This window comes from Peromyscus californicus, unplaced genomic scaffold (assembly GCF_007827085.1).
Source record: "Peromyscus californicus insignis strain IS unplaced genomic scaffold, ASM782708v3 Scaffold_5__1_contigs__length_169319896, whole genome shotgun sequence".
NCBI lineage: Eukaryota > Metazoa > Chordata > Mammalia > Rodentia > Cricetidae > Peromyscus > Peromyscus californicus.
The window spans coordinates 45212818-45501175 of record NW_026294573.1 but is presented as its reverse complement, the minus strand read 5'-3'; the positions used below and the strand labels follow the sequence as shown (position 1 = coordinate 45501175).

The 288358-nt window shown below is 43.8% G+C and overlaps 3 protein-coding genes, 1 long non-coding RNA gene and 1 other non-coding gene across 13 annotated transcripts; 1 reads left to right on the top strand and 4 right to left on the bottom strand.

Annotated features, from left to right (window-relative positions):
* Nucleotides 1-41380: 41380 nt before the first annotated feature.
* On the bottom strand, nt 41381-43467 carry LOC128096615 (sodium- and chloride-dependent creatine transporter 1-like). Its single transcript, XM_052716386.1, is given in 3 exon segments — nt 41381-41623; nt 41625-42626; nt 42628-43467. Coding segments are annotated over 3 exon segments (1905 nt in total). The 3' UTR covers nt 41381-41560.
* A 40444-nt stretch (nt 43468-83911) lies between these two features.
* On the bottom strand, nt 83912-110899 carry LOC128097883 (uncharacterized). 3 transcript variants are annotated; one of them, XR_008214013.1, is made up of 5 exons: nt 110049-110899; nt 107362-107464; nt 85772-85880; nt 85318-85415; nt 83912-84258 (listed from the first exon to the last, which is right to left on the bottom strand). It is a non-coding gene; the product is annotated as an uncharacterized LOC128097883 (long non-coding RNA). The 3 variants fall into 3 exon arrangements; XR_008214015.1 differs by lacking the exon at nt 110049-110899 and adding an exon at nt 109287-109551 and having other exon boundaries at nt 85785-85880; XR_008214014.1 differs by having other exon boundaries at nt 83913-84258; nt 85785-85880.
* Nucleotides 109690-251555, top strand: Usp24 (ubiquitin specific peptidase 24). 3 transcript variants are annotated; one of them, XM_052718723.1, is made up of 69 exons: nt 109690-110069; nt 139304-139466; nt 140676-140743; nt 146111-146254; nt 146864-146986; nt 151726-151761; nt 152447-152512; nt 155555-155620; nt 158837-158911; nt 159463-159621; nt 160608-160722; nt 160908-161011; nt 162839-162946; nt 163093-163188; nt 163278-163439; nt 163640-163687; nt 165279-165338; nt 169256-169363; nt 169982-170131; nt 171298-171429; nt 172221-172332; nt 178303-178379; nt 179328-179468; nt 179856-179909; nt 181351-181466; nt 183951-184017; nt 184140-184250; nt 185286-185384; nt 185478-185651; nt 188902-188987; nt 189117-189210; nt 191138-191317; nt 194859-194956; nt 197274-197369; nt 197459-197687; nt 198309-198468; nt 200788-200943; nt 203554-203624; nt 204459-204619; nt 209311-209372; nt 211083-211274; nt 212230-212347; nt 214335-214479; nt 217141-217260; nt 217847-217972; nt 218928-219026; nt 219878-219960; nt 220341-220482; nt 220670-220789; nt 221157-221377; nt 221813-221937; nt 223156-223297; nt 223790-223940; nt 225268-225363; nt 226050-226153; nt 228032-228145; nt 232344-232440; nt 234663-234779; nt 235167-235259; nt 236617-236719; nt 238404-238525; nt 239405-239518; nt 241609-241674; nt 243232-243298; nt 244457-244535; nt 246360-246435; nt 248053-248139; nt 248447-248557; nt 248941-251555. In XM_052718723.1, the coding sequence occupies exons 1-69, from the start codon at nt 109755-109757 to the stop codon at nt 249001-249003; spliced, it is 7935 nt and encodes a 2644-aa protein (XP_052574683.1). In that variant the 5' UTR covers nt 109690-109754; the 3' UTR covers nt 249004-251555. The 3 variants fall into 3 exon arrangements, with proteins under 3 accessions (XP_052574683.1, XP_052574682.1, XP_052574684.1); XM_052718722.1 differs by having other exon boundaries at nt 139301-139466; XM_052718724.1 differs by lacking the exon at nt 165279-165338 and having other exon boundaries at nt 139301-139466.
* LOC128097982 (U6 spliceosomal RNA) lies at nt 125683-125789 on the bottom strand. Its single transcript, XR_008214034.1, has one exon. It is a non-coding gene; the product is annotated as a U6 spliceosomal RNA (small nuclear RNA).
* Nucleotides 251556-252675: 1120 nt separating the features above from the next.
* On the bottom strand, nt 252676-267371 carry Pcsk9 (proprotein convertase subtilisin/kexin type 9). Of its 5 annotated transcripts, none has more exons than XM_052717588.1 (11): nt 267333-267371; nt 265095-265218; nt 263134-263267; nt 262798-262942; nt 259945-260141; nt 258945-259128; nt 257945-258118; nt 257586-257734; nt 256861-257038; nt 255202-255383; nt 252676-253855 (listed from the first exon to the last, which is right to left on the bottom strand). In XM_052717588.1, exons 1-11 carry the CDS (start codon nt 267354-267356, stop codon nt 253640-253642), a joined length of 1707 nt encoding a protein of 568 aa, XP_052573548.1. In that variant the 5' UTR covers nt 267357-267371; the 3' UTR covers nt 252676-253639. The 5 variants fall into 5 exon arrangements, with proteins under 5 accessions (XP_052573548.1, XP_052573547.1, XP_052573546.1 ...); XM_052717587.1 differs by having other exon boundaries at nt 256861-257083; nt 262798-262939; XM_052717586.1 differs by having other exon boundaries at nt 262798-262939.
* Nucleotides 267372-288358: the final 20987 nt, after the last annotated feature.

Sequence of the window (288358 nt, the reverse complement as noted above, 5' to 3'; positions counted from 1 at the left end):
CAATAGGCATGATGGTGATGATCATGCTGCTTTAATCCTGCACAAAAAGGGAAAATTGTAGCCAGAGGTTTCTCCGGTCCCACCCAGCCCTGCGGTCCGGATGAATCTCTCCCACCCACTGTTCCCCCAGGCACTTATAAAATATTAATTATCAACTGTTTGGCCTATGGCTAGGCTTCTTGCTCGCTAGCTCTTATAACTTAATTCAGCCCATTCCTATTCATCTATGTTTTGCCACGAGGCCCATGACTGTGCCGTTACCAGTCTGGTGACATGTTGCTTGTTGGGCTACAGGCTGGCATCACTCCCACCCCATCTTTCTCTTTCTTGTATCTCTGCTTGGGTTTCAGCCTGCCTCTAAGTTGCCTTGCCATAGGCCAAAGCAGCTTGTTAAATTAACCAATAGGAACAACATATATTCACAGTATATAGAAAGACATCCCCACAGCACTTCCCCTTTTCTGTCTAATCAAAAAGGAAGGTTTTAACTTTAACATAGTAAAATTATATATAACAAAAGTTATCAAGCAAGATTTACAGTTATATCTAGTTTATTTGTATTTGGCAAAATTAAAGGAAATATTTTATCATCTATTCTATCTATGTGAGTCTAAAGTTTTATATCTAATTTACCTTTTCATGATTAAGGAAAGCTATAACTATAACTATCTAGTCTTCAACTCCATCAAAGACCCCAGAAGGATATAATATTGCCTGAGTAAACAGGAAGTACATTGTAAGCAACTTCCAAAATTTTAGAAATGACAGAGATATCTGGCTGCCTGGACAGTCACCCAAAGTTCCTCTGCAATGTTGGGGCATCCATGTTCAGGTTACAGACCTAGAGTCTCTGGCAGACTTTTATGAAGCAGGAAATTCGAAGGACTGTCTCACCTATTGGCAAAGTTCATCAGTTACATTCCTCTGTGACCTGCAGAATGTCTGACAGTATCTTCTGTGAAGCAGGAACCTGAAGGACCATCTCGCCTTGTTTTCGCAAAGTTCAGTGGTCATTTTTCCTATGAGTCCTGTATGTGCAGTTTATACAACATACTTTCAAGTAGTCCAGGAAAGAGCAGTTTCTTGCCCAAATGGCTAACTTTTGCCACATAGAAAGCAAACTCTATATAGAGTTTCTTCAGTGTCCATCATCTTCTCTGAAGTAGATTGGTGCTGCCAGGAGCAGACATGTCTCAATGCCCAGAAAAGTCTAAGTTCTTAAAACATTTTAAATGCCATATTCTGTAGGTCTTTGAAGTGTTTGAAGATTACTTACCTAATTGAAATATGTCTATGTATACCTAGAAAACTTAACTAACATGACTATAAGTTTGATTATCAGATGACTATTAATCTATATTTCTTAATGATACATTACAATTTTAAATGAGTTGCATAAACGTATAATACCTTAAACAAGAGTAGAAATATACATATAGTATAACAAAATTAACTTTAAATTTGTATCAATCAACCAAAATCTATACTAATGTAAAATATGTAGGATTAATAGTTGTTTTTTTGGTTAAAGTAGATTCAATAATCTACCCTTTGTCTTATCATTTCTATATCATGCTTTTCTATATCATATCCCCCTTTCTTCTTTTAGAAAGAGATTTACTATTACTAATAACAATTTGTAACCAATCCCTAACCAAAAACAAACATCTGTAATCCATTTTGGGAGGATGTGGGCATAGTTTTCTAGACTACTTCTTACTGATTGAGGGCACTGGTAGTCTTATGAGGACATAAAGAAAATTTAGGATCATGATCAAGTCCTGACTGGAATAGTCTATGAGGCTGGATCATCTCTGCCAGTTGCCTTGAAGCTATTCTGAATGTTGGATCATCTGGAGATCTCTCAGGGGATCTTCCTTGATGGAACCATATTAACCTGGAAGGAATCTACAGCTCCTCATCTTCTGTGGAAACAAAAGCAGAACCTCTTTTCCAAAGCAACATATCCTCAGACACAAATTTTAAAGTCAAGGTACCTTTAAAATATACATATTGGTTTAACTTAGTGGCCCCTACAATCAAATGTCTCTCTGCAGTTAAAAATCTCAAAGACAATATAATAATATGTAGATCCAGATTCTTTGTGTAATTTCCATCTTTACATGGCTTAACTTTTAAATTATTTTTACTGTCTCATTAAAGACTTTATTTTTTAAAACAATTTTTTATATAGCTGCCTATATTCCTTTTCTTCTTTCTTCCAAGCCTACATACATTTTTACACACATTGTAACTTGTTTAGAGTTTTTTCCATCTGAATCTGTTCTTATTGTGTATCTGTAATCATTTTTGGACCAGGAGAGATTTTAAACTGTTAAGCTGTATGGCTAGGAGGACAGCCCCAGCTACTGGCTCCACCCCCATTCAGCTTCCCAACATGGCGGAGGTACATTTACCAACAGCTCTGGGAGCCATGCTCTCTGCCAATTCTGGGAAGCAGTGGGTCTAAGCCTCCATCAAGCAGTATGTAGCCCAGAAGCCTTTTTGGTCTATATTAGCAGAAGCTAAATCTACCATGCAGCTGCTGCACAGCTCGGAGACACCTCTGTGTACCGCAGCAGGAATCTGCCATGCTGTGCTCAAGCTAGAATACCGCAGCGTCTCTCTACCGCAGAGTCTCTGTACCATAGCCCTCGTGAGACATACAAACTAGGAAGCTGCTCTTAGCTCTGTTTTAGAATTTCTTTTTAAGTTCTCTCAGGCTTTAGGTGGAAATTCTTGCCATCACGTTTAGGTGCCAAATGTAGCCAGAGGTTTCTCTGGTCCTACCCAGTCCCACAATCCAGACAAATCTCTCCCACTCACAATCCAGCAGCCCCTTATAAATAATCACTCAGAGGCTTAATATTAATTACAAACTGTTTGGTCTATGGCTTAGGCTCATTACTAACTAGTTCTTACAACTTAACTCAACCCATTTCTGTTAATCTGTGTTTCACCACGTATTCCATGGCTTTGCCTGTATCCCATTGCATCTTGCTTCCCCAGCAGCGGCTCATAGCATCTGCTCCATCCCCATCTTTCCTCTCTCTGTGTCTCTCTTGGATTACCCACCTTACTGTGTCCTGCCTTGCCGTAGGCCATAGCAGCTTCTTTATTAACCAATGGTGGCAACACATATTCACAGCATACAGAAAAACCATCCCACTGCTTTAATCCTGCACAAAAAGGAGAGTAAAATAGCTCTGCTGGAAAGCACCATGCTCTGAACCAGGCTGCTACCACCCTCAGCTGAACAGCCCCACCTGCCTGCAGAAGCCCATCAGAGCCGGGCTTGCTGACTCTTGACATTCCCAAAAGAGAAGACTGTCTTAGGGTTTGCATTGCTGTGATACAAAATCAGGATGACCAAACGCAACTTGGGAAGGAAAAGGTTTATTTCAGTTTACAGTTGTAGTTCACCATGAGGGGAAGTCAAGGCAGGAACCTGGGGGCAGGAACTGAAGCAAGCTGTGGAGGAATGCTGTTTACTGGCTTACTCCTCCTAATTCACTCTGTTTGTTTTCTTATACACCCCAGGACCACCTACCCAAGGATGACACCATCCAAAGTGGAGGCATTTTCTCAGTTAAGATTCCCTCTCTTAGATGACTCAGTTTGTGTCACAATGACAAAAAGAACCATCAGAGAGGGGTCGGAGAGGACATAGGCCCCTTACCTGAGCACCAGCCACTCTGCACAGGTAGTTGTTGGCCGTTCTGACCTTATTGCCTGTGACCTCAGGAGTGGCTGGAGTGCATCAATTGGGGGAAGGACTAGAGGCAGGAAGTCCACCTGTACAACTACAGCGAAGCCCATTATCCATGCCGGGTGAACACTTCCCAGTGCAGCTCCTGTGAGTAAGCCTAATGAAGTCATTCGTTCCCCAGGGTGAACTTCGGTGGGATCCTACCTTGGTTTGTCACTGGGACGTGAGGAGGAGGGGTAGACACTGTTCACGTCTCCTTCAGAGAAAGAATTCAAGCAATGAGGCGGGCGTTGACTCCTCGGTTGTTTTCCTTTTCTTTGTCTTCTCTTTGTCGCTGCCTCATGAAGCAGGTAACTCTGAAATGGCCAGTCCTGGCTTTGTGTCACCAGTGTCACCAGGGTTCGGTGTTCTCGCTCTGTGAAACCAAAGCTCTTCCACACACCTCAGTTAGAACACTTATTCTGTTATACACTTATAACACTTATTCTTTATACTTGGAAATAAAGCCGTGCAAGATCGTTAAACTGAACGGTAGCTTTGCCCTTTGACAATGGGGGTGGGAGTGGGCCCTCCCCTGGCAGGAGCATAAATTAAGTGTAAACTGTTTTCAGGTACATGAAACATGAATCCTAACTGGTCTTCATAATAAAAAAACCCAGAGCCAGATATCAGGGTGAAAGCTGAAAGATCAGAGAGGCAGAGCAGCCAGCCATTAGAAAGTTCTTACCTCGACTGCATCCTCAGCCTGAAAAGGGTTGAGCTCCTGTCTCCACCCCGCCTTATCACTTCCTCTCTTTGTCCAGCCATATCACTTCCTGTTTTCTCCTCCCAAGTGCTGGGATTAAAGGTGTGTGCCACCACTGCCTGGCCTCTAGTGGCTAACTCTGCACTCTGATCTCCAGACAAGCTTTATTTGTTAGAGCACAAGCAAAATATCACCACAGGCATAAAATTGGGAATAGGGCAAGAGGCTGGTGTTGAGAAAGCTCAGGCCCTGGTGCAGGCACAGAATTGACTGCAATTGGTGTTGCCAATGGGGAAGGCTGGGGAGGTCTGAGAGATGAGGGGACCAGATGGAGACCTCTGCTTAGTGTTTCTGTGTCCTTGTTACCATCAGAGAGGTAAAAGAACATGCTTAGGGGGAGGGGAGGGACTTCTCAGAGTCACATCCCCAGGACTTCAAAGTAGCTCATTTTATGGGTAAGCTTCAATGGAGAGGAAGTTGTTCATGAGAAAGTGAGAAGCTCCAAGAATACACTGAGATTTTCTAAAGTGGGGTCTGTTCCCCTCTTCTAAGCTTGTATTGGGTTGTTGAATGTTCAGCATCAGATGAAGGGTGGAAACAGGCAATTCTGTGAGACCAAGGATGTAGAGACCTTTACGGTAAAGCAAAGGACGGTTCAGGTAGTTGTAGATGGTCTTGTTTGAGCAATCACATGATGGCCTGCTACAGTATAGTTCTGGAGTTGCATCAGCTTCTAATCACCAATGGAGTCTCTCTCCCTCCCCCTACCCCATAAAAGAGGAATACCCATACGCCTGTGTCTATCTTGTCCCCCTCAATTGGGCGGAAATAGTCTGTGCCTTCCAGGCCTGACAGAGAAAATAGCCCACATCTGTCATTACTTGTCACCCCAGCATCTGGGAAAAGGTCTTTCCGGTGAGATTTGAGAAATGATCAGATAACAGCTTTGGAAGAGAGGTGGAAAAATGTTCCAGGTATAGAAGAGCAGGGGCCAAGCCCTCAAGGTCCAAAATGTCTGAATAATCAAAGACCATGATCCCAGAGAAGAAACTGGCTTAGAAACAAAAAGCTTCAGAGGCAGTGGGAGGTCTTGGAGGTAGCAAGCCAATTTCCAAAAGTAGTGCTAACGACTTTCTGATAGAGACTAGAAACGTAATTGTTGTAGTAGACTTGCTTGGGGCTCTATGGAAGGCCATTAGGGAAAGCTAATGCCTCTTAGCCAAAATCATGGACTCTCTGACCTAGATGCAAACCTAACATTCCAGATGGACAGATCAGTCAACTGGCTAAGGGACCATCCTTTCAGGAAGGCAGGACCACCCCTCAGGAAGTGGGTTCATCTTAAGCCACATTAAAGAAAAGGGAGGAATAATTACTCCTTTGATGAGATAATGCACTTTCCTTTCCCAGAATTCCTGCCATGTGTAGTCTCTACAGGGATGCTATAAGGCTCTGTTGGTTTTTTTTGCCTAACTTCTTCTTTTGCTCTCTTTTATCTTTCTTTTAGACGCTGGCTGGAGCCTAAGTATGCTTTTCTGGTACTGTTGGCTTTTCCACTCTTTCTCTAAAGCCCTCTTCCCCACTCTGTGACTGTTTGTCCATGGCATGGCTGACCTGTGTGTCTAATTCAAATGGCGTGGCTCTCTCTCTTCCTTTATTCTATCTCCCTGCTTTAGGGAGCTGCTGAGATTTGCAGCCTGCCTGCTTTGGGTTTTTCTTTTAAACCCTAAGAAATTGTCCCTGAGCTTTCTTCTGAGTCTGTTCTTAAGTTCTTTTACCAAGGAAACTAAGAACCCCTAGAGGGACCTTGATTTCCCCTGTAACACAATGAGAAAGGGATGGGATTGAGGTTTCCTGTGTGCCAGCCATGAGAGATCATACTGGCAGGGGGGTTCCAAATATTAAATGGCCTCCGTCATTCTACTGAGCCAGAGACATCCTAACTGTTCTGCACCTCCCCACTCAGCTCAGGTCTTACGCTTTCACTGTCTGCCTTCGGGCCCCGACAGAGACCTCCAGAAATGAGTGATTGGTCCCCAAGGCTCAGCAGCGAAGGATTAGCTCCTCCCCCTGGCAATGAGTACTTCCAGGGAATCCACCTGCAATAAAGGCCATCAAAAAGAGATTAACACAGGACCTGTGCATCTGCAGGGAAGAGCCTTCCAGGTCCCCTTGCTGGGAACTGCTCCAGCTGATGGGAAGGGAAGAAACCCAAACTCCCTTTGGAAGAAACCAGAAAGACCCTGGAAACACAGGTCCCGTTGGAGACTTGTGTGGAACCTGGGATGGGCTGGGGCTTGCAGAAATTAGAATTCTCTAGGCCAAAGAAACCTCTGGATCCCTCTCCTTAACCCGAGAACAGAAAACTAGAGCCAAAGACAGAGGGTGACCTGCCCAAGAGCATGAAGCAAGTCCTTGGCAGTCGTTACAGTGTGTAAACTTGAAGATCCTACATTGTGATCATAATAATCACATCATCTAAGAGGCATTGCACACTTCCTATAAACTCGATGCTAGTCTAGGTGTTTTGAATGTCCTCAAGCATCTAATTTGCACCACTAACTACCCCAGAAGACCATTCACATTAAGACACAGAGCCTGAGCACTCCTCCCAAGGTTGTACAACTGGCAGGCAGCTGGAACTTGAACCCTAGTAACCTGCACTTCTAAAGGCTCCTCAGAACAGCAGACATAACCACCCAACCCCTCAGGCCCAACCCCTCTTCCTCCAACAGAGTCTTTAAGTGAATTCTATTTTCTTTTTTTTTATTATTATTTTATTTAATGTTCATTGGTGTTTCGCCTGCATATAAGTCTGTGTGAGGATGTCAGAAACCCTGGAACTGGAGTTACAGACAAGTGTGAGCTGCCATGTGGGTGCCAAGAATTGAACCCAGGTCCTCTAAAAGAGCAGTCAGTGCTCTTACCCACTGAGCCATCTCTCCAGCCCCTGGCCTCGCTCTACACTGACAATATCAGCTCTGTGCTGACAATACCAGCAAATCTCCAGCAGCCTAAGGACAGAGCGAGCTCACCTGGGATTACATCAGTGGACCCCTAGCCCTTCTCCTACTCACCACCTTCCCCAGCTTGGCTCTCTAACCTTTGCAGCTCCTGTGTACAGAACACATCAGCAAGCCTCCTGAGCCTCCAGACCATGGAAACACAATCAGGAAAAGAGAAGTGGAGTGTTTACACCTCTGTGTCCTCTTTCCATACACTAGAGGAGGCTGAACAGAGGTCAGCCTTGCAGATCTCATGCATCCCTCTCTCTAGTTCATTACCATTCCCTGCTCTCAACCCTGTGGGGCTAGGAATAGAAAAGAGGTGTCTCTGTTGTCAGCTACTGGGTTCAGAACACCCCAAGAAGCAGTACCTGCCTCGTCCTCTGCATTTACCCCTAATGTGCCACTGGCTTCCCATAGGCTAGTCCCTGGCCTCTGCATCGTGTCCTCTGTCGTGTCTCTCATCTAAGAGAGCTGCAACAGAGAGAGAAGACAGAGGCTCCCCACACTGACCCTCCTAGAAGGCTAACGGTGATCATCATCACTGTGCTAAGCATCATTCCGATGGTTCTGTCTCACACCTCATCTCCAGAGGCCCCAGTCTATGGTTTCCACAAACACAGCTTAAGGGGCATCTTGGGCACAGCTACATGGTGTACTCAGGACAGATACCCTGCAAGATCTGGGTTATTATCCCCACTTTACAGATAAGAAACTGAGGCTCTAAGAGATGGAGACCAGAGTTCTGACTGGTGAAGATGCTTTCCTCTCAAACATCTCAGTTGGGTGTGTCACCACCAGAGGCATGAGATGCCTCAGCAGTTCACAACCACCTGTAACTCCAGTTCTAGGGGATCCGGTGCCCTCTCTGGCATTCACAGGTACTGGATGAACATAAGGCACAGACATATAAATAAAAGGGGGGAAAAATTAAAGAGTACTCCTGACCAAGAAAAAGGAAAACACGCGTAGTGAGTTTTCTCGCCCTGGATGCAGGAGTCCTGAGGGGAGTGTCTTAGTCCAGATTAGTCTCCCTTTCATTACAGGGCCTTAGAATGACCCCTCCATTCCCCGGACTACAGTTCCCTTCACTGCAGAATCCCAGAGAAAGTGGCCTGAGGCAGAGAGAAAGCAGCTGAGTAAGTGGTCTTGTTGGCCTCCTTTGGCCCAGAAACTCCCTTCCACCACAGAGACCAGCAACTTCACAGAAACTGAGAAAATAAATGGTTTGCTTAGCTTTGCTTGAGACAAGGTCTTCTGTTGGCAAGTTTAGGCTAGGCCCAAACTTGTCATCCTCCTGCCTCAGCCTCCCAAGTACTGAGGCTACAGGCCTGTGTCACGGCACCTGGCAGAAATGAACAACCTTCAGTCTGACGGTGGCTCTCTCAGTCCCTCTCATCATTTGCTTCATTTTCTCCCGTGTCTCACCAGCCTCCAACCTTTGCTCCCTTTAAATACCAACATGTGTGTTAGTCCCTTGCAACTTCAGACTAGCTTCTGCTCCTTGCTTAACATCACCGGACCTGACGTTAATGGGGTTCTGTCGGGACGATCGTGTCACTGAAACTGACCCCTTCCTTTCTCCACAGCTGATTCCACGGTCCCCTTGTGACCTCGCATTTCTGCAAGTGTGAGGACTGCTTCTCCTTGCCCAAGTAATGCTTTTGTTCGAGTTTGAGGAAGTCCTTCACGTAACTTTTACTAAATCTGATTATTTTCCAACTGTAACACCAAACTAGATGTTCTCCAATTTTTTTTTTTCCCAGCAAATCATGAGTAACAACTTAGGCAAGATAAGGAGAAATCAGGCTTAGGTCTATGTGGGATGGAAAATCCATACAAGTTTTCAGAAGGAAAAAAATGAGCCCAGGTTGGTGAGAGGGCTCAGCAGACGAGAGCACTTGCTGACAAGCCTGTTGATCTGAATTCAATCCCCAGGACCGGCAGGGTGGAAAGAGAGGACCAACTCTCACAAGCTGTCCTCTGGCCTCTCCACACTCACGCCATCACACAACCACATCCTCGCACGGCCCCACTGAACTCAATACGTGTTTTTTTTTTGCAATGATCCCCATTAAAGAAGATATTTCTGACCCAGGTCAGACTCTATAAACAAAACCACATGAACGTTCAGACACACTGGACAGTTAGCTGAAGGGAGAATTCACTGAGTCTTCCAAATACTTTCCAAATACTCAGGGGAGACTTTAATTAAAAGGCCAGAGGAGTCCGGCACTGAGAAGGACAAATGGGAAGTGGATCACCTTGAGAGGCCGTTGGCACAGAAACAGAGAACTTGGAGCTGGCCAAGAGGCTGGGCATTTATTAACATTCCCCAAGTGTGAACTCACGTGTGAGCCAGGCTGTCAGTAGATTGCCTGAAGAGGATGGCCAGGCCCCAATGAATTCTGCACCCATGGCCTTGCCGCTCTCTCCAATTATAAGACTGAGGCTGAGGCATGAAAAGCAGAAAAACCAAGGTTGAATTGGAAGCCTTCCAAAAGGAGGGCCTGGAGGGCCTGATACTGAAGGGATTTGTCTTGTTGGGATGTCCCAGCTTAGGTGTGCCCTGGCCATCAGCCAGCCAGGGAATGAAGCTGAGGCTGAGGGAGTCACCCAGGCCTCACAGCTGTATCCTATGCCAAAAGCAAGGGATGTTCTTTGGAGCAGGACTTTTATGAGCTCTCAGGCATCCCCATGAATGCTGACATCGCCCCAGGATTCAGTGATGGCCTGCTTCTCATCTTCCGAGCCTCTTCAGCTCCAACCTCACTTCAGAGACTGACACCCATTTTACAATCTGCCTACTAGACTTCTTTTCACTGAGTGGCTCAGAGCCCTTCACACTCAAGTTCCCCAAGCTAGACCTACTTATCTACCTCTTTTACTACACTACCAAGGCCCAGAGTCCCCTCTGTTAGTAAATGGCATGATTGGCTACTCAAACCTGAGTTCAAAACCTAAGTATTTTGGCCTAGGGTCCTTTTGAGGGAATTTTCTTCCTAAAGGGACATATGATGGTTTGAAAAAAAATACCCCCATAGGGAGTGGCACTATGAGGAGGTGTGGCTTTGTTGGAGGAAGTGTGTCACTGTGGGGGTGGGCTTTGAGGTCTCCTATGCTCAAGCCCTATGCCCAGTGTCAGAGTTGCTTCTGCTGCCTTCGGATCAAGATGTAGAACTCTCCAGCATCCTGTCTACCCACACACCACCATGAAGATAATGAACTAAACCTCTGAAATTGTAATTCAGCCCCAATTAAGTGTTTTCCTTTATAAGAGTGACCATGGTCATGGTGTTTCTTCACAGCAATAGAACCCCCAACTAAGATAGGGCACTAGGCAATGCTTCCCCTCTCCTTCTATGGTCCCAATAACAAGCCAAAGGTTTCAGAATGTAATTTTCTAGAGATCTCCCAGCTAGTGAACAGGCAGATCAAGATTTAAATTCTTGTTTTTCTTTGCAGTCTGAAGTCTATGCACATACTAAGATGCCCTCCTTCCATCAGCAGGGGTAGCAGAGAGGACCACAGGGGAGGAGTCAAAACTACTGAGAAAAGAAAGAGATGGGGTGAGGCATACAGTAAAGTCAATCTGTGACCGTGATTGGTGGGCAGAGAAGGAAACACAGCTGGTCCAAGGACTGCAGTGTGACAAGCCAGGGCTTTCTCACCCCATCCCCACAGCAGCCTATGAAAGAGGGATTAATTGTCGTCTCCACTCATTTTACAGAGGAGGAAAGAGCACAGAGGTGAAGAAACCTAACAAATCCACAGTGGAGTTGAGATGAAAACAGTGTCTTCCTGACTTAAGAAGGGCTGTGGATCCATGACCAAGGGCCACATCCCACTACTCTGCCCGGCTAGACTGTCCATAGTGCAAGACACAGCCTGACCCAGAAGGATCTAAGAGCAAACAGCTGAGTGTATTTGGCTAGAGGCCAGCCCTGGACAATGAATGACTCTGTAATCCAACACAGTAGGTCCTTGTCAATGCCCAGAGCCAAGGTGCTGAGTGCTGGGGACCTTAGAAAGAATAAATGCCAGGCTGGGCACGGTGGCACACGCCTTTAATCCTAGCGCTCAAGGAAGCAGAGGCAGCCACATCTCTGTGAGTTTGAGACCAGCCTGGGTCAACAAAGCGAGTTCCAGTACATCCAAGGCTGTTAACACAGAGAAAGCCTAGCTCAAAAAAATCACCAAAAAAATAAAAAATAAATAAAAATGAATGCTGCATCTTGTTCTCCTTCCTCACCCCCATCCAACTTCTAGTAAGGCCATAAGGAAAGCGTCCACTTAAGGGTCTCCCACTTTATTATCCCAGCTTTGATTTCTGGGCCTTGTTTCTTTAAGAAGAAAAGATTACCAAGCCAAACAAAGAATGAAATTCCAAAATGCTGCCAGGTGTGGTGGTACATGTCTATAATCCCAGCACTTGGGAAGCTGAGGCTGGAGAATCAAGAGCTCAAGGCCAACCCGAGCTACATTGTGAGAGCCAGGCTAACGTGGGTTACAGACTGAGAGAAATTGTCTTGTAAAACAAAAAATAAAAAGAAGTTAATAATGCATAAAATCGTGTGACAGCCGGGCGGTGGTGGCGCACGCCTTTAATCCCAGCACTCAGGAGGCAGAGCCAGGCGGATCTCTGTGAGTTCGAGGCCAGCCTGGGCTACCAAGTGAGTTCCAGGAAAGGCTCAAAGCTACACAGAGAAACCCTGTCTCGAAAACCAAAAAAAAAAAAAAAAAATCGTGTGACAAAAACCTCAGCTGGGGAGACTTCCTGATATCTAGAATACTGGCTGGATGAATATCTTTCTTCTTTTTCTGTTCCTAGGTCAAACCTTTCTTCACTTCCTGGAAGGAATCCTCTCTCCCTCACCTGTACTCTGTAGTGTGGTTACTTCTACTTCCTTGCTAAGTTGTGATCATACTGTGAGCAAGGATCTTACTGCACTAGTAAAAGTAAACAGACAGCCACCACATGCTGCTCACCCCTCCCCCATGACACACGTGCTTGGCACCCATTGTCTCCTTTAACACTCATGACATTGTACGTTTGTTTCAACAGCTCGGGAGCCAATGTTCCAAAAGCTCAGACACCAGAGCCAAGCCTGGATCCAAATGTAGGCTGTTTCTAACATAGAAAAATGCAATGAGTATTTACTGAAAAACTCTTTGCCCAGTACTCGTGAATTCATGGGTTCCAACCTTGTCTTTCCATGTATCAGCTAAATTTGAATATAATCCCCAACCAGTTTTCTGCATATTAAACCACCATAAATCTTAGTGATTTAAACACTACCAGTCTCCGTGTACCAAGTCTAAGGATCAAGAATGTTGGAGGGCCCCGTGAGGACCACGCTCTACTCTGTGGGGTGTCTGTTTCTGCTGGGCCTCTCTCTATGCACAGGTCCTCTGGGTTTCTTTCCCTAGTACATCTCTTTCCTCCAAATGAAAGCAGAGCCTCCTTAAAGGCTTCCTAAGTCTCAGAATATAGCTCTGCTGTATGCTCAGGGGCCACAGCAAGTTACAATTCCAGCTCGAGTCGAGGGTTCACATCTAAAATCTAGCTACTTGTTGGGAGAAGCAGACAGGAAGCCATTACAAAGGACATCACATTGATCCACCTATGTGGCAACTTGACTAAGCTATGGTGCTCAGTTGTTCAGTCAAATACCAATCTAGAAATTGCTCTGCGGTATTTGTGAAGGTATTGTAATATTTTCAATCAACGGATTTTAATGAAAGTAAATTGACCTTTGTGGTGTAGGTAGATCTCACACAATCTACTGGAGACCCTTTAAGCAAAGGCCCAGGTTCCCTAAAGAAACAGTTCTGCCTTAGACAACACAAGCACTACTAAGTTTCTGTCTGAGATCCATTACTGGTGGGTTATAGAGATTTTGTACTCAAATCTACCACATCAACACTTACTGATTTCCTTTAAAGTCTCTCCCTCCCTCCTTCCCTCCCTTCTTCCCTCCACACCCCCCACCTCTGCTGCACACACCCCAAACTCTGTCCATTTGGTGCTTCAGTAACATAATACCCGATACTGGGTAGATAAGAAGGAACAGAAAACAAAATAATAAAAAGAAAGTAGGAACAGAGACATACTACTCACAACTCTGGAGACTAGCAAGCCCAAGGTCATAGGATGCAATTTAGTGAGGGAACTGCTTACTGGTTCATCCCATGGCAGAAGAGAGATCATCAAGAAGATAATACATATAATTAAAGTGCTTTTGTCGCCAGCATTAACCCATCCATGAGGATACAGCCCTCCGGCCCCAATTTTCCCTCAAAGTTCCCACCTCTCAACAACGTTGCACTAGGATTTAGTTTCCAAGACATATATTTTAGGGAACACATTTGAAGCCTAGCACACATATATATGGTATAGTCTATGGCTGTATTTCTCTGGACACCCCTGACAAACCAGGGTCCATTTTGACAATACAAAACACATGTATCAAACCAAAGACATCGGATCAGAACATAGGACCGAAGGCTAACTGTCCACTCCTTTGAGGACAGAGTGAGTAATCCATTCTAATATGGAAACCAGAGCGGAGCTGTCACAGGCATGGTGCTTTCCCTGAACGTTCCCTTTTCTCTGCTTTGCCCAGGATTTGTAGTGATCACTGCTGCTTATATGTTATAAAGGTATTTGTGAGCATCATCTGTTTTACATAATTCCACAGGTCTAAATCTCAAGAGCCACACAAATTCTGCTGGACCAGAGGAATAATGTCAGGTCCCTTCCCTGACCACCATGGACAAGGGACACAGAGTAGGCCAGGCTTGCCCCAGAATGGGTTCTAAATTGCCCAGAGTCACTTGCTCCAGATCCAGAATACTAAAAACACACACTAAAGGGTCTAGAGATTTTACTCTGAAAAAGTCCTTACTGGACAGAAGTTAGGAAGAAAAAGGAAAAAGGAGGTTAACAGGAAAGATGATTCTAGTCTGCCAGCTAGTGCCAAGAGAGACTCAGCTCACCCCACCACCCCCTGGATCACCACCAAACATTCACACTCGGCAGCGACACTAACGTGTGGGACACGCAACTTCTTCTAGTCAGTTCAGTCCCCTGCACAGCTAGCATGATGAACTCTGGGAGCTCGCAGCAGGAAGCAGGGGTGCCTGAATCTGTGGGAAAGCGGCTATTCTTAAAGATGGGGCAGAGTGTCAGGAAGCCACCTGAAACAGCAGCAGCAGCAGCTGAGCCACCGCCTAGGACTTGACCAGCCCTGGTCTCAGGACTGAGAGAACGCTTCCTTCAATGTCTCTTCCTTCCACTCTGGGTTCATGGTGCTACCTCGGAGAAACCAGAGACAGTGGACCTATGATCATTCTACTAGGGTTGACTTAGGATGTCTTTAAAATCCAGTTTCACACAGTTACCCATTTTGGGGGGAAGAACCGCATTTAGTACACTGAGATTTGACCCAGACCCTTAAGAGGTGTCCTCTGAGGCTCACTGTTCAAATTCAGAAAAAAACTTTCATTTCCCAGGATTCTCCTGTGAGAATCCAATGAGCTCACAGATACAAACAACCCTTATAAAGAATAGAGCAGCACATAGATATGCACCACAGCATCTGATGGGGTATAAAGGATCGACACATTGAGGAATAACCCAGCCACCCCAGATCCATCACAGCATGTCTACTGCTAGCTAAAGGCCGGGCAAGCATCCAGATCCCAACACAAACTTTGCTCTGACCTGTGAAGCCAGAGAGGAGTCCAGGCATGCCCCATGGCGTCAATAACTGCCTGCCTGGGCATGGAGAAGCTGTCCCCACATCAGCCTGACTAGGGGGCTTGAGATTTGTATTCAGCAATATGCTTTTCTCCAGAAAGGCCCCACGGGAGTGTCTACAACCACAAGGTCTATTCGGGGGGGCTGTGCAGTCGGGCAGCAATGCCAAAGAGAACATTCCCCCAGGGATAGCCTGGCAGGAGTTGATGGACCGTCAACTGGGCCAAAGGCTGCCCCCTCGGCATCCTCACAGGCCCCTCGCCAAGCTCTAGGCAAGAGTGACTCTGGTGGAATTTACAAGGCCAAGAAGAGGCTCTTAAATAACTTTTCATTTATTTTCAAAAGAAAATGGAAGGGTGCGGGGATGGGGAGGTGGCTGTAACACGCACCCTTCCAAAGAGGGTGAGACAGTGGAAGAGCTCATGCCAGAGACACAGCAATAGCCACGCAGGCATCCACTGAAGGCAGAGTCATTCTGAGAGAGAAGGGAGTGCCTTCCACGGCCCACAGGACCATACCCAGAGCTCACTAATCTGCCACACCTGAATGAACCCACAACTCCCATGCAACATAGTGGTCATACATACAGGATTCCGGCCACCAGATTTCTAATCTGGGCTTCACCTCTAAAATGTGTGACTTGGGCAGGTTGTAGATGTAACTTCTCTGTCCTCACCTGGAGTCCACATCCTAAAAACAATAGCACTTATTATGAATTAAATGAGATTATACATAAAAAAGCCAGCAGCACCTTGCCTGACTCAGAGCAAAACTCTGGATATCACGAGTGGCTGCGACCAAGCCAGTTGCCCGTCTATGCCATCTCTTGCCTGGACTCCTGCTTTCCCAGCCCCCACCACTCAAGTCCATCCCGAAATTCACAGCTCTAGCTACTCCAGCACTCTCCTCTCTTCATTCCTTCTTCCTCACTCCAGGAAACCATGTTCCCCGGAGATTGATGGCCACATGGTTAGAAATCCTGGGTTCAAGTCCCAGCCTCTCCAGGGGTTCACCGCCTGGCTATCTACCATCCCCTTAGCCTCCCTGGGTCTGCCTTGTTCCTCCTTCTCTAGAAGAGGGAGAAGCAGCCCCCCTCTGCTTCTGGAACATCAACAGGATGAAATATGTGTAAGGATTTATAGATTCTTAATGCTTCAGTGTGTTGGGGGAAAAAAAAAACTATTTGGTTTTACGGTGATGTTTCTACTAAGCCATAAAAATTCCCTTTGCTTTTGCTCTGGTTCTGCGGTAGTGGTCTGTAATATTTCCGTTGGAAAATTCAGTGTGCTCTTCAATGATGCTGGAGCTGTGTCACTGAGAAGCTGAATCGCCATGGACTCCTTATCCACACCCCTCCTCCACACACACCAGGCTCATTGTGAAAAGTGCAAAGTTAACCCAGGCCATTGCTAAGACGAGTGGAGTTCTACTGTTCTACTTCGAATTTGCAAAGTGCTCTATAATTTCCAAAGCACTCTGTGCTTGCGTCAGCCTGCATCACTGCGTTCCCAGCAAATCCAAAGTGCCTGATGTGGAACCTGAGGGCAGTCTAGCCATATTCCCAAAAGGACCAAATGCTTGTGAGGAGTAGGACTCCTTCAAACGCCAGATCTCATGCACCAAAGAGCCTCAGTTCTACAGCCTGATAGCTGAAATGCTTGCTTCTTTTGTTTTATTTCCAGAAAAATCCAACTCTAGCCCTTCTTCTCTCCTCTTACAACCATGCACTAGACCCCCATTTACCAACAGAAGCAGCCCGCCCAGGTCTGAGGGGTCCTCTGCCAGCATGCTTCTCACATTTTCACTGTCTTGACTGACATTTTAGATAAGTTATGGACATTCACGGTGCTTCAACTGTCCAGTTTTGTTAAAATAAGGAAAGAGATCTAAGACAAGATTCATCTGTAATCACAAAATACCTGGTTGAGACTAGAAACTATAGTCTTTAATATCCTAGGTTGCTCTAGGATTCCATTTAAGCAATGAAAATCCTACCAAGGTAAGAAAGGGAAGCTGAGAGCCAGCAAGATGGCCCCGCAGGTAAGGGTGCTTACTGCCAAGTCTGACGACTTGCGTTCCATCCCCAGTACCCAGACATGAAAGGAGAGCACTAATTCCCATAAGTGGTCCTCTGACCACCACATGTGTGCCACAGTATATGCACGCGCATGTGTGCACGTGCGCACACAAACACACACATGTTAATTAATTAATTAGCTAACTAATTAATGTAAAAAATATTTTTAATGGAGGCTAAAATATCTAGTACAACACTTAATCTTGGGAGTTGGTCCACAAATAAGAAAAAAACATTTTTCCCATTATGTCTCTGGTTTAAGGTATGGCTTTAAGACAGATCTATGTTCAGAAATTCAGTTTCCTTAGAGAATGCCAAGGGGAAGTATATAGTAAGGACATGCCACACATGTTGCCAAAGAAGAGATATCATCCAGCAGCTCTGCAGACACTGGGACCCATCACAACACCCTGACTCAGGATAAAGGTGCAGCACAGCTCTCCAGGCAATTGTCATTGGGAACAGGAAGTAAGCAATGTCTAAAACTATTTCCAGGTTGGATGATCTCTAAGAGTTCTCACCTGTTTTAGCATCCCACATCCATGCCCCAGTAAAGAGAGGAAAGGGGCCACAGCAGATATGGGAAACCTTTCCAAGGTCAAGTCACCACCCTGCCAAGGGTCTTCAGTGCCACCAAGAACATAACTCCAGATCCGAAGCTCTTCTTTCTGGCCTCATAGGGTGTCGTCATTGTAAGTCTTGTTAGTTTCAGGTTCTTTATGAAGATGAAAACCATGTGAAAGTCTTACATTTGCATGTCCCCTGATAACTGCAATGTAATAGCATTTAGTAAGAACCATGCTAGGTACCTTAAATTAGTTTCCTGTCTCAATCTGTACAGCATCACTGCAGAGATGAGTTTCTGGCACTTACAACCCACGAAGATCCAATTAACACAGACCGTGACGCCTCCAGCGCAGGGTTGCTTAATTCCTGTCTTCAATTCCATGCTCAGCCGGGAGCCTGGGGCATTCAGTAAATATTTGTTGATTTCATGTGGTTCTGCGGAGGAAACTGTGTAACTAGGAACATGTTTTAGAAGGTGAAGTGAGACATTAAGGCTAGGGTCCATACTGGGTTGTCCTAAGAGCGGTTTCAAGTCAAAAGGGTGGTTGGGAGAATGATGCTGGGACTTAGAGTCCCCAGAACAGCTGCAGCTCTAGACAGCACATTCTCCAAAGGTAGACCTAGAGTAACTTTGACAGGACTGGGTGGGGGTGGGGAGAGAATCAAGGTGGAGAGGGAAGCTCTCATTGAATATTTTTCTTCTTTTACCAAGTAGGGAGAATCTTTTCCCAATTGATTTTTCTTAGGACTCCTTGGGCCATCCTAGTGTGCAAAGGCATCTTGGCATTGAGGGTTCTTGGGAAGCAGACAAAGGAGGGGACATTAGCGATGGCTTTGCGGTGGGCCAGCGGTGATGGCTACCACAGGCAGATGCAGTTTCAAATATTCCTCATGTGTCAGTGGTCCGTGGCTGCTAGGATAAATTACCATGAAGTCAGTGGAGAAACAACTAAGATTATAAATGCATAATCTCGTTGCTCAAGAGGTCCTAAGTCCAACATTCGCTTCCCTCTCTGGGCTGACTCAAGGCACTAACTTCTCTAAAAACACCAGGAAGGAATCCATTTCCCTCTTCCTGAAGCCCTTGCTCTCCATTCCATCAGTCATGGCCTCTATCTTGCCAAGCAGACGTGCAACATCGTCACATGCCCCTGTGACCCTGCCTCCTGCCTCCATACTCACATCTCTTCCCCTAACCTGCCTCCCTCAACCAGCTTTTCAAGACTATTGTGGCTGCTTCCAGCTCTGCTGGAATAGCCCACACCCTTAATAATACCTACAGAGTCCCCTGTGCAATGTAAGGTCCCATAGTCCCATGCTCCAGGGACTAGGGAGGGGACATCCCTGGGGACCATTATTCTACCTCGCACACCTTGCCTTTTATGATTGCTTTTGAACACCTTCCTCCAGAACAAGGGCAAAATGCTGGTGGAACATGATTGGAAAGAAAGTGCAAGAGCTGGGGAGATGGCTCATTGAATAAGGAATCCTTAGCACCTGTGTAAAAAAAAAAAAAACGGCTGAGTGTGGCTGTATGTACCTAGAGCCCAAGAACAATGGCAGGTGGAGACAAGGGACTCTCTGGGGCTTCATGGAGGCCAGCCTAGCTCCAGGTAGTGAGCAAACCTATCTCAAGACACTAAGAAAAAGTGGGACCCCCAGTGTCCTCCTCTAGCCTCTACAGGTGTGCACTTGCACACACACACACACACACACACACACACACACACACACACACACACACACACACACACAGGAGGAAATTCAGACTCTCCAAAAAACTGTGCCTTCCTGCTTCAACAACAGTGATTAACCTTGGAGATGAGGGAGAAGCCAGAAAAGACTGGTTCAGGCCTCAGGAACTGACGATCACAGCAGCCCTCCACTGAGTTCTTAGGAAGAAACATACAGGACAAATTTGAAAACAAAAACACCAAACCTAGGCTAGGAGAAACGCTACCTCTTAGACTAGCCGACAGCACCCCCTAGTGTCCAGTAGCAGAAGCGGACTCAGGGCTGCAGCTGTCCGGGAGAGTGAAGAACAGAACTCTGCCCTGTGGTCTGAGCCTGGCAGGCCAGGAGGCAGAGCCAGCACAGGTACTGGGGCTGGCACCAGGCATGAGAGGCATTTTCAAACTTACCAAGTGAATCTGTGCTTAACTAGAACCACTGAGTTCAACAACACAACAGACTTGATCGGTAGACCCTTTGGGCCCTGAGGAATTAAAAATGCCGCTCTGCTCAGAAAGCTTCCAGACCAGGCTATGATCGCTAGAAAGGAGACCAAGCCCCCCCAACCAACTGCTGTGCGCTGCCAGGCACATCATTTTCTCTCGGTGTGCCAAATTCCTCATCAGGGCAAATCTGTTCAGCGCAAAATGGAAGGCTAAGAGTCAAAATGTAAAACACAGATGAATAAAAGTCCCTGGATTAAGAGACAGTATATAATCCATGTAAAGCCCTGGTATGAAGTCACTATGATTGGTTTCAGTGTCACCTTGCCACACATTAGAATCATCTGTGTAGGAAGCCTCACCCGAAAGCGGCCAGATTGCCTTGACTGATGGGAAGACCCACTCCTGTGTGCGGCACCTTCGGGTGGCATCTCGGATGAAAGGGGCGTGGCAGAAGGAAGGGCATCTCACCTTTTGCTCCTTGGCCTTCCCTGTTGCGCTGAGGAGATTTACCCTGTTGCTGCTGCTGATCCCTTCACTGATCTCAGAACCCATATTTTCAAGCTCTCATGGACCAGCTGTTCCCCAGGAACCTTTTGCGCTTCCAGGACCAGACTGGGGACCACCGAGGTGCCCAGCCTCGTGGACTGAGCAACTACTGCTTGTCCGCCCCACATCCCTAGTGAGAGAGATACAGCCACTGTGGAGCTACTCCAACTGCTGAGGCACCAGCCGTACCGACTGAGTAAGTACCAGGTTCTCAGTTCTCCGGCACGATTCTCCTGATGTTACTATTTTTAAAGCTGACTTTAAAAATTCACAGTTTTCATCCCATTCATTCTGTTCCTCCAGAGTCCTGAAAATTACAATTATGACTGCGGAAAGGGTGAGGGACTGACTGAGGATACAGAGATGGGGAAATAGACGGCATACATGCCGCCACTCCCCTGTGCTACCCCCAGTGAGTGATCTGCCAGATTGGGGCAAACCTTTTAATTCTCCTCAATGCCCTCCATTAATGGAGAAGGGGACATGGGGCCAGGCAAACTCCCTTTGCATTTTCCTTTTAAGACACTTGAGACAGGAAGGCCTCCATTGGCTGAGCCCACAAGGAGCTGGGAACAGGTACACTTTGAGTGTGGCTCTTTAGCAACCACGAGCTTTCTTGACTGTTACTTAACCCAGTGAATCGTGCTCATGGACTTCTCTAGGCAATGTTCCTGGATTTTCTTGTCCTTCTTGTTACCTGCTGCCCTGCAGTCTTTTGTGGGCCAGAGAACCAGTGTGGCATTGTAAGAAACCACACCCAAGGACCAAAACCAGTCCTGTTCATGGAGCCCTGACACCTGCCTTTAGACATCGCTTGGTGTTTATCGTAGACAGCCCCATAGCTATTGTACAAGGCAAGGATTTTTAACCCCACTGCTCAGACGAGGAGAATGAGGCTTAGGGAACTTTCCTATCTTGCCCAAGGAAAAACTGATATTAGGAGAAGAAAAGAGAGAATTCAGACTTGGGTCTGACACCAATAAGTTTGACCGGTGAGGCTGCTGTTTAACTTTAGATGCCCATCATTTTGGGAAGTCGATCTAACTCCCAGGCACTCCTCCATCACAGCATTTTCAAAATGATCTGTCCATTTATGGACCTCCGCACTAAGACAGGAGTCCTCTGGCCACCATCTGCTGGCAAACTTACGCAGGTGTGTTACATACCTTCTCTGTCTTTGAGTTTCATACTTGTAAGTCATTTCTGCAATAGCCATTGCTGCAGGAAAGCTCACCATGCTCCTGCTCTGGGAGGCAGCATTAGTACGCACCTTCCCTTGTCAAGCACTGGTCAGGGATGTGCTACCGGCATATGTATAATTGAAAACAAAACTACCAACCACGGAACGGGAACACACTACTTCTTAGACTAGCCAACAGCACCTCCCAGTGCCAAGGAACAGGAAGGGGGCAAACACATGATAAAGCTACAAATCCACATCACATGTGGAAACTGAGAAACATCGAAATGCCCTTAGGAAGAATATTTATTATGCTTTGTACCAAGAGAGATTATGGGTAACCAACAATCACTGTAAACAGTTAACCAGAGATGGCACCAAAAATTTACTTCTTGGATGTATCTAATTTAAGGAACACATTCATTCTTTCTTGTATCTTTCCCATCAAAAAGAATAAATGAATGCCCTTTTTACATCATTGCTAACAGTAACATGATGTCAAGTGTGCAGATCAGTAAAGCACACTATATATAAATGGATGGATTCAGCTGCCAGGGTGCTACCGCTATTGCTGTAAAAGAGCTACTGAAAGTCAGTTTAAAAAAAAAAAAATTGTTGAACAAAGGCAAGGAGTGGGTATGTGTCGGGAATTAGCCAGCAGGGGGAAACTGAGGACTTGGCTCAGAAGATGAGATAAGAAGAGAATGAAGCCACAGGAAAGAATTACAAGGGGTTCAGAAGAAACACAGGAGGGGGCATCTGATGGGGTCAAGGGTCACATTCTCCGTGTCTCAGGGGGACACAGGAACCTTTGCTCCCTTGACCTTACAATTCTCCAACTTTCCACTCTGCTGTGCTGTCTCCCTGGGGCTCATCTGGGGTGTGTGTGTGTGTGTGTGTGCGTGCGCGTGCGTGTGTGGGGGGGTGTGTGTATATGGGGGGTGATTTGTCTTAAATTCTCTGCCTGATTTTTAATTAGGTTTATTCTGCAAGGCAATTAATCCACCTGGTCCCCCCATTGTGGAGAGCTAATTCTAAACCAATTACCCAACTCTTGGAACTCGAATGACTGAGAAATAGGACATCTTCCTTTGCCAAGGACTGTTAAAGAAAAGGAAATGGCTGCCTTCTTGGAGGGGCTAGCACAGCCTCTGCTATGCTGGACTAAATTGCTCTCTGAAAACTCATTGAGTTTAATGACAGGGAAGAACACGTAGGCCACCATCACAGCTTAGCCTGTGTCCACGAGAGGGCAGTGGTGTATGCAGTCAGAACCTATGCTCACCTCTAGGCCTCAGCTCCTAGGATCAGACTAAGAGACCACTGAAAACTATGAGATCCAGGGCAAGACAGTGAAAGCACACACACACACACACACACACACACACACACACACGCACACGCACACGCACACGCACACGCATATGCACACACACACATGACAGATGTTGCATGGAGAGTTGGTGGCGGCTCAGGAAGAATTCATCCAGTCTTTTCTGGACACACTACAGAATCAGTCATACATGCCCCTGTCATCACAGGTTTCCTCTGAAGCTCCTGGCATCAGAGACCCAGGGCCACCCAGACCCAGAGTGTGAGGCTCTGTAGGTGGGGCTCAGGCCTTAGTGGTTTTTCAAACTCCCCAGAAAGCCCTGTATCATCATCATTGCCTGTCAACACACCAGATGCAAAAGAGAGAAATGTGAGTCTTGTATTCTGTAATAGGCCTCAAGACACCAAGCAGAGTAAAAGACCATAAAATAGACAATATTGTAAGAAGATGCATGGGAAATAGTATAAAAGTCAAGACCTGGCAAACAGATGTCCTACTCAAATTGAGTAGTTTCGGGAATGTTTATAAATAAATTATAAAAGTACAGTCAGAGCTAGGTATGGTGGTGCTCACTTTTAATCTCAGCACACTCAGGAAGCAGACAGGAGGATTCTAGCCTGGTCTACACAGTGAGTTCCAGGATAGCCAGGGTTACACAGAGAAACCCCATTTAAAAAAAAAAAAAAAAGTAGTCAGGATGCAGAGAAACCACCACAAGATCACACCTTCAGAAACAGCCAAACCCAGAAGAGGAAGTGGTCATGAAAACCTAGAGACAGGGCAGGCTGGGTAGGGAAGACCATCTGGTGAGAGTTGAGACCTAAATAGATGCAGCAAAACCCACTCTCCCCAGCCCTCTGAGCTCCAAAAGCTACAAGAAAAGGCAGCCATGGAGGAAGTCCCCAGAGATCACTTTCCTAAGACACAGAGCAGGGTGGCAAAGGACAGAGAGTGGATCCAGTCCACACAGTGGCTGTCAAGCGTTTGTCAAGTTGGACCAATGACACCATATACAGATACAATTGCATGTTAATGGTGGTTTAAATAAAATGACCCCCATAGGCTCACATATTTGAATGCTTGATCATCATGGAGTGGCATTACTTGATAAGGATTAGGAGGTGTAGCCTTGCTGGAGAAAGTATGTCATTAGGGGTAGGCTCTGAGGTTTCAAAAGCCCAAGCCAGGCCCAGTGGCTCTCTCTCTTCCTTCTGCCTATAGATCCAGAAGGAGAACTCTCAGCTCCTTCTCAAGCACCATGTCTGCCTGCATGCCACCATGCTTCCCACCATGATGATAATGAACTAAACCTCTAAAACTGTAAGCAAGCTCCAAGTAAATGCTTTCTTTCATAAGAGTTGCAGTGGTCATGATGTCTCTTCACAGCAATAGAACACTGACCAAGACACATGTTTTTAAAAAAAATAAAAAACTTCAGTTTAAACAGCTATGACTAGGGACTGGAGAGATGATTCAGCAGTTAAGAGCACTGGTTGCTCGTCCAGAGGACCTGGGTTCAATTCCCAGCATCTACGCAGGAGCTTACAACCATCTGTAATTCCAGTTTCAGGGGATCTGTACCCTCTTTTGGCCTTCAAGGGCACTGTACACACATGATACAAACATGCAGACAAAACACACATAATAAATATAATAAATAATAATATAATAAACAAATAATAAAAACAATTTTAAAATAAAATAATAAAAACAATTTTTTTTAATGTTTTTAAAATGTCTATGGGTGGAAGCCAGGTATAGTGATATCAGCATATGATCCCAACATTTGAGAGACTGAGGCATAAGATCTTGAGTTTAAACCTCTGCTATGTGGTGAGTTCAAGAAGAGCCTGAGCTGCACAACTACAGTTTCGGAAACAGCTCAGTGTGATGCAGCACTTCCCTCGCGTGTCCAGCACCCTGGGTTTGATGCCTGCAGCTGCAAAACAACTGTAGATAAGCAATAATCATCTTTATACATGATAAGTAGACTTTTTGTTGATTTGAACTTGAAGGGAAACAATAGTAGAGTTCCAACTGGAAAAAAAGAGTTGATTTCCAGACAGTTTTAACTTCTTGAGTTGGTTTGTTTCAATGGAACAATGATCAGCTTTTCTTAGTAATAGACAGTGGGGAAACAGTTTCATTAGGTGGCAAAACAGAAAGATTGGTCAATTTTTCATAAAAACTAGAATCTCTAAAGTGTAGGGGAAGAATATGTTGCTACACAGTGTCTTCTTTATTTTTTATCTTTATTTTTAAGACAGGGTCTGTGTAGCCTTGACTATCCTGGAACTCTGTACATAGACCAGGCTAGCCTGGAACTCAACAGAGACCCTCCTGCTTCTGCCTCCCAAATGTTGGGGTTAAATGTATGTACCACCATTCTTGGCCCATGTTTGCATTTTCAGAAAAGTTTCATTGTGTGTGTGTGTGTGTGTGTGTGTGTGTGTGTGTGTGTGTGTGTGTGTGTGTGTGTGGTGATATTTCATTTGTGCTTTGATAAATAAAGCTTGCCCGGAGATCAGGGGGAAAAGGTCAGCCATTTTAAGTAAACAAAGTCAGGCAGCACACGGCCTTAATCTGATCACTTAGCAGGCAGGGTCTCTGTGTGTTCAAGGCCATACTAGGGAACAGAGCCAAGCGTGGTGACACACACCCTTTTAATCTCCCTGCCTCAGACTCCCCAGATCTAGGATTACAGGTATGCCTGGCTTTAATTTTTTTTTTTAGCCATGAATCTACAAATTTATATCTATAACCCAAAACTCAAGCTCAATTCACATGGCATTATTGATCTTAAGCACATCCTGATGCTTAGATCCCTTTATATTTTAGTGTATGTAGGGGTGTGTTTGGGGGGTGTGGGGGTAGGGAGAGTATGGGAGTGGGGGCGGCTATGTGGGTGTAGGTATTAGGTGTGGGGGTGTCTGTGTGTGTGTACACATGTGGAGACCAGTGCTCAATATCAGATATATTCTGTCTTTACCCAATCTTTTTAAATTTTTAATTAAAATTTTTTTCATACAATATATTTCCCCTATCCCAACCCCTTCCAGATACTCTCCCTTCCCTACCCACCCACCTTCATGTTCTTTCTCTCTCAAAACCAAACCAAAACTGTGCGACCATTTTGTGTTGGTGACTACTCCTGAGCATGGGCCCGCCCTGAAGTGTGGTGGACATACCCAGTGTCATCCCAGTGGAGGAAACTGGTTTTTCTTCTCCCATTACGTATCCATTGCAAATAGCTTCTTGGTTAGGGGTGGGACTTGGTGCCCACGTCCTCTTCTTTGTGCTGGGATTTTGTCTGGCTTGAACATGTGTGGGGCCTGTGCATGCTGTCACAGGCTATGAGTTCATGTGTTCATCAACCCTGCAGTATCTGGAAAATTCTGTTTCCTTAGAGTTGTCCACTTTACCTTATTTTTTTTTTCAGACAGGGTCTCCCACTGAACCAGGAGCTCTCCTTTTGGCTAGGCTGCCTGGCCATAGAACCACCATCCCTACCCTCCCATGTCAGCCCCACAGCACATGGTTTCAGCTACCTGCCATCATGCCTGATTTGGGGTGGGTCTTGGGTTCCGAACTCAGGTCCTCAAGCTTTTGTAGCAGGCACTCTGCCCACTGAGCCATCTCCCTGGCCCCGTTTCATATTTTAAACATGTGAAAAAAAAGTGTTCTTGTGTGTGTGTGTGTGTGTGTGTGTGTGTGTGACTGGTTCAGGGTGTTAAACTGTTTTTCTCACTGTAGGCTACAGCGGAAAGGCTTTGAAGTTGGTAACTTGGCAAACGTAAGCTTAAGACCTCAACCCCTGAAGCCCGCAGGCTGCCTTTGGGTCTCCAAGACACAAATAAACTGATTCCTTCTAGGGCTGAAATCAACAGAGGCTTTTGCACCTCTCCTCACAGCTGAGTGTGGCTGGGGCCCAGAAGAAAACTGGCTCTGTTTGTCTAGGGGGTGTCCTGAGAACAAAGAAGGAGTTTGTCCCAGGGCCTGCCACGCCGGCCTCCTTCACAGGCACTAAATTCATTCAGCGTCGCTGCCCCGCAGGCTACCCTGTTAGCCTGGTGGGCCTGCCAGCCTCTTCCACAAGGAGTTAGTGTCGGATCTGGGCAGCTCTCTCTGTCTGATGCAATGGACATTCAGATCTCCTGTGAGAATCGGAAATGGAGGCTCCTGTCACTTGAAAAATAAGGACCCAGGAAGTCAACAGCTCTCCAGATGTGGGCAAGTGTGGGAAGGGTGCTGGTGTTCGGCCCCTCTCCTTCCCCATCTACTCTCCTCATCACTGTGCTACTTAACGGAGGCTTTCCCACAGTCCTCTTCCTCTAAGCAATGCAGGGAAAGAAGGGAAGACAAACTACTGCACATGAAAACTCCCCTTACACCTTACCCAAGAATTCGGCACATCCCACGTCATCTTATATATTTTCCTATTCTCTTCATCCTGTTCTTTTAATTTTGTATACAGGGGTGGATTGGAGGTCAGGCAGCTTTACAGAGGCAGTCCTCTCCTTCTGCCTTTCCATGGGTCCCAGGGTTCAGAGTCAGGTCATCAGGCTGACATGGCATGTGCTTACCTGCTGAGCCATCTTACTGGTTCCCAGATCCCCGTTTCAGTACAGATAAGGAAGATGAGACTTAGGGAAATGTCACTCCAGGCTGTCTGACTCCAAGTTCAAAACCTACTAAGCCCCTAGGGTAGGTAGAACTTGAGTAACTCCAAAACAGCCTTGGGCTTGGGCAACATGGCCAGTGTGTCACAGGATGAGAACCAAGGGGCAGCTGTGGGAATGCAGGCAGTGTGAGTCTGAGCTGAAGGGCCATGATAGGGCCAATGGCAGGAGTACCTGTCTGTCATGCAGACTCAGATGCCATCATTTCCAGTGGCATAGCACAAGTGAGCTGATGGGCCTCCAACACACACACAGATTTCTCCCATCCCGGCCTCTCATATGTCCCTCCAACACACACACACACACACACACACACACACACACACACAGCCTTCTCCCACCCCAGCCTCTCATATATCCCTCCACACACACACACACACACACACACACACACACACACACACACACACACAGCCTTCTCCCACCCCAGCCTCTCATATATCCCTCCAACACACACACACACACACACACACACACACACACACACACACACACACAGCCTCCTCCCACCCCGGCCTCTCATATATCCCTCCAACACACACACACACACACACACACACACACACACACACACACACACACACAGCCTCCTCCCACCCCGGCCTCTCATATGTCCCTCCAACACACACACACACACACACACACACACACACACACACACACACACACAGCCTCCTCCCACCCCGGCCTCTCATATATCCCTCCAACACACACACACACACACACACACACACACACACACACACACACACACACACACACACAGCCTCCTCCCACCCCGGCCTCTCATATGTCCCTCCTGGAAGTCACTTTTCCTGTCTCCATAGTTTTCTCTTTTCCAAAGTTCCACATAGTTGGGCTCAGGTACCATGTAGTCTTTGTGCATTACCCACACCCATTTGCTAACCTTTATAGAGCTATGTGCAAGGCTGGTGAGATGGTTCAGCAGACCAAGGTGCTTGCCACCAAGACTGACACAAGGTGGAAGGACAGAGCTGATTCCCACCAAGACTGACACAAGGTGGAAGGACAGAGCTGATTCCCACCAAGACTGACACAAGGTGGAAGGACAGAGCCGATTCCCACCAAGACTGACACAAGGTGGAGGGAGATAGCTGATTCCCACCAAGACTGACACAAGGTGGAAGGACAGAGCCGATTCCCACCAAGACTGACACAAGGTGGAAGGACAGAGCGGATTCCCACAAGTTATCCACCGGCCCCCACAGGTGCTCCCTGGCACATGCACACACACACACACACACACACACACACACACACACACACACACACACGTGCCACAAATAAATAATTATATAAACATACTTCTTAAAAATTTTTTAAAAATTAAATATATATATAAGGATGATGCCTCCTTATAGGATGGTGGAATAGATTATTTTCCTTATTCTTCCTTATTCTTTCTAGTAAAACTAGAAATCAAAGTAAAACCTCTCTCTCTCACTACCCACCCCCAGGGGTAGGGGTGGAGGCTGGAAATGAAGGAAATTTAAGATGACTCTGAGAGGTAAAGGGAAGACAGAGCAGTTAGGGACCAAGTGTGATGGTGTCTCTGACAGGAAAAGGACATATTCTACGAAGAGACATTGTGTTCCTTCCTTCTGCTATCAGGCTATTAAAACAATGGACCCCAAAGAATTAAATCCCCAGGAATCCCATGCTGGCAGGAGAGCAAGGACTTGGTGCTGGCCAACGGAGGAACTTGCCTCCCAGGAAGGGATTTCTTGCAGTTCTGGCAACTTGTCTCAAAGTTAAATTACCATGTGCTGGTCTTCTAGCCTGAGTTTCCTGTGTTTTATAAAATTGTAACACCTCCTCCAGAAAAAGGTAGACACACCACCTCGGTGAGTACCCTGAGTTTCCTTTTCAGCCTTGTGTAGCCAAAAAGACTTAAAGGAGACTTTGATCTGAAAACATCAATGGATATGAGGCAGGAAATCCCCAGTGAAAGCTGTCTCCAGTGAAAGGCACAGCAGAGGGCCAGTGTACAAAGACAGAAAGCTTTCAAGCTGGAGAGACAGTTCGGGCGGTGAGGAACTCGATGCACAAACACAAAGACCTGAGTTAGATCCCAGCACTGACGTAAATGAGCCAGGCAAAGTCGTACCTGTATCTCCAGCGCTGGGGGGATGACACAAAGATCCCTGGGGCTTGATGGCCAGACAGTGGCTCTCAACCTTCCTAACCCTGCGACCCTTTGATACAGTTCCTCATGGTGTGGTGACCCCCCCAACCATAAAATTATTTTCATTGCTACTTCGTAACTGTACTTTGGCTACTGTCGTGAATCGTAGTGTAAATATCCGTGTTTTCCAATGATCTTAGGTGACCCCTGTGAAAGGATCACTTGACCACCCCTCTAAAGGGGTCTCGACCCACAGGTTCAGAACCACTGTCTTAAAATAATAAGGTGGAGAGCAATTTAGGAAGACACAGTATTAACCCCTGACCTCTGCGTGCCTTTGCATGTTCATACACACACACAAAAGCACAAAGGAAAACAGAAAACTTTTGAACAGAATAATTCTAATAAAGCCAGATGCCACACAGTGGTGGAGGAGAGAGTTTAGATCCCACATTGACCAGGCTGTGGTGAGATATCTCAAACCCCTATTGGGAAGGTATCAAAGAATGCCAGTCGGGGGCTGGAACTTCCATCCTTGCCAGGTGGTGGCAAGCACCCCTGATGTGTTATCAGTAGAAACCATGGGAAGCCTGGACTTACACTCTGCAGTAAGTAGGTACCCTGCTTCTCCCCACTGGGATGATACTGTAAGAGGCTTCCTAGAGGGCCTGCCTCCTAGAGGGCCCCTCTCCTGGCAGGAAAAGGGCCTTCTCTTCATGTGGGTTGTCCTTCTCCATTGAGGTCCATAGAACAGTGCTTTCTCACTGTGTCCTCACAGGATGAGAGAGATGCGGCAGTGGTCCTGGGCTTATGAGAGCTCTAAAAAAAAAACTAAGCAAACACCAAATAAGATGAGCCCACAGGCATCCTCACCACACTGCTGTGGGTAGTGTCTCCCAGGGGCTTCGATGCCAAGGCTTTATCTTCATCGTAATCTTCAGAGGCAGAGGTTTGGGACAATGATTGGGTCGAGAGGACACAGTTATGCTTTAATCACGATGGATTCGTATCTGAAAGGACTCTTGCAGGGTAGAAACTGTGGGAAGTTGCTGAAGGAGGCCAGTGTCTGAGGGTGTGCCTTTGAAGGGTCTTTCTTAGCCGTGGCCTCTTGGGCTCTCTGGCCCCTCAGCTTTCTCGCTGCTGTGAGGGGAGCAGCTGTGTTCCACCATGCCCTCCCTCCATCTGCCAGTGTCTCCTGACTCACTGTGGGTCTATAGGGATGGAGAGGCCTAGCATGGGCTGGAGCCTCAGAGACTGTGAGCCAGAGCAAACCTTTCCTCTTCTGAGGTGATTTGCTCAAGCATTTTGTCACGGGGACGAAAAGTGACTGACACAAACACACATTGTAATCAAACTTCTGAAAATGAAGACAAAAGTACAGAAAGTAACAGAAAGTAAAGACTTCCTCAAAGAGGAAAAGGAATCCACATGACACCGGATTTCTCACCAGAGGCCAAGCATGAGAAAGTGACACAGCATGCCAGGTGTGGTGACACACACCTGCAATACAAGTACCTATGAGGCGGGTACAGTAAATGACACTGGGCCTGATGGCACATAACTTTAATCCCAGAACTTAGGTATGGTGATATTTTATTTGTACTGAAATGTGATTTTATTTGTATGTTAATAAATAAAGTTGCCTGGGGATCAGAGCTGATAGCAAGCCAGAGCAGAAGTCTGGCAGTGGTAGCACATGCCCTTAATCCCGATCATATGACAGGCAGATCTCTGTGTGTTCAAGGACACAGCCAGCATGGAGACACACGCCTTTAATCCCAATACCAACCATAGAGACCTGGAGGTCTGTACAGACAGGCAGTGACGAGGAGGTCATGTGGTTGGGTTTACAACCAATGAGAAGGCAGAACAGAAAGTCTATAAAAAGACAGATACGCCGGGCGGTGGTGGCGCACGCCTTTAATCCTAGCACTCGGGAGGCAGAGCCAGGCGGATCTCTGTGAGTTCGAGGCCAGCCTGGTCTCCAAAGCGAGTTCCAGGAAAGGCGCAAAGCTACACAGAGAAACCCTGTCTCGAAAAAAAAAAAAAAAAAAAAGACAGATACACAGGAAGTAGCGCTCTTGCTGAGAAGAAGGATGGCAGTGAAGGGTAAGCTCAGCTCTCAGCTACTGCTCTGACCTCTTGGGCTTTTAACTCTGCAATTGGCTCTGTGTTTCTTATTTAATAAGACTGTTCATCTACACTTAGGAGGCAGAAACAGGCCTGAGTTTGATCTGAGTCCAGCCTAGTCTATAGAGGGAGTTCCAGGACAGCCAGGACTACATGGAGAAACTCTGTCTCGAAAAACAAACAAACAAACAAACAAATTTCAGGCTCTTTAACATATCCAATTTCTCTAAAAATCCAAAAATCTCTTTTTAAAGTTCAAAGTCTTTCATCTCTGGGCTCCTGTAAAAATCAAAATTAAATTAATTGCCTTCAAGTGGGAAGAATCAGGTCAGCGTCACACTCTGAACCAAGCCAAACCAAACTCCAACAGTACAGATAACTCGATGTCCAGTTGTCTAGGCATGGGAGGCAGAGGCAGGTGGATCACTGTGAGTTCAAGGCCAGCCTGGTCTATATAGTGAGCTCCAGGACAACAAGAACTATATAATGAAACCCTGTCTCAAAAAGAAAGAAAGAAAGAAAGAAAGAAAGAAAGAAAGAAAGAAAGAAAGAAAGAAAGAAAGAAAGAAAGAAAGAAAGAAAGAAAGGAAGGAAGGAAGGAAGGAAGGAAGGAAGAAGAAAAGAAAGAAAGAAATCTTAATCTAAAATGTATATAGAAGGTCAGGGCCAGGAATGTAGCTCGGTGGTCAACACAAAGCCCAGCACCACATACATAAATAAAGCCCAAATAAGCCTTTACTCCTTTTACTCTTGTACATCACCCCACTTCCTCCCCACTGTGTGTGTGTGTGTGTATGTGTGTGTGTGTGTGTGTGTGTGTGTGTGTGTGTATGTGTGTGTGTGTGTGTTTGTGTGTGTTTTGAACCCAAGACTCATACATGCTAGGCAGGTGCTCTGCCACTGGGCTACATCCCCAGTCTAGACAGTATATGAAAGACAATGAACTCTACAAACTCTTTCAAAACAATTTTGAAAAGGGGTAATAAGATGAGTAGAATCTGATTACCTGTTTCAAGATTTATTCTGAAGCTATAGCAGGCTGGACTGTTTGGTATTTGTGAAAGGATGGGCACACATCAACAAAACAGAATACAGAACACAGAAATAGATCCACAAAACTATGACCAAAGGCAAATCCGTGCAAAGGAGTAAAAGCTGCCTTTCAACAAGAGGAGCTGGAGCAGAGCATCCAGAGGAAAAAGACACACCTCAGCCTAACACTCCCATCCTAAACATACGTCAACTCAAAACAGAATGAGAACTTTTATGCAGAACTGTAACACTTTTTAGAAAAAGTAGAAAATCTTTAAGATTTGTGAGAGAAAAAAAGCTAGATAAAATGGACTTCATAACTATTTAAAAAAAGAAGTGAACAAAAAAAATGCTCTTTGAAAACTCCTGTTAAATCAGGGAGTGGTGGCACATGCCTTGGATCCCAGCACTCAGGAGGCAGAGGCCAGCCTGGTCTACAGAGCAAGTTCCAGGACACCCAGGGCTACACAGAGAAACCCTGTCTAGAAAAGGAAGGAAGGAAGGAAGGAAGGAAGGAAGGAAGGAAGGAAGGAAGGAAGGAAGGAAGGGAGGAAGGAAGGAAGGGAGGAAGGAAGGAAGGAGAGAAGGAGAGAAGGGGAGAGGGGGAGAGAGAGAGAGAGAAGGAAGGAAGGAGAGAAGGGGAGAGGGGGAGAGAGAGAGAGAAGAAGGAAGGAAGGAAGGAAGGAAGGAAGGAAGGAAGGAAGGAAGGAAGGAAAGGAAGAAGCCCTATTAGGGTGAAAGAACAAACTATGGGTATGGTGGGGTTTGAAATAAAATGACCCCCAAAGAGAGTGGCACTATTAGGAAGTGTGGCCTTATTGGAGTAGTTGTGGCCTTATTGGAGGAAGTGTGTTGCTGTGGAGGTGGGCTTTGGGGTCTCATATATGCTCAAACCACATCCAGTATCTCAGACCACTTCCTGTTGCCTGTGGATCAAAGATGTACAATTCTCAGCTCCTTCTCCAGCACAATGTCTGCCTGCATGCCATCATGTCCCGCCATGATGCTAATGGACTGAACCTCTGAACTGTAAGCCACCCAATTAAATGTTTTTCTTTATAAGAGTTACCGTGGTCATGGTGTCTCTTCACAGAACTAGAAATCCTAAGTCAATAGGCAAGGGGAAAAATATTTGCAATCACATATCAGCAAAGAAGTTTACCATATAAACATCATTGAAAATTCAACAGTAAAAAAATACAAAACAGTCTAATTAGAAAACCAGGGGGAAAGTCACAGATAAAATTCAGCAAAAAGGATACACAGGTGGTGAAAAGCACTTGAGAAGATGTTCAGTATCATTAGCCATTAGGAGATGCAAATTAAAACCACAATCAGATAAGACTGCACATCCATAAGGATGTCTCAAATAGGGCTCAGATGTAGCTCAGTTGGTAGAGCTTGCCTAGCCTGGGTGAGGCCCTGGGTTCAATCCCTGCACTTTATAAACAGGGCATAGTCCTGCATGTCTGTGGTTCCTGCACTTGAGAGAGAGAGGCAGAAGAATCAGAAGTTCAAGGACACCCTCAGCTACATATCAGGTTTGAAGCCAGCCTAGGATACAAGAGATTCTATCTCAAAAATAAAATAAGGAATGACTAAAATAGAAAACAAAAAATAGTGAGTGTAATGGAGAACCTAGAAAAGTTGGAACAGAAAGTAAAATAGTTCATCCACTATGGAAAATAGTTTGGCAATTTCTTTCTTTTCTTTCTTTTCTCTCTTTCTTTCTCTCTCTTTCTTTCTTTCTTCCTTCCTTCTTTCTTTCTTTTATTTTTTTCTTTTTGGTTTTTCAAGACAGGGTTTCTCTGTGTGAAAATCCTAAATGTCCTGGAATTCACTTTGTAAACCAGGTGGCTTGGAACTCACAAAAATCCACCTGCCTCTGCCTCCTGAGCACCAGGATTAAAGGAGTGTACCGCCACCCCAGCTTGGCAATTTCTTAAGAAAATGAAATATGCAACTCCCACACCAACCAGCAGTAGCACACTAGGACATTTATTACAGAGAAATGAAAATACATGTTTATTTTAAAACTATGTTATATACACATAGTTCTAGTGATAGTCAAAAACTACAAACAACCCAGATGTTCTGCTAAATAGCAAGATCACTATCATGACCTGTAGTGGTATTTGTTCCACCCATGACCTTGGGCTGTGTGGCCCGAAAGAGGCGGTACATCTTGCCTTCTTACATGACCTCTTAAAAGGAAAGGGAGAGGGGTCATGTATTATTGTTGGTTGGTCTTTGGTCTTTTGGGGGTCCACCACCCAATTCCCAAATAAATCACACACGGTGGCTTATTCTTACTTATCAACGCCCAGCCTTAGCTTGGTTTAGTTTCTAGCCAGCTTTTCCTAACTTAAATTATCCTGACTACCTTTTTCCTCTGGGCTTTTCCATGTTCTCTTATTTCTGTAAATCTTACTCTTACTCCGTGGCTTGCTGTGTAGCTGGGTGGCTGGCCCTAGAGTCATCCTCCTTCTCTGGCTCCCAGATCTTATGTTCCTCTTCCCAGACTTCTCCTTCTATATATCCTCTCTGCCTGCCAGCCCCGCCTGTCCTTCTTCCTGCCTTGCTATTGGCCAGTTCTTTATTAGACCATCAGGTGTTTTACACAGGCACAGTAACACAGCTTCACAGAGTTAAACAAATGCAATATAAACAAAAGTAACACACCTTAAAATACTATTCTACAAGTCATGTGCTCCCTTCTTCCTGCTTCCTGGCATGATCAGACTGCCAGGTGCATTCGCTCCTGGTCAGAACAGAGGACAACTTCAGCTGCTTTCTCGGCTCTGTATTCATGAGTGTATTTCCTCAATTTATATCTTAATCAATCCCTATTACTCATTAAATAGACTCACATAGATTGATCTTAACAAGCACGACCAATTTCCTAACTTGTCTTCCTATACACATTTAAGAGTCTGGGAGACCCTGATCAGCCGGTCCCTCATCCATTCTCACCTGGTACAGTTATTTTAATAAATGAAACAGTTGTGACCCCTGCTGCCCCTCAGCTCACAGCTGGGAGAGGAATGTGCCACCAAATGCTTGCTGCTGATTGCTGTGGTAATGGGTTCTTAGTGGAATTCTGCCAATTTCCTGCTATCCTGTTGGAGCCAATAGGTTTCCTGGTGGCTGTACCCAGCAGGACTGCATAAGAGGTTGACTGGACCACAGGCCTGGGTACCAGGTGTTTGTAAGGGTCTACACTTGACTATAACTAGCAAGGGGGAGGTCTTTTGCTCCACCTCTTGGCATTGTTATAAACAGATTTTTGGAATAAAGTTCTGGGCCGGTGGATAAGGATCCAGGCCCTCTTGAGTCTATCCTGTGTTTTCTATCCCCTCTATTTCTAACTAAGTCTCTTCTCTCTCATTTCTCAAGGGTCCCCGGGGTAAATAAATGTGGGCTGGTCTGCCACACTATCCCAATACAAAAGAGCACCAAGCACAGCAAGCTGACTCTACACATTTGCCCAGGGGACCCCTGAGTTGTTTTATACTTTTATATGAAACTCACCACAGAAGTTTCCAAGGTCAAGGTAAAAACCCAAGGAATCCTCATGGAAACTGTTTGACTTCATCAGATCTATATACTGACTCCCTGGAAAGAAAGCAAAGAGAGGGGGGTGGGGAGGAAGGGACCAGGGACAAAATCCACCCCCAAGAACCCTCCCCTAGTGACCCACTTCTTCCAGGTAGGGCCCCACTTCCTAAGTTCCCAGAGCCTCCTAAAGTAACACCAGCAACTAGGGAGAGAGACTTCAACAGACGACCTTGTGGGGGGGGGGGGCATTTCGTACTTAGACCATAAATGTAGCTATAGTTGGTTCAGTGGGTGCCGCTTCTTCATGTCCACCACGTGCGAGTTTTGTTTATAAGGGTTTGTTGATGAAGTCTGCTTCTTCCACACAAAACTTCCCCAAGTCAAACAAGACCATTTTCCACTACCACCACCACCCCCAACTTCATACCACCACCACCCCAATAGTTGACTGACATCTGTCCCTTGGTGAGACTAACTGTGCACAACTCATGTACCAACACTTCCTACGGGAACAAGAGTGAAGCAGGCCTCCAAAAGTGGCTCAATCCCTCCCAGGGCTTTAGTCTGCCTGCTCCTGCTCCCCACCCCCAACTTCCGAAAGCAAGCATTACCCTTATACAGCCCCAGGACAAGAGCCCCTGCTGGCCTCCGCTTCTGGAAAACCCAACCTGAGGCAACGGCCTTTCAAGGAATAACCATTTCCGTGTGTACCTTTATCCCTGCCACCGTTCTGTTCATGCTTCTGCATGGCCACCCTGAGCTCCAGCAGCATGCTGGAAAGCACTGGTAGTTGAGTTAACCTGCCTGGTGAATGGTTTCAGTAGCTTGTCCAAGGTCATCCAGTGTTGGTTAATATTTACTGAGACCCCTTAGGCAGAGTAATCAGAACGGGAATTTGGAGCTGGTGGCTGGAACTCCAGCTTGGCACCTGGCCTTGCCAAATTGAGATCTCTTGTCTTGTTCCCCAGGGCTCTTTCCTTCTGAACAGAAATGATTCACACCTGACTCAGGAGGAAAAGTACAGAAAGTGCTTTGCCCAGAGGCTCAAGAGTCCAGGACATACTGGTTTATACAATCACACATCGGCTTGGGAGGTGAAGAATACCATAGTAGTTATGCAATGTTACTGGGAGTAGGGAAGAACCAAAGTTTCCAACAGTAAATGGCTTGTTCAAGGCCAAGCAACCCAGAAGTCCTACCCCTGGGGCCATTTGTCATGAGGAAATACCTGTCTATTCTTTGCCTTGGATTCCCCATTACCTCTAATTATCAACGCCCTTCTGGCTCCTTCCTTGTTACTCAGCCCAGGGTTGGTTGTCTAAAATACGCTCCCCTCAGCCTCCTCACCAGCCCTGCTCTCCTCCCCTCACCTGCTTCAGGTGCTCTTTGTTTCTGTGCCTAGTTCCTCAAGGACTGCTGGAGAAAATGGCAAGGTGGGATTCTCCCTTGACAGACACAAACTGACAGTCTGCTCATATATGGTGTGCTTCCCCTCGTTCCTTTCACCCATCTCCAGTACACACACCGACCAATGTTTGAAGCTAATAGAGGCAACAATGTAAGTGTCCCTAAGCTTTCTCTCCTGGTACAAGACAGTGGACATCTGTATCCAGGCTTCTGGTTGCTGATTTTTCACTCTTTATTCTTTTAGGGGGCACGCCACCCCGCTCCCAAACAAATCATATAAGGAGGCCTATTCTTACTTATAAATGCCCAGCCTTAGCGTGGCTTGTTTCTTGCCAGTTTTCCTCAACTTAAATTATCCCCGTCTATCTTTTGCTTCTGGGACTTTTTCCATTTCTTACTTACTTCTATAACCTTACTTTCATTCTTACTCCGTGGTTTGTTGTGTAGCAGGGTGGCTGGCCCCTGAAGTCCTCCTGCCCGTCTCTCCCTCTGTTTTCTCCTTTAGATTTCTCCACTTAAAATAATATTATTCCCCCTCAATCTACCTACTTGTTACCCCATTAGCTCCTTCTCCTTGGAGTCCAACTCCATAGCAAGGCCCTCTTCCCTCCAACATTCAATCTTGCTATCTTACCTCTACCTTCAGGATGCCTATAAATTTACTCAAGTTCCTCCCATTCTGAAAAAAAAAAAAAATCAACAAAATGCCCTCCGATCCTGAATTTCCCAACAGTGGACACTCCAAGGGACTCTGGGACTCCTCAGTGAACCCTCCATTGCTTCCTGCTCCCTGGCCCTTAGCCTTCAACTCTCACAGCCTAGCCTCAGCCTCTACCCCCCAGCAGAATAGCTCCAGTCGCAGCTCCCAGTGTTCCTCCATTCTCAGTTCCTGTGACCAATGTTCCATGGGCACACTATACTCCTCCCTGCTGCATATGGCTCTCCCAGTGACTCCAGATGACCAAACACCCCACTTTGTCTAGGAAGAACAGCGTACCTAGGAGGAGGACTTTCAGACCTAAATCTGGAATAGCTTCCTGCAAACTGGGAGTAGTCACCCTAACTGAATTCCATGACTTGAAATTCTACTTTTGCTGTCTCCTCTCTCTTGCTCCTCGAAGCCATACTTCTCAGATTCAAAAACAGAAAAGTACCCTTTCTTCTTGGTCTAGGAGGTATTTATTGCTTCAAGGATCAGACAAGTCTCTGTCCATCATTCTCTTTAGATGCTGCCCTGGAGCCCATGCATTCTCATCTCTCATCTGTAACTCGAATCTTTTTGTTTTGTTTTGTTTTTGTTTTTCGAGACAGGGTTTCTCTGTGTAGCTTCGCGCCTTTCCTGGAACTCACTTGGTAGCCCAGGCTGGCCTCGAACTCACCGAGTGCTGGGATTAAAGGCGTGCGCCACCACCACCCGGCTGTAACTCGAATCTTAAAAGGTCTTATTAATAGAAAAAAGCCAGAGCCAGATATTGGGGTGAAGGCTGAAAGGTCAGAGAAACAGAACAAGCCACAGCCAACCTCACCCCGCCAACTCCTCAGCCGATCCTGTTTCCATGAATCCTCAGACTGAAAGCCTCTGAGTCCTCACCCCGAGGGTCTCAAATGAACTGCTTAAAAGCCTCTAATTCCTGGTCCTCATGCATTACATACCTTTCTGCTTCCTGCCATCACTTCCTGAGATTAAAGGGTGTGTTCTTCCCAAGCAAAGATGTGAGATCTCAAGTCTTGGGATTAAAGGTGTGTGCCACCACTGTCTGGCTCTATTTCCAGGGTGGCTTTGAACTCACAGAGATCCAGATGGATCTCTGCCTCCAAGTGATAGGATTAAAGGTGTGTGCCACCACTGCCTGGCCTCTATGTCTAATTTAGTGGCTGGCTCTGTTCTCTGATCCCCAGATAAGTTTTATTTGCTAAAGCACAAATAAAATATCACCACATTTCCCATTTTTTTTTGTCTAAAATTTTTTTTAAAAAATTTGTAACTGCTAGGTGGTGGTGGCTCATACCTTTAACCCCAGCACTTGGGAGGCAGAGGCAAGTGGATCTCTGTGAGCTCAAGGCCAGCCTGGGCTACAGAGTGAGTTCCAGTACAGGATCCAAAACTACACAGAGAAATCCCATCTCAAAAAAACAAAAACAAAAAATTATAACAAATATAAGAAAACTTATATGCTATATATAATATATACTATATATATACAATAAGTACAATAAGTATTTACAGCCAAAAATTACATTAACAATGTCCAGTCCATTAGCATTTCACAAATTCAGACAAAAAAATTTATTATTTATTCTATTTTGGTGAGTCCAATACAAAATTTGTAAACAATATATAAAAACCCAATCCAATGTAAAATATTTAAAACTAGTAGTTGCTTTCTAAAAGTACATTCAATAATCTACCTTTTTATCTTATCATATCTATATCCTCCTTTTTCTTTTCAGAGTAGATTCAATAATCTGCTCTTTATTCTATCATTTCTATATCTTTTTTAGAGTAGATTCAATAATCTATCTTTTATCTATCTCTTTTTTTTCAAACAAGAACCTTAAATCTAATCTCCTTTGTTTAGCCTTTTTCTTGACCATTAACAATAACAACTTGTAACCAACCATCCTAAACAATGACAATTATCCAAAACCCATTGAACGACCAAAAACCCCCCACCCTACCTCTTAGGAATATGGGCCTCATGTTCTTGAAATTACTCCCTGCTGTCTGGGGGCAAAGGCATCTTTAGGGGATCCTGAAAAGAATAGTTTTGGGTTCATTGTCAAGTCCTGGGAGAGGTAGCTGTATCATTTGTTGTCCAGTCTCTGCATAATGTGAAAGTGCAGGGCTTGTCTCAAGTCCTTGCTCAAGAAGGTCTGTGAGGCTGGGTCATCTCAGCTAGCCATCTCGAAACTGTGCTGAGCAGTTTGTAGTCCAAGCTGATCTTTGGGTAGAGTTTGTCATCTTAGTGGTATTGTCATCATCCTGATGACATCATCATTGTGGGGATCTTAGCTAGCTATCTCGACATTGTTCTGAGCAGGTTATAGTCCAAAGCCGATCTCTGTCTGGGTGGTGGTCATCAGCTTAATGGCTTTACCATAGTCCATGTGGAATCATCATAGTGAGATCCCATCATCTTTTTGGAGATTTCAAAGTCGTTGTTAGGCATGGTCATGGTTCCCTGCAGAATTTTGTGTGTGCCTACTCTGTGGTTTGCAGCAATATCCATTGTATCTGTGGCAGAATCATGTCTCACAGCCAGGACCAAGTTTGCAATACAACAGGTTCCATTCTTCTTCACCAAGATATTGGGGGGTGGGGAGGTGTTGTGATATTTTTGACATTTTATTAAAAATGGAAAAAGTTATTTTTGTTAGCATTTATGGTGCTTCCTCCCTTCCCCTGCCCAGGCAGACCCCCAAACTTGGCTGGGATGGGTAGAGGCTAAAGCGGGGGCTGTTACGGCTGCCAAAGGATGAGCTGGTGATATGAGCTGGGGGTGCCTGTCACACGACACTCTCCACCATGACGACCTCACTGCGCTTAGACACTGGAGTCAGGGTGGTGAAAGCCCATGACATCTGCATCCTGAGCTCTGTATTCCAAGTGGTGGAGGCCCCAGATAGGCTGGGTCAGGTGCTGCCAGAGCTCTGCCATGGTTCCTTTTGCCCTGAGGAGACAACCCAGGAGGTGGAGGGGCACACACAGCATGGAAGAGAGTGCAAAGCCCCAGCCTATGGCTTCGCCCCACCATGGGTACACGTAGGTATTGTTGTAGACCAGCGGCTCGTAGTATACAATGTTGAAGATGAAGATGCCCATGCAGACCAATGGGGTGAAGAAGGACCAGCACCATTTCATCCAGGGGCTAGGTCGGTACCCAATCATACAGGCAATGTCATCCATGAAGCGGTCAGCTCCATAAACCCAAGCCACCACCACACACTCCCAAAAGGCTTGCCAAAGCAGGGTAGTGCCACTAGCCGAGTAGTAGTCAAACAGCTGGAAGACGTACATCCCACCATCGGTCACCATGGAGAAATCGATGACAAAGCAGAGGACGCAGCAGAGGGCCACGGAGATCTCCCTTTGGAAACGGAAGTAGCAGGAGCCCGGGAGGAGATCCAGGAGCCCGGTGATGAAGCCCTCCACGCCTACAAACTGGCTGTCCAGACCGAGCAGCAGCAGCATGAAGAACAAGACAGCCCAGAGTGGGGCCACAGGCATCAGTGCGACAGCCCGTGGGTAGGCAATGAAGGCCAGGCCAGGCCCTGATTCTGCCACCTTGGAGATGTGCACACCCTGCTCTGTGGCCATAAAGCCCAGGATGGAGAAGACCACAAAACCAGCAAAGAAGCTGGTCCCACTGTTGATGAGTGCCAGGATGATGGTGTCCTTGTAGCAGTTGTTGTTGAAGCGATTGTAGCTGCCTAGGGCTGTGAGGGCCCCCAGGCCGATGGCGTAAGAGAAGAAAACCTGGGTCCCGGCATCTATCCATACCTGAGGGGACCCCAGCTTCGACCAGTCAGGCTTGAGATAGTAGACGATACCTTCCAGGGCTCCAGGCAGCAGCGGCCCCTCGCACCAGCAGCATGAGAAGGACCACATAGGGGAATGTAGCGGTGAAGTACACGATCTTTCCTGTTGACCTGACCCCCTTCCACACACAGAAGTAGACCAGCACCCAGCAGGCCAGTAGGCATAGGGTCACCTCCCAGTTCAGGGACCCTGGCACCTCCAGCCCCGCAGAGAGCCTCAAGACTTTGTTCTCCCAGAACTCGATGACAGGGGACCGACGGTCAGCAAGCTGGTCACATGTGAGGTTGGCCAGGCTGGCATTGGCACAGTCTTCACGGCGAAAGATCTCCACACAGTCAGGAGTGTTCCAGGTGTGGCCACACGTGGCCCAGGGCAAAGTGGTGGTGAATGACTTGGCCAGGTAATAGAAGCCCCAGGCCAGCACCATGATGTAGTAGGTGTTGCAGTAGAAGACGATCACCATGGAGGCATAGCCCAGGCCTTTGAATAGGGGACAGATGTTCCAGACGTTGATGCTGCCGGCCTTCATGAATTGGCCCAGTGAGATTTCCAGGAAGAAAATGGGGATTCCTCCAACCAGGGCGAACAGGATGTAGGGAATAAGGAACACGCCTCCACCGTTCTTGTAGCACAGGTAGGGGAAGCGCCACACGTTGCCCAGGCCCACAGCGAAGCCCACGCATGACATGATGAAGTCCATCTGGCGTGTCCAGGTCTCTCGAGGCGGCACAGCAAGGGCGCAGCCGGGCGCCCCAAAGCCCGCGGGGCCATCGCCCTTGGCCGGAGCACCGTGAGGCCCGGACACTATGAGAGGACCTTTCTTTTCGTCGCCAGACACGCTACAGATACCTTTCTCAATGCTCTCTTTCACCATGGTCCCTGGTGCCGCGACGCTGACGGGGGGGGGGGGGGGGGGGGGGGGGGGGGGGGGGGGAAGGCCGGGCGGGGTAGCGGTGCCTCGAGGGTGGCAGGCACGCAAGGGGCTCTGGCTGCACTTGGAGAAGGACCTCCAAAGCACCACGATCTTACCTCTATGAAATCCTCAGCCTCAAGAGAGTGAGTTCCTGTTTACTCAGACTGATAGCCTCTGAATCCTCACCCCGAGGGTCTCAAATGAACTGCTTAAAAGCCTCTAGTTCCTGGTTCTCGTGCCTTACATACCTTTCTGCTTCCTGCCATCACTTCCTGAGATTAAAGGTGTGTGTTCTTCCCAAGCAAAGATGTGAGATCTCAAGTCTTGGGATTAAAGGTGTGTGCCACCACTGTCTGGCTCTATTTCCAGGGTGGCTTTGAACTCACAGAGATCCAGATGGATCTCTGCCACCAAGTGATAGGATTGAAGGTGTGTGCCACCACTGCCTGGCCTCTATGTCTAATTTAGTGGCTGGCTCTGTTCTCTGATCCCCAGATAAGTTTTATTTGCTAAAGCACAAATAAAATATCACCACACTCATCAACTGATAAATTCTTTTTTGGGGGGGGGGAGGGTTCGAGACAGGGTTTCTCTGTGGTGTTTTGGAGCCTGTCCTGGATCTTGCTTTGTAGACCAGGCTGGCCTCGAACTCACAGAGATCCACCTGGCTCTGCCTCCCGAGTGCTGGGATTAAAGGGGTGTGCCACCACCGCCCAGCCTATCAACTGATAAATTTTACTCCTACACCTCTCTCCTGTTTTTGTTGTGAACTTAACCTGTATTACATGCCTACATGGAAAATCACACTCAGCAAGTTCATCAGAGACGCTTTGGTGCAGCCCCTTCTCAGTTAATGGAGAACTGGGTGAGTAGACGTGCTGGTTGTTATGCCAGTGAAGAGGACTGTGACCCTGGGAGCTTCTGTTTCTTTTTCCATCTCACATCTGTTCCCATTTTCCTCTTCTTCCGAATACCGTATATTATTTCTTCTGGAGCCTTCTCTCTCTCCCAAATTCTCCACCCATTGTGCTGTGTGGGCAAAAAAAAATCAAAATCAAGCTGTGCTGGCTGGTAAGTTTATGTCAACTCAACACGGTGAGAGCTACCTGGGAAGAGGAACCTCAATTGAGAAAAATGCCCCCCCACCAGACTGGCCTGTGGGTAAGGGGTACATTTTCTTGATGGATAATTGATGTGGGAGCCCCCCCACCCCCGCTCACTGTGGGTGGTATCACCCTGGGCAGGTGGTCCGGAGAGCCAAGAAAGCAGGCTGAGCCAGCCATGAGGAGCACACCAGTAAGCAGAACTCCTCCATGGTCTCTGCTTCAGTTCCTGCCCCAAGTTCCCTCAGTGACAGAGTGTGACCTGAGACTGTAAGGTGAAATAAACCCTTCCTTACTACTTCGCTTTTGATCATTACGTTGATCACAATAACAGGAACCCTAACTAAGACATGGCAGATTCTTGGGTTCTTCCTGCCCCCACTCCCATGTGACCCGCCATCTTCCACGGAGCCGTCTGCAGTTTCTCCTGTACTTTCTCTAGAACATAATCCCTCTCCTGCACCCCCACCCCACTGCTTCCTCACTATTGGCGTCACCATCCCTTACCCAGGCTGTTGCAATAATTCCTGTTTCCAAGCGTCTACTTTGAGTTACCCGCTCAACGATTTTTCTTCTAAAATATTTCAAGGTTTTACTATCACCTCTTTCAAGCTAGGAAAATTGAAGCTTAGGGGTGCAGAGTTAAGGGCCCAAGGAAACAGGCCAGCTGGGCTGGGAGCAGCTATGCTTTACAGCATTTCCCAGACGACAGCTCAGGTTCATGTCCCTCCCAACCCCAACTCTGTCCTCCAGCACAGGCTATTACAAGATATATCTGAGCCAGATGTGGCTGTGCATCCCCATTATCCTAGCACGTGGGAGGTGGAGACTGAGATCCGGAGTTCAAGGTTGTTCTCAACTACAAATGAATCTGAGGCCAGCCTATCTCAAAAATAAATAAGTAAACACATAAATAAAATTATTTAAGTGAAAGACGTCTGCTTTGTTTAGCTCTTCAAATCCCTTCTGAGGCTATAATGGTCTATGGCATACCAGCCCCATCAGCTTCAGCAGCTGCCTCAGACTTCACTTCCGCTCACCTTGACTTGCTTGTACTCAAGGAAGATTTTACTTCTTTTTATGCATGTGTCTGAATGTATATCTGGGTACCATGTGTGGTGGGGGGGGGGGGGGGCTTTCAGAAGCCAGGAAAGGGTTCAGATCTCCTGGGGCTAAAGTTACAGACAATTGTGAGCTGCCATGTGGGTGCTGGGAATTGAACCTGGGTCCTCTGGAAAAGCAGCCTGTGCTCTTAACCCCTGAGCCGTCTCTCCAGCCTTTCTTGACTTGACATCTTTGCCTATCCAGGTCCCTCCTTCTGGAGGGTCTTCTCTCTCTGACTTTTCTCTTCCCTGGAGACTTGGTTCAGCTGCTGTGCCCACCAGGGGAGCTCATTTGACAGCATAGCCCTCTTCATCAAGCCATACAGAGCCCTCCTCCCATATGCTCCCGGTGAGGACGGTGATCTCCTCACTGCATTACAGTGAGCTTGTAGCAGCTGTCTGTCACCTCCACTAAGCTAGGGGCCCCTGGAGGCCTGGGTGGTAGCTTGCTCTATTTGTGTGGGCTCTAGCACCTGGCAAGTGATAAACTCTCTGTTCTTGTGAAGGCCTTCACCCTTGCTGTTCTTTGTTCTTAGGCCCCATCTGCCTGGATGCTGTGTCACTCAACATGTGACCCTGCTGTGGCAATAAGATAATCATCATCCTGACGATGCCATCAATGTCACTGTTACAAAACTGAGCTCAACAAGCAGAAACTGGAGTTACAGGCAATTGTAACCACCACCACCCCCAATATGGGTGCTGGGAACTGAACTCAGGATATTCTGAACTGAAGGGTAGTCACACCATGAGAAAGTTTGGTTTTGGCTTTTGTTTTAAACAAACAAAGGGTTCGTTTTGAAGCAAAGGTTTACCCTGTAATTCTGTCTGAAATTCTCCATGTATATTAGCCTGAACTTGAACTCAGGACATTCCTTCTGCCTCTGCCTCCCAAGTCCTGAGATTTAGAGTATGTGCCACCACACTCAGCCTGAGAAGTGTCTTAAAAATGTCCCCCTTTCTCTTCTCTACATCTGGCTGCTCAGTGCCAGGTGTCATTAGAACCCCTGGTCTGTCTCTGTTCTCACTTTCCTGTCTTGATGCCGTGGTCCTAAAAGAGCAAGACTGGTCCAATCAGGGACTCTGCACTTGGCAGAGAAAGAAGATGGCTAGCCTTCTCTCTGGATGCGGAGAGACATGTGGAGCACACCAGCTCCCTAGTCTGTGTGGTCCCAATTCAGGTGACGGTGCGCCTCCTCTTAGGAGGTTTCTGAGGCTTGCCTGTTGTACCTGGCATGTGCGGCCTTTTCTCCTAGCACCCCTCCTCACTTTTTGACTTTCAGATCTGTACAAGTTCCTTATCATGTCTCCGCCTGCATCCTCAACTGAAAATGGAGATACTAATCCTTATCTCTGCAGCTTGCTCTAGAGATCAAATAAGACCAAAAACGCAACAGACAAGGCCAGTGCAATGACTCAGGGGATTAAGGTGCCTGCCATCAAGCCTGAAGACCTGGGTTTGATCCCCAGGACCCACGTGGTCTAGGAGAGAACCGATTCCCACAAGTTGTCCTCTGCCCTCCACATAAGCACAGTGGCATACACACACCACCACCACCACCAACAACAACAACACCAATTAAAGAAAAGGATGCCAGGAATTTTAAAGAGAGTAAGGTGGATGAGCACATGGTGGGAGTGCGGGGTCTGGGTGAAAGAAAGAGAAGGGGAAGATATTTAATGATACTATAATCTCAAAAAATATTAAAAGAAAAAGAACTGGGGGAAAACTTGTCCTAGTGTGCATAGTTTGTCCCAGAATTTTACTACTTGAATACTGGAGTCCAGTGTTCTGTGAAATTCCTCCGTCTCAGCCATACCAGGATGACTGGGCTTCTGCATTCTGACTTGAGAGAGTGGAGGGCTGGCAATGCCATTCATCAAGGTGAAGTGCAAAAGGGACAGAGAAGGCTGAGTGATGGGTACCAAACATAGGTGGATAAGAAGAATACGTTCTCCTGCTCCCCAGCAAGGTGGTGGTGGTGGTGGTGTAGCTACCGCTTATAGCAACTTATTAACAATTTTTATTGAAGAGAAGAGAGCAATTTGAAGGTTCCCACCATAGAGGATGATAGGAATGCTAGTTAGCCCTCTCTTCATTCCCCATTATATACATACATTGAATTATCAATGCTTACCTTACTATGTGTCAAAAATTCAAATCCCACCAAAAGCAACATACACAGTGAGTGGGGTAGGAAGTGGAGTTCAGTGATAACATAGTCTTATATGAAGTGTGTACGAGATGCTTGTGGTCACTAACTTCTCTAAACTCAGCCCCTGCCCCCAAATCCAGCCTTTCATCCCACTCTTCCCTACAAGCCTGATCCTAGAATGTGTCTGTGGCATGTAGAAATATTTTTTACTGTATTTTATTTTAATATATTTTTATTATAATATAATATTTTTTCTTTATTCTTGAGACTTTCATACATGTACAATGTGAAATATGGTCATCTCCACCTCCATCTTCCCCTTCACCTCCCCAGATAGCCTCCTGAACACATCTCCCTGCCATGTTCATTTCTCCTCTCTCTCTCTCTCTCTCTCTCTCTCTCTCTCTCTCTCTCTCTCTCTCTCTCTCAATAATCTACTAAGGCCAATTGGTGCTGCCCACAAAAAAAAAAAAAATAGAGTGATTCTCCCTCCCCCAGAAACTATCAGCTGGCACCAGCTCCCCAGGAAGGGACAGGGCTTGAAGATCACCTCCCCCATCTGCAGAAGTTGGGCTAACCTGACCCCCGTTGCTGCAGACACCACACCTTTTGCAGGACACAGAGAACTCGGCTTCAAACTGACTTGGAAATTTCCACCCTGATAGCCAGCTTTCATATTGCTTTGCAAGCTGCTAGAAGAGGAAAACATCAATGGACTTGCCCACTGCTAGACCCCACATGCTACAATACTGACCTGACAGACACTGGCGTAATAGTGGCATGACTGTTAAGAGATAACCACTTTCTGATTGGATCCGAGGTACTACTGGTACTACAATCCTGGTCAACAGGCCAGGCAGGGCAGAGGAAATCATAGACCCTAGACCCTAGGGTAGAGCCTGTTAGTGTTATTTTGATGATTCAAGCACGTTGTCTTCATCTGTCTTATTTCTAAAAAATGTTATTGGTAAATGTGATGGTTTGAATAAGAATGGCTCCTATAGGTTCGTATATTTGAATGCTTGGTCGCTAATTGGTGGAACTATTTGGGAAGGATTAGGAGCTGTGGCTTTTGTTTGCTTGTTTTTTTTTTTGTTGTTGTTTTTTTGTTTTTGTTTTTGTTTTTGTTTTTTGAGACAGTTTTATAGCAGGACTTTCTCATTGGGACTGCCAGCTCACAAATAATGGCATGGAGACTTATTAGTAATTATAAGGCTTGTTCCTAACTAGTTCTTATAACTTAAATTAGTCTATATATTTTGATCTGCATTCTTTTACATGGTTTAGTTACCTTTCCTATGTACTGCCCATCCTGCTTCCTCTGCATCTGGCTAGCAACTCTGCCTTTCTTCTTCCCTGTGATCTCTCTCTGTGGAAGTCCTGCCTACTTCTCCTGCCTAGCTATTGACTGTTCAGCTTTTTATTACAATAATCACAGCAACACATCTTCACTCAGTTTACAAATACCCCACAACAGAGTTTCTCTGTATAACAGCTCTGGCTGTCATAGAACTCACTCTGTAGAACAGGCTGGCCTAGAACTCACAAAGATTCACCTGCCTCTGCCTCCCGAGTGCTGGGATTAAAGGCATGCACCACTACTGCGAGGCTGGAGGTGTTGCCTTAGAGGAAATGTATCACTGGGGATGGGCTTTGAGGTTTCAAAAACCCATGCCATTCACAGTTCTCACTGCTTCCTACTTTCAGGTAAGGATGTGAGCTCTCAGATACTGCTCCAGTGCCCTGTCTGCCTACCGGTTTCCATGCTCCCCACCATGATGGTCATGGATTCACCCTCTGAAACTGTAAGTCCCAATAAAGTCTTCCTTCTATAAATTTTCTTGATCATGGTGTCCTCCCAGCAACAGACAGGTAACCAAGATAATAAACACGAAACTTACTAACAGTGAATCCATTTTAGTGGTCAAAGGTCAAAACATTACACAAGTATCAGTGGGCACTTCTGATGTGCATAAAAAAATAAAATGAATGCTGACTTTATATAATCCAAATAAAAGCAGCACCATGGAAATCTTACCACGTGCTTCCTAGGCAGAAAGCATAATTATTCATCTGTTTTACACATGCAGTGACCAAAGAGTCACCTTGCCCAGCATTATGGAGAAGTAGGTCACAGTTACAGTTTGGGTGTGAAAGGTCCCCTCCAGGATCATGTATTTGAATGCTTGGTCCCCAGCTGCTGGTGCTGCTTTGGAAGGCTATGGCATAAGCTACTGGGAGCCAGCCTTTGAGGATTACAGCAGCACCCTGGTTCTGCTCTAGCTCTCTGCTTCCCTGTTGGGGACAACTGTGGACCTGTGTTGGAAGCTGTGGTCTTTCAGGGACTGTCCCACTCCAGCCATCATGACTTCCCCACCATGGTGGACTGTCCCCTGGGCTGTGAGCCAAAACAGACCTCTCCCTACTTAAACTCCTTCTGTCTTGTTTTTGGTCACAGGGATAAGAAAAACTGACAGTGCAGTCAGGATGCTGAGACCCAAACCAAAGGTCTGGCTGGCATCCTTAACTATTGCCAAGGTGATGGAGTATGTGCTCAAGATATACGATGTCCATTCTGGTTTGTGAAAATGTGGACCCCTTCTGTCCCTCTCCTCAGTATACCCCTGAAAATCTTCACTTAGGTAGGGAAGCACCATGCTAAATTCCTCCATAGACAGTAACAATTTTACTGTCTAGGTGTTTTGAAGAAGCTAGCTTTACTACTTAAACCTAGACAGTTTAAAATATGGATCTTTCCTCTTTTTGACTTGATTTAATATGCTTTTCTTTTTATAATTGAATACAATATTAACCCCAATCTGTCCACTACTACAGTATCCAAGAAATTCCATAACTGATCATTTGCATAACTCTAGAAATTATTTCCTTTTTTCTTTTCCTTTTTCTTCTTTTTTTCTTTTGATTCTCACGTAGCCTATGCTGGCTTGAATTCCTGATCCTTCTGCCTCCATCTCTGTCTCTCAAGTATAAATGTTCCCCACTACACCTCGTTGATGTGGTACTAGGACTCAAACTCAGGGCGTTGGGCATGCTACACAGGGCTCTACCAACTGAGCAACATCCCTGGCCCATAAACACATTTCTTCTTTTCATCATTGGCTAATGTTGAGAACTGTTTACATACTTTGTGATCTTATCTTCAATTCTGTTCTTTTGCTGAAGATGGTTTCAGCTGTTCTCTGTTGCTTAATTCATGCAGTCTGTGGTTGAAGTCCACTATGTCATGTTTGTGTGAGGGTTTACCTCTTGATCATCTAACTTCAGATCACAGGGTTAGGTGAAGAACTTAATGTATCACTACTATTGTGGCTTTCTGTTTTGTTTTAGCCAATGACATCTTTTGCTTTTATATTATCATCTACTGAGAATATTTTCACGAAAGTGAGCTGTCCAGGCCCAAGAATGGAAAAGCTCACCAGGTGTCCTGTTTAGGGTTTTTTTGGTTTTTTTTTTTTTTTTTCAACTTGACATTAAACTGGAGTCATCTAGAAAGAGGGAACTTCAATTAAGAAAATGCTTCCATCAGATTAGCCCGTAGGCATGTCTAAGGGGTGTTTTCTTGATTAATGATTGATGTAGGAGGTCTCCAGCCACTAAGGGCAGTGCCACCCCTGGGCAGGCGATCTTGAATTATATAAGAAAACAAAAAGCTGAGTGAACCATGGAAAACAAGCCTGTAAGAAGTGTTCCTCCATAGTCTCTGTTTCACTTCCCACCCCAGGTTCTTGCCTTGGGTTTCTGTCCTGACTTCCGTCCACAATGAACTCTAAACTGCAAGATAAAATAGATCATTTCCTCCTCAAACTTCTTTAGGTTGGTGTTTCATCACAGTAACAGAAGCAAACTGGGACACTGGGCAAAGCACGAATCCTATAGTAAGCCTTGGAATAAATTCCATCCTCCACCACTTTCTCTCGGATGACTATTGAGTCTCTCTTAATCTGTTCCTAAGCCTCATAAGTCAAAAGACAATAATAGCATCCCACACAGGGTGGCTATAATGAGTCACAAAATAAAAGACCTTTAGCTACAGTGGATCAAATGGAGGTAGCTCTTAGTTGTACACCAATTTAAAGGCAGTTTTACAAGTGACCATCTTACTTTCTAGAAGGCTTACACAATACATACTTGGTTATTAATTAAGATAATAACATAGGCCGGGTGGTGGTGGCACACGCCTTTAATCCCAGCACTTGGGAGGCAGAGCCAGGTGGATCTCTGTGAGTTTGAGGCCAGCCTGGGCTACCAAGTGAGTCCCAGGAAAGGCGCAAAGCTACACAGAGAAACCCTGTCTCGAAAAACCAAAAAAAAAAAAGCTAATAACATAGAATGATCATAGTTTAGTGATCATAGTGATTTCCCTATAAGGTGTTTTCTTTCTAATTAGGCCTCCCAGAAACAGCATACCTTAGTACAAACGTTAAGGGTGGAGATATCAGCAGATAACAGAAAAGGGAAGGCAGGCACTGATACATTGTGTACCCTAATAAAGCTTGCCTAGGATCAGAGAAGCAGAGCAAGCCACAGCCACCACCTATTACCTCACCAACTCCACGAATCCTCTGCCTGAAATCCTCTGAGTCCTCACCCGAAAAGGTCTCAGCTGAACTGCTTCAGTTCCTGTTTCCTCACGCCTTATATACCTTTCTCCGCCCTGCTGTCACTTTCTGGGATTACAGGCGTGTGTGCTTCCCAGTACTGGAATTAAAAGTGGGTGCCACCACTGCCTAGCTGTTTCCAACGCGGCCTTGAACTCACAGAGATCCAGACGGATCTCTGCTTCAGGAGTGCTAGGATTAAGGGTGCATGCCACCACTGCCTGGCCTCTGTGTCTAATCTAGTGGCTGGCTCTGTCCTCTGATCCTCAGACAAATTTATTAGGGTACACAGTGTATCACCACAGGCCAACTCTAGCACTTTAGGTATCCCTTTCTATTCCTACTATATTCCCATTTATTAGCTACTGTCTACATGCCAGGCACAGGGCCGGAAACTTCACTGTGCCTTCTGACTTAGTCTTCATAGTACGAATTATGAGTCACACTGTCGTTTTAAAGATGAGGAAACGGAGTTGAGAAAGATGTGAACACCCAGGAAGTATTGCAGGTTGGGGCATGGATCAATCTAGAATCTGCTGTTTTGGTAAACTGTCTTTGCCGCAGTCTTGCACTGAAAACCGTAATGTAGTTGGATATCTCACCTCTAAAGCAAAAACTCTGAAGGGGCCCCTGCCTTCAGCTATGAGCCCAGCTCCACTATGTACTAAACTTTGGCAAGTTATTTAATGTCCCTACCTCAACTTTCTAATCTATAAAGTGGGAGTGGTAACACATATGATGGTAATTAAGAAAAATGAATGAGTTACTATATACATAAAAATTCCTGGTGCAGTACTTGGGATCTAGTAAACGCTTCATAAAGGTGACCTGTTGCCATAAAACTTACATGTCATTATTAGATGAGGAGCTAACCTATTTATGAGTTGGGTGCACTTAACTTGATATTCTTCCTGCCTGCCCAAACACCCCATCTTTAAGCCAACATGTCAGAAAAGCTATTTGGGTTTTATTTCTCCTTGGGATTAGGAATTTGGGAATACATTAAAATCAAAATAACCAGGCTGTACAAATTCCTCTTTGCCGAGGTGGCGGTGAGCCAGGCCTGCTGGCAGTCAGCATGCCCAGCCAAGGGGAGATGAAGGGTACATGTCCCTTCAGAAAATGCCACTGCCAGGATCAATCTCTGGCCTGGAGTCAGAGCTTGCCTTGTCTATAGCAGGGCCAGCTGGACTAGACAAGAAAGCTCTGTTACCACAAGGGTCCACTGGCCTGGCTTTCCTACCAGGAGAACAAGGGTACCCCAAGTTTTTTCATCTTATGGATATGGTGGGTCTGGCCAGAATTGAACACATCTATTCTCAGGCAGGCCATGGGACCCAAAGGCTAGGTAACAGGGCTTGGTCAACAAAATACTCTGGACAGGAGCTAAGGTAAGGTGGACAAAGAGCCCTGCCTTCCAGGGAGAGGGGAAGCAAATGAAAAGTCCCAAGGAGTAGACAGAAGTCAATGTCATCCAGACTGTAGAGAACTAGAGGCCACAGTACCAGTGAGCTCAGCAAGGTCAGGGGGCTCACTGCTCAGGACCTGCTGGCTACGCTGAGGATTTTAGTTCTTACTGTAAAATAAATGAGACCTTTTCTGCCAAGGGAAGACAAAGTCACATTCACATTTTAAAGCCGATTACTCGACAAATATCTTGAGCAACTACCGTAAATGATGTCAAGTAACTAAGACATATCCTGAATAAAGTAATCCTTGCCTGCTTGGACAGCAGCCCCAGGAGATACAGAATCAGTTCAGGGACCAAGTACTTTGTCATCAAGTCACATCCAACCCTCTGCTGCTGCTGTAAGATTTGCAGAAAACACACAATTGCAAGTTCAAAAACAGCGGCAGAGGAGGTAAAATTGGCTATTGAGCCATATTACCAAAATAAAGACATCTTTACGTTGTAGGGAGAGCAGTAGACAAAGTCTGTCACAATAAGAGAGAAGTAACATCTACTAAAGTGGCAAATCTGTTTAAAGCCCTGCAGACAAGTATAGATACTCATCAGAAGACAACCCTGGAAGAACCTTGTCTACTGCTAAAAACATGAACTGACATGGGGACTGCTGTAAAAGACATTGTCAAGATATCTACAGAATGCTCCCTCGCCCTGTGCCACCTGTGGCAATCTGGAGAGCTGACCCAGCCCCTCACCAGCTGCAGCACTCGGGAGAGTGGGCCCCACACCTCACCTGGGCCGCACAGTAGAGCTGGTCTTGGTGGTGTAGGTGTGGGTGAGCTGGCCCTGGGGAGCAGGAGAATTGACCTTGCTCCTTGAGGGTGAACTAGCTGGGGCAGTGCTGGAGAGCTCACCCTGGTGGTGAGGATGGGGGAGAGCTGGCAGACTGAACAACCCAGCTACCACCTAGGCCGAGAACCAGGGCTGTGTGTTGCCACACCAAAACATCCACCTCATCTATGATGTGAGGGGCATGTGAAGGGATCAGTCCAGCAGTTCCAAAGCCGAAGCATTTCCATGACACAAGGCAACAACAGGCTATCCAAGAGATATCCCAGTGAGGGCCCAGCATTGATAGTGTAGTAGAAACCAGAGGCCTCGAACCAGACCAATGACTCTTCACAATGAACACTTGCAGGTACAGATACATGGACTAAAGGATTTACTGTGTGACTCACTGTGTCACACTGCAGCTTCCACACCGAGATTTTCCTTTTTCTTTTTTCTTAAATTTTGTTTTATTTTATTGGGGGGGGGGTTGCTAGGGCAGAGGGCAGAGGGCAGATATGAAGGGATGGGGAGATGAATGGGATCAAGATACATGATATGAAAATCACAAAGAATAAATAAAATGTTAAAAATAAAAAGATATCTACAGACTGAAATCTCAGCACGTACTATAACTGAAAAATATGCATAACTGTGATTGAGATTCGGTTTTAAGAAATCATTTTTGTATTGTAGGATATAATGTTTTGTTCTAAATATAGCTGTGCATTACAACTCCTATATCTAAACCCCACCCCCAATAAAACACATTCATGGGGAAAAGGAAGTAATCCCTACTGGGCTTAGCAGAGAGATAAAACCAGAGAATATAGCGTTGTGTGGAAAAGAGACATGTTTGACTAGGCAGGCTTTTTAAATGTGAAATTCAAAGGCAGAAAGGGTTTTTTTTTAATTGAAAGTAAATCTTTTTCATACAATGTATTTTGATCGTGGCCTTTCTTCCTCATTTATCTCCAGATCTTCCCGGTATCTCCACCCATCCAACTCCAGGCCTTCTTTCTCTCTCTTTAGAAAACAAACAGGAAAAAGAAAAAGAAAAAGCATGAGAAACACATATGCACACATACACAAAAATATCCATAAAAACACAAAATCAGAAACCATAATATATAAGCAAAAGACCAACCAATAAGCAAAAAAAATAGTTCCCCAAGCCCTTAGGGGACAGGTTTGAAGAAGACCTCCCGTTTAGGACAGAATGTTCTAACGTCTCTCACTCTCTGTACATTCGATTGTGGGTCTCTGTATTAGTTTCCATCTACTGCAGGAGGCGGCATCAGAAGAGGCTGCCTCTAAGTGAGGAGCGTGGAAAACTTGCTGATCAAGGCAGATGTGATGGTTTGAACGGCCATGTGTTTGAACACTTGGTCCTCAGCTGATGATGCTGTTTGGGGAAGCTTAGGAGGTGTGGCCTTGCTAGAGGAAGTACTTCACGGGGGCAGACTCTGAGAATTTCAGGCCTCCCTTTATCCCCATTCTGATCTCTCTGCTGTGAGCTTCCAGTTCAGGATATGAGCTCTCAGCTTGCTGCTCCAGCCTCCATGCTTGTGAGCTGCCATGCCTCCCCTCCATGGTGGTGACAGACTCCTACTCCTCTGCAACTGTAAGCCCAAACAGACCCTGTGGTCATGGTGTTTCCTCACAGCAACAGAAAAGTAACGAACACAGTGGAACTTGAATGCAATGACATAATGAGTTGCATAGTCTAGTATAGTGTAGACATTGGGAAGCGCAGACCCTGGTATCTGGTAGTCTAGGCCCAAAACCCAACCCTACTTACTGCTTGCTTAAGATATGTGACGCCTTGGGCAAAATGCTTAACCTTTCTGATTTTGTTTTTTGAAACCCAGTAGCATGTAGTCCAGGCTAGCCTCAGACATTCACACACCATTTGTGTTTGAGCCAGACCTTCATGGAATGATTGGATTTGAACATATCAAGATGGGAGAAGTGATATTAAATATGAGGAACGGGGTAGGAAGAACATCAGGAAAGGCACACAGAGAAGCTGGGCATGGTAACACATGCCTGTAGTCCAGTTCAGGAAGCTGAGGCATAAGAATGTTGAGTTCGGCCGGGCGGTGGTGGCGCACGCCTTTAATCCCAGCACTCGGGAGGCAGAGGCAGGCGGATCTCTGTGAGTTCGAGGCCAGCCTGGTCTAGAAAGTGAGTTCCAGGAAAGGCGCAAAGCTACACAGAGAAACCCTGTCTCAGAAAAACCAAAAAAAAAAAAAAAAAAAAAAAAGAATGTTGAGTTCAAGGCCAGCCTAGGGCACTAGGAAGATCCCGTCTCAAACAAATAAGACAAAAAAAGACAAGGAGTGCTTGAAAGTAGGAGAGCAAAGCGGCTTCACAGGGTGGAGACACGACAGAGAAGGGTGTTAGCATTTCCTGATTTCTCAGGAGGTGTCGGGACTCTGCACAGTAATTCTTGTAACATTCACGACAATACATTAATTCCTGTAATATTCACAACAGCAAAAGTGTAATCTCCTCCATTTCACTCGTGAGGAATCTGATGCTCTGAGCCCTAGAGCAACATGACCAAGTTTGAAAGTGGAGAAGATCGGAACTTAACTCGCCAGACAATGTAGCTCACACTCTTTCCATCTGGACCATCTGCATGCCTTCCCTGCAACTAGAGCCAAACGGTAGCTATCAATGGGATGGTGCATGTTAGCTGTCAATTTAGCAGAATCTAGATTGGCCATGTCTGGGGGAGATGATCTTGATTTCTGTCTTTAAGGTGGAAAGACCCTCCCACTGTGGGTGTCCCCATTCCCCTGGCTGGGATCTCTGACTGTACTAACTGGGGAAAGACAACTGAGAAGTAGTATTGTTCATTGCTCTCTTTTTTTGTTTTTGTTTGTTTGTTGGTTGGTTTGCTTGTTTTTGTTTTGAGACAGGGTCTCTCTACACAGCCCTGGCTGTCCTGAATCTCACTATGTAGGCTAACTGGCCTTGAACTCACAGAGCTCCATCTGCCTCTGCCTCCTGAGTGCTGAGACTAAATGAGTGTGCCACCACACCTAACATGTTCTTGGCTTCTTGACTGTGACCAGCTGCTTCCAGCTCCTGCTGTCCCGTCTTCCCTGTCCTGACAGGCCATATCCCTGAGCTGTGAGCAGGAATGAACCATCTTTCCTTCAGGCTGCTTTGTCAGGATCTTGTCAGAGCAGCAGAGGGGAAACTAAAACACGCAACTGAGCTAACTCCTCGGGCTCCCAAAGCACAGGGGCGTGCTGTCATTCACAGCTGGGAAGCTCACTCCAAAACTGCTCTGGGCAGAGTTCAGCGCCTTTCCGAGGGGACTCTTGGAGTTCAGCATTACATTTAAACGTCAGCTGTGGGGTGGGGGAGGTAGGGCATCAGTCACATTACTTTCTCTTCACACCTCTGCGTTACCTTGGAGTAGTAACAAATTAAGCCGGAAGCAGCTCTTCGCGCTGAATGATTTTAGAAAGCTTGCTTTGCTTCTGCAGCTTGAATATTTTAAATGCGGGGTGGGGAGGTGGGGGAGGAAGCAGATATGGTGGAAACCGCATGTAAAGAAGGTGCATAAATTACTACAAGATCCTGCATCCTGTGTTCTTTTTTCAGAAACCCCCTTTCATCCATCTTTCCCAGCTTTTTTGTCAAATAAAAAGAAGATAATAAGGGTAAGACTAAAAATTCTTTAAAAGCTATTTCTATCAAAAAAAATTAATGATAAATGTGTCTTTTACCTTGCATGGTAGTTTCTACTAAGAAAACAAACAAACCCACATGCTTTGAGATTGGGAATTGACATTTGAGAGAGAATTGGCATTTAGCAAGCTTAAAAATAGAAACTCCAGTAGATACAGCATCTGCCCATTAAACATACGAATCGACATTCAGGCTCACTGCAGTGGGAAAACTCTGCCCAGGTTTTTGGGCTATTCAATAATGCCCTATTTTTAGGGCCAGGGAGTCAGGAAAACAAGCCGGCTTCAGTGGCTCATTAAACACAGAGTACAAGGGCTTCCACAATACATCTCTATAGCACCCAGAAATAAGAACCTGGAGGGCAGAGCATACTTTTCCGTGACAAAGCAACTATGCTTTTATAGGCAGCTGAGATGAACAGGAAGAGGATTAGAGCGACCACTGTGTCCTTTCTCATTGAGACGGTAGAGACATGGATGGTCATCACTGAGAGGACCTTAGGGATGGCCTGGTACTGGACATGTGATGTCTATCGGCTCTCCAGTGTTGTTGCCCTCCGATCCCTATTCCAGAAAATTAAATTCTCCACCATAGGAATGTAGTTGGGGGTCACAGCCTGCCTCATTCCCCAAAACACTGTTTCCTTAGTCCCACTGGCAGTCGGGGCTCAACTCTGTGACCCAGCTTGGGAATTCGCTTGCATCTGCTCAGGTTTTGGAATGAAGAGTTGGTGATGCAGAAAAAGGAGATGGAGAGTGGGGTGGGGAATTCTTTCCGAGTGTAGCAGTAAAACCCAAAGCATCCACTCTCTGAGGGCAATGAGATCAGTGTTGCCAATAGAGGTGTCTGATGCCTATTCCTGGCACAGGTAAGTTGAGATGTTCCACATGAGAACAGCTAAATGTCTATGGTGACCTTGCTGGAGTCTGGCCCTGGTTCGCCTGTGCAGTCTTCCTTGGTCCTCCCTTTCTCTGGGTCCAGTCCTCCTGTGAGCTAGCCAATATCCTTTTTTTTAACTTTCTTTTTTGTTTATTCTTTGTGTCTTTCACATCATGCATCTTGAGCCCATTCATTTCTCTGTCCCTTCATATCCACCCTCTGCCCTTGCAACCTCCCCCCCAAATAAAATAAAATAAAATTTAAGAGAGAGAAAAAGGAAAAATCAATCTTGTCATGGAAGCTGCAGTGTGACACAGTGAGTCACACAGTAAACCCTTTTGTCCATATATCTTTACTTGCAAGTGTTCATTGCAAGTGAAGAGTCATTGGTCTGGTTCGTGGCCTCTGCTTTCTGCCACACTATCCATGCTGGGCTCTCACTGGGACTCCTCTTGGTTATCCTGCTGTTGCCCTGTGTTGTGGAGATCCTGCAGCTTTGGGTCTGCAGGACCAATCCTTTACGTGCTCAAGAAGATCACAGATGGGGTGGATGTTGGGGTGGTCCAACTCATAACCCTGGTTCTGGGCCTGAGTAGTTGCAGGGTTGGTCAGCCCACCAGCTCTCCCTTGTCCTCACCACCAGGGTGAGCTTTCCTGCATTGCTCTGGAGAGTTCACCCCTTGAAGAGACAAGCATGGGGTGGGGCCAGTTCTCCAGCCTTCACTGTCCTCAGCATCAGGTCTCCCACACCTACACCTTCAGGGTCAGCTCTACTGTGTTGTCCAGGCGTGGTATAGGGGCCAATCTCCTAAGTGCTGCATCTGATGTGGGGCAGGGACAGCATTCCCACCTGCCTGAGATGGATATCTCTTCCCCACCCATGCCCCTACATGACAGTTGAGTAATAGGGACAGCTTTCCCATGCTCATAACTTCAGGGTTGGCTCACCTACACCTCTGCCAATAGGGTTGGCTCTATTGTGCTGCCCAGGTGAGGTGCAGGGCCTGCTCTCCTGAATGTTGCAGTTGGTGGGGCACATGGGCAGCTCTCCCACCCTTATGACCTCAGGGCCAGCTCTCATACCTGCCTCAGGTGTTGATGGGGGGAAGGGCATCTCTCCCCCACCCATGCCAGTATATGGTAGATGAGGGGTGGGGCCAGGTCTCCTATGCTCACATTCCCAGGGCCAGCTCACCTGTGCCCTTGTCAACAAGATCAACTCTGCTATACTGCCCTGATAAGGCACAGGGCCTACTTTTCCAAGTGTTGCAGCTGGCAAAGGGGTCATCTCCTTCACCAGCTGGAGGCAGTAAGGGCAAGGGGGCAGGGCATCTTTCCCTCATCCCCACCACCACACCTTGGCTGAGGGAGGCGGGTACCAGCTATGTACACTCAGAGCTGGCTCACCCATGCCCCTGTCTACAGGGTCAACTCTACTGTGCTGCCCAGGAGAAGTGGAGGGCCCATTCTCCCAAGTGCTGCAGCTAGTGAAGGGTTGGCCAATATCCTTTCAATCAGTTTCTTTTTTCTTTTTCTTTTCTTCCTTTTGTGTTTTTTGTTTGTTTGTTTCATTTGCCCAGGGACTGTATCGATGCTTTGCACTAAGAGTCTGGACTACTGTGATAATTGACCCACACCATGCCATGCCTGACTAATGCTAGGACACACATCCTAAAACAAGAAGGAAGGTGCAAGCTCAGTTTTAAAAAATTAAATGATAGTAATAATTCTGTTATTTTTCAAACGAAACCAAGAGTCGGGGGAAAAGAACATGTGGCCATTTGCCAACACACCGGGCCTAGAAAATAGTCCCTGACTCCCATTTAGTGTACTTAACCCCTGTGGGGCACGCCTTGCAGACAGTGCCCGTGCACATGGCCCTCGGACCCAGACATGCAATCCAGTTCCACTTCCACAGGTCCAGAGGTCACTGTGTCTTCCCGAGTGATTCTCAAGGTAAACCTACTTCCCCTCGGTCACTTTCCCTTTGGACCCCTGGGTTACAAGTTATCTCTAACTTCCCTTCCTTCCTTCCCTTCCTTTCTTCTTTCCTTCCAAAAAAGGAAAAAGAGGCTGGGCGGTGGTGGCGCACGCCTTAAATCCCAGCACTTGGGAGGCAGAGCCAGGCGGACCTCTGTGAGTTTGAGGCCAGCCTGGTCTACAGAGTGAGTTCCAGGACAGGCTCCAAATCTACACAGAGAAACCCTGTCTCGAAAACACCCCAAAAAAGAAAAAAGGATTTATGAAGTCCTACTGTGTACCTAGCACCAACTAAGGCTCCTGTAGCGAGGAAAATGTAAGTCAACCCAGACATCACAAGTATTAGTGTAAAGGAAAAATATTAATCAGATAATTGAAAACTGAGAATTAGAAAGGAAAAAGTATTGGCTATTATGTCAGCACCAGGGTCTTATCAAGTCTGAATTCAAGGAAGGCCCCTTGAAGATGTATAGGTCGAGGTCAGATCCAAAAGTGGGTTAATTTAGTGAACAGAAGGAAGGAAGGTTTCCAAAAGGAAGGACCGAGTGCACAGCTCCTGAGCAGGAGACACAAGGTGGGATCAGCTGAAAGAGTCAGTGCAGCCAGCAAGACGACAAGGGGTGGGAAGGACAGAGGTGGGGACCAGACCCACGTAGGGCCGCTAGGCCTCCTGAAAGGTTTTGCCTTTGACCCGCAAGGAAGCAGGAAGCCACCAAATGCTTCTGAATGATGTGTGTGTGTGTGGGGGGGGGGGGGGGGGGAATGTGATATGGTTACACTGTATTCTTTTCTTAATTTACTTACTTTTATTTTTTATTGTTTGAGAATTGCATGCAAACATTTTATTAAAGTCCACCCTATTCCATCCCTTCCAATTCCTCCAATATCACCCCCACGACTGTTGTGTTCCAGTGTCCTGTGTTGTGTGTTGTGTGTTGTTGTTGTTGTTGTTGTTTTGTTTTGAACCCACTGAGTCCGCCTAGTGTTGCTGGTATATGCTTGGGTGTAGAGTCATATTAAGGATCATGGGTAGTCTCTCGGGAGCCAAATCCTTGAAGAAAACTGACTCTCCCTCTCCCAACAACCATGAGTTGCCAGTAGCTCCTCAGCTAGGGGTGAGACTTCATGATTACCTCCCTCCCTCCTCCATGCTGGGATTCTGTCTGGCTTGAGTTTACACAGATCTTGTGCATGCTGTCACAACTGCTGTAAATTCATATGTTCTGCTGCCCCAGTGGTTCCAGAAAACACCGTTTCTCTGTAGTCTTCCACTGCCTCTGGCTCTTGCAGTCTCTTCCCACAATGATCTCTGAGCATTGGAAGGAGGAAGTCGTTGTAGCCGTCGGTCATTAGAAGTCGATTTAATGCTAAGTCCTTTAGCAGAACACTGGTAGTAGGTAGGTTCTCCCCTAGAGCCTGCGATGTATCCAACAACAGGGTATTGGACTGATTAACAGCGCTAGTCTCAAGTGCTGTCTCACAAAACAGGACTTAAGTCTGATTAGAAAGTGACTGGTGACACTCATAACATTTGTGCCGCCCTTGTACCCAGTGGGCATATCTTGCCAGACAGGTCGTTTATTGTAGCTTCCACGGTTCACAGCTGAATAAGAGTGGTGATTACTTTCCCCCCCAGTAGCATTCATAGAACCTTACAGCACTATAAAAGCTAGCCAGTAGGGATAAAGCTTCCAGCTTGGTACCAGCTTGATTTCTCCACGTTCTGGGAATCGAGTATACAGTGTCTTCAGCAATATGGTTTGACCGTCAAGTTCTGGAGGATAACCAGAAGCAATGGCAATAATTTGTATTGTTTGAAGGGTCTATGGGATCCACTAAGCAACAACTCCAAAAGAGAGAACTCATCCTGGCAATGGGGTTTTTATCTATAGTCTATGGTGTCTGTGATAAGTATTGTCTCAGCTCGCAGGTTAACTCCCTTTAAACTCTTTTTGTGCACGTGTATGTACTTATTTCAGGAATCTCCCACAGAAGTAAGACCTTCCCAAAGGTCTTTACTGTTAGTTACCCCTCCTTATACTCCCTCCTCTACCCTGACTTCCTATCCTCCACTCTGTTTAATCTTTCCCGCTCCATCGGTCCCTTTTTCCCCTCATACTACCTGGTTTTGAGCTCCCCTCCCTTGAAAGCACCTCCACAGCCCTTTCCTAGTTTCCTGACTTCTATGGGTACTCCAATTTAGACACCCATATCTGAACATTCAGAGTTAGCATCTACATATGGGAGAGAACCTGTGGCATTTGTCTTTCTAGGTCTGGGTTGTCTCACTCAGAAAGATTATTTCCAGATCCATCTATTTACCTGAAATTTTCATAATTTCACTTTTCTTTTCTTTGTTTTCCTCCGGAGCTGAGGTCCAAACCCTGGGCCTTGCGCTTGCTAGGCAAGCACTCTACCACTGAGCTAAATCCCCAACCCCAATTTCACTTTTCTTAAGCTTAATAATATTCCATGTGTAAGTGTACCACATGTTCATTATCCATTCACCAGTTGATGGACAGCTAGGCTGTTTCCATTTCCTGGCTACTGTGAATGGAGGAGCAATGAACATGAAAAAAAGGTAGCTCTATAATAGGGCATGGAGCCTTTTGGGTATATGTCTAACAGTGATATAGCCAGATCATGTGGTACATTCATTGTAGCTTTTTGAGGAATCAACACCAGATTGCACTCCAAACAACAATGTTCTCCTTTCCCATCTCCACGCCTGCATTTATCATTTGTTTTGTTTTTTGTTTGCTTGTTGTTTATTTTTGTTTGACCTTGGACATTCTGACTGGGGTAAAATGAAATTTCAAGGTAGTTTTAATTTACATTTCCCTGATGGCTAAGGATTTTGAACACTTTAAAATGTTTCTCAGCCATTTTATATTGCATCTTTTGAGAACTTTGTTTAGTTCCATGCCTAATTTTTTTTTTTTTTTTTTTGGTTTTTCGAGACAGGGTTTCTCTGTGTAGCTTTGCGCCTCTCCTGGAACTCACTTGGTAGTCCAGGCTGGCCTCGAACTCACAGAGATCCGCCTGGCTCTGCCTCCCGAGTGCTGGGATTAAAGGCGTGCGCCACCACCGCCCGGCCTCCATGCCTAAATTTTTAATTGGGTTGCTTGATATTTGTTATTTTTAGTTCTGTGTATATCTAGACAATAATCCTTGACAAAAGTATAGCTATTAAAGAAATTTTCCTAATTCTGTAGGCTGCCTCTTCACTGGAGTGATAGTGTTCTTTGCAGTACAGAAGCGTTTTAGTTTCATGAAGTCCCACTGGTCTATAGTGGGTCTTAATCCCTGCTCTACCAGGGTCCTGTTAAACTCCTTTCCTGTGCCTAGAAGTTGAAGTATATTCCCTACTTTCTCCTTTAACAGACTGACCCATCTGGTGTTGAGTTTTGTGCAGGGTCAGAGACGAGGAGTTAGTTTTGTTCTTGTATATGCAGATGTCCACTTTGGCAGCATGATTTATTGAAGATGCTGTCATGTGATGGTGAACATTATGTTTAAAAGTTTAAAATCACTGTGCTTAAGAGAACTATAAAACAAAAATGCCTCTAACCTGTAAGCCCCACTTGCCCAAGGGCAAATAACTTCCAGAAATGCTGGGGGCTGTTCTTGTAACTGCCTGATCTTGTTCATGTAAGATAACAAATCAAGCGTTTTCACTTATGTAAGCAAGCTTGCTTGCCCCTGATTGCATGAAGGCAGAATGTGTGCTTGCCTGCACGTAGGTGGGATGTGTGCCTGATGGCACAAAGGATGAAGTCTGCAGCCTTGTGAATTTTGCCTTTACCAACCCCTGACTAATGTGATTCGGAGCTGCATCTTGAGAGCACTCTCGGGTAGAGTCCTGGTGCCATGAGGATATGGCACCAGTATCTAAATGAAAGCCTCTTTGTTAAAATATATTCCCAGTCAGACTGGTGGATCTCTGAATGATCTCAGACCCATGACAGTCTTTTCTCCAATGTATACTTTTGGCCTTGTGGTGATGAGGCACCTGCCTGACTCCATTTTAAAGGCAGGAGCCAATATGCTATATTTTTAAAAATAAGTTTCTATTTACTGTGAGTTGAGTAGCTCTGTTTCCTGGAACCTGACCTTCCCCAACCCATGACCTTGATTTGTTTTTGAGAATATCCTGACCCTCCCTGACCCTCCCTGGCCCTCTCTGACCCCTCCTAATCGAATGATGGGTGATCACATGATGTTTTTTAAGTTTTTGTTTGTTTTTTTTTGTATTTCCTTATTGCCCCATTGTCTTCCCTTTCAGTAAAACTCCTCATGATTTTACTCCTTAAAAGAGGCCCAAGAGGTGGATCCGAGACTGCTCTCTTTAACCTGACTTAGGAGGCAGTCGCTGGCCGGCTCTTGAGTACACCCCAATAAAAATCAAGCTTGCTTCAAATTTAGCTCAAACTGTGGTAATGGTCTTACTCTCAATCAGCGGGATTAACAGGGATTTGAGTGAATTTGCAAGTGTTCCTTTATTTTATTTTATGGAATAATTTGTAGAATACTAATATTAGTTCTTTTTTAAAGGACTGGTAGAATTTTACACTATACCCATCTGGCACCGGGCTTCATTGACTTGGAAATTTTTAAATTACTATTTCTATTTTGGGGGGTCTTATGGATCTTCTTAAATTATTTATTTCATCTTGATTCAACTTTGGTAGTTTTTATATACCTAAAGTTTCATCCATTTCTTTTAGATTTTTCAAGTTTACTAGAATATAGGTTTTGAATATGTCCTGAGGATTCTCTGAATTCTCCAGTGTCTGTTGTAGTGTTTTTCTTTTCATCTCTAACTTTACTAATTTGGGTCTTCTCTCTTCTCTTTTTGGTTAGTTTGGCTAAAAGTTTATCAATCTTGTTGGTATTTCAAATAAAATAGCTTTTTATTTCATCAAGTCTGTGCTTTGTATTTCTATTTCAATAATTTCAGTCCCAATTTTGATTATTTCTTCCTATGTACTGTTTTAGGGTGTTATTTGCTCTTGTTTCCATGGCCTTCGAGTGCATTATTATATTAGTCAATCTGCTAATCTGTGTATCTTTATTGGGGAGTTGAGAACATTAATATTAAGAGCTATTATTAAATGCTGTGTATTAATTCTTGTCTTTTGTTGCTTTTGTGGTGTTCTAGTAGACCATTTTTCTATTCACCATTAGCAATTGTTTATTTGTTCTTTATGCCTTTTTTGGGTGTGCTTAATTTTCTTAGGATTTCTATTGCTGTGATAAACCCACAACTAAAAGCAACTGGGGTGTATTTTTTTTTAACATTTCCACATTACAGTCCATCATCTAAGGTAGTCAAGGCAGAAACTCAAACAGAGCAGGAGGCAGTAACTGAAGCAGAGGCCATGGAGGAGTGCTGCTTGTTGACTTGTTCTTCATGACTTGCTCAGCCTGCTTGTTTCCAGAACCCTATACCACCTGCCCAGGGCTGGCACAATCCACAGTGGGCTGAATGGGCCATCCCCCGTCGATCGTTAATGAAGAAAATGCTCCACAAGCATTTTCGATTGAAGTTGTTTCCTCTCAGATGACTCTAGCTTGTGTCAAGTTGACATAAAACTAACCAGCACGTCGACCTTCTCTTCAGATCTAAGTATTCCTTCCAGTATCCTCTGTAGAGCTGGCTTAGTGGCAGCAAATTTCATAAATCTGTTTTTATCATAGAAAGTTTTCCTTTCCTCTTTAATCATAACTGATAGTTCTGCTTATTATAGTAACCTGGGCTGGCATCTGTGTTCTTTCATAACCTGTAGAACATTGTTCCAACCCTTTTTGGCTTTCATAGACTCCGTTGATAAATCAGATGTTATTCTGATGGGCCTGCCTATGTATGGGACTTAGTCTTTCTTTCTTGCAGCTTTCAATACATGTTCTTTGTTCTATACATTTACTGTTTTTACTGTTATATGATCTGGGGAGTTTCTTCTCTGGTCCTGTCCGTTTGGTGTTCTGTGTGACTCTTGTACCTTGGTATCTCTTTCCCTAGACTTAGGGATTTTCTTCTACAGTTTCTATGCCTTTACCTGAGTTTCTTCTCTGGTCCTGTCCGTTTGGTGTTCTGTGTGACTCTTGTACCTTGGTATCTCTTTGCTTAGACTTAGGGATTTTCTTCTACAGTTTCTATGCCTTTACCTGAGTTTCTTCTCTGGTCCTGTCCGTTTGGTGTTCTGTGTGACTCTTGTACCTTGGTATCTCTTTGCTTAGACTTAGGGATTTTCTTCTACAGTTTCTATGCCTTTACCTGAGTTTCTTCTCTGGTCCTGTCCGTTTGGTGTTCTGTGTGACTCTTGTACCTTGGTATCTCTTTGCTTAGACTTAGGGATTTTCTTCTACAGTTTCTATGCCTTTACCTGAGTTTCTTCTCTGGTCCTGTCCGTTTGGTGTTCTGTGTGACTCTTGTACCTTGGTATCTCTTTGCTTAGACTTAGGGATTTTCTTCTACAGTTTCTATGCCTTTACCTGAGTTTCTTCTCCTATGCAGATGATTCCTATTTTTGGTCTTTTTATGGTCTCCCAGAATTTCTGCTTGCTCCATTTGTGAGTTTTTAATTTTAACCTTTTCTTTGATTGAGTGATCCAGTTTCTCTCCCATGTGATCAATTCCACTGGTGAGGCTTTTCGTGGAGCTTTTTCTTTGACTTCCTGAAATTTTCTTTTCAAGTTCTAGTTCAGTTTGGTTTCCTTGAGAAGTTCTATTTCTTTATTGAATTCTATTTTTAGATCTCAAATAGTTTATTTTATTTTACTTGGTTCCCCCACCACCACCCCACAGTCTTTATTCTGGTGTTTATTCATTTTATCTCTGAGTTCTTTAAACATTTATAATTTCCATTTGACATCTTTATCCCACCTTTATTGAGTAGGCATTTGGATCTCTATTTGTTATTACTCTAATGTGTCAGTTATAGACCAGAAAAATGGTGCTTGGGGTTTAGTCTTGGAGCCACTCAATGTTAATGTGCAAATGGAGTATCAGAAGTGCTCCCAGCTCAGCTGGAGCTGGGTGAAGCTTGTAAGTACAGAAGCAAACTTTCTGTAGGATTAGAAGATTCTTGGAGATCCTCAGAAGTCTGTGGAAGGTTCACAGAGTTTTAGAGGTTGTCCTGGACCTGTGACCTTCAGGAAGCAAGGGTGTAGTTGTGACAGGGGATGTGGGTTGTGTTACCCAGGAAGGTGGGCAGGACATAGGGGCCTTAGGTAGCAGGGATCGAGTTGCGGCTGTCAGTACCTGGGGGTATCCACAGAACATACAGTCCCTGGACTGAGGCTACCTGGCAGGGTGCTCAAGACCAGCAGTTCCCAGGTGGTGGGAGTGGAGTCATATGGAAGCCCACAAAGGTTTCCTAGTGAGATCTGAGCTTGCTTTACCTACCAGGACTGCATTTAGAGAATTGCTTGACCATGTGCATGGTTAGTAGGTGATTGGAAGGATCTGCACTTTGGCTGTGCTAAGGGGGAGGTCTTTTGCTCCACCCCTTGGCATTCCTATAAAAAGCCCTTTAGAAGAGACAGAAGGGGCCAGTGGATAAGGATCCAGGCCCTCCCAAGGCTATCCTGTGTTTCTATCTGTTTCTCTCCCCTCTATCCTTCTATCTAATATCTCTCATCCCTCTCTCCTCAAGAGTACCCTGTCATAAAATGTGGGAGCTGATCTCCCAACTGGGCTTCCACAGAGTCATGGTCACTACCTGGGGAGGTGCTCAGGATGTGAATGTGGAATCCTCTTGTTGTATTTTATTTGTGTGTCTGTGTATGCTCATATGTATTTGTAGATGCCCATGGAGATCAGAAGAGGATATTAGATCCTTTGGAACTAGAGTTAGAAGCATTTGTTAGCTGCTTGATAAGGGTGCTGGGATCTGAACTTGGGTCCTCTGGAATAAAAATAAGTGCTCTTAACCACTGAACTATCTTTCTAGACCTGGTTATACTGATTCAGAAGTGATCTTGTGAATGGCTCCATGGAGAATTTGCCAGCAAGTGTAGAAATATGCAAATCAGTTAGTAGGCCATGCCAGAGTACAAGGGAAGATGATGAGAGCTTAAATTTAGAAGAGAGGGGTAGATTCAGACAATTGTGGGCATAATAGAGAGATACTTATATAGAATAAACTGAATTAAGTTTGGGGAGACTAGAGAGAAGGTATTAAGAATGAAACTTCAAAGGTTGGAGAGAAGGCTTACCAGTTAAGAGCACTTTTTGCTCTTGCAGAGGACCCATGTTTGATACCCAGAACCCATATGATGGCCTATAGAACTCTAGTTCCCAGGGATCCAATGCCCTCGTCTGACCTCCATGGACACTAGGCATGCAAGAGATGTACATGCATACATGCTGACAAACACTCATAACACAAACAAAAAATAAATAAATTCTAAAAAAAAAAGAATGAAGTTACACTCTTATATAGATGGATTTTTCCACCAAAGAAAGACCAGTTTTGAGATAGGACTCCATAGATGTTACTTTAAGTAAGTTGTATTTGGGGTACCTTTTAGACATTCCAGTGGGGGGGGACGTTAATATATATGAGTCTGAGGCTCAAAAGAAAGAATTGGTCTAAAGATATAGATTTAAGTATTAAAATACAGATAATCACTGACCCTCCCCTCCCACCCCCCCTTCCCCACCCCCACCCCCACCCCACCCTCAGTGCAGAATATTGAGGAACAAGAGAAAGAGACTTAGGAAAAACCCTTTTGGAGTCACATTCAGAAGTCACAAGAGGAGGGGCATCCCCCAAGCAAACCTAAGAAGGAGTAGCTACAGCAAGGGAAAGAAAAGCAGGAGCAGGAGGCACCAGGGCCAAGGGCAGCAAGTGTTGGGAAGCAGCTAATGTTGACAGTCTCCAGGGCACACTGCTGGGAATTGAGCAAGCTAAGGACAGAAAAGTTGCTGGTTGCTCTAGCAACCTGGAGTGTTAATGTTCATGTTGATGGGGTGCATTGAGGAGGGTGAAGTGAGCTGGGAGAGGAGGAATGATTGGGAGTGGTGACTCCTTGGAGAAGTTTTGCTGTGCTGAGAAAGAGGAAACTGGACTGCAGAAGGAGGCGAGGCCAGAGAAATTGATTTGGACTAGACAAGCTTTGAGCATTCTTAGACGTTTGAAAAGCACTCCCAGGAAGAAAGTGGCTGAATGTTTTCTATAAAACAGGTCCGAATTGCCGGGTGGTGGTGACACATGCCTTTAATCCTAGCAGTCAGGAGGCAGGGGCAGGTGGATCTCTGAGTTCAAGGCCAGCCTGGTCTATACAGTGAGTTCCAAGACAACCAGGGCTACGCAAAGAACCCTGTCTCAGAAACAAATGAACAAACAAAACACTATCTGAAAATTATCTATGCAGTTATAACAATTACAGTTATAAGTATAAAGTTAACAGTACCCACTTTCCAGAACATATTAGTGTTTTTTTAAACAAGTATTTGATGATTTAGCCCAAGTAAGAGATGCTGTGGGACCATCTAGCCTTCTTACACTGCCAGGGACCATGTTAATGCTCTCTCCCCTGAGGAGACGTCTGCTGAGAACGTCCAGTATTGAATGGGGTATGTCACACATCTGCCTTGTTCTTCAAATGTTTTCAAAGGGTACAGACAGTATTTCACTCATCTCTATGTGGGTTGGGCCAAGTGTAGAGCCTAACCACAGCATGGCATCACAATGTGTAACAATGTATATGTTACCATGTGCTGGGGCTGAGCCATATGGTGTACTCAATAAATATTTATAGAATGAATTAGTGCATAAAAGCAGCAAAAATAATTTAGGAAAAGAACCTTTGAAAGAGACTGCCAGAATACACAAGGAACTTTTCACCTTCCATCAGACCTCACTCACTTCTCCATTCACCCACAAAGCCATCCCTGGGGGTGAGATAAGCTGCATCTCTCCATCAGAATGACTTCCGAAAAGCCCAGAAATAAGTATTGTGTGACAGGTACTGGCTGAAGCATCCAGCTAGAGGGTGCTCTGTGATAAAGTCTCACTCTTGGGAGTAGAAGACTCGATGAGTGAGGTCCGCTCCTTGGGCAGCGTGATTTCTCCAACGATGAAGACCTTCCACTTAAGTCAACCTTAGCTTTACAAAGAAGCAAAACTCCTCACAAAATGGAGCAGCATTCAGGCAGGAATGGGCCAGAAATTGTGCTAGACTGGGCAGCTGCCTCAGAGTTGGGCTGTCTGCTGCCTCCCGAGACCAATAAACCATGTATGTAGTCTTCTCTATGTTTACTCCTCAAATAGTCTGGCCCTGACGATTGTGCTGGATAGTTTTATGTCAACTTGACACAAGGTAGAGTTATCTGAAAGAAAATGTCTCTGTCTTAGTTCGGGTTACTATTGCTAGGAAGAAACACCAAAACCAAAAAGCAAGTTGGGGAGGACGGGGTTTTTCTGGCTTATACTTCCATATCACTGTTTATCATTGGAGGAAGTCAGGACATGAACTCAAACAGGGCAGGAACCTACAGTGAGCTGGGCCCTCCCCCATCACTAATTAAGAAAATGCCCTACAGCCAGATCTTATGGAGGCATTTTCTCAATTGAAGTTCCCTCCTTTGAGATAACTCCAGTTTGTGTCAAGTTGACATAAAACTAGCCAGGACAGTCTCCATAATCTCCAGGTCTAGGGCATTTTCTCAATTAATGATTGCTGGGGGACAGACAGTCCAGTCTGTTGTGGTTGGTGCCATCCCTAGGATGGTGGTCCTGGGTTCTATAAGAAAGCAGGCTGGTCGGGCGGTGGTGGCGCACACCTTTAATCCCAGCACTCGGGAGGCAGAGCCAGGTGGATCTCTGTGTGTTCGAGGCCAGCCTGGTCTACAGAGAGAGATCCAGGAAAGGCGCAAAGCTACACAGAGAAACCCTGTCTCAAAACAAACCAAAAAAAAAAAAAAAAAAAAGCAGGCTGAGCAAGCCATGGGTAGGAAGCCAGTAAGCAGCACCCCATCCATGGCCTCTGCATCAGCTCCTGCCTCCAGGTTCCTTCCCTGTTTGAGTTCCTGCCCTTACTGCTTTTGATAATGAACTGTTATATGGAACCATGAGTGAAATAAACCCTTTCCTCTCCAAGTTGCTTTTGGTCATGGTGTTTCATCACAGCAATAGAAACCTTAACGAAGACAGTGATTTCATTGATCTTTACAAGAAAAAAGTAATCACAGTTTCGCATCCACTTTTACCTTCTCCTCCTGAATGAAATTTCCTCCCATCTGGAATATCAAGTTCACCGATGCTAAAAGGCAAGAATCCCTTCTTCTGTTATCCTCTCCCTCTCCGCCTCCAGAAATACAATCCTCCCTCTGTGCCCTGCTCAGGGCTCCAACGCACTAACTACTAGGGACCATGTCCCTTGGGCTCTCTTGCCAAGGGAAGGCACTAACAGGCCATAGAGCAGCATCCTCCCTCTGTGCTTCCCCACCAGTACTCTAGCAACAGCATCCTCTTAGAAACCATTCTGGGACCTTAGTCCCTGCTGAGTGACCCCTCCCTGACTCCAGTCCCACTGGCCAGCAGGATTGATAGAGACTTCTCCCTGTGACCTTGAGGGACTAGGAGTTAGATTCCCTGATAGGCAGACAGGGAGAGGGATTATGAGTAGGTAATAAAGATGGTGAAATTCCAAGATGGTTGGTTTCTTCCTCACCTTCCAGACTTGAGAGGGGCTAGCTCAAAATAAAGGCCTGGTGGGCTTTTTTCCCCTACCAGTACAGCAAGCAGCTCTTCTGCCTGTGGACCAGTCTGATCAGCCTCTTTGTCCTTGTTCAAACTAACCAACCCTAAATTGGGTGGGGGGCACCCTAAAACCTCCATCCCTCAAGGAGAGAGTGGGCTTCAGCTTCTATAGTCCCTGTGCCCCACTTTGCAGAGGGTCTTTCCCTCTGTGTGCTGCGCTGTGTGTGTTTATTTCCCATCATTACAAAAACCTTCCTTCAATGGCTAATTGTCTTTGCTGTGTCTGAGATTTCCTCTGCCACTGCCGGTTGTGCTTTTTAATTATGTAACTGGCAGAAAGTCCAGTCAAGACCTCTAGATGGTGACATCTTGTCCTTGGATGCTTCCATAGATTTACTTCTTAGGCCCATCCTTACCCATTACAAAGCCTCCTCCCGTCCTAGCTGAGATGCAGGGACCTGACTGATGCACCATCTCCTCCTATTCCAGCTGAGATGCAGGGCCCTGACTGATGCACCATCTCCTCCCATCCTAGCTGAGATGCAGGGACCTGACTGATGCACCATCTCCTCCTATTCTAGCTGAGATGCAGGGCCCTGACTGATGCACCAACTGCCCCACCCCCACCCCCACTTTCACTCAGGGAACAAGAGATGGGACAGTCCAAAGGCTAACTGGCAATGTGAATCAAACAACAATAAATACATTAGGAGGAGGCTGAGTACAGGTTCAGCAAGACTCATATTTAAAGTCCTTTAACTCTTTTAAAGGGTTTATTGTTACTTTGCTTTTCAGTTTTGTTTTCAGTTTTTGTTGTTTGTTAGGTTGGCTGTTTTTTGCTTTTGTTTTGTTCTGAGGCGGGTTCCAGGGGTGACTCCGAACCCACTATATAGCCCAGTCCATCCTTTAATAGGCCATCCTCCTGCCTCAACTTCCTACATGCTGTGGGATTACAGAGGTGAGGTGTCATACCTAGATTTGACCTTTAAAACACTTCCTTGTGGGCTAGAGGCTGACAGCCATGAGTTTCTATCAATGTGGCAAATTCCTGACTGAAATCCAGTTTCAAACAGCATAGTTGAAACCTTTCCGGTCACACTGAGCAGTGTAGACGACACACAGAGGCATGCCATGTAAATTAGTTAGTTTCTACAAACAGGCTTAGATCAACTCTTGAGGTGAACAATTAAAGCAAACAGACAGTCTCTGGTTTTACAGACAGCAATCTCTCCTATCATTATGCCCTGCCCCTACCCATATATAGGTAGGCTTAACTTTGCCTTGTGGGCATGAAACACGAGAGACAAAAAAAAAAAGAAATAGGTAGGTGGTAGGTAGGTAGGTAGACACCTGGAAAAGCTGGGGAACAGGGAATCATTAAGGAACGTTGGATCTAAATATCAAATAATATTGGGTCAATGTTTTAATCCGGTGGTGAAAACAGTACTTTATCCTTCTTGAAAGTTAGTTTCTCAGGCTCAGCAGTTTAGAGAAGGCCTAAGTTCTGTTTCCAGAACCCACATCGGGTGTCTCACAACTGCCTGCAACCGCAGGTCCAGGGAGATTCAATGCCTGTGGTCTCTGCACGTGCTGGTGCATGCACACCACCACACACACACACACACACACACACACACACACACACACACACACACACCCCTAAAAACAAATAAATAGACAAGAAAGAAAAGGATTCTTTCTTGGGGTTGCTGTGCTGAGCTGTGTCTTCTCTCCCTCAGTCTCTGGATTTGGGTCATAGACTGTCTGGGCCATGTTTTGTGCTCTCCATTGCATCTGCTGACAGTGGCCCTTTTTTTCTTTATTTCTTATTCACAACTATGGCCAGACTGTCCCAGACAATCTGGTCGCCCTTGAAACTTTTATTTTCTGTTAAAGGAAACACTTGGGTTAGTGGTTCATAACTCATGACCTAGCATTTTTAAAATTCCATTCGAGTAGACACGTGAGGTGCAATTTTATTATTTTTGAAGAAAGGCAGTGTGGTAGAGACACAAACTCCATTAAGGCTGACGGATTGCATCGTGTTCAGTAGTGGAGTGAGCTGCGTCACAGAAATGCAATCACCCACGCCTCCCCCAGATAATAAAAACAGCACCAGGTGAATGAGCAGATGGAGGTGTAAGAAAGTATGTTCCAACATTCCCCTGGACACCTGCCAGGGTCTGGTTCCAGGGGTGCTCTCCAAACTCCTTCCACCAGCACCTCCACCCTTCCCCGCCCACATCCTCCAGGGAGACCTGTGTCTTTAAGTCAGCAGGTCTATTTCGGTACCTTTTTCACATAGGTGAGGAATCAGAAATTCGTCACAGCCGTTCTTCTGTCCTCTTTCATCCATAGAATAATTAGCGCATCCCTGTGATTCAGGCACTGGTGAAGGAGAGGTTAATGGGATCCGGAGCTGCGTGGTGGCTAAGGCTCCCTGGTTTGCCTAATAAACTAGCTAATAAACTAGCCCCTGCCGGTAACCACGGTGGTGCTCTCTCTTGTGCTTTTGGCCCTTATTACATGTGTGAAATTGTTCTGGACTCGAGAGGTTGGGGAATAAGGGTTGTTTTGCAATCAGGAAATGTTCCCTGGATCCCAGCATGAGGCATGGTCTAACCCACTAGAGACACGTAAAACCATGTGGTCAAAAAAGGCGGGAAAGACAGGCATGCTGGCGCTCACCTTTAATGCCAGCGTTCAGCAGACAGAGGCAGGCAGATTGCTGAGTTTGAAGCCAGCCTGGTCTACAGAGTGAGTTCCAGGACAGCCAGGGCCATGTAGAGAGACCCTGCTTAAAAATAAATAAATAAATAAATAAATAAATAAATAAATAAATAAATAAATAAATAAGGAAAGAAAAAGAAAGAAATCCAAAGGCAGTATGGCCCAATTCTAACAGAGTCTACATTCTCATGGAAGAAAGAAAAAGCTGCATGACAAAAAGAAAACTATATTCTAACAGGGCAGGGACTAGGGAACACAGCAAATGAACTGTGACTGACAAGGGCAATGAGGGACAGCTTTAGGAAGGGACTAGGGGAAGTTTCTCTGAGGAGACATTGCTGTGAGCCTGAATGATAACAGGGTATAGGGATGATACAGACGAAAAGCTCTTCTGGAAGGATCGGTCAGGGCGACATCTCCAAGGTGGGAAAGAGTGTGGTGAATCCAACCGTGTGTGCAAGAGGCGGGTGGCATAAATTAACTAATAGCATGAAGAGACGCCAGGCAGGGGGTAGAGGACACAAACTGAGGAATTTGAGTTTTCTTCTCATTGTAATGGGAAGTCTTGAAGGAATTTTAGATAAAAGACTGGACACAGTCTGACTGACATTTTTTTTTTCTTTTTTTCTTTTTTTTTTTTTTTGGTTTTTCGAGACAGGGTTTCTCTGTGTAGCTTTGCGCCTTTCCTGGGACTCACTTGGTAGCCCAGGCTGGCCTCGAACTCACAGAGATCCGCCTGGCTCTGCCTCCCGAGTGCTGGGATTAAAGGCGTGCGCCACCACCGCCCGGCTCTGACTGACATTTCTTAAACTTCTACTTATATTCACAGGAAGTACAAAAAAAATCCACAGACTGGTCTTGAAACTCTTCACCTTGCTCCCACGTTAGCAACTCATAATCATTATAGAAGTGTAACAGCAATACTGATTGATATGGCTACGGTCCACAGAGCTTACTAGATCTCACAGATCCTACCTGCACTCGTGTGTGTGTGTGTGTGTGTGTGTGTGTGTGTGTGTGTGTGTGTGTGTGTGTGTGTGTAGACAGGGGGCTGTTTGTTGTTGACATTTTTATAACACGCATAGCTTTCCACAACCACCCAAATCAAGATGCCAGCTCCACCACAAGGCTCCATCGTGTCACCCCCAGTGTAACCACTCCTGTCCCTGTCCCGTCCCCCCCCCCCCCCCCCCGTCCCCTCCCACCCCTGCTTCCATCCCAATCCCGAGAAACCAGTGATCCGATTCCCATCTCTGTAATTACAACATTCCAAAGATGCTGTATAGATGGAGTCACATGGCTGGGCCTTTCTGAAACCAATCTTTTCACGAAGCAGAATTTCCCTGAGGCCCATCCAACGTGCTGTTCCATTTTATTGCTGAGTAGTACTCCCTGATAAGGATTACCATTGTTTTTCTACTTCACCCAGTGAAGAAGGTCTAGGTTCCACCTAGTTCTTGGCTGTTTTGAATAATAACATTTGTGTACATGAACGTAGTTTTTCCCCCTCTAGAATAAATGTCCAAGAATACAATCACTACACTGTATAGTGAGTGTGTTTTTGGGTTTAAAAGAAATTGCTAGGGCTGGGGAGATAGCTTAGCAGATAAAGTGCTCAGTAAGTAGTATAGGCTTGTAATCCCAGCATGGAGGAAGTAGAGACAGGTGTCCCTAGGGCTCTCTGGTCATTCTGTTTATCCTAACAGGCAAGCTCCAAGGCACTGAAAGAGCCCTTGTTTCAAAAGCAATGTGAATGGCATCTAAGGAACAATACCAGAGTTGACCTCTGACCTGTAGCAAGTCTTTCTCTGTTCCACCAGCCAGCTCCTAAATCATGACATGGAGACTTATTGTTAATTATGAAAACTCAGCCAATAGCTTAGCCTTGTTTTTAGCTAGCTCTTATAAGTTAAATTAACCCATTTCTATTCATCTATGTGCTGCCTCAAGGCTCATTTACCTCATCTACATACTGTCCATCTTGCTTTCCTGCCTCCTCCATCTTTCCTCCCGTCTCTACCCTTCTTCCCAGTGTCCTCTCTGCCTCCCAAAATCTTGCCTAGCTATTGACCATTCAGCTTTTTATTAAACAAATCCAAGGTACACATCTTCACAGGGTACAAAAAGATTATCCAACAACAAGCCCTTGTGTTTCAAAAACAAAGTGAATGACATCTGAGGAACAGTTTCAGGATTGATATACCAAGCTGGCTTTGGAGATGGAATTGGCTCACTCCTTCTCTAAACCCAAGCATATTACTAAAAGAAAAGGTTAAGAGATTCTTGTGTTAGCCGGGCGGTGGTGGCACACGCCTTTGATCCCAGCACTCAGGAGGCAGAGCCAGGCGAATCTCTGTGAGTTCGAGGCCAGCCTGGGCTACCAAGTGAGTTCCAGGAAAGGTGCAAAGCTACACAGAGAAACCCTGTCTTGAAAAAAACCAAAAAAAAAAAAAGAAAGAGAGAGAGAAATTCTTGTGTCCCATATCAGAAGAGCTCCCTGGTGTGGAACAGAGCAAAGCCAATATTTTTAAATCAAGTTGATTATAAATGCAATCTCTTTCTGAAAAGAGAAAAGGGAAGATATAAAAATGACAAAACAAGCCGGGCGGTGGTGGCGCACGCCTTTAATCCCAGCACTCGGGAGGCAGAGCCAGGCGGATCTCTGTGAGTTCGAGGCCAGCCTGGTCTCCAAAGCGAGTTCCAGGAAAGGCGCAAAGCTACACAGAGAAACCCTGTCTCGAAAAACCAAAAAAAAAAAAAAAAAAATGACAAAACATAGATTATTGAATCTATTATGAAAAGAAAAAAGAGAGAATATGGATATGATAAGATAAAAAGGGAGATTATTGAATCTACTTTTAAAAAGGAACTACTTGTTTTACATAGGATAAGTAATGAAAATTTTTTATCTGAGTTTATCAAATGTTACTGGACTGGACATTGTTAATATATATAATTAAGCATTTTGTCTGAATCTGTCAAATGTTAATGGACTAGACATTGTTAGTGTAATTCTTGACTGTTTATGTTGTATATACTTATTTGATATAGTTTTTCTTGTATTATAAGCTTTTTTAAAAATTTTAGACAAAAAAGGGGAAATGTGGTGATATTGTGTTCCCCAAAATATTGTGCACCCTAATAAACTTATCCGTGGTCAGAGAACAGAACAGCCACTAGATATAGAGGCCAGGCATGGTGACTCAATGCCTTTAATCCCAGGAAGTGAGCCTTTAATCCCAGGAAGTGATGGCAGAAAGCAGAAAGGTATATAAGGCGTGAGGAGCAGAAACTAGAAGCTTTTGGCTGGTTAAGCTTTTAGGCTTTGAGGAAAACAGTTCAGCTGAGATCCATTTGGATGAGGACTCAGAAGCTTCAGTCTGAGGAAACAGGATCAGCTAAGGAATTGCAAGGTGAGGAAGCTGTGACTTGTTCTGCTTCTCTGATCTTTCAGCGTTCACCCTAATACCTGGCCCTGGGTTTGATTTTATTAGAAAGTACCTTTAAGATTCACGCTACACACTGGCTATATAGAAAACTTGCCATGGACTTTACTCCGTGTTGCAGAGAGAGGCGGTGCATTTCTGTGACCCCAGCACTTGGGAGGCAGGGCTAAAAGGACGAAGAATTCAAAACCAGCCTGGGCCTCATGAGAGCCTGTCTCAAAAAAAAATCTTCTTTACCCCATATTATGCTTTCTGCTTAATTTTTTCCCACTATTCTATAGGTTCTCACTATTCTGAAGGTCCTTTGCCCTGCCATATAGAATAAAATCTAATTTATAAAAAATATTGCCAAGGGTTCGATGGAAATTCCATTAAACTTATAAATCATTTAAAAATTGTGTTTGTTTGTTTGTTTGTTTGTTTGTTTGTTTGTTTCAAAATAGGGTTTCTCTGTGTAGCCCTGGAACTTACTCTGTAGATCAGGCTGTCCTCAAACTCACAGAGATCTGCCTGCTTCTGCCTCTCAAGTGCTGGGATTAAAGGTGTGCACCACAACTGCCTGGCTAAAGATTTCTCTTTCTTTCTTTCTTTCTTTCTTTCTTTCTTTCTTTCTTTCTTTCTTTCTTTCTTTCTTTCCTTCCTTCCTTCCTTCCTTCCTTCTTTCCTTCCTTCCTTCCTCCCTCCACCTCCACCCCCCCCCCCGCCCCTCTGCCATATGTGTGCAGGTAACCACAGATGCCAAGAGAGGATGTCAGATCCCCTGGAGCATTGGAGTTAAGAGAGGTTGTGAGCCTCTCAATGTATATTCTGGGAACCAAGTTCAGATCCTGTGAAAGAGTACCAAGTGCTCTGAGCCACTGAGCCATCTCTCTAGTTCCCTACAGAGCAATTTAGAAAAAGAATGGTATTATTATTACATTGTCTTTCAATCAATGAACATGGTATAGCTCTTGTTTATTTAAATTTTCTTTAATTTCCTTCAACTGTATTTTGCTATTTTTACCATATGGCTTTTATGCATATCTACTATGCTTTGGGGTTTTTTTTTGTTTGTTTGTTTGTTTTTTTGAGACATGGTTTCTTTGTGTAACAGCTTTGGCTGTCCTGGAACTTGTTTTGTAGACTAGGTTGTAGAGTCGCTTTGTAGACTCTGGCCTTAAACCCAGAGATCCGCCTGCCTCTGCCTCCTGAGTGCTGGGATTAAGGGTGTGGGCCACCATGCCCAGCTTGGTGCTACATTTTCTATTTTAGTTTCTACATAATCCGTATTAGGATGTAGAGTTTAATATGTCCATCTTACCCTCTATGACCTTGTTGAAATTGTTAGGAGTTTTTGTTTTGTTTAATTTGCAGCTTCTACAGATGTCATGGAATAGTTAGTTGTATTGTGTACAAATCTGGACAAATTATTTCTGTTTTTGTAAACTATATGTCTTTTATGTTCTTCCTTGCCTTGTGCTGGATAGAATTTTCAGTATGGTGTTGGATAAGATAGTGAGAATGGACACCCTTGTTTTTCCCTAATAGTAAGGTGTGATGGCTAACATCAATTGTCAGCTTGACAGCATCTAGAATCAACTCTAAGACAAGCCTCTGGGCACACTTGTGAGGGCGATCTAGATTAGGATAATCTCTGGGCACACTTGTGAGGGCTATCCAGATTAGGTTAATCTCTGGGCACACTTGTGAGGGCTATCTAGATTAGGTTAATCTCTGGGCACACTTGTGAGGGCTATCCAGATTAAGTTAATCTCTGGGCACACTTGTGAGGGCTATCTAGATTAGGTTAATCTCTGGGCACACTTGTGAGGGCGATCTAGATTAGGATAATCTCTGGGCACACTTGTGAGGGCTATCCAGATTAGGTTAATCTCTGGGCACACTTGTGAGGGCTATCCAGATTAGGTTAATCTCTGGGCACACTTTTGAGGGCTATCCAGATTAGGTTAATCTCTGGGCATGCTTGTGAGGAATTTTCTTGATTAGGTTAACTGGGGTAGGAAGACCAATTTTTAAGGAAGATGACAGCATTCCCCAGTACTTCGATCTTAGGCTGCATCTGACTTCTCTGTTGTCATCTCTAATGTCTGGACAACTTCAAGTGCTTTCTAAGTAACTTCTCAGCTGGCATGCTTCTTTGACACAATACTAAAGGAACTGAACAAAGATCTGTGCATGAACACCTGCCACCCTCTGTGTCATATATGCAGTAAATACTCATAACACATAAAGATAGATGATAGACAGACACATACATACATACATACATACATACATACATACATACATACATGATGGAGACATAGATAGATACTATTAAACTTGATTTTTTTTTTTTTTGGTTTTTTGAGACAGGGTTTCTCTGTGTAGCTTTGATGCCTGTCCTGAAACTTGCTCTGTAGACCAGGCTGGCCTTGAACTCACAGAGATCTGCCTGGCTCTGCCTCCTGAGTGCTGGGATTAAAGGCATGCATCACCACCACCCAGCTTAAACTTGCATTATTAAAAATTAGATAGATACATACATACATACGTACATACATACATGCACACACACACACACACACACACACACACACACACACACACACACACACAATTTAATTTGCATTGTTAAAAGACCACTCTGATTCCTTTGTACGGAGTGTATTGACAAAGAAGCATGTCAGCTGAGAAGCCACTTAGAAAGCCACTTTATTGTCTGGATGTTAGAGATGTCAGTAGAGAAGTGAGACACCATCAGATTCAGGACGTATAAGCAGGATCAGATGAGACAGCTGTTGGATCAGGTGTGGTTGTGGGGAAAGAGGGCTAATGTAGAAAAGGGAAAGACCAAGAACAGTGAGAGCAGTACTAGGGAGAACAGAGATTCTGTTCACAAGATGTGAAAGACCGGAGTGGAGGAAGTGAGATGGGATGAAACGGAATACAAAATCAAGAGCTCTGTTTTAGGCTCAAAAAAGTTTGAAGCATCTTTTAGAGCTCACAGGCAATGTTAAGCAATTAGATGTTAAGTCTGGGGCCAAAAGGAGAGGCATTTCAAGCCCTGGAACTGGGTAACATCACCTAGGGAGGATGTGATAGCTAATCTTGGTTGTCAACTTGACTACATCTAGAATCAAGTAAAAGCCTAAGCTTCCGGGCACTCCTGTGAGGGCTTTTCTTTTCTTTTCTTTTCTTTTCCTTTTTTTTTTTTTTTTCTGTTTTGGCCTTTCAAGGAAGCATTTCTTTGTGTAGCCCTGGCTGTCATTGAACTGAGAGATTCACCTGCCTCTGCCTCTCATGTCCTGGAATTAAAGGCATGTGCCACCACTTCTTCGGGATTCCAATGTAAACTGAAGACCAACAACAGCTCTCCAATAATCCTCCAGGTCTCCAGCACCAGTCTTGGACAGCTGAGACATTCAGATTCATGGACTAAGTAGCTAGTGGATTCTCAGACTTCCTGTTGTGAGACAACCATTGTTAGACTACCCTGGACCATGGCCTGTAAGCCACTCAAAGAAATCTTCTTTTAATATATGTTATATTATTAATAACATTTATATAACATGTAATATAAATTACACATTCATTCTACCAGTTCTGTTTCTTTAGAGAACCCTGACTGATAGGGAATGAGAGTAGATGAAAAAAGGAAATACTCAAAGCCCAGGATCAGACGCCACCTCATCTAGACTCCAACACCATCTGACTTTCTGGTTCCCTGGTCTCAAGGCTACAACCTCAGAACCATCCCTTAGATCTCAGAGCAGCTCTTGTTCTTTTCCTTTAGTCTTGAGTTCCCTTCCCAGCTTTCATCTGTATTTGCTTCCTGTACTGGTAGCTTTTCATGTTGCTGCAACCAACTACCCGAGAAAAAGCAGCGTGATGGGGAAGAGTGTATTATGGCTGAGGGTTTGAGAGTGAAGTCCCCCATGGTAGGGGAGGCATGGCTCTCACTGTGACTCCTTATCACCTCACATCTCAGAGGACCGAAGCAAAGACAACAGAAAGTGGGGGCAGGATTTAGAAGGTTTATAAACCTCAAGGCTTGTTCCCAGCAACCCACATCCTCCAGCTAGGCTCCACCTACAGAAGGTTCCACAACCTCCCAAAACAGTGCCATGGGCTGAGAGCCATGTGTTCACCCATATGAGCTTGTTGGGAACATTTCAAACCATATGGTTTCTCAAATTGCATCTGCCTCCTTAGAGTCTGGGTGACACCACAGTTTAAGTGGCTGTCACCCTGGTGACCCCAATCAATAGCTACACTCCAGCTGTTAGCCCCAACTCCAGCAAAGGGGCACCTCATTTCTGTCCTACCCTTCCTTCAAGATCCCACTCAAGTCTCAGCAGCTCCTGAAAGCATTTCTAATTGCTCCAGTCACTGGTGTTCCTCCCTCCTCCCTCCTCCCTCCTCCCTCTCTTATCGTCCATACCGTTCATTTCCTTTATGCATTCAACTAACAGCAACTGTATGCCTATTATCTGTCAGATCTTGAAAATACAGGGATACAGCTGGGAACAAAAGAGAGACAGATGCTGTCATTAATTTAACTCAGTCTCAAAAGATACAACATTAACCAAAATTGTATATAATTATGTGTGAACACATATAGATAAAGTGTGTATATATATGTATATATACATGCATTTAAATATAAACCAAGATAAGCCCTATGAAGAGAAATTATGGAGCATCTAGAATAAACTACTCTCAATTTTTCTGTGAATACCCCAGCGTAACTGAATGTTTCCTGAGCATACAGACCATATTTTACATAACTTAGCTAAAACCGGAAGCTCAGTTATTGATATTCAGCAGATGTTTATTAATGATGGTAGCGGCAGTAGAGGAGGACAAAGTTATGGAGGGATAATTTATTCATACCAGAGGCTGAAGAAATTGCACTTCTCTCTGCATCCCTACAGAAAGAAGGCAACATATAGAACACAATCGATGTGCTTGTGTGAACACGGGAACCGTCTTTTTGTGGTTTCTCCGGAAGGGGTCTGGAGGTCGTTTTGGAATGCTTACATGCTTGCCCCAAATGTTCATGCATTTTCAGCTTCTCTCCATATCATCATCTTCTAGAACTGGACATAGTGATATGTTGATGAATGCTTACTACCTGACTCTCAATAAGTGAAAAGACAGATGTGTAGCATTTACTGATCTCTTTGGAGTAAATGCTTTCATGGCCAAGTTTAAGCTATCGACATAGAGATGGAAAGGCATACAGAGCAGCCCATTTTAAAACACCAGACAGGGACAGTAGACACAAATAACAGAGCAGAAGCAATCAGGAGATATTAGGAGGTGACAAATTTGAAACATTTACCTTTTGGAATGTATATACTTTGCTTAATTATGTTTTAATACTGGCTGAGTTTATAAGCTGGTTTATTCACAAATGTATTCACTTATTTCATTCCACTGAGATGGTAAAAGCCACCTCCAGTACCTCCCAGACTCCAACTTACTAGACCCATACATCTCCCAGACAGGAAGCAATCGTAGTAAGCAAGGTCTTTAACTAGACTAAGGGGAGAAAGTCAAGTCATGTTCTGCTAAGTGACCCCCAACTCCCTTCTCCAGCTCTGGGGAACAAATCAAGTTCATACTGAAAGCTTTGCTGCAGTAAGATTGATTGCCAAGCAGCTGATCCAAGACTCACCCCTTCCCTGTCTCCCTCTGTCTGCCTCTACTACACAGAGCGGAAAAAGAAGCGTTCATTTCTCCACTTTTTGTGAGGTTGAGTCACTAACAGGGGCACTCTTGATGGCAGAGGCCTGTAATGCTAGCCATTACAGAGGCTGAGGCAGGAGAATTTCAAGTTCAAGGCCTGCCTGGGCTACAGAGCAAGTTCAAGTGAGAACTTGTCCCCAAACCAGAAGTGAAAAAGGCTGGGCCTGCTGAGCAAATGGGTCGGTTTATAAAATGCTTTCTATGCAAGCGTGAGAACCTGAGCTCATGCTCTAACACTCAAGGTTTAAAAAGCGGGAGGCTGTGTGTTTAAGACCAGCCCGGTGTACACAGTGAACACCAGGACAGCTACATAGTGAGATATAGACAGAAGAATGAATAGATAGGTAGATAGATGAGCAAATAAATAAACAAAAGAAAAAGAAAAAGCAAGGCACCGTTATATGTACCTGTAATCCAACTCTGGGACAAAGGAGACAGGAGGACTCATGGGTCTTGCTGTCCAGCCGGAAGAGCCAAATCCATGAATTGCAGGTTTGGTGAAACTCTGTCTCAAACATTAAGGTAGAGAGTTATTAAACAAGTACCTGTATACACACACACACACACACACACACACACACACACACACACACAAAGCTGGGGGGGGGTGTATAGCTCAATGTCAGAATGCTAGTCTAGGCCAGTGATGCCCTGAATTTAATCTACAGTACCATTAACAGCACCATCACCCCAATTCAACGAATCTCTCGTCCTCCCTCCCCATCTTGGATGTGACTACTGGAGTCACAGTAACGATTTTGAAACTGTGAAGCAATAGACACAGGGCAAAGCCAAGAAAACTGAAGATCTATCAGCCATGAGTTGAGTAGGCTCCTAAACTAAAACAAATAAAGCTCTCACTTTTTTTTTTTACCATCTTATGTTGAGTTTTCTGTTGTTGACTGCCAAAGGCACTCTCGCTCCATACACACAGGAGCGTCATCTGTTCTGGCTGCTTCTGCCCTCAGATCTGGGAAGGAAACAAGAGCAAAGACAACAGACTTACTGAGCACGGCCCTGGGTGCCTTTCACACTCCATTTTCTTTGAGCTTCACAACAACATTGTGGGGAGTGACATTTACAAAAATGTCTAACCCATCACACCTCATCTCACTTTATGTTTTTAAGGAGGATTTGATAGCCTGCGCTTATGTAGACCTTGAAAAATTAATTTCAATGTAAATGTTCAAAGGCTTGAGCACTTGCCCTTCTATAGGATATTAAAAGTACATCACACCACACGGACTTCCTGTTTGAAGAGGCTGCAAGTTGAAAGATGTGGCATCTATTCCTGCCTGCTGCCAAGCAACTGAGAACTTTCAGTTTGATTGACAGATACCAGGGAGAACTTTCCCTTTATTAAAGTTGTTCTCAACCTCAAAGAAATTAAAAAAAAAGAGTTCTGTGTCCTTCAGGATGGGGTGGTGGAGTCTGCTAAGGACTGGGCTGGCATTACCTTGGGTGGGGATGGTCCTCAACCAGGCAAGCTACTCTAGCGAATTTGAGATCACACTAGGTGTGGTGGTTTGAATGAAAATGGCCCCCATAGACTTATATATTAGAATGTTTGGTCCAGTTGGTGGAACTGTTTGGGAAAGATTAGGAGGTACGGCCTTGTTAGAGGAGGAAGTATGTCATTGGGTTCCAGCTTTGAGGTTTCAACAGCCTGTGCCATTCCCAGTTAGTCTCTCTCTCCATCTCCCTCTCCCTCTCTCCCTCCCTCATGCTTATGGATCAGGATATAGCTCTCAACTACTGCTCCAGCACCATTCCACCATTCCTGCCTGTATACTCCTCCTCGCCATAATGATCATGGACTCTAACCCTCTGGAACCCTGAGCCCCAACAAATGCTTTCTTTTATAAGTTGTCTTGCCGTGGTGTCTTTCCACAGCAACAGAAAAGTAGCTAAGACTCTAGGCCTCTCCCGATGAGCATCCAGAGAGAAAGGAGGAAAGAACAGTGTTTCCAGTCCTACTCAGCCAACACGAACACAAGCAGGAGTTAGAACTCAGTGGGTCTTTGTGAAAGAGGGAGGCTTCCCTGATATGAGTCAAGAAGACGAGGAAACCACATAAAGTGGCAAGGGAGAAAAGAGGGGGTAAGGTGAGAGGCCACAGTGTAGAAATTTCTAAAACAGCAAACAATACACTGTGTGCAGAAATGGAACTTCTATAACTGTTATTCTTCAGTCACCCTGGGGAGGGAGGTGCTTACTGAGTGTCAACTGTGAGCTAGTTACAGAGATGGGGTAGAGACATTTTCTTTTGAGACAGAGCCTCACTAGGTGGCCCAAGTTGGTATAAAACTTAGTAGTAGTAGTAGTAGTAGTAGTAGTAGTAGTAGTAGTAGTAGTAGTAGTAGTGCTATTATTATTAGTGCTACTATTACTATTTTTGCCTCAGTCTCTTGTGTGCCAAGATTACAAGCATACTGGCTGTAGCAGTGCTTTTAGAAGCAGGTATAATTTCCATTCTCATAAAGTTTATAGTCTGATAGAGAAGGTAAACAGTTAAGACAGGCTACAAGAAGGTGAGATGAGTATCATAAGTGAGTAGTACTATTTACATCCATTCAGCTGTTTGCTTGTGGTGTTATTACTATGCGATGAGGTAGAATAAAGAAAGCATAGGACAGTTACATCCAGTGGCCCTTGTTCAGCTCAGGTACGGAGACTGTTGATTTGCTCTTGGGTAAATCTCTTTGGTGGCTCAATACGTCTTTTTCTTTAAAACAAGATCAGACCAGAACACTATGACTCTATTACTTACATTAAAAAGGGTAGTGATAACTGGCAACATCTATGAATAACTCTCAGGCTGTTGTGATTGCCCATTTTAGCATTTGGAAATTAGTACATCCTAAAGTGTGCTCCAAGGAAGTCATGATTTCTTTAGCCCATCCTCACACCACACAGTTTGGGCTTCCTAGACCCTCCTTGTTAACACTGGGATGTTCACATCCGAGACTAGCCAAGAGCTGGTGGTACCAATACTCTATAACAGGGCTAGGTCTCTAGATCTAGATATTTAGGATTTTCTAGCTAAGTGTATTTTCAGAACAGCAATTTTTAGTCTGAAATCTCAAGCACCTTGGAGAAGTAATGATGAACATCCTAAAATGCAAGCCAAAAAAAAAAAAAACCCTCATGAAAATTTAAAGCCTGTGAGGTGTGGTGTGTTGGGGGGGAGGTGGAGGAGGTGGGGGCGTGTGAATATGTTTAGAAAAAAAGAAAAGAGTCCATGGGGCTCAACAGATTTTTCAAGATACCCATAATCCCCAAAGAATATGATACAATCTTTGTGTGATCTCCCCCTCTTCTGAATGCCATGGCTCTTGTATCCTTCACCCATCCTCCTACAGGGCTTTCCAACTTTCCTGCCAGACTATTACTTCCTCAAGGGTGGAGAATATAGCTTATTGAGTCAATAAACTACAGAGAAAACTAAATGGAGTTTATGTCATTTAGACTCTTTTTTTTTTTCTCTCTGACTATATAACCTGAGACATGGTACTCTCACATCACTGGGAACCACTTTCCCAGTGATAGATGTGAATGGCAGGGTCTAGACTTGCCGGGCCATCACAGGCCCCTCCAGATTTTGGTAGGTGAGGCTGGCAGAAGCAAGCCTTTCCTCTCTGGCTGCTGAGTGGTGCAGCAGTGCCCTCGTTCTTTTGAGGACATTTGTCTGCAGAAGGGAGGAATGGACCTAGTAAACATGGAAGCAGAGATTAGGAAAAGAACTGTTGCTTTCAATGTTTCTGAACGTCTCAGTTCTGTGAATAAAACACGCCCCCCCCCCTCTCGTTCATGTACTGTGGGATGGTCTGTATGTCAAATCTGTTGCTCTGATTGGTCAATAAATAAAACACTGATTGGCCAGTGGCCAGGCAGGAAGTATAGGTGGAACTAACAGAGAGAATTAAGGGAACAGGAAGGGAGAGACACTGCCAGCCGCCACCATGACAAGCAGCATGTGAAGATGCTGGTTAGCCACGAGCCACGTGGCAAGGTATAGATTTATAGAAATGGATTAATTTAAGATATAAGAACAGTTAGCAAGAAGCCTGCCACGGCCATACAGTTTGTAAGCAATATAAGTCTCTGTGTTTACTTGGTTGGGTCTGAGCGGCTGTGGGACTTGCGGGTGAGAGAGATTTGTCCTGACTGTGGGCCAGGCAGGAAAACTCTAGCTACATTCATGTGTGTGGGTGTTTCTGCTTGCACATGTGTCTGTGCAGTACTTGTGTGCCTGGTGCAGCACATGCATGCCTGGTGCCCAGGAAGCCAGAAGAAGGAACTGTAGTTACAGACAGTTTTGAGCTGCCATGTGGGTTCTGGGAATCAAACCTGGGTCCTCTAAAAAAAGCAACCAGTGCTCTTAACCACTAAGCCATCTCTCCAGCCCTTTTTCTTTAAGCAAGTTTCAGTTCAACTTTGGCCATAGACAACCAGAGTCCCAACTCATCCATTAAATAGGGATAGTAATTCTGAGATCTATCAGAGATCCAGCTCTCCCTAAGAGTATTTGAAAAAGAGTTCAGCACTACCCAGCTTTCCCTAAGAGTATTTGGAAAAGGGTTAGGCACTACTCAGCTCTTCCTAAGAGTATTTGGAAAAGAGTTAGGCACTACCCAGCTCTCCCCAAGGGTATGTGGAAAAGAGTTAGGCATTACCCAGCTCTCCCTAAGAGCATTGGAAAAGAATTTGGCACTACCCAGCTCTCCCTGAGAGTATTTGGAAAAGAGTTAGGCACTACCCAGCTCTCCCTAAGAGTATTTGGGGGGTTGGGGATTTAGCTCAGTTGTAGAGCGCTTGCCTAGCAAGCACAAGGCCCTAGGTTCGATCCTCAGCTCCAAAAAAAAAAAAAAAAGTATTTGGAAAAGAGTTAGGCACTACCCAGCTCTCCCTAAGAACATTTGGAAAAGATTTAGGCACTACCCAGTTCTCCCTAAGGGTATTTGGGAAAGAGTTAAGCACTACCCAGCTCTCCCTAAGGGTATTTGGGAAAGAGTTAGGCATTACCCAGCTCTCCCTAAGGGTATTTGGGAAAGTTGGGCACTATTAAGTACTACTGAGAATATTAATTTCCTACTAGGTCTTTATTATAAGCACTCTTTGGGGTTTTAAATTTACAAAGCTATTCAGGGTAAGCCAATAGGCCATTTGACCAACAGTTGGTAGACCCTTCTGTAGTGGGTAGCCATTCCAACTTTGATCTGGAAGTTCCAACCCCATTGAGGCTCCGGTAACTGTCATGCCTACAAGGCGGGGCCAAGAGAGGACCCTGAAGATCCGAGATCTGGATGTGCCGACTCTCTTGGTTCCTGGACCCTGGACGCTGGAGGTAGACCGAGCAGAGTTCTCCAGAGAACACCGCCGGACTGCGCTAAACCTTTCCCACACCCTGTAAACTATCCCTTCACTTGTAAGTTACCCCACAAAATAAACCTCCCTTTTAACTACGTGGAGTTCCCTTAATAATTTCACCAATACCCTTCCTTTGCCTCAAGTGGAGAGCTGTTAACCCAACAACGTCTCTTTGACTGTTATCATACCAGCCTGGCTTCTTTGAATACTCTACGACAGTTGCTCTGAGCAAATTCCTCTTTGCAAAGAGCCTAAAGCCATCACAGTGAAGAAGCCACAGCTTCAGCTTTGAGGCCTTGCTTTATCACAACTGCCCCAGACATCCTGCACTGACTCCAAGAGACTTCGCTTTTGCCATGACAAGCCTCTGTGGACTCCAGAGGACCCACCCCACCAAACCTATAGCTAGTCATACCCAGGAAGAGGGACCTTAGTAACTCAGCAAAATGCTTGTGATTGGTGGAACTCGAAGCTGTATACAAGCAAACCATTTTTCTGTCTCCATAAGCAGGCATTTTTTCCGCTCTTTCTGGATGAGTCTGAAAGGCTCCTCTCCTGTATTCTGTCCCCAAGTGCTACAACAGTTGGCCCCATTAAAGGTCTCTTCTGGGGGGGTCTTTTATTGCTTCCTTGTGATCTTTATCCCAGGTAGGAGTGAGCTGAGTTGGTAACACTAAGAAAACCATGACCTTGACACTGTAGGTACCCATGCCGCAGCACCGAGAAGCAGCTGAAAGCAACTCCCAAAGTCATGAACCCACAGGGACTTGTTGGGAACATAAATGAACACATTTGTGTTCTTCCAGTGTCAGAATTTACTAAATAAAAATTAATCCATAGGCCAGAGAGATGGCTTAGAAGTTAAGAATGTGCACTGCTCTTGCAGAGAACGCAAGTTCGATTCTTACCACCCATATGGGGCAGCTCACAACTACCTGTAACTCCAGCTACAGGGAGAGCTGATGTCTCCAGCCTCTGTGGGAGCTGATATCTACACACAGACACACGTGAATACACATTGTTATAAATAATAAGAATAAAGCATTAAAAAATAAATTTACAAGGTGCAATAGTTTCAGTTTGCCAGATGGTCTTATCTCCTGTAACCTGGCCAAGTCAAATGCAGGTTCTTTTATTCCGATCTTAATTACTAATATTAACTCATATCACACAACACCTAGTAAATTTGTCTCTATCTCTTCATGTCTATTTATCAACTATCTATCTTCTATCTATCTATCTATCTATCTATCTATCTATCTATCATCTATCTGTATGTGAGTTACAGAATGAATATGAGTTAAAGAGGCTATAGCAGAATTCCAGAGGTCTCAGAAGCGGGCTGACAGAAATGCATATAGAGTCTGTTTTGAGAAGCTAACAGATCCAGACCAGCTTCCGAGAAGAAGCTTCTGTAAGCTGCAGAAGACTCAGAGTTGAGAAAGAAGATGTAGTCAGCTTCAGAAATCAACACCAACTGCAGGGGACTGAGCCAAGTTGAAGCCCTGGAAAGAGTCAAGAGTTGAGTTCTCTGTCAGTCCTTCACACACACACACACACACACACACACACACACACACACACACACACAGGGTGTCAGATGACAGGGTAGGGCAGCCATGCCACCACAGTGCTACGTATCCACAGTTTTCCAGTCAAGAGCTGGAAAGTCCAATAAGTTCTTGGGCCTGATTGCCCTGCTGTGATTTTTAACATGCTCATGTGCCCCTAACAGTCTCAGTTTACCCTGTTAAGTTTATCAGGCAGCACCTTTTCTACTCCCAAGAATTAATCTGTGCTCCATAGTACCAGGCAGATGGTATTGTCTGCCAGTCCACCTAGGCACACAATCATCTTCTACCTTCAAAACAGATTTAAGAAAGAAAGTTTGTAAAATGGAGTCTCCCGTGAGAAAGCACAAGTGAGAACACCGTTTTACACAAATGGACAAACTCAGAGCAGGGTGTAGCCTGGCGACCACAGGTTCCTGGAGGTTAAGCTCTGGGCTCCTGCAGCAGCTACTACTCAGCTAGCAGCTGAAGAGTCCAGAGAACGGCTGGGGATGAGTATGGTGGTATTGTGTTCCCCGAAATATTGTCCATGCTAATAAACTTATCTGGGGTCAGAGAACAGGACAGCCACAGTATTAAACATAGAAGATAGGCACACGCCTTTAATCCTAGCATTCCAGAGGCAGAGATCCGTCTGGATCTCTGTGTTCAAGGATACAGCCAAGCATGGTGACTCAACACCTTTAATCCCAGAAAGTGAGCCTTTAATCCCAGGGAGTGATGGCAGAAGCAGAAAGATATATAAGGCGTGAGGACCAGAAACTAGAAGCTTTTGGCTGGTTAAGCTTTCGGGCTGTGTGTAGCAGTTCAGCTGAGATTCATTCAGGTGAGGACTCAGAGGCCTCCAGTCTGAGGAAACAGGATCAGCTGAGGAACTGGCGAGGGGAAGAAGCTGTGGCTTGTTCTGCTTCTCTAACCTTTCAGCATTCACCCCAATAACTGGCCTCAGGTTTGATTTTATTAATAAGACTCTTTAAGAGTCCTGCTACAGATGAGATTACAGAAACGCTGAAGGATTCCGAAGAGTGAAGAAGGTGAGCAGAAAAGAGCTAAGACCGCCAGCAAGCCAGCGGGTCTAAAGAAAGAGCCAAGATGGCCGCAGAAGGCAAAAATGCACAGAGAGCCGGGAGATCTGTCTACCCCAGGGCTGGAAATGTTCAGAGGAACCACTGAAAGTTAAAAACTGAGAGCCTCCTTATCACAGGAACTTCAGAGCAATGACATTAGCAGCCAGGTACTGGGTTGTTGACACTCAAAGCCTACAGCGGCTTCTTACTTGAGCATCTAGGGCCATAAATCTCTGGCTTCAAAAGCTCTGAGCCTATTCTAGTTCTGAAGGGCCTAGAGCCACAAGCCTCTGGCTTTGGGAGCCCAAAGCAATAAGCTTCTACCTGGGAATTTGGAGTCAGAAGTCTGACTCTGGAGGCCTAGAGCCATAAGTCTGTACATAAGGGTCCAACCCAAAAGCTTCCGGAGGTCAGGGATGCCAGTTCCAAAGGAAATTTTCCATATTTATTCATTATTTTCATCTGAATAGAAAAATGGAATCCTGAACCAACCTTTCTATTTTATTTTATTTTTAGGTTGGCCTCAAACTTCCTATGTAGCTGATAGGAGAAGATGACCTTGAACTTCTGATCCTCCTGCCTCCACCTCCAGAACGTTTGGATTACAGGCCATGTACTACCACACCTGGTTTAAATCAGCTGTTTTTGACAATACCTACTCCCAAGCTCATGTACAGATGAAAATATCTGGGAGCAGAGGACTTAGCTTGTGACTGCCCCGTTTCCAAAGACAGCATTTATTTGTCAATGTGTCATTATCACCACGGAACACTAATTTCATAGGCTGTAATTAGACTTCCTATGAGGAGGGGGGGAATGACGAAGTATTTTGAGAAATGCTTGGTTAAACAGATTCTTTCCCAAGGGACTTTCCAGAGTCCCCAATTTTCTAATTTGCATCATGAATTTCCAACTAAGCCAAGTAATCCGACCACAAAACCCTATGCTGAGGAGGCCCTATGAATATGGACGCATCTTGGAAATGGCTCTCTGCATGTGTTGTCAGTCACTGTGCTGGACAAACACTGCCACACTGTCCTTTTCTACTTCAGCAAAGGTCTGGTGGGTTCTTGACTCTGGTCTGACTATTACTATGGGGGAGACTTAGAAGGTAACTATTTGAGCCTCTTTCCATTTATAAGGGGCATGGACTCCATGTCTTTAAAAAAAATACATGCAGTTCTTTGTTATGAGATTATAAAAGGTTCTGGAAGGAAGGAATGGGAAGTGTGGATGCTGGGTCTACAAAGGGCAAGGCAGGTCCAGGTCTTGAGAAAAAGTGGGTAGTACTGGGCACAGTGGCTCATGACAATAATCTCAGTAATTTGGAGGTGAAGAAAGGAAGATCAAGAGTTCAAGGCCAGCCTTGGCTACATAAAGAGTTTGAACAAGCCTGAGCTACTTGAAACCCTGTCTCAAGCAAAAGATGAAGGAAGCTAAGAAAGGAGGGAGGAAGGAAGAATGAGAGGGAGGGAGAGGGAGAGAGAGAAGGAGGGAACGAAGAAAGAGAAAGTGAGCAGAAATGGTATACTGCAGTGCAAGTAGCCCATAGCAGTCCATAGCTCTAACTCGGATTTCCAGAGATTTTATTCCCACATCTAGTGTGAGCAGTCTTTGGATTAACTCAACTTTACTTAACTGAGCTATGTTTGCTTGAGACAGGGTCTTGCTAGATAGCCCTAACTTGCTCAGTACTTAATTTATAGTCCAGGCTGGTCTCAAATTCATAGAAATCTTCTATTTCAGTTTCCTGAGAGCTGTGGTCACAGGCTTGTGCCACCAGGCCTGGCTCTTAATCTAGGTTTCTATTGACATTGAATCCTGGGAATCTACACACTATAAGGTCTAATAAAAATAAAATGAAAGCCTTATAAAACACAAGGCACATATTGAGTAAATGTTTGCTCTGTAGATCCTGGAAAGCCCAGATCCTACCAAGAGAGGTGATAGATGGTGAAATTCATACAGTACAGACCTCAGGCACAAGAAAGCTCCCATCTTTTCTTAGTTCCCATTTCACCAAGCCAGCTATGAAATGAACTCTCTTCTGCTGTCTTCAACTACCCAACAGGAAACCTCCCCAGGACGCTTAGTAAGCATCAGCAAAATAACGAGGGAGGAAGTCCTTTGAAAACTGTGAAGTACATCACAGATACTTTATTTTTATTATTATTCATAACATATAAAGTGTAATTTTGGCCTCACCACAGACATGACTTCAGGCAAGCAATTCGTCAACTCTGCCCTTTGTGTAAAAAAGTAAATACAGTAATGGTTGGAAAGAGTAACTAGGAAATGATGGTGGACACCTCAGAAGATTGAGGGTCACTGTGATGCTTACTAATTAATAGTAACCATACGATTGTGAGGTTACAAACAGCCCTGCACTGGAGAAGAAGCCAGGATTCTCGGCTACTTCTTCATTTGTTGCCATTTTTATTTAATCCATTAGCTCCTATAACGTATAATTAGCATAACACCCTGGAAAATCAATCCAGCCTGATGACTCAACATCAGGGATACGAAGCAGACTTCTAGATCATGTTGGAATTCAGCTGAAGCCTCAGGGCCAAAGCCTTTAAAAGTCTTAGACCCTGATTTTTCAGCCAAACAGAGAGTTCATCTTTCTATTTCAACACCGTTACCAGGGTAAACATATTCCTAACAGGATTATCTGTCTGTTCTAGAACAGGGAAGGGAGTTGCAAGCTCTTCCGCTAAGACTGTGAGTTACTTACAGGAATGTGAGTGGGAAGCTAGGGAGATGGCTCCTTGGATAAAGCACTCGCCCTGCAGGTCTGAGGAGCCCAGTTAAAGCTGGTGCCTTTGGCTCTCAGGTGAGCCGGCCTGGCTAGGAGAAATTCTACGTGAAACAAGGTGCAATGTGAGGCCTGACACGAAAGATTGTCCTGTGCCCCCCCCCCACATGTGCCATGGTGCTCGCCTCCTCTCTCTCTCTCTCTCTCTCTCTCTCTCTCTCTCTCTCTCTCTCTCTCTCTCTCTCTCTCTCTCTCTCTTCTCTCTGTTGACTAAAAGGCATTCAAGGAGGAACAGGCATTACTAAGGGAACTGAGCATAATGTGTAACGTGCTTAAGTTCATTGGGCCAGATAGGACTGTGTTTACAGGAGGATTAAAATGTTCATTTTAATTTAAAAGGTTGATCCTAAGAACCCGAGGTCAGATCCTCAGAGCACACATGAAAGGCTAGCTGTGGTGCTATGCAGCTGTAACCCAGCACTAGGAATTATTGACAAAGACAGGCAGATCCATGGAGCTCATTATCCAGGCAGCCTAGGTGAATCGGTGAAAGACCCTGTCTCAAAAGCTAAGCTGGAGAGCAGCTGAGGTGGGCACTCAGCTCTGACTCTGGCATCCGCATGCATGCACATACACATGTACCCCTACCCCCCCCCCCCCCCCGCCGCCCCCACCCCCACAACAAACTCCAACAACAAACACATGCATATAAAGTGAAATTCAGTGCCTGTGAGCCTCTGGAAGGCTTTAAAGCTTGAGCAGAAGTTTTATGAGCTATCAATGACAGGAGAGTGTGGGTGAAGACTAAAGCTTGTCCCAGGGCGGGTAGTTATCACTCAGATTAAGCTGGATACATTTCTCTCCTGAAGAAAGTGTTCTGAGGGTTGGAAGATGTTCACTTAGCTCAGCATAGACAATTGGAGAGGCAACAGCAAGCCACAGCTTGAGCCTAGAACCTACCAAAGCCAGGAAGTCTGTGCAGGTACAGCAGGTGAGAGCATGGGCCATGCTCCTCCTTGCCTCTAGGCCATTTATAGCAGCAAAAGCTAGCCTCAGCCCAACCGAGCACATTGGAGGCTGGGAGAGGCATGGTGGCCCTGTGGCAGCGCCCCAGGATGAAGATGGTAAATGACTGAGATTGTGGGAGGGAAATAAACGGCTCCCACTCATGCTGCTGCATCAACATTGATCTTCTGGGGCAGCAATGCATGTGATAGAATCATTTCACGTTGTGAAAGCTTGACCTTGTCAACTTTTTTTCTGTAGAATCCCTGAGCTTCTGGCTCCCAAGATCAGCTGGAGATGCTTGGGGATGGTGAGTAGTGGGTCTTCAAAGGTTCTTCCCACCCTTTCCAAAATGGGTTCAGTTCCTGGATTTTATGATGCTGACCTCTGAGCATTTTACATGTTTAGAAAAACATCTGGAAGGCATGCAAGCACGTCTGAAGAAGGACAAACGGGAAATCAGTTTCCAGTGTGTGCAAGGGCCAGGTACAGCTTGAGAAAAATCCTTCAACAGCCTGTGCCTATAAGCATGAATGAGTGAATGAATGAATGAATGAATGAATGAATGAATGAATGTAAAAACAACTAAATTAATTGGTTCTCCAAGCTACTTGGGTGGAGTTGTTTCCTGGTTTGTGTTGTCGATGTCCTATCTGGTATGAGGAAACATTTGTTCGTGTCCATTTTGATTTTTTTGGAAGTACATACTTAGAGACTACATTCCTCTAAGAGTAATTGCTCTTCCCCCTATATTATCACTATATATGTATATGCATGCATATCTTTACATACATATTAGTGTGTTTGTGTGTGTGTGTGTTTAGTGTATGTACATGTGTGTGGGCACACTTCTCTGTGCAGCTGTCCTGCTCCATCTCTTTCCTCCTTATTCCCTTGAGACAGGGTCTCTCGCTGTATCTGGAGCTCGGCTGGTGGCCAGCAAGCCCCAGTGAGCCTCCTGTCGTTATCCATCACAGACACACAGACACACACACACACACACACACACACACACACACACACACACACACACCAACCTCATTTTTGTGCAGATGCTATGAATTGGAGTTTAGGTCTCCATGCTAGCATAGAAAGTACTCTTACCTACTGAGCCATTCTCCTAGTCCTCACCACCATATTTTAAAACAAAGTATTAGCAAACTGAACTTAGTGTCATAATAAAAAATTATACAGCATGACCAAGGAGGATTGATAATGCAAATGCAAGATTGTTTTAATGTCTGAAAAACCAAAGAATGCAATGTACCATACCCACATAACTTTTTAAAAATTACATGCTTTCTGGGCATAGTGGCCCATGCATATAGTCTCAGCTGGCAAGAGGATTGCTTGAGGCCAGGACTGTGAGGCTAGCTTGAACAACATAACAAGACCCTTGCCCAAAAGAAATGAACATCCCATATGATCATCTTATTAGATGAGGGAAAAAAAAAAAAACATTTGACATGATAAAAGGAAAAAGGGAGAGAAACTCCTTCAACTTGGTAATAAACAACAATGAAAAATATAATTATGGCATACTTAATGGTAAAGATTAGATAGATTTATTTCCTCTAAGATAAGAAACAGGAAGTAAGATGAGGAAGGCTGCTTTGTTTAAACCATTCTGAGGGGTCCAGTCAGGGTAAGTAGGCAAGAGAAATAAGAGGCATCCAGCTTAGGAGGGAAGAGGTAAAACCAACTCTATTCACAGATCATATGACTCCACATCTATACACTCTAAAGAATACACTATGGGAACCATTAGAGCTAATCAGTAAGTTTAGAAGGTTGCAGATTATAACATCCATATGCAAAGTTCTTCTGCATTTTTATTCACTTATAATAACTCAAAATGATATTTAGAAAATGATTTTATTTACAAAAATATCAAAGAAAATAAAGTATTTGGGAACTAACTTAGCAAAAGAAATATAAGACTTGTACTCTGAAAACAGATTAAAGGAAACCTAAATAAATGGGAATATGTCTGATATTCATGGGTCAAACAAGTTATTATTATTAAAGTACCAAAACTCCCTTTATCTATAGATTCCAAGCAATCTTGTGGAAACCACAGATGACTTACTTGTAGAAACTGACAGGTTGATTATAAAATTTATATATAATTCCAAGTGATTCAGATGGCCAAAAACAATTTTAAAGTGAAGAACAAATTGGAGGATTCACACTAGATTGAAAACTTTGTTAGTAAATGTATTTACTGGTGAGTCATGGAGAGAGACAGTGTAGTACAGACATAAATATAAAGATACACAGCATGAGTAGCTTTGAGAGTCTAGAAATAAACCATGAGTCTATGTTTAATTGATGCTGGAAAAGAGTGTGAAGACCATTCAGTTGGGCGAGAAGTCTTTTGAACAGTGTGCTGAGTCAACTAGATTGCCACACGCAGAAGAATGAAGTCACACTTTATCTCACACCACTCCTATCCATCATGAGTGGATATTTTCTCCTACTTATTAATTGGTTCTCTAAAAGTACTATCACCTTGATTAAAAAAAGATTCTAGAAATGAATGGAAGTCATGGTTAACCATCTGATTGTACTTAACAATATGATTGTATTTAATTATACACTTTAATATGGTAAATTTTATGTATCTGGCACTGGTGGTGTATGTGTATGTAGTGTGCTTGCCCATGCATAGGTATGAGGAAGCTTGAGGTTGATATGGGATGTCTACCTCTATTGTTCTCTATCTTGATTTTTTTTGAGACAACGTCTTTCATCAAACCTGGAGCTTCCTGTTTCAAAGAGCCCCTGGGATCCTCCTGTGTCAGGTCCCCACTCCAGAAATGGATGTATAGGCGCACTCACTGCCACCTGGTTTGCATGGGTGGTGAGTACCCAAACTCCAACACATTGCTCACTGAGCCATCTCCTTGGTTCCCAGAATGAAAGATAATTCACTTATCATACATCTGACAAGATATTTGGCTCTAGAATGTAAAGGACAAATAACCTAGTTCAAAAATGGACAACGGACTTGAAGAGGATGATTTTCCTCAAGGAGACAGAGAAGCAGGTGATAAGTGCAGGAAGAGACACTTGACATCATCACTCAGAGAGTGCAGCCAAATCAAACCCACAATGTAAGACCACTTGACAGACGCTAATCTTAAACAGTCAGAAAATAGGAAGGAGAAAACATGCACCAAAAAAAAAAAAATTTAGAACCCCCAAACACCACTAGAAGGAAGGGCTGTGAAGGGTGAGGCCCCTTTGGAAAACAATTTGGCAATCCCTAAAAAAGTTCAGCAAAATTAACATTAACAGTTCAACTCCTAGGTACATACCTAAGAGAAATGCAAACATTTATCCACACAAAAACTCGAGTGCTTGCTGAAGCACTATTTATAATCCCCCAAAGGCGGATGAACACTGACATCCACCATGAATGGATAAATGAAGTTTAGCATGTCCATATACAATTCAGTTTCATTCAGCCATACATAGTGAAGTGCTAAACATGCTACAACACGACCAAACTTGAAAGGAAAAAGTAAAGGCAGTCTTATTAGATCAGGCAAGAATGTGTAAAGACAGAAAGTAGGTTGATTGTTACTTGGGGGAGGGGGAGATGAGGAGAGAGAGTCTGTTTTCTACTGGGGTTTCTCTCAACCTTGCCCTCTCCACTTTCTCTCATTTAAACGTTAGAGTTGAAGATAAATTATTTAGGAATATGTTTCTATTAAACTAACTTCAAATCTGAGCACAGAGTTGGAACGTGTGCCTTTTAGTTCTTGGAGATTGCCTTGAATGCTTTCTAGCCTATGAATTTTTTCTGTCCAGCTAACACTACTTACAGCTTCTTGTTCCTCGAAACCAAGTTTTATAAAAAACTGAAACATTAAGTAGATAAGAAGTTAATGCAAACATCATGAAAACTGTTAGTCCATGGTCACTGTTAAACCCGATTCTAAATAGACTTCATCAAAGGGCACCTGGAAGAGTTGGCTCAAATTTTGCTTTTAAAAAGCTATTTTGAAATTATAGACTTACCTACAATTTCCAAAGACTTAAAAAGGAGGCTACTAGAGCTCAGCATTAGCAGAAGCATTTATAGTCATTTTTTTAAAGCAATATTTTATAGTTCTCCATTTTAAACGGTCTCTAATATACATGCAAGGATGTCAGTAAAGGAAAAACCAGTAACGAAAGTGTTCTAAATGACAGTAATAGTTGCATATATCTACCTGTAAATATGCTTAAAACCATGGAATTGTACACTTTATATGAGTGAGTTATGTGGCATGTGAGTTACTTTTTTGTTTTTGGATCTCGCTCTGTAGACCAGGCTGGCCTCAAACTCACAGATATCTGCCTGGTTCTGCCTCCTGAGTGCTGGGATTAAAGATGTTTGCCACTGCTGCCTGGTGTGAGTTACATTTTAATAAAGCTGTTAACTGTGCCCTTTCCCCCAATCAATGCCAGATTAGTGCATTCAATGGTATCGGTTTTCTAGATGTTTTTATCCTCTAACATGCATAATGGCCATGGATCTGAATTGACTAAACTCTAGTACGTTTAGTATTATTCTACATTTCTTTTTGTGATGGTTTGAATAAAAATGGACCCCATAGCTCATATATTTGAATGCTTAGTCACCAAGGAGTGACACTATTTGAAACGATTAGAAGGATTAGGAGGTTTGACTTGTTGGAGGAAGTGTGTCACTGGGGGTGGGCTTTGAGGTTTCCAAAGCGCCCATGTCAGGCCTGTCTCTCTCTCTCTCTCTCTCTCTCTCTCTCTCTCTCTCTCTCTCTCTCTCTCTCTCTCTCTCTCTCCTCCTCTCCCTCCCCCTCCCCCTCCCCCTCCCCCTCCCCCCCCCCCCCTCTCTCTCTCTCTCTCTCTCTGTCTACAGATCAGGATGTAGCTTGTAGCTACAGATCCAGTACCTGCCTGCATGCTGCCATGCTTCTCACCATGATGATAATGTACTAAACCTCTAAAACTGTAAGCAAACCCCTAATTAAATGCTTTCTTTCATAAGAATTGCCTTCATCATGGTGTCTCTTCACAGCAATAGAACAGTTAATAAGACATTTTAAAATAAAATTCTTCCGAAAACTATTTTCCAAAGTACTACAACACTGGATTATAGTCATAATCTGGGTTCCCTTTCCTAATGTCACAGGTATTTATTCTGATTATAGGGGACTTCTGCAGCAGCATTACGGAATGGCCCTCTGGTCCTTGATTAGCACTGAAAGGCTCACAGTCTAAAGCTGCATAGACTGGGGTTCTCCAAGAGGCAGTGGTTCTGTTGCTCCCTGTCTTGCTAGAGATTGGGGAACTTGAGGGAACCAGAGATCCTAGAGCTCAGACAGTCATCTTTCTGTGAACTCTATTTCCTGGACACTGGCACCAGAAGAGGCTCTTCCTCCTCCACAGGAGCTTCCTGCTAGTCTCGGAAAGTCTACTCTGGCAGAGGCCTACCCTATTGTGCCCCCTCCACCGCTTCTACTGAAAAAAAAATCTCATTTATTTCATACGTGTCTATATGTGTGGGTACACATGTGCCCTGGCATCATGTGTGAAGACCAGAGGATAACCTGAGGAAGTCTGCTTTCTCCCTCCACCATGTGGGTTCTGGGGGTCAAACTCAGGTCATCAGCGTGGGTAGCAATCACCTTTACTCACTAGCCATCTCGCCAGCCTGTCCTATTGTTTTTAGCCTCTACTCTGAAGTTCTCTGTGCCATCTTCTCTCCTCTGTGGGATTTCTGCTTCCAGTGATGGCAGATCTGCTCACTGAAGCTAATGCCATCTGTGGAGGACAACTAGAAAACTTGGGCAGAATGCAAGACTGTGTTTGAAGAACCTGCCAAGTTTCCAAGACAGGGAGCACTTGAAGGGTCAAACCCCAGAGAGAAAGAAGGCACATGGAGACGAACCTGTCAATCGTTTGACACCGCTTTGATATATTTGCTGACTCTCAATATGCAACTCAGAGAACACTGGGTGGTCTTAATGGGCTAAGATGACAATTTGGAGATCAAAGGCCACTAAAGAGGACACCTAAAATTTCACTGGATATGTTATATTGGTGATGTGTCCCATCCACCCTCTCCCAATGAACCAGGTCTTCTAGTATTTATATCTTTGGAAAGTCCTCTTCACAGTGGCTCTGGATGTGGCATGTGATTTTTTTTTTAATCAACAGTACATCAGTAAAGCTCACATAAAGAGAGATTCAAAGGGCTAGAGCGATAATTCAGTGGTTAAGCATGGTTAGTATTCTTCCAGAGTACCCAAGTATGATTTTTAGCACCCAACCCAGTTCATAACCAGCTCATAACCATGTACTCCAGCTCTTAGAGGCCTGACACCTTCTTCTGGCCTCCACTGGCACCCACACTAATGTGGCATTCATTTACACGGACACACACAAATAAGAATAATACAAAATAAATCTCTTTAAAACAGAGAGATTTCATATGCTTTTGCTGATTGGGGTTGCATTTTAGGATCCAGCCTTCAGACTAAGTCAAGGTTATTCCAAGGGGGGAGATATGCCATAAGGCCTGCAAGATGGGACATTATGTTGAGGGAGAGATCATGTGGAAGGCATTAAAATTTCCCAGCCAAGCTCCCAGATGAATGGATCTTTAAGTGTGGTCCCAGCCAACACCAAAGTGTTTCTATTGTCTGACTTTCCTCTTCTCACTTCTTGTATCTTTGTAAGCACAGTGAAGTTCTTGTTTGTTTTAAAACTATGCATTATGTCTTAAAAACTACAGGGCTGATTTTGTGTGTTTACTTTACCTCTGGCTAGTAATTAGAAGTAGAGGTGGTTTTTTTTTTTAAAAAAGATTTATGTTTATTATTATTTTAAATTATGTGTATGTATGTGGGTACAATCCAATTGGGGCAAAAAACTGTTCTACCAACCCAAGGAATTAGAAGAAAAGAACAAATGAATGTTTTAAGCCACAAATATTGAAATGTTTTTGAGATATAGTGATAAACAATTAAAACAGCTGGGAATCAAAACAAAAAAAACAAACAAACTTTAGAACTAAAAATAGGCCCATATTTTAAAAAATATTATCCCTGGGCTCAGCAGTTAAAAGCATGGGATGTTACTTCAGAAGATCTGAACTTAGTTCCCAGCATCAGGAAGCTCACAGCCACCTACATTCTGGCTCTGGGAGGATCTGATGCCTCTGGTCTCCAGGGGCACCTGAACTCACGTACACATTTTCCACCCACATACACACACACACACACACACACACACACACACACACACACACACATAATTAAAAATAATAATAAACATAAATCTTTTTTAATCACCTCTACTTCCAATTACCTGCTGTCTTAGTTAGGGTTTTATTGCTGTGAAGAGACACCATGACCACAGCAACTCTTATAAAGAAAATATTTAATTGGGGCTGGCTTACAGTTGAGAGGTTTAGTCTGTTGTCATCACGGTAGGAAGTATTGCAGCACACAGGCAGACATGGTGCTGGAGAAGGAGCTAACAGTTCTACATCTGGATCCACAGACAGCAGGAAGACTGTGACACACTGGCCAGGCTTGAGCATATGAAATCTCAAAGCCCACCCACTGTGACACACTTCCTCTAACAAGGCCACACCTCCTAATAGTGACACTCTCTGTCAGCCTATAGGGGGCCATTCCTATTCAAACCACCACATTCCACTCCCTGGCCCCCATAGGCTTGTAGCCATATCATAGTGCAAAATTCATTTAGTCCAGTTTTAAAAGTCACCATAGTTTATAGAAATCCAAAGTCTCTTCTGAGACTCATGGTAATCTCTTAACTATAATCCCCTATAAAATCAAAATAAAAACTCAGCTCATACTTCCAATATACAATGGCACAGGATATACATTGCTATTCTAAAGGGGAAGAGAGAGAACATAGTGAGGAAATTCCAGACCAAAGAAAGACCAAAAACCATCTGGCTAAATCCGCTGCAACTGGGCTGCACTTTCACCAATAGCCTCTCATAGGCTCTCTTCAAGGTGCCAGACCTTAGCTTCTCTTCATGGCCTCTTCATTCATGGGTCTTCAACTGCTACTGAGGCTGCTCCTTCACTAATGGCCTCTCACAGTGCCAAGCCTCAGCTGCTCCCCATGACCCTTTCATGCCCTTCAAAACCAGTACTGCCTGGATGACTCTTACACATTACCAAGTTTGGCTGCCAGCACGAGGTACAACCTTGGCCACCTCTGGAACACAGCTTCTGTGTGCTGACTCTTAGGAAACACTTCCCAGAAGGTTTCACCTCAACAATGCTGGTCTTAATCACCACTAAATTCTCAGCTCTAGTCGACCAGCATCAAGTATCCCAGCAAAGCAAAGGTTTTGCTTTAGTAGTTCTAATATCTTGTTAATCACAGTTGATCCTTCAGCCCCAGCTAACCAGAACCACAGAATCTTAAATCAAAATAGCATACACACACAAAATCATTTCTGTAGTTTTGTAAGATGCAAGGCCCACTTTTAAAATAAAAACTCCACTATGCTTACAAACACACAAGAAATGACAAGAAGAAAATCAGACAATAGAAAGAGACCCAAGGGAGATCCAGCTATAGATATCATCAGACAGAGAATATAAAATAGCTGTGGCTAATATTCCAAGGAATTAAATATCAAGATAGTTTCAGCATAGATACAGAAGCCATAAAAAAGAACTAAAGTAAAATTGAAGAACTTATGAATTGCACACCTTTAAACCCAGCACTTGGGAGGCAGAGGCAGGAGGATCTCTGTGAGTTCAAGGCCAGCCTGGTCTACATAGCAAGTTCCAGGACATTCAGGACTGCATAAAGAGGCCCTGTATCAACAAACAAACAAAGGGCTTACATATTCAGTAACTAAAATAAGAACTCAGTAAACAGTTTAACAGAAAAGATACAGCTGAAGAGAAAATCTGTGAACTAGAACAGCGAATCAAAGGAAGTATCTAGACTGAGGCATAGAGCGACAAAAGAATAGTTAGCAAAGAAGGATAGAATGTGTATGTAGTTGAAGTCTCGTGTGTGTGTGGGGGGGGGCGGTGATGAAACAGAAATATGTGAAGAAATAACAGTTGTGTTGGTGGTGCACTTCAATGCTAACACTCAAGAGACTGAGGCTGCAGGCTCACAAGTTTGAGATTATCCTGGGCTACACAATGAGATTATGTCTTAATGCAATAATAACGAACAGCAGTTTCCTTGAGATCTTGAGCCACATAGTGAAGAAGCTCTACAAACTTCACTGAAGATAGACCTAAGGAAAGGTATCATTCAATACACCAAGGAAAAAGTCCTACAAAGAAAGAGCATGAGGGACAGCTAGAGCTCTGCTACAGAGCACGTGGTGTGTGCAAGGCCCTGGCTTTGACCCCCAGCATGGGAGGGGGGGGCAAAATCAAAAGGTGTATATTAGGTCAGAGGACAAAACCCAACTCTGTTTCAAAGTGGCTACTTCCTAAAACCAACAGCAGCATTTCTCTTCTCTGCATACATGTTTTAATGTGTTCCTATTCTGTCAGGATGAAATTCAAACTCCTCACCACAGTTCACATGACCTTCTAGGATCTTGTGTCTGTGTATTTCTGTAGCTTCCTTTCTCCTCATGTCTCTAGAACTCTGTACTGCAACCATAGTCCCCGGCTTTCAATTCCTCTAAGCTGGTTTGCTCTCACCCACCTCGGGGTATTTGCACATACTATTTCTATCCCTTGGAACTTTCTCTTCTCATCCTCCTTTCTTTCACACTCTAGTTAAAATGCCACTTCCTTTCTAGATGCCCTGGTCTTGGTACTTCTCTGCCCATTACCCCAGGAAATTCTATCAAAACATCGATCATAGTTTATTGATGACTATCTCCCTTCATAAGTTCAAAAGGACAGAAGCTGCACATTTGCTCACAAATGTCCTCATCTCAGCTCAGAATAGGCACTGAGTAAAAATGGCTAGTAGAGTCCTTCATGACTTGTCTTCAAGGTTGTCCATCATACCTCACTTCTAGTTCTAGCTTTTCTTTTTCTTTAGGTTTCTAAAGATATCTGTAAAACGGGTGTAATCTAAATATCTTTAAAAAAATTGTTTTAACCTTTCTGGATTTTTCTGCAACTAAAAGAAAAATGTAAATGAAAACATGAATATCCATACTACAGGACCCACCTATACTCCCCCAATTTAACAGGATATGTATGCATGCATGCATGCATGTATGTATGCATGTATGTATGTATGTATGTATGTATTTTAGGACCAAATCTCCTGTAGCCTAGAATGGCTTCAAACTCATTATGTAACTGAGGGTGATCTTGAACTCTTGACCCCCATTTCAGCCTGCATGCTGGGATGACAGGCATGAGCTACCACACCCAGCTTACTCAACAAGATTTGCTTTAAAAAAAAAAAATGCAAAAAAGCCCAGCGTTACTCTTGCATCCTCAAATGACACTCTGGCTTTTCAGTCACTCCAGGATCTGATTCAAAAATGGCCTTCCTTGTTTTTTTTGTAGGCTTTTGTGGCTCCTTTCCAGTTTTCATCACAGACTTTGTTTTTCTCTGCTTCCTCCTGTCAGCTAAGCACAGTTTCCTCTGTCATGTTCTGTAAACCTGCCACTGTGGATGAGTCTTTTTATGGGCCATCTGAATGGCCCGGCTCTGTCTCATTACCTCTTCAGTTCTCGCTCCAATCTCTCCGGCAAACATGTTGTTGTTGCTGTTGTTACTTTCCCCGCTCATCTCTTCATTTAGTAATTCAGCTGCTGGCTTAACTCTGCAAACACAGGGTGAAACAGAATGCTTTCACTTAGCCTTCGATCATCAAAGGGTCTTTTTGTTCCCCGGGGCAGCATCACCAGAAACAACAGCACCTGACTTGGTAAATGGTAATGGTACACTTGGTTGTTTTGTGACAAGGTTTTGCTTTGCAGCTCAGGATAGTCTTGAGCTGAGATCCCGCTGGCTCAGCTGGGGTTACAGGTACCCTGACCTATGGTAGCTATTGTATTGATGTGTACTCTATGACAGGTTGCTTACCTCAAAGTACTTTTGTTCTTTTTTATTTTTTAATGTGCATTGGTGTGGTGTTTGGCCTGCATGTGTGTCTGTGTGAGGATGTCAGCAGATTCCCCCGGAATGGAGTTTCAGACAGTTGTGAACTGCCATGTGCGTGCTGGGAAGAACCCAGGTCTTCTGGAAGAGCAGCCAATGCTCTTGAGCTGCCAGGGCTCTTAACTGCTGAGCCATCTCCCCAGCCTCACTGCTTTTGTTCTTTATCCACTATGTGTACTTAAAACTTCACTGGCCCTCCCCTTCACCTCCGAACTTATTATCTCTTAATAAAACCTTACGGAGGTGTCCACTTCGTGACCAAACCCAATACCTTGCCTTTAACAAGAACAACAGAGATAGTACATTTATTTACATATAAGTGATGGTAATTCGCCCAGTCAATCAAATCGCCTGTGTTTGTAAACTAAGTGTCAAGTTACTAGGCAAGAAGCCACCAGAGTCTGAAGGAAAATGTATTGGCAGAGAGAATGCAGAGGAAAGTTCTGAGTACTGTTAATAAGTTCAGATTTGGGGTATGTGGAGGTCTAACAGTGTGAGGAAGAAGGTTGGTGGACTTTGGGTTCAAGAATAAACCAGTACGAGGATCCCAGGCGGCGAACTAAGCATGATTTAGAGGAAACTGAAGAGGGTAAAAGGGCAGTGGGAACTAGGAAAAATGACCCTGTAATGCCAATGCTGACGTGGAAATAGGCAAAGAGCTAGACAGAAGCTGGCAGACAGAAACAGAGCTGAGCCCCAAAGACAGACAGCCCCCTGAGCCAAAGACTTCGGTAGAAAGGCGGGTTGGTGGTCAGAATCAGGATGGGATAGACGCCTAGAATGTTTCCATGTGTCTGTGGAGGGCAGCAACGCAGTTCGACTTTTCAGATGTTTTCATACAGAGCGCCGAGATTTCTATTTCGGGTTGGGACATATATATATATATATATATATATATATATATATATATATATATATATATATATATATATATATATATATATATATATATAAATAAATATATGTAAGATTTTCCATGGATTTCAGTCGAAAACTCTGATGAAGTTTAGTCAGGTTTGGTGGGACAGGTGGCCAGTGCCATTATGAAGACCCAGTCAGGAGAGGGGGTTCAAGGTCTGAGGTTTTCCCGAGAAGGCCGGAGGGTCAGAGGCCCACGGTGTGCGGGGACGGGGAGGGGGGAGGGGGGGTGCTCGCCGTGCGGATCCGGGCCCCGGGGTCCGGGGGCGGCGAGCGGGGCTCCGGCGGCGCGTGGGATCGCGTTCCTCGGACCGCAGAGCACTCGAGGAGGACCGAGCAAGGGTTCCGGGGGCGGCTGGTGGAGTCGCCCGCGATGGGACACGAGGGGCGTCAGGTCACCGAGGCCCGCCCGGGCGGCCGGGGACCTCAGCAGCGCCGCCGCCAGCGAGCCGCTTCGCGCCCGCCCCTCCCGTCCCAGGGGGAACCTGTTGCCGGGGAAGGGGCGGGCGGCGGCGGCGGCGGCCTCTCGCGCTCGCTGGCGGGCTCGGCGCGCCGCGGCCTCTCACCTCAGCCACGCTCCGCGCGCGCGCCCCCCTCCCTGGCCCTCGACGCCGAGAAGCACACACTCACACACTCACACACACTCACCCCCCCCCACACACACACCCCCCGCTCCGCGCAGCCCGCGCCCGGGGGGACGGCCCGCCGCCCGCCGCCGCTAGTGCCGCTTCCGGGAGCGGAGGCGCGGCCCCGCGAGGAGGAGGAGCAGGCCAACATGGCGGCGCGCAGGGCTGGGCCGGCCGGCCGCGCCTGAGCCCCGCACCGCACCGCTCCGCTCCGGCTCGGCTCGCGGCGCCCACGCGCGCGCCCCACCCTGGCCCCGCGGCCGCGGAGCGCGCGGGGCAGGAGCGCAGGGGCCCCGCCGCCCGGGTGCGGGGCCGGCGCCGAGGCAGCGCGGCGCGGCGCGGCCCGCCAGGCCCGGGAGCCGCAGCTTCGCCGCCCGCCGGCCGGCGCGCGGCTCTGAGGCCGGAGCCATGGAATCGGAGGAGGAGCAGCACATGACCACGCTGCTGTGCATGGGCTTCTCGGACCCGGCCACCATCCGCAAGGCCCTGCGCCTGGCCAAGAACGACATCAACGAGGCCGTGGCGCTGCTCACCAACGAGCGGCCCGGCCTGGACTACGGAGGCTACGAGCCCATGGATAGCGGGGGGCCCAGCCCGGGACCGGGCGGCGGCCCACGGGGCGACGGCGGCGGGGACGGCGGCGGGCCTTCCCGCGGCGGGAGCACCGGAGGGAGCGGCGGCTTCGATCCCCCGCCAGCCTACCACGAGGTGGTGGACGCGGAGGTGAGTGGGGCTGCCCTGACCTCGCGGGAGAGGCGGCTGCACTCGAGTCCCGTGGGCAGGGAACACAGCCCGCCCGGCTCCCAGCGGGACTCTTGGGCTGTAAGGAAACTGGGGGGTGCAGGGATAACAGCACGGGCTGTGGTCAGAGATCGGGGTCATTAGACTGGGGTCAGATGGGGAGACGGGCTTTGGGTGGAGGAGTCTGCCCGCCTGGAGTTAGGTCTACGGACCTGGGCTGTGGAGGGGTCTCCTGGGGTGCCTGCTGAGTAGCGGGTAGGGGTCCCTGGAGGCATGCGGAGGAGGGTCCACGTTTCCACTTTCGCCTGGCTTGGGAGATGGGAAGGACATGAATATCAGGTGTCAAAACTGGGGTCTTAGTGGAATGGGTATTTGTGGCACTTGATTTCAGTGAAGGATTTGGGATAAGTACCAGGTTCAGAGTCAGAAATAGTGCGATAGGCCAGCCAGCATAGAGGCCTTTTGCCGGGTCACACAGGAGGACTGTTGGGGTTAGAATTAGGGTTTGGATTTTTAAGCCAGCCGTCAGAAAGAGGACAGGGTCCAAAATGAGGAGGGCCTAGACAGGACCAGGAACGGTGGGAATGCATACAAGGTAGAGGAGCAGGTTTGTCTGTTAGGAGGTCTGGGTTGGAGGGCTGGGCTTCACTAAGGTCAGGTCTGATGACAAGTAGTGGATTGGGAAATGAGTGAGAGAGAAGCCTGGGCAGAACAGGAGCAAAGGAAGGACCAGACAGTGATGAGGTCAGGAATGGGACCCAGAATGGGTAAGTATGGTCACAGATGAGGGGAAATTAGACTGAGGAAAAGGGTTGTAGCCCTAGGGAGGTGAGCATGTGCGTGTGTATGGGGGGTGGGGGCGGGAGGGGCGTGGGCCAGAGAGGACAAGGAACAGGACTGAGGAGCCTAGGGAAGGGAGGGACTCAAGTGCGTTTGATCAGCCACCTCAGATCGTAAATAGTGAAAACTGGGCCTTTTAGTGCTTTGGTTTGCAGTGTGAGCAAGGAATATGGGAGAGGAGGGCAGACTTGGCAGAACAGGAAAAGTCACCCAGAAACTGTAGTGCTTATGATTAATTTGCAGAGAAGGCTGGCCTCTGCCTCCCCGGTGCTGGGATTAAAGGTGTGTGTCACTGTTCTGAAGTCACTTAACTGCCAGTCCCCATCACTCCTCCCTTGTTCTCCCCAGTTTTGACCTATTTTGAAATCAAGAAGCCAACTATCACTTTTCCTGAACATGTTTGTACGAGTCTACAAGGCTCAGTGTGTTTTCGTTATGTGAGAAATTTTATTTTCTGTTCCTGCTTTTAATCTCCGATGAGTGAAAATCAAAATAAGTTAGAATACTTGTGGCACGTTAACATTAGCTTACTTCCTGTACATTGAAGTTGGAAGAGTCTCGAGTGGCTTCTTTGAACAGCAGGCTGAGAAGTTTGCTTTCAGGTAAAATCCCGAGAATCTATCTTTTGAAAGAACGTCTTGCCCTCATTGCCCCTGCCGCGTGGTTTGGGGCTGTGGGAGGCTGTACCACTTAACACGTGAGAATTCCAGAGGGCTGGCGATCCGGGCTGCTCTGCTCGTGTGGTGTACTGGCAGAGTACAGGCCAGCTTCTGATAGCCTACCAGAAGTGTGGTTTTAAAGTCGTCACCATGCCACCATGCAGCCTGGGCACCCTTGTCACATATGTAGTGGGAAACTGGCTTCTAAAAGGTATGTGGGGCTCTGGGTTAGGGACTCTGCACATTTTACTAACCCTCAGTAAAATAGTTGCTGCATCACCGTTTTAGGTATTTAGTAGCAGAACCTACATTCCAATCCAGGTCTCTGGCATCAAAAGCTGGGGAGCTTTTCACCGCGTCCATCTAATAGTTTTAGGGTTGGATTCGTTTGGTCCAGCAGAGATAACGGGGAAAGGAAAGAGTTTGGAGAAGGGCGAATTGGGAGGCTATTTGACTCCAGGAGTGGTAAGCACTGACTCAAGGCATTGGGACTACATTAATGGTAGAATGAAAGCAGAGACTTTAGAAATTAATAATGAGTTCAGTCCCCTTGTTTTACAGATGTGGCCTTTCAGGCCCCAAAGGGGAAGTTGTCTTCACAGAGGCAGCTAATAGGACCAGAAGCGTCCCTTCCATACGAAAAAGAAACAGAATACAGTCATGGGTCAAAGGGACAGAACTGGAGTGAAAACAGTGGTGACTGCCAGCTGTCTGTAATGTGCCCCCATTCCTAAAAACTGAGTACCTTATTTTAAAATACATGTATTTTTGCTTTGTGCATGAGAAATCTTATTTTCAGGGTTCTTTAAAAAAAATTTTTTTTTGAGACGATCCAGACTAAAATTGAATAATTAAAAAGGAAAAAAGTGAGACTAGGAATGCAGCTCAGTGGTAGAATATGTTCAGTGTACATGAAACCCTGGATTCCATCCTTAGCACGTGGATAAAAAATAGTGGAGGAAAAGAAAGCTAAAACAACGGTCATGTTTATTTGACATACATGTATTTTGGGACGGCAGTGATACTGTCATAAACATTTCCTGCCTGACCTGTCCCAGTGGCAGAGGGCGGAGCGGCCGACAGAATAGAGTTTACATTCTAATGATCTCACTTTCACGCTCTCATTTTACAGGAAGAGACTTTCCAAGGTCATATAGCTAGAATCAGTTTGGTAATCTGGGGCCCTTCTGTAATTAGAATTTGCTTTAGAAATTAAACTTTAGAAAAGTGAACATTGCATTTCAGTAAGAGCAAGAGGATTGCATTTAGAGAGACTGGATAGCCTGTCAAACACCTAGACTACATGGAAAGCCTTTGTAATGTCCTCCAGTTAATACAGGTGTTGCCTTGGAAAGGAAGCTGCTTTATTCTTGTTAATGTTGACTGTGGATGTAGATGTGGTTCTTGGTCTTTGGGTCTCGAAGGGACTCTAAGAACCCTTCTAATTGTGAATTTGAATGGCTGTACTTCAGAACCATTCCATGGCAAATAGGGAGTCTGTTCTATTATTAAAGAGTGTGAGATCTCACAACTGCTCTAAATAACTTCTCTTGAGCTCTAACACCCCCACTGTGGGAAGCCTTCATTGTTTTCTGTGGCCAAAGTAAACCCTGTGTGCCCCTCTGGCCACTGCTGAGAGCTGGTCCCCAATTCTGCTCTCCACAGAGCTCTGGAGTTGGTCTTCAGAATCTTGCTCAAAGAGTCTGTAGAAGTCCTGGCCAGGTATCCTAGGAATCTTAGACATTTTAATAATTATGAAATATACTTTTTCCTTTTTGTCTTTAGAAAATGCTAAAAGCTTTTGTAAGGAGTTTCACATTAACTAAAGAAATAACTTTTCTTAGCTGTCCATTTCTATCGGCTAATACTCTGAAATGTCATATCATATTCTGATCAGCCAAGTCATTGTGAGCTTCTTGTTTTGTTTTTATTAAATGTACACATCCCTTTGGTAGGATTGTGTCAGAAGTATTTGCAAGAGTTCTGTGATTTATTTGGTTTTGTTTCTCAGGTTAAGAGCCTCAGAGTTGGTCCTGTCATACAGTACGTGTAAAACACATGGGAATTAAAGTCACCTTGACTTGTAGTTCTTCTACTTTATCACATTTGGCCCCCTTCCCAGTTATAAATGAGGCTTCTATTAAAATAATTTTATTTTTCCTAAAATATAACAGTCCTAAATGTGTTTTAGTATAAATACCAAATGAGTATACATTTTGGCTAACAGTGATCTGAATATATGATCTGTAGTTTGCTTTACTATGGTTTGATACATTTTTTTAAAAAACCATTTAGGAAAAAAATAATCCTCAGATCAGTTGAAAGTAGAGGAAATAAAAATAAGGAGTCTGAAAAATGAATCGGCATAGAATAGTTTTTAAAGTAGACCTTTCTCTATGATCGTTGTGTTGTTCCTTTGGGAATTAGGTGTATGTATGAGTTCATGTAAGGGTTGGAGTCTTTTCGATTGTCCTGTCATTTGCTTCAAGACCTTTTCAGTTATTTATTTAGTGGTGTGTGTGTGTGTGTGTGTGTGTGTGTGTGTGTGTGTGTGTGTGTGTGTGTTTGAGATTGTTTTTGTCTACACTTTGTTGAGGCAATCTCTCTTGATTCTGCTGCTGAACTGAGGTACCTCAGGCTAGCCAACTCATGAGCTTCTGGGAGATTCACCTGTCACTGCGTCTCTGCCTTCCATCTTGCCAAAGGAATTTAGAGTTCACAGATGTATACTACTGTGTCCCGCTTTTTTTTTTATTTTAAAGATTTCCTTGTTTTTGTTTCATGTGTATGAATGTTTTGCTTGTATGTATGTATGTATGTATGTATGTATGGGCACTGCATGTGTGTCTGGTGCCCACGGAGACCAGAAAAGGGCACCAGATCCCTGGGAATTGGATTATAGATGATTGTGAGCCATCATGTGGAAACTGAACCTGGGTGTTCTGCAAGAGCACCAAGTGCTCCTAACTGTGGAGCCATCTCTCCAGCTTTGTATGTGGGTCTGGGCAGTTGAACCTGGCCCTGGAGGCTTTTATTATTCTGGCCTTACCTGCTGAGCTATTTCCCTAGCCCTCATTTGCTTTTAGAATATTTGTAATTGGTGTGAAGGAACTTCTTCTGTGTGTCCTGAGTGTATGCTATTAGTCTGTTAATCATAATAGACCATGACAGCATCATATAGCTTATTAGCTTAGGATTTGAAATTAGTTTCAATATTAGAAAAATAACTTGTAACTTTATTGTATTGCTTTGGTAATTTGAAGAGATTTCAGGTTTTTTTATTTTTTGATTTCATTTTTGTAAAGATGGGGTCTCTTGTAGCCCTGGCTGACCTGGAGCTCACTATGTAGACTAGGCTTGGATTCCTAGAACCCACATGTTGTAGTTAGGGTTTCTGTTGCTGTGAAGAAAGCTACTTGGGAAAGAAAGGATTTATTTCACTCATGCTTCCGTATAACAGTTCAACATCAAAAGCAGTAAGGGCAGGAACCAAGAGGCAGGAGCTGATGCAGACAAAAGCCATGGAGGGGAGCTGCTTACTGGCTCCCTCCCCGTGGCTTACTCAGCTAGCATTTCTTATAAAACTCAGGACCACCAGCTCAGGAATGGCCCCACCCACAAAGGGCTAGGCCCTCCCACATCAATTACTAATTAAGAAAACACTTTACAGCAGGATCTTATGGAGTTATCTTCTCAATTGAGGTTCCCTCCTTTCAGATAATTTTAGCTTGTTTCAAGTTGACATAAAATTAGCCAGAACATCATATTAAGTCAATATGGCAAACAGAAACAGGCAGATTCCTGGAGCTCACTGGCCAGCTAGTGTAGCTGAATAGGTGAGTTCCAGGTTCAGCAAGAGACTCTTTGTTTCATAAGTAAGTAGGGAGCAGAGAGTGACTAAAAAAAGATGCCTGATGTCAGCCTCTGGACTGCACGCGCGCGCGCGCGCGCGCGCGCGCGCACACACACACACACACACACATATCTTGGACAATTTATAGCTTTTTTTTTTTCTTCTCACCATTCCCCATGCCCCTTTGAGAAAGGGTCTTATGTAGTTCAGGTACTCAGGCAGTCCTCAAACTTAGCTATGCAACTCTTGATTCTCCTGGTTTTACCTCCCAAGTGCTGATATTATATGTGTGTGCCACCATGTCTGGCTTTATTTTAATTTATTTTTTCATTTATTGACCCATTTGAGAAGTTAGAAACTGGAGAACCAATTGTGTTTGCATACAAGTATATACACACTATTTAAAATAAGCTAATACTAAAGTATTTATATTGTTATTTGGAGATGATGAGACTGATTTTTATGAATTAAAGTTTTTTGTAGTTGGTTGTTTTTTACTCTTTGGGGGCCTGCCACCCAGCTCCCAAATAAATACACAGAGACTTATGAATGCCCAGCCTTAGCTTGGCTTGTTTCTAGCCAGCTTTTCTAGCTTAAATTATCCTGTTTCTTTTTAACTACATTTTGCCTCTGGGCTTTTACCTTTCTTTATTCTGTATATCTTTCTTTCCTTCTTACTCCATGACTGGCTGTGTGGCTGGGTAGCTGGCCCCTGGTGTCCTCCTCTCCTTTTCTCGTTCCTTCCTCCTCTTTTTAACCCCCCTTGGTTTCTTCTCCTATTTATTCTTTCTGCCTGCCAGCCCCACCTATTTCTCTCTTTCGCCTAGCTATTGGCAGTTCAGCTTTTTATTGGACCAATCAGGTGGTTTAAACAGGCAGAGTAACACAGTTTTACAGAGTTAAACAAATGCAGCATAAAAGAATACAACACATCTTTGCATCATTAAACAAATACTCCACAGCATAAATGAATGTAACATACCTTAAACTAATATTCCACAACATTTCCCCCTTTTTGTTTAAATAAAAGTGAAAGGTTTTAACTTTAACATAGTAAAACTATATATAACAAAACAGTTACCAAGTAATTACATTTACAGTATTCAGTCCATTTGTATTTAGCAAATTCAGAGAAAATCTATCTTAGTGATTCCAAAATTTAATATCTAATTTATTTTTTATCGTAACTAAGGGAAACTATAGAACTCTAACTATTTAGTCTTTAACTCTATCAAAGACCCCAGAATGCTGTAGTATTACCTAACAACAGAGATATATGGCTGCCTGGACAGTCACCCAAAGTTCCTCTGCAATGTTGAGGCATCCATATTCAGCCTACTAGAATATCTGGCAGACTTTTCAGTAAGCAGAAAATTTGAATGACTGTCCAACTTTGTATTGGCAAAGTTCATCAGTCACTTTCCTCTGTGTCCTGCAGAATATCTGGCAGACTCTTCCGGAAGCAGGAATCTGGAAGGGCTGCCCTGCCTTGTCTTGTCAAAATTCCAGTCTTTTTCCCTTGTCCACTTGTGCAGTCTGCACAGCACATTGTCAGGAGTCAAGGCAAGCGCAGTTTCTTGCCCAAACGGCTAACCTTACCACATTGAAAGCAAACTCCATATGGAGTTTCAATGATGCCCATCATCCTTTTATGAAGTAAATTTGATGCTGCCAGGAGCAGATGTGGCTCATTGTCATGAAAAACCTTAGGTTATTAAACATCTTAAATGCCATATTCATTCTATAGGTCTTTGAAGTGTTTGAAAATCATCTGTCTGTCTAAAATATACCTATTTAACCTTGAAAACATACCTAATGTTGCTACAAGTTTGATTATTATAGATTAACTACTAACCTCATTTCTTAATTATACATTAAAATTTTAAATTAGCTGCATAAGCATGATACCCCAAAAGAGTAGAAACATATATGCAGTATAACAAAATAACTTTACATTTGTATCAATATACCAAAATCCATGCCATTACAAAATATCTGAGATTAATAGTTGTCTTTTTATCTTATATTCCTATATTTCCCCTAAATGATAACAAACATCCATAACCCACCAAATAACCAACAACCACCCACCTTATCTCTTGGGAATGTGGGCATTGTCTTCGCTAGACTACTTCCTGTTATCTCTGGGTGAAGGCATCTTTAGGAGTCCCTAAGAAAATTTAGTTAATGGCCAAGTCCTGGGAAGACCAGCTGTAACCTTTGTTGATATGTATGACCTGTCAAGATTCAGGAGGTCTCCCCTGATCAAACCTGATCCATATTAACTTGGAACCAATCCACAGCCTCTTGATTACTGTGAAAACAAAAGCAAAACCTCTTCCCCAAAGTAACTTTTTTTTTTCTTTCTTAAAGTTAAGATAGCCCTAAGGTTTCTAGGTTGGTTCAGTTTAGCAGTCCAGTTCACAATCCCATGTCTGTCAGCAGCTGTCATTTGCTCATCAGCATTCAAGAAATTCAAGGTTACCACAGCAACATACAGGATCCAGACTTCCTGTTTATTTCCCATCTCTATGTGCTATTCTTTTCACACACACACACATGCATGTATTCTCTTTAAAGACTTTATTATTTTTAAACTATTTCTTTCTGTGACTGTTTATATCATTTCTCTCTTCTTTCTTAAGCCTACGCACATTTTTAAACATACTGGAGTTTTTTTTCCCCCCATCTGGACCTCTCTAGTCTTTTTTGACCACATGAGCCTATAAACTAAGCGGTGTGGCTAAGACTTCCACCGCAGCTTTGGCAGTTGTCTCTACTCACTTCTTGGGTCTTTGAGAGCCAAGCCTAAAGCTTGCAGGCCCTGTCAGAGGTAGGTGACCAAGAACTGCATTCAACCCCCAAACACTGGAATGCCAGTGCCCTGCACTGTGGCAGGTGTTTTTTACTTAGTTTTTTGTTTCTAATTAGTGTGGAAAAGGCTGTTTAAGTGTTCTGCTGAACAGCAGAGTTTCTTCAAGGAGCTGTATCTTTTTTTTTTCTCTTTCTTTTTTGTTTTGTTTCGTTTTCCCCTATCTTTCTCAGGCTCTACACTTATGAATGCCCTGCCTTAGCTGGCTAAGGTAGCCAGCTTTTCTAACTTAAATTATCCTGTTTCTCTTTAGCTACATTTTGCCTCTGGGCTTTTTACCTTCCTTTATTCTGTGTATCTTTCTTTCCTTCTTACTTTATCATGATTGACTGTGTGGCTGGGTGACTGGTCCCTGGCATCCTCCTCTCCTCCTTTTCTCCCTCTTAGACTTCTCCTATTTATTCTCTCTGTCTGCCAGCCCCGCCTGTTTCTCTCTCCTGTCTAGCTATTGGCCATTCAGCTCTTTATTAGACCAACCAAGTGTTTTAGACAGGCAAAGTAACACAGATTTACAGAGTTAAACAAATGCAACATAAAAGAATGCAACACATCTTTGCATCATTAAACAAATATTCCACAGCATAAACGAATGTGACAATCTTAAACTAATGTTCCACAACAGATTTCTTTGATGAGTTTCTCATGGCCTATAAGTTTTATTAATATAAAATAAACATTAAAATACAGACAACCAAACTGTTGTCTGCCCATTAAATGCAAGTAGTTAAAAAGTCTAAAGCATTTAACAGTTCTTAGAAATAGACTCTAAAATTACTCGAAGAATGATCTGAGGAAAATTAAGTACAAAAGACATACTTGGTTTTTTCCTAACTGAAGTATAAAAGAAAGTTTATTGCTTCCCCTCTTGTAATTGAGCTGGAGAATGAGAATTATATATTGAATTTATTAGATTGGCTTACACAGTATTGTCTGTGTAGACCAGCAGTGGCTGTCTCACACGGAGAGGCTGAGAATCTGTAATGCTGTTAGACATATAGTCCCAGCTTGGTGCTGCGGGCTGGGCGTGTCCTGGAGCTCTTGGTCTTCAGTGTGTGTTGGAAGCCCCAGGACGCTGGCCTGATCCCTGGGAGGAATGCCACCACAGCAGTAGGGTAGATGAACTCACCAGGAGTGAAAGCAAGCGTGCACAAAGCAGTTTCCTTCTTCCTGTGCGCCTGTGTCTGCTGCCACCAAAAGGTGCTGCCATGTTTAGGATAGGTCTTCCCCCTTCAGATCATAAGATAATACCACATAGGTGTGCCCAGCAGCTTTCCTTTTAGTTGATTGCAGATCTAGTCAAGTTGATAACCAAGATTAGCCATCACAGAAACTATTTTATAAAAACTAGGATTCATGTTTGGTTATCTAGCTATCTTTATCTGTTGCTATTCCTAATTACAAGAAAACTCGGATTCCTCAGTGTTTATCCAGGTTGAGTCTGAGTGTGAGCAGCATTTTCAGTTTCTCTTCCTGGCCTGCCTGCTTCTTTTCTGTGCTCCCACACTGCATCCTTCTCCACTGTCTCACAGCATTTTGTTCTCCTCACTAGTGCTGTGTGTTCTGATTGATCTGTCTTGTCTACCTGCCAGCTTTGGGAAGGTCCGTGACTGTATTGTGAAACAGCTATTAGGAGGCTGTGTTTTTAGGTAAAAGGGATAGAGTACAGAGGAATACAGGTAGACACTTGCTGACACAGTTAGGGGTGTTTCTGTGTCCCTGTGTCCCCTAGCAGCAATAGAATTGTTAGGTCATTGGTAGGGTCCTGTCTGTCTGCAGTTTTTAAGGATTCCACTCACCTGATTCTTTCCTTTATATGCAGAAATTGTACATTCTTAAATGAGCAGAACAGCTATTTGTTGTTTTTATTAAATAGAAGGAGTTCTCTGAATCAAAATGCTGAATAAAAACTGAAAAAAAATCTAAATAATTATTTAGATTACATTTTATTAGTAACAACACACATTATACTGAGCAGCAAAATAGTTTAACGCCCATTTACTGAAACTAGCCATTGAGCTTAGCTAGTTTTTGTCAAGAACTTTGTGTGTATGCTAAGCACTGAGGTAGGTGTTGAGAGTAAACACAAGGATGAAGAAAGCAGACACAGTTCCTTAGTACTTTTTTCATTGCTGTGACTGAGACTCGACAGAGGCAGCTGAAAGAGGAAGCATTTATTTTGTCTCCAGGATAGAGGACACAGTCTGTCATGTAGGTAAGGGACTGCTGCAGGAGAGGCTCCCAGCTTGTTTTTAATCTGAGCAAATCAGGAAGCAGAGAAAAACAAGAGTCGCTTTTCTCCTGTTTCCCTTTTTTTCAGCTGCAGACCCCAGCCAGGGCTGCTGTTGCCACATTCAGGCCAGGTCTTCTCAGTTCATTCTCTAGAAACAGACACAAAGCTGTGCTCCCCTGATGCCCTAGACACTTCTCAATCCAATTAAGTTGACGTCAGAATTAACCACCATACTTCCTTATTACAGCCTTGAGCTTAGTAGATTTCTTATATCTGAAGTGTAATAAACTATATTTGATTTTTAGAAGCTGGAGACTTTAAAATTATGAGGTAAAATGAAGAAGTATAGATTTATCAAAGGATTTTGGTAGTGCCTTGGGAATTTTTTGTGATGCAGTTTATCTGTAGTGATATCCATTGCCAGAAAACCAAATAGCTTTTAAGGGAAATTTTTTTTCAGTGCCATGGAATGTACAGAATTTGTATTTACTTACTTGTTGAGTGTTTAATATTCATGAGTTGATAATGTCTCAATCAACCACTGTCTCTTAAGAATTATGCCATTTTTTAAATTTTTTTTTAAAAAAGCATAAATGTTAAAAAAAAAAAAGAAATTGCTTAATTATTTAAGCAGTGCTCATTATTAGCCCTGATTGTACTGGAACTCTGTAGACCACGCTGATCTCAGACTCGGAGATCCACCTGCCTTTGTCTCCCAGAGTGCTGGGAATGTTGGAAAGGCTTACTAGAGATGGAAGTAGCAGCAGCCCTGTAAAATGAAAATCTTTCAGAGGCCACTTAAAGTGGGCACTGCCTTATTATTCCTATTCTGACTTTTGTGGTATGTTTTCTGTGCTAAAATAATTGACAATGTTATATTCATTTTGTGAGATGTATTTCTCATGTTACCTGCCTCATTTTGGAATGTTCTAGTGAATTATAGTAGCAACAGATTATTGATACTTCAATCTTACACACACAGAAACAAGTGGATATTTGTTTTGACGAATCAGGTGAGTAACGAGCACTTGGTACCTATTGAAATGATGCAGGCCAAATATATGTAATTTCTACCATAAAAACAATAGTTTACAATATGTGTACAGAGAGGCACCCAAGCATCTGTAGGGAGTAGCAAGCAAGTCCTATTTGGTTTTCATCACTCCCAGTTTTATTTGGTTGAAGTCTAGAACAGGTCTGTAGTAAAGGAATTCAAAGCATTCACTAAGGGTCAAAGATCAGAAATGATGCAACATTACCTCTCATCCATCCAGTGCATAGTGATTATAATCTGGAGAGAAGTATCAAGGCTACATAACAAGATAGCCCTTACAAAACAGAAAACTTATCCACAGAACTGACAGTTTGCTGCCGTTCCTCCCTCTTATCCCAGCAAACAAAGTTAAGCCTTATAACTTTAGAGATTAATAGAAATAGAACATTTGTCTCAGGGCTAGCAGGGACCATGTCGAGTCTTGTCACTTGTCCTGACTTTTGGCTCATTATCAAAATCAGGTGGGTTTTGTTTACTTTGTCATATGTCTTCTTACTCTTTTTTTAAAGGCAAGGTCTCACTCTGGCTCATGCTGGCCTCAGATGTACAATAATCTTCCTGCCTCAGCTTCCCAAGTACTGGGATTACAAACATCCACCATCACCCTCAAGTTTATTTGTTTGTTTGAGGGGGTCTTGCTCTGTAGACAAGGCTGGCTGGAACTCACTGTGTTGCCCAGGCTGGCCCTCCATTGCAGCAATCCTCCTGCTGTAGCCTCTTGAGTGTTAGAGGCTTGCCTCACCATGACAGCCATGTATTTCTTTGTGACATGAGGAAGTACTTGACTGGAGGTCACCTTAAATATGTCCTTCCTCCCAGAGTGTCTGTGCTTAGTCATCATGATTCCCTTTGTTAACTACTGTTTGGGTGAGAAGGTCAAAGTCACTATGGAACCCTACCCCCTTGCTCTCTTCTTTAGGAATTTTCCATATGTAATTCCTCATGCGTTAATGAAGGGTGGTGGGTTTCAGGAGGAGGACACCGAGCGCTTAGTTCTTGTCACATCCCAAGATGCTGTATCAGCCTATCACTTGAGCACTCTTGGGCACCTGCCCGACTGTACCCAGTCAGGATGGGTACTGAGAACTTGAAAATGAGCTGTAAAATCTTGGGCCAGTATGTAGCCTGGCTTAAAAACGGTTCCAGATGTGTCTCCTTCAGTTCTTTAGAACTAACTGCTCCTTTGTTCTCTGTGTTGTAAGCCTAGTGGTTATCAAAAAGACCATTGAGAGATAGTGTACATTTGTAGATTTGAAATTAAGCATCTTGAAAACTAACTTGAAACAGTATTAGCATGTTGAAAACAACACTCGACCTAGATTCTGTATTTTAATAACTGCAGGAATAGCCGGGCGGTGGTGGCACACACCTTTAATCCCAGCACTCGGGAGGCAGAGGCAGGCAGATATCTGTGAGTTCGAGGCCAGCCTGGGCTACAGAGTGAGTCCCAGGAAAGGTGCAAAGCTACACAGAGAAACCCTGTCCCGAAAAACAAAAAACAAACAAACAAAATTGCAGAAATAAAACTACAAATTAATGAACTCTTAGAGGATACTTTAAGAAGTCACCTTTAAAATATGACAGATCACATTGTGACTCCTTGTCTATTCAAAAGTGTTTTCTCCTGTCTGACTCACCTTGTCCCCTTCTTTCTCCTCCTCTTGCTGTATTGGACTGTAAGAGTTAATCCATAGAACTGCTTGTGGTGTCAGTTTGATCTGCTCTTATCCTTTCCTACAAAGTAGACTTAACATGTGGTGATATATTGTGTACCCTAATAAAATTTGCCTGAAGATCAGAGAACAGAACAATCCACTAGATTAAACATAGATGCCTGGCAGTGGTGGCACACATCTTTAACCCCAGTACTTGGGAGTCACACACTTTTAATCCCAGCACTAGGAAGGAAGTGAAATGGCTGTGCGGAGAAAGGTATATAAGGCATGAGGAGATTTGAACTAGAGCACTTTCAGCTAGACCCCTTTCGGCTGAGGACTCAGAGACATTCAATCAGAGGATTCGTGGAGCTGGCAAGATGAGAAGTGGCTGTGGCTTGTTCCTTTGTCTCTCTGATCTTTCAGCATTTACCCCAATATCTGGTCCAGGTTTTTATTAAAGACCATTTAGGATTCGTGCAACATTAACACATGTTGTGGCACTTATCCCATTATATTGATACTATGGTTTTTCACTCGTACTGAATTGTGAGTGCTTTGAGGACTGGGTTGGTTTTCTTTATTTTTCATAAAGTCTAAGGTAGCATTTCTTAGTGGAGGTACAAAGCAAAATGAAAGAATCTGCTCTGGAAACTATTTGTTGGCATCACCATTTTGAAATATTTGTTCCATTCATGTATATCACATAACCCCCTAACGTTGTGTTGCTTAAAACTTTATTTTTATCCTTATTTTTTGAGACAGGGTCTCACTATGTAGCTCTATCTGTCATGGAACTCATGTTGTAGTCTAGGCTGGGTGCCTAAGACTTTAAACAGTAGCTGAAGGCCATTTAAATGTAGAGTCTGAGGAGATCCCTGTCGGGTGTTTCCTTTCTATTACAGCTTGTGGGAATGGACTTTCTGAACTCTTGCCAGTGTTTTTATAACAAACCAGGTTTGGACTTAACACATTGCATTTGATCTTGGGTGTTCTGTACCACTTCCTTGCTTTATAGTCTTCTGTAGCTCATAGAACAGCAGCGTACATGGGAAAGAACACGATAGACGCTTTAAGAACAGTCTTCACTTTTAGAAGCGATGTTCACCAGGCCGTTTCTCTGTAACTTCATTGCATGGCCTAGCTGGGACTTCAGTAAGGAGATTATTTGCAGAGATTATCATTTCTAGTGGAGAAAGAGAAAACATTCTACTGCATGGCAGTAGACATTGTTTTTGGCAATGTCTAGAGTCTCCTTAGCTATCACAACTTAAGATATTCTTGGTACCACAGTGTTAATCATCCTTCAGTGTACAGGACAGTTTTTCCAACAAATATCATTTGAGCCAGGGTTAAGAAATCTCCCTCTGAAATCATACAAATGGTGAGACTTCAACCCCATGTTTGTTTGCTTGTTTAAATGTTTTTTATAATTTCATACTTGTATATAATGTATTTGAATCTTTTTCACACAAACTCACCCATCACTCTTTCTTAACTCAGTCTTATTCCTGAATCCCTCCTTCCCAACAAGTCCTCTTCCTATTTTCATGTCTTTGTTTATTTGGCTGGTTCTTGTTCTTGCCTGTTTTTTGTGACCCATTGTTAAATTAGGGTTGCCTGTAGCATAGGTGCAAATGTATTGGAGTAAGGTCATATTTTCAGTGGCTATACCACTGGTGAGAAATGCCTCCCTCTGCCTAGCAGCCACCAACTGCCAGCAGCTCCTCCGGGAAAAGCAGTCCTCATGAGCCCTTTGCCCTCATCTGTGTTGGAGTATTGATTGACCCCCTCCTGTGTGGATTGTTAATGGTAACACAGCAGCCATGCTGTGTCCAGAAGGCAGTCTTTCACAGCTGCCCTCCCCATCTCGGGTTCTGCATTCTTCCCACCCTCCCCCCACCGCAGTTTCCTTTGAGCCATGTAGACGTTGAAATAGATACCCTGTATATGCCTGAGCATCCTCACCCACTCCCATTTCTCAGCACCTGGGCCAGTTGTGAGTCTGCAGTGACCAGCACTCCCTCTAAACAGAAGCTTCTCTGACTGGACAGCACTGACCTGCCTTGCTACGTCTCTGGACTTACAGTTCTGTGTTCTCTCCACACCAAAAATGATAGCACCTTGTTTTCTTCCTTTTGTCTTTTACTCACCTTTGTCCTCAGGTCTCACTTTCTGGATCTTTTTCTTAAGCCTAAGGAATTATTGCAGCTATGAACATTAAGGCAAATTAGAATGCATTGCTTGAGTGAACATTGAATCTCTATCTAAAGGGAGTAATATAAAGGTGCCTTTAATGGAGTTATATTCCTATAAGTGATATTTGTGTAGCTAACCTTTTAGGGTATATCGCTTTACTTTTGTTCATTTGAAATTTGAGTTTTCAGGGCATTTTCTTTCACTTTTTTTTCTTTTCTTTTTTTTATTTTTTAAAAATCATGGACCACTTCACGAATTTGCGTATCATCCTTGTGCAGGGGCTGTGCTAATCTTCTCTGTATCGTTCCAATTTTAGTATATGTGCTGCCGAAGCGAGCACTTCTTTCACTTTTTAAAATATAAATATATATGTGGAGCTGGAGAGTCCTTGTTCATACTAGAAAGTGGTCTTACTCAGTCCTCACATACTACTTGCAAAGCAATGAATGACATGTTTCTCTGACAAGTTAGTAAATGAAGATTCCAGGGACATTGCTTTGTCTCTGGTGGGTAGTAGAATTATTTTGAGATAGATTTTAGTTAAAATTTCATCTGTAAAGAGGGATCAGATAATCTCAAAGTGACCTAAGCACTTGGTGCTAGACCTGTGTAGGCAGACATTCTGGGATATTTCTGGAGGTAATTGTGTAAGGGAGCTGGATATCAGATAAAAGTATAGACACTGGGAACTGAATAGACAACAAGACAAAGCTCCTCCCATTGTGTAACATAGTCTGATTGGAGGTGCCAAATGTCTAAATAGATGGTTTAAAACAGCTCAGAATTTGATATTACAAAGATAGGAAATGTACTTTAAATATGTCACTCTGAAATGCTTGAGTACACAGAGTTCTCTGTGCCCAGGATCCCTTCCTCTTCTCTTCATTTTTGCAAGTATTTATCTGATACCTAACATACACTCACTCATTCATAAATATTTATGGAGCACCTTTGTTTTGGGGACTAGCTTAGATGATGCAACAAAAACATCTCCCTGCTGAAGCCTTTGTCCAGGGAAGACAGGCAGAAAGCAAGACAAGTAAGTAAAATGTAGACTTAGATGCTTTTAAGTACTGTGGGAGAAAGTCGAGTGGACAGGGGAGAGAGCTTGCTAGAGTAAGTAGACAAGAGCAGGCTGCTTTTTAAATAGATTGTTCAGGGAAGGCTTCGTTCCTGGAGGAGGCCATGTGTGAACAAAGACCTGAAGAAAGTGAAGGCACTGCCTGTGGATAGGAGAGTTGTGCTCTACAGGGTCTCATAGTAAACATTTAAGGCTTAGTGAGCCGTAAAGTCTCTGTCTCTGCTCAGCTCTGCCGTCTTCATAGGAAAGTAACCAGATGAAATGTAAACAAAGGAATAGGTTTGTGTTCCAATAAAACTTTATCTAAAAAGCAGTGGGTCATGCCATTTGAATTCCTTTCAGTGGAAGGAACACATAGAGAAAAAGACTCCAGTTAAGAGCAAGGCTGGTATGTTTGAGGCACATCAGGGAAGCAAATATTGTTGGAGTTTAATTCAGTGTTGGAGAGGAGGTCAGCTCTTCAACTTTGGGAAGATAAGGAAGGGGTTGATGATTATAGACCAGAAAATAAGAGGATTTGGAGTTTTGAGATGGGGGAGGGCATGTTAAAATGCCTTTTGGATATTCAAGTGAAATTGTCAGAACGGGTGTTGGTGATATGGTTGGAGTTCAGATAAGGGTTCTCGACTGTAGCCAAAATGGAAGCCTTCAGCTTACAAGTAGTATTTAGAGCGGCACTGGGACATGCATTCTCAACAGGGTAATAATTCTCCAGAGGGGCAAAAAATTGGTTTTTGAGGGAGGATATAAACAACAATAAAAACAAACCACTGAGATTTTCTCAGTGAGTTAAACCAAAGCTCAGCTCTACCTGGCAGTTTTATTCCTCAGTGTTCAGTTTCATGGGGAATGGGATAACTCAACTTCTAAAATGGTGCTTTAGAGAGAGAATGTTGCACACAGGATAGAAAAACTGCATTAGAGTAGACTCCACTCACAGGCAGTAAGTGTTGATGAATAGAGAAGAGGTCTGAAGACTGGATTCCAAGGTGCTCATGTCTAGACACTGGGTGGTGAGGAACTAGGCAGGGGCTCTGTCCTAGAACCTGGTGATGGAGGAGCCAGGGAGCAGCAGAGTTAAATGGTACTGGTGGGTCAGGCCTGATAAGAACTAGTAACTAACCACGTGTATAGTACACAATTGCAATGAAGTAGTTGTGTATTGGGATTTGGCTTATATATGATCTCACGTAGTAGGTTGTCTTCAACTGTGATTGCAGGGAATTCCTTTTTTAAAGTATACAGTAGTGCTAAGTATGTTCACATGGTTGTGAAACAGATCTCTAGAACTTTTTTATATTACAAAAATCATAAGCTCTATACCTGTTAAGAAACTTGCTGCTCACTAGCCCCTGACAAATGCCATTCTACTTTATTTCAGTGCTTGATTAATTTAGATACTATATGTGGAATCATATAGTACTAGTATATAGTATAGTATATCATATAGTACTAGTATATACTATAGTATTCTACTATATGTAGAATCACATAAGACTAGTCTTTTGGAACTGGCTTATTTCTTTTAACCTCAGGGTCTGTTCATGTTATGGTATGCTTTCTTTTTTAAAATTTTCCTTCTTTTAAAAAGCTGAATGGAGCCAGCATTTGAGAGGTAGAGGCAGGAGGATCTCTGTGAGTTCAAGGACAGCCTGATCTACAGAGTGAGTTCTAGGACAGCCAGGGCTACACACACACACACACACACACACACACACACACACACACACACACACAAAAACCGTCTCAAAAAAAAAAAACAAGAATGAAAAAAAAAAAAGGCTGAATGGTTCCCTCGTGTTTTTTCATAGCACTCTAGAGTAACATGTTCCTTACAAGAAATTAGATTCTTATCTAATTGTTTTCTCCAGGCTTCAAAGTCAGAACCTGTCTTAGGTTATTCACAGCTTCTAGAAAATGCAGAATGCTAATTATCTGTAAAAATAGAAGACAGAGGACATTTCCTTTTTGAAAGAATATTGAAAATTTGGAAGAGGTTTATCTGAAGTGGCTTTGTGGGAGCAGAAATTTCTTAGCCTGAGAAAGGGCATTCTAATTGAGTGTGGCATTCTGGGTAGACGGAAGATTATCCCCATGGTGCGTGGTTTCATAACAGGACCTTGTGCTACAGGGGCTGGAGCAGAAAGGTTTGGAGAGTGACGTGCAAGTGAGTATGTGCAGTATGTGCGTGTGTTAGTGTGGGGAAGGGCCTGCACCCAGCAAAGGAGCTCTGCTTCTTAGGTACCTGTTGGCAGCAGGGGGAGGAAATGGAGAGAGAATGGTAGGCTCAGCCTCCTTTTTTTTTGTATTTTGTCAGCTGTCACAAACCTGGACATATCTGGGAAGAGGGAATCGCAAAGTGAGGGATTACCTCCCTCAGACTGGTCTGTAGGCAAGTCTATGGGGGCATTTTCTTGATTAATGATTGATGTGGGGCAGCTCACTGTATGTGGGAGGTACCACCCCTGGGCAGGTGGTCCTGGGTTGTATAAAAAGCAGGCTGAGCAAGCCACAGAGAAAGACAGTAAGTGGCGCTCCTTCGTGGACTCTTCTTCAGATCCTGTTTCCAGGTTCCTGCCTTGGCTCCCCCTCAAGGGACTGTGAACCTGGGATATATAAGCCAAATAAATAAACACTGTCCTTGAGTTGCTTTTGGTCATGGTTTCTATCACGGCTCTAGAAACCCCAATTGGTAGTGTTTTAAGTAAGGAGAAAGGCACAGGCCCAAGGGATGGCAGTTACGTGAGTGTTGTATCAATCTAAGCAGCATGTGAAAGTCTTCAGCTAAAGCCGTGTTAAAGAACTGTTGAGAGTTCTGAGATGGTGAGGTGACCAGTTGGTTGGGAAAATTTCACAAACTCTTCGAGACTAGGAAGTGTTTTAGTCACTGTCCTACTGCTGTGAAGAGACACCATGATCAAGGCATCATATAAAAGGAAGTATTGGGGGCTTTCTTACAGCTTTAGAGGGTTAGTCCATGATCACCATGGTGGGAAGCATGGTGGCAGGCAGGCAAGCTTGGCATTGAAGCAGTAGCTGAGACCTTACATCTGATCTACAAGATGGAGGCAGACAGAGAGCAATACTGGACCTGGCACCAGTTTTTGAAACCTGAAAGTCCATCCCCGCCCCCAGTGACACACCTCCTCCATCAAGGTCACGCCTCCTAATCCTTCCTAAATAGTCTAACTGGGAATCAAACATTCAAATATATGGGCCTATGGGGGCCATTCTCATTCACACCACCATAGGAGGGAAGGAGACGGAGGAAGGAAACAGATTCCAGGCAGAACTATTAGTTCTTGTAGGATGTGGGACATTTGAAGTAACTTTAGGACACCAGGGCTAGTCAGTCCATCTGAGAGAGAACAGTTACCAGCAGCCTGAAGAAAGGCTGGGCTGCTATATGATGTGCTCCTGTCGCCTCCTCAGCTTGCTACCTGGAGTCTTGGCTGTGTAGTAATCCTAGTCCCTGTCTCTCATTGAGGAAAACTAAGGCACACAGGAGAGACTCAGGACCTTATTTAAGGTCACAAAGTTATCAAGTGTTGGTGACAGAATCCACATTTAGGAATACCTAGAAAATGAAATTATACCAAAATTAAGAACAAATGCCAGCTGCCTATGCTAGATAACCTCTTAGCAAGAATGTTATATCATTTTAGTTAAAAAAAAAAATACTAATGCTTTGGAAGAAAAGAGATTTTAATTGGTAATCCTCTCATGCCCAGATCTTGATTGTAGGGACATTTTATAAATTTCAGTTTGCTTGCTTGTTTGTGGTTTTGTTGGGTTTGGTTTGGAGACAAGGTCTCACTCCGTGTGCCAGGCTGTCCTGAAGCTCACTCAGAGCTGGTACTGCAGGATGAGCAGCCATGTCCATCCTGTCTGCACTTGAAAAAGATTTCTCAAGTATTTTATTTTACACGTATGAGTTTTTGACTGCATTTATGTCTATGTACTACATGCATGCTTGTAGCTAGAGTTTTCCTGCCTGGCCCACAGTCAGGACAAATCTCTCTCACCCGCCAGTCCCACAGTCACTCAGACCCAACCAAGTAAACACAGAGACTTATATTGCTTACAAACTGTATGGCCGTGGCAGGCTTCTTGCTAACTGCTCTTATATCTTAAATTAATCCATTTCTATAAATCTATACCTTGCCATGTGGCTCGTGGCTTACCGGCATCTTCACATGCTGCTTGTCATGGCGGTGGCTGGCAGTGTCTCTCTTTCCCTTCCTGTTCCCTTAATTCTCCTCTCTGTTAGTCCTGCCAATCAGTGTTTTATTTATACAGAACGATATCCACAGCACATGCTTGGTGCCTGTGGAGGCCAGGAGAGGACATCAGATCCCCTGGAACTGGAGTTACAGACAGTTGTGAGCTGCCATGTAGGTGCTGGGAATTGAACCCAGGTCCTCTGTAAGAGCAGTCAGTGTTCTTAACCACTGAGCCATCCCTCCAGCACCTTGCTTGCCCCTTGTGAAAACATTTACCTGGGTTCTGGAGTGGTACTCTGGAAACCTTGCCTTTCCACCTGTCCAGGGATAAACTGGAAAATTTGTTACGCATGTCTTAGGTCTGAGGGGACTGAAATTTAAACTTTTTGTTTTTAATTAAAATTTTCTTTATTACATGTATTTACTCGTGTGTGTGTGTGTGTGTGTGTGTGTGTGTGTGTGTGTGTGTGTGTGTGTGTGTGTGTGTAGGGCAGAGGACAGCTTGGGAGAGTGAGTTCACCCCTTCCACTATGTGCACCCGAGAATCAAGCTCAGGCTGGCAGGTTGGCAGCACCTTCACCCACTGAGCCATTTCACTGGACACAACTTCATTTTTGTGTGGTTGTTTTTCGAGACAGGGTTTCTCTGTGTAACCCTGGCTGGCCTGGAACTCACTTTGTAGACCAGGCTGGCCTGGAACTGAACTCAGAGATCTGCTTGCCTCTGCCTCCCAAGTGCTGCGGTTAAAGACATGCACCACCACTCCCAGCCACAACAAACTTTTGTCTAATCTAAACATATGAATGACAGTTATTATAGGCAAGGCACTGTAAGGAGTGAGACTCTGGTTGAGTAACGTGTCTCCTCTGAGCCCAGTTTGTTTGCTCTGAATTAGTGTGTGTAGCTCAGTACTCCCTGGGTATGCGACTTTCCCCTTGCTGCTCGCTCACTCTGCTCTCCTCTCAATTGGCCTCAGTCTCCTTTGTCATACCATTCCTCCTCCTGCCAACTTCAAACTGAAGGCCCTTCGGTTCCAGTCACTAACTGCAATTACTGCCGGCCGCTTTATTCCTGAGCTTTGAAATTATATATGTGCCTTTGAATTAGATAACTTCTGAGTACACGGATAACCATCAGGGGTTAATGCAAGCACCAGACAAAATGTCAGTGTTTGTAGGAAACTTAATGAATATAACACTGAGTGCAAAGGCATTCTGGGAAACTAGTTTGCATAGCATCCTGGGACAGTGTGCTGGTGTGGGGACTGCCTACCCTGACTTGTCCATCAACTCTTTATTTTTCCAGGAAGAAATATTTCAGGAATTATTCTGTAGCTGGAAATAACAACAACCTGTAGGCAATTGAACTGCTTTGGAAAATAGTTTATAAATAAAGTGGACAATCTTAAGATTTTATGAAAGTTTTTGTAAATCAGTAACTTGGAATCAAAGGTTAATGGTTTTCATGTTTTAAGCCATTGGGATGTAGTAGTCTTCTTTAAGTTACAGACAGATTATTTAAAGTCATCGTGGAGAAATTTTGCCATCTTCATCTTTCTATACCTGGTTAAAAATTTCAAAGTTTTTTTTTTTTTTTTTTACTACATTGTTTGCTAATGGATAGTTTAGTAAATGAATTTAATATTAAAATAAATGTTGAGCAGCATTGGCAGTCTTTTCTCCATTAATTCAAATAATCCTTATGTGTGTTTGTTCAGGAAATGGGCTGATGGAAGCTTATCTCTTTACTAGCAGGCACCAGGACCTCCTCAAGTAGATTTCACTTGCTTTTTTCAACAAAGGGGTGTTGACTTCTAAATAACGCACCCTGGGCAAGTTCTGGAGCCAGCTGCTGTTTCATTTTTAACTCTACAAAGATGGCTTCCTAAATAAAGACTAAAGTTATGATAGTAATTTAAAAGTTTGTTGGTATATGTCAAGTAAATTTGTGTAACTCCGCCCCCAGTTAAGATGTTGCCTCCATTTAAGTTGGTTCATTTGCCTTTTTCAAACAGGCAAGTTTGTAGATAATGAGTTACAACTCACATGGCCATTGCTAATTACAATTTATAATATAGAAGTTATGCAGACACAAATTTCTTTCAGAATCCATATGCTAAATATAAGTGTCTTTGCTGACCTCAGAGGCAGGAGAGTCATACCACACAGTGGTAACATAAGAAAATAATGTCCCTTAGTCTGGACAGTTTGCCAACAGATAAAGTGACAATCACCTTTTAAATTGCCTTAGTGTTCAGATTCCAGCAAATATAGGAACTAGACTTTTTTTTATATCTGTAGTAATGAGCTAATTGCATGTTTAGGAAACAGTTTAAGATGTATGTATATATAGCAATGTTCATCGTTTTGATTTTAATTCCAAACTGGCCAATTTAGAAGCACATTTATAATGTGTCCATGAGCTCATGTGCATTTTGTTCTACTAGGTGACTGATTACAGATTTACTATCATTAGTGATTTTTGTCAGTTAAAGGGGTCATTCTGTCGTTGGGAGGCTCATTTCCCTCTGCCTTAGTATCAGAACTGTGCATTTCTAACAAACACTGGATTTATTAAGCATTGGAAAATCATTTTTAAAAATAAGTAATTTTTAGTTTTAAGTGAAATTAAGGAAATATATTTTTTAAATAAGATATCCTTTCATATATAAAAAAATAAAAATTGAGGGCTGGAAAGATGGCTCAGTGGTTAAGGGCACTGACTGCTCTCCCAAAGGATCCGGGTTCAAATCCCAGTACCCACATGGCAGCTAACAACTGTCTGTAACTCAAAGATCTGACCTGCAGGCAAAACACCAATGCACATAAAATAAAAGTAAGTAAATTAAAAAAATAAATAAATAAAAATCTAAAAATACTGAGGTATTGCTACTTCTGAAAAATAAAGTATTCCCGGTTTGAAATGTAGTCTGTGCCTTCTGCCCAGGGGACCCTCAGTTCTTAGGCTTGCTTACCCCCACCTTTTGTCCATTCCCCAACTCATATATACCCTGCCCCATAAAGACAAGAATTGCCTTTGTGTAGTATTAAGTCTGAAACATAACAAGCTTTCAATAAACTATTTCTAATCAACTTAGAATGAGTAGTTATTGTTACTTTTATCGTTTAGATTTGATGTCTAATAAGAAAATAATGTACTACATTCCTGAGTTTTTCTTAAATGCCTCCCATATGTATGTCTGTTGGGAACTGTGTTACGGTAGGACAGTCCTCAACTCCTTTGAGTGTTTTCTTTTGCTCAATACAGAGTTTTTGCCAAGAACAGGCCCAACTCAAACTGATGACTCAGAACATTGACCCAGCTTAGCGACGGCTTCACGCCACTGTGTCCTCCCCGGGAAGCTCCTGTCCCGTGCTGGCAGGCCTCCTCCAAGTGCGTGCTGCACTCGTGCATCACATGGCTTTCCCTCCTTTTCCAGAGAGCGTCTTTTAGTCTTTGACAGTTTCATACATGTGTGTAGTATGTCTTGATCATGTGCATGCACCCTAACTCTTCTTATTCCCTCCTTTTTTAAGACTGAAAATGTTAACTACTTAGCAGGCTGCATGCTATTTTCACATGTCAGACCCCAATTACTGTTTTTAAAATGCTGTTTTAAAACTGTCTTACTGGTCATAGGTATTATATTTTATTACAGGTCATAGAGTTCAGCTCTGTTTTGAAATTCTTGGTTGAGGAACTATAATCGCTATCCTTAATTTGTTAGCTCTGTTAATGATTTTATTGAGATAAAATGGCGTATTCACATGCCGTAAAGTTTTCCCTTTAAAGTATCTGTGCACAGCGTTGTGTGTGCCATCACAACCACTTCAGGATATTTTCATCACACAAAAGAGAAACATCACATCTATAATACACATTACCAGTCACTCACCTCCTTCCTCTCAATCTGCCAGCAGTCACTAACCTGTCCTGTGTGGCCATGGATTTGCCTCTTGTGGACATTTCATAGAAACAGAGTGGTACAGTATATGGACTTACATGTCAGACTTCTTTGATTTAGCATAATGTTTTGAAGTTCACTCATATCATAATATATACCCATGTTTTTATTTTAGGGAAAAATATTCCTTTGATGGGTATAACTTTGTAATGTTATATTAAATTATAAGTTTTGATGCATATTTGGAAAGTTCCCATCCTTTAATAATGCTCCTGTGAACATTTGTGTTGTTTTGTATGAATATGTTTCCATTTCTCTTAGATATATAACAAGGGGAGGAGTTATTGTATCTTTTTGTAATAACGATCTTTGAGAAATTTCCAGATTATCTTGCAAAAGTGACTCTACCATTTTATAATATCATCAGCAAGATATGATGGTTCCAGTTTTCTACATCCTCATCAATACTGGTTATTACCACCTATTTTTTGGCTGCCCTAAGGCATGTGGTACAGTAATATCTTGTGGTTTTGATTTGCATTTTTCTAATGACTAATGATGTTGAATATCTTTTTATGTACCTACCATTCATCGATGTTCTTTGGAGAAACGTCCACTTGAAACTTGAATCCTAAGTTCTCCTTTTTTTTTTTTTTGAGACAGGGTTTCTCTGTGTAGCTTTGCGCCTTTCCTGGAACTAGCTTTGGAGACCAGGCTGGCCTCGAACTCACAGAGATCTGCCTGTCTCTGCCTCCCAAGTGCTGGGATTAAAGGCGTGCGCCACCACTGCCCGGCTGTTCTTCTATATTCTAGAATTAAGTACCTTTTCATATTTTCAAATACTTCTCCCATTCTGTAGATTTTTTTTTTTTTAACTACCCCTGCCAAAACAGGGTTTTTCTGTGTAGCCTGGGCAGTCCTGGAGCTCCCTTCTGTGACCAGACTGGCCTTGAGCTCAGAAATCTGCCTATCTCTGCTTTCTAAGTGATAGGCTTAAAAGCATGAGCCATCATACAGGGCTTTTTTTTTCACTTTCATAACAGTGACCTTATCCATGGAATCAACCATTCAGAGACCAGAAATATTTGAAAAAGAATTGTGTCTGTACTAACATGTCCAGGCTTATTTTCCTGTTATTAGTGTCTAAACAATACAAAATCGCACATGTTTATATAGCATGAGCATTGTATCAGGTATTGTAAATAATTGATTTACAATAGAGATGATTTCAGGCTTATGGGAAGGTATGTTTGGATTATATGCAAGTAGAACACCATTTCCTATAAGTCTTGAGCATCCATGGGAGTGGGGCTTCTTGGTGTTAATTCATGGTGACACTGAGGGACAGCCGTATATTCCCATTAGAGTGAGGACTTGAACATGCATTTGAGGGGTAATACCATTCACCCTGTAATGCTGAAGACATTGAAGGTATTCTTTTTAAATCTTTCTCCAACACGGCTCAGGTACAGTATGTGATTTCATCTATGACTTGATATATTACCTCAGGTTCCTTTAAGAAAAAAATTTATTTCTTTACAGTACTTATGAATTGTGTATTTCCAAGGTGTTATACAACATGAATAGTGTTTTCCCTATCTATCCTCCCCATCCCCCTTCTTGTTCTGGCTCTGGCTCTTTCTCTAAGACAGAGTCTCTAAGTCTTCCTGGCTGTCCTGGAGCTCACTATGTAGACCAGGATGACTGTGAACTCACAGAGATCCACCACCCTCTCTCCAGAGTGCTGGGATTGTAAGTGTGCACTATCACACCCAGCTTTTTTATTATGATTCTCATCTGTTTAACTTGCCACCCTCATATTTCACTGCCCAATTTACGTTTTCTTTTATACATTCCTGCTTTTCCACTTACTGTCATACCAGTTCAGTCTAGAAAATGCTGTTAGATTCCTTTAGATACCGTTAATACAGAATTGAAAAATCATTTTCTTGTGCTTTGTTATTTCTTTCTTATAATGGTGGGGTTTTCCTTTATTGAAGTTAGAGAGTTTTTTATGGAATGGTTTCATTATTTTGTCATGGGTGAATTATGCAGTGATTGAAACTAGATTTTAAAAAACCAAGTAAACCTAGTAGGTTTTAGACAGCTGGGGTTCTGATTGTTCTCTTACAGGTTAGCAAGGTGAAAACGAAAGGCATGTCTTCCTCAGCCTGTTACGAGTTGCACCTTTGTTTGCATGGCTAATTCCCATTTAGCAGTATTTACTGTGGACCCACTTTGACTTAGGCACTAGTCTCTGGAGATAAAAGGGGATCAAAAGTAACCAAGGTCTGTGCCATCATGGAGCTTGGTCTTGTGGGGGTCAAACATAAATCATAAATCCACCTGGCATGGTGGTGCACTCCTTTAATCCCAGCACTTGGGAGGCAGAGGCAAGTGGATGGATGTCTGTGAGTTCAAGAACAGCCAGAGCTGCCTAGTGAGACCCTGTCCCAAAAAATTTAACAAACAAAAAACCCATAAATAAATGTCAAATTACATTTGTGAGTAGTGAGTGTTATGAGGGAGTACTTCAGAATGGCAAGAATGAATTTTGGGGTGAAATTTAGCCTCATTTAGAACTTTTAGAGAGTCTCTTGGAAAGAAACAAGTATGTATAGGAGTCAAGTAGGCTTAAGAGGGCAAAGATGAATTAGGAGTAGTAGCATAAAATAGCACTATGCACAGTGGTTCTGCAGGAAACAGCCTCAGACTTCTCCCCATGGAACAGTTTGTCCCTGCCCTGTGACTTCTGAGACTTCAGCTGGAAGACTTAAGGCTGAAGACAATGGATAGAGGTTCGAATCTGGGAGATCCTTCCCTGGCTTTCAGGGCCTGGCTCTCTGGTGGGGCCCAAGTGAAGCTACTGGACAGGACACACATAGGTGATCTCTTCATTTATCCTGGATTTCCTCAGTACATAGTGTATCTTGGTAACAAAAGAGTCCAGGGAACTATTCCAGAGAGAGCCAGGAGGTTATTCCCTTTTCATGACGTAGGCTTGGACATCCAGCCAGAGACACAAAGCCTCACCCTACTTCAAGGCCAAGGGAAATAATTGTCATCTTTTGATCAAGAGAGTAGCACATTGCTAACACCAGAAGTATTGCTGTGTTGTGCCTCTCAAGAAGCTGGTAGGTCCTAGAGAAACTAGAGAACAGAAAGCTAGAGCGGGAGATAGGATAGGTCATTCACAAGGCCTTGTAGAACATTTAAAACTGATTTTAAGAATAGTAAGTATTTGTGCTTAATGTTAGATTTGTGCTTTTAAAGATGAGCATGGCAAGCTATATGGGTGGTCTCTTTCTCACCCCTCCTCCCACTGGTTAGGAAATGTGTAAAATAACCCAGGAGTAAAGTGGGCTAGGAGGTGACTATGAAGACGGAAGTGTGTGGATTTGAGAGCAATGAAGGAATTTAGGCATAATCACTAGCTTTTGAGGATGGAGATTAGAAAACAAAGTGTTAACTATGGTCTCCTGGATTCTGATTTGCTGCCAGACAAATGTGCCATTTGCCAGGATGGAAAAGAAGAGAAGTGGACTGGAATTAAGGAGAAGCATGTGAACTTGGTTTGGGACACATATTGAATTGGAAAAGATGTTAAATAGGCCTCTGCCTTTGTGAGCCTGCAGGTCAGAAGAGTCTGCTGGGGATAGAAATTTATGAATCATCTGAGGATGGTGAGAAAGCTCAGCTGTTAAAGAGCTCTTGCTGCCCTTGCAAAAGTCCAGAGTTTGGTTCCTGACATACACATTGGGAGTACCAGGACAACCTGTGACTTCAGGGGAATCCAGTGTCCTCTTCTGTCCTCCTTGGGTACCCACATGGACATGCCCATAATCAGCACATGCGTGCACACACACACACGTTTAAAACTTTATAAACCAAAAGAAGTTTGTGAGTTGTCTGTTTGTCTGTGGGTTATAATTGAGATTTGAAGAGCAGGTAAATCACCGAGATTGCCTGGGACAGAAAAGAGGGCCTAGTACTGAGGCTTGAGGGACTCAAGTAGTTGGTAGCTAAGAAGGGGAGGATGTACCGAAGGAGGGGCCCAGCAGGAGGAACCAAACCCGTCACAGCTAGGCATGGGTAAGGGAAGAAAATCTAATTTTCTAAGAGGAGGGTTAGGCAGAAGATCAAATATTCCTGAGAAGTATTGGGGAAAGATTGAAACATGGTCATTGGTTTAAAAGTGTGTAAATGTAAAGTTCAGTCATGACCATAATAGCAGTCATTTTGTGGGGATAAGGACTCTGGGATCCCGATTGTGATATTATTAGTAATTTTTGTCAAGTAAGGAGATGATAATAGATTAGATGCCTCCTTCAAGTTTATCCTCGAAGTTAGAAAGTTAAGTTAGAGCAGTGTGGCTGACAATGGTGGTAGTTTTAATGTTTTATAATGAGAAAATGAGAATTCATTTTTGAAGAAATGATAACCTCTGAGAGGGAATGGAGATATCAGAATGTAAGTTGAGAATTTCTGCTCTTTGGTGAAGTTGTAGTTTTGAGAACGATCACTCCACACTATTGGTATACATAATTACCATTGATTAAGTATCTGTTCTGTGTTAAATTCTGAATATTTGGAGAGGTCACTAACTGGAGTGTTTGTTTTTATACTTCTCCCTTTTTTCTCAGAAGAATGATGAAAATGGAAATTGCTCAGGGGAAGGAATTGAATTCCCTACAACAAATTTGTATGAACTGGAAAGCCGTGTTTTGACTGATCATTGGTCTATCCCATACAAGCGAGAGGAATCACTAGGCAAATGTCTCTTGGCTTCTACCTACTTAGCAAGACTTGGTAAGCTTTCACTGTCATCCCTGAGATGTTTGCTACAGGACACAAAGTTTCATCTTTGTGTTTCTCATTGTCTGTGATTTGTTTCCCAGTCTCTGTCATCCCCTGTGGGATAAAAGCTTTAACTAAATCAGCTGTTGGTTTCCAATTCTAGTAGGAGCATCTGTAATGTAACTGAAGAGCGCTGTGGAGACTGAAGTTAACTTTTCCCTAGAAGCTTGGAGCACTTTCAGTTTGGGCTCAATTCAGAGCTTTTTCTTTAAGACTAGGGAGAATTCTGGCAGTGTGCTTCCCTGAGAATGGGAAGGAAGGGGGAAGGAGACGGGAAGAATGCATAGTTTACTAATCATGATTAAATGTAAGATGCATCAAAGGAAATACTTTGACAAGTCCTAGATTTAACCCCAACAGACACTTATGGTCTGTAGTATTGATTTCCTGACACTGGCATTTATTAAGGGTCTGTTAGGATGCTAGGCAGGAGTTCTGAAAAATAGAATTGTTGATCAGTGTTCCCAGTGGTAAAATTCATTACTGAGTTTAAGAGAGAAAAGCATTTTGGACCCAGGGAGTTAATTGTCTCAGTAGGTAAATGCACTTGCCTCCAAGTCTAACAACCTGAGTTCAAATCCTGAGACCCAGATGGTGGAAGGAGAGAACCTATTCCTTTACGTTTTTCCCCAACCTCCACATATATACATCACCTACCTCCACAGTAAATAAATGTAAACAAGATTTTAAAAAGCAATGCGTTCTTCCTGTGAATAACTTTTACAGTAGGTTCTTCCATTCACTTAGTGTCCATTACTTGCTGTATATGTTGTTACAGACACAACTCTTTGTTTTATTTACATAGTTCATCTACGTGCTTTAGAAGAGTAATTTGGGCATTTGTTTCAAATATTTATGCTTTTATAAATGACTGTTTAGGTAGCTGCTGCTGTTTTATCTCATCAGGTCACATAAGTTATTGTGACATGGAGACATAAGACCATCCATTTCAGTTTTAATTAGTGTCTAGTTGAATGCTATGATTATTTCTCAGCCTGCTACTATATATATATAGCAGAATGTCTGCATCAGCTTTTAATAATTGCTTAAGAAACAAGGTTTTGTGATGAAGATCTATATGTATGATTTGGAACAAATATCCAATGTCTACAAAAAGCTTGAAATCTACATAAGTTATATCCTCTTATTTATCTAACCAAGGTCTTTCAGAGTCTGATGAGAACTGCAAAAGATTTATGGAGCGGTGTATGCCCGAGGCATTTAAAAAGGTAAGGAAATGTGCTGATTTGATTGCTGGTAGGGGCAAAGGTAGCTGAACTTTTGGTTTTAGTTTTAGATTTTTATTTTATGCATAAAATCAGTTCATGAATCTTGTTCAACTGAGGAATCCTCTAATATGAAATAAGCTCTGAAATTGAAACTTACCAATAATTTACTTCTGTTATATTCAAGTATTTACATTTACCTTTGGTTAATTCTTACTTCCTAATATTTCATTGCTAAAGAATAGATTAATTTAATTATAGTAGGAGATTATATAACTTACAGGTTGTGGTACTTTGAAAATTAGTATTCATTACCCAAATAGCCACTTCATGGGTTTTTTTTTTTAATTCTTAATTTTTTGAGATTAATAGAATTATATCATTTCCCTTCCTCTTTTCTCCCTCCAAATCTACTTTATACTTCATTCAAACCCTCTTATGTACTTCCCCCTTGATTTCTTTGAAATTCATAGCCTCTCTTTTCTTTAGTTGTTGTTATATATATATATATATATATATATATATATATATACACACATATATGTGTGTGTAGATAGATAGATAGATAGATAGATAGATAGATAGATAGATGGACGTGTGTGAGTGTCTAGATACATAGGTACGTAGACAGACAGAAAGACAGGTAGATATCTTAAATACACAACTACAGTGTGCTCAGTCCATATGTTTTCAGGGCTGACTATTTGGCATTGGGTAACCAATCAATGTGCTCTTCCCTGGAGAAGACATTTCTCCTGCTTTCAGGGTTCCTTAGTTGTCGGAGTTCTTCGTGCGGGGTGAAGCTTCCCACCTTCTTCAGGTTTGCATGTCTGTTGGCATCAGCCTTGTTCAGCTCATGGCTAGGCAGCCATGTGGTGAGACTTTATGGGTATAACTTCTGACATTTCTAGGAGACACAGTCTCACAGCAGACTCCCTGTTCCACTGGCTCTTAGAATCTTTCTGACTCCTCTAATTAGGGAGGTGGAGGAGAGAGATACAGAAGAAAGAGGGAAGAGAGTAAGGATGTCTGAAAAGTCCATAAGAAATCATACTATTAACTGTCAATCTAAAAAAAAAAAACCCTATTATACACAGAAGTTGGTGTATAAATACACATATATAGTTTAAATGAAAATTTACCATCTGAGTTGACAGTGCTCCTCGCAAAAGCCCTAGACAATCTAACAGAAATCTCAACAGCAGCCATGAGAAACCCAGGGTTGTTTAAAACATTATAGGCTATTGCTATTACCCTTGGTAGCCCCACACAGGTGGAGCTAAGTCCCTACTGAAGAAGACACTATGCACTTCAGAAACAGGGCTCAGAGGCCCCTGTGCTGGTTCTGACCTGAGTGCATCTTCCCTAAGGACTAGCTTTTCTGGTAGCAGAAGGCTCCATGCAAGCTTCCAAAAGAGGGAAGCAATCAGCAGTCCTACCCAGCTATGACACCTGTAAACCACAACAATGACCAGCATGGCATCATAACCCTAAGGGTTGCAATAGTTATTCATGTACCTTGATGGTAACCAACACCTCTAATTGGATTTAAGACCCACTCGAGGGAAATCATACCTGGTACTGGAAATCTAGCCAGATAATCCAGAGCTAGTGAAGTCATGGATCTTGAAGGACAACCTACAACCACCACTTTACTGAACCAGCATAATCCCTAACTACATTCTAAATATTTGTCCTTTTACCCAGATAAGTGCAGTCCTCACCCTTCTCAAGGAAACCTCTCTTTGTAACAGGTGGAGACCACTACAGAAACCAATCAAAATGCAGAGTTCTAGAGCCCAGTTACGACCCAAGCCCTGTACCTAAGGCTCGGGCACCGTTATGTTTATTGTTTTACTAAGACAGAAACATATTTTAAACAACTAAAAGTTTGTTCTTCCCAAAACAAATGACAGATGAGAACATTGCTTGTCAAAACCAGAGTGGTAGGTCTGCTCCTCATTCTGTTAGACAGCATTCTCTCAGACAGCAGTTTTCTTCAGAGTGCAAATGACCACAGGCTTGTGTTTCTAAAGGCAGCCTGACTCAGCCTACTTCCCTGTTCAGGACCTGAGGCAGTCCTCACAGAGAAAGGACTGTGTCATAGACATAGCTGCTTCCCTAGCCCAAACCAAGTACTCAGTGCCCTTAGCTGCATAGATGAATGAGTGTCCCACTGTCTTGTACTTAAGGTTTTGCATTCATTTTTGTCTAATATGCAAGTGAAGTCACTAGACTCACAGATAGATGAAGTTTGTATTCATCTTAAAACTCGGTGACACAAATGCTGTATTTGTAAACAGTTATTCCCATATGCACTTGGGTATGAATTCCCCTGATTCAAGGCTTAAACAATGACAATGTTAATTTGAGAAACAAAAATGGTTTAATCTTTGAAAGAAAGGGATAAATCTCTTGAAGTTGTCTTTTGGGTGGAGATGATTTAGAATCAAGGTTTGTTATTAGATGTGGATTTGTTCACCATTTTATAATTTTGAATAGAACGTGCTCTTTATAACAACTTTAAAAATATGAGGCTTCTTTATCATACATTGACATATGTCATAGTATGAGCATATGCTTACAGAGAAAGAAATGCATGTTTTATTTAGTCATGGGAAACAACTTATTAGTTTAAAAAACAACCTTTAGGGGCCAGAGAGTTTGCTCAGCTGTTAAATGAACTTGACTGTTCTTGCAGAGGACCAGAGTTTGGTTCCTAGCACCCATGTCAGGCAAATACTTGTAACTCTAGCTCTAGAGGACATGACACCCTCTTCTGGCCTCCACAGGCATCCACACACACCTGCAGATACAAACACACAGACACACACATGCACATAAATAAAACATTAAACATATCTTTAAGAAAGAAAACAACTTTTTGGTTGAGGAGCTCCAGATCCAGAAAGTTCTGTAGTGAGTTTTATATTTGGTGTGTAACATTCATATCAGAACAGAGCTGCTTGGGAGAGCTGTTATATTATGCCCTTAGCTGATAATGGCATTATAATGAACAGTCAAATTCTGGTTGGTTGTTTTTCTCTGAAACTGAGCACAGATATGCTGAATTGTGTGATTCAATTTTATGAATGCCCAAAAGTTAAATTTTCTCATGGTTTAGAACTATGAAGAAGGCTCTCCTTCCTAACATTAAGCATGCTTTCTTTGATTAAGTCAGAAGAGCAGCAGAGTTGTGTGCACCCCCAGAAAACTTGGCAGGATTTAATTGATTTGGTGCTGCTTCCTCTAGCTGAACTTCCTGGTGTGAGGCTCTTCCTGCCTCTAGCGTTTGTAGATGGTAGGGTGCTGAGAACATGGAGGGTGGAGGGAAGGGCTTTGTTGTTACTTCTGTAGTCTTCACTTTTCACCTGCCACCCGCTTGTTCTGCCCGAGGAAGTAATCCAAGTTGGCTGCAGAGCCTGGTTGTGTTTAATTAAACCTTATGCCCATCTTCTACACAAGGTGCTACCTGTCTCTCCCACCTCTTCTAGAAGGTAGAACTTCATGTTCAAAGTGAAAAGTGGCCGGGCGGTGGTGGCGCACGCCTTTAATCCCAGCACTCGGGAGGCAGAGCCAGGCGGATCTCTGTGAGTTCGAGGCCAGCCTGGTCTACAGAGCGAGTTCCAGGAAAGGCGCAAAGCTACACAGAGAAACCCTGTCTCGAAAAAAACAAAAAACAAAAAACAAAAAAAAAAACAAAAAAAGCAAAGTGAAAAGTGAACTAATGAGATGACAATAGAGTGGTGCGTTTTATTGTTGAAATCCCATGAAGCCTTGTAATCAGTGCCTCATTTTAATGTGTGATCTTTAGGTATAGGAGCAGTATATAGTCAATCTTGGGAAAAATGGTGCCTCAGCAGTTTATGTAAATGTAGCCTTTGGATTTTTGCTCATTTGAGCCAACAGTGGAGCTGATGGGTGTTTTGAAAATGCAGAACTGAAGTCCCTCTCTGTAACTATTGAGATCTGGGTTTGTCCAGGGTACCTTTATTTTTTTTTTTTCAGGTTTCAGTGTGACCAAAGTGAGTTTCTATTGTACAATTTTTTCCCTCTAAAGGGAAATCTTCCAGAAACATGGAACTAGGGAGAACTTGGTGGCACACACCTGCAACTCCAGCATTTGGGAAGCTAAAATGGAGGATTCAGAGTTAGGGTCTATCCTGACCTGAGATTCAACCTCAAAAATCAACCCTCAAAGTCCCCAAGCCAACACCAATTAAAAAAGAAAGCACCAGCCAACTAAACAAGCATACCTGTGAAGCCATTCTACACATCTGCGTGTAGTCCTTCATTTTCCCGTTCTCTGATCTGGAGTCAGTCTTGAATTAGACATCCTGAGGACTGAAGAGTTGAAGGGTCCAATTTCTCTTATTTTTAATGAATCTAAGACATGCTCTGATTTTATGATAGACCTTTTTTTATATTTAATATTTATGCCTAAAAAACAGATTGCAATATCTTATTATTTTGAGCTGTTTTAGATTTGCTTAGCCATTTAAAAAGTTAACTATTACCTTTGTACATACCAAAAAAAAGGGAAATAAAGGCACAGTAAATTAGTTATTTATAAGTTTGTTCATGTTGAGAGTTCTTATTTAGCCAACTAGTGGGAAGATGCAGTCCTTTTTCTGAGATGTGAAAAATGCAAATTGGAAATATGTATGAATCCTTGAAACACATCACCCATATCTTAGATTCCAGACCCACCAATTAATGTTGACAGCTTACCAGCATATATTAATAATGCCTTACATTTATAAATGCTCTCATGTTTGTTATATCTTTTGATCTTTATAACATCTTAGTGAGATGAGCAGAAATTACCCATCATTAGAGATATTTTTATTATTTGTAATATAATAATGAAGACCATGTCTCTGAGAATTTCATGACTTTGTTGAATTGGGAACCAGTAGTTTCCATAGATGTCAGGTTGCTGCTTGCTCTGTGTTACTTGGTCTCCTGAAGTAATAATGAAGAACAGAAGAGCAAATTAAAAAGGGGTGTTTTTAATGCTGGGCCTGGGTGAGCACTCAGGAGGCAGAGGCGGCAGTTGACTTTGAGGCCAGCCTGGTCTACATAGTGAGTTCTAGGGCAGACAGGGCTACATAGAGAGACCCTGAAAAAAAATGCATTTAAACAAGCTGCTTTGATATAAAGAAATTAAAGTTCAAAACAAAACTTTGTATTGACTTTGAGATACTAAAGAAGTTGGGTCACGGTTACTGATCTTAAAGCCATATGCATTCACAAGGGCATTTTGGTCATACATTTTTGGTTACTTGAAATGTACTTGATAAACTGGGTTAAACTGGGTTTCTTGTCTGTTTTCCAAGTTAGACTCTGGATTCCCCTTTGTTTTTGTAGCTCCTGACATCAAGTGCTGTTCACAAGTGGGGTACTGAAATTCATGAAGGAATCTACAATATGCTGATGCTGCTAATAGAGTTGGTTGCAGAGAGAATAAAACAGGATCCAATTCCCATTGGTCTCCTAGGCGTGCTTACAATGGTATAGTATCTTGAAAATGAAATGTTACTCTCTTTGTTTTGATTTAATTGAAGATAATTTGCTACTCTTCCACTTGTAATTAATAACAAATGATAACCATTTTGTCATGAAAAATATGAACTTAGCTGTCAGAGTCCTTGCCTTTTAGTTTAACAGCAGAGCAGCCATCATGTTTGGAAGAAGTACTTCTCTAGCTTTAACAGACGTTCAGAAGCTTTCCCTGATGACTCCAGTTATTCCTGTCTTAAACACATTTACAGGGGTTCTGCCTTTTCTTCAGCTCTTCCCTTTCTCCTCAGCTTCCTGCTTGTTTCCACTTCTGTCATCTGCTGTACCTGAGCTGCCCCTGCACTCAGGGGTGTTGGTGTTGCTTAGCCTGAAGCCAGGCCCCTCCCCCTGCTAGCTCCATCTCCCTTACCATGGCAGCAGCGGGGCAGGGGAGCACTGTGCCAGGTCTTCGTGCCTGAACTAGCCAGAGCCTGAGTTTTGCCAGTGTTCTAAAACAGTTCCATTAGAGGAGGAACCAAAGGCTGTATTTTTATCTTCTTTTCTAATGCTAATATGTTGCTATAAAAATAGGTAATGTTTCTCTGTTCTCTTTGAATCTAGGCTTTCAATCCTGATAATGAATACCACTTTAAAAACAGAATGAAAGTGTCTCAGAGGAACTGGGCAGAGGTGTTTGGAGAGGGAAATATGTTTGCTATTTCACCTGTATCTACTTTCCAAAAGGTAAATGCAGTTCTTTTTCACCTTTTTAATCCATAAATGTATTGAAAATTTTTCTGTGCTACAAAATTGACAATTTGCACAGAAGAGTTAAAATCATCTGGAAATAGAGGATACACATTCCATGTGGTTTATAGAACTTAAAATTCTTTCAAATGACTTATTTGTTCCTGTAGCTGTTAAGTAATGCTATGAAGAATTTTTTTTATCTGAAATTATATTTGGTGAAAGAAATTACTTCAGTGCCCTACATACTGGATTATCAGAACCACAGTTTAATTGATGTCCCAGTTTCCTAGAGGTATTTGAGAGAGTAGAGCATTTTAAATTACTTGAAATAACTAATTCTACCTTAAAAACAGACTATAACTAGTCATCAGTGTTATCTAGAATTTTCTTGCAAACACCACAAGCATTGAAACTTTTGTTCTTAACAGTTCCAGATCCAGTATCTGTTTGATATAGAAAGGTCTGCAGTGTGGCAGTAGCATTAAAACCACAAGAAGTGCATAATCTAAACAGTCCTCTAATTCAAACACTGGTTTTTAAGAAACAGTTGAAAGAAGTCAGTTTTAGTTGTAAGAAAGGTGTCTATTACCCTAATAGAATAGAAGTTTGATTTTTAACAGCCGTTTATTGACACCACTTGCTGCTTATCTGGCATTATTAGTCTAGGTCTGGGAGATGCAACAATACTCCTTGCCTTTATAAAAAGTGTAATATTATGCAGTTCTTGGCTTATGATTGTTCTCAACAGTGTAACTATCTTTGATAGCTTTGCTTTCAGTTTTGAATGACTTGAGTTTTTAAGTATATAGCAGACAAAATTACAATAATACATAGGGAGTAGCAGATTGCAAAACATCATCAAATTGGGTCCTTACAATGTCCAGCAATGATGATTGGAGCAACCCAATTGTGAGAGCAAACAAAAGGTAACCTCAAACCAGGGCTTGTAGACATTAGCAGAAATGCACTGGGGAAGCCTCCATTGAGGCCAGCTGGAGTTCCCAATGCAGTGTCCTAGGCAGAGCAGAGTGTCTCCTTAGGTAAGGCTTCCAAGTAAAAGAAGAAATAGTGACTCAGCCATTTACAGTCACCCAGCAGAAACTGACTAGGAAAACCTTGAAACAGATAAACAGGAACTGGGGTTCCTGATCAAAAGTCCCAGGCTGGGTAGAGCTCATCTCCATGATGAGCTTTTCACCTTCTCTTTCCTGCTGCAGGTGTTTTTGTGCTGTAGGATAAACAGTAGGAACCTGGCTTGGAAATAATTTACTTTCCAGTTGTCCTCAAGGACACAATGATTTTAATACCGTCAGTTGCTTGCTGTTTTCCTTTGTCCTTCTTACAGAATGAAGGGACCAGCCTGCTCCAAGACAGGAAACTTTGGAGGAGACAAGAGAGCCTCCTTGTTCCCAGAGTCAGCTTTCAACAAGCTGAAAGCATAACGATTTACCAGTATAATGTACAGTACAGTAGTATAGTAGAGGAAAAATAACAAATCACAGTAAAATAAACATTCAGTGTAATTCTCTCCTATGTGTAGAATATGGAGGAGAATTGGTTAGTACAGTGCTGCCGTGAACGGTCGCTACTGAGACCAGAACAGTTCAGTCTTTGCCCTCCTTTTCCCACAGGGGAATTACTTCTCCCGTCAAGGTCCTGGCCTCCTGGCCTCTGCCTTCTCCAGCATTTGCTTCTTAGAGCTCCTATTCCTTAAGCATGCTCTGGTGTTTTCTGTCGCTGAATGTTCTGCCCTTAATATCACATCCTTTATACCTTCAGCATGGATTCTCTTTTCTTTCTCTTTCTCACACCCAAACCTCATGAAAAATTCCAGGTTTTCCCCTGTCATTCACAGTGACTACCCTAAACTTTTAACTTACGGACGAAACAAAACCTGAATCCCACTCACTGTCTTTATTCTCCTCTGAGCAATGCACATAAACCTTAGCTTGTTTCTTGTGGTTCCCCCAACTTCTAATTCCTACCCTGTTATCTTTAGTGTACAATCTCCTAGTCCTTTCCTGACTTTTTTTAAACCTATAAAAGAGGTAGCTCACTCGTAAAATATGCTTTAGTTGGGTGTCCATTAGTGATTGACTTTGTTATTAATGGCCTGAACCTTTATTTCACACTTCTTAATATTTTCATTGGCCTTTAAAATCTGGGCTGATAGCTGTTTTTGTCAGAATAATAAATGAGCACTGAAGTGGCTTTGACTGGGCCCGTCGAGAAGTTGGCTGCTAGTCGGATTCTTTATGAGCTTCTTTCCTCACTGGCTTCATTTTTAGACTCCTCTTCTTCCTTGATGCTTCTCTTTTTAACTCTCATGAGGCCGATCAAGATATTCTTAGTTGGGCAGTTGTGGTGCACGCCTTTAATCCCAGAACTAGAGAGGCAGAGGCAGGCAGATGTGTGTGAGTTCGAGGCCAGCCTGGTCTACAGATCCAGTTCCAGGACAGCCAGGGTTGCACAGAGAAACCCTGTCTACAAACAAACAATATTCTTACTGTTCCTTTTGGTTAATACTTTGTGTGCATGCACACAGACGAGGGGAGGTGTGCGTGGATAGGGATTAGGTATGTGGTACATGTGTTCATGTGGATTTGCACACAAGCAGGTCTTGTGCACATGTGTGTATGTAGGCCAGAGGTTGATGTCATGGTTGATCTCCATGTTGTTGAGATAGCAAGCCCCTTACCAACTGAGTCCTTTAATGCCCTCTTGTGCTTAATATTTTGTATCAGTTCTGGCACTTTTCAGCCATTATCTTTTAGTGAATTACTTTTTCTCTATCAGTCTTTTTTCTTGTGGAACTTGGATTAGATACGTTAGACTGTCTCATTCTGTCTTCCATGTCACTTCATCTTCTCCATTGTTGTGTCTCTTTGTGCTTTATTTGTGACTTTTTTCTTGTATCTATAGTTGTTTCCTTTTTTTCTGTTTGTATTTAGTTTTCTATTTAACGTGCTGATTAAATCTTTAACTTCAATATATATGTGTATTTTGTTTGTTTTGTTTTTGAGACAGGGTCTCCTATAGCCCAGGCTGGCCTCGTGCTCCTGATCTTCGTGCCTCCGCATCCCAACAGTTTCAGGGATTACTTACCACATTATTGGGTCCTTCACTGCTACCCAGCTTTGATCCAGGCCTTCCTCTCTTGCTGCTATACTTTCTGTAAAGAATGTCCTCTTCTCGCTGTTACAAATGTCACCTTAGTGATGATAACTTCAGTTCATCTTTGTGGCTCAAACTCTTCTTGGAGCACACCTGAGTAAGGCATTGGCCACCTCCTCTTAGTTGTCACATGGTTCTCAAGAGTCACATGCCTACAGAGGTCTTGCTGGTGCCTGCCCAGCCTCTTCTTTACCTCTGAGTAAGTAACATGACTATCTCAGTGCTCAAGCTAAACCAGAGTTATCAAAACCATCCTGTCTTCTTAGTCCTTGTGTTCAGACCGTAAACGGATTCTTTGATTTAAACCCAGTCATGCCTCCAGTGACCACTCTTGTCTTTCTGCAGCCGTTCTGCTCCACACACCCCCTGTCCTAGTTAGTCTTCTGACTGGTTGTCTGGATGCTTCCCAATCTTACATTCTTTCATGCCATTGCATTCTCTGCAGACCTGCAAGTGACTGTCCTAGACTGTAACACCCACACCACCCTTTCTTGAAACACTTGGTTGCTGTCCTGGCCTTTCCTTTTGTATGCCGTTTCCCCCCGGGCCATTCTCCACAGCCCCCCGTCACCCGGGCCGTTCATTCTCCACAGCTCAGCACATGCAGCCTGGGAGAGCTTTCTCGTAGTGTTTCACACAGTGGACTCTTCTGCCTTCTCCAAATAGGCTTGGCTGTTTCTGCACGGACTATCCTTTATTGTGTCATACAGGTCTTTCAGGAGCTCCACTCCTCATAGACAAACCTCCTTCTAGTCTTTAAAGGACCCTTTGCCTTTTGTTTTATAGGATGGGTTATCATAATTTGAATTGCTTGTGTATGTGGTGATTTTCTGGTTTTTAACTGCTGAAATATGAGCTCTGTCAAGTAGGTGTGACATCCCTTCCTGTCTAAACCTAAGACCCAAGTGCCTAGAAAAAGAAAAGAGAGAGGAGAAGGGAGAGTAAGGAAAGCTTGTTTAAGGGTGTTAATGATAAAACTGGGACTGAACTTTAATCTCGGAATTCTAGATGTCTACCTTTTAGGTAATAATTTTTGATTTCTAAAGTAGAATTTTCAGCCATGTGTGGTGATGTACTCTTGACATTCCCAACACTTGGGAGGTAGAAGCAGGAGAGTAAGGAATTTAAAGCTAGTCTCAGTTGCCTAGCAAATTCAAGGGCAGTCTGAGCTACCTGAGACCCTATTTTGGAAAACCACAATAAATAAAATATAACTTTCTTAGAGAATTTAACTTGAGTTATTCTATTCCTGGAGAAATTAACAATACCAGCTGCTCCCAAATGCATGAATGTTCCTCATGTGACAATCCCATGAAGGTCTAGATTTATTGCTTCAAAAATATGTCAGAGACTTTGAAAATCTAAATTTACATGCTTCAAAAATTGTATACAATAATGTCAAAGACTTATATTAAGAAACATTTGGGAAAGACTTTTGAAGTATGTTCCAAATTTTAATGCTTTTTCTTCAGATTTCCTATTTAGGAAATAAAAAATGGGAAGATTAATAATGAGGAAACTTATATTACCATATTAATTTTGACTTTATTTTCTCATAGGAGCCTCATGGATGGGTTGTGGACTTGGTAAATAAGGTATTCACTTTTATTATTACTTTGTTTTTGAGTACTATTCCCATTTTCTAGTGTGATTTCTGGTAGTTGGGTATTTTAAACATGTATTAATTATTTTTCTGTTGCTGTGATGAAATACCATGACCCAGAGCAGTGTAGAGAAGAGTTAATTTTGGGTGGGTCACAGTTGAGGGCAGAGTCCATGAGGCTGGGAAGGCATGGCGGCATGAGGCAGAAGTGGGAAGCTGGCTGATCACATCCTGGGCATACACAGGAGCCAGTGAGCAAGAACAGGAAGTGGGATGAGACTGTAAACCCTCAAAGCCTGCTTCCAATGATATACTTTCTCTAGCAAGGCTGCACTTCTCAAGGTTTCATGGCCTCTTCAAACAGTGCCACCAGCTGGGGACCAAGTGTTTAAATGTATGAGCTTATGGGGGATAGTTCTCATTCAAACCACCACAAATAAGAATGTTTCACTGAGGAGGAATATTGTATGGTTCCTTCTCTGTTTGTGTATGTGATATCAAGTTTTGGGTTAGCACATCTCCTACAGTATACCTTAGGAACATTAGAACTGCATTCCTAGTGTTCCAAGAGCAATCTCACAGAGCATAGTGGTAAAGTAAAATATTAGCCTTAATTCTTGGCTTAAATTATTGCTGTGGAGCTTTTCTAAATATATTCATGCCTGTTTTCTTTTCAGTTTGGAGAATTAGGTGGATTTGCAGCAATCCAAGCCAAACTCCATTCAGAAGATATAGAACTTGGGGTGAGTTAAACTAAACCACTCGCTGTGTTCAAATAAAGTGTGCAGGTACACTTTATTTGAGTTGGTATACAGCTAGGAGACATGGTCTGAATACAGCGAGTTAAATATTAAAGTTAATCAGGCTGGGGAGAAGCTGTCGTTCGTTACAGTTCTTGTGCAAGCTTAAGAACCTGAGTTTGATCCCAGCACCCACATAAAAAGCCAGGCACGATATACATGCTTGTAATAACAGCACTGGGAGACAGACAAGCAGATCACTGGGGCATGCTGCTCACCGTAATCGGCTCTATGCAGAAATGATGTGCTGAAACACCATCCCTACGTGTGAAAAATTGGGCAGTTCCTGTGGGACAATGACTAATCAGCTTCCCTGGTCCCTCTTTGGAAGAAGGCAAAATGTTAATCCGGAAGAGAAACTGATGGTGTGGTAATAGACTGACCTTGCTGCTGCCACCATCTGGGAAGCCTCGTCTCCCTATCTTGAGAGTTGCTTAGGCTGTTGATTGGCATTTGATCCCTATTGAGTATATGAAGTATGTTGAAAATGGCTTTTTGACATGAAAGATAATAGTGATTTGAAAAAGAAAAGAAAGAAAAATGCCCTGAGAGAAAGTTTTGTCTAGCATATTTGTTTCTCACAAACTGGCTGTGTAGGCATTGGGTGATGTTAGAAATTAACTTCGTTTCTCAAGAGTGTTGAAAAGGGTCAAGAATTCTCTAGCCTTTAATAACAAAGAACACCCCCAAATTTCTACCCTACCTGGATGAACATTGGAGAAGGGTACACACACACAGGATTGAAGGCTTATTCTCTATTGATATTAAATGTTTGGAGTTAAAAACTGCCCAAATCTTCCCTTAGGTCAGATCATTTTCAAAAATACTCTTACTGGCAGCAGTGATTGTGGGGGAAGGGGCTGTACATTGAGGAGATAGTACACTCGGCTCTCATTTTCAAAATAAGTATAATTAAAGTTTCTTGATAAGTGCCTGATTTCTGACCAATTAAGGTGGCTGTGTCCCAGAATAAATTTAGGCCATATGATAAGACTGTTTAAGTCATATTTTTTTAACTTGAAAAATACTGGGAAAAGAATCACATTCCCACCAGTTAAAAAACACCTGCACTGGAAAATGAAACTGGTCTATCCTATATATCCATCTACGCCCTGTGTTCCTGTCCCATTCTCCCTTCTCCTTCCTCTCCCTTTCTCTAAGACAAGTTGTTGTCAGGCTGTACACAGTAGTACATTTTCACTGTCGTATTAGAGACCATTTATGTTCTCAGTGACTCCAAGTTACTTGTACAAAGACTGAACCGTGTTGCACTTGCTTGGTAATGTTGTTAGATTGTTTGTTAGTTTTTACTGCTACAGAAAATGTTCTTTATATGTGTGTCTTCATGTACACATGTTTGTAAAGGATCAATTCTTAATGACTATACATTTTAGAATTGCAGTTGACTGCTAAATCTCCTTCCAAAAAGCTATACCACCAGTCTATACTCATACAAACCCATTTTACAGTATGACTGATAATGCTAAATATTTTTTAATCTCTGGTTTTCTAATATAATTAACAAAAATGGTATTTTGCTATTTAGTTTGCAGTACTCTGTTATTGTGTGAACTAGAGCATTTCTCTGTATGATTATTGTCTATTTGCATTTCATCTGTAAATTGACTTTTTAGATCTCAAATAGTCATCTTTAACTTTTAGGAATTCTTTTTTTTTTTTTTTTTTTTTCGAGACAGGGTTTCTCTGTGTAGCTTTGCGCCTTTCCTGGAACTCACTTGGTAGCCCAGGCTGGCCTCGAACTCACAGAGATCCACCTGGCTCTGCCTCCCGAGTGCTGGGATTAAAGGCGTGCGCCACCACCGCCCGGCTTAGGAATTCTTTTAATAGTGAACTAATTTTGTGTGAATGTACATGAATCTGTATGGGAGGGTGTGTGGCACGTGTGTGGAGGTCAGAAGAGAGCTTGATAATTGTTCTTTCCTTCCACCATGTGGGTCTGGAGAGTTAGACTCAGGTTGTCAGCTTTGGCCGCAGGGACCTCTACCTCTAAGCCTCCTTGCCACCCTTATTTGTATTCGTGATGTCAGAAATTACAAAATTCTGCATAATCATACTTTTCCTTAACGGCTTCAAAGTTTTTCAGACTTGCTTAGGGAACATTCTCCCACTTCAAGGTTATAATTTTTTTATGCTTTTATAATTTTTAAAACTTGGCTCTTGGTTTACTCAGTTTATTTTTATATATTGTATGACAAGGATCCAGTACTTTTCTTTCCAATAAATGACCAGTTGAACAAGCTCCTCTGACTAACTCTTGCTTCATTACCATTGGTGTTTCTGGTTTTGTCTTATCTCCAAGGCCCGTGAGTGTGCTTTGTTCCTGGACACCTCTTGCCTTCATTCACTGCTGATGCAGCCTCTTTAATTACTGGCCCCACTACAGTGCCCACTGCCACTGTTCTCTAAAATCTGTCTTATCTTGATAGTTTTCACGCTTGTTTATAGTCAGCATGTCAGGAAAAAAAGTCACTGAGGCCATGTTTGGAATAGCATTAAAATGTAGGTCAGTGAACAGAGAATTGACATTTTTATAATTGATGTTTCCCACTCAGGAACACAATGTCTCCTCATTTATTTGGGCTTTCTTTATGTATTTTACTAACTTTTTTTCCCGTCAGATAAGCTTTAACTTTTTTGGGGGGGGGGGGGTTTAGAGGATATTTTACTTCCTCCTCAAATATTCTCTCCTTTTCAAAATAAAATGTTTCAGTATTCATCATTATAAACTTTAGAATCATTTCACTCAGTGCTTCAGGGTGGTTTGTTGACATTCTAATTTAAATGTGTATGTTAATCTAAGTGTGTTGTCTTTCTGTTGAGAAACTTAGTTTATCTAATCATTACTTCATGACTTAACCAAGTCACCATTTACATTTTTCTCAGCTATATGAAAAGGATTTCCTTAATTTTAAAAGGTAAAACGCTCCCTCACATTTCACTCTGGTCTTTACTATCTTCCCGCAGGCCGTCTCAGCGCTGGTGCAGCCCTTAGGGGTGTGTGCAGAGTACCTCAACTCCTCCGTGGTACAGGTAGGAGTAAACCATTTTACATCGCTGCCCAAGACGTGACAAGTACTAGCTTTGTTATTACGAGGTTCTTCAGAATGGTGTTTAATATAGAATAACTGCTGGTTTTCAAAATGGCTGCACTTTTAGTGAAAATACTGTTAGAAAAGTAACAGTTTTCTAAGTATAGGGAGCCCTCTAACATTGGGGCTTTTTTTTTTTTTTTTTTTCGAGACAGGGTTTCTCTGTGTAGCTTTGAGCCTTTTTCCTGGAACTCACTTGGTAGCCCAGGCTGGCCTCGAACTCACAGAGATCCGCCTGGCTCTGCCTCCCGAGTGCTGGGATTAAAGGCGTGCGCCACCACTGCCCGGCTGCATTGGGGCTTTTTTAAAAGATTGATTTTTATCAAATAGTATTTCTTGGTATTATTGTTTATCTTTTCTATAAAGAAGAATTGTGTATCCCTGTCTTCTTCACAGAATTCTTTCAGGGCTTGTTGCCATATGGGTTCTACTTGATCAGTTTGGACCATCAACTGGGCATGCTTACTGCCTAGTCTCTCTCTTCTGAATAGTAGCTTGGCAGCCTGTCATGTCTGACTTCCTTCCTTTGAGAAGTACAAGTCATCAAGTCTAAAGTAGTCAAAGCTGTGAGTGTTCAGTTTTGTGTGCGTGCCTGTAGGTGTACAAACACTGCCATCTTTGTGTGTGTGCCTGTAGGTGTACAAACACTGCCATCTTTGTGTGTGTGCCTGTAGGTGTACAAACACTGCCATTTTTGTGTGTGTGCCTGTAGGTGTACTAACACTGCCGTCTTTGTGTGTGTGCCTGTAGGTGTACTAACACTGCCGTCTTTGTGTGTGTGCCTGTAGGTGTACAAACACTGCCATCTTTGTGTGTGTGCCTGTAGGTGTACTAACACTGCCATCTTTGTGTGTGTGCCTGTAGGTGTACAAACACTGCCATCTTTGTGTGTGTGCCTGTAGGTGTACTAAAACTGCCGTCTTTGTGTGTGTGCCTGTAGGTGTACTAACACTGCCATCTTTGTGTGTGTGCCTGTAGGTGTACTAACACTGCCGTGGAGGCCAAGGAGTCAACACCAGCTTTCTTCCTCCTGCTCTCTACCTCTGTCTGTTTGTTAACTAGAGACAGGGTCACTCGCAGAACCTGGAGCTCACTGATTGGCTGTCTAGCTGACCAGTGAGCTCCAGGATCTTTCCGTCTCCAGGCATTGGGATTGCAGGCATACACTGCCACTTTAAAGAGGGGTGGGGGTCCTGAAGATCTAAACTCAGATCCTTATAATTGTACAGCAAGCCCAGCACTCATTGGCGCACCATTCTTGTCTCTTGAATATTCAGTTTTCTAAATGCTGAAGGCCTATTACACTTCTGGTTTCTCTCTGTTTCAGTTAATAAGTTATCAAACAATGTCTTATCAGAATACTTCCATTTTTAATTTTATTTGTAAGTCTGTGAAAGCTTACATAGATTGTTGAAATCATATCAAGCATAGTGCCCTGTTCCTTTTTGCAAGTATACCGTTTTGTTGGGGACAGTTTAACCTGAGTGATACCATTTTCTTTAGCATGTGTGAGAAATTTGTACCATTTCTGAATGTTAAGTGCTTTCTTTAAACATCAAAGTAGTATGTAAAAATTCTTAAGGAAACAGGGTAGTGTTTAGATATTTTCTTAATTCTGTGTATTAAGTTCTTTAGAAATGTCTAATGTTATCAGTTTATTAAGCATATCGATATAAAGTTTTTTGCTATCCTTTAATGTTTGAGATGAAGTCTCATGTAGTACAGGCTAGCCTCAAACTTATCATGTAGTCAAGGATGACCTTGAACTCCTCATCTTCCTGCTTCCACCTCCTGAGTGATAGGATCGCAGGTATATAACAGCACATCAAGTTTATTCAGTGCTGGGCTCAGACCCAGGGCTTCATGCTTCCTTGGCAGGCACTCTACCAACTGAGCTGCATTCCAGCTCTACTCAGTGACTTAGTAGCTGAAACACTAAGACACACAAAACAAATTAATTTGAGTTTTTGAAACGATTGTTAATTATAATTAATAATAATTTAATTAACTTAATGAATCAAACTCAGGGCTAGATTTTAAATGTATGTATTCCATGGAAGAAAATTCAGCATAAATACTCTAAATGCTAATTAGTTGAGTTCTTGAGAAGTTGTAGATTGTGTGTACATACGCACACATATATGAGCAGAGTACACTCAGAAAAAAGAAGAACTGGAAGATACAGCTATGTCATCTTTAGTTCTGCTGTTTAGACCTAAAGTCAGTCATCTACACACACTCCGTGCTACATTAGCTGGCATAGATTGTCTCCATTACCTGCTCCTTTGTGTGACTTTCGAAGACTCTGCTCTGTCCCCGCTCCTGTAGAACAGTGACAGTAGCAACACCTATCTCAGAGTGGCCTGGCACAGGCTGACAAGAATCCTGACTCTCAGCCCCCAGCCTCCCTGTACTGTTGGCATCTGTGGGAAGGAAGAAAGTCTGTCTGGGTTATTGTCTGATGTCATTTTCATGCACTGGCTATGTATTCTTGCCTCTGACAGCCAAATACTATTTTTCTTATCTTATTTTTTTTAATTGTCTTATTTCATTGGAAGGGTCAGTTTACCTCTGGTTAATATTTTACTGTTTCTCATAAAACAATTTAGAGTTAAATACGTGATTGTGTTCCTATTCTGGAGCACTGTGTCATGTATCTCATTCATAACAAAATTAGTCTGTATGTAGCATGTTTTGCATAGTCTGTGCTTATTTGTATCCATTTTTAAAAGTCAGATATAAAAAATTTATTTTGTTATAAAAGCAGTCATACCAGGCCTGGGAGTCAGAGACAGGCAGATTTTTAAGTTAGAAACCAGACTAGTTCCAGGTCAGCCAGGTCTATCTGCATAGTGAGATCCTGTCTCAAACAAACAAACAAAAAGGTAGCTATACCTATTACTGTTTTAAAAGGGCAGTCCATGTATCTTGCATTGTTCTTCAGATAGCTCTTAGAAGATGTAGTGAGAGGAACTGGCTCCTATTACATTGAAGAAACAGTTGAGGGCACTGGGGATGGTCAGCTAGTTAGTGATGAGACTGGTGACTAGAAGTCACATCTGTCACTGTGCCCTCTCCTTTGTGAATGACAGGTAAGGAAGTAGCTGCTCGAGCGCAAATCCAGGAGTTCTTTTTAACTAGTGTTTTCTGTTTACAGCCTATGCTAGACCCAGTCATCCTTAACACAATTCAGGATGTTCGGAGTGTGGAGGAGAAGGACCTCAAAGACAAGGTAATAGAGCCTATGCTGGTTAGTCCATGCTAGCCAAGCCAAGTCTTGGCAAGTTCCCGTGCCATTGCTTTCTGGATCCTGATGACATGCTGTCCACATCAAATTAACTTGAAGTTCCCTGACCCCATCCCAAAAAAGCTATTTTCAGAACAACTGAGGAGAGTGTTATCTCAGTAAATAGAACAAATATGGTATTCTCATGAGTGAGTGATACCATTCAGAGTTTTTTTAAACATGATTTTGATGGTGTTATAATCAGAATAGATTGGAATGATACTGAATTTTCAGTGTATCTGAAGTAGTTTAGAGCAGTTTTAACACTGAGGAAGACTTTCCTACCTTGAATCCCTTCTATAACAATTACCTTTTCCTTGCTCCTCACCAATGAGCTTAACTTTTGCTTAGAAGCAAATGTAGTTAATTGGTCATGTAAAATACGAGCTGTCCCCTGGCCACTGTTACCCTATACTGTGTGTGTTATGAGAATTAATATCAGGATGTTTTACAGTTTTTGTTTCTTTGTTTGTCTTTCTGTTTTTATTAAATGAAAGAGATTGGTTAGCATCCCTGAGCTCTTATCTGCCATTAAGTTACTTTGCATGCGTTTCCAACCGGATCTGGTGACGATTGTGGATGACCTTCGCCTTGACATCCTGCTGCGCATGCTGAAGTCACCACATTTCAGTGCTAAAATGAACTCCCTCAAAGAGGTAAGTGTGCACTTGTTTCAAGGAGACTTCACTCAGATGTGGCTAGTAATAGAAAGGTGGGTGGAGAAAGAATAGTTTCTCTTGACCATGTAAGACAGAGATAACAATGGTACTGTATGGGAATTGTCTGTTACTAAGGTTATATTTGTAGTTTCAAGATTTGCTCTCTGAAAAGCTTTGTGAAATTTCCTACAGTGTCATCCTTAGACATTTACTAAGGAACAATTCTTTTTATTTCAGATATAACTTTATCTTCTAGCTGATGTTAGGACAAAAACGAAGTGACTGACACTAGTTTGAGTCTAGACAAAATGTGAAAATACTTTTCCTCAGCTTCCTAAAGTTCACTTTAGATCTGCGCAGTGTGATTGGGTTCAGTGACTGGCAGGTTAAGCCAGTACCCTTCGGCCATGATACCCCTTAGTTTTCCTTTAGTTTTGGGATTTTGGCCTCTAAGTCAAATCAGCTCGTCCTGGACCCTTTTAAGTCAAAAGAAGAATTTACTGAAAGAAGACTAAGCTATTTCACATATGTAAAGAGTTGAATAATCAGACCATGAACTTGAGCAGAGAACGTGTGAACAAGTACAATTGACCAGGCCATCTGTCCTGTGGTAGAGGTCACGGCATGGACAGTTTACAAGCTGAGTAACCAGAAGTGCCCATCTCCAGAGAGGGACTGCTGCCTCTTTCTTCTCAGTTATAAAATGTGGAGGGCAGTTGAGCTTCCCATTTGGGTTAGAGCCTCATCAGCAAGCCAGTCATGGGTGGTCTAAGGGGTGTGAAGAGCTGAGAATGATTGTATGTGCTTTTTAAAGAGTCGTTACCATTAGGAGTCTGTTAGCTTTGAAGAAGTACATTGGTTTTGAAGTATTCTGTTTAATTATCAAACTGCACTAGATATGTCTGTAAAAATGACTGTACATGTATGAGAGAAGATTTTGATTATGTGTGTTTGATTCAGTTGTGCAAATGCTGTCATTTTAGGTAACCAAACTAATAGAAGACAGTACCCTGTCCAAGTCTGTGAAGAACGCTATAGATACAGACCGACTGCTGGACTGGCTAGTTGAAAACTCAGTTCTGTCAATTGCACTGGAAGGTAAGTTGCTTTTGAAAAAAAAAAAAAATTTACTTGACATGTAAATGGTTTTTATTTTTAAAAGGTGCAAAAATTTTGTTTCTTTTTATTAGCCTTTAAATAATCTTATGAAGTTATTATTGCTTTGAGTTAATAGAACTATTATTCACTATATTTGGTTTCCCCTCTGATGTTTCCTCCATTAGGCAACATAGACCAAGCACAATACTGTGACCGCATAAAGGGAATTATTGAACTCTTGGGCAGTAAATTGTCATTAGATGAACTCACTAAAATTTGGAAGATACAAGTAAGTTGAGCAGAATTATTTTTGCCTTTTTCTGATAAGTTTGTACCATAGGAAAGGAGATAGGATGGTGAGGAGGCTGGGAAATGGTACTTTATCTGATGTTAAATCGAAGACCTATCTGGTTTACAGTTGATTAAGATTGCATATATGTAAGGGTTGAGTTGGTGCTGGACTTAAAATTGCAGCCCTCTGCCTGAGTTTCCTGAGTGCTGGGATTATAGCTGTGTTTTATCGTGCACAGCTTGTATTCCTTCTGAAATTTCCCGTTAATTTATTCTTTTCTACTTTGCTTTTTCCCCCCTCAAGCCTTAATCTTATGCCCTTTCCTCACCACAAAAGCTTTCACTAGTCAGTTTCACCCACTCCTGTGGCTTAATGACATTTGTTTGTTGCTGACTATGAATCATTCCTCTCATTCAGACCGAGCAGTGCAGCATATGTATGTGGCTCACCTAATTACTAAACCATAGTGAAATCTGGTGCTTTTCTTAACTGTGTCCACCTAATCTGTGTCAGTCAAAATCTGGTCAGAAACAAACTGTGCTAGGCATTTTAGACACATGGAATTTACCCTGGGGAATTGTTTACAAAGCAGGTATGCACAGGGTACACAGGCATACATACAGACAAAACACCCATAAAATAAACAGTTTTGTTTTTTAATTTAAAACAAAAAAAAAACAATAACAAAAATGGTGTTGCTAAGGTGGAAGAATGGTGGGAGGAACAGATAGAAAGCGGAGCATCAAGTCCGAGGAGGGATACCTGCTTTGGGAGGTGCCTTCACTACAGGTGCTGAAGCTGGGAAGGGCCACTCCCACTAGTACTGCCAGAACCCTGCTGCCTCACCAGCCCGACATTCACTCTCTGAGCCCGAACCCAGAGTACTCCTTCCTTCCTTCTTTCCTTCTTTCCTTCTTTCCTTCCTTCCTTCCTTTCTTCCTCCCTCCCTTCCTCCCTTCTTTCTACCTTCTCCTCCCCAGTACTCCAGTACTCTAATACTCACTGACAGTATTAGAGGAAGCTAGCTGACAGAGGACTGTGGGAATACAATCAGCTAATTCACTTCCCAGCATTACAGAGCAGACTGCAGTTAAGGATGAGATTAAAGAAAAGCATTCCTAGGTCCCTAGTTGAGTACTCTCACATAATGTTGTTTTTTGAGTATACATTTTGAACCCACATGAGGTTGAAGATTAGGGGGTGTATATGCATAGTGGATATGGGGAAAGTTAACTGAATCTACAACTATTCTGCCTTTCAAGTTTCTGTCCTTACAAGGTAAATAGTGAGGCATGACTGTCCCGTGACTGAGATTATAAAGTGAGTGCCAGTCATCCACAGTAGGGTCTACCGCTCTGTGCAGAGACTTACTGCCCATAGGGTCAATAAATATTAGTTGAAGTAACAAAGAGTGTGTTATCGACATTTAAAATGGGGCTGATAATACTCTCAACCCTGATCACCATCTGTGAAAACACTGAAAATGTATTTGCCTTGTAATTTATTCAGTTTAAAATAAATCAATATAAATTTTTTGTTGAAAATATTTTATTCTCTTACTAAAATAAATGTCAGAGATCTTGATTCTTGTGCTTTTTTCCATGTGAAAGCCAGTACTGCTGGGAGTTGAAATGCAGTCAGCTGATAACCATTAGTGATAGTTGCTTCACATAATCCTGCCAGGGTTGTCATGGAAGTGAATGCCAATTAGACTCGAGTCTAATTCATTTTTGTTACGTGTCACTTGTCTAGACTGTCAGGAAGAAGACTTAGGTTTGCCAAGTCCCAGGACTTAACTTGCTCCCGATGTGTCCTTTCTTCCAGTCAGGACAGTCATCTACGGTAATTGAGAACATCCACACTATTATTGCTGCAGCAGCTGTGAAGTTTAATGCAGATCAGCTGAATCATTTGTTTGTTCTCATTCAGAAGGTAAGAGTGAAACTCTAGCCCATCCCCCAACAGCTGTGTTGAAATGTACTTTTCTTACCTTATTCTTAGCTCAAATTTTAAGTTTTTGCTAATTTCACCAGCCTGACCGTGGCCCCACCCTGTGTCCTGTCTGTTCTCTTGTGCAGAGCTGGGAGACCGAGAGTGACAGGGTAAGACAGAAGCTGTTGAGTCTGATTGGACGAATCGGCCGGGAAGCTCGATTTGAGGCCACTTCTGGAAAGGCAGGAAATCAAATGGATTTCTGTAGCTACAAATACTTAGAACAGTCTTCATGCTTATGAGGTGGCTCATCATAATGGTGCTATTGCAGGTGTTAGACGTTCTCTGGGAACTGGCTCACCTTCCAACCTTGCCCAGTAGCCTTATTCAGCAAGCCTTGGAGGAGCACCTGACAATCCTGAGCGATGCCTACGCAGTGAAGGAAGCAATCAAGAGGAGCTACATCATCAAGTGCATAGAAGACATTAAAAGGGTTGGTTCTGGCTTTCCTCTAATTTTGTTATCAGAGTAATAATGTTGTCTGAGTGATTAGAGCCAAGAGATTTTCCTCCTCTATTATGTAAACTAAGAGGAATGCCCTGTTTGGAAGCTGTTACTTTAGAGTCCAAATTTGGGAGCTGTAGGTTTTGTTTTTACCAAGTCACTTACATGTCTCTTAAAATGAATTTTCAGCCTGGAGAATGGTCAGGTTTGGAAAAAAACAAGAAAGATGGATTCAAGGTAAGTATTTGCATATGGAATCAACTAAGGTATTCTAATTTTATAATTACCTTTAATAAATTATATCATACTTTTAAAATATTTTAGGGTTTATTAGACTAATAATATACAGATGTGATCTTTATGAGCTGGGCTTTATTTAGAAGTTGGTAGCTGTTTTCCCTTAAAAGGAAAAAATTAGAGTTCCATTGAAAAAGTAATTTTTATAACTCTTAGGGAATTGTATAATTTTCAGCTTTATTTTCCTTTTAAGTTACTTCTAAAGTATATAGAATTTTTAAAGTACATTGAATTGTAAGTAAATTCTGTCCCCATCTTTCTTCCGCAAGGGAAAAATGAGTGTTCGTGGATAAAAGAGAAAGAAGGGAAAGGTGCATGTGGTGCTGGCTTTAGGTATTTGCCACACCTACACATGCATAAGCCTTTGTTCTCCTAACAGCCCTGATTCAGAACGGGCAGCGCTCCAGCTAGCCCAGCCTTAAAGCCCAGGCAGTGACAGGAACGATTTTGTTTTTGGAGTTTGGTATTAATAACATAGAAATGTTTCTGGTAAAAATAGATAGAGGCTTGGTATTTCATCAGCCAAACCTTTCCCTGGTTTCCACTGGTATTTCTTCAAAGGAGCTGGGATACTGCTGGCTTTCATCTGTATATCCACAGACACATAACTCTTGCTAACAAGCTTTGGCAATTACTGAGCTTTTGTGCACTCAGTTAATCTGGTTATAAAGTTTAGGTGGGGGTATAAGAATGTGGTGTTTCATATTTCTGATGCTGAAATTTGATCCCTGGAATTTTCTGCATGAGATCTAGCTTTAGTGATTTTAAAAAGCATTCATAAACTAGAGCTAGTAATGCTGGGGTTAAAAGGAATGATGAATGTTTAATTCAACAGCCTTGCTTGCTTTCTACTCAGATGGAATTTAAATTTTCCAGTTCCCTCAGCTCAGTGACTCAGACAATTTAGCAGTCTCTCTTCTTATGATTGAATAATTTTCATTGCGTTATTGAAATGTATATCCTTCAGTAGTATCAGTAAATGAAAAGGGGCCTCTAGGAAATGCTCTTTTCTTCTAGGCAACAGACATTTTTTTCTTTATAGATATGCAGGTCGAAGCTGAAGGGACATCTCCTTTCCTCCAGGGAAATAGCTCTTAAATCCAGAGCCTCCTTTGGCCCTTTGTTCTCCCTGTCACAGCTAAGCACCACTAGCTCTCCTAGTCAGCTGCATCCCTGTGTCTTCACTGCTTCTCTTGCAGTCATTCATTCATGTCTGTTGCTGTAGAGCAAGACAGTAGCGGAAGGAAGGGGACTATCTGGCCTTTTGGTGAGAGTCGAAAGGAATCCTCTTCCTTTTTACTCCCCTCCCCCCACTGCTCCCAGAGAGGAAATCCTAGTGCACTGTTGCTCTTTCCAAGGAACAATAGCTTACATTTTATGTAGCACTGCCAGTTGGCTAAGTGCTTCCCAGATACTCAAAGTACACGTTGCTGAAGGGGGGCAGTGGGAAGATCAAAGCCCCTGGCAGGGGAGTGAAGTATTTACTGCACTAAAGGTGTTTTTCTATGCTATGCCCTTTCCTGCCAGGCAGCAAGGTGGGCTGACTGGGGATTATGTCTCCCTGCCAGGCTACACAGAAACTAAGCGAAGGGTAAGACAAGCTCACCCACCTCTTACTCCCCTCCTGCCCTCAGCTACCTCTTCTCCCCAACTGGTTCTCCTTCCTGCTGCTTTTCACACTCCAAGTTCCCAAGTTCCACTGTCCTGTTGAGAAACTCTGACCTTGATCTCTGTAGACTCTGCCAAGGCACCCTCAGCTCCCTCGGTCCTCTTTCTTTGCTTCGCTTCCACTGTCCATCCCCACCCTTTGTCTCTTATTTCACTTCTTATTCCTTCAGTTAAAAAATTTCAATGTTCTCCTCCAAAAAATAATTACTAGACCAAAGTCAAACTATGTTTATTCCAGTGGTGTGTTTGCACATTCCATAGGCCATCTTTAGGGCTCCTAAGAGCACCTGGCAGACTTCTGGTAAATATAGCTCTCTTGCTTCTGCTCCCCTGCATCCTATGAAGACACAAAGCTGCCCCTAACCAGGTTGAATAGCCCTGGTCTGAAATACTTGGGACCTATGGTGTTTCCAATTTCAGAGCCTTTTGGATTTTAGAATATTTACATAAACTTTACTGGTTGAACATCCCAAATTCAAAATAAGAAAAGTTTTGAACATAATATTTAGCACTCAAAAAAGCTGTCAGTTTTAGAATTCAGATTTTTGGATTCAGGACAGTCGACCATTTGTTAGGGAGTTGCCTCTGTTTGCCGAAATATAGTAAAGCTAGCAAGATGTCCTCAGTACAAGTAGTCTCACTGTGGTGCAGTTAGTGGAGGGGAAAAGTCTTCTTAAAGACTTTCTTCCTGTACAAAAAAATTTATTTTGTTTCTAGATAAAACTAAAACTGAGCCAGGCGGTGGTGGCGCACGCCTTTAATCCCAGCACTCGGGAGGCAGAGCCAGGCAGATCTCTGTGAGTTCGAGGCCAGCCTGGATTACCAAGTGAGTTCCAGGAAAGGCGCAAAGCTACACAGAGAAACCCTGTCTCGAAAAACCAAAAAAAAAAAACAAAAAAAAAAAAAACTAAAACTGAAAAGCAAGACAGATGAGAAGTGGAGGATGTTCAGCCCTAAGAAGAGAGAACTCAAAGAATATGAATGGTTTCTTTAGGTCCTTAGAGGGTAAAAATGGAGAACTGGGGTGCACTTAGTTTTGTGTCTCCCGAGATACTGTATAGAGACATGTTTGGGTGTGAGAAGTCAGTGAAAAGTGTCTGGACAGAAGAAGGAGAATAGAAACAGAGGTTTGCAGCTTCCTCTGATGTCACTGTAATTTGGACAACACACTAAATTTAGTGAAATTATCAAATATATTCAGTTTATTTTCAACCATCCTCAGCAGTCAGAAGAGAGTACTTTTCAATTTTTCTTATAACTTCACAATATAATATCTTAGATAACAGTGATTAACATTTTTTTCTGATTGCTAACCTTCAGAGAGACTATCTCAGCAATGAGTCTTAAATTCCAATTTATATGATTTTTCTTTTAATTTTATTGTATAAAGAGTAACATTCAAAGTATACTTTCCTTTAACCATGATATACCTAATTAGTCATACTGTATTTTTTTAATGTTTCTACTTATTGCTAAAGGGTTTGTGTGAATTTATTATTATTATTATTATTATTATTATTATTATTATTATTATTGTTGTTGTAATCCTTTTGGAAGGTGTCGGTTCAAAATTAAGCCTCACAGTTTTGATCCTTGTCTTTTACAGTCTTGTTTGAGCAGAAAACCATTCTGGCTAACTTCAGAAGTAGTTGGCCTTCAATATATACCTTATTTCTATGATTTGAAGATGCTAGAGATTGCGGCCTGCATTACAGAGTTACAAAATTTGTAGAGAACAAAAGCAGAAACTACCTTTTGGGGTTGAAATTTAGCCGAGTTAGTACAGTGCTTATTTAGCATGAACAAGATCCAGGGTCATATCCCTAGCACCCCACAAGCCAAGTGTGATGACACATGCTTGTAATCCTAGCACTCAAGAAACAGAGGCAGGAGAAGCAGACTTTCAAGATCATCCTCAACACAGTTAGTTTGAGGCCAACATGGTACCTGAGACTCTGCCCCAACCCCAAGAAAAGTATGTTTACTAGCCATTGTTTAGACTCATAGCCAGAGGTTAAATGTAAGCGTGTTTTTGTTTTATCAATTATGTATAATTTCACCTTAAAACACTAATACTCATTATCTGTAGTAGTGTTTTGAACCATTCTGAAATCTTTGGTACTGGGGATACTAGGAATTAAGTCTAGGCCTTGACATGTAGGCAAATATGTTACATCCCAGCAGTCCTTGGGGCATACTGAAGCATGTGCGTATCTTTCAGAAAGTGACTTTTTCTTTGAGTGATGAATAGTACAGGTTGAGCAGCTTCTTATGAATTAGGGTGCAGCTTAAGGCAGAGAGGTACCAGTGCTGAGTGGTAGAGCCCTGAGCAAGGGAAGGGTCTGCATGCCAAGCTTTTGGCTTTGGAAATTACTTGAATTGTTTTGAGTTACAACAGGCGAGTTAATGTTATGTCATGATATAATGTTTCTGATAACATTTAAACAATAAACTAGTAACCCAAATTGGGGTTTAAAGGCCATCCTTGTTTGGTACTGCCTATAATAAATAACAGCTCAATTCAGATAACAGATAGATGAACAAATGCCTTTTGTATATAGGTAAGTTTGTATATAAAAGCTATGGACAGTTATAAAAGCTTACACTTAATGCTTAGTGGCTGGTAAGTGTCTTTTGAGTAGTATCAATTTGAGAAATATTAAAGGTCATAGAAATGTGTCTTAGAATCCAGGAAATATGGTATTTGGTCATTATTGGCTTATTTGGCTCATATATTTGAGATGAGGAAAAAGTATTATTTGGTAGCAACTTGCACACAGTAACCTATAGTAGTAGATGAGTTTCTTTAAAAGACTACAATACTTTTTTTCAACTAGGATCTTCATTTTGCAAAAAGATTTGATAAAATTACTTTAAAAATTTCAGCCTTTTAAATGAATGCTAAGGCTTTAGTTGAGGTTTTGGCTAATAATCAGTCAGTTGATTAATAGCATTTAGTCTGATACTTAGTAATTTTATTATGAGATTTTATAGTTCAAAAGATGCTATCAGTTAAAGGCCAATTCTCTTTAAGGAGAATTGCATGCACATCAGGTGTCTTTGATCTGCATCACAAAGATCTCATTGTCATACCAGTTTCAGAAGCAAATATATTTAATTTCAAAGCACTTGAAATATATTTCAAGTGCTTTGAAATTAAAGTGTAGCCTGAGTAAAATGTTTATAATATTTAATAAAAATAATAATGGGGTTGGATGGAGGAAGGGAAGTACTAGGAATTGAACCCAGGACCTCACACATGCTAAACACAGGCTCTACCTCTGAGCTCTATCCAAGTCCCTTAATAATTAAAACAGAATTACCTTTTATGAAATTATCTTAAGTAGAAATGTAAACAGATTGTATTTTCTTTACTACTTAACTCATTGTCAGTATCTTGATCAGATCATTGATACCTTAATCACATAATTAAAGAAAGCCATATTCTTAGTCTATTTTCCTTGCTAGCCAGTTCAATGTTAAGCTTTGCCATCAATTTACTTTATTGAGTGAACATGTCTTGGCAGCTCTGTGCTACTTAATCTGTCCTCTGAAGTTGCTAATTCCTTGTCGTCTGTATTTTGCTGATGTCCCCCTGTACATTTACTGTCATTTCACATCACTCCTGTTTGCAGTTCTTGGCCTTAGGAAATTGCATGCAGAATAAGAAGTTGAAGACTGAATTGTGATTGCATGGAGATAAGCTAAAAATAAGTAACATGAAAAGGAAAACAGTAGAATGTGCAACAAGGAAATAATGGACTTGGAAATTTTTTATAGCTAATAACTGACTGCCATTTACTTCTAAACTTAATTAATGTAACTTCTTTTTAACCCTAGTCATCTCAACTTAATAATCCGCAGTTTGTATGGGTGGTACCCGCTTTGCGTCAGCTCCATGAAATCACTCGTTCATTTATAAAACAGACCTATCAAAAGCAAGACAAGGTAGGAGCACACTTCTTACTTTTTGTTCTCATGTGCATAGCCTTTTGTAATAATTGTAATAAGCAAACCTGACTAAGGTTGTTGCATTGATAGCATCTCACTGACTTATGTTTATTAATGTCACTGATACTTATCATTTGGAACTCTTGAATTTCAATCACTCTACTTTCATGTCTGAGGAGGTTTTTCTTTTGTCCTAACTCTTCTCTTTGATTGCTTAATTTATTAAGATAACTAGACCACCTTTTAAAAAAATAATGATAACTCCAGAATTCGAAAAGATGACTTTGTCTAAGAGCTAGGTAGAACTTTCTCGATGTCAAAGATTTGGGGTTAGATCCAGGACTGCACATAAAGTGCAGTAGCTCTCTTCAAGGATCCATTTCTCTTTTAGATGCAAAATAATAGCAATGTCTTAGTTCCCTGGGAGGAGGGTACTTATTGATAAGAGTAATAAGAAATCAGTACCCAATAAAATACCAGATTGATCTGTTAACTGTCATGGGACGTCTCCTGTTTGCTCTTTCATCTGGGACTACATTGTAAAATAAAAGCTATATTAAGCTGGCCAAATGACTGCAGTCTCACGCCACTTTCGTTTTTGTTGTTTTTGTTAAGAGCATTATTCAAGACCTGAAGAAAAATTTTGAAATAGTCAAGTTGGTAACAGGAAGTTTACTAGCTTGTCATCGACTTGCAGCAGCTGTGGCTGGTCCTGGAGGCTTGACTGGCTTGACACTGGTGGATGGCCGCTACACTTACCGAGAGGTATCAGGCACTGTGCTTTCGTTTGGTGGTTTTCAGCATTCATTGAACTTTTTCTATTTGAACTGTAAAAGAAATATTTGTTGGGTACAACTGTAAAAGGGTACTGTGAGCTATCTTTGTAATGAGGGAACAATTTTGAATCTTAACTATAATTTCATTAGATTTACTAATTTGTGTTTTTGCTTGCATGGTATATGTGTAACACATGTGGGCCTGGCACTCATAGAGGTCAGAAGAGGGTATCAGGTTCCCTGGAACTGAAGCAACAGGTGGTTGTGAATCACCATGTAGGTGCTGGGAATTGAACCCAAGTCCTCTGCAAGAGCAGTAAGTGCTCTTAACCCACTGTGCCATCTCTCCAGTACTTAACTATAATTTCAAATTGAAGTTTAGAAAAATAGTATTTGTTAGCAACAGTTGTTAGCTCTGTAGACCATGCATTTTGTTTTTAGATCAATTGATTGCTAATGATGTTTTTAAAAATCTTAGCTGGGTATAGTGCCTCACATAGCAGTAATCCAGGATTCCAGAGACCAGTGGTTCTCAACCATTCTAATGCTAGGATCCTTTAATACGGTTCCTCATGTTGTGGTGACCCCCAACCATAAAATTATTTTGTTGTTACTTCATAACTGTAATTTTGCTGCTTTTATGAATCATAATGTAAATAATCTGATATGCAGGATATTGATATGTGGCACCTGTGAAAGGGTCATTCGACCTCCTCCCCCAAGCAGTTGTGATTTCACAGGTTGAGAACTGCTGCCGTAGGCTGAGACAGGAGAATTTTTGTGAACTCATGGCATGGGCTGTAGATTGACTTCTAAGCTATTCTGGAATTCAGAGTAAGACCTTGTCTCATCCAAAACAAAACAACAAAAAACTACCAGAAACAACACTTAACTTCACCACTTATAGGCATGGTGGTTCCTTTTGAGATTACTGAAATTGAATTTGATTTACATCTAAAATCAACTGACTTTGTAATTAATTTGAGGTTGCTTCTGCTGCATTGTTATTGGCTAAGTCCACTTCTCACATTTACTTCATCATAAATTCCATGAGTAGCGTTGGGTGTCAAGCTGTTTTGTAGTTTTATCATAATGTTCCTTTTAGGGGTGGATGCCTCCAGTGAGATAACTAGTTGCATTATTGCTTTTTTTCAGTATTTAGAGGCACATCTGAAATTTCTAGCATTTTTCTTACAAGAAGCTACACTGTATCTGGGGTGGAACCGAGCCAAAGAAATCTGGGAGTGCCTTGTGACTGGCCAGGATGTCTGCGAGTTAGATCGAGAGGTTTGTAAGATGGTCCCGAAATGGGGCACTCTGCTGTGTGTTTCATCTTGTTTGTGTGTTTTGGATCCTCTGTTTGTGTTGTTTCCATGAACATTAATGGCAGAGTAGGAACTGCAAGTACTAGAAAAAAAATGTCCTAAAAGAAATCCATGATATACGTAAATGTGTGAGCTCTTTGATCATTTTGATTCAGTTCTGGGTCAAGTACTAAAATCTACAAAATGAATATTGATGAAGAATTATGGGTATAATTTAGTTTTCTCCTTTCCTGTGAAACTAATTTTATTTATTTATAATAAATCAACTAATTTTAAATCACTACTAAAAAACTTAGTTTCTCAAAGTGATGTTGTATCCCCAGAAATGGTAACATGAGTCAAGAGCAGCTAAAACAAATGGAAACACTTATTTTGATGTTTGCAGTTGCTAACTGAGTCTTGGTTTCCTCTCAATTTACAGAATAATAGTAACTTCTTCATAGGCATACTGAAAGGACTGAGTTTGTGATGGTGCTTAACACTGTGCCTGGCATACGCGAGGCTTGATTGCGTGCTGCTGGGAAGACTTAAGTATAAAATCCAGTGAAAAGTGGAAGTGCACAATCACCAGGAGAAAGACCTATTAACCGTTCCCACTCGCTCCAGAGTTCCAGACATTTCAGCTTTGAGTATAGTTTAGCAGTTACAGAAGTGTTAGAAGGATTGAAAGTGGTCTCTTTCCTGTCCAGATGTCCTGTGGTTTTGTGCGATGGATTGTGGTTGGTCTTAGGGCAGTTCTGTCTTGATCCACAGATGTGTTTTGAGTGGTTTACAAAAGGGCAGCATGATCTCGAGAGTGACGTTCAGCAGCAGCTCTTCAAGGAGAAAATTCTGAAACTGGAGTCCTATGAGATCACCATGAATGGTAGGGAAAGCTTACAACTGTTTGTTTTAGATGTTTTTACAGTAAGAGATTTCATTCGTAAATTTAATCCTACATCTCAGAGCCAGCTGAACAGTTTGGAATATCCTTGTGGAATTCTTCGCATGCATATCCACATGGTACCTTACTGAGATTTAAAATTATATAGCCTAATAGATTAAATTGTCAAATTATCTTTCTGGTATTCCTTAATAAATAAGATTCATTAGGTAAAAATATATCAAAGTATATAATGCTTTCTTTCAGTTGTTTCTTTTGGCTAAGTTATTTTATTGACATTCAGTTCATGTGCCATAAAAATCACTTTGTAAATATACAGTCAGCAACTTTTAGTCTGCACTCACTCATGCAGCCTTGACTTCTTTCTAACATATAAACATTGTCACCCCAAAGAAGAGCTCTGTGCTCATTGGCAGCCACTCTCGGGCCTTCCCTTGGCCAGCCTCTACCCTTTTTCCCCTTTGGATTGGCCAATCTGAACATTCGGTATATGTGAGATCATACATACGATTTGGCATCTTTTGTACCTGTTTTCTCTGATTGTGGTTGAGCTTAATGTTTTCAAGGCACACCCAGTTGTTGTATGTATTACTTTAGGAGGATAATATTTCACTGTAGATGTCCCATAGTTTGTTAATTCATCATTCAATGAACATTTGTTGCTACCACTTAGAGCTATAAACATTCATGCAGCAGTTTTTGTGTTTCCATTTCTTTTGGTTATGAAGTTTAGAGTCACATTACCATGAAATCTAACCTTGAGCATCTGTCACACTGTTTTGCAAAGGGCTACACTATTTTATAATCCCACCAGCAATGTTCCAATTTTCTACATTGCCAGTACTTATTATCTATCTGCCTTTTCAAAGATGTCCTGGTGGGTAGTGACTTATGTCCTGTAGTTAAGACTTGCTTTTTCTTGATAACTAATGATACTGAGCTATCTATTCAGGTTGGTTTTTGTCTATGTGTATAGGTTCTTTAGAGAAATGTCTAGTTGCACTTTCGACTATATTTTGATTAGGCTGTTGTGAAGTAAGGTCTCTTTATATACTCTAGGTATTAGCTCTTTAGCAGATACATAGTTTATCAAAATCCCTATTTTGTATGTTGTGTTCTTTTCTTAATAGTGTCCTTTGAAGCACGAAAGTTTTAAAATTTTTTTGTTTGTTTGTTTGTTTCAAGCATTTTATTATATTTAAATCAGATATCATTCTAAGAAGGCATGTAACATACACATTTGTACATAGCATCTTTCAATTAAAAATGTACAGGTGGGGCAGTGTTTTTAGTGGAAAGCTTGAATTTTTTTTAAATCGGGCTATTAGATACTCATTGTGTTATATACACAGGTAAAGTAGGTAATCCAAGAGGTATAGCAGCAGTCCTTCAATGGCCTATACACCGGAAAGTAATATGCATCCTCCCACCACCGCCGCCTTCTAGCGGTTTCCTTCAGAAAGCTGACCAGCTCCTCCATACCCTTCAAGGCTGGTGATTGTTTGAGTTCACGTTTGAGGTGGTAGTTTCATGGAGAGTCGTATCTGAGTTGTCCTCTTTACTTTCTACATAAGAATGTCTGTTCTTGAAGAAATCTGATACATACACAGCAACTAATATTGCAACCACGGCTCCTTGGACGAGTCCAACCATCACGTCACTCCAGTGGTGTTTGTAGTCAGAAACTCAAGAAAGGCCCACATATATGGATAAAGCAACAAGACCAAACTGCAGTGTGGGGCGTAAGAGTCTTGCCCATCTTCCTTCATCCTGGTTTGAAGATAAAGCGCTGTAAACAGAATGCAGTACATGGAAAACGAAGAGCGCTCAGCCTGGCCCATTCTGCAGTACCCCCTCAGTACCCGAGGCGCAGTCGCTTGGGGGCCGCCGCCATCCCGCGGCGAACCTCTCGGGCATTGGCTCTCCCGACCCACCGCGGCTGTCCGTCCCAACCGCCGCCCGCCCCGGTAGCCGTCCTGCCGGAGACCATGTTCGACAAGACGCGGCTGCCATACGTGGCCCTCGATGTGCTGTGCGTCTTGCTGGATGATTGCCGGAGAAAGTCTGTCTGTTCACTTTAATACCTTGCAATCAAATTCCTTTGTCGGCAATCACTATATAGCCAGTGTTTACAAAGCCATCGGAGCCTTTTTGTTCGGAGCCGCAGCCAGCCAGTCCCTGACTGACATTGCCAAGTATTCTATAGGCAGACTGCGTCCTCACTTCTTGGCTGTTTGTGACCTTGATTGGTCGAAAGTTTTAAATTTTGAAAAAGTCTACTTTACATGTATTTTCTTTTGCTGCTTGTGGGTTGTTGTTACTGCTTTAGTTCGTTTGTTTTTTTAGGACAGGGTTTCATTATGTAGCCCCGGCTGCTCTGGAACTTGCTATGTAAGCCACTCCAACCTTGAAACCCCCACCCCTACCCCCAGCCTGCCTCTGCCTCCTGAGTGCCAGGATTAAAGGTGTATGGTTTGCCTGCGCTTTCTTTTCCCAACAAATGAGCATTTATTTCTTTGTTAAATAGGATTATACTAATTATAGGTTTAGATAAAATTTTTCTTCCTTTAGTTTCATATCAATGTTAATTTTAATTAAATGTATTTAATAGTTGCTATATAGTACAGATAATAACATATTGTGATTGATGTACACCAGTATGAAACCCTGAAGGATTTTACTTTTTTTTATTAACGTACGAACCACGGTTTCCCCTCCCTACTCTCCCTACTCTCCTCCTGTTCCCTTCCCCCTCTTCCTTCCTTACTGCCCCCCCATCCATTCCTCAGAAAGGGTAAGGCCTCCCATGGGGATCAACAAAGCATGGCATATCAAGTTGAGGCAGAACCAAGCTTCCCCCTCCCCCCCCTCCCCCGCATCAAGGCTGAGCAAGGCATCCACCTAGGGAGTAGGTTCCAAAAAGCCACCTTATGCACCAGGGACAGGGCCCTACAAACACACCAAACTACAGAACTGTCACCCACATGCTGAGGGCCTAGGTTGGTCCCTGCAGGCTCCCTAGCTGTCCATCTAGAGTCAGTGAGCTCCCACAAGCTCAGGTCAGCTGTTTTTGTGGGTTTCCTCATCATGATCTTGACCCTCCTCCATTTCCTCAGCTGGACTCCCGGAGCTCAGCCCAGGGCTTAGCTGTGGATCTCTGTATCTGCTCCCATCAGTTACTGGATGAAGAGTCTCTGATGACAGTTAGGGTGGTCACCAACCTGATTACAGGAGAAGGCCAGTTTAGGCACCCTCTTTATTATTGCTAGGAATCTTAGCTGGGGTCATCCTCGTGGATTCCTGGGAGTTTCCCTGGCATAAATGATAAACAGGCTGAGAAGGAAATCAGAGAAACAACATCCTTTGCAATAACCACAAATAATATAAAATATCTTGGGGTAACTCTAACCAAACATGTGAAAGACCTGTATGACAAGAACTTTAAGTCTTTGAAGAAAGAAATTAAAGAAAATATCAGAAAATGGAAAGATCTTCCATACTCTTAGATAGGTAGAATTAACATAGTAAAAATGGCAATCTTACCAAAAGCAATCTACAGATTCAGTGCAATCCCCTTCAAAATCCCAACACAATTCTTCACAGACTTGGAAAGAACAATACTCTACTTCATGTGGAAAAACAAAAAACCCAAGATAGCTAAAATAATCCTGTACAATAAAGGACCTTCCAGAGGCATCACCATCCCTGACTTCAAGCTCTACTATAGGGCTATAATAATAAAAAACAGCTTGGTATTGACATAAAAACAGACACGTGGATCAATGGAATTGAATCAAAGACCCTGACGTAAATCTGCCTACCTGTGAACACCTGGTATTTGACAAAGTAGCCAAAATTATACAATGGAAAAAAGAAAGCATCTTCAACAAATGGTGCTGCTGTAACTGGATGTCACCATGTAGAAGATTGCAAATAGATCCATATCTATTGCCATGCACAAAACTCAAGTCCAAGTGGATCAAAGACCTCGACATAAATCCAGTCACATTGAACCTGATAGAAGAGAAAGTGGAAGGTAGTCTTGAACACGTCGGCACAGGAGACAACTTCTTAAATGTAACACAGGTAGCGCAGACACTGAGAACAACAATTAGTAAATGGGACCTCCTGAAACTGAAAAGCTTCTCTAAGGCAAAGGACACGATCAATAAGACAAAATGGCAGCCTACAGAATGGGAAAAGATCTTCACCAACCCCACATCTGACAGAGGGCTGATCTCCAAAATATATAACGAACTTAAGAAACTAGACATCAGAACACCAAATAATCCAATTTTAAAATGAGGTCCCAAACTAAAGAGAGAATTCTTAACAGAAGAATCTCAAATGGCCGAAAGGCATTTAAGGAATTGCTCAACATCCTTAGTCATCAGGGAAATGCTTGTGCTTTTTTAAAGGTGTCTTTGGTTTTTTGAGATGAGATCTGACTATGCTGCCCAGGCTGGCCTGGAGCTTCTGGGCTCAAGCAGTCTTCACACCTGTGCACATTGGGTAGATGTGACTGCAGGCCTGCACCACACACAGCCTGCACCACACACAGCCTGCACCGCACACAGTCTACGCCACACACTGCCTGAACCACACACTGCCTGCACCACACACAGCCTGCACCACCACACAGCCTGAACCACAGACTGCCTGCACCACCACACAGCCTGAACCACACACTACCTGCACCACCACACAGCCTGAACCACACACAGCCTGCACCACCACACAGCCTGAACCACACACTGCCTGCACCGCACACAGCCTGCACCACCGCACACAGCCTGAACCACCACACACAGCCTGCACTGCACACAGCCTGCATCACCACACACAGCCTGAACCACCACACACAGCCTGCACCAACACAGCCTGCGCCACACACTGCCTGCACCGCACACAGTCTACACCACACACAGTCTGAACCACCACACACTGCCTGCACTGCACACAGCCTGCACCAACACACACAGCCTGCACCGCACAGCCTGTACCATCACACACACCCTGCACTGCACACAGCCTGCACCACCACACACAGCCTGCACCACACACAGCCTGCACCGCACACAGCCTGCACCGCACACAGCCTGCACTGCACACAGTCTGCACCGCACACAGCCTGCACTGCACACAGCCTGCACCGCACACAGCCTGCACCACACACAGTCTGCACCGCACACTGCCTGCACTGCACACAGCCTGCACCACCACACAGCCTGAACCGCACACTGCCTGCACCGCACACAGCCTGCATCACCACACACAGCCTGAACCACCACACACAGCCTGCACCAACACAGCCTGCGCCACACACTGCCTGCACCGCACACAGTCTACACCACACACAGTCTGAACCACCACACACTGCCTGCACTGCACACAGCCTGCACCAACACACACAGCCTGCACCGCACAGCCTGTACCATCACACACACCCTGCACTGCACACAGCCTGCACCACCACACACAGCCTGCACCACACACAGCCTGCACCACACACAGCCTGCACCACACACAGCCTGCACCGCACACAGCCTGCACCGCACACAGCCTGCACCGCACACAGCCTGCACCGCACACAGCCTGCACAACACACAGTCTGCACCGCACACTGCCTGCACTGCACACAGCCTGCACCACCACACAGCCTGAACCACACACTGCCTGCACCACACACAGTCTGCACCGCACACTGCCTGCACTGCACCACACTGCCTGCACCGCACACAGCCTGCACCGCACACAGCCTGCACCGCACACAGCCTGCACCGCACACAGCCTGCACTGCACACAGCCTGCACCACACACAGCCACTGCACTTTTGATACCTATTCAAGAAACCATTGCTAGGAGCATTGTAGCCTTCACTTCTGACTCACTTTACTCTTCATCGATTGTCTCTCTGAGTGCATGGGTTTGACTGGCATTCTGTAATTTTAGGTTTCAACTTATTTAAGACTTTTTTTGAAAATGTGAATCTCTGTGATCATCGATTGAAAAGACAAGGAGCTCAATTGGTACGTACCATACTTTGAATTATTTGATATAGCTTGATATTTAGAAAAAGAAAAAAAAGCCTGTTTTCTAATGGGTAGAAAACATAAACATATTTGTTTAAGTAAGGAGGTCTTTTTCCCTCTGTACTCAGGCATTAGTCGCAAAGGCTCCCTTTGAAGGCACTGGTAGATGCATGCCTAATACTGTCTCCCTTCAGTAGCTGCCTGGGGAGTCTGCTCACTCTCTATCTCTCTCATCTAGGAGCAGCCCTGAACCTGTGGTTATCAGGTGGATTTCTAGGAGCATTGATCCAGTAGGCTTCCACATAGCAATTCATGTGTACCTGAGAATGACAAAGATGTTCATCCTAGGATGTCAGTGGCAAGGATTGCAGGGGGAAATGTGGGAACAGACTTACTAAGTAGGACAGTGGGGACCCATAGAATGCTTATATTCACCTTTTCTGTCCTTAAGACAGAAAAGCACTAGTCTTTTCTAAGTCCCTGTTACTTAGATCTTGCTACCTAAGGTGGTCAGAATATTTACAAGATACTGTAAGTGTGGTATCCTGCTATTTCTAACCCAGCTTTGGAAATGACTGGATCGGGTTCCCAGAATTAATAGCCACTTCAGTCTTGACTCGTTTCTTTTGAAGAGAAGTCCATAAAGACGCTATTTGCCTCACTTTTCAGTTTCTGATTGACTAGCTTCTCTGGGTAGATGTCTGCCTTATATCAGGAACATCTGGAGAAACATCTCTGCACCTCTTCTGATTGCCATGGAGGGTGCCTGTTGTTGCTGTGGTTGGTTGGTTTTCGTATGAGAGTTCCACGTCAGTACAGTAGTGGTTTTTGATAAAGTGTCTTCATTTTGTTAGAGGTTCAGATTCAATGATGTAACAGAAAATAATTACCTGTGATGTAATAATAGTGTGCTGTTTAATTTATATATATTTTAATTTTACACAGTATGTAGAAAAGCTGGAATTGATAGGAATGGATTTCATTTGGAAAATAGCCATGGAATCACCTGATGAAGAAATTGCTAATGAAGCTATTCAATTAATCATAAACTACAGTTACATTAATCTAAATCCTAGGTTAAAGAAGGTGAGTATCCAAGGGGAAATGTTACTCAGACACAAAAATTAAAAAATTATAAGCCAGGCAGTGCTGTTGAACACCTTTAAAACACCTTTAATCCCAGCACTCAGAAGGCAGAGGCAGGCGGATCTCTGTGAGTTTGAGGACAGCCTTGTCTACAGAGCGAGATCCAGGACAGGCTCCAAAGCTATACAGAGAAACCCTGTCTTGGGGGGGGGGGGGGGGGCGTGTGTGTGTGTGTGTGTGTGTGTGTGTGTGTGTGTGTGTATTTGTTATTGGTAAGTTGTGGTCCTTGTTGTATCACAATTTGACTTACTTTGGTATTTTGTCTTGACTAATGTTTGCAATTAAATGCCTACGTCTAATTTTAATTTCCATACCTCCTACTTTCAGGACTCAGTGTCTTTACATAAGAAATTCATTGCTGATTGTTATACGAGACTAGAAGTGAGTAACTTGTTTTTAAATTCTTGTCTTTTAAATGAGTTCTTCTCCCCTTTCATAAGTTTGTATTTTGGGATAATGTATCATGCTGGTATTTGTGGCTAGATACTCTTGGAAAATTGATCAAAAGTACCGTGTCATGGTATGGGAATAGCAATTTGCATTGATGTTGGTCCGGGGTTAAGTGCTCCTGCAAAGCATGAGGACCTATATCCAGGTCTAGGTGCTAGCATTGCTACTGGGGTCTGTAACTCCAGTACTGGAGGCGAATCCGGGGGCTCACTTGTCCAGCAAGTCCAACCAGACCACTGAGCTTCAGGTTCAGTGAGGAGACCCTGTATCATAAGACAAGGTGGAGAGCAATAGAGGAGGGTACCTAATACTAACCTCTGCCTCCACACACATGTGCTCACACATGTACTCATGAGCATGAGTGCCTGTGCATGCATGCGCACACACCTACCAAATGCACTCAGTAGAAAATCTTACCCTCTATCTCATCCCTTCCCTCTCTTATCTATCTTTCTACCTATCTCCCACTTGTGGGACATAAGGAACCATCTACTGTTTGTATATTCCACTTTGGTAGTAGAATATCTGTGTTTCACGTAATTTATACAATAAATGCCATTTAAAACAGCAGTAAGAAACTTGAAAAGAAGCAAATGATGTTGGATCTCTTTGTACATTAGAAGCCTATGGTTTAATATCTCATATTTATTTTGATCGTCTTAGTTCTATCATAATGGTTAAAGCACTGAAGATTAATGTTCAGTTGAAATCTGTGCTTAAGTTTTATAGGAGTATTCCAAAAGTATGAAATGCCACTGTCCCCAGATGTTACTAATAAGCTAATCTTCCTTGTACTTTATACAATATTCCCAAAATTGTGACTTCCATACAAATATGTCTTCATTAAAAAACACTGAAATAGTCAAGTTCTTCTGTATATGAAGTACAGTAAGGTATTAACATATCTCAACTATTCCTTTTAATATTTTTGATGATTGGTATGTGGGGTGTGTGTGTGTGTGTGTGTGTGTGTGTGTGTGTGTTGTCATAGCACGAGAGGGATATTGGCATGCTATGTCGCATATGTGGAGGTCAGAAGACACAGTTTTTTCTGGAATGAGTTCTCCTCTCTTTACATGGGTTCCAGGGATTCACCTCCGCTCATCAGGCTTTCTTGGCAAGGGTTTTACCTGCTGAGCCATCTCATAGCCCTCAGCTAGCTCTTATTTTGCTTCCTAGGGATTATTTGGTGGAGACTTTGATTGTCACAACTGGAAGGAGTCTTGTTGGCACCTAGTGGTTAGAGGCCAGGGATCCTGCTAAGCACCTTGCAATGTCCAGGCAGCTTCTGCAATGAGAAGTTAGCCCCAGTGCTGGAGGCCAGGTTGAGAAACCGGATCTGGAATGATGAGTGATTACTTGTACCTTACAGGCAGCCAGTTCAGCACTCGGTGGCCCCACTCTAACACATGCTGTGACCCGAGCAACAAAAATGCTCACTGCAACAGCAATGCCAACTGTAGCGACATCAGTTCAGTCTCCATACAGGTAAGTGGCTTCAAAACTCAACACGAACACACAACACAAACGTATGCTTTAAAAATGCCAACTGTAGCGACATCAGTTCAGTCTCCATACAGGTAAGGGGCTTCAAAACTCAACACGAACACACAACACAAACATAAGCTTTAAAAATGTTGGTGCTATGCCATCCCCAACGTCTTTCACTGGTGTCCTCATTTCATGTCCTAGCTTCTGCAAACTGTTGTATCTTGGAGAATTGTGTGTCCTAATGTCCACCTTTGTCAGTGTTGTGAAGATCTGTAGGTCCTCAGCAGAGTCACCCTACTGTTGTTTATTCCACCCATCTGCCCTGTGGACACATTCTTTTGTTTTTACTTCATTTTCTACTACTTTGACTGTGTATAACCGAGTAGTCTACTCTTAAGGATTTCATAAAGGTATGTTCATTGGGCAAAGATTTTTTTTCATGTTTGAAATATTTACACAGATAAAGGTTTTCTCCTTGAGCAGTCAGTCCCAAGGCATGGAGGAAAGAAAAGGAAATGAAAAATGCTGATTAAAATTCTGCTCTATAATATAATCACAGCCCACTAAAATAGTCACCTAAAATTACTTTTAAAAAAAAAAAAGTGAGAACTTTATCATCAAATAATATTTGTGTGACAACTTTGAATTGACCTTCACATTGCTGCTTAAAGTTTTAAAGTGTTAGTAGACTCTGAGTATAGTGTTTACTGAAGTTCTTTAAAACAGTGAAGAGAAACACTGTTTACTCATCTGAAATTGGGGTGTCACGAGCGCTTCATTCCTCATAAGCAGCCTCACATCATTGGTGCTGCACAGAAGAGCTTCCTCCGAGTATCACTCTGCTGCCCTCTGCAGGTAGCTCTGTGTACAGTCCTTTTCTACTGGAGCAGTTGTGTGTGTTTTCACTTGTTGAGATAATATTTTTTTCCCTCTCCAAGCCTTCCTTAAGAAAAGTAATCAATAGCCGGGCGGTGGTGGCGCACGCCTTTAATCCCAGCACTCGGGAGGCAGAGCCAGGCGGATCTCTGTGAGTTCGAGGCCAGCCTGGACTACCATGTGAGTTCCAGGAAAGGCGCAAAGCTACACAGAGAAACCCTGTCTCGAAAAACCAAAAAAAAAAAAAAAAAAGAAAAGTAATCAAGACAGTGTCTTTTCCCAAATTCTTTAATATCTGTTTTTAGAAAAATGATCTTAGTATTAGATGTTATATTTTATTAATACAAAGGAATGGAACAAAACTCAGCCCCCCAGACCTCATTTTTAGATGGTAGACGTGATTATAGAGTTCATGATAAGAACAAGTACTTTTCCCATCTTGTGTGTATGTGTGTGTGTGTGTGTGTGTTTCAAATAGAATTTATGTCCAGAATTCTTAATATAATGCTTCTAAAATTTAGTTCAGGTCTGTTGCTCGGTTCCTTAACAATTCTTTTATCAAATAAGTCATTTTTGACCTATTGGATTGGGTTTTCTGAACTGCTACTTTAAATGAATGTATTTTTTAACCCCTCTTTACCAAGTGCTTTTTATTCTGAATCTTTTCATATATAGCTAGCTAAAGAGACCACATAATTTTTTAAATGTTTTTATTGAAGTAGTGTTAATAAAACTGTAGTTTGTAGTTGAATTTCAATAGTTTTAAAAGAACTTTTTGGGATCGGTAATTGTTGTAATCTAAAGAGTTTGGGTTTTTCTACCATATTCTCACCATCACAATGCTATCTGTAATTGATTTAGTTATTGAGACAGAATCAGAACAGATTGCTCAGTTCTTATTTATTAAGATCTTGGGTACTTTTCATTGACTTTGAATTCTAGTTCTTGCCCATAGACTGGAAGGATAGAGTGTGATTGAGTGTATTTGTAGAACTGTTAAAATGTGCTTAGTCAACTGTTTACAGGTGGACATTCCCATACTGCTAATCAGCATGCCAGCCTAACCATCAGGAAGTGGTAGTACCTCTTCTCGGCTTTCAAATAGACCTCTTAACACTTTCTGGGGTGACAGCTGTGTGAAGCAAGGTCACTTGGAGGTTCTATTCCTTAGCATATGAAGCTCTTTGAAAATAAGCTTTGAATATTACAGATGACAAGTAAGGTTTCAAAAGTCATTCATAATCGTCCGATTTCATTTTCAATTAACAACTTGTATAAATGCGATACGTGTTTGCATTCTTGGTGAATTGGTGAACATATAGGCCTGGAGACCTAGGTCCTGTTTTAATGGAATGACTGTTTGAAAAGTAAAGGAAACATGGGAAGGGGCAGGCTTCTCCTTCCATATTCCATCTGAGCATGGCAGCTCTGAGTGGGTTTAACTAGTACTCACTGGATAACAGGGAAGTCTAATCTTTGTACGTTCAGTTCTGACCAGTGAGTGCTGACTGTGATTGTGCTCTTGGTGAAACAGAGTAGGATTGAGCTAAAGTCAGTGATTCATTTCAAATATGTTTAAAGACTTTCTTGTTTTTTAACTCATAGATCAACAAAACTTGTGATAATCGAGAGATTACTTCTTCTGGCCGAACGCTATGTGATCACAATAGAGGTATGCTCTCTTCTCTTTAAAGCAGCTCTATTCGTGTTGCTAGACGGGGCGGGTGAAGCATGTGTTTGACATGTTCTCTTGTGCCACAGTGCACCTGACTCAGTTGGCTTATCTCTTTCAAGGATTTTTATTCTGTTCCACGAACTATTCTACCTCACGGTGCCTCATTTCATGGACATCTTTTAACTCTTAATGTTACCTATGAGTCTACCAAAGATACCTTCACTGTAGAGGTAGGTTTATACTAAGCTCAATAGCTTTTTCATGTCTTGTTTTCATAAGAATGATGTTGATGGAGATGAATGATTGTTCTCAAAGGTATTTGATAAACAGATTGAAAATAAAGACTGAGGTCTCTGGGGGAATGGTTCAGTTAGTGCTCACCACACAAGCATGAGGATCTGTTGGAATCCCTAGCACCCAGGTGAAAAGCTGGCATGATAGTATGTACCTTTAATCCTAAACCTGGGAGTGGGGCCTGGGAAGATCCCTAGAGATCGCTTAGCCAATCAGTGAGCTCTAGGTTCAGTGAATGTCTCAAAAAATAAGGTGGAGAGTAGTAGAAGACACTAGAAGACACTTGACATCAGTATCTGGTCTTCACACATGTGAACACATATGCTCATATACCACCCACATACATAAAGGAAGCCTGAAATGAAAGGAGACTGTGGAGTATAAGCAGATGTATAAGCAAATATAAAATATAGGTCAAGTGAAGATGAGTTTTATAAAGACTAAATAATAGTAAAGGATAATAAGTTGATAAAAATGAAGGTATTCATGAAATATCTTGGATAAAGATGCATCTCTGAGGTGGGTGATATTTGAGCAGGGATTTAAAAAACAACAGAGTAATTGCTTGTATTAGTACAGTCTTTCACACAGAGAGCAGCAGGTATAAAGGCTCACAAGGTGGCTGTTGAGAAGGGGGTGTGATAGAAAGGTTAGGAATAGAAGACATTTCCAGGGAATGGCTTGAGATCTTATTCCATACATAGAGGGAGGAATGGAAGTATGAGGTCAGGCACCTAACACCTGCATAAAGGGAACCACCCGAGGGCGGGGTTCTTGCCGAGACTTGCTGTATTCCTGGCTTTTAGAAAAGAGTCCAGTACATAGCAGGTGATCAGAACTGTTCAAAGGACTAAGTAATGAAAGGCTGGAGAGATGGCTCACCAGCTCAGAGCATTGACTGCTCTTCCAGAGAACAATGAGACAAAGTGAATAAATAAATCCTCTCACCCCGTGCTGGTTTTATTTTCTAGGCTCACAGTAATGAAACCATAGGCAGCGTCCGGTGGAAGATAGCCAAACAGCTGTGCTCTCCTGTGGACAACATACAGATATTTACGAACGATAGCCTGGTGGGTTTAAACATCAATTGTTGGCGTGTTAGCCCAGTTTGAATAGTTTCCTCCTCCTTCCTCTCGGTAACTAAGAGAAACCACCTTTTGCAGCTGACAGTGAATAAAGATCAGAAGCTCCTCCACCAGCTGGGATTTGCTGATGAACAAGTTCTTACAGTGAAGACTTCTGGCAGTGGGACCCCCTCCGGGAGCTCTGCAGACTCCTCAACCAGCTCCAGCAGCAGCAGCAGCGGGGTTTTTAGTTCATCATATGCCATGGAACAGGTACAGAGAGCAGCTGCAGAGTAGAAACGGATTTAAAAACACTGCCTTTCTGCCTTTGGTCCATACAGATTGTGGTGATCACATCTCTTTAGTCTGGCAGGGTCTGAATAAAGAAAACTGTAATTGAGAACTCATTCAGGGCAGAGGGGATGCATCATTTACCAGTCTTCTGAGTTCTGAAGCACTGACTTGGTCATCCTGCCTGACCTCTTGCTGTCCTCTGGTTCATCTTTCTTGGTTGATCGGGTCACTCATTCTTCAGTACTCAGACATGTTGTGCTATCTTCGTACTTTGCAAGCAGAAGATAGATCATTGAGTGAAGTGTTTGCCATACAAGTGTGAGGAGCTGAGTTCAGCCCTAGCACCCGCCTAAAGCGTTGGGACGTGATCACATGTTTATAGTCCTGTCACTTGGGAAACAGAGACAGACAGGTGCCTGAGTCCCACACTGCCACCCATTGCGCTCAGTTAGCTCCAGACCGGTATGACACCCAGGCTCCTGAAGTGGATGCCTGGCCTATAAGTGTATATTTACCTGCACACATGTGCACTTGCACACACCTTTGTCCACAAAAGTTTCACTACCAAGTGTTGGCCCGTTTTCTCCTCCAATCAACAGAGCTCTTGAAAAGAGTGGTTTAAACTCACTTCTAACTTCCTTTCATCTTCTCTCACTGTGCTTGACTCTGTTTCTGTTCATGTGTCTCTGCCTCTCAAGCCTCATCTTCTTGATGCTTCAGGGGAGCATTTTCTCTTTGGTCATTTTCTCTTAAATTAAAAAAAAAAAATTCTTTCATCGGGCCTTCAGTACTTGCCCCTGCCTCTGCACTATTTTTTTTTTTAAACAAACCTAGTTCTTAGACCTTCCTTTTCCCTGTATTCATTCTCAAATGGCATAAAGTCCAGAGAATGATCTGTGTACTAACTCGGTATCCCTTCATTGACTGCTCGACACCCCAGTGGTAATCCACCCAAAGCCAAGCTCCTCGCTGTCTCTCTCTTGTCCTGTGCCCCCACTCCTCAGTGTCTCATTTTCTAGTCTTGCTCCATCTCAGATCATGGCATCTCTGTTCTTGGAAGTGGCTCATACCTGAGCCCTTAGACCAGTGGTTCTCAACCTTCCTAATGCTGTGATCCTGTAATATAGTTCCTCATGTTGTGGTGACCCTCAACACAAAATAATTTTGGTTGCTACTTCATAACTATAATTTTGCTACTGTTTCTAATCATAATGTAAATATCTGTGTTTGATGGTTTTAGACGGCGCCTGTGAAAGGGGCATTCAACCTCCAAAGGAGTTGTGACCTACTGGTTGAGATCCGCTGCCTTAAATCCTTTTTCTCACATCCATATCCATCTGCAAGTCTTTGGCTCTACTTTTAAAATATGTTCACAATCTACCTACTTTGCTCTTCCTCCATAGCTTCTAATACTGTTCTGGGCAGCCATCGTCCTTGACTTGAGTGTTATCATTACTGCCTTGTCAGGAGTCTGTATGGTACGCAGCAGCCCCAAAGTCATACTGTGTCACTCTTCAACTCACTCTACTTACTAGCTACCATCTCATTCAGAGCAAAAGTTAGAGCCTTTACTGAGACCGTCAGATCTGCCTCTCGTCACCCCTGGAGCGCCTCTGAGGCCCTCTGCTAGGATTCTCCCTCACACCTTTACAGCTGCACTGCTTCCCCGCTGCATTTCTCTTGCATGCACCAAAAATACTGTTTCACTGGGGTGTCTTACTCTCACTTCAGCTTTTGCTCAGATACTAACTACTCAGTGAGCCTTTCTTGCCATCCTGTTTAAACTGTCAACCCTATTTCTACTTTATCTGCTTTATTTTTTTATTAACATACTACACATTTTGTTATGTAGTCTGTCTTCTGGTAAAACGGTAAAGTCCATGAGAGTAAACTGGTTTTTTTTTGTTTGCTGCCATACCAAAACACCTGCAACAGTACCTGGAACAGAATGGGTCAGTCAATACTTGAATGATTTCATGAGGTAATTGATCTGTTTATAATTTCTCTGTGTTAAGACTGAGGTTGGCTTCAGGGACACAGAACTGAAGAAGGCTGTTCTGTACTTTAGGGTTTTAATATCTAGAGAGGAAGCTCATGTGAAGTGAAAGTATTTCTCAAGTGTGTGTTTATTGCATTTAGTCCTTGAATTCTCTGTGTAAAGTCTTTGATTCTCTTTCTACTTGACAACAGTATCGATATAGATACACAGGGCACTTCAGGGTGTACAGTAAAGGCACTACTTCATAGCAAGAAGTTAGAAGGTCTCACCCCCACATTGGGCACCAGAATGTCGCTGTCTCTGATACCCGAGGGCAGTTTTGGGTGGACTCAGAGTCAACAACACAGACTCCAGGAGGTTTGCAAGCAATCTCTCCTTTATTAAACAAAGGGCTGAGGTTTATGTATGTGGCTTTTGGCGGCCTTTTGCTTCCAGCTGCTGTGGCGTTTCTTGGTTGGCTCTAGGCTGCAGGTCATCATCTTTCAGTTTGGAGTTTATGGGTCAGGTTTCCTCTGGCCAAAGTGCTTTCTGCACATGTCACAACTCTTTGTTTGCTTAAGGAGTGGCCTAGTGCTTGGGCCTTTTCCACCTCAATTCAGTGTATCATAATAGCTAACAACAAACACAGTATATATGCTTTTTTCAAATTCAACAATTTAAAACTATCAGATATATTCAGAGTTTTATATCCTGAATTTATTAAATATAAATATATTCTAAAAATGATGTCATTTCTTTTTTTGTGCCCTGTGACCAGGTATCTTTAATTACATCTAAATCTCTTTTTTGTGGTTTTGCTCACTTTGTGTTCCCTGATCTTAAGCAAAAACAGGGTAACCTTTTTCAGCTTTATTGTATTGTACCTACTACCCATGTGTTGGATGTGAGTGGACACACATAGATACTACTTTAATTTTGTTTTCAGATCATTCATTACCTTATGTTTCCCAAAGGTCACTGAGCAGTTTATTGGTGCCTGCTCTCTGTTGTGGCGCTTACGCATGACCTTAGTGTAGCTCACTTCTGCTGCCCACTTCTCGAGCCTTAGTCCAGGCAGTTAGCCAGGGGGAGGGGTTGACTGAATAACCCCTGGAAGGCAGTGACCTTCACTCCGTCTTCAGTCTTCCCCCAACATTTCAGTAGTATTTTTATTGTTTGTAAGTTTGGTTAGAAAAATGAAGTTCACTGTTAGTATGTATTTGTAGTTTTCTGTTTTTCTTTTTCCCTCAGGAGAAATCTCTCCCTGGTGTGGTGATGGCACTTGTATGTAATGTGTTTGACATGCTCTATCAGCTTGCCAATCTAGAGGAGCCAAGGTAAATGCGTGTGTGTGTGTGTGTGTGTGTGTGTGTGTGTGTGTGTGTGTGTGTGTGTAGAGAGAGAGAGACATTACTGAAGCTATAGCTTATATGAAAATAATTATTTTATTTTTGAAATTTTCTCAGGATAACTCTACGAGTACGGAAGCTTCTGCTCTTGATACCCACTGATCCAGCCATTCAGGAAGCCCTTGATCAGCTGGATTCTTTAGGCAGAAAGGTATTTATGTTTTTGATAGTTATTTAGCTAGCTTAAAATTTTGTGTCATGATTCATTGAAACCATTGCCTGAATCCTATGAAGGTCATATGATAGCATCTTTCTATAATACTTTTCCCTTTTGAAAAATACCCTTGCATGAGCCGGGCGGTGGTGGTGCACGCCTTTAATCCCAGCACTTGGGAGGCAGAGCCAGGTGGATCTCTATGAGTTTAAGGCCAGCCTGGTCTACAGAGCGAGATCCAGGACAGGCACCAAAACTACACAGAGAAACCCTGTCTCAAAAAAACAAAAAAAAAAAAGAAAGAAAAATACCCTTGCCATAAGTTAAAATTAGAACTTTGTGTTGCCTTGTAAAGACCCAAAAAGATGTGTGAAGTTTTAGGAAGAGCCTTTGCCTGGTATAAAAGAGGAGACTGATGTCCAAAGAGATGTATTTAACTGTCAGGGGTCAGGCAATTCTGATGCTGTTGAGATATTTTCCTTTTCAAGATGCTGAGGGGGTCTCTGCAGGTGTCAGTGCAGGTAGTGATCCGAGAAGAGGTGAGAATGAAAACTTGGTTCAGACTGACTCATCAACCTGGATTAAACCTTGGGGAGTCTGATGCCAGGTGGTTTATTGCCAACAAATTTAAACACAATATAATTTGGAAAAAAGTTTCCTGGTGTAATACAATCCCCAGTGCACAAGGAGGCATAACTATATCAAAACTCAACTCAGGGTACATGTCATTTCTTCCATGAAGATGGGTTCTAGAGATAGGCTACATGTACTAGCTTAAGGGCCTAGGGAAAGATCTGGCCTGGTCTCAGTCATACAGATAGCATAGAGGTCATTTGGGCTATTAGCCACCTCTGGTGCTGGTTGTAGGAGCATGATATGGCCTGGACCAACAGATAATGCAGACCACCAGGATATTAATTACTTCCAACTCCCAGCTTCCTGGATAGAAGAACAGGTTATGCATTTGAGAGGGTATTCCTTTGAGAGAACAATCCTGTGTGCTTAACATTCCTGGTTTCCCTATAGATCTGTGAGTGCAGGGACCTTTGAGCTCCCAACAAGATGCCTCCCTGGATCTGATTATTCTGTCTGAAGTCTTTGTATAAATGAGTCATCATTACTTTTTGTCACAAGTAATGCTTCAGTTCGTTTTGACTGAGCATGTTGGTGCCTGCCTGTAATCCCAGCACTCGAGACAGAGGCACAAAGATCTGAGTTCAAGGTCAACCTGAACTACATATCAAGACCCTATCTCAAAAGAACAAGGGTTGGGCATTGTGACACTTGCCCTCATACAAAGGTCTGAGTTCAGTCCCTATCACTGCAAAGAAAAAAGTAGACATAATGAAGTTAATTTTGTTTAATTTTCAGGATATTGTTCCCTAAGAGATTTACATATAAACTATTTTATATGTCATATTTTTGAATTACATCCTCAGAAGAAATTCATTTATAATAAAGTTGTTGAAACTGAGTTTTGTATTTAATATTTTAGTAGTTGAAAATTGGATCTGCTCAGTCATGTCATCTGTGGCTTAGGTATTAATTTGAGAGAGAACTGATGTAACTGAAATATGTCAGCAGTATCAGCTGAAAATAACCCTCAAGACTCCTCTGTTAGCTATCTTATAGTTTTGTTAAAAGCACACAATTTAAACATGGAAACAAATTAAAATGACTTGGCTAGTATTTCTAAGAATGCAGTCTCAAAGCGTTCATGGAGTGTTTGACCATCATTCATTAAACTCAATTGTATGCTTTCTTAGTAGAGAATTAGGTGGTTTTACGAAGTGGGTTGGTTTTTTTGAGAACTTGATTACTGTGGCTTACACTAAAGAGGAAACAAGCACAAAGCCCTGAGATCTGCCTCTCCTTGAAGTGTGATTTGAAGACGTGTGTTTCTTCTCCACCCTTGTAAACGTAGAAAACCTTGCTCTCGGAAGCAAGCTGCCAGTCTTCAAAGTCTCCGTCCCTTTCGTCGAAGCAGCAGCAGCAGCAGCAGCAGCAGCAGCAGCAGCAGCCCAGCGCCAGCTCCATCCTAGAGAGCTTGTTCCGCTCTTTCGCTCCCGGCATGTCAACCTTCAGGGTGCTCTACAACTTGGAAGTAAGAAACGCCCTTTTCCTTGCATTCCATTTGACAGGCCCATTTTGGTTGGGAGAGTCATGTTTTCAGACACCAGAAACAAGTGAAAGATTTTATTATGGGATGATCTGCTAGAAGATTAATGTAGGGGAAAAGGAGATAAATTGAAACTTTTTTCACCTTTGAAAATTCTTAATTTTCTTTTTCTGTTTATACAAAATAGCACCTACATAAAGGAGTAGGGATTCTTATACGCCATGCATCTTGTTGCCTTCCTCTGTAAGCTTGGCAAGTCTATCATAGGAGTTATCTTTCTTTCACTTTCTTGATTCCATACAGTATAATACTTCTTTAAGTTGTAGTTTGTTGACATTGAGATTTATGAAGAGTTTGTCAAGAAGCACACTAACATTACCATTTCAAGTTCTAAGAAGGCTATTAAATGAATTAGAGCAATTTTTTTTTTTTTTTTTTTAGATTTATTTATTTATTATGTATATAGTGTCCTGCCTGCATGTATGCCTGCAGGCCAGAAGAGGGCACCAGATCTCATTACAGATGGTTGTGAGCCACCATATGGTTGCTGGGAATTGAACTCAGGACCTCTGGAAGAGCAGCCAGTGCTCTTAACCTCTGAGCCATCTCTCCAGCCCCGAGCAATTATTTTTATTATCTCTTATTATCTTTTATTTAGTCATTTAGGGTTTTATAATAAATGCATAGACTGAAGTTGCTTTAAACCACAATTTATTATTACTCATAGTTGTGGAGACTGGACAACTCCAGATCAAAACATCAGCTGATTCAGTGTCTGATGGGGTCCTTCTTCCTGGTTCATAGACATCTGTGCTTTCACTGTGCCCTCATTCTCTGAAGTCCCCATCGTGAAAGCATCACCTTTATGACTTAATCATTTCCCATAGCCTCTACCTTCTAGTACACCCTGGGGATTTAAATTTCAAAAAGCGAATTTAGGATTTGTCTTAGTTAAGGTTTTTATTGCTGTGAAGACACCATGACCATGGCAACTCTTATAAAGAAAACATTTAATTGTGGTGGCATCTTACAGTTTCAGAGGTTTAGTCCATTATCATCATGACAGGGAGCATGGTGGCATATAGGCAGGCCTGGTGCTGGAGTAGCTGAGAGTCCTACATCTTGCAGTCAACAGGAAATTGACTGAGACACTAGGTGGAATCCTGAACATAGAAATCCTCAAAGCCTGCCCCTACAGTGACACTTCCTCCAATAAGGCCATACCCACTCCAACAAAGCCACACCTCCTAATAGTGCCACTCCCTATGAGATTATGGAGGCCAATTACATTCAAACTACCACAGGGGGTGTACAGTCATTCAGCCCAATACAATTACTTCTCTCATTAAAAATAGCTTTAAATGAATAGATTTAATTCACCACTACTTATTTCCTGTGTGCAAATCATTACAGTAGTTAAAAAAGACAAAGGAATTGCTTCTAGGTTTATATAAGACACATGGATGCTGGATGTACTTAATCAGGGAAGTGAAGTATAAACAAAGTGGGAGGTGTCTGGGTGCAAACACTTCTGTTCCCAGGGTATCCTAGTTCAGACCCTCCAATCACTATATTTGTAGAAGATAAAACCTTGAATGAATTGGCTTTATCCTAGAGATATATATATATACACATCAGTAACTAAGCAGCCTTAAGTATATCCTGAAGCCTAAATAGATAACCGGTATCTTGAGTAGTATGTACTTTGAATAGATTTTGAATCATAACGAATGTCATAATCAGTAAAGGGAAACCTGTCTTTTCCCTGAGGTTTATTCATCTAATCGAACTTGGAGTATATAATTATACTCTTTTTTTCTTCCACTTGTTCCTTATGTGTTCAAAGTATGATGATATTACATATTAGCCTTGAAGTATTCTTCTTTGTGAAAAGACAGATTAGTTTTAAGAAGGAAAATATTTAGTCAAACATTTTAAAAATGAAATATGACCTTGTATAACATGGATATTTAAAAATAAGTGCAATATTCCACGACAAAATAGTCTAGAGGGTTTTGGCCTACTTAAACTTAAGATTTTTCTTCTTGTAATTTCTACTAGATAACTGCTTTTGAATGGATATTTCTGAAAAGTTAAGGTATAATTCCATCATCTGTATTGAGAGCACCTAGCAAAGCAAGACCAGCAGTGGGGTGGAGCTCATCACCATCCCCTTCAATTGTGTTGGCTTATAACCAAAGCACCGTGGTTATAAAGTATCACAGTGTAATTTAAAACATCTCCAGTGTAATTTTAGGGCTGCAGAATAACTGAGTTCTGTGATAGATCTGTTTTGCTTCAAATGTACAAAATTGTACAAAATAAGTGCAAAACCTAACTCTCCCAAAAGCACTTATTTTTGCAAGTACCTAAAAATGATCATTTCCTTGAATTTTGCTCGTGAACGTACATTTGCCCACCAGGAAACCTCAAACTTGGTACTATAAATACCCGTTCCTTTCAAGAAAATGGATTTTCACTAAACTGTGGCTCACTAAGAATGGGGTGTGTGTCAGTGGTAACAGATACTGTGCTCCCAGGAAGGACTGCAGAGCAGAGGACTCCCCTTCTCCCTCATTGTTCTTACTCTGAAACTGAGGAGCTCCCTTCCCCAAAGAGAGCCTAGGAAGAAAGTGTCTAATCAAAAAACACACTCAGTACACAAGCTCAGAGTGCCCATAGGTTTAGAGACGTAGAATTTTTAGAATAGAAAGTATTTTGAGTTCAAAATATCTAGTTTAAAACTATGATTGTAAGAGATTTTTAAATCATGACAACAAAATGAGCCCTTGTTTCCTGAACACTTGGTAGTGCTGCTCACTTAGCACCTTAAAGGTGTATTTTACTTAGTCTGACAGTCTACTGATGTGTATAATCATTATCCTCCGTTGGCTGAGGAGGAAAACGAGGCAGCGCCAACATGACATGTATCCGATCTCTCAGCTTGTAGCTGGTAAAATTAGAGCACGAACTAAATTGGTACTGGGTCGTGGTGATCTGTGAAATAGAATCCTCCACCCACCACAGAATTAAGTTAAGCTTTAGGTAGTATTGCAGTATCAGAGAAGGGCAGAGATGTTAGAGTAAGACCTACCTAGATTTGAAATGTCATCTTGAGACCTTCAGCCCCTCACTTACAAAGTGAGATGCATGTGCCTAGTGCAGAGCATGTGTCCAGTGAATAGCAGCTATGTTGTTCAAGGACTTCAGCTCACGCGTTGTTTTTTTTGGGGGGGGGCTGTTTATAAAACTCTGTCCTGTATGTGTTTAAAGAGCATGTTTTGCATATTACATAAATTTATTTGTTGTTATCTAAGCTTGAAGGCAGTTCATGGAAATTTGGTTCAAAACTAGAAAAAGAAATCCTAATTAAATGCAGTATAGAAAAATATGATTGTCTTTATTGAGGGGAAATCAGCCTTCATAATCTTCTGGGGGAAACTAAGATGTGGCATTAAAGAAATTCTGCTTGAGTTATTTCTACAGAAAATGTTAGGGTGATTAACTTTGCTTCTTTGCTCCCCAGGTTCTCAGCTCCAAACTCATGCCAACAGCTGATGATGATATGGCAAGAAGCTGTGCAAAATCCTTCTGTGAGAACTTTCTCAAAGCAGGAGGTTTGAGGTTTGTGAGTTGCAAAACCAATTATGATCATGTAGTTTAGTTCTCTCACAGAAACCTTGCTTATTCCTTCAGTGTATTGTGTGAAGCATTATGAGAGTTAAAACGAATAGCAATGGTATGTATCTCTCCCCTCTGGTAGTGGGGGAAATTTTCAGGAAGAGTACTGGTGAAGCGGCCACCTGTGTTTAAGTCTCCTATTCAGTTTTGTTTCCCACACTGCAGCAATATTGATGCTGGTGACGTGGGGTTAATTGGGCAGAAGCTTTCTCATCACAGGCTTGTGCCTAAAGAGTAACAGCTAGCTAGCCTGGACGTAGGCAAATGGTCTTAAGAGGTGGCATATGGCCAGTGTGAGGAGGGGGAGAAAGTTGGGGTAATAAGACTAGGAAATCCCTTCACCAAAAAGGGATCTTTGAGCTGAGAATTAAGAATGAGTAGAATTTTCCTTAGATCAATAAGCCAAGAAGGAGTGTTCTAATCCAGTAGAGGACAGAATGAGTGAAAAGCATCAAATGTATTGTCTGTCTCTTGTGTTGCAGTTAGACTTGAGTAGAAGGTAAAGAGTGACGAAAGGTCCTCAGGCAGGAAGGGGTGAAGACCAACTTGAAGTCTGAGCAAAGGGTGGTTAATACAAGTTCTGGATGGAAGAGTAGCATAGAAGAGAAGCTAGGCAGGGACCTGGAAGATAGAGGGGCAATGAGGGTTCAAAGGATTCCCAAGCAGCAGCTGGATAGATGGCCCAAGGGCTAAGAGTGCTTACTGCTCTTACGAAGGACCTAGGTTCAGTTCCCAGTACCCACGTGGCAGCTCACAACCATCTCTAAGGTAACTACAGTTCCAGGGCATCCAACACTCTCTTCTGACCTCTACAGGATATTGTAAGTATACACATACACATAAAATCAATATTAAAAAAGAATGTGGAAGGTCTGGTACACACAAGAAATATTTTGTTGTCTTCTTTTCCCCCACTTCCTCTCTTGTCTTCCTATCCCCACCCATCCCCTCTTTCCTTGAGATAGGGTCTTACTCTGTAGCCCAGGTTAGCCTGGAATTCACTTTCTAACTCAGGCCTGCCTTTATTATGTCAGTTCAACAGCTTTGCTACAGCCACCATATCCAGTTTTCAATCTGCATTTTAGAAGTGTTCTTCTTTAACAACTTATCTCAAAAGCCAGGTATAGTAGCACACACCTTTAATCCCAGCACTCAGGGAGGCAGAGGCAGGTGGATCTCTGTGAGTTCAAGGCAAGCCTGGTCTACAGAGTGAGTTCCAGGACAGCCGGGACTGTTACACAAAGAAACCCTGTCTCAAAAAAACAAACAAAAATTCATTTACCCAACAGTTTGCATGTCTGTGATGGTCCAAGCATTATACTTGAACTTACTTGTGTGTATTTGTTAGTTCATCTGTCGTGCATTGTTTTAAGCAATGGGTACAGAGCAGTGAGTAAAGTAGACGAAATCCATGTCCCCATAAAGCTTGCCGTCTTAGAGAGGGAGACAAACAGTAGGCCAATGAGGAAAGGTTTATGTTAGAGGGTGATAAGAGCTATAGAGAGAAATAAAATGGAAATGTCCACTTGAAAAACACAAAGAGGCAAGGCAAGGCTTGAAGATAGCTGGGGACCAGTCTCCAGAAGAGTAGCTAGTGTCTACCCTTGTATGGAGAAGCTTAGTGACCTATGTAGGACACCAGAGTGGTTGAGGCCAAATGAGTGAGGCAGAGAAGTAGAATGTGGCATTCTGGGGACACTCAAGAGCAGGACATGTAGTACCTTATACTCTGCTGTGCACACCCTGCCTTTTCCTTCCGTGTAGGAAGCATAGAACAACTTCGTGCAGGCAGGTACCATGAGCTGATTCACATGTTGAAAGAATCACTCTGGGTGACCGTCTAAGAAGATTTGGAGGGTGGAGAGGTAAGAATGGAAGCCAGAAAAATGAGGAAGCTTTTGAGTAATGAATGTGCAGTGGAGATGGAAACAAGCTTGACTGAATAGACCAATCCTTGATATTCTCTTAAATTGCTAGTTCCACTAATACCAAGATAGAAATTATTCAGTGATGCCACACCAATTAGTGAGACAGGCTGCTCTCTGAACACACTACCTCGGTTATCTGTTAGGTTAAACTGTAGTCCAGTTCTTATGGAAGTCCATATTTTTATCAAAAAGTATGTATGTAGATAGTTCATTTATGTGTAGAAACTCGGTTACTAAGAACATTTATGGGCTATTGCATTAGTTATGGACAGTTTTCTATTTTTTAAAAAATTGATGTCTTTCATATACTTTCTTTGTTGTTTCTTTTAAAGTTTGGTTGTAAATGTCATGCAGAGAGACTCCATCCCATCAGAAGTAGACTATGAGACCAGGCAGGGTGTTTATTCTATCTGTCTACAACTTGCAAGGTATGCAAATGTATTGCATTATTCTCACAAATTTCATCATTTTAAAATAGTATGAAATAACTGAGTAAGTGTTACTTTTTATTTTTAAGATTTCTACTTGTCGGACAGACAATGCCAACATCATTAGATGAAGACCTCACCAAAGATGGCATAGAAGCACTTTCTTCCCGTCCATTCCGAAATGTCAGCCGGCAGACAAGCAGACAGATGTCCTTGTGTGGGACCCCAGAAAAGTCATCCTACAGACAGTTGTCAGTATCTGACAGGTCTTCCATTAGGGTTGAGGAAATCATCCCTGCTGCTCGAGTTGCAATCCAAGTAAGTGGCTGGTGAATATAGAAGTATTAAGTACCTCCTGCTTGGGAGAGGGAACTGTGGGTGTGGAATAGCTCCAGTGTGAACACTGCTTTCAAGCAATTGAGCATAAGTAGGAAAGAAAATGACTACAGGTACAGAAGTAGCTTAATCAAAGCGAAGTATCAAGTGTAAGACTACAGTAGCAAAGCATTCTGTGAGCCTCAGCAGTGTGGGGTCTTTCACCTGTGCTGCCGTGTGTACTTTTATTTTGGAAGTGGCACCTGAGCTAGGTCTTAAAGACCAAATGGTGAACAGAATGAGGGAGTTGGAGAGGAGACTTATTCAAGTAAAAAGAACAAGACCAGACAGAGCTCACATGCTAAGTCACAAGAACATTCATGGAAGCTGAAATGTGCTGTGTATGCTTCAGGAGAGGAAATGGCAAAAACCTAAGTTGAGCATGGAGATTGGAGGCTACAGTTAATTGATCTTAAAACTAAGCAGTGTGGTAGTGTGAGAGGGCAGTCCTGACTGATCTGAGAGGGAGGAGTTGTAACCTGAGGCCACAGGGTCAGAGAAGTCAGCAGATGTCTTCAAGAGCAACACTGCCTTTCTCCTAACACCATTTCCATACCTCCTCAGACTATGGAAGCAAATGATTTCACGGCCACTGTCGCTTGTTTCATGAGACTGTCATGGGCTGCAGCTGCAGGGCGGCTTGACCTTGTTGGAAGTAGCCAGCCGATTAAAGAAAGTAATTCTCTGTTTCCTGCTGGGATTAGAAACAGACTCAGCAGTTCAGGTACTGATTTAAAATGGTACAGTGCTTTTAAGTAAACACAGAACAGTGTGTTTCCCTGTGGCTTTTCAGTCAGTATGTGTGTGTGTCTGTGTGTCTGTGTGTGTGTATCTGTGTGTGTGTATCTGTGTGTCTGTGTATGTATGTGTATGTGTACATACATGTATATGTATTTACAACAATAATAATTAAAGAGGGAGAGTCCATAAATTTGAGAGGGAGTAGGGGTGTTGGATGCAGACAGAAATGATCTGAATACAGTACTCATGTAGAAAAATCTCAAAAAATAAACACAATAATAAAACATTAGGCAAGAGGTAACTGAGAATAATCCATGTGCAGATTTGTCCGATTATAAAAAGAAGGTTTTTTCTCTTGCTTTTGAACATGAGTAAAAATTCATCAGTCTTGACACCTTATTTAAGAGAAAAGGCATTTTTTTTATTAAGAAATTTTTTATTCATTTTACATACCAACCACAGATCCCCCTCTCTTCCCTCCTCCCCCCCCCCCAGACTTCCCCCACAACCCACCCCCCCCATTCCCTCCTCCAAAAAGGTAAGGCCTCCCATGAGGAGTCAGCAGAGCCTGGTCCATTCAGTTGAGGCAGGTCCAAGCCCCTCCCCCTGCATCAGTGCTGTGCAAGGTGTCCCACCATAGGCACTGGGCTCCAAAAAGCCAGCTCATGCACCAGGGATGGATCCTGATCCTATTGCCAGGGACCCCTTAAGCAGATCAAGCTACACAACTGTCTCGCTTATGCAGGGGGCCTCGTCCAGTCCCATGGAGGCTCCACAGCTGTTGGTGTAAAGTTCATAAGTTCCCACTAGTTTGGTTCAGTTGTCTCTGTAGGTTTCCCCATCTGATCTTGATGTCCCTTGCTTATAGAATCTCTCTTTCCTCTCTTCGACTGGACTTCTGGAGCTCAGCCTGGTGCTTGGCTGTGGATCTCTGCATCTGCTTCCATCAGTTACTGGTTGAGGGCTCTATGATGACAGTTAGGGTATTCAATCTGATTACCAGGGTAAGCCAGCTCAGGCACCCTCCCTACCATTGCTAGTAGTCTAAGCTGGGGTCATCCTTGTGGATTCCTGAGATTTTCCCTAGCATTAGGTTTCTCCCTATCCCCATGATGTCTCCCTCTATCAAGGTATCTCAAGAAAGGGCATTTATTAATGCATAGAATAAGTAGAGATGTCAAGTCCAACCATCTTTAGCTTTCCTGAGCATAAAAGTGTGTTACAAGGCCTATAATTTGTGGCTGAAACACAAATTCCTCAGATGTCTAACATAGTAAACAGTTCCTTTCTTGGTTTGGCAGGGTTCCACGCCCACCCATGTCATGTGTGTGTGTGTGTGTGTGTGTGTGTGTGTGTGTGTGTGTGTGTGTGTGTGTGTGTGTGAAAGAGAGAGACAGAGACACAGAGAGACAGAGAGAGAGATGCATAGTGTATGTGTGAGCTAGAGATCAACCTAAGACTTGTTGTTCAGGTATTTCTTGGTCTCTTTGTTTTGGGGTAAGGAGGCTATTTTGAGACAGGGTCTCTCACTGGCCGAAATCACCCATTTGGTTGGGCTGTCTCAGCAAACCCTAGGAACGTGCCTGTATCCACCTCCCCAGCACAAGTATGTGCTACCATGCCCAGCTTTTGCATGGGTTCTGCGTATTGAGTTGAAGTTCTCATAATAAGAATTTTACCAACTGAGTTATCCTTCTAGGCCCTGTCAACTTATTTTCTATTAAGCCTTTTTATGTAGTTTTATTTCTTAACTTTGTTTGGTTTTCCTGCTCTGTATGTTTATAAATACATCAACAATAAAAGGTTTTTCTAGTTTTGTTTGGTTGTTTTGTTTTGTTTGAGATAGGATCCCATTGTAACCTTGGCTGGCCAGGTACTTGCTATATAGACTAGGCTGACCTCAAAATCAGAGATATGTCTACCTTTGCTTCTCCATTGCTCACATTGAAGGTGTGTGCCTCTATACCCAGCTTAATAATAAAAGGTTTTTTTTAATTATGACATATAATATGCAGAAATGTGAGATAAATATTTTTATATCCATGTAATACATCAAGATTATCTTACAAGATATAAGACATTCTCCCACCTGAAAGTAGTTTTGTCTTGTGAAAACATTTTTGAATCCCTGTAAATGTGTTTAAAGACAAAGCAGTTAGTGTGCCTCGAATACGGAGATTCATCGCCTTTTCCCTAGCAATGCTTTCTTGCAGAATTTTCTGTTGCACAGGGACTCTGGGTCTTACATTAAAACACTACATGGTCCTAGGAGCTACACTAAACTTAGGTCCTCTGCTTTCAGGAAGCAATTGCAGCTCTGGCAGTGAAGGAGAGCCAGCAGCCCTGCATGCTGGCATCTGTGTCCGGCAGCAGTCTGTGTCCACCAAAGACGCCCTGATTGCTGGAGAAGCTTTGTCTCTTCTCGTTACGTGCCTGCAGCTTCGGAGTCAGCAACTGGGTAGGAGGCGGCTTATTAGTAATTCATTTCTTTGAGAGAAAAGCTCGATTTCTGTTAGGAGTGGATATTGCTTTATAAATAGCTCCTTTTGGTAAGAGAAGGGGTGGGAGAGCAAGGATGTAGCACGGCGGCAAATGGCGCTGGAGTGGTTTATTCTGCAGGAAATTGAGTGTTTGTGGAGGCTTTTATGTACATATGTGTGCATTTGTGTCAACACACACGATTCTACATCAGGTGTTGTAGGACCTGTTAGAGATGATTGGAACTAAGGAATTGAAACACCCAGGTTACTAGTTCATAATAAATTATATGTTCCTGGTAATGACCCATCATTAAAATTTATGAAACCTAGGTCTGGCTCTATAATCTTTCTTACTCTTCAAGTGAGTGGGGACGCTGGGCCTTAGTCCCTCAATATCTCTGCTCTGTCCTCTCTTTCTTAGTGACTCCATCCAGTTTCATAGCCTTAAATCTGCCTAGACACTGATATCCAACATGTTAGTTTGAGTCTGTGGCCTGGACCACTCTCCTCATAGCATTACTTGAGATATCTCACATCTAACCTGTCCAAGATGGATTTTGATCTTACCTATATTACTCAAAAATTCTCCCAATTTATGGGCAGTTCCAGCCTCCTGCATACTCTGGCTAAGAACCTTGGAATAACTACTGTGTTTTACTGTATCTGCATCTGTTCTAGAGCACAACCTCCTTCAGACCGTACTTAGAGTCCACACATTTGTACCTTGTTGTGGTTAGTACTTTCAGCATGCTGCCATCTCTTAATCGGATTGTACCAATGTTGACCTGATTTCGCTCCGCCCTTGCTGTTATTCTTCATGCCCCAGAGAGGGCCTTTTAATGTATTGGTTATATCATGCCATTCCTTCTTCAGAACTTCCAAGCTTCTCTGTTCAGCTCCAGTAAAGACCAAGTCTTTACTAAGCCCCCAAACCCAATGCCGTCCACTATACCAGTGAATCTGTTTTTCCATCTTCTACTTTGTCCCTTGCTCACTGGCATCTTTGCTATTTCCTCAGTACACAAGCTATGTTCCTGCCACAGACCCTTTGCACTGGCTGTTCCCCCTTTCTCTTAATGCTCTTTCCTCATCTGCAAGTCTTTGCATACGTAGTACTCTGGTTAGACATCCTCTGACCATCTTTCCCTGTGCCCTCACACAACCCAATCCCCTCCCCTTATTCTTTCAACATCATTTGTTTTTATAGCCTTCAGTGTAATGCACTTATTTATCATGATGTTGCCATCATCCCCTTTTCTAACTACGTTTTGAGCTCTACTAAGCTAGAGACTTGTTCATTTTGTTCCCTGCTGAATCCTCAGCACCTAAGCACTGCCAAAGGAAGCTCTCAGGAAATATTCAGAAACAAAATCTTAGCAATTCAGTTTCAGATGTGTACTGATTGTCTAGTCTTAGCTGTAATTTCAGACTACCAGAGATACAGAATTGATGGTCATGGTGTATTTTTTTATAGTTTACTTATTTTTGTTGTACGTGCATTGATGTTTTGCATGCTTGTATTTCTAGTTACAGACAGTTGTGAGCTGCCATGTGGGTGCTGGGCATTGAACCCAGGTCCTCTGGAAGAGCAGCCAGTGCTCTTGACCACTGAGCTCTCTCTCCAGCCCCAATGGTATATTTTTTTAATATCTAGACTAATTGTATAAATCAGAAGTGAAAATTAACCAAGATAAACATAGAAATTAGGCATCTATATTTCCACCTTTATAATTAATTAAAGTAATACCTTCAGAGATTTTCTCTGAGAACAAATGCATTTGAAGATTTTTATATGAGAAGCATAAGCCTTTATATGAAATGGCTTTTTTTTTAAAGATTTATTTATTTATTATGTATACAGTGTTCTGCTTGCATGTGTCTCTGCAGTCCAGAAGATGGCAACAGATCTCATTATAGGTAGTTGTGAGCCAGTGCTGGGAATTGAACTCAGGACCTCTGGAAGAGCAGTCAGTGCTCTTAACCTCTGAGCCATCTCTCCAGCCCATGAAATGGCTTTTTAAACCTGTACCATACTCATAGTTTAATTTTCCTGGTATTATTTGATTTAGAGATTTTCAATTGAAAAAAATACAACTTCTCCACATCTTTTTTTTTTTTGGTTTTTCGAGACAGGGTTTCTCTGTGTAGCTTTGCGCCTTTCCTGGAACTCACTTGGTAGTCCAGGCTGGCCTCGAACTCACAGAGATCCGCCTGGCTCTGCCTCCCGAGTGCTGGGATTAAAGGCGTGCGCCACCACCGCCCGGCCACATCTTTATTTTTTATCATGAGTAAACTTAGTTGAGGGTATGTTTTGTGTTACTAGCACTGGTAGTTTATTGAGCTAAGATTTCCTTATTCTGTAACTGGTATACACGAAGCCGTGATTCAAAGATGTGCGATGCTGCACCTTACGTTTCCTGGACAGACAGGGGAGGGCATTGTAGATGTCCTTGGGTTTGACTCTATGTAGAAAGGAGAACATTTCCTACTTAAGTTTGAGCTTAGGAAATCACTCACAAATAGCAACATTTTGTAAGTGTACCACCTAATTAGTTCTTTCTCTTTCCTTCCTTCCTTGTCCTCCTTAGCGTCTTTCTATAACTTGCCATGTGTTGCTGATTTTATCATTGACATTTTGCTTGGATCACCAAGTGCTGAGGTAAGGATTTCTATTACTTAGGAAGCCTTTTGGTCTTGTTGTTACGGACTTTCATAAATGCCTGTGGCATTGTGAGGAGTACAGAAGGAGCGGCTGCAGACCACCACCACTCTGAAGGAAAAGTGACCATTTGGACTACTGCCTGCCTGCTGTTTTTTCCTCCACAGTCCAACAGAAGTTTCAGCACTGGGGTTAGAACTGCTGGATGTTTGATTTTGTTGTTGTTGTTGTTGTTGATGATGATGGTGACCAAAGAGCAGCCTCCGGTGTTGAGCATCTGAGACCTGCAAGGGCAGCAGGAATTAAGCTTCAACATGTTGGTCAGAGTCTAGAGAGATCACCTTCAAACTATGAACTTTCGTTATGTTTTACTTCTTTCATTTGTGACCATGAACGTGAAGTTTTTAAATACTTGAAAATGGGGTTTTCTGACTTTAATTTTCATTACTTTAAAAACCTGTTGACTCAAGTAAAGTAATAATTAGTTTCCAAACCACTTTGTTTATTCTTTTTCTTCTTTTTCCACCTCTTTGGTTTTTCAAGACAGGGTTTCTCTGTGTAGCCCTGGCTGTCCTGGAGCTAGCTCTGTAGACCAGGTTGGCCTTGAACTCACAGAGATCATGTGCCTCTGCCTCCCAAATGCTAGGATTAAAGGTGTGTGCCACCACCAATTAATTAATCCATTTACTCAGCAGAATCTTTAGCATTCAAAATTAGAATAGTTAACATCTTTCAGTCACTTGAATGAGTAAACGGTGTGGATTTTCACAGTGTTGCTTTTTAAAGTAGTTTGAAATTGATAACATCTGTCCTTTACCACTGATGACATTTCAGATCCGCCGGGTTGCCTGCGATCAGCTGTATACTCTTAGTCAGACAGACACTTCAGCCCATCCAGAAGTGCAGAAGCCAAATCAGTTCCTCTTAGGCGTCATTCTCACAGCTCAGCTGCCTCTCTGGTCCCCAACCAGTATCATGAGAGGAGTCAATCAGAGGTATGTAATACAAGAGAATGGAGAAGTGATTGTACTACTCCTGTGAAGCCCAGGGGGGTTCTTGAGACAAAAGGCCTTCTCCTTCCCTCACCCAGCATCCAGGCTCTTCATGTTTTCTCCCATGCAGAACAGGAGTTAACACCACCAGGCTTCCTCTCCATCACCCTCATTCCCACCCTGCTCTCCCTAATTGGTAAGAGCCTGAGGTTATTTGAGCCAGTTCCCTAGGTCAAGGTCACACTTCTGTCCTTTTGCATGTTGCTTCCTCGGCTCCGATATTTTATGGAGTCTGTAGATGACTCTGAGAAGTTTGAGCATCTTAAGAAGACTGTTTTCTAATTCATAAACATGAGATTTCTCGTTATGTCATTCTAATTTCTCCAGCAGTGTTTACCACTTTACTGTATGACTTCTCTCCTTGATTAAGTTGACTCTCAAGTATTTTATTATTCTCACTACCATTGTAAATAGAACTGTCTTGGTTTACTTTTCAGATTTTACACCGTTGGTAGGAGAAGCACAAGTTAACTTTTGTTTGTTGACTTTTATATCCTGTAACTTTGCTAAATTAACAGGGTTCAGGTGAAATCTTTAGGGTTTTCCATATATTAATATATTAATAAGTTTGTCAGATTAGTAGACAGATAAGTCCATTTCTACTTCTCCAATTTGGATGCCTTTTTTTTGCCTACTTGCTCTGGCTAGAATAGAGATGATGAAAGTGACCAGCGTGCTCTTTGGAAAAAGCTTCCGTCTTAGACTACTAAATGGGAGGTCCGCGTGGAGTTTCGTAGGTGGCCTTTACTATGTTGAGGTAGAGCCCTTCGGTTCCTACTTGGATCAGTATTTTGCTCACACAGCAATGCTGCAGTTGGTCGTCGGGTCCTTTTGATTCCATGTGTGTGGATGCTATACTTCACATGTATCTGCACCATTTGTGTTCCTGGTGCCTGCAGAGACCAGACGACGATACGGGATCATCTGGCACTGAAGCGTTAGGAACCAAACCCAGGTCTTCTGCAAGAGCAGGAAGTGCTCTTAACTCCTGAGCCATCTCTTTCAGCCTCCATGTTGGATGCTCTTGTCTGTATCACTAGAGCTGGTTTGTGTGGGCTCCTTCACTCCCTTTCTGTTAATGTGGTGTTTCAGTGATTTTTTTTTTTCTAAATGTTTGACTGTCACTACATTCCAGGAAATCAGTCCTTGTTCATGTTACATGATCCTTTAAGTGTATCAGCTTGCTAATAGTGGGGATTTTTGCTTTAGCATTTATGAGAGACGTTACGTTCTAGTTTTCTTGTGGAATCTTTGTTTGGCTTTGGTATTAGACCTTCTCTTCAGGGTCATGGAAGAGTTTGAGAAGGATCACTGTTATGTTTTAAGTGTTGGATAGAATTTACCGGTAAAGCTTCCTAGCCTAGGACTTTTCTTAGTTGGGAGTTTTTTTAGTTCTATTTTGTTATTGTGTAAGTCCTAGAATTTTTTTTATTTCATCTAGAATATTAATTTTTGTGTACAGTTGCTTATGGTAGTCTTTTTTTCTATAAAGTCAATAGCAACATTCTCACCTTCATTTCCAAGTTTAATACTTGAATTTTTTGAGGATTTTTTGCTGGTTTTTGTCGATCTAACTAAAGATATCAAGGTCTTTCTGAGTTTTTTAAATACATACATTTTCTAGACGAGACAGTATCCTCAGTTGTGTTAAGATCTTACCTATCATTTGTGGGTTCATTACAAGATTAACTATGTATGTCAACATTTGTTATACTCTCGTACACTTTCTAACATGAAAATCCCTGGTCCACATAGCTAAGTATCAGCATGTCACTTTGAAACATTGGACTTTTAGGTTTTAAAATTACTAATGTATAAATAAGAAGTTGATATTTTTGATTTTGAAAATAGATCATTATGGGTGACTTGTTAAATTTTCAGCCCAAACTTCTGTTTGTAGCTTACCATCAGGATTGAAATAGTAATGAAAAATAATTGTTTAATAGTTTAAAACTAACTTTCAGGAAATAGTTTTACCTAGTAGGCATCTGAACTAAAAGTAGATAATCTTTTTCCCTTGACTACTTTTGACTTTGGAATTGGAACTTTTCCTAGGTGAAGTTTTCCTAAGCATAAATGTTTTTATTTGAAGGATAATGATTCTCAAGCGAAAGTTTTCAGTTATTTAAGAAATTGAAGCCATTGGGCTTGTCCTCACTGTGAGAGTCACTTAATTCCTCTATACTTGAGGAAAAAAGCAAAATGGAGGGGTGTAGACTGACAAATCTCCCCATCCCACCTGTTCCCGAGTAACCAGTCAGAGGCTTAATATTAATTACAAGCTGCTTGGCCTATGGCCTAGGCTTATTACTAACTAGTGAGCTATCTTAAATTAACCCATTTCTATTAATCTATGTGTCGCCATGTGTCTCATAGCTTTACCTGAGTTCCATTACATCTTGCTTTTCAGGCAGCGGCTAGCATCTCCCCCAACTCCACTTTCCTTCTGTTTGTATCTCTCTTGGATTTCCCACCTGGCTATAACCTGCCTTGCCGTAGGCCAGAGCAGCTTCTTTATTAACCAATGGTAGCCACACATGCTCACAGCATATAGAAAGACCATCCCACAGCAGAGGGGCCTGCAGAAACGACTCAATGGTTAAGAGCGCTTGTTGCTCTTGCAGAAGACCTGGATTCATTTCCTAGCACCCACATGGTAACATCCATAACCCCAGTTCCATGGGGTCCAGGGCCCTCTTCTGACTTCTGTGGGCACCAAGCACACACATAGTGCACATACATACATGCAGATAAAACATTCACATGTAAAATAAAATGAATAAATACTTTCTAAAAAAGGACAAACCATGAGATGAGATTTTAATAAAAGAACTTTTTGACGGTATACCGACTTGGTGAAGCCATTTAATTTTATATACAAATGAAAAGTAATACTTTTCATAAATTTGAAATTTGTATCTCACAACATTTTAAAAATGTCTTACTTTGGTATATAATAAGCAATTACCAACTCTTACTGTGCCACATAGTTTACCAAGGTTTTTGTGTGTCTGTTTATTTTTAATCCTCTGAGTTAGGATATTTTATTATTTGTATTTTTAAAAATCTTCAAAAAAAAAAAAAAATACTAGAGCCGGGCGGTGGTGGCGCACGCCTTTAATCCCAGCACTCGGGAGGCAGAGCCAGGCGGATCTCTGTGAGTTCGAGGCCAGCCTGGACTACCAAGTGAGTTCCAGGAAAGGCGCAAAGCTACACAGAGACACAGAGAAACCCTGTCTCGAAAAATCAAAAAAAAAAAAAAAAAAAAATCTTGGTTCATTATACTTGCTTGAGCCATTTATGTCTATTTGAATATATGTGCATGTTTATTTTATAAGATTATAATAAACATTTAAAAATTAGAAGACTGGGAGAAAAGAGGTGTCCATGGACAGTAGCTATAAGCAGTAGAGCCAAGATTGAAACCAGTCTGATTCTAGAGCCTGTGCCCCTACCCACTGTAATACAGTCTGATTCTAGAGCCTGTGCTCCTACCCACTGTAATACAGTCTGATGCTAGAACCTGTGCCCCTACCCACTGTCATACAGACTGATTCTAGAACCTGTTCTCCTACCCACTGTAATACAGTCTGATTCTAGAACCTGTGCCCCTACCCACTGTAATACAGTCTGATTCTAGAACCTGTGCTCCTACCCACTGTAATACAGTCTGATTCTAGAGCCTGTGCCCCTACCCACTGTAATACAGTCTGATTCTAGAACCTGTGCTCCTACCCACTGTAATACAGTCTGATTCTAGAACCTGTGCTCCTACCCACTGTAATACAGTCTGATTCTAGAGCCTGTGCTCCTACCCACTGTAATACAGTCTGATTCTAGAGCCTGTGCCTCTGCCCATTGTAATACAGTCTGATTCTAGAACCTGTGCTCCTACCCACTGTAATACAGTCTGATTCTGGAACCTGTGCTCCTACCCACTGTAATACAGTCTGATTCTAGAACCTGTGCCCCTACCCACTGTAATACAGTCTGATTCTAGAGCCTGTGCTCCTACCCACTGTAATACAGTCTGATTCTAGAACCTGTGCCTCTGCCTATTGTAATACAGTCTGATTCTAGAGCCTGTGCTCCTACCCACTGTAATACAGTCTAATTCTAGAGCCTGTGCTCCTACCCACTGTAATATAGTCTGATTCTAGGACCTGTGCCCCTACCCACTATGACAGAGTTGTAGAAGTAACTTAATGAATCTATATAATTTCTGTCTCTTCCTCTTCTTAACTCTGTTTTATTCTTCTTCTTCGTGCTTGTTTGATATTTAATTGTTATCAGTCTTTCTTGGTTTTTTTTATTGTGTTTCTTAAAATATCTATGCATTTAACATTTAAGTGGTAGATAATGGTTCACATTTGAATTAACAAATGTAATCAGTGTTTATGTTATTTTAAAACATGATACATTTAGTAACTTTCCTTCTCTTTACACAATTATTCCTAGACTACAGTTTAGCAAAATTATTAAATTCTTTCATGCTAAAATAGGTATTTAATGTAAGTAATTGTATGGTTGGGAAAATTACCTTGTTCAGCTGCTTTGTGAACTTACTTTTAAAAGACAAATGCTTTCTTTTAAATCGGCCTCTTTTCAGTAACTGGAATCTATCTGGTTTGTAGACTGCTGTCTCAGTGTATGGAGTATTTTGATTTGCGGTGCCAGTTACTAGATGACCTGACAAGTAAGTACACACTCACTGGGATGGGGACGGGGGAGACTGTCCCTGACCTTCCTGTCACAAAGCAGGAAGATGGTCATTTTTATAGCATGTAAATCTATGTACCATTGATCTCTGCTTCTCTTACATACCCAACCAGTGTACAGAGAAGGTTTGTTAACTCTATAGTTGCCAGTCTCATTTGTAATTGAACTAAGAGAGAATTAACATGAAGGGTCTTATTCTCTGGTGTTATTTATTCTGCCATGATTTATTTTTACTTTGTGTACACATGTGTGTGTTGTGTAAATGAATGCACGTGTATATGAGTGCCTGTAGAAGCCAGAAGAGGGTATTGGATTCCCCTAAAACTAGAGTTAACTGGCTGTTATAAGCTACCTGACATCGACACTGGGAACTGAACTTAGGTCCTCTGGAAGAGCAGTCAGTGGTTTTAACCACTGAGCACCTATCCAGCCCTATTCTGACAGTAAGGGTGGTTATTTAAGAGCTGATGGAATTGGTTGAAGCATGTTGATAATGATATAGGTCAGTCAGTGCCTGAAGTAGCAATGTTAGAACTTGCTTTTTAGAATGGAGATTTTACTCATCTCTACTTTCAAATAATGTAAATGTATTATAAATAATGCAAATGTCCTATGTAAATTTTAGATGTTCAGACCAAATGTTTAATATATTCCCTACTCTTTACCCCCAGATTCACTTCAGATTACAAGTATTATAATTTAGGGTCAACAAAAATATTAATTGGAGTAGAACATCAAAACCAGGTGAAATAAACAGCCCCTCTGTACATACAAGTTGTAGAGCCCCGCTCAGAATTTGGTGATGAGGTTCCTGGAGGGCTAAAGGAGACAGCACGTGGTTCTCTGTGCCCTAGAAAAAGGAACAGAATGGTTTCTCCAAAGAAGGAAATTTTCTTTCCAGCACTTCATTCTAAAGAAATTGCATGCAGAAATCTTTCTTCCTGCAAATGGTCACAAAGCTCTAGTATCTGGTGACTGATGCTCCTCAGCAACAGCTCTGCAAGCAGGTGCTTTCGTGGCTTTCAGATCAGAACTCGGTCTCTAAGCAGTGTGATGAGATTGATTTGTTGGAGACTGGAGAAGCATAGCTTGACTGTGTGTCATGACTCATTAAGTTGTTTATATGTAGAGAATGGGACCATGTCCATAAAACTACCTAACCTAATAGGTACTTTTCAGCCATGCTTCCAGTGCAGAATTTGGTTGTCAGTCCTTGTTTGGCAGGGTAAAAGAGAGATTTGCTACAAAAACAAAATTATTCCTTGGAGTTTTGTTCATGGTTTAGAGATGTAGGATTATAATGCTTGATCTTTCTCTTTCGTAGATCTGCCTCTTTGGTTTAGGAAGCACTATGGAGAGCCTTAGTCCTAATTACTGGCCATTCCTTCCTTTTCTGAGGAAGTCTTGTTTCCTAAACCAGGTGCTTTGTTAGAGCAGTGATTATCTCCATTGTTTCATAATGTGTAGCATGGTGGTCCGCACAGAGGATGCAATCAAGTGTTTAGTTTATGCAGAACACAGCCTTGATAGTATCTGCACCAGAAGATTATTAATGACAAGGTTTGTGAGTTCCGTGAAATGGAAGATTAGGACTTGACTTCACGTCTTTCTTCAGGACTTTGAGTCCATGAATAAAAGTTTTCCTTTGTAATAGCTTTCCACCTCCTCACTTTTACCCTCTTCTCAGCTTCAGAAATGGAGCAGTTACGAATCAGCCCAGCCACCATGCTTGAAGATGAGATTACATGGCTGGATAACTTTGAACCTAACCGAACAGCGGAATGTGAGACCAGTGAGGCAGACAACATCTTACTGGCAGGACACTTGCGACTCATCAAGACCCTGCTTTCACTCTGTGGGGCAGAAAAGGAAATGCTTGGTAATTGTTGCTTCATTGTATTGTGGGGAGAGAGTACCTTCGTTCTCAGTTACTGCCAGTGTTGTGTGTAATTGGGACAATATGATAACTGCTGAATGTTCCATGAAAATTGACCTTTTAGGAGTAAGGAATTGTCTGCAGTTTTAGTGACTGGCAAACCATAGGGTGTCTTCTACCTGTATCATTAAACCACACTGAGAATTTTACATTGTTCAAAATAGTCATGTCACATAACTTTTAATATCAAGTAAAAGTTATAAATCAGAGTAGGTGTATCTCTTTTGCTATTACATATTTTATAATATATCTTCATTCTTATAAGGATGATTCTTATCTGAGGAGGTACTCCCCAGCCATTACCTCCTCAGTGTTGGGGAAAATGTTAAGATTTCCCCTGAAGTACAGTTATAATTTGAAAATATATATCCAAATGCTATAAATTATATTCAGAAAACAAACTGGAATATAACTTCCACAACTACAGCACCAACTAGACTCCATAGAATCTTTTTGGAGATTGAAGATACATAGAAAAGAGTGCTTCTTAACTAGGAAGAAGGAGTACCATTTTGTTTGAAGGAGACAGTCTTAAAAGTCTCATTAGCCCTTGTGTGAAGGACTTCCTGATGCCTAGAGCTAAGAACTGCTCACTCAAACCTTTCTGCTTGTGGCGGTCTTGGCACTTGTGTTTCCGAGGTGAAAGCTTGACTCCTTTCATTGTCATAGACTCCTACAGGAAGGCATGTCACCTGACTACTTTTTACTTTGTTACCGGTCCCACCATTACACAGATCTGTGCCACAGAGTAAGCACTCAGAAACGTAAGCTTAAACTTAAACTGGATGCATTGGTGTTGGGTGGCCTCAGTGCTTCTGCTACTCTGATAAGAAAGTGCTACAGGATCTTTGAATTAAAATCTGTGTTGTCTTCAACGTGGTGTTCTGCTCTGTTCCAGGTTCGTCACTCATTAAACCGTTGTTAGATGACTTCCTTTTCCGAGCTTCTAGAATTATTTTAAATAGTCATTCTCCAGCTGGCAGTGCCGCCATCAGTCAACAGGACTTTCATCCAAAGTATGGAAAGTGCACGTTGTGTTCAGTTTTGGTAAAATCTCTTAATTCACAACTGTAGTCCGAGATGTTCTTAACTTGGAGTTTGTCTTCCATTGTGTGAGTTCGTGTGTCCTGTGTTTCCTACCCCTTAAACAAATGCATGTAAATGAGCTGTGTATAAAGTGTGCCTGGCCCACAGTGAGCACAGAGAAGTGTGCTGGTAAGTTCTCGTCCTCAAGGTGGGATAGGAAATAACTGTGTGCTGATCTGAGTGACAAATGCCAAGCGAAACAAAGGTGGCAGGAATTCTGCATGGGGGCGGGGGGTGGAGTGTAGCTCAGTGGTCAAGCACACATTTAGCCATGTGGGGGATCTTGAGTTCAAGTCTGAACACTAAGTAAACAGACTCCAAGTATGGGCTTCAGGATTTTTTAGAAGAAAGGTCTAGAGCCTTGTTGTTTGATGGGTCATACTATGTTCTCATATCTGCAACTGCTAGTAATTTATTACAGTTGTGATTTTGGAATCAAGGTTTTATATTAATCCTTGGGGATATAAATGTGAAATATCCATGTGTTTTGTTGACCCTGCTCAAATGATATTTAGACTTTTGTCCATAGAAAAGGCAGCAATAAGCTGCCACTTAGCTTGCTCCGAGCTGAACTTAATTTTCTAAAGAGCAGAGTTACCTAACTAACCCTGAAGAGGCTCTTAATGTTAGAGATGGCTGGTACAGGCAAGGTATGGTAAGCACTCTGTAGAGTCCCATCAAGGGTCACCACGGAATTGAGAAAGAGCTATCAATCTGTCAATCCTGTCCGTGTCCGGCCGGGTGAGGTTTCCCGTGTTGTTCCGTCTCTTGTCAGAAGAACACTTGTAGCTAGAGAGCTCCGTATTAGCAGAATGGCCAGAAGGCAGGGGGCGGGAACTAGTAGAGCTCTGGGACTGTCCTTAGGGCTGTGGCTTCCATCCGCATTTCTGTCTGCTGTGTCTTGGAATATTTAGCACTAGGTCCTTGGGACTCTAATTAAAGCCCCAGAAATTATTAGTATTTTGTTTTTCAGTAAACATGAAACAATATCTAACAGTTTTAATGAACAGTTATATTGGTGAATCCTTCTTTTTTTATTAAATGTAATAAAATGGTGTATAATGCCTGGATTGAAAAGCAGACATGTTTCAGCCTCCCCCAGTGTACTGAACTTGTTCATTCATTACAGTGACCTTTCCACCAAAACCTTGAAGCAAAAAATACATGAAAACTCTTTCTGAAAGTAAATGTGTTCTTTTGTAACAGTAACAAAACAACTGCTTTTACCTGCGTGTGTGTGTGTGTGTGTGTGTGTGTGTGTGTGTGTGTGTGTGGTGCCTCCCTATTCATTTCTTGCCCATCCTTTTCAATCCATGCATCTAGACAAGAATTAAAGGACAGTGCCAGCTCTGTAGCCCTTGTCCTTGGTGTCAGGTGCAGTACTAACCCCAGAGTCCCAGAATCCCCTCCTGCACTTTTCTAAGTGGTCCCAGGCAAAGGTTGGATGTCCTCTTTTCTGTGTATCCATTCTAATCTGTGATCGCTTCAGTGATGTGGTGTTGGTGTTGATTATAGTTCAGAATTACTGCCCAGGTTGAAAGGCAAGCAACGGAGGAGGTCTGCTTTCCTGCTTGTCACTTTCATAAATTGATTTGACAAACTGTTTCTGTCTCCATTTTCTGTAACGGAAGTAGAAAGCTGAGTAGTGTCATTGGGAATTGTTGACCATGGGCATGTTGGAAATGTTTATGGGCATCTATTCTTATTTTCATAGCTTCCATTTTCTTATTTGAGAGAATTTTGCTGATTATTATCAGGCTAAGAAGATAATAGCTCTAAAACAACTTCCTGCTGCCTTATTTAGGACACATAGATGACTAGATTTCTGGCATAGGCCTAACTTAACTGTTTAAGGGGTTGTTTTGCTTGCATTTTGATCTCGGATGTTAATTTTTATGGCTTGTGCTTTGTTCTTAGGTGTAGTACAGTAAATAGCCGATTGGCGGCCTATGAGGTTCTTGTGATGTTAGCTGACAGCTCACCTTCAAATCTTCAGATTATTGCAAAAGAACTACTTTCAATGCATCATCAGCCTGACCCTGCTCTCACCAAAGAGTTTGACGTAAGTTTTTAGACTAAAGACACGCTTCCTCGTATACATTCCTGTAAGTGGAGGCTAGAGGTTGATCTTGGTGTTTTCTGTTATTGTCTGCTTGTTCTGCTGAAGTAAAGCATCACTTGCATCCCGAGCTGATTAGACTAGTTAGCCAGCTTGCTCTGGGGACCCAAACTCAGTCTTCACTTCACTTTACCTACTAAACCATTGCCCCAGCCTTCATTTAACTTTTTTTAGAATGGTCTCCTAAACATATAACTTATATTTACTTTTTTGGCAGGTATGTGCATGACAAGGAGCATGTATGGAGGGTAGGATAAGTTGCAGGAGTTGGTTCCCACCATCTACCACCATGTGGGACCTGGGGATTAAACTCAGGTTTTCAGACTTTACAGCAAGTGCCTTTACCCACTGAGACATTTCTCTAGCCCCTAAATATATATGTTTAAGACTGAATTTGTATTATCCTAACCACAACCAAGTCAATCTTTTTTTTTTTTGCATGGCATATTTACATACTAAAATCAACTAAATTTTTATCAAATTTCATCATTATATTATTATGAAATACCTTTCAGTTAGAGTTGAGCCATTTTTAAACTGACCAATAGTTAACCTCAACTAAAAAGTAGTATTCCAACCATTTTTGTTATTTGAATTTTTTATTTTTGTTTTCTGAGTAAATTTATGGTGGCATAGTGCCAGGCACTTGAATTACAAAGCCAGATAGATTGAATAAAATTCATAGAGTTTATCACATGTTGAGGAAGGTTTTAGACTTTGGAAGTTGAAAAATGAACGCACTCCCCCAGCTGTCAGGCAGGCCAGAGCATGTGCAGTGGAAGCCACAGGCCCGCCAGCAGATTGTTTCAGCACTGAGATACGTAGGTTGGAGGTGTGCCTGAGTGCCCTGCTGACTCCCCCAGCTGTCAGGCAGGCCAGAGCATGTGCAGTGGAAGCGACTGGTCCTCCAGCAGATTGTGTCAGCACTGAGATCTGCTGACACAGAGTAGCACTTCATCGGCTATCTTAAAATGTTTCTAGAGAGCCTGGCAGCAGCAGCTGCGCCTTTAATCCCAGCACTGGGGAAGCAGAGTCAGGAGGATTCAAGGCCAGCCTGGTCTACAGCATGAGACCCAGGACAGGCTCCAAAACTACACAGAGAAACCCTCTCGAAAAAAACAAACCAAAATCAAATGCTTCTAGAGAAGATGAAACTTGAAATAGAGCCTTAAAGACTAGTGGCGCTCACTGAAGCAAGAAGGAAGCCGTTCGTTTCATTCCAACAAGGAGAAGAATGTGAGGGAAGCTGGGGGCCTCTTCCTGTAGAGGAGGATGTGCAGAAAGCAGACAAGTTGCAGGTGCACCGGAAGACACTGTCAAAGCTGGGTTTGCTTTCTCCTCTTCCATAATGCAAAGTCAGACTCACTCTTCAGATGTGTGAGTTGAGTATCCCTGAATACACAAGTTAGAACAGTGGGGACAGTTGTCCTAGAGAGGAAATAACACCAGTGAAGTAGTAGAAGTCTATGTGAGCTCTGAATTGGGGAAAAGCTCACTTCTCATGCTTTAGTTTGTAATGCTTATTTTGTGATATGCTTTAGCCTCAAATCAGGGGTGATACCAGCACAAGGAATAAAGCATTCGTAGATAAATACTTAACTTTTTAGCATTTGAACATTTTTTTCATAACTTAAAAAAAATCTGTGCTTTGCACTACAAATGTAAGTGCGTGTTAGCTCCTAGAAAGCACCCTGCTGTCAGTCACTTCTGATGTTAATGAGAAGCGTGTGAGATCCAGTAATGCTTTGAGGTCCAAAATACCTACCTGTTTTTGTCAGCTGTTTGCTTATTACATGGATACAGACACTGGTGTGTGGGTGTGGTAAGAGAGCCAAGCTCCTGGGGTACTCACGTTTCCACTGTACTGTCCTTTCCCACTTGGAGAGGTGCTGTGTTGAACATTAGCCAAGATGCCTTATCTGGATTATTTCTATCCAGAAAAGCACTGTGTTAGGATCTGCATTACTTGATAACATTTATAAGTAACGTGATGCCGTGCTTTTCTGTCGTTTGAATTGTATGCTTACTAGAAAAAGTTGAATAGAGAAGAACATTGCCTTGTGTAAAAAGGACACAAGCCTTCCTTGACTCCAGAGTTCCTCATGATAAATACTTCCTAGAACATTGTTCCTTTATTCAGAAAACGGCATCCGTTGTTTGTAGGCGGCGTCTAATGTATCTGCTTGATTAATGCCATAAAGCTTACACAGCTAGATTGTAAGCTCTTGGAGAGCAGGGCCCATGAGCATTTCTGTTCTCACTTAATCTCTGGCACAGTGCCCGGCACATACTAGGTCCTTAATAAACACTTGTTGAATGATAAGTGAATGAATGCAGGTCGACATAGATGAGCTAATCCCTGCTTTGTGCCACATATTTTATGACCAGAAAAGAAACCTTAAGACCATTGCATTTTGTCATCACAGCAGCACCTAACACAGGTACTTGAGGAACGCAGGTTCTGTTGGTTCAGTTTCCTCCCTGATGGATGGATAAACCTGAGTCTGTTGTTTCTCTTCCCAGTCATTCGAAGTGGCTGTTGTGGAAGTGTGCTGTGGTAGAGCACTCATTCTCCTCCCCACTGTTGTGTCCCTTTCTTTCCAGTACCTGCCCCCAGTGGACAGCAGATCCAGTTCAGGGTTTGTGGGGCTGAGGAACGGTGGTGCCACTTGTTACATGAACGCAGTCTTCCAGCAACTGTACATGCAGCCCGGACTCCCTGAGGTGACCTCCTTCCCCTGTCCTGGTTGTCATCAGAGAATGTGTGGATTGTCTGCACATTGTCCCGTGCTTTGTTATTGTTTCTTGGGTTTGTAGCTGTGGTTAAAAATTCATTAGCTTCTGGAATTGGTGAAAACGTTACAGTCATACATTTTTGTAAAAATGTTATTTTAATTGGTTATTTGAACAAATGTAATTTTTGTACATAAAGAAGTCTCAACCCTTCTATAAAGTTGCACTTGATATTTTAGAATATGTGACTATTTTCAGTGCTTCTTAACATAGTCACAACTTGTGGGGTAACAGGCAGTATTTTGAGAATATTCTATAATTATCGTGTAGCATTTGTGTCTAAAAATCCTCATCAGCTCCAGTTTTTCCTAATAAAATGGAACTTAAAGAGATACTGTATCCTTAATCACAGAAAGTAGGAAATGACAAACTAATATCTAAATATCTGTACAGTGCTGTCTCCACATCAGACACTCCTTAGCATACTTAAACACCAGCGTGGGTACTCATGTGTGCATGTGTGGGGTTAGTGTGAAGCACTTAAAAGTGTCTCACTTAATAATGCTTTTCTTCATAGTCACTTCTTTCAGTGGATGATGATACAGACAATCCAGATGACAGTGTATTTTACCAAGTACAGTCCCTCTTTGGACATTTGATGGAAAGCAAGCTGCAGTATTATGTGCCTGAGAACTTCTGGAAGGTATTTATAGTAACTGTAGATGTGAGGTTGGATAATAATTAGAGTTTGGCTCCCCTTTCTTCTCTAGTGATAATGGTTTTCTGTCATCACTAACAGCCCATCAAAGATTTGAATGTCCAACAAATTGTTATTTTCAAATAATTAGGACATTAAGAACAGTCATTCGTGCCGGGCGGTGGTGGCGCACGCCTTTAATCCCAGCACTCGGGAGGCAGAGGCAGGCGGATCTCTGTGAGTTCGAGGCCAGCCTGGTCTCCAAAGCGAGTACCAGGAAAGGCGCAAAGCTACACAGAGAAACCCTGTCTCGAAAAACCAAAAAAAAAAAAAAAAGAACAGTCATTCGTAATTCCTGGGGACCTGCTTATCTGTTTTGACTGTTCCTTATGATTCTTATTTTAGCTCTTTAAAATACTGTTTAAAGGGGCTAAAGAGGTGGCTCAGCAGTTACACTGCTTTTGCAGAAACGCAGGTTTGTTCCCAGCACCCACACCAGGCAGCTCACAACCACCTGTCACCTCTAGCTGCGGGGGGGAGGGGAGGGGATCTGACAGAGACATTGATACATGACACATAATTTAAAATAATAATGAAAATGCGTCTAAAAATGATGATTCAGATCATCTCTCTCTGAACCTGTGCCGGTATCGCTAGTGCCTCCAAATAAAGGATGCTGCTGTACTTTGCCTCACAGAGCAGAGGTCCCTTGTAAGAGAGACCCTTGCTGTTGTGTAGTCCAGGGGCTCACCCTGAACCCACGTCTGCTTTCAGAAACTTGCTGTGATATGAAGGACCAAGAAAATGCACAGATAGCAGAATACAAGCCTGTCTCACTCTAGTAAAAACATCCTGATCCTAATATTGGACTCGTTTTTCAGAAGCATTTATGTGATCCTGTGTGTTATGTTGAGAGCATGCTGCTTTCCCTTTAAAGACCTATTCAATTCTTGCTACACAGATCTTCAAGATGTGGAACAAGGAGCTCTATGTGAGGGAGCAGCAGGATGCATATGAGTTCTTCACTAGTCTTATCGATCAGATGGATGAGTATCTCAAGGTAATGACAATCTCCATTGCCCTCTGATTCCTTCAGCTAGTTACAGTATAGGAACGGTGCCTGAAGGTTTATAGTGGCTAAAACTCACAAACCAGGAAGTAGTCATCTTGAGTATCACAGCTGCAGTTCATACTTTGAGCATTTAAAATTAATGCATACATATTATTGGAGAAGTATTTTTTATTCATCTAAGCTGATAGAGCAGTGTAGTTCCTAATCTATACTACAGAGTAAATGATCATTCATGCTTGTGTATTTTTGCAATGTCCCTGGAGGTATAGTCTGGCTGCAGAGTGCCCAATGAATTGATGGTCCCCTGGAGTCAGTTGGGGACTGGGAGACTTCTCTAGCAAAAGGACAAAAAGACTAGATAGACTATTATTTGTGGTGATTCTTACATTCAAAGCTTTCTGCCGTTCCCAATAAAACATGTAACAGACTTGCCCAGAGGTACCACAGTACATCTTATCAATAAACACAATTATTACACTTCATCTATTTAAAATAACGTATAGATAAATAGTATCTGTCCTTGAGAAAAAAGCAAAAATTGTCAGAGTTGCTGCTGCCTTGCAACTTAAAGCACAGAAAGAAAATCCAGACTCATAAATGGAAGACTCCCATGACCAGCTCTCCTGGACTCTTCTCTCTTCCTCCTCTTCTGACTGTTTGTATACTCTGACACTGGGGCTAATGATAGCTTATTAGCCTTCCTCTAGTTTCTAACTGAAAGTACCAATATTACTCTTTATATTTTGATGGCTAAATTGAAATCTTTAAATAAAATGTTATGTGAACCAACCTGTACATTCTAGGGGTATCAGTTAAAACTTTAAATTTTTTTCTGACAGAAAATGGGACGAGAACAAATTTTTAAGAATACTTTCCAGGGCATCTATTCTGATCAGAAGATCTGTAAAGATTGTCCTCACAGGTTAGTGAAGATGTCACTGCTACATTAAACAGTGACTGTTAGGAATAGGGGTGTAGCTCAGGGGTACAGCATTTGTCTGGTTTTGATGTCAGCACCATGGGGGAAAATATCTTTAAATGATATTTTAGAAAGTTATAAATGTTAACTTATTGCTGACTTGTAGATTGATTTCTTACTGGATCTATAAATGTTCAATGAATTATATTCCATAATTACTCTGTAGCCTTAAAGTATTCGTTGAAAATCATGTTTTGGTCAGTGTGCTTTTACAATGCTGAGGCTTGTCTAATTCCCCTGGCTGTTGAGGAGGGTGTCCAAGTTCAGGTACTATGACGATCACATTGGTTCTCCATTCATGGGTTCTGTCTTTTCCCAACCAGATACGAGCGTGAGGAAGCTTTCATGGCTCTCAATCTAGGAGTTACTTCTTGCCAAAGCCTGGAAATCTCTTTGGACCAGTTTGTTAGAGGTGAAGTTTTAGAAGGAAGTAATGCATACTACTGTGAGAAGTGTAAAGAAAAGGTATCACATTTGCCCTCTACAAGAAACAATATTAGTGTTACTTGTTACTGCATACAGGTCATTATTAAGCTCTGGTTGCTGCTTCCAGTAGACTGTGCTATTATTTGTTTTATGTGGGTACCAAGAGCTTTTATATTCATTACTTTGATTTTCTCCAGGGAGTTAATTGGTTTTTGCTTTTTCTTAGAGAATAACAGTGAAAAGAACATGCATTAAGTCTTTACCAAGTGTGTTGGTAATTCACCTGATGAGATTTGGCTTTGACTGGGAGAGTGGACGATCCATTAAATACGATGAACAAATACGGGTAACTTCTTTCTCTTCCTGAAATTTCTCTTAACCATGACCCCCCTTCCCCCTTTCCTTTCCTTCTTTTCTACATCCTGTCTGTCCCAGAAAAGCAGCATGAAGAGTCTGCAGCCCTTGTTTGAAAAGCTGCCGCTCACAGGACAGGCAGACCTACACATGGTGCTTTTGTTTCTGAAGGCACCCTAACCGTGGCTGTGAAATGAAATGCTTCTGTGACACACAGGCCTGTCAGAGACGCCATGTGTGAATGGGGCAGGAGTCAGCCCTCGTTTCGGAGAACACGACTCTAACTTTGTCTGACTTTACTAGGTACTGCCAAGTATGTTCCCACTTAACATTGATGTGTTCTTTTTACTCTTACATAGTTCCCCTGGATGCTCAATATGGAGCCTTACACAGTCTCGGGAATGGCTCGCCAGGATTCGTCTTCTGAAGTTGGTGAAAATGGGAGAAATATGGATCAAGGAGGTGGAGGATCCCCACGGAAAAAAGTTGCCCTCACAGAAAACTACGAGCTTGTTGGTGTCATTGTACACAGTGGGCAGGCACATGCAGGCCATTACTATTCCTTCATTAAGGACAGGCGGTAAGGTCTCTTCCAGGAGGCCTCGTGTGATCTCTGCTTTCCCTGCTGACTCTGCCATCCATCCACTACTGGAGGACTTCTGGGGAGGGTAGTGGGGAAGGCAGGGTTTATAGCCTAGGCTGGCCTCTCCTCAGTCCTGCTTCTGCCTCCCAAGTGCTGGGATTATAGGCAGGTATCATGATGCCCAGCTGTAGGAATTCATATTACCCTTTGTTCTGCATTTCCAATTTTTTAAACTTAGGATAACTATTTTTACTCCTTTGATTTGAAAAGTTTTAGAAACTGAAATCACTACACCTCTGTTGCTACATTTTTCCTGGATGCTTTTAATTAGCCATCATCTGCTTTATCTATACACAATACATATTGATAAATGCAGGGGATGAAGATAATTGTCTTTAAATCTTATAGTGTTTATCTGATCTCTGGTCCTAGGGGGTGTGGAAAAGGAAAGTGGTATAAATTTAATGACACCGTTATAGAAGAATTTGACCTAAATGATGAGACCCTGGAGTATGAATGCTTTGGAGGAGAATATAGACCGAAAGTTTATGATCAAAGTAAGTATTTATAAGTAGATATTTTCCATTCATTTTATTTTTTAATACATAGCTTTCTATCAAGTTAAAAGCTATATTCCTTATATAAAAACAACAGATTCTGTTCTTTTCCTTTGTATTCTAACAGCTATAGAGCCACAACTATTTTGCTACCTTTTAGTTTTTTAATTTTTTTCCTAAATAGAATTGCATTATATTTCCCCTTCCCTCTCCTCCCTCCAACCCCTCCCATGCACCTCCACACTCAAGCTGATAACCTCTTTTTCTTTAGGATTGTTATATATGTGTGTGTATGTATATGTTTGAGTGCAAATATATATCAATACAACCTGCTGAGTTTGTTTTTATTGGTGCTGTGTATATGGTTTCAAGGCTGACCACTCTGCATTGGACAACTTTTTGTTGTTGTTGTTGTTGTTGTTGTTTCAAGGCAGGGTTTCTCTGTGTAGTTTTGGTGCCTGTCCTGTATCTCACTCTGTAGACCAGGCTAGCCTTGAACTCACAGAGATCCACCTGACTCTGCCCTTCCCCCGACCCACTGGGATCAAAGGCATGCGCCACCACTGCCCGGCTGGACAGCTTTTTTGATAGCCAATGTGATATACTCAAGCTCTTGGAGGGAAAAAAATGTCTAAAAATAATGGGAATTAATAAATCAAGTGAATGAAATAACATTAGGGAAAACTAATGAATAAGGAATTTCAACTAGAACTAGTTGGCCACTAAAATTGTCTATTTCTGTTTGACATACACAGAGGTATAATTACTTACAGAAGACGGTTCTAGCACCTGTGCTTTCCAAATGTTTTTGTTTATTTGTTTGTTTGTTTTGTTTTTTCAAGACAGGGTTTCTCTGTGTAGTTTTAGTGCTTGACCTGGATCTCGCTCTGTAGACCAGGCTGGCCTCAAACTCACAGAGATCCACCTGGCTCTGCCTCCCGAGTGCTGGGATTAAAGGCGTGTGCCACTGCTGCCCGACCCAAACATTATTTTTTATGCAGTGTGTTAAAGATGCCTTCCCTCCATCCTCACGCCCCAAGGAAAGTACCTTAGCTTGCCTTCTAGGCAACACTATAACTATAACACACCCATGTTTTACTTACACTTTGCTCTCTGCAAATTTACTAAATAATTTGTTGAATTTGTAGTTCCTTTATTATAATCATACTATTTACATGTTATTTACCAAGACTTCTCTCTTAATGTCTTGCAAAATAGCAAACCCATACACTGATGTACGTCGAAGATACTGGAATGCCTACATGCTCTTCTATCAAAGGGTGTCTGATCAAAACTCCCCTGTATTGCCAAAGAAAAGTCGAGTCAGTGTTGTAAGACAGGAAGCTGAGGATCTCTCTCTGTAAGTTCTCTGCCATGTAACTTGCTGTGTGGTTTCAGTAGGTATTGATAGGATCTTCATAATAAATGCTCAATGCTTAAAAATAATTAGCTAAACTTAAGAGGAATTCTAAAAGAAAATAAGAAGTCTCTTCTTTCTTGCTCTAAGACTTTATTGCCCTGGCATGAAGTTATTTTGTATTTAGAAATATGCATATAAATTATTCATGACAGAATTGAGATTTATTTTCAGTTTAGAATTGAGATGTATATATACACATACTAAATGCACTTTCTGCCCAAACCATAATACTATAACCAGAAAAATGGGTTTGTTTTGTTGTTTTGTTTTTTAACGGTCTTATTCTTAGTGAATTTGCTTTTACTATATTGGATCAGAAAAGTTTGCAGTTTATGTTTAAGTACAGTATCCCAGTATATAAATGTGGCAGCTTTAAAGACTGCTGAAACAAAACTCCTTTATGCTCAACAGTTCTTTGATTCTCTCTCTCAGGTCAGCTCCATCTTCACCTGAGATTTCGCCTCAATCCTCTCCTCGGCCCCATAGGCCTAATAATGACAGACTTTCTATTCTAACAAAGCTGGTTAAAAAAGGTGAGAAGAAAGGACTGTTTGTGGAGAAAATGCCTGCTCGGATATACCAGGTGAGAACCACGTAAACAGGGATAGAGCCGTGGCTCAGCTGGTAAGAGCACTTAACTGCTCTTGTAGAGGACCTGGGTTTAATTCCCACCACCTACCTGGTAACTCACAGCCAGTGGTAGCTCACAGCCAGTTGTAACTCCAGTTCTAGGGTATTCAATACCCTCTCTGACTTCTCAGAACCAGGCACCGATGGTGTACTTACGTACATAAATGGAGGCAAAATACTGACACACAAAATGAAAATAAATCTTTGGGTGGAGGGTGGGTACGTAATTCTCTAAGGGAGAAAATCAAGATGAATGTCAGAATCCATATTGTAAGTCCAGAGTACTTCTGGCTGTCTTCTCTATTTATGGTCTTCATGTGCCACTTCTTCATCCCCAACTGTCCTGTGTCTTCTATGACAGAGAGAGAGACTGTAGAGATAGTGCCACAGTGTGAGAACACAAAAAATGAACATACGCTCAAGATCGCCAGCACCATCCCTGAATAGAGAAACACAGTGTTGAAATTATTTTATCTAAGAGTACAAGTCAAGACTCAGAACCATCAGTTAAGACTAAGCTGAAAGTGATGGCCATTGTTTACTGAATACTTGCTCTGTGCTACAGACCATAAACAAGTTATAGTTCGGTTTGGTTTTTTGAGACAGGTTCTCAACTATGTAGCCATGGTGGCCTAGAATTCACTGTGTAGATCAAGCTAGTCTCAGACTCACAGAGATCCACCCACCTCTACCTCCCAAGTGCTGAGATTAAAGACATGCACCACCACACCTGGCTAAACAGGTTTTTATGAATTAATTAAACTTTCTAAATCCTTGTAGAATTGTAGGCAGTCTTACTCCTGTTTTTCAAATGGAGCAAAACAAGGCTGATTAAAAAAAAGGAATCTCACAAGACAAGGGTTTAAAATCAGGACCATACAGTTGTCAGATCCAGACCTTATACACTAGACAGCCCAAGCTAGATAGGCAGAGCTAGAAAATATAAGGAAAATGTGCAGTCTTCTTCAGAAGGAAGAGCTGAGCCGCCTGAGCCGGGGAGGTATGGAGTTGCTTGTGCTTAGGGAGTTCTGTTTGGCTCTTCACACAGCCTGCTGAGTTCCCCAAAGGAGATTAGAAGAGATGATAGCTTTCTACAGTGCCTTAGATTTAAAGGAAGATTTCTCTCTCTCATTTTACAAAACTCAAAGCTTGAAAAAAGATAATTATAAATTATAATTTGTTTTTTACAAACCCTTATTACCTAAACATTTTGGTAAAAATAACCCTCCACATATTATTTTAGCTGTTCATTAAAAATGATCACTGATTTTGTTTTGTAGATGGTGAGAGATGAAAACCTCAAGTTTATGAAGAATAGAGACGTGTACAGTAGTGACTATTTCAGTTTTGTTTTGTCTTTAGCATCATTGAATGCCGTAAGTAGCTGGTTGTAACTAAAGAACTAAAAAAAATGATGCCCTTATTTCAGGTATTAGCATTCAGCTACATGCAAAACCCCATTTCCTATAAATGTGTTACTTAGTGGGTGACACCAACATGCAGGCAGCTTTGGGGCTGTGCAGTGTGGATTATGAGTGCTGTGGGTTACACATACTGAATTTTTAGATTTTGTGACAAATTTGAGGAACTGTGAGGTTGAGTGGCTGAGGTCTTATCAGTTGCTCCTATGCTTTATGGATTAACTTTTCCTAATCTGTAGTCATATAGTGTCAGACTCAAAATTAACTTTCTAGTACTTCCTTGTCTAGAGTACTACTGTTATAATTTGCCAAAAAGGGCAAAGACTATTCTGAGAGGGCTTCATTTAAAAATGAAGATATCCTAACTTTTTAAAAAAATATAAATGAGTGTTTACTATTACTAGCTGGCTAGGCTTTGTTTTTGTTTGTTTGTTTGTTTGTTTGTTTGTTTGTTTGTTTGTTTGTTTGAGACAGGATTTCATGTAGTCCAGACTATCTCCAAGGACTTCCATGTAGTTGAGGATGGCTTTGAACTCCTTACCTTTCTGCCTTTACTTCCTACATGCTGAGATTAGGTCTGTATAAATATGTAATGATTTGTAAGACTTGTGAAAAATATCCTCTTGTCCTCCCTCTCGTAGACTAAACTAAAGCATCCATATTATCCTTGTATGGCAAAGGTGAGCTTGCAGCTTGCCATTCAGTTCCTTTTCCAAACTTACCTACGAACAAAGAAAAAACTCAGGTAAGAATAATGTTTTACAAGTCTGTTACAGAAAACACTGGTTAATTCGATGGAAAAATAACTTTATAAATTCAGCTTTTCAAAATATTTCAGTACTACCTGATGTGCCCAGCTTACAAGACATAGCCTCTGTCTCTCAGAAAGGTTGGATGAGAAGGGTTGATAAAGAAATTGCTGTGCTATGAGACATAAATTCCATGTCTTTGAAAACTGGGCAGAACCATATCTGTCAGTGCCGTCAGTGTATTTTAAAAGGAACAAATAGAGAAGGCATCATCCTAGGCAGAAGGGAAGAATCTAGAGTAGCAAACAGGATTTGCTTAAGGCACCCATGTGTGACTAGTTAGCTGTATTTTTCTGAAAGTTGTATATTTACTTGTAAGGGGCTCTGTAGTTGGGAGATTTCTCTGGTCCTGCCTGGGCCCTGCAGTCAGGACAAATCTCTCACACACAGTCCCGCAGCCTTTTATAAAATAATCACACAGAGGCTTAATATTATTTATAACTGCTTGGCCATTAAATGCTCAGGCTTATTACTGACTAGCTCTTACACTTAAATTAACCCATAATTCTTATCTATGTTTAGCCATGTAGTTTGGTACCTTTTCTCAGTTCTGCCTTGTCATCTTGCTTCCTCTGTGTCTGGCTGGCAACTCCTGACTCAGCCTTCCTCTTCCCAGAATTCTCCTTGTCTGCTTATCCTGCCTATACTGCCTGTCTGGCTACTGGCCAATCAGCGTTTTATTTATCAACCAATCAGAGCAACACACATTCACAGCATACAGAATGACATTCCACAGCAGGGCTCAATTAAGACCAATCACTAGGTGCCAGACTAGGAAGTGTGGACGGTGGTCAGTAGCAGTTCATGGAAGAGTTTGCAGCAGGACTTTCAGTGATGTTACAAGCTCCAGATATCGATATCGTCAGCATCTTTTTCATTACTGGCTTTTATCTCCAACACCTGATAAAGTGCCTGGATCATTATAGATTCTGGGTTAGTAATTATTGGTCCTCATATGCGACTGGAGGAGAAAGAGAGCTGAGGGATGGTTTGTAGGAAAATACCTGGAGAAAGAGGAGACTTGAGTTGCAACTGGTCAAAGTTAGAAGACAGTGGAGCTCTGGCTAGCAAAGTGAGTATGCTTATCAAGTCTGGGTTTGGGGAAAGATTTTCCAGCCAGACTCTTGAAGAAAAATAATTAATAATGGGAGCCTCATTTTATATGTAACAACCAAAAGTACATTGAGTGATAACAATATTATGTGATGTTAGAAAGGAGAACATATATCTGTTCTTTAAGGTCTGCATAGGATTAAGTAGAGAAATTCAGTTGCTACTTTCATTTGTGAAATGTATTCATGGTATCTACATGCTATATGTACTGTTTCCATTTTGTCTGTGGTGTTTGAGGGTCACTGGGGTCTCAGGAGTGGTGTGAGATTGTGGGTAATATAGTCAGGCCACCTTTTCTCTGTCCAAATCTTGAAACATTATTATGCTTCAAACATGTTAATGATTTTAGCAATACAAGACAAAAGCTATTCTAAAGGTGAGCCCTTGTTGACACCGGCTTAGTTGTGCCAGACAAAATGTTACAGATCTGGTGTTCATCAGTTGAAGTGGACTGATCAAGAGATACAAGTAAAGTCAAAGATGTGGGCACCTGCACATGTTTTTGTCCTGTGGAGGGAGGAGTTATACCATGAATAACCTAACATGGAGACACTGAGTCATGTAAGTGGGTAGTCACTGAACATTTCATCTACCCTTGGTTCCTGTCCACAGTGGAATAAGGTGGACAGGCGTGACACACTATGAAACGACACGCTGGGGTCACTTGCTGGGCCTAACGTTGCTCTTTGCTCTTTTAAAAGGGTTGATACTGAAGAATGGATTGCTACTATTGAAGCATTACTTTCAAAGAGTTTGGATGCTTGTCAGTGGCTTGTTGAGTATTTTATTAGCTCTGAAGGACGGGAATTGGTAAAGTAAGTGTCAAGATCTCTTAATTAAAAGAAATTTGTGTCCTTTGCTATCATTTAGAAGTAAAGATTCTTAAAACCTGTTACATTTCAACTTGAAATCGTTTTTCAGATTAAAGTCCATTTTAAGCTTTTCACGGAAGCAGTAAGGAAATTAGACCACTCCAAAATCATCTTTTGGACTAGATGCTGGCAAGGGGTTCAGTGACTGCAGGGAGAGAATGTAAGGTGATGTCTGCCAGGTGTTCACAGCGTGCAGACCCTTAATCCTTGCTCTGGCTCAGGAGAAGCATGCAAGTCCTTTCCTCGGGTACTCAGTCTGGTAACAAGTAAATAGGGAATCTGAGGTTCCTATTACAGCCCTATTACTGTACACTATGCTTAGATTCTGGCCCCCCAAAAAAGTTAGCTGTGATAGTACATTGCCTATGTACCTGTGAGTAGAAAAAGAATGTGCCTTTTCAGATAAAAATTCTAGAGTCTCCAATCACTTTTATTGTTTACCTCTTACTCCCAGTTGAGCTTATTGAGTCAACTTCCCTTATCCTTGACGAGTTCATCATTATATGAGGAGCCCAGTGAGACCCCTTCAATGTTAATGAGAACTTATCCTGTCTCCTTGGCCCCAGCAGGCTCTTCTTCCCTCTGATTTGGCTCTAAACTTCTCATGTGAGATCACCCCACTTCTGACTAGTAGCCTAGCCTTGGGTGTCACTGAGAAAGTGATTAGTAAATGGTCACTTATCACACATGCCACACACCTGCTCTAGTCTTTTTCCATCTCCAGGCTATAAGGCATCCTCTCCTCTCCAAATGAATCTGTGTCTGCAAGCCTTCCCAAGGAACTTGGCCTTGCAGTTAACTCCTGCTCCTTGTCTTTACCTGGGAGACTTCCTCCATTGGGTCACTTCTGTTGGCATACAGATGTGTTCTGTATTTCTTGTGTTAAAACAGATACACAGCAGGAAAGTGAGAAATGCAGGTCCCTCTCTACTAAGGGAGCCCAGGCTGGTGATAAGCTAGAAGTTTAATTGGATTTTTATTTTATTTTTTGTGTTACTGGGATAAAACTGAGGGCATCACACATGTGGGTGAACACTGCCACTGAGCTGTGTCCCAAGCCTACTCCTTCCTGAAAGGTCTGTAGTAGATCCGCCTCGCACTATAGCAAAATCCAAGCTTTGCACTTGTACTTGTCCTTCCAGGCTTGCTCTCAGTCACTTCTCAGCCAGCCTGGCTCACTGGCTCACTGGCTCACTGAACATGCTGAGGTTTTTTCACCTGCCATAAGCCCCTTATTCCTGATACTCCTGTCTGGAACATTGTTCCCTCTGCTCTGGGTGTAGGAATCGCCTTTTGCTCCTTCAAATGTAAGCTCACGCATACTCAGAGACTGCTGCAGACCTGCCCTGTTGCTCTGTGTACTCCTTAGAGTTTTGTGTGTGTGTGTGTGTGTGTGTGTCCAGTTGAGCTTGCTTCTTAAGGACAGAATCCAGTCTGCTTGTTCCCTGCTGCACACAGCGGGCCTGCCATAGATGCGTGCTCAACTGTTTGTTCACACACACCGTGCAGATGCATCCGGCTCATGAAGACAGACTGTATACATTTCTTGGAAGAGTTATGTACTGCCCCTTTAAAGTGTGCAGTAAAGAGAGCCTTTTACCCTGTTTTCTAATTCAGTTTGAAAATGTTTTCCCAGTAAGTCTCCCAAGAACTGTGCCAAAGAATGATTATACATTTGTAAAGTGTATAGAAAATATTTCATTCAGCGCCTTATTTATACAAAGGGAGACTTGATTTTGATTGTCTCCTGAGAAATTGTCTTCCTTTGGTAGTAGTTGTTAGTATTCCTGTTGTCAAGCATCCCAGTGGATTACGTGATCTTTTTTATAAGGTCTAATTACTTTCAGTTGCTGTGACTTTTCCGAGATTAATAACAGGTGCTGCAGAAATGCTCAATGGTTAGAGCACTGGCTGCTCTTCCAGAGGACCCACACGGCAGCTCACAGCCGTCTGTAACTCCAGAGCCAGGGTCCATTGCCCTCCTTTGGCCTCCTAAGTCACCAGGCATGTGTGTGGTGTATGTTTGTGCAGGCAAAACATCCATACACATAAAGCAAAAATAAATCTTTTTTAAAATCTTTTTTTAAAAAAAATGGTTTTTATCTAGTTCTTTCTTTCGAACCTCCAGGGTATTTATTTTGCATATGTGTGTGCATATGTATGTGTGGGTGGGTGGATGCACCTGGCTGCCCTTGTGTGTGGAGGCAGAAAGCATACTCAGGAGCAGAGGCGCTCACCTTTCTTTAAGACTGGGTCCACCTGTCTCCACGTTGTAATCCTAGCGCTGGAATTAAGTGTTGTTACAGTGCCTGGCTTTTAAAAACCCATCTGGGGATTCTGAGGCTTGAACTCATGTTTGCAGGGCAAGCACTTTACTAAGCTATCTCCCCAGCCCAGAGAGCCTTCAAGATAGTTTATCATTGCTCTAATTAAAATGTGTCCTCACTAATGCAGAACAGAGAGAAAGAAGAGAGCATGCATAAGGTGACTATCCCTTTTCTGAAATGCTTGGGACCAGACTATGTTGGAAATTCTTTGAATTGATGGATATTTGCATTTATAGTGATGTGTCTTAGAATGGAACACAAATATAAACATTTATTCACTTTGTTTTATGTAAACATAATCTGGAGGTGATTCTATGCAATATTCATTTTTTTGTATGCTTAACAGTTTGATGATATAGAATTTTCCAATAGTGACATTACATAGTCACCCACAGATTTCAGATTTTACTACATTTTGGAGTGAGGATGGATAGATAGCCTATGCAAATATTTCTGTAACCAAAATATGAAGATGATTATGGCCTCTTTCACATCAACACCCCATGCTACTTCTTTCTTTACGCAAGTTTTTGATGTAGGTCTGTGTGGGTTTTGTAATAGTGAATGTTTGCAAGTTGACCTAAAGAAACATGAACCACTAACATAAAGAATACTTACATTCTTTAAGAACTTTTTATTGTAGACATTTATAAACAGACATCAAGGTAGCCAGAAGTATCTTGCAAAGCTTTCTCTTATGCATCGCAGTCTCCATGCATCGAGTTATTTTTCCTTCTATTTTTTTTTTTTTTTTTTTTTTTTGGTTTTTCGAGACAGGGTTTCTCTGTGTAGCTTTGAGCCTTTCCTGGAACTCACTTGGTAGACCAGGCTGGCCTCGAACTCACAGAGATCCGCCTGGCTCTGCCTCCCGATTGCTGGGATTAAAGGCGTGTGCCACCACCGCCCGGCTTTCCTTCTATTTTAAAGCTAATTCAGACATAGAATTCTCTGATTTTTCAACATGTGTCTCTATCAAATAAAGGAGTTTGGCTTTTCCCAGCATAAGCACCCTAACATTTTCAAACCAAACAAAATTAAGAATTCCTTCATATTTTCTTACACTCCACTAAGTCTCCCCACCCCCCAAATATCTCAGAATGTAGTCTGGCCATAACGTTTGTACAGATCCGTGTCCTACAAAGTTCAAGCATGACTTTAGTGTATGTGTCTCTTGTGACTGTTAACCTTCAATGCTTACATCCCCTGTCTCCACTTGCCCACTAGACCTCCCCGATTCTAGATCTACTAGATCTAGAATTTTTTTTTTTTTTTTATTTAGTGTTACATCAGGAGGTATACAGGATTCCTCAAGAGCGTATGCATCTGGCTAAGCCTTAGTGCAAATGTTGTGTGGGTATCTATTGTCTTTTCAGTATTTGAGTTACTGTCTTGGTGAACTTGCAGCAGAACCCATCTGTCTGGTTGCCATGTCTCACTTACAGCATTTGGAATGATCTGGGGAAACTGCACTTGCTGTGACTGAGCCTGGAAGGTCTCAGGATACTTGAACTAGTACCTCTGAGTCATTTTACTACGTGGCTGTTAGGTTAGAAGTGTGTAGGGCAGGCTAGGGTTGCACACTCGTGTCCTTCTTTTTTTTTTTTTTTTTTTTTTTTTTTTTTTTTTTTTTGATTTTTCGAGACAGGGTTTCTCTGTGTAGCTTTGCGCCTTTCCTGGAACTCACTTGGTAGCCCAGGCTGGCCTCGAACTCACAGAGATCCGCCGGCCTCTGCCTCCCGAGTGCTGGGATTAAAGGCGTGCGCCACCACCGCCCGGCTGTGTCCTTCTTTATAACGTGTTTCTCTTTATTTTAGAGTTTTCTTGTTGGAGTGCAGTGTGAGAGAAGTACGTGTTGCTGTGGCCACCATTCTGGAGAAGACCTTAGACAGTGCCTTGTTTTATCAGGATAAGGTCAGTCTCACTGTCAACGTTATGTATTCTGTTTTTATCAGATGTTCTCAGTTGTACATAATAAGAAAGAAGATCTAAAATTGGTGGCTGAGCGTATGCGTGTGTGTGTGTGTGTGTGTGTGTGTGTGTGCACGCACATACGCAGTGACTTTCTGATATATGCCAAGATAGAAGGCATTCTGTCTGTCCCTCTTTATGTTCCAGATACTAAGATAAAAACTGAAAAGAGTTCAGGTCTGCTTTTGTCTGCTTTAGGATTTTCCTTCTAGAATACTCCTGGCCAGTCTTCTCTCAAGGACTTGTGTTAGACTCTGAAGTGAGACTAATAGTTGTCTCGACACCAATCTAGACATTCTGAGTCACCCTTGGCTGTTTCCTCAAAGCTGTTTTCCTGATCTGACTGCTTTTGGCAGCCAACCAGGTCTTCATCATTCCCTGAGTGTTGTTTCTATCCTTCAGGGAATAGTTTCTTCTTCCTAACCCTATTCTCTGCAGTTACATCTTCAGAATCCCGATTCAGCATACACATGCGAAAACAAACTCTGGTGTTTAGTCCCATCTTCAGTTTCCAAGGGTTTAAATCTATGGGGAAGTCTGTGGTGTATATCATCAGTCTGGTTGTTCATTCCGTTATTAAGTCTCCTCAAGTACAACAGTTACTCACCACGTTCGCTGTTTCAAACAGCTGATACTACATGGAAAACTTTGAAAAATAAGTTTTAGAATAAATTGGCTCATTACAAACATTGACTCCAGGCATTTTGTGTATCAATGAATTACAGGTTACAGGAAAGACTGCTTCAGAATCAGATGTTGACTTCACTATGCAACTTTGAGCATATCCTTGAAGGAGGATGTTCCAGATCCAGTGTCTGGGCACCCAAGCCCTTAGTTCCCCGGTACCACCCATTCTAACAAGCACTATTAGACCAGACGCTCAGCCAGAGAATCAGGAAGCCAAATATGCTCTTTAGGAAGGTCTTGAAAGTGCTCCTCTCGATTCCAGGAGTCATTGGACTTTCATATCCTGTAAAGCAATAGTTTTTCATCAGTTTAAGCAGCAGAACCTCTCATCAAGCAAAAACCGTACCTGGGTGCAGGCAGTCTAAAGTAGGGAGCTGCTTAGAGAGTGTGAATACCATTGCTTGAAGACACTCCAGTTGCCTAAGGTGTCTCAAGAATGCTTACCTAAGAACTCTCTTGCTCTCCTTCTTCTACTGTATACTCTAAAGTCAAAAGGCAGATTTAGTGCAGTCTCCTTAGAGTTAGGTCATAGAACATCACCAACCTTTTAAAGGCAGAAGAGCAGGTAGTGGAAGAGAAAGGAGTAGAGGGTCTAAGCATGGGAGCCACTTCCTGAAGTCAATTCTATTTACTAGCCAACTGATGTATTTTTGTGTTTGTTTTCCCCATGACGGAAATTACACCGCTTGCCACCCACTATATCTATACTGTAAAGTACTTTGAAAATGAAGTGCTGTGTAAGTGCTAACTTGTATTTACAATGGGTGTGACAGGATGGATGGGGTATTCCAGAAGTCTATGAATACCATCTTCAGAGGACTAGGAGCATAGTGAGCCTGGTCTTAATGCTTGAATAACAGATGAATTTCCAGGGAGTTGTCCAGAAACCTTTGGGGTGGGAGGGAAAGCAGAAGCAATGTCATACCAAAATGGTTTCTAAACAAATAAAATGTTTTTCAAAGCTTTCCATGAGGCGTCAGCGGGCGTTCAAGTAAGTTCCTAGTCCAGTCGGTATTACCGTGTCATCCATCAGGCTGTTGCTCTCCATTTGCTCCATTGGCTTGGTTTCTGGCCCTTCTGCCTGTGCCTGTGTTTTCTTCTCTGCGTCTGTGACTGTGAAGAAGCAGCCTCGTGGAGGGAGGGATTCAGAAATCCATCTCCCCTTGGTACCCACCTCTCTGTAAGACAGAGAAATAGCTCTGGAGAAAACGTGACAGTTGGGCCAGTAGAATTGTGACCTGGACTCTGGTGCCTAGGAAATAAAGTAGCCTCTTTAGTTCTCCTACAATACTGACACTGTTCTGGAAGGTAAAAAGGATAATTCTGGTTTGCTCTCCAAAGCATAAATCCATCTAAATCTAAGACTGGATTATGTTAATTTCCCTTTGTTCTTATGGTGGTTTACTTCAAACTAAGCCTGTGACAAGAGTCTGTCTTGTCTTCTTTTTTTTATATAATTTCCTCTTTCCTCTTGCCAGTTAAAAAGCCTTCATCAGTTATTGGAAGTCCTGCTTGCTCTTTTGGATAAAGATGTCCCAGAAAATTGTAAAAATTGTGCTCAGTACTTTTCCCTGTTCAACACTTTTGTACAAAAGGTAAATTATTGTTTTCTAATGTATTTCCTAATGCAGTCGGTTTATAATCTAAAAATAATTCATACATGGAAAAATATTAGATTCCATTCTATGTTGTGGTTTCGTGAGTGTTTCTAATTAAATCCAAGTGAATGGATTATTTGACCTGCCAGAATTACTACACAAGTAGGTACAGTTACTCCAGCAGTGGAGGGCAGCGTCGGTGGTTTCCCACAGGACGCAGTGTAAGGCTCCAGAGGTGTTTAATTAGATGCGAACAAGTGTTCACTACACAGAAGTTACAGCACTTAACATAGGGGTTTCTTGAAATGTCTCATCTGACTGTATTTTTAAAACAACTTTTATCTGGCTGAGAGTATAATCTGTCATTCTACTGCCTTGTGACAGCAAGGTATTAGGGCTGGAGATCTTCTTCTGCGGCACTCAGCACTGCGACACATGATCAGCTTTCTCCTCGGAATCAATCGACAGAACAGTCAGGTAAGGACTGTTTTCCTCTTCTCAGTGAGATGCTGTTGGGTTTCATTTTGTTTCTTTTTGTGGGTGGTAAATGTTTTAACTTCATTTAGTTCTGGGTAGTAGTACTATGAAGACCTTAAAAGTCTTTGGAGATTAATAAAAGGAGGTTCAATAGGAAAAGAAATTGGTGGCCTTGGAACTCTCCCCTTCCTTCCCTAGGGCAGTGAATGTTTTGAGGGTAGTTGGAATCCATCTGTGAAGCTAGACTGTTAAAAACTGAATTATACTGCAGTGTGATACTCTCAGTCAAATGCTAGGAACATGTTAGTTCCCAGAACATACTATATATGTGGTTGGATGTGTCCATACATGAACTGTTAGAAATTCCTATATAGCTCTGTTTTTCCCATCCATATATTTCTTTTGTTTGGTAGATTTTTAAATACATAGAATGCTAGAATCCAGTAGTGATAGAGTACTTCTTGTGGACCATGGTGGTAGTTTGGATACATACAACTCAGTAGAGTAGGCAGTGTTACTCCCATTCTGTGACAAGTATTTAAGCACAACTGTGCCATGTAATTTATGCAAGGTCACAACGCACATGTGTTGGTGAAACAGGAATCTGCCCAGCTCTAAGGATTTTGGAGTCTGAGGTTCTTTATTGTGTGCTATGCTGTGCATGGGCAGACTTGCCACCTAAGCTCCTAAGCTTCTCTCAGCTCCCTGTCACATCACCTAGCTGCTGTTATACTTAAGTAGTTAAAAGCAAGTCCTGATACCATAGTGTGCTGTGGCTGTTGACTGTTGATATCTGCAGTACTTCTCTTTCGTCCAGACCCATCCCAGGGACTGATGATTGGCTCGAGTTCACTGTACTTGACCTGCACATGCACTTGACATTGTCTTGCATCTGTAGAATACACTAGTTTTGTAGTGCTTTCATCCTTATATTTCACTTGGTCCTCAAAGCCACAAAGTGGCCAGAGCAGCTAGCATTATCTCTACCATTACGTGAAGCGTTGTTACGGAGAATGTGCCCACTTATACAGCACATTAGGGGCTGCCACATGGTCAGGCCTCCTGTCCTCCAGCTTCATGGGCTTTCCCATTACACTGAGTCTGGAAAACTACCTGGCATGTCATGAGCGCACCCAGCCTAAACTACATACTTTGAATGGGTTGATTTTAGAATCTGAGTTAATGTTTTTCAGGGCAGCAGACCCTTTGAGACACCTTTATTAGACAGTGACTTTTTATATGTTGACCTCTTCTCTACTGTGGGCATCGAGAGATAACCATGGTTCAGTAAATTACCAGCTAGCAGATCCTTTCCCCACGCAGAATGGTGGCATGTTTTAATCTTTTCTAACGATAGATACGCCGATGGAGTTCAGCACAAGCACGGGAATTTGGGAATCTCCACAACACTGTCGCATTGCTGGTCTTGCATACAGATGTCTCTTCCCAGAGGAATGTTGGTAAGTTTGACCATACGTGAGAAGCATGAAGAGAAGTACTGATCTTAGGAACTGAATGAATAGTGTTTGTTTCTCAACAGACTATTTGATATTTGAGGAGCACTTCAATTTTTTGTTTTAATTAATGCTAAACCTCCCCTTATTTAATTAGTTTATCAGTAACAAGAGAAGATAAATTAGTCATTGATTTGATGCAGGAAAGAAAAAGTTTATTTTAAAGTGCTCTAGATTAAAGATTAATTCAGAGTTCATTCATCACCATAGTGTGAGCAACTGATGTTGTAGGAAAAATAGCCAAGGTATGGGCTGTTGTCTCCAAGTTCTGTGAACTTAACTAAGCCACCTGACCTTTATGGCCCTTCATACAAAATGAAAATATTAAAAAATAACTTTCTAGGTATAGTAAGGATTAATTAGATAAGATACCAAAGTACTTGGTGACAGAAAAGGAGGTTCAGATGTAAAGTAGTGAAGAATTTTTAATACAGGTTAGAAACAGTAGCATTTTCTGTTTTGTCACCACCAATAGAAGAGTCACAACTACACTTCCGTGTCCTAATCACACACGTGTACTGTGCCTGTGTACTGGTCATGGGCTTTGTCCTGACCATCCCACAGTAGTACTGCAAAGCAGCTAACTATGTGAGTGTTCTCTGTGTCCTCTACTTTGACATGGTGCTTGTATTTACTCTGTTCATTCCCCACGGCAAACTGGAGAGGTACTATCCCCTTCTGTAGATGAGAAAGCTTAAAGACACAGGTTCACAGCTAGCAAGTGATAGAGCTCCAAGTGTGGTGGTAATGTGCATAGTAAAAATCTAAAGGCAGGAAATAAGACAAATCCCAGAGTGCATCGTTCTAGCCAAAGGATACTTCAAAACCATATAAAGGGACCTTGAAGGGCAAGCACATGAATGGAGTTCTGGTTTGCTTTCTGTTGCTGTGGTAAGCACTGTGACTTAAAGCGACTTAGTGGGGGAAGAGTTTGTTTGGCTTACAGGTTATAGTCCATCAGCAAGGGTTGCCAAGGCAAGAGTTGAAGCAGAAACAACAGAGGAGTGCTGCTTCCTGCTTTGCCCCCTCCACTTGCTCAGCCACCTCTCTCATCCTAGACAGGTTAGCAGTGAAGAAAATGCCCCACAGGCCAGTCTCATCTGGGCAATTCTTCAGTTGAGCTTCCTTCTTTTGTGACCCTTGGTTTGTGTCAGGTTGACGGCTAAAGCTAACTATGACACATGGTTGTGAGTACAGTTTGCTTTCTACATCTGACTCATTCATCTCAAAAGACAGAAGTCTGCTAATTGTGTGAGTTCAAACAGTTTTACAAAAGGAAGTAAGAGTGTGCATCCTCATTTTTCTAGAATCAGCCCTTTGGTGCGGGTTGAGTCTGCATTAGCATAGCTGGTCATTCATAAACAATTGCTTAAAGAACAATGACTTGTCCAGTGTCTCTTGGTAGCAGCTTTGGGTACCTTTTCAAAGCTATAGCTGAGGCAAATCTGAGAAAAAATAGGAATTGTCTGCATAGCTCCTTGGTCCAGTAGACTGAAGGACTGAGTTGTAAGAACTCAGCAATTGTGTGTGCAAACCTGAGAGTTTCACTCTTTGGTGGACGTGTGTTTCGTGGGACATTTCCGAGTGAGACAAGTTGTGCTTTATGTTTTGTTTCTTGGGTCTCCTAAAGCTCCTGGCATATTTAAACAACGGCCACCTATTAGTGTTGCTCCCTCAAGCCCTCTGCTGCCCCTCCACGAGGAAGTCGAAGCCTTATTGTTCTTGTCTGAAGGGAAACCTTATCTGTTAGAGGTATGTGTTTGCGGTGCTGAAGACATTTGCTTATGTCCTTTTCTCCTATTTGAGCAAAATCCTTTTGTTGATATGTTTTTCAAGTTACTCTGGTGAAAGGAAATACTGTTAAGAGAAGAAATGCTTATTCTTTTTTATATGCATTTCAAAAACATTAGAGATAAGGCATGACTGAATGGTAGAGCACTTACCCAGCATATTCCGTGTCCAGCACTGCGTGGATGGATGGTTAAATGTGTTACGTGGGCCCTAATCATCTTACTTTGTCCAAGAACTAGACTTCCATTCCAGCCCCACCAACTACCCTTAAGGCCCAGAAGAAGGTGAATAACAGTTCACCTCTAAAGTAACTTCATTATCAGAAGGTTTTGTCCCCAGTCTGTTTGTCCCTGGTCCTAAAACACTGCAGCCTAGAAGTATGTGTATGTGAACCTTAGGAGTGTGGATGTGGGCTGTCCCCATACCTGCACAGGGCACATGTTGTATGCCTTCTCAGCCAGCTCTCCTTCTACCCAGGGCTACCTTCCTGTGAATTCTGACTTCCATAATCTGATTTGACATGGAGATAAGGATAACATATCATAAGAATTTTTTTAAATCTTTTTTTGTTTTATTTTATTTTCCTATCATTAGTAATTATTTTAACCTCTCATGAGAATGCTTGCATTTGAAAATGGAAGGTGACTCCTTGTGGGGTAAAAGTGCATGTTTGTACAGACCTGTGTAAAGTGACAGATAGGCTCGGACACGCTGAAATCGTCCTTAGACCTCTAACAAGAAACCCGGTTCTAGGACAATGTCGTTGTTCTTAATCTCTGAAAATTCCGGGGAAAGCAGGAACAGACCGCTGCCTGCTGACTCCCTTGTGTCTCCCACCAGGTCATGTTTGCTCTGCGCGAGCTGACCGGCTCCCTGCTGGCACTCATGGAGATGGTGGTGTACTGCTGTTTCTGTAATGAGCACTTCTCCTTCACGATGCTGCACTTCATTAAGGTACCTTAGTTACCGGAGCCATGCCTGCTGTAGCCTGCGCTCTGCGGAGACCCTAGGAGAGCGTGGCCTTGCTCATTTTTCCTAATTGTAAACATAGTATTGTTTCATTTTACAGAATTAAGAAAAGAATTCATAGCTCCACTATTTAGTGATGACCACCGGAGCATTCTTTTAATTTATTCTCTGTTATATCTTTTTATTTTGTCTTTGTATTTTAATATAATTAAGAGCTTATTGACTTTATAATTCTGTCTTCTTTCACTTGGTCATGTAATTTCCCATATTTCATCCCTTCGGGTACCGTAATTCACTTAGCCCTTTGCCTGGTGGTAAGCATTTGCATGTGGTTCAATTTTTAACTAGTTCAGGATAATACTTTAATAATATTAATGTTCTGATGATCATTAGTGGGTGAAATTGTCTCACAGCTGTAATTATTTTTACCTGCAGTGTCTTAAAAATAAAAAATAGGGTTTCATGTCTTCTAGAACAGTGATATAATTAATTAAAAAGCACTGATCAATACAGTAATCACTACCTCACCCACTGCACCTACTAAGCACAAAAACTATGTCAAATGTACTACATTTAACTCACTTACTTCTCAAATAGTTCATGAAATCGATGTGGTTTCCAGTCATTGAAACTGAGGCAGAGTAAGGAGGGTCATACAGCTAGCCGGTGATAGAGTAGGGCTTTGGGACTGAGACCTTGGCTGTGGACTGTGTCTTACCACATTGCTCACCGCCTTTCTAGGTGTTACTAGAAAAGTGTTTAAGTATGCATGTCATTTTACTAGTTTTTAAATCTTTACATACTTACACGGTTTTTATTCTCTTGGTGAAAAAATACAAGTACACAAATAAGGCCAAAGTCTACTTTGGCATGTACTTCTGGTCATCCATAGTCCACTTCCCACTCCGCCCCAAGGAGCAGTCCTGTCACATAGGCATGTTTCCTTTCAGGTCTTTGTATGAAATTCACACTGATGTACGAGTTCCTACCCATGGAAGTTCTTTTGTGTAGTAGAATTTCATACTCCTGTTTGTAATAGAGATATGCCTGGTGCTAACAAGCAGCAGGTACTTAGTGAGGTGTGTCTGTGGCTCTTAGTAAAAGGTGTTCGGTCCTCATCCTCTTGTCTGCTTACTCACTCTGTGACTATGAACCCAAGCAGCTTCCCTCTACAAAACAGGAAGACACAGAACTGGCCTTCGAAGTTGTGGTGATCCGTTCAACACTAGGCAGAGTGTTTTATTAGTGCCATCCCTGCCACCTTGGAAGTGTGTTGATGAACTGCAGTATCTTTCCAACTTACTTATGCACAGGCTGGAGTAGGACCAGAGATCAGTCCCAGCACCTACACCAGGTGGTTTACAGCTGCCTGTCCTCTAGCTCCATGGAATTTTCAATGCCCTCTTCTAGCCTCTGTGGACACCTGCACACATATATACACATAAATAAAAATCAATTTTAAATGCAGAAAGGGATTTTATAAACCTTGTTTTCTTAGTGTATCTTAGCAGTTTTTTTGTTTCATAAGCTGACTTTTTTTTTTTTTTTTTTTTGGTTTTTTTCGAGACAGGGTTTCTCTGTGTAGCTTTGCGCCTTTCCTGGTACTCGCTTTGGAGACCAGGCTGGCCTCGAACTCACAGAGATCCGCCTGCCTCTGCCTCCCGAGTGCTGGGATTAAAGGCGTGCGCCACCACCGCCCGGCCATAAGCTGACTTTTTAATACATTCACTCAAAGCTTACCTGAGAGTTTTCCCTCTTCATTCTCTTTGCTACCGGCATCCCTTCGAAGGAAGAGTAGAGTGTGGATGTAGCTGTGTAAGACTGTGGTTGTTAGTGACTCAGAATTCTCCCTTCCTTCCTCACATTTCTAATAACGTAACAGTATCGTGGAGTACTGAACTGAAAGAGCCTTAGAGGCTTACTTGCTCCTGGCTAAGGATCTGGGGAAACTGGGGCGGAGAGGAGTTGACAGACTGTGACAGACAAACAGTGGTAGAACTAGAACTTGATTCCAGAATTGTGCTTTCCACTGAGAAGTTACCAGAATCTTTATCCTTTCACAAAATTGTTTTCAGAACCAGCTAGAAACTGCTCCACCCCATGAGTTAAAGAATACATTCCAGCTACTGCATGAGATATTGGTAAGTCGCACAGTCTCTGCTGACTCGCTTGCATTTACATGTTTGCAAGTTAGCCTGTGTTTATGAATCACTGGTTCCTTACTGGTTTTTGTTCAGCTTGCCCGCGTTTACTGACTCTTCTTCATAGCAGTCATGTGTCCCGTGCATTACTGAATTAGGGAGGAGCAGCAGTGAAAGTCTTAAGAGCTTTCAGTATATTGAAAAAGCCAAGCAAAACCGCAGGCAATTATACTTCCGAGCCCAGAGGAGGAATGGATGACAGTTAACTTGTATTGAGGCCTCAGTTGTGTGAGTCACTGTGCTTAACCCTGAGGGCAACGCTCAGAGGTCAGTTGCTGGGTTTGCAGGTATGACACTGTTATGACAGAGGACCTCTGTGGACTTGACTGGTGTGACTAAAGGATGGAACAGAGCCATGTAGGAGAGCTGGGGGGCGCAGATGGGGTAGAATGACAAAGACAGGTTACGAAAGGTTTCTGCTGCCAGTGCCAGGATGCAGCAACTTCTTCTCTAGGGCACAGGTTTTATTTAACCAATGAATATGAAATGATCAAGCCGTATTAGTTCCATTTCTTGCAAACAGCAGTCATCAAGAGAAGTAACCATATGCTTCCTTGAGTGTGCATGTAGCCTCCAGTTTCCCATCACTCCTACTTCCTGAAACCTGCCTTTTTGCTCATCTCCACATCTCCCAGCTCTGCTGTCTATGATGGTGTGCCATGAGAATGTTTTAAGCAGGAAAGTGAAGTGGCTCATTTGCACAGCAGGACGCCTTTGGCAATTGTTTTGAAGGGAGAACTAAAACAAGCAGGGTTGGATAGTGGGAGGACTTGCAGGAGCCTGGCAAGAAAACGAGGCAGAGGGTAGAAGGCCAACAAGGAGCAGATGAGTTGGAAAGAGAACTAATAGAATGTAATGATTTGGAATGAGCTGGTGTGAGAGACTAGTCCAGGGCCTCCCAGAAGAGAGACTGTGTCCCTTTAGAACCTAGTGCAGAGGCACTGACTGGCTTCAAATCTAAAAATACATCATGGGAAATACTCGATGGATGTCATCTGCTAAAAATCCTGTCTTTCTGATCTTTTTTCTTCCTTTTGACCCCAGTCCTGTTTTATAAACATTGGGAATTGATACAGAGCTATGTATCACTGAACTGGGCAGCAACAGACCAAGCAGTGGGCTGTAGTGCGCAGCACTCAATGCCAATAGCTGCAGGTGCAGCAAGGGCCTGTCCAACAGCAAAACTTAACCACATTTTTGCTCAATAAATTAAAAATGATCTTGTGTCCTTAGGAACACAAAACATCTGTCTTCAGCCCTCAGAAAACTATGGATAGAGTTGTTAGAAACACATATATAGGAAATGAATGGATCTTTGATAGTTTTATATTCTGGCTTTGAATTAGAGATGGCAGTCGCATAACATCCCTTCGTATTTGCTTTGTTGTAGAAGCGAACCCCTGGAGTAGAGCTGTGGGGAAAGACCAGGAGCTTGTGCACAGGCTGCTGCTGCTGCTGCTGCTGTCAGTTGCTAACTTTGTCTCCTTCCTCTGACAGGTCATTGAAGATCCCATACAAGTAGAGCGAGTCAAATTTGTGTTTGAGACAGAAAATGGATTACTAGGCAAGTATACCAGCTAAGGAGCAAGTGCCTGCAGTGAATTTATAAATAAGCTCCATTCCTCTGCTCTCCCTGACTTAGATCACTGCTCCATTAGACAGCTTTTATTGTCACTGGGGTTCCTCATCCTGACCAGGAGACTGTCCTTCTACGCAGTAGGTCCATTCTAGGGTTCTTTCCCAGGTCAGGGAAGGTTCAGGAATGCTATAAAGATTTCTAAACGCTAAAGGGGTCTTTCTGTTAACAAATCCTTTTCTTCCTCAGCAGCCATGGGAAGAAAACCTAACGCCCTAGACTCACAGTACTGACAGATATATGAAGTGTGGTCTTTTGACCCACATGTCCATTGTCTACCATGTTCTTTGTCTGGGCTTTCTTTTGTAGAAATATGACTTATTTTTAATACACTCTGCATTAGAAATGGTTCAGTAAAAACATGCCTGTCCACCTTCTACCATCCACAAAAATCTCTTTCATCACAGATACTGGATTTTGTTGTGTACCATCATGGTCCACAGAAAATTTCTGTCACTGGTGTACTATACCTAAAATAGGGTCACATAAGATTATGTCACTAGTGGTTCTCCTTTGCATAAGCTCCCCCTGATCTTTTACAACAAAGACCTCACCTACCAAACAAATCTCAGAATATATCCCCATCCTTAAGCAGCACATGGCAGCATTAAGAGGAACAAACCTAACAGCCACCATGTAAGGCTAAAAAGAGCTACAAGCTCGAAGGTTTCTAGCCCAGTTTGGGGCAGAGTACTGTAATCCTAGCATCAGCCATACCAGGTCCTCTGGAACCTAAAAGCATAAACATGTAAAGAGTAAGTATTTTTAAATTGCTAAAATAGAAAATAGGAAACATTTGATAAATTTCCATTATCAAATGATAGTTGTAACTGCTCTTGTCTGGGCAGCAGTGTGGGGGAGTTTTGAATATCATCCAGTTGAAGTTGTAATTCTTCCAGTTCTAGAAGTCAAGCTACTACATACACCTGTGTTTTTAAACATAGTAAAACACTAGAATCTGGATGGTTCTGTTGAGTCAGGTAATTGTTCCCTACCCACTTATCAAACTTATTTCCAGAGCAAGAACAGTCACTATTACCTGAACCTTCCAGGGCCTTCTTGTTAAAGTGTCTTGTCTTCCTCCAGCTTTGATGCATCACAGTAACCATGTGGACAGCAGTCGTTGCTACCAGTGTGTCAAATTTCTTGTCACTCTTGCTCAAAAGTAAGTACAAACTTAAAATAGAGAGGAAGTGGGTTTGACTCTGGGGTGGGAACTGCCTTGTTTTGGGACCTGAGAGAATCTGACAGATTTGAGGACATGCCTGCTTGAAAACTACAGGAACCTATAAAGATTGTCTCCCCAAGGAAACTGAAGGGGGATATTAGAAAGCAGTAGATGTCCCAGAATTTCCAAAGAAGAAAAGGCGGCTCACCGGCCTTGTCAGAAGGGCAGGAATCGGGTGGGTTTGGAGACCTCAGGAGCAACAGTGAACTTTCCCCAAGTCCTTTCCATTAACCAGCAGCTCTTTGGAACCCAAGGTCCCCAGTTTGAAAGTCACTCAAGAGACAAAATCCTGTCACCTATTTCTGTAGAACACTTACAAACCAGGATTCTGTGCCAGATGCTTTGCTGGTACTACTTCATTTACTCCTTACAGCAGCCTGGCGGTGGGAAGATGTCGGTCACAGATGGTCTGAGTGGCATCCCCGCCGTCTTAGAACTAAACTTACACTTTGAGGTTGACCTCAGAGTGAAGGTACTTTTTAACCATGACACAGTAGACGGTACATAACACCTTAACAAGTATACAGTCCGTGCAGTTGAGTAACGTAAGCTCCTCTGTGTTGGTGGAAGGAAGAGCGACTCCCAGGAGTTGTTTTCAGGCCTGCACGTGTGTGTGTACCATGGCACATAAACAGTAAATAACTGTACAACGTGTTAAGAAAACTTGTACCTATCACCATCCATCTCTAGATCCTTTCATCTTCCAAAGCTAAAACTCTGAACCCCTGCTGAGCACTGACTCCCCATTTCCTTCTCCTTGAGCCACTGGCAGTCGTTCTAACTTCTACCTCCATGTACCCAACAACTCATAACTACCTTGCCTGACTTAGTGCAATGTCTTCGAGGTTTGTCCATGCTCTAGTAAGAACTTCCTTCCTGTGTTTATGTGCCACAGGCTGTGGCTCCTTCTGTAGTTGATGTCTAGCCCTGTGTAGTCCATAGTCAAACAAGGTCAGTGACTATAGTGACTGTATTGTACCTGCACTGAGTCATCTTTTTGCCCCACTTTGTAGGCATAGAAATGGCCATTCTTGGACTTGTATCAGAATAAGAATGAGAAGTTTGTTGGGCTTAATTTGTTGTGCTTGAACTTCCCAAACAGGAAAGTAGGGTTTACGTGAAATAATGTTTTTTTCTAGAGGACATAGTACTCTGGACACAGACAGGTGTCTTCCTGCCACAACTGCGGGTCCCTTGATTCGACTTGGTAATGGCAGCATGTCAAGATGGGCATTTCCAAGTAGTGCTAGGACCAATGGCATGTCCCCTACCAGCAGCTGCCCAGGTGCCTGTCAGTGTCCTCACGTGTCATGTCTACACACACCAGTGGCGACATCATCTTCGGCGCTCTCTTCAGATATGAAGGACAGTTATTTGGATAGGCGAAGTAAATGGAAAGGATGCTTTCAAATTATTCCCCCAGAATCTCATTCTCCCTTCTTCTAACACAAAATTAAAGATTAGTTTGATTATATACAAAGATTAGTTATTAAATACACAGTTTATTGATAGTTGGGTTTGTTTGGTTTTCCAGCTTTGAATTTTAGCAGAACTGTTGAGATAGTTAGAGATAGTGAGACTAGGCACTGTATTTGCCTTGGCTGCCTTTTGGAGGTCAAGCAGATGATGGTTTTACCTGTCCAAACATAAAGGGAAAATTTACTTTTAGTAAAAGTAGCCTTCATGTTTCAAGTTCAGCTGTAGCTGAGCAAGAATATTTTCAAAAAGGATTTGACTACTAATAATATCCTTGATGACCAGGTGTCCTGCTGCTAAAGAATACTTCAAGGAGAATTCCCATCACTGGAGTTGGGCTGTACAGTGGTTACAGAAGAAGGTAATAGAATTTTGAACTTTGCCAGCTCTATAACATAGGAATCTAAAACAACACATCTTACCCAGAAAAAGGTTTTTTTCGTAAACTTAACTCATAGAATGACCTCAAACTACTTTGAGATGTCAAATTTTTTTTAGATCTATTTTATTATTGTTATTACTTGTGTGTGTGCGCGCGTGCGTGTGTGCGTGTGCGTTCACGCGCGCACACACACACACGCTAGTGCCTATGGAGGCCAGATCCCGTGGAGCTGGAGTCATAGGCATTTCATAGGCATTTTTAAGCTGCCTGACATGTTTGCTAAAAATCTAACTTGGGTCCTCTGTGAGTAGAATACGTGCTCTTAATCACTCAGCCATCTCTCTAGCCCTCCAAACATTTCTTTAGTCAGTACATTATGTATATATATTAAAGTTGTGTCTTAATATGGTAACAACCTCTCCCTCACATCTCACAGTGCTGTGGGTTTTTTCTTTTTTCTTTTTTCTTTTTTTTTGGTTTTTTTCGAGACAGGGTTTCTCTGTGTAGCTTTGGAGCCTGTCCTGGAACTCACTCTGTAGACCAGGCTGGCCTCAAACTCACAGAGATCCGCCTGCCTGTGCCTCCCAAGTACTGGGATTAAAAGTGTGCGCCACCACCCAGCAGTTTTTTTTCTTAAGATTTTATTTTTATTTATGTGTATATGTGAGTATATGCACATGCTTGTGAGTGCCCATGGAGACCAGAAGAGGGTGTCACATCCTCTGGACCTGAATGTGCTGGGATCCAAACTCAGGTCTTTTGTAAGAGCAGCAGGTGTTCTTAACTACTGAGCCATCTCTCCAGCTCCAAAGAGTTATGATCTAAGACATGCCCCCAGGTGGGTGATAGTACCAAGCCTACATATGCTGTGTTTTTCTTTTAGATACATACACCTATGATAAAGTTTAGCTGGATATTAGGCACAGGAAGAGATGAATAATAATAATAATAATAATAATAATAATAATAATAATAATAAAATGGGGACAGAATACACTAGAAAAATGATAACAGTGTACTGAAATAAAAGAATTTTGTACTGTACTAATGCTTCTTGTGGTGATGGGAAATGATGTGATGCATATGTGAAGAGGTGGATGGTATAAGCAGACCACATGGCTGTTGTAATGCTGATGTGTTACCAGTGGAGAGATCCTTGGGCCAGTAGCATATAGAGGGTAGATACATCGCTGGACAAGTAGTTTATGGCCGGACCAGACAGTGGGACAGTACAGGGTTTCATCACAACTGGCACACAATTTAAAACTTAAGAATGACTTCTTTTTGGAACTTTCCTTTTCATATATTTGGACCATGGATGTTCAACAGTAACAAAGTATGGGAAACACAGACGTGAATGATGAGGGGGCACTACTTAACATCTGTCTTCACTCCCGAGATGAAAAGTCGAGGCCAGCACTCTGATTAAGAAGCAGTATCTTCCTGTTGGAAAGTGGGGGACGGTCCTCCGTAATAATTGGGGTGTGGAGGTCTAGGTAGACTTGCACCTCTGGCTGTTAGACTTGGGTGTGTAGAGTAGGAACTGTGTACTCGTGGGGGGCTTACCCATCACCTCTGCTTGGCCTTTTACTCCAGATGTCAGAACATTATTGGACTCCGCAGAGCAATGTCTCTAACGAAACCTCAACTGGAAAAACCTTTCAGCGAACCATCTCAGCTCAGGTAAGAGGTGTCTGCCCTGGCATGCTTTGAAACCACCGCTCAGAGAAGAGAGGGAAGGGTAGGAAATGAGACACAGAAGCAGCCATTGTCTTTTTGTGAAAGACAGTGAACTGGTGTCCTCAGAGCCAATGGGAACAGATGGTTTGCCTGAGAAAAGCGCTGCTGCAGGTTGTTTAACAGGTCTCACAGGACAAGGGGTTGTGGGATGCTCTGGCAGCCATGGGGAAAGTGCTGCCAGATGTCACTCAAGTGTGCTTGCTACTCAGGACCAGCCCTAATTTGTCTTCATGTGTTTGAATCTCTGCAGGACACATTAGCATATGCCACAGCTTTGCTGAATGAAAAAGAGCAGTCAGGAAGCAGCAACGGGTCGGAGAGCAGTCCTGCCAATGAGAACGGGGAGAGACACTTACAGCAGGTACCTCTGCAGCCTGTCTCTGGTGGAAGGTCAAGAAAGAAGTGACCCTGCTTTAGAGAGTCGGTGTAAAGATAGGCAGCTCAGCCCTATTGCAAGGCATGGGATAGATCTTCAAAACTAATTAGAGAAGAAGTGTAGCTGAGGCCAGTCCAAGGGTTGTTTTAGTGACTGAGTAAGACCATACAATGCAAATGTTCTGCATAATGTTCATTGTTGCCAGAAGGAGTAATAGTTAGCATTGTGTCTTATCACCTTCGGCTAAGCAGAACTAAGTTGCTCGGTGAGGTTATTCTTAAATTACAGAACACAAGTAAGGAAGTCAGTATGGGAAACTCTTGCCTAACTTTAATTGCAGGAACCTTAACTTCCTTTCTTTGCCACAGGGTTCAGAATCTCCCATGATGATTGGTGAATTAAGAAGTGACCTTGATGATGTTGACCCTTAGAGCAGTGTGCCCAGATGAGATGCTCAGCACCTTTTGGAAACCAGAATCTCAGCCTTGAAGCCCTTACAAGAGCCTGGAGTCTGAGCCAGGAGTGTGATGGAGGACCATGTGTTCCCAAGGGAAGCCTTCTCTGGCCACTAGAAGGTGGGGAGCTGCTTAGCAGCGAGCGGGAGAATCCTAGCATGTGGACCAGCTGTCCCAGGGTGAACATGTGCACTGACACATCATTTTAGGAAGTAAAGCTGGTGGCAACTTGGACACCTGAATCTAAGGGAGTGAGGATGGAGGGCAAAGCTATGGCTTTCTCTGTGACGTGGGGCTGGGTAGGGGGGGATCTTTTGGTTTTTATATTTCTAGGTATGTGAGGGACAATTTTTAATCTGCAGTAACATTGAATAGGAATATCCTGTTTAGAACGATGTAAAGATATGTGGTAAAATTCCTTTCATTGTAAAATAGTAATTGAATCCAGTTTACATAGACCTTTGTATTTAATATGTCTCCCTCTTTGTACAGAATCTCTGGTTTTGTCTGGTTAAGAGCCCTCGGCATAATCTTAGATCTTGATGACATGTTACTAGTATCAGAAATTGTGGCATTATTAAGCTCTTTAAGGTATTTTCTGATTCAAGATTGAAAAGAGCAATAATAAATTTAAAACAAAACAAAAAAGCTATGTTCTCTAGAAGTATAGGGTGCATTCTCTGAGATCAATCACTGAAAAGTGATGAGTTGTTCCCAAAATAAAATTTTAAAACAAAAAATTAAAAGCACTTTATAATTTTATTGAGTTTGACTTCATAAAATTATCTTTTTAATGCTCGGAGACATATTGAATAAACTAGTCTTAAGTCATGTGATCTGCAATCATTTGTTTTTACTTAAACATAATTTCTGTGGCCCTTGTATTGATTGTATATTGAGTTAAATACCTAGGCTGGGAGCTGCTGCTTTGTGAGATGAATCATAATTTTACTACAGAAAAGGAATTCAAGACTTTGTTTCTCCTTGACGTGATACTGAAAAGGCAAGATTTAAACCTTACTTTTTCTGAAATAACTAGAAAATAGTTAGACACCACCCATTTAGTTGTATTTGCCAACATGGCCTCGGTCTCTCGTCTCAGGCTGGGGTTGCCCCGCCATTCCCTGTGTTCTTGTCATTTTGTATTTTGAACTGCTCGGTTTCCGCCGCCTTGTTCACCTTGAGTTATGTTTCTGCCTTATTCCCCATTTGCTGGGCACAGAACTAAAGGAGCCTCGGAAGTGCCAGGCTGCCACTGTCAGCCAGATCTGCCAAGTCAGAGAGGCACAGCCAGCCCCAAGTGCCTTTTTGATGTTTTTGCGTTGTGGGGACGAGTGGCAGGCAGGTGGCATTCCCTGCTGTGTGCTTCAGGGACCCTTCATGCCACTGTTGAGCTGTGGATGTCTTGTGCAGCCGACTTCACTTGTAGGTCCTGTCACCTACCACAGGCCAGTGTCAGACTCACAGAGATGGAAGGGCCAGCATGTAAGAGCAGAGCTGTGTCCTTAGGGAAACAGAGGCAAGTGCAGGTCTGGTCTGGTTCTGGTGTTCTTACAGTTTTTGAATGTGAGGGTCTAAAGTTGATTTTGAATATCTGAACAGCCGTGTCCCATGGTTTCCCTTCCCGACTCCGCATCTCTTCACACCCATGCTTGCAGAAAGATTGTGTGGGACATGCGTTGACATGCTGGCGATGATACTTAGTGGGGGGATATCATTGCCGGCGACTGCACTCAGGAGCCCGGATTCAGGAGTGGCGTTGCCACTTCTAGTCAGTCCCCTTATTTCCTATGGAAACGATGCCTTCCGCCCCTGTATCTGCTGTCCTCACATAAAGCTGCGTCAGGATCGTCAGCACTGTCCACTTTGGTCCATCTTCTTCCTTGTTGCTACATTGGGCATCTTCCCCACGTTACCAGTAACCACTTGATTTCCAACAGCTGCAGTCCACTAACCTACTGAGGACCTTTTTAAATGTAGTACCACAAAGTGACACTGTGGCAGGCTTGCCTTGGAAGAGTTGTCATTTTTACTGCCAATTTTTGGATGAAGATGTTTTTATAATCTTTTACAATGGTCTGCAATCAAGCAGGAATCGCACAATTGACTCAACGCTGTGTGTTCTCAAGAAGCTCTTGCAGTCCAGTCTGACCTCAGGACTGCTCTCCTGCTCCTAAGGCATCCTGGGACAGACAGATGAGCCTCCCACAGGCAGCGTGCCTGCAGCTCCCCGGGTGAACTCTCGTGGTTGCCAAGAGCTCGTAGCTGTAAAACCCAGAGCTTGAGCTACCAGACTCACCTGGTTGCCCCACCCTCCCTGCTAACACCGAGGCGTGTGCAGCATCTTTTGAGCTTGGAACAAGCAGACTGGAATTTTCCTCTGCTACCTCTTGTGTACAAAATCTTGTTTATAAAATTTCAAAAGGAAGTAGATAAACTAGGAAAGACTCTTTATTCTAAATTTGGTTCGTGTGTGGTGGAGTTCTTAGCTTCTAAGAGTAGGAAATAAATTTTTCAAAAATGTAGAATTGGGGTCTCACAGACATTTTTCTCCGAATGTCGGACTGGGGCTGGGGCAGTGGGGGTGGGGGACCCTGGGAAGCGGCATAGGGACACTCGAGTCCTTTCTGGTGCCCTGCACTACGAGGGTGAGGGCCACACTGCAGTCGGGGCTGTGTCCTCCCTGCCTTCTCTGATCTCTCCTTCCAGGATCTCTGGGCACACCTTGGACAGGGAGAGCAATCTCGCGCTCAGGGCCTGTAGCCTCAGCTTTCAGAAGGAGTCTCAAGCTAAGTTCCTTGTTCTGGTCAGTTATTCCTGCTGGTCTACATTGTTCACAGGGGTCCCATCCCCTTCACTACATCTTCCTCTCCCTGCAGGCCAAGCCCTTCCTCCAAATTCTTGGTGACTACCTGCCAACCACCTGCGGGAGCCACTTGTCCTCGTGTGGCTGTCCAACCAACCAGCATATGGTCCTTTGCCATGTAGGGGACGGGCAGAGGTCTCCCCTGGGCTCAAAACACGAGTGCCAGTGCCTCGGGTGCCAAACACTGCTCTGCCATTTGAGCCATTAGCATCTGTCAACTAGAGTGCTTTCCACACGTGGCACTAATGTTCAGAAAACAACTGGGAGAAGATTTGGGGCAGATCCATTTGCTATATGGACTATATAGAGGTAGACTTTGCTTAAGACAGTGACACCCAGAGGTCGCACACTGCGTGAGTGCAATATTTGCACATTGCACACTGGAAAGAGATCTGGGAGCATGCTTCATTTCAGATCAGGAGCAGCTATGGTCTGCTTGCAGAAACACCCACAGACTCATGAGTGAATGAGTCCATGAACATTGCTGAGTCCTGCACCTGCCACTAGGTAGAGAAGGCTGGCAGAGGGGTTGGGGACTGGGTGTACTGGCAGGCATGAGCCACAAAGAATCTAGTGCTTGAAGGCAATGAGGTGCCCCAAGACAGTACCAGGACTCTGAGGAGTCGGGGGGCTATAGGAAGACAATCACTATGTTCCTAGAATGGGCACCACGAGAGCATTCCCATTACAGGCCTGTGCACCCCACCATCCAGCAGATAGTTGTGCCTGGTAAGTAGGCAGCCTCTTAGTCAGGTGCAGGCAGTCACATCAGCTGCTTTTATTCTGAAAACTCACTACATAATAAAAACTCTACAAAACCCAGAATAAATATCAAGTTACAAAAGCAGTGCCAATGGGAAAGCTTATATAAAAAGGAGGAAACGCCGAGAGGACAGAGGTGTTTGTTCTTGTCAGCCGGTGTGATCTGTCACTCCTCCATTCTCCACAGTCCGTGCACGTGAAGCTCGGGGAGCCATGGGAAGGGCCCGTGCCCTCGGGAGCGATCCAGGAACAGCTGCTGAGGCGTGGACTGGCCTCCGTCTCCTTTCAGAAATAGCGTGCCCAGCCTGGCACTGCCCAGAGGCATGGCTTCAGGGCCAGCCACTCTGGATGTCCGTCCTGACACCACTGGCTGTGTGATATCACCAGGCACGCCCCTCTCTGGTCCTGTCTTCTTCCTCCGTAAAGTGAGGCTGCCGGTCTTCACTGTGCAGGGTGGTAGAGGGGGTGGGGTGAGGTGGGGTCAGCACTGTATGGCTCCCAGGTGCAGTCAGCTGGGGGCTCACAACCAGGCAGCCTGAGCAGGGCCGAAACCTCGGGTGCAACAGATAGAGGGCATCTGGAAGATACGGGCATGGCCTCAAAGCTGGATCCACCACCGGCTAGATTTCATCACCCCTAGAGGTGTGCAGAACTGATCGAAATTCAATCAGGGAGCCCAAAATAGTGTCTCCAATGTGAGCAGACTGTGAGGGGTCCCAGCAGCAATTTTTCACACTCAGTTCCCCAGTCTGGCACTTGAGCTCCAAGGATCTCCCTCATCACCTTCCTACAGGACAGATACACACTGGAACAGAGCTGACCACCACTTAACCTCTCTGATGGTAGAGTGCCAGGCACAGGCCCCACCATGAGGGAGGGGCTTCCCTACACATACACCAGGAAGGGGTATCCAGGGTGAGACACCAAGTTCTTCCAGGCAGATTCTCTGCACCCAGGCGCAGGCACCATCCCGGCCCGAGACTGTCACTGGTGAGCCCAGGAGGCCTTTGCTGAAGGCCGACTCCGGCAGCAGATGGCAGCAGCTACTGTGGCTTCCTCGCTGGTCCTGCCTGCCACGTCAGTGTCACGGCTTCTTGCCACACACATGTTGTCCACGGCATAGGCCCCCAGAGTGATGGATGCCCCCGAGAGAACATTGCATCCAGTCAGGGTCCAGCCTGCCTCACAGGCCACGGTGACCTGCCGGAGTCCAGAGAAAGAAAGCTCATGACTAGGACTTGTGACCGTCTAAGATCCACTGCCTCTCAGACCCAGGCAGGGCTGCACCCAGCAATAACCAACACACTCCTCCCAGGTTAGTTGGACTTCTAACTCGGCCTCCTTCACGTCCTCCAAGTTGGCACCTCTGCAGCCCTCCTTCCCAACTCCCACTGTCGAGAGACGCAACAGAAGCCTCAGACCCATTCTTCCACCTCATTCACACCCAGAGCTGCAGCATCTCCTCCATCGCCCACCCTAGCCTAGGCCCTTACCTCCTAGGTCTGGACCAGCGCGTGTTCCCTGCCTCCTCTTCACAGTTCAGCTGTGTGCCTGGTCCAGCCCCAGGTCAAAGCACCATCAACTTTACATGGCACATCACTCAGCAATCCCTAAGGCCTGCTGGCCCTTCAGCCCCACCCTGTCCTTTCTCCACACTTCTGAGTCCCACCCTGCCATAGGCCTGGATGGTCCTGTCACCCCTCTTGGCCTTAGCTGCTTCCTCTGCCAGAAACACTGTTCCTGGTGAAGGCCCCATCCCACCCCAAGGGTGTCTCAACCCACCGCTCTCCCTGCTCCATTTTCCTCCATCTTATCCTCTTGGTACTTTGTAATTTCCTTTGTTTACTGTCTTCTCCCACCAGAATGGACACTCCTAGTGGGCTAAGCAGGAACCTCTCTCTACCCAGTTTTTTTCCCTAGGACCTGGACCAGCAGGGAGCCAGCATCTATGGGTACCTGTGCTCACTGATAGATAAAGCAGAACTGAGGTTCCCCTTCATGGAGCAGCTTCAAGCCTCACTCTGCCCCCACTCCCTGGAGCTTTGTAAAGGAGGGGCCCTCCTGCCTCAGGCTCCAAAAGGCCAGCTGTCAGGCCTTGGCCCTCTTCCCAGGGCTCTTCCTTCTCTCCCTCAACCTTCACGTACTCAGCTGTCCCTCCATGACACCTGCATTGCTCTGTGTCCAGACGCTGCAGAGCCCCTGCCCCAGCTGCCTCCCAGCAGCCTTAATAATGTCTGAGACAGAAAGTACCCAGGCACTATGTTCCTTTCCCATTCGCCATGGCCATGTGTGCTTTTAGAGAGGAGCAGGGTGGGCACCGAGCCTTGCTTATTTGGACAAGAGCAAACCCAGCTGAGCTTGCCATGCACAAACACACACACACACACACACACACACACACACACACACACACACACACACATGCTGAACACACAACAGTAAAAGCTGCCTGGCTCATCCACCCCCTACCTTGACACAGAATAGCATGGGGTACCACCAACACAGGCAGCCACCCTACAGGACCCAGGTACCTCCAACCCCTTCACCTGCTCTGTAGGACCTGAGACCCCATGCTCCTTGATTTTGCACTCCAGGCCTGGGGCATGACAGCAGGAAGCATGGACGCTGGCCTCCCGGTGGCCAACGCACTGGCCAGGCTGATGTCTGGGCCTCAGCACAGCTGGCCGCTGGACACCAATGTCTTCCACCTCCCAGTGGAAGCTGCAGCCTAGAACAGAGGACACCCAGCTCAGACACCATAATTCTGTGGGCCTCCTGTCTTTCTGACCCCAACTGGAGGCCACTTCAGCTCAGAGTAGAGCAGATGCTGGCTGGAGCAGCAGGATGCCTGGTTTTTCTCTTCTGCCACTGACAGACCATCTGAGTGGTCTTGGCACAGCCATTCCACCTCTTGGAACCTTGCTTTCTTAAGAAAAGCATGGGGTGGGGGTCCTCAGCCTGAGGTACTCAGAGCCTCTGAGTTCCTTCCCCCTCCTACCACCAAAAGTTAAGGTGTGAGCCCAGGTCTGCCTGGGACACCTAGGGACTCTCTCTGGTCTTGGGAGTAAGGGACACCACCAGCTACAAGACCATGGATAGTGGTCACTCAGCCTCAGTTTCCCTTTAGTAACATGTCGAGCACAAGAGCACAGAGACACTGTGAAGAGGAATGGAGGCCGTATGTGTGAAGTCCCAGCATATGACCTATGCATGGCAAAGACTCTGTATATTACAGTGTTAGGGACTGGAGTTCTCTGTGTCCTAGCTACGGGACTCTACCTGGAGGGACAGCCCCCTTAGCTGGTGAGTGGAGCTCTGCTAGGCTGCAGATAGAGAAGGTCGAAGGCTTTCACTGCTCTGAATATGCCCTGGGGCTTAGCTGTTGACACTCCCGAATCCAAAAGAGAGCGCAGTACAGAGGTGTGACCAACAGGACCAGGGAACCTTGCCCAGTCCAGTCTGCAGCCACCCACTGGGTTCGTCTGCACCCTGCAGATCCATTCTGTGCCAGAGCTCTGACCACCCCACCCTTCACTCCGGAGCCCTCAGCGGCTCCCCAGCCTGCGGTCCGTTAGAATCTGCCCCTGAGCGAGCCGTTCTCAGTGCTTCCCACCCCTTCATGCCCTCTCCAACATCCTCCTTCCGTGCAGGACTGCTCCGTCTCCTGACCTCACAGCTCCCGTCCCCTAATGGCACTCGAGGTCTTCGCCTGTGATTTCTACTACTTGCCTGGGAATGTTTCTGACAGTGACCATTATGCTCCCTAACCCAGACGCAGGGCAGTGAGATGACAAGGACAGCTAATGCACCTAGTCCCGGGATCAGGCTACCTGTTTGGCATTCACCCTTGCGCTCCACGATAAGGAAACCGAGCACAGGGCTGATAAAGAACTTGATCCCGCTGCTAAGTGCCAGAATTCAAACTGATGTTGCCCCCTTGGAGACAGGCCTCAGAGCCTTCCCTTGGTTGGCACTAGGCACCCTCAGCCTGTGCCCTACCTCACCCTGCCATTATCACCCCTGAGGAAGCACTGGCTCCATCCCTCTCTTGAGAAGGAAGCTGAGGAGAAAGAGGATCACACCACATGGAAGGAATGGAGGCCAGCTTAAAGTGGGCCCTGGATCTCGGGTTCTAGAGGACCAGGCTCTGGAGTCAAGCACTTCAAAACAAGGCCTCTTTCTCCCGGCTTAGACTGGACTCCTACCTGTGAGGACGTGGTCCTTCTGGTGGCAGTGGGCACGGGTCTCCAGGCTAGCTCTGGCTGCAGGCGTGGTGTGGATGCTGCAGTTGGCATGGGAAAGCAGGCAGCACCTAGCGACAGCGTAGACACCCTCACCTCCAAATGCATTGAGGGCCTTGCAGACCTGCTGCCCCCCTGTAGCCTGAGGGCCACAGAAAAACAAGAACCAGTAAGAAAGAATACAAGGCTGGGACAAAGGGACGCAGGCACCCAGTTGGGACCCGTGGAGGCCTCAGCATCATCCTTATCCCCACTGCTCTAGAGACAAGGAGCTCGCCCAGGCCCAAGACAGACTGTTCCATCTCCAGGCAGCTCCGGATAAAATTTCCAGACACAGAGACTCTGCTTCTAAGCGGAGACATTGGATGGCTGACATACCAGCTCTAGCCCCAGCCTGGAAAGAGTCCCGCCCTCCTGGTCAGGTGCTGCCCTCCAACCAAACTCAGTGTCACACAGCATCTGCATGCCCCTCACCCCAACTCCAGAGACCAACACAGTGAAGTAGCTCTTAAGACGTTCCAGCACAAGGCCCTGCCTGCATGCCCAGTGGGCACTGCCCATCCTGGATGTGGCTCTCTGACCACACCTTTAAGCCTGAAAAATGGGAACTAGAAGACAACTCGGGGACCAAGCAACTGCAGCTGCTGAGGGCTGGGACTGGTGGGGGATAGACACAAACAGCCAGGTACCTCAATCTGATCACCCCGTCGCCTCCCGCTCCTGGAGAAGCTGGAACAGCTCAGCAGCTCCTCTTCTGGGGCACAGTGGGCTGCAGCAGTAGCTGTCCGTGTGGGCCCCGAGTGTGCTGACCACACCGTCCTGCAGAGCAGCTGCCCACCTGCAACAAGTCCCAGATGAGTAGGGTCTTGGGATGTTAAGGAAAGCCTCAGTTGATGGCAGGAAAGAGGGGCCTTCAAGCTCACTGTTTTCCCGTGGAAATACATCACGAAAATGTCAGCAAGCCATTTCAGAGCCTCCACCCTTAGACTACAGCCAAGGAATGAGAACCAGGAAGGGGACAGTGTGCCCTCCCTGCCACCCTGCTCACCGGTCCCATGAGTGCTGGGGGGCAGTGTGGCCACCAGGTTGGGGGTCAGCACCCGCTGGTCTTCAGGGAACCAGGCCATGTTGATGACGTCTTTGGTAGAGAAGTGGATCAGCCTCTGCCGCAGTTCGGCCAAAGTGAGCTCTGGCTCCACAGTCAGCATCATGGCTACAATGCCTGGGGGTGCAGAATTAGAGAGGGTGGGTGGCCTAGCCCTCCTTCACAACCATAGGACTCCTGCCCGGGTGCATATGAAGGAACAAACACATGCATGCACATACATTTCATGCACGTGCACACATACAAAAGCTGCTCGTCTGGAAATTAAAGTACCTGCAATCCCTCCTTCACTTGTTGAAAATCAGGTGAGAAAACATCCTCTCCTGCCTATGGGCCTCAGCAACTGCAGGTGTTTGCTAGGTGAAGCCATCCACCATATCCCACATCAAACTCCTCCAGGGAGGCTTCCCTGACCCCAAGGCTGTACAGGTACCTCCGTGGGGTTCCCCCTAAGAGAGCCCTGACTGCTTTCTGTTCCACTTATTTGTACACCTTTCCCTGGTACACCCAGTATTCTTCAGGACATTGTGATAGTTTGATTCTTAAATGCCCCTAAAAAAAAAACCCTGTATGTTGAAGGCTTGGTCACTGGAGGAGACAGAACTTTCAGAAGATGTGGTCCTAATAGAAATAGGTTATTGGGGGTGTGTCATAGGTCAAAAGACCTCTCTGCTGAGCAGTTTTGCTCTGCCACACATTGCCCACCATGGCACACCCTAAAATAAAGGTGCCAAGTGAGTGTGAGCTGAACCTTCTGAAGCCTCAAGTCAAGTGCCTCCTCCTCAGACACTGTACCACACTGACAGAAAGCTGCTCACCACAGGCACCATTAGGTCACCCTCACATTTGCCTTCAGGCACAGGACCTGTCCCAGAGGGTCAGGGTACAGACCCTGCTGCCTGCCAAAGGGCCATGATGGCAGGAGGGTGGGGTGGAGACTCACCAGCCACGTGGGCGGCAGCCTGTGACGTCCCACTCTGGGACGTGAAGCACGTGCTGCAGTCACTGGAGGCACCAATGATGTCCTTCCCAGGAGCAAAGAGGTCCACACAGCGGCCAAAGTTGGTCCCCAAGGTCCCCAGAGTGACTGGCTGGTCCTGGACATTGGTGGCCCCAACTGTGATGACCTGGCAAGGTGAGGAGGTGGGTAGCAGAGAAAGAAGAGGGTCGCGGTGGGGTAGGGAGGTCTCGCCTCTGGACCAGCTAACACCAACTCCCACAATTGTCCCACTGGAATGCTGTCCCCTATGAGAAATGCAGCTCCTCGGGGGGAAACGCTGGCATCTCGCCTTAGCCAGGGCTGCCCACCATGTGCCAGACCCCATTCCTGAGTCCCTGTGGAGCCCATGTTCTCTTGAGGAGACTGGGTAGGTAGGAAAGGTTCTTCTGTCAGGCAGGTATGGTACTGCGTGGAAGCCTAGAACAGGCAAGATGGAGGAGACAGGCGGGGCCTTAGCAATGTTAAATTTGGCAGTTTGGTAAGCTGTGGTGGTGAGGGAGGGCAGGCTGGGTTGTATGAGGCCTTGAACTGAGACGGGTGCCTCCCTGTCCTGCACTCCCAGCATTAATAGTCCACTGCATGACAGATGTCCTGCAGGTGAGGATGGACCCACTGGACTGTCAGCTCCTCCAGGAAGGACCCTCCCAGGAAGCACCTGCCACAGCCCCTGACGTGGTGGATACTCTGATGGTCATGACATGAGGGCTTTGGTGCTGGCAGTAACCCCCAATCTCACTAGGGCCAGTTATGGGTAAAGAGCTGGACAATGAGGAGGGAGGTTAAGAGATTGGACAGGACAGTGGGTTGGAGTGGGAAAGACCTGAGTCCCACTAGGGTTCCACTTGGGAGCTCAGCCAGCGGGGTGGGGGGGGGACACGACGACGACGACACTGCCACCTTCCCTTTGTTTTGTTCTGGGGGAACAGCACTGACTGGCACCTACCTCTGGTGCAGAAGCTGGGGAGTAGAGGCAGGCATCATCCCGGAAGTTGCCAGCTGCAGCAACCAAAACTACCCCAGTCCTTGCCAGGTGCTGGCAGGCAGTGTTGAGGATCCTGCTATACCCACCCGCCAGGGGCAGCAGCACTACTACTGGCCCTGAAGGCTGGACTAGCTGGCTTTTCCAAATAAACTCCAGACCTGCAAAAAACAAACAAACAAACAAACAAAAAACCCTAGTTCTTTCCCTCAGAGGCACAATGTGATGGATCACTTTGTAGTAGTTTGGTGTCCTACTGCTTAACTTTTTTATCTGACTGACATTTAAATCATTTACTCACTTTCTTTGAGTAAAGTGGATGACTTCCACAACATTGGTTGGCCTCACCCAATCTATTGAATGCCTTGAGAGAAAAAGCCTGGTCCCTGAAGGAGGAATTCTGCTCCTAGACTTCAATTTAGACTGAAAACTAAAGGAGCTGCATGTTCCCCAGAACTACATGCTAAGATGTCATTGCTGAAAACACCACACACTTCGGTTGCAGGATGTGATGACCATTCTTGGTTGTCAACTACATCTGGAATTAACTAAAACCCAAAAATGGAGGGATTGTTGCTGAGTTTGAAGTGGCAAGATCTACTTCTAATCCAGATCTTTGAGGTGGGAAGACACACCTTTAATCCAGATCTTTTGAGTTGGAAAAATTCACCTCTAATCTGGGCCACGCCTTCTGCTGGAAGCCTGTGTAAGGCCACTGAAGGAAGTGTTTGCTCTTTGCCTGCTTGCTGTCTCCTTACTAGCAAGTGATTCCTTCACTGCATTAGAGCCTACTTCTTCGGGATTCCAACAACTACTGAAGACCAGCTGAGACATCCAGCCTCATGGACTGAGCAACTACTGGATTCTTGGACTTTCCATTCATAGTCACCATTGTTGGTTAGCTGACCTATAAGTCATTCTTACAGGTCCTCTATTTATGTAAAGAGATTCCTTCTATAAGTTAGGTTACTCTAGGGAGCCCTGACTAATGCACAGGACATAGAGAAATCAAGCTAGAACTGGGTTGGAAGCTTCTCCCTGCTGCCTCCTCTAACCCTTGCCAGCCCCTAACCTGGACCTGGCTAACCCAGCAGTCCTGTCCTAACAGCTTCATTCCTGTTCAGGCTCCTGTTCTGTCGCACACAGTATGGCCAAGCCAACCTCTCAGGACCTTCTAGATCCGGGTGTCCCTGGGGGGCTGTGACTGAGCTGGGAACTGGAGTCCAGGACCATATTCATAAGGTTTGGCTGGTGAGGCCCCTCGCACCAGGAGGAGGTAAGGGGCAGTGAACTAGACGCAGGAGTGTAGGTGACATTTGGGATTACAACTGGCTACCAGGTCCTGACTTGTGTATAACCGCTTAGACCTGACCCCTTTACCCCCTCAGCTTCATATAGAGGACCCTGTGGTCAGGGTAGAAGTAACAGCTCCCTCATGCTGAGCCCACTCTCCCCTGTAATGTCCCAGCAGCTTTCTATGCACTGGTGGGGGCCTGGAAGAGAGGAACATTCTCCCACAAGAAGCCCTCCAGAGGTCGCAGCCTGGCCTGTGTAAGGACTTCCAGGAAATGAACAGTCTTTTTCTACACGGTGGCCTTCAGGGTGGCAAGCTGGACTGGGGTTAGTCAATAAGGGGGTGGGACCAGCACGAGAGGTCACCGATGGGACAGAGGCTATTGATTTAGACGTGTGTCGATGACTGTGCTCCAAAGTCCCAGGCACGGGGCTGGAAAGATGACTCAGTGATCCAGAGCACGTGATGCTCTCGGAGAGGACCAGGGTTCAGATCCCAGCATCTACATGGTAGCTCACAACCAACTGTACTCCAGTTCCAGAGGATTTGACCCCCTCTTCTGACCTCTGTGGGCACCAGGTATGTACCTGATACACACACATACATGCAGCCAAAACATTCATGTTCATAAAAATAAATAAATGAATGAATGAATAAATAATAGACAGACAGACAGACAGACAGATAGATAAGATAGATGGATGGATGGATAGATAGATAGATAGATAGATAGATAGATAGATAGATAGATAGATAGATAGATAGATAGATAGATAGATAGATAACAGCTGAAGTCCCAGGCAGGGCTCATGGACCAAGCTGGCTCCCATATGCTGCCTGAGCCAGCTCAGGGCCAGCATCTGACTGGTTGGTGGCAGTCAAACCATTAATTAGCTGCTCCTTCCCCAGAGGCTGGATGGCTTCAGCTGTGGGCCCCAGCCAAGTCACCCTCTCTGGCTGGGATTACTGACTGTGTAACAGCCATCTCATGCCAGCTGCGGGGTTGTATGCCAAGCCTTGCACTGCACTCACATGCCCAGCACAGTGAGACACAGTAAGCCAGTACTCCCTCCCTCTCCCCTACCTACACACCAAAGTTCTAGCCCTCTGGGTACCCGCTGGAGTGGACTGACAGAGTAACCTGCACAAGTCTGGAAAGATCTGCTGCAGTCCCTCCACCAAGTGCGCGCCCTGGCTCTGGTGGTAGGCACACAGATGGGGAAAGATGACTTCTACCACCTCAGGGCTCCACGAGTCTAATACGGCATGATAAACGACAGTAATGTAAAGGCGCTGCCAAAGGGAACAGTGGGGAGCTGTGGAAGAGCACGCGCCCCGAGACCCACCTGGCATGAGCCTGGCCCCCTCCCAAGCCTCAGTTTCCCCCCTGCATTCTCTATCTCTGCGACCATGCCAACTCTATCACCCTGAACTGTGGCAGAGACCACCTGACTACGAGACCTTGGTTCCTGCTAAGCTTCGGCCAGCTTCACACAGAGGGTAGAATCCAGAGTGCCACTCACCTACGAGGGTGTTGCTGACTGTGCCCTTCCCTTGACAGTTGAGCACACGCAGACTGCGCAGGCTGGTGCCCTTGGCCACACCAGCGTCCCGGCCACCGACCACGCCTGCCAGGTGGGTGCCATGGCTGTCGCACTTGCTTGCCTGCTCAATCAACACAGGGATCATGTGAGACGACCTTACTCACCCCGTGATATATCAGTAGATGCCTGGACAGACTGACATCCCACCCCACAAACAGCAGAGGAAATCAGGCAGTGCTGACATGAATTCTCCGGGGGTGGCACCTCTGCCCACCTCCACCCACCTCTGAGACGAAGTTAGAGAGAGACACTCACCTGCCTGTGGAAGCGTGTCCCATCCTCCTCAGGCACACTATTGAAGTCAGTGATGGTGACCCTGCCCTCAATTTCCCGATGGTCACTCTGGATGCTGGTGTCTAAGAGATATACTTCTACCTGGCCACTTCCATCTTCCCGTGGCAGCATTCGTGGGAGGGGAGAACAGTCGTGGGGTTAAGGTTATTGCTCATGTACTGAGCTGTCCACCACCCTACAGATTAGACAGCTCATGGAATCTCCCCACGCTTTGCAAGCTGATGTTACTGAATCTGTTTTACCGCAAGGAGCGAGGCACGGAGAGAGCAGGGAGCTGCCCAGTGCCTGTAGCCGGCAAATGATAGCCCCAGGAGGTGAACCGAGCTACCCAGTTCCATGTGAGACAACAATAGGAACATTCAAAGCATAATGTTATAGGATAAAATAAACCAATCTCCCAAGCATAGGCTCTTCCAGCTCACCGAGACAAGGGCTGAAAAGATAGAAAGAAACTAACAGGGCTGCCTGGTATCCCGGCTGGCATATTCCCAGAGAGGAAACTGAGGCTCTGAGTCCACACGTTCACCTACCAGGGCAAGGGAAGCCCATGGGCTGTTTCTTCCTCCACTGAGGCCAGGTGGAAACTCGGCACAGGAAGCTCACCTTGAGCCTGATACCTGTGCACCTTCCATCCCCGAGTGGGTGAGAAGCAGGCACAAGGCAGGGGTGAGCTCGACATGAGACACTGGGGGCAGGGAAGGGGTGCCTGCAGGGACCCTGGGAAGGGTAGCACATATCTGGTTCCTATAGAAGGAGAGCTAGGAGAATGGAGGAAAGGAAGGAGGAGCCCAAGGCTGCCACCACTCTCAAAAATTCTCAGCCTCGGGGACCAGAGAGATGGTTCAATGACTGAGAGCGTATGTTGCTCTTGGAAAGGAACTAGGTTCTGTTCCCAGCACCCACATGATACCCAACAACCATGTGTAACCCCAGTTCCAGAAGACACAGTGCCCTCTTCTAGCCTCTGCGGACACTGTACATGCATTCAGACGAAACACTTATACACATAAAGTAAAAATGAATGAATTTTTTTTTTAAAAAAAAAAATCATCCTGGGGCTGGGGATACGGTTAAGTCTTAGAGTACTTTCCTAGCAGGCCTTAGGCCAACTTCAGTCCCTGGTAGGTATGGTAAGGGGGCAGGGCAAGGTGTCCCAAAGGAAAAGGAACCTTAGCTTGCCACTCCCAGCCTGTGGCCTGGCACAGAGAGCCCTGTGGCTACCCCCAGGGGGCACTCTGGCTGGTTGGATGCAGCCTAAGAAGCTCAGACACTCCCAGCTACCAGGTTTCATCGATCTCACCTAATCCATGCCCCGTCTACTTAAGCAATAGATTAACCTTCCTTACATACTAGAAGCCCCACAGGAGAAGACCCTTCAGACTCCACAGAACCTGATCCTTTCCCAAAGCGGGTACCTTTCAGCCTTTCTCGACTCGGTATCTCTCACAATCCCACCAGACCCAGGCCACCTTCCTCCATCTCTAAAAGCAAGACCCACTAGGCAGAGGAGACCCAGTGACAGATGGAGGGAGCCTTCAGCAGTCCAATGGCACTGAAGGTGGGGGCAAGGTGAGCTGGGAGACTAGATATCTGATGGGAGCAGCTGAAGGGGGCTGTGTCTGTCCTACTGAGGGGTCTGCCCCAGTCTACAGGGCTGGATATCCCACAGATAGTGGGTCAGTCAGGTTCAGCCTCTTCCCCAAGAGAGGTGAAGCATAAGGGGCCTATCCAGATGGGGGGGGGGGATGAAGCCAACAAGGATGAGTAGCTGGAGGGGAGGGTCGTTTAAGGGAAGAGTTGCATTCTGCATGGATCAATGCAGAGAGGACAGAAGAGGTCAGTGCAGACTCTGGAGTCCTAGCAAGTGGGGAGGGGGCTCAGAGCAAAGCAAGTGGGGGCCGGAGGCTTACTGGGGACCTTACTGGAGGAGCTGTATTCCTCGGTCTGCTGCCCTGCTGGGATAATCCGCTCCAGGTTCCACGGGATGCTCTGGGCGAAGACAAAGGAGTCTTCCTCTATGTACTCCACGTGGGGTAACTGCAGGGCCTACAGAAGCCACAGAGCCATAGAACTTAGCTTCGAAAGCCCCTCAGTTAACAACAGCCCACATCAGCCCCGCCTGAGCCAACTGCTTGTCCACGTCTCCAATGAGCACCTACCCACATTGTCCCAAAGCCTCCCTCCTGGGGCCCAGAGACAGACCAGGGGCCGGTGGCCTCATTCCTCTTTGGTTAGGGAACACCGTGCTCTGTGACTACAGTGGCTGAATCCATAGGGCTGGCCAGAAGGATGTGGGCTCCTCGTCTCACCTGGGAGTCAGGTGGTCAGGAATCTTAGTGCCTAAACGTCACACTCAAATCAGGAAAGCCCTGCTAGCCATTTTGTGTCTGCCTCCATCCCCATCCTTTGCACTAACCACAGCACCAGACTCCCAGGCAGAGGCCTCCAGTGTGTTCAGCTAACAGGAAGCATCCACATCAGTTTGACAGAGAGAGGGCCTGTACCCTGCTCCTTAACCACACCCACAGTAGCCCCATCCTCAGGTAACATGCCATTCCTCCATGTTTAAACATCCTCTCCTCATCCTCCCCTCCTGGAGGCACAAGACATCTCTAGTGACTCAGTAACCTACCAGTCAGTTTCATTACTTAACTAACATCTGCTTAAACACTCCACATTCAGCTGGGGATGTTGGTACCTGTCTATAATACTAGCATTCCAGAAGCAGAGTTGGGGAAATCATGAGTTTGAGGCCAGCTTGAACTACAGAGCATGACACTGTCTCAACCTATCCCTATACAAAATAAAAGAAAGAGAGAGAGAGAGAGGGAGGGAGGGAGAGAGGGAGGGAGAGGGAGGGAGGGAGGGAGGAAGGAAGGAAGGAACGAACGAACGAACGAATGAAGGAAATTCCACATTCTCCACCAGTCCTTAAATGACGGCTACCCTCACCACATCTGACTTACAGTTAGTCCTGGGAGATAGAGACACCTGCTCTAAGTTAAATAAACTAATGGGACACTGAGCCGACCGTGGCACCTTTTGAGATGCCAAGGCTCAATTTCCCAGGCAAATTTCGTGGCTGTACAAAGCTGGTTGCCCCGATCAGCAGGCGCCTGCCTGGCACCTGGCGTTTCAGGTGTCTTATTCACCCCCACCGTGCTGAGCGCACAGCACCAGCTAACTGCTCTGGCATCAACTGGTCCGTCTCCACCTTTGCTGTAAACCTGACGGAAGGGCTGTGTCACCTTCACCTGCAGTCTCAGAAGATGCCTGTTGACGTGCACAGCATAGACAGAAGGCACTGACTTGGTGTCCTCCTGCATTTTGGCCCTGTCCACACCCCATCAATGCCCCACAGTCATTTAGTCACAAGACGTCAAGTCACTTTAAACCCTGGGGCAGCGGTGATCTGGGTGTGTGCATAGTGCACCGTGGAGGCCTGGGCAAGGCCCTGAGCCCTGGTACCTACGTGTGTGCAGGAGGCTGAAAGCACCCAGTGGGGAAGGGAACTGGCATGCAGATGGGAACCTGGAGTGCCATGATGGAGAGAAGAGCAGGGAGAGTGAGCAGTAGCCTGCACCCCTTTCACCTCCTTCAGCGAAGAAAGGCGCAGCACTCAGGAGTGATGGAGAAGGACTACTCCTGTTCCAGAAGAGAAGAATCTGACACCTCTGACACTCCATAAGAGCTGCGGAGGCAGTAGCACACACCTTATAATCCCAACACTCGGGAGACAGAGGCAGGTAGATCTCCGTGAGTTCGAGGCCAGCCTGGTCTACAGAACAAGTTCCAGGACAGTCAGGGCTACACAGAGAAAGCTTGTCTTGAAAAAAAAAAAACACAACAAACAAACAGAGCCAATGTCCCAGGCCTTGTCCCCATGGTTCTCAAAGGCAGTGAAAAAAGCAGACAGGCATGCCATTGGGTAGGTAGCTCTGCTGCTAGCTGTCTTGTGATCCTTCTGACCTCCAATGGATGTAGACATAGCACTGGGACACAGCCAAGGTTACAAGGCAGCCATCAGGGACCCAGGAACCACTGTTGTGACCCAGGAAGAGTTCATAGGTCCTGACTCAGCAGTGGGCATGCTAAGCTCAGTCTAGACGTGGAAATGGAAGCCCCTCCCTCCTGGGAAGCGCCACGCCCAAGCTGCTCACCAGGCCCAGCAGGTCACTGCTCATCTTCACCAAGAAGCCAGGGAAGAGGTCATAGAAGATGTGCAGAACTTTGATGACATAGCCCCGGCGGGCAGCCCGGGTCTGCAGGCGATGGATGGCTTGTTCAATCTGCGGTCGCTGTGTCCTCTCGGTCAGCACCACCACGTAGGTGCCTGGCAGCCTCCAGGCCTCCTGGTCCCCAGGGAGGAAGGGAAGCAGAGAACATGAGAGCTCCAGGAGACCCACAGTGACCCAGTGTAGCATTCATATGACAGACTTCCCCGCGCCATCTTTCGTGGACTGTGTTCCTGGAGAAGTTCATTTAGTTCTCTGGGAGGAATGTCTCTGCCTGCCCAAGGAATGCCTCAGGAAAGATCTTTCCTCTCCCCTCCTTAGCAATGTAGCTTAGGGCATTCGGCCATGAGACCTTCTGTCTCCGGAGCACATCTGGTGAGAGCAATAATTAATATGTATATTTCCCATGGTTTCTCTGTCCCTGCTTTGAACTCTGAACTATCCAAGTAAACACCCCATAGAATACTGATAAAAGGCTCTTGTGGAGCCTTGAGACCCCTGGTTCTGTGGCCTCTTGAGTTGTACTAATCATTGGCAGGTTGAAACAGGTGGCACCCAAACAGGGACCTGACCAAAACATAGGGAATCTAATGAGAGGTGTATGGTTTTGGAAAGCACACAAGAATCTCACTCCAGGACACCAGGATAATCATGGGGCAAACCAAAAGCAAAAGAGATGACCACATATGTTTATTGTGCATGATGCTAAAAGCATGAGGGAGAGAAAAAAAAAAAACAGATTTTTATGACCTGTCAGAATATACGGACACATACTGTTACTGGCTGCCACCATAGGGTCCATTGCACATAAGGCAATGGAAAGATGTTTTGTGTTATTTTAAACAAGCTCATGGGCAGGGAGAGGTGAGCCCATTAAATGTCTGGCCCCTTTTAATCTGATCACCTTAGTAATTCAGCCTTTGCAAACTACTCCTGTCCTACCAGTACAAGGAGAAACCACCAGACAGACAGCCCCTTCAGACAGAGAGGGGGCTGAAGGCTTCAGCCCCTTCCCCTCTCACTCCCAGTCTTCTGATTCAGAAGACAGAATGTTCTCTGCTAGCCCTTCCTCTGCTTCCCACAAGTTGGTGCTTTTGCATTATCCTGAGAGATCCGGTTAGCTTAAAAGGAAGGATGCTGAGGCATCCCTAACCTTGCCTTTGTGGTCCCAGTGCATTTCCAACCCCTTGAGGGAAGAGTTGATGATGTTTTTCCTCAGTGGGGAATATGTGCAAAGTATGAGTCTATTCCTTTCCCTATAGGACACTTGAGGGGTTTAAATGTGCCAAGTCCTCCATGCAGAGATGACCGCCACACTAGTGGAAGCCCATGAACTGTGGACTGGTGGCTGTGGAGCCCCCATGGGACTGGACTAGGCCCTCTGGATACAGAAGACAATTGTTTGGCTCGAACTGTTTGGGGGGCACCCAGGCAGGGGAATCGGGATCCATCCCTGGTGCATGGGCAGGCTTCTGGGAATCTGGTGCCTGTGATGTGACGCCTTGCGCAGCCTTGGTGCAGTGGGAAGGGGCTTGGAACTGCCTAGGCTCAGTGTGCCGGACTCTGCTGACTCCCCATGGGAGACCTTGATTTGGGGGATGTGGGGATGCAGGGTGACTTGGGAGAGAGGGCTGGGGGTGGGAGGAAGGAGGAGGGGGGATCTGTGGGTGGTATGTGGAGTGAGTAGAAAATTTCTTAATAAAGAAAAATAAATAAATAAATGTGCCAAGTCCTCATCTGAAACTACATATCCATATACTTTGGAATTGCTGAGAGGGATAGCTGAAGCAGAGCACCTTGTCCCCATGACTGGGACATGTTGGCCAGGGCTTGTTTAAAACCTGCTAACTCCCTTCAATTCAGGATTGGTGGCATAAAAAGACTGTTAATCAAACAGCATAAAATCAAAATGCTCCAGCACTCGGGAGGCAGAGCCAGGCGGATCTCTGTGAGTTTGAGGCCAACCTGGGCTACCAAGTGAGTTCCAGGAAAAGGCGCAAAGCTACACAGAGAAACCCTGTCTTGAAAAAAAATATCAAAATGCTAATTCTTCTATGGTGATCACCACCGAATAGGTGGCTTATGGGGTAAGGACAAAGGACAGGGTTTGAGAGACAAATGCATTATGATGATCAAGCGGTGAATCAAAAGACTTTGCTGTATCAGAGCCATAAAGATTTCTATGCCTGAAAGGATGTTTACATAACGTCCTTGAATGCTTACCCTCCATTGCTAAGGAAGCATCTTCCCCAGGCCATTCCTTTGGTGGTATTCCTCCCAGAGGAGTAAACAATATTCTACAGGAACAGAGTTCACACAACAGGATAGTGTGGAAAAGTCAATTGTGTGCATGCTACATCCCAGTCCTGCCTGCACAGCAGGACTGAAGCCAAGGAAACAGAACAGATAAACTGTAAAGAGAAGGGATTAAATTGTGGCTAAAACACAAATCCCCCAGCTAAGCAACGATTTGTGTTACTGTGGTGTACAGGCTTTCCAACTTGGCAGTCGGCAGGGAGGGAAGGCATGGGCCACACGTGGCAGCCTCCATACCACACCCAGCTCTCTAGGTAATCCACCAAGGCCTGGCCACTCAGCTGACTCCACCCAAAGGCCACTTGTGCCAGAGGCCTTTCTAGCCACACCTCCGTGTTCAGTGGCCCATCCAAGGTAACTCACTTTTTTCCTACCCAGCTCTGACTCCCCGGCAGCAGCAGCCCAGAGGAGGAAAGTCAGAGGCTTCAGCCCTTATTCCCACCTCCAGCGTTTACTATCCCACCTCCAGTATTATTTCCTAGTCTTTTGGCCACTAGCAAATCACTCAGCCTCTTCAACCCCCGGATATCTCTTGTGTTACAGAGTCCATAACACACCCAGGATACACCTGCAGGGGTATTCCAAAGAGATGAGTGTGTTCAACACCTAACTAGGTGCTCGGCAAATGGGGCAGAAGAGATGACCAGTAAAGGGATCTAAATAACACCTCCAGACAGAGAGAAGAGTCAAGGGTGAAGCTGTGAGGAAGAGGCTTCTGCTGGAGAACCTTCCACAGATCCGCTCCACCCAATGGCTGAAGCCCAATCTCCATGTTCCTCCCTGGCCTCTGCCTCAACCCACTCTGTACCTTCACCGCCTACATCACAGCACATGCGCCTTTGACTCTGGCCAGAGAAGCCCAGTCCTCGGGGTCACTGGGGTTTTAGAAAGGCAGCAATGGGCAATGGGGAGTGAGTTCAAGGGTGAGAGCAGCAATGTCTGGATAGCCACATCCACACCGACAGAATGATTGATGATTATCAACAACCTTGAGTCAGATCAGGTCCAGCTTTACCGTCAGGTAAACCATAAAGAGTCTTTTGGGTTCAGAACATCTCAGATCTCAGAAGGTAGTGTAGGGGCTGCAGACATGTGAGCCTTATTTCTGCTCTGCCTCCCCCAGCTCTGTACCTCTATTCATGCCACTTCCCCTCTAGAAGAAAATTCTCACGCCACCTTCATTCATTTGTGGAGCTCCTAGTTATACTTCAAAGCTCCATCTAGAATGTCTGCTGCCCAGTGAAAAGCTACACAATTGGGAGGGTCCTCTGCAACGGAACGAGAGTTTTCCTGGAAACCAGGGGTGCACCAAAGATTGAATTCAAATTCCTTGCCAAGATTATTTTCATTCTAAGTTTTATTCCCACAAAACAGTCATTGAATGAATGAATAAGTAACCCTTTGGCCATTCCTGACCCCCTCAGACACACATTCACTTCTTCTCACTTGCCTCTCAAAATAGGGGACTCAGGGTTTCCTGTGATTGTTGTTTTGGGGACAATGATGATTAGGACTGTCTTATTTGTCTGTGGCAGGGCCTTGCTATGTAGCTCAGGCTGGCCTTGAATTCACAATCCTTCTGCTTCAGCCTCCTGAGAGCCAAGATTACAGGCATGCTTGCCTCTAAAACGTCCTTTATCACCCTGGCCCATGACTCCATGTCCCTGTAGGTACAGAGCTCAGGGAACATCTTAAGGAGTGTTTCGAGTTAGGAGCCTGACATCCGCCCACCAGCACACTGGCTGGCTGGGGCCCGGGAGCTCTAGGAAGCCCCTTCTCCCTTCCGTCCCAGTAGCGGTGGCCGGGTAGTCACACTGCAGCCGGCTATAATCCCACAAATGATCTCTTCCCTGGTTACATCCGAGATCACCTATGTAGCCACCTAAGGACCGTCACTTCCCTTTTAACGAAAGCTCAAGACAAAGGAACTGGACATCCAGAGCCAGGTGGGTGACTCCAGCCTCCAACCCCAAGTCCATTTCCGAGCCGAGCAAAGTGGAACCCTGGGAAGATTAACTTAGAGAAAATTGCTCCAACTCAGGCAGGAGCTTCCTGTGGCCCAGAGCCAGGGACAGCTATGCCCAGGAAGCTGACCCCACCCACTCACTCACTCACCCCAAGTCATTCAGCTCTTTCACCCTTTCTGTAGTACAAGGCCCACAGAGCCCCCAACAGACACCCAGGATGACTGTTGGCACTCAGTTGAGAAAGATGTGCCTCTAGAGTTCTCAGCCTCCCCATGGTCTCCAGCCACCTTACTTCGAAGGACACCCTCTCTGCACGACCGACCGCACCAGTAGCTCGCTCTCCGCCCCACACCTTACAAAGTAAGCTTTTAGCACCCCCACCACGCGGCTACAAGGTGCAGCTAGCTGCATGCTGGATCGTGCCTCCCGCACCCCGGGGCTGCACTTTGAGACCGCCAGACGACTGGATGTGCAGAGAAGAACCTCGGAAAACACCACCCCAACCCCGAAGTGACACTGTTGCCTGGCACCCCTCGCCCGCACCTTGGAGCAACGGCGGAAGGTGGCGGTGGCCACATGCGGGACCTCATCGGCCAGGCCATCCTCCTGGGACCGGAGGGCTAGCATCAGCTCTTCGTAGTCGGTGTCTTCATCCTGGGCACCGGCGACCACGGGGTGCAGAAACAGCAGCAGTAGCAGCAGTGGCCACAGCGGCCACCGCAGCCGCGCAAAGAAGCGGGCGCCCATCGGGGAGAGGAGAGGTGGACACGGCGGTGGGAAGGACGTGGATGTGCGCGACTCGGAGCACCGGGCTCGGGGGCTGCGGGCTGCGATGTCCCCGAGGCGCCAAGCACCGACTCAGCCCTCCAGTCTCAGACCGCCCTGCGTGCGTCCACGTGGGGGCGAAAGCCTTCTAGGGTGTGGGTGCTGGACGCCTGGGGGCCGGGAGATCACGCCACCCCAAGCCCCATCGGAAGATCCTCTCGGATTAAACATTAACGGGGCCTGGGTACTAAAGGATCGGGTTTCGGCCTCGCCCTCCCCAGACAGCGTCAAATGACATTCAGAGGAGAATGAAACCCCAAATCCTAATTGGGCTGCAAGCCGGGCCTGCCACATTCCCCCGCCTCTCATCTTCAGCCCTGGTGCCAAGTCAGAGCCATGCTGAGCCCACCTCTTCAGTGTTTCCGGGGTCTGCCAGCCACCCCCTTACTTCTCCCTCCAACAATATTAACTAACTTCCCCTGGACCCTCCTCCTTCCTGTGACCCACGACCTTAGTCCATGTCGGATACAGACTCCTCACTGCCCACAGACTTCTCCCTACAGCCTGGATCCCCTCCCTGGCCTGCACCCCTCTGCTCCCATAGTCCACCTGGAGAAACTGCTTTCTTTGGGCTCCAGCTACACTCACCTCCAGGGACAAAGACTCCACATTTAATCCTCAAAGATGCCAAACTCCACTGTAAGCACAAGGTGGAGGAATCCAAGGGTTCAGTCTGTGTCTGTTTGGGGACTTTGTTTCGTTTGTTTGTTTTTGTTTTGTTTTTTCGTTTTTTACACATTGTAGCCCAGAGCTCAAAGGAGCAAGCTTTCCGTGCACACTAACCATGCGCTGGGCAGGAGACGCGAAGGGGAGCCTATCGCTCTGGTGTCAGGGCAGGTGCTACGGAGGGGAGGCACAATGCCAGCCTCCCCTCGGAAGCAGGACTCCAAGCTGCTTCGGGATGGCAGTCTGCAGCTGCTCGACCGTGAATCCAGGTCCTGCGGTCTGATGCAGCTGTCCATTCCACCTTTGTCTTTACCTCACACCAGAGAATCCTCTGGAGTAGGCTAAGGGAAGGCCGTGGGGCCAAGTTGATGTCATCCCTGTGTTCTGTTTCTCTATCCCCCACCAAATAGCCCACCATTGCAGGAAAGTGAGTTCGTTCACGTTTACTCAGAGACGCTGGAGACTCCGCCTTGCTTCGATGAACGAGACTTTGGCCAGCGTTCTCCCCAAGGCTACCTGCAGCAAGTCCCCCAGCTAGTCTTTCTCATGCTCCCTCTGAGGCTTCTTACCCTGAAACTGTACACAGAATGTCTCAAGGTTGGGCTAAGTCGGTCTCGGTTCAGTATGCTCTGTGTGTGTGTGTGTGTGTGTGTGTGTGTGTGTGCTCCCGAACAGCCTGTGTCGGGGGAGGGGGACGGGGTGGAGTGAGGAAAGGGGAAGGTGTGTAGGTACCCTGGGCACTTTGACAGATGGAACCGGAGGAGCAGTCATGTCTCATCCCACACCCTTCACTGCATTCTCCCGGAGTGGGGTGGGGGGGGAAGGATACCTAGTACCTAGCAGGGTGCCTGCCACTTGGCTGGGTTTTCATCCCTCATTAATTATCCCCCTACCATAACTCTTCCCCCTTTTCAGATCTATCCCCTAGCCCCACCCACTGGTCACCAGTGAGTGCCCCCCCCCCAATGTACACTGGGAAGTTCTTCCTCTCACTCCTGAAACCATAGTAGTAGGTTCGAGAATGTCCACTCAGAAGATGCGCCCAGCCTTGACCCTACTTAGGGGGCTGGTTTGATAAACAAAAGGAGGGGCCTAGGCAAGAGCCAGAGGAACACCGGGAAGAGGCTGGGCAACGAGTGGTGCTAACACAGGAGTAGGAGGCCCCCCAAACCGGAAGGGACTAGGAGGGGTTCTCCCCATAGCACAACTCCACTGCCCCTTGACGGAGACTTCTGGCCTCCAGAACCTCAAAGTAACAAGTTTCTGTTGCCTTTCAACAACCATCTGTGCTAGCCAGCAGCTGTAGAAAGCTGCTGTTCCCACTTCGGCTCTCTTCTCAGAGATGCTGTGTTTTTACAGAGACACTTTCAAATGGAATTTTCAACAACTAGCTTTTCATTTCTATTGGTGAAGTGGTGAGGAGATGCCTTCATTTTTTTTCTTTTCTTTTCTTTTCTTTTTTTTTAGATGCTGGAGGCTCTAGTGTCTTATCCTATGTATTAGTTACCTTTCTCGTTTGCCGTGAAAAATGCTTGAGAGAAGCCATTTAAGGACGGGGTTTGTTTTGGCTTACAGTTTGCCAGCACAGGTCATCGTTGTGCAGAAGTGTAGCTGCAGAATCACATGCTCACATGCTCACAATGCATCCACAGTCAGGAAGCGGAGAAGCAACTGATCACATGCTCACAATGCATCCACAGTCAGGAAGCGGAGAAGCAACTGATCACATGCTCACAATGCATCCACGGTCAGGAAGCGGAGAGAGATGAGTGCTGCTGTTTCTTATTCAGCCCAGGAGTCATCTGTCTTCAACTACCCAGTCTAGGCAATCTCCCACAAACATCCCCAGAGCCCTGACTCTTACGTGAACTGGATCCTGTCAAAGGAGACTATATTAACCATTAGAGTCAGAGTACCACAGTCCTCTCCATCCCAACCCTGGGGCATCTCAAATCACAGAGCGTTGGACTGCTTCTCTTGCCAGCTGCAGGTCCTCTAACCTCTGCAGGCTGGAACCCGAGCCGGGACCCTAAACACTCCAGGGCACCAACAAGGATTGCTAGATTGTTGTCCCAAATACCTGGGCTCCACCTTGAGCCAAAGTCCTTAAAGTCACATACCACCTCCATCCTTGCACCTCTTGCTGCAGGCATCATAAAGGCAGCTTGTCAGAAATGCAGACAGACACATCCATATATTCCTACACTGTCAGGACTTACTAACAGGCAACAAATTCACGTGCTATGTCAGTTTTCTTGGTTGTAATTCACCAAGTGATCCTGATTTCACTCCATAGTGGTCACCCGCCATCACAGATTCCTTTACTCCAATCTTTAAAAAAAAAAAAAAAATTAAGGCATCTCCTCACCACTGCACCAATAGAAATTAAAAAAGTTAAAAGTTACCAACTCTGAGGTCACGTGTTACACTTCGCAGAGTTTATATTCACAACAAAGTTGAGCCAAATCCTACCCAGTTCCTCGTGCACCCGTGGTCCTCACTGATGCACAGGCTCCCTACTTGTCAGCATCTCCCACCACGGTGATGCATCTGGTTGGCCTCTGCTGACTCAGTCAGCGAGGAAAGGGTTAGAGGCTGCCCAGGAGGCCGATGAAGAGAACTGCAAAGTCTCCATAGGGGACCAGACTGCAGGGCAGAGCAAAGCTGTTCATGGGGGCTGAGATGGCTCCAGCTGAAGCCTGGGGACAGAGGCAGAGGTCCTTTCCTGTGGCAATGGTCCTGGACAAGAGGAGATAGGTTGGTGTGTCTGACACATCTCAGTCTTGGGGTGCTACTTTTATAGTCTCAGATGAGAGTATGTTTGGTGTGCTCAGTAAATTCACAGGCTTGCTTTGTTTGGTGTCTTTTGCTGCCCATATGTCCATGTGCTCCTGATATACTTTGGTATTGCAGATAATCCACAGATTATTGATAAAGGAATTATTTATTAAGAAATTATATTGAGGAGAACAACTCACTAAACAGGATAAGGCAGATCCGTCACAGAGTCCTGGAAGACTGATGGCCGATCCCATGCTGCTTCTGCTGCCTGAGTCAGTCCCCATTGTCCAAGCCCACAAGGGACAGAAGAGAGGGCTTCATATGTGCCCCTCAGGTCTTAAGCTAGCTCAGAGGCTTCGCCCTAGGGGCTGTACCTCAAGGTCATAGGAGGAACAGGTACCCACTACATCTCTCTCTTTTATCTAAATAAGAAAGTTCTAAACCTAATACAAAACTATATACAATAGGAACAATTATCAAGTATTTTTCAGGAGAAGGGAAAGGTAATAACATAAACAAAAATGGAAATACAACCAACAGGAACAAGAAATACATATTAAATGCCCAGATCATAGGTAAATGGCAAGTTATAGAGATTACTTCAATAGCTGTCCTATCATGAAGAAACTTTAGTACCTAAAATGTTCTTAGCTAAGATATGAGAGGATTATAACTGTAACTATCTAGTCTTTAACCCCATCAAAGACCTGAGAAGGAAAATAATATTACCTGAGTAAACAGGAAATGCAAGGAAGCAACTTCCGAAAAATTGCAAGAATTGACAGATAGCTGGCAGCCTGGACAGTTACCTAATGTTTCTCAGCATTGTTGGGGCATCCATTTTTGGCTATAGGCCTAGAATATCTGACAGACCATTTTCAGAAGCAGGAATTTTGAAAGACCATCTTACCCTGTCTTGGCAAGGTTCAGCAGTTGCTTTTCCTTGTGTCCTGCTCATCTGGAAAGGACAGCGTTCATTCTGTCTGCAGTTGAGGCAAGGGAAGTTCTTTACCCAGCAGGCCATTTTGTGCCAAGAAGAAGACAAACTTCCAAATGGAAATGTCTTAGAAGCCCAACATTCTCTCAGGATCAGATTGGTGCTGCCAGGAGCAATTGTGTCTCACGTCAGTCAACAGAATTCTAAGTTATCAAAACACTAAAATGCCATATTCTCTAGGTCTATGAAGTGTTTGAAGATTATCTATCCATCTTACATACATTTCTATAAATCTGGAATACCTAACTAACATATCAATAACTATGACAAGCATGGGTGACTATTAACCTGTAAGTCTTATCTACCTAAATAACCTAAGGACTAAGGCTACACATTAACAGTAAATAATTTGTAAACAAATATACAGTATAAGGACAATGACCTCAAAATTCTGATACTATAGAAATGTATAGTGCAATATGACAACAATATTCTTAATATGTATAATATATAAAATATCCTCAACAGAGGTAGAACTTACGTACAGTGTAATAAATATAATTATACATTTGTATCAACACATAAAATATTTCAAACAAAAGTAGGAATATATGTACAATATGACAATTACAGTTTTGAATTTGCATCAATATACAAATTATCTTAAATAAGAATAGAAAAATAGTTTACATTTGTATAAATATACAAGAATCCATACCAGTGCAAATTATCTCAGGCTGATAGTTTGCTAAATTAGTTTACAAGTAGATACAATAATCTACCTTAATATCCTAACCTATCTATTCCCCTTTTTTTCTTTTCCAAAAGAACTTTATTGTTCCACCTGATGTTGCTAGATCCTAACAGCTCCCTTGGAGAGGGGGTGAGAAGGCACAGCATCAATGACACAGACACCAGGAGTCAGTTGAAGGCAAACTTGTTTATTCAATAACGGGGAAGGTCTTATTTATCCTCCTCCTAGCACCCAGGCTATGTCCCAGTCTAGTGACATTGTGTGGCTGTCCCTCATTGGCTGGGCATGATCAGGAACTCTGACAGCGATCAGGAATTCTGACAGAGCCTGTTGCTAGGACCTCAGGAAGACTCCAGGTTGGCTCATAAGGAAGTACATTATGTGCATGCCTTGGCAATTGGTTTGAGCCAATTTCCTCGACCCTATGGGCCTGTCCTACTACAACCCCCAACCCTATTACAACTTATAACCAACCCCTAACAGATGACAATTATCCATAACCCTGAGAAAATAAAACCTTTTGGGAGCAGGGGCCTCATTTTCTTGAAACTGCTTCCTGCTATCTAGGGGGTGACAGTATCTCTGTGGGATCCTGTAAGAAATCTAAAACAATGGTAAAGTCTCATGACTAGTTGTAACGTTTGTAGCCAGTCTCAGAGCAACAGGTGAGGTTTGTCTGAAGTTCTGGCTAGAAGTGTAATATGATGGATCTCATCTTGGAACTGTCCTGGAGAGTTTGCAGTCCAAAGCTGATCATTGAGTGATGTTTATCAGCTTAATGGCTTCATTATGAACTGGGTAGAGTCATTGTTGTGGGACCCCATCTTCTTCCTGGAGACTTCAGAGATTGCTATTAGAAAGATTTATTTTTCATTATGGAAAACTTGAACATTATTAATATTAAAACAGAAAGTTTAAATTTTAAGATGGCATGACATGTGAAGAAGGAGTCTAAGGAATCAAGAATAAACATGGAGAGAAACAGAATCTTGACAACAATAGTCCCTAGATTATTGGCTTTCTTCTGTCCCACATCAGTTGGCTCTCTGATATGAGACAGAATCTCCTAATTTTTTCTTTTAGCAACATGCTTGGGTCTAGAGAAGGAGAGAGTCACATTCCAACTTCAAAGCCAGCTTGATTTATAATTGAATCAGGACCACAACTTTTCTTGAGATAAAGACATATTGATGTTAGGCAGTGAGATATTACTCTGTAGAGTATATTGGTACCAATAGGTCCTTCCTTTCTGCTTTAGACATCTAGGTGTCCAAAGTTTTTTGATTTCTTAAAGATGGGTGTTTCTATTATCCTGTAAAGACAAAAAACAGAACCCTTCCCTGAGCCTTGTTTGGTGAGTTTTCCTTACAACTTGTAGAAAGAATTGTCATATCGGTGGATGAGCTATCATTTCTCCTCATCAGGGGATGTCTCCTGTTTGAATTGAATTTTTATTAATTTTGTTGATATCCATAGCTTTTCTTCTCCTGTGGAAACAAAACTCCTTCCCCAATGTAGTATACATCCTGGTTTCCATTCTGAGGTCAACATCTCTTTGAAGTAGACAGGTTGATTTCACTCAGGAGTTTTTTCTATTATCCAGTCTCTCTCTGTAGCTGTTGTTCCTTTCTCATCAGCATTAAGAAAATTCAAGGTCAATAAAGCATTATGTAATCTATTTGTAGGGGTCATTATTACCCCTTTCTGTTTATTTAGCATATCCTATAACTGCCTGCCTTGTTGGATTGTGTAGTATACCTGTAAAACACTTTATATTGTAATAAGCAAAACACTGTTTCATTTTATTGGAGACATATGCTGGAACATTGTCAGTCTTAATTTGTATAGGTACTCCCATGATGGCCATGACTTCTAATAGGCATGTAATTACAGAATCAGCCTTTTTAGAACTCATAGGAGTTGCACATTGAAATCCTGAATAGGTATCAATGGTGTGGTGTACATATTTTAATTTTCCAAATTTTGCAGAATGAAATATATCCATCTGCCAAATGACTCTCTGGAATCTCAGCTGGCTCCATCCATTTATGGACATTTCCAGGATTCTGGGAGGAAGACTCCTGTGCAATATCTCTATTCCACTGTTTCCCATTGTAGATCATCCCACATGTGTTCTACAGTTCTTTACCATCCTCCTGTTACTGGGCCTGGTGAATGTCCTCTCTCCTTGGCCATCACATTCAAGCCTGTGAGGATGAGCCATGCTTCTTCACATATGTGACATACCTGTTTCGTGAGTTCTTTGAAGTGGAATTGTGGCCAGGTGGTGGTGGCACATGCCTTTAATTCCAGCACTCAGAAAGCAGAGGTAGGCAGATTTCTGTGAGTTCAAGGCTAGCCTGGTCTACAGAGTGAGTTCCAGGACAGCCAGAACTACACAGAGAAACCCTGTCTCAAAAAACAAGCAAACAAAGCAAACAAAACCAAGTGGAGGCATTAGAAGAAGAAAAGGTGCCTGGAGGCTCTCATTTGCTATTCCCACACAGACTCCCTGGCACAAGAGGCTGGGCTCCACCCCATCACATGCAACCTCAGACCTCGGAGCTAACGGGAATGGTGCTTCCTTCCTCTCACACTGAGGCTCTACTTCTCTGTCCACAGAAGAGAGCACTCCTCCACAATGTCCTTCTCACCTCAAAACCAGACTGAAGACGCAGCCATTGCTGGGTACCAAGACAGAGAGAAGGTGACCACATCATTCCCCTTGCCGTTTCCTTCTCCAATCCATGTCGCCTGCACACACATTCATAAACATGTGCACAAAACACACACACAAAATAATAAAATAATTTAAAATGAAGATTCGTTACCTGAATCAGGTAAGGAGAATACGGGTATTATTTCTAAAGCAATTCCCTCCTCAACAGAAGCATGCAGATTTTTATCAGGGGAGTCTATATATTTCTACAGAAAAGCACCTTGGGGATAGGCATATTTCTGGGCATGCTCACTTTCAGGTCATAATTCAAGAAGGCAATGTGGGACACTTGGCACACATCTGTGGCATTGGAGAGGTTGAGGCAAGAGGATTCAAAATTCAAGACTAGCTTTGAGGCTTTTATACACTAAATGTTGTTAGTGTTCCTTAGAGATGGCTCTGCTGATTAGAAATGGTATCTTAGCAAGGAATTCCCTTCTGCTCTGTGTCTAGTTCAGGCTCTTCATTTTATTGCACTAGTAACTCTAATCAGTGACGGACTGTGACATTGTCCATAGTTCTGACCTGGTGACATTATTTCTTAGGAATTTATCCCAAGAAAGAATTAGACAAGGGGCAAATGGCACAAAAATGATCACAGTGAAAATCCGAGAACAAATGAAATGCACGAGAGTCCCAGCAAGGATCCAGGGGTGTCCCCACCATCCATGGCCTAGGATGGGCAAGGGTGGCAAATAGGAGTGCATTACTTCCCAAGAAATCCTAGTGGTTGCCGGGTGGTGGTGGTGCATGCCTTTAATCCCAGCACTTGGGAGGTAGAGCCAGGCAGATCTCTGTGAGTTCGAGGCCAGCCTGGTCTACAGAGCGAGATCCAGGACAGGCACCAAAACTATACAGAGAAACCCTGTCTTGAAAAACCAAAAAAAAGAAAGAAAGAAAGAGAGAGAGAGAGGGAGGGAGGGAGGGAGGGAGGGAGGGAGGAAGGAAGAAACAAAGAAACAAATCCTAGAGGTCAAAAGGCAACCACAGCACCTAAGCATCTGACACATTTAAGGACTGCCAGGGTGGGACACCAGTGTGGGCTGAGTTCTAGGGAAGGCGGCCCATGGTGGTGACAAGAGGTGTGTGAGGGACCGAAAGGCTCATGTCTCCAAGGAAAGCAGAGAGGTGACAGGCTAGAACCCCACAAGCTCCTCCAATGTGATCTTCCAATGACCTAAGGACTTCCCACAAGAACTCACCTTCCAAGATTCCATCCCTCCCAGTAGCACCCCAGGGACCAAGCCCTCAAACACAACGGACCCTGGGGTGACATTCAGATAACCAAGTGATAAACCAGCATATAAGTATGTGTGACATTTCCCTCTGCATGTATAGAACAAAGCCCAAGGTGTAGACCCCAAACCGGGTTAGAGGGGTCTTGCTGCTTGTGTCTTATAGGGCTGTCACGTCCGCAGTAGTGACACATCTCGCCTTGCCTTTGTCCAGAGGGTTTCCTTTGTCCCTGCGTCATCTTTCCAGCCCCTATGGAGCACACTGGGCTGAGACTATTGCCTTTCCTTAACAGATGAAGAAACTGAGGGCCACCATGCCACCCTGTGAACCTGAGTCCTTTTCCAGCTGCTTCCTAAGGTCCAGAGAGAGCACGGCCAGGAGAGTCTAGCACAGGCCAACTGTCAGAGGCCAGGGCACTTTCTCGAGCTGGTGGAGATGGGGGAGCAGAGATGGGTGAGAAGAGCTGCAGTTTTCTTCCAGGTTCAACAGGGGACAAATAAAAATGGTTGCCTGCAAACCAGTCGGGTAGTGTGCCTGTTGTCCCCAGAAACTGGATTTGGTGAGAGAAGGAGCCCTGTCTCTGCTGCACCAATGTTTCAGCACCCGAGCCTGACATGCCCTTTTGACCGCTTGACTTAATTCTCTCCAAGCACACGTTGCATCTGAACACTGTTCCAGGTGCTGGGTTAGAGCAATGAGCACGGACTTCCGATCAGCACCTGCCACACACACACACACACACACACACACACACACACACACACACACACACCACTGTGTGCAGCCCCCACTACAGGAGAGTGGACAGGAGAGTCAGGTGCTTAGGGTCAAGAGGATGGCGAGGCTGGCGTGTTCGAGGGGCGTGAGAGGACTTGAAAGGGTAGCGAGGGAAGTGTCTGGAGGAAGTGGGTGGAGGGAGTGGGTCCTGGGCACGGTGTGGTGAGCTGTGCTTCAAGATGTGGGGTGTGGGGTGCAGTGTGCGAGGAGCTTCTGCACCCTCTGGGGTCTCGGGTGGAGACATGAAGGCAGTTGTGAGGGGAGAGAAATTTATCTGACCCGTTATTAAAGTATTGCTGCTACTAAGAAGACAGAGGGTAGCAGGCCAGGGTGGAAACAGAAAGCAGTCCGGAGCCCATGAGCCCGTGCAATGGTGGTGACGGGGAGGAGAATGGCCATGGACATGGTTGCACCCTGGATGTTCTTTGAAAGCTGACAATTTCTATGTGTGTGGTGGGGGGAGAGAACAAGCAAGGAAAAGTGAGAGAGCTAGAGAGAGAGAAAGGGAGAGGACGACAGAAGGGGGAGAGTGCTTGGTGTTGTTACAGAACCGGAGAGAGGCTCTTACTGGGGAAACTGGGGCTCCCTGTTTACCCTTTCGACCTCATGAGCCAATTCACTCTCTCGATGGCATGAATCACACAGAAGGATGCTGGGCTGAGAGTATTAGTGGTGCTCAAAGCAGGGACCAGAGTTCATGAGGGAGTCTATCAGGTGTGCGGCGGTGAGGGGGCGGGGGAGGTGAGTGGGTCCAGGGACAAATGCAACTCATGGGCCAAGAGCCATTATAGCAGAAGTAGACCAGAAGATGGCGTCCAGCAACCAGATTCTGCACAGGAACGTCACCAGATGGGCCCAACCAAGGGAGATTCTCCTGCAGGAATGGTGAGGCTGGCACAGAGGGATTGTCAGGTTCTTTTGCACTGAAGTGACTGCAGCTAAATATCATATAGATTTCAAAGGAGCCAGAAAGATGCTTCTGGCTGTTCTCACAGCACAGAAGTGGCACATGCTTGAAGCCATGAATATACTAATTACTCAAATCTGATCACTACATATTACATACCTGTGTCTAAACATCACACTGTACTTCACACACACACACACACACACACACACACACACACACACACACACACACCTGTTGTGTGGCAACTAAATTTAAAAGTAATTTTAAAATGCACCCCAAAATAGGCAGTAAGTGGAGGGTGTATGAGATCAAGAAATTTTTGTTCCCCTCTTCTGGCACTGGAGAGGTGGAGCACTCTGGGATGCTGGAATAACTCAGTATTGAGGGAAGAGTACGCAGTTCAGGTGAGAGGGGAGTCTTCCACAGGGAGAAAGGGTGCTCTCAGAGCCACTATGGAAGGCTTAGAGACCTCTTCCACACCAACAGAAGACGCAGAAGGATACACACAGTCCCGGGTCAAGGCGGGGATGGAGGAGAATTCTATACGTATTGTACATGTTTTCTCACTGACAGGACAGCAGGGTATCAGCTGCTAGGAAGGATGGGGAGGGGTCTAGGAAGCCTCATAAAGGAGCAGGGCCAGCACCAGGACAAGACAACATTGTCTGGGGTCACACGGCCTCTCTCGGAGATCCCGTGACCTCATCTGTGTAGCGATAAGAATCGTAGCCTGAGCCTCTGAATTCTCTAGGAACTGTGCTGGAGTTACCATGCGTAGACTATCCCCTGCAAGTGTGACTCGGGCATTGTTGCTGTTGCTGTTTTGAGGCAACGGCTCATTCTGTCACCCAGGCTGGCCTTGAACTCACAGCAATCCTCTGGCCTCAACCTCTCAGCTTCTAGGCATAAGCTATACTATCCAGCTGCAAGTTTTTTTTTTTAATTACAATAAATCACAGTGTCTGGTAGCATACATCTGCAATTCAAACACTTGGGAGACAGAGGCAAGAGGATGAATGCAAGTCGCAGGTCAGGGAGCTGAGGGGCGGTCTCAGAGGAGACTCCAAGAGTGAGCTGCCATTGTTAACTGAGTGGAGGTGAGATGTGGAAGGAGGTGAGAGGCAGTGTGCTCAGAGGATGTCTGTGATGAATGCTAGCCAAGAGCTGCTGAGGAGGGTGTGTGTGGGCAGACTAGGGCAGAAGCGAGAGTTTTAAAACTGAAAGGCTGGAAGAGACCCAGGTACCAAAGGACGAGGTCAAGAGTACAACGGAGGGTATGGGAGGCTAGGTGAGTGGCCCCAAGGCCTCGGCAATAGAGGTGGCAGTGAGCCAGTTGAGTTCTTCACACAGCAGGGGTAGCATGGGGGGGGTGGTTATGGTGACCTGTTGTGGGTTTGTGGGGGACGGAGGACAGAGATCTGGAGGATGTAAAGGAGCAGCTTCTATGTCTCGGCCAGGAAAGAGAAGGCTACAAACAGGTTCTCTAGGAGACCAGGCATTCTAGAGCAAGGTGAGAGGGATGTAGGGGAGAGGCTGTTGAGGACAAGGGGTTGTTGGTGATGAGCCAGGATGTTTAGGGCACGATGAAACAGTGAGGAAGAGAGGAAGGGAAAGGCCAAGCTTGCCTCCCCTCCCAGGAGGCTCTGGAGGCCCAGGCGCAGTGTCCACAATGGACCAGCAGAGGGCACCCACTACAATGCGTGAGAAATCTCAGCCTGAAGACGGGAGGCAGAGCCCATGCCACAGGCACCCAGCTTTGTCTCCGGACTCCATGGGGGTGACCTAAGCACTGCAGATCTGTGGTCCAGTTGTCATGGCTGCCGCATGCTGGGTGCAGTGCATGGCTCAGTCGGGGTGGCTGGGGTGGAAGCGTGTGTCTTCAATGTCTCTTGAGGCCGAGACAAGGCATTGTCTTTCCTGAGATTATAGAGAGTCTGGAAGACTGGGGACAGAAGAGGGTTTTGACCACAGCCCTGTGCAGAGAGTAATGCCTTTACACACACATGCACACACATACACATGTTTGCACACACAGGATCTTCTTCAGGCTCCCCACAACCCCTGGACAACTTCTTTTCACCCTGTCCTGAAACCCCTTGCAGGCCATTTGGAGAAGATGTAACTGAGGAGTGCTCTCCCTTTTTCCCATCCCCCTCCAAGCATGCCCACATTTCTTTCATCCCCTAAAATCAAAACTAAAACAAACAGGATAAAAGTTTCCTCTGTCTCCTCAAGTATCATAGACGCTGGGTCGCAGCTCTAAAAAAGATGGTAGAGAGTCTGGTGTTTGGCTTGAGGTGGTGACCAGAGCTCCTGAGAAAGACAGGATGGATGCCTGTGTGTCTGGAAGGGTGTGGGTGAGCCACCCTGCAGCCCCTCAGCTGCTCCTACGGCTCAGTCCACTCCACAAGCTCTGACCAGAATTCCTTATGCCGTGCTTCTTCTCCCCATGGTCCAGGATGCCCAAAGCAGAGCACCGGATGTGTGGCAGCCTGTGAGAGGTCAGCTTCTTCAGACTGTGCAGGGACCTGCAAATGCCCCAGATGTCTGTCACCTCTTCCCTCCTATGACTTTACACTCAGGAGCGGCCTTCCACTGGACGCGGTGGATCTACGCGGAGGCAGAGGCCAGCAAACACACAGGCCTGGGCACGGGGGGTGGGGGGGCAGTGACAGTGGCCATAGTGGGAGGTGAATCGTGGGGAAGGGGCCTTGCGGAGGGGGGAAGAACAGACCCAGGTTTCAGTCCCAGACATCTATCCCATCTCTACTATTAACTGTACAGTGTTTCCATGGCACCCACTTGCCCACTCCCAGCCTATTCCCTCGTCAACAGAACGGTGACAATAACTCCAACCTCACCAAGGGGAGGGGGCAGATGAGAGAGCAGCCGGGGAAATGCTTCAGGTGCCACCGCACTGACTGGACTTCACATCCATCGGCCAGGCACGGAAGGACGGTGTGCATGTCAGGTGGCGGCGGCACAACCCTGTGAACACCCAGCCCTGTCCCCAGGCTGGGGACATGGATCTGAAGGACCCCAAGGGCATGGACACGTTGGCATCAGGTGCGGCAAGGTCTAGGGTTGCGGGAAGGAATCCCCAGCATCCAGGTTCCCTGGGGCAATTGGCAGGGAGGGGAGAACTGCTGTGAATGAGAAGGCTTCCAGCCCTCCAGGCCAGGGCGCTAATGATGCGGGGAAGCCAGCCAGCTGAAACCCTGAGCCAAAACCACCCAACCATCGGCCAGCCTACCCTCCACTGCCGGAAAGAGAAACTGAGGCTCAGGAGGACTTCTCTGGGATCCAGTCTCCACTCGGGCTGGAGGATGGAGGGAGCTCCTGGGAAGGAGGAAGGCCCTGGTGTAGATGTGGGCGAGAAGCAAGGCCTCAGGCCCAGGCCTTGGCCCAGGGTTCGAGAGGCAGAGGGAAGGAGAAAGGTAGAGCAGGGGGAAAGCGGGCCCACTGGGGTTCACCAGCTGTCTAGGCTGGTCTGAACCACTCTAAGTGACAAGCCACAGGGCGGGTGGGTAATGTATTGTCACCACCAGATTCGGCCCTTGAATGCTGCTGCCATCTGTCCCTGGGGGCTTGTGTCCCCCACATCCCACAGTAACCTGGTCATCTGTCTGTCCATAGCCCAGCTTCTGCAGGACACCTATCCCAAGTAGCCCATAGTGCAGACTGGCACCCACGGCAGTAGCCATGCAGAGCAGTGCCATGGCTGTCCCTAGTATGTTCCCCAAGGAGAGAGTCACTGGCATCTCTCTCCCCTCTGTCCCCTCCACTTTCCTGTGCTCTTCCCCAGGGTCACTTTCACAGGACAGCCCGTGTTTGTTATGAGAGGAGCCGACAGGGTAGCTCGCTGCATGCCTGTGTTTACAGAGAACACACTGCCAACACCACCTGTCAGCCCCACCTTTCAGGCCCCACAGCACCTGGCACGCTGGCTGTGGAGATGCCAGGGGCCTGGTCTCGGGTAAAGACAATGTGTCCTTGAAGGGTTGGGTGATCGTTTCAGAGCCTCAGGGCACCCCTGTCTCCCTGGAACCCTCATGTCTGCTACGGACCTCCCAGGATCGGGATCACACCCTGCTGTGAGGACACTTTCAGCCTTAGTATCACATGCCTCATCCATGGGGCACTTGTTCTTCAAGTGAAGAATTTGTTCTTCAAGGTGCCAACAAGTGACTGGATGGGAGGTCCTTCCTGGGAATCTGATGTTTTGCTTAGTTAAAAAAAAAAAAAAATAGAATCACTATTATTTTCTAAATATAAACCTTGTTCTCATTATTTATACATTTTCTCTTAAAAAAAAACTTTATTACATGAAAATGGGAAGGAAAAATCACACGTAAATGGAATCCCTTAAAACTTTTCTATTCATTTCTACACACATCGATATTTATGGGCTCATACTCTGTACCTATTGGGAGTGCATTTGGCCACAAGTACATTAGCTTAAAGAGAGAAACAGACTTTTCTTATTTAGGTGGAGTGTTTAAAGATGCTAATTAGTCCACTGGCTCAGCAGTGTCAGACCTAGCCTTTCTATGGTTCTCTCGGAACTTTCCTCATGGCTACAATATGGCTGCTGCAGCTCCACCCATTGCATCCATGTTTGAGACCACCAAAGGCAGTCACTTCTACTTTACTCTTGGGAAGCCAAAGTGTTTTTCAGATATGACCCCAGCTGGTTGTTCTTTAGGGCTCCTTTGATCTTGTGGACATACAGTGGAATAATCTTTCTGTACACTGTGAAGATGTATTGCTCTCATTGTTAATAAAAAGCTGATTGGTCAATAGCTAGGCAGGATTTTTCAGGGCAGAGAGAACATTGGGAAGAAGGAGAGCAGAGTCAGAGAAGTCTCGATAGAGCCAGATGCAGAAAAGGCAACATGGAAAGTTCATAGATGAGGTAAACGAGCCTCGGGTCAGCACATAGATTAATAGAAATGGGTTAATTCAAGTTGTAAGAGCTGTGTGGAGACCAAGGCCAAGCATTTATAAGTAAAAATAAGTCTCTGTGTGGTTATTTGGGGAGCAGCTGGCAGGACAGAGCTGAT

What these genes read in the sequence shown, in the direction of transcription:
- Pcsk9 (XM_052717587.1), bottom strand. Translation starts at nt 267,356, where the DNA reads ATGAGCAGTGACCTGCTGGGCCTG. An exon ending in GGCTGCCGCCCACGTGGCTG is followed by an intron (nt 258,119 to 258,944) that starts GTGAGTCTCCAC and finishes CTGCACCCCCAG; the next exon opens with GCATTGTAGCCATGATGCTG. An exon ending in TCTCAGGTCCTACAGAGCAG is followed by an intron (nt 253,856 to 255,201) that starts GTGAAGGGGTTG and finishes GGACTCCGGCAG; the next exon opens with GTCACCGTGGCCTGTGAGGC.
- Usp24 (XM_052718722.1), top strand. Translation starts at nt 109,755, where the DNA reads ATGGAATCGGAGGAGGAGCAGCACATGACCACGCTGCTGTGCATGGGC. An exon ending in GCCAATCTAGAGGAGCCAAG is followed by an intron (nt 188,988 to 189,116) that starts GTAAATGCGTGT and finishes AAATTTTCTCAG; the next exon opens with GATAACTCTACGAGTACGGA. An exon ending in TGTAAAGATTGTCCTCACAG is followed by an intron (nt 219,961 to 220,340) that starts GTTAGTGAAGAT and finishes TTTCCCAACCAG; the next exon opens with ATACGAGCGTGAGGAAGCTT.